General features: G+C 41.2%; 3 protein-coding genes, 5 long non-coding RNA genes and 1 pseudogene across 14 annotated transcripts; 3 read left to right on the top strand and 6 right to left on the bottom strand.

The window, feature by feature from the left end:
* Positions 1 to 7354: 7354 nt before the first annotated feature.
* Positions 7355 to 8441, bottom strand: LOC134219728 (uncharacterized). The gene is made up of 2 exons (XR_009981645.1): positions 7905 to 8441; positions 7355 to 7828 (listed from the first exon to the last, which is right to left on the bottom strand). It is a non-coding gene; the product is annotated as an uncharacterized LOC134219728 (long non-coding RNA).
* An 8236-nt stretch (positions 8442 to 16677) lies between these two features.
* Positions 16678 to 18027, bottom strand: LOC134223199 (uncharacterized). Its single transcript, XR_009982478.1, has 4 exons — positions 17927 to 18027; positions 17584 to 17854; positions 17458 to 17528; positions 16678 to 17385 (listed from the first exon to the last, which is right to left on the bottom strand). It is a non-coding gene; the product is annotated as an uncharacterized LOC134223199 (long non-coding RNA).
* A 1372-nt stretch (positions 18028 to 19399) lies between these two features.
* Positions 19400 to 45716, top strand: LOC134226275 (structural maintenance of chromosomes protein 6). Of its 2 annotated transcripts, XM_062706937.1 has the most exons (10): positions 19400 to 19517; positions 19626 to 19784; positions 19851 to 20124; positions 20262 to 21120; positions 21182 to 21378; positions 21442 to 22064; positions 44086 to 44735; positions 44791 to 44992; positions 45166 to 45527; positions 45589 to 45716. In XM_062706937.1, the coding sequence occupies exons 2-10, from the start codon at positions 19653 to 19655 to the stop codon at positions 45611 to 45613; spliced, it is 3324 nt and encodes a 1107-aa protein (XP_062562921.1). In that variant the 5' UTR covers positions 19400 to 19517; positions 19626 to 19652; the 3' UTR covers positions 45614 to 45716. The 2 variants fall into 2 exon arrangements, with proteins under 2 accessions (XP_062562921.1, XP_062562920.1); XM_062706936.1 differs by lacking the exon at positions 19400 to 19517 and having other exon boundaries at positions 19524 to 19784.
* Positions 45717 to 49931: 4215 nt separating this feature from the next.
* Positions 49932 to 51459, top strand: LOC134221943 (uncharacterized). The gene is made up of 5 exons (XM_062701109.1): positions 49932 to 50408; positions 50472 to 50652; positions 50711 to 50870; positions 50936 to 51201; positions 51313 to 51459. Exons 1-5 carry the CDS (start codon positions 50404 to 50406, stop codon positions 51457 to 51459), a joined length of 759 nt encoding a protein of 252 aa, XP_062557093.1. The 5' UTR covers positions 49932 to 50403.
* A 1454-nt stretch (positions 51460 to 52913) lies between these two features.
* LOC134221942 (putative nuclease HARBI1) lies at positions 52914 to 54288 on the bottom strand (annotated as a pseudogene).
* A 16372-nt stretch (positions 54289 to 70660) lies between these two features.
* LOC134220173 (uncharacterized) lies at positions 70661 to 74806 on the bottom strand. Its single transcript, XR_009981792.1, has 2 exons — positions 71284 to 74806; positions 70661 to 71110 (listed from the first exon to the last, which is right to left on the bottom strand). It is a non-coding gene; the product is annotated as an uncharacterized LOC134220173 (long non-coding RNA).
* A 3048-nt stretch (positions 74807 to 77854) lies between these two features.
* Positions 77855 to 84425, bottom strand: LOC134220172 (uncharacterized). Its single transcript, XR_009981791.1, has 3 exons — positions 84199 to 84425; positions 83849 to 84139; positions 77855 to 78005 (listed from the first exon to the last, which is right to left on the bottom strand). It is a non-coding gene; the product is annotated as an uncharacterized LOC134220172 (long non-coding RNA).
* An 828-nt stretch (positions 84426 to 85253) lies between these two features.
* LOC134220104 (uncharacterized) lies at positions 85254 to 86449 on the top strand. The gene is made up of 2 exons (XR_009981764.1): positions 85254 to 85826; positions 86000 to 86449. It is a non-coding gene; the product is annotated as an uncharacterized LOC134220104 (long non-coding RNA).
* A 1670-nt stretch (positions 86450 to 88119) lies between these two features.
* LOC134223251 (serine/threonine-protein kinase Pak) lies at positions 88120 to 268410 on the bottom strand. Of its 6 annotated transcripts, none has more exons than XM_062702393.1 (9): positions 267356 to 268410; positions 252691 to 253387; positions 246343 to 246497; positions 132562 to 132733; positions 109526 to 109803; positions 101284 to 101512; positions 100364 to 101088; positions 90471 to 90689; positions 88120 to 90408 (listed from the first exon to the last, which is right to left on the bottom strand). In XM_062702393.1, exons 2-9 carry the CDS (start codon positions 252803 to 252805, stop codon positions 90325 to 90327), a joined length of 1977 nt encoding a protein of 658 aa, XP_062558377.1. In that variant the 5' UTR covers positions 252806 to 253387; positions 267356 to 268410; the 3' UTR covers positions 88120 to 90324. The 6 variants fall into 6 exon arrangements, with proteins under 6 accessions (XP_062558377.1, XP_062558381.1, XP_062558378.1 ...); XM_062702397.1 differs by having other exon boundaries at positions 109526 to 109791; XM_062702394.1 differs by having other exon boundaries at positions 252691 to 253206; positions 267766 to 268410.
* Between the last annotated feature and the right edge of the window lie 9943 nt (positions 268411 to 278353).

The raw sequence follows: 278353 nt of genomic DNA, 5'->3' as shown, positions 1-278353 counted from the left end.
TCTCATTCATGCATAATCTTGCAAGCTTGAGATACATCTTTACCTTTCCTCGCCATGTTGTATCCGTCCGTTGTCCTAGTAGCCAATCCTCCAAAAGGTTCAGAGCATCCTTCACTGGAACGCTTGGGAACAATGCCGCTACGTCGAATGATACCATGGTGTCCTCTTCTCCGATGTTTCCTGATTCCAATATCCTCTTGGTGAACTCCTGGGTGTTTACAACTGATCTGCTGGGGAACGGCTTCGGCATACTCTGGAACTCCTTGACTAACCACTTGGCTAAGTTTTGTGTAGGGGATCCCACTGATGAAACTATTTCTCGCATCTCTGTACCTGGCTTATGTATCTTTGGTAGTCCTTTGATCCTTGGTAGCACAGGGTTCGTCATTTTAACGCGGGCTTCTCCGATGATCGTCTTGCATTCCTTTATCGTTTTATCCGTAAGTCGGATTAGTCCGGGTAGTGGGTCCACTCTCAAATGCCTGTATGGTCCTCCGTTGATTTTTGTCGTCATCTGTTCATCGTAGTCCTCTTTGTCCATTATCACCACTGCGTTTCCTTTGTCCGCCTTCATGTAGTAAACTGGTTTCTCCTTTAACTCCTTCAAAATCCTCCTCTCGTCTTTGTTCGATGTCCCATGATGTCCTGCTTTGATGGCGTCTGCTACGATGTTTCTCACACTATTCTGGTCCCGTTGATCAACATTTCGTGAAATCGCTGTCTCAGTATCCACGATTATCTGCTCTAGATCCGCTTTCTGGGTTGTCGCATACCCTAACCCCTTGTTGAGGTGTGCTAATTGTTCCTCCGTAAACTGCTGTGTCGAACGGTTAACAACGAATCCCTCGATCATTTGTACTGTGGGGTTAGTCGTTCTACCTTCCGTCGCTGATTTCCCTCGTAGAATGGTCAATTTCTTCTTGTGCAGTCTCCTCTTCCTGTCCGCTTCACACTCTTCGGCCCGCTGTACCTTCTTTAGGAATATGTCGAAAGAATCTTGGTTCTCCTTTGCCAGCTTGAGGTGCAGGTTGTAGCACTCCAAGTTCAACCTCTCTAGCTTGGCATAGTGTCCCTTGATTGACAACTTCAACAAATCCGATTCCGCCCTCTTACTGATAGATTTTGGGATGTGAGCTTCTTAAGGAAGGCCACGTCCTTAAGAATACCTGCGATCCTCCTCTTCAAATCTATAAAAGTACTACGCTCGTTCCGCTTGGATGCCATTTTGATAAGAAAATTATTTTGCGCTTTTTAGTGGAATGTTTTCACCTGTCATAAGACGAGTTTAAACAATCCCATTGAATTCCACCACTTAATTGTATCCTGACAGATACGTATTTCAACCTCAACAGTAAGGCCGTCTTCAGTGTCTTGTACTTGACTCGACTTGAAGAAAATGATCGCAGCTTACACTATTTATACTATGCGTAGGTATAATAATTTATCTAGGTACTTATCTTACTACGGTGCTTATTTCTACTCGCTTGATGCGCTTAATGCTTAGGTATAAACTTGAAGAGCCAGGAGCTACCATTTCCTTGATCTTTATTCAACAACCGCGTTTGTACCTGTCGGTAGATTTCCAAGCTCTCAGCAACATCAAGTTTCCACGGAGAAGAGACATTTCTTAAAATTTTAATGTTTGATGTCGTAATTGAATGATTTTCCTGATATACATGTTCAGCTACCTTAGACCTAAACTCATAATTTAATCCCTTATCAGTTTCCCTCTTAGCCTTACTTACTTCTGCAATATGTTCTTTGAACCTTACATCTAACGATCTTTTTGTTTGACCTACATATAATTTATCACACTGTGAACAATTAATTTGATAAACCCCGGCCTTATTTAACATTTCTACTCTATCCTTTGTGGAGCCCAACAGTGTCTTCAGTTGATTGCTTCTGCTGGAGAATACTAAATCGATGCCGAATTTCCTCAGTCGATGGCGTAGCTGGTGGGTGATGTGTCGATCATAGGGGACCGATACCCTCTTCAGCGGTTCATCGATCGGTGTTAGTGTTGTCAGTTCGTTTTCCGTAGGTTCCTCTGCTTCTTGTTGATGATTGCTTGTATTGTTCTTTCCTTGTATCCATTGATCCTCGCTGTTTCCAAGATGTGTTGTAGCTCCTTCGTTTTCCTTCTTCGCTCAGGGAATCGTCTGCATCCTGTGGATCATGTGATGAAAAGCTGCCATTTTGTGCTGATACGAATGATTTGATGTGTATGGGATGACTCTCATGGTGTTGGTGGGCTTCCTGTAGATTTCGAAGTCTAATGTTGCATTTGTTCCCTTGATAACCAGTAGATCCAAGAAAGGTAATTTACCTTCCTTTTCCTCCTCGTGGGTGAATTTGATGTCTTTATGCACGTTGTTTATCGCTTCCAAAATCCTGGGTAGATCTTTCCGGTTGATGATGCTGAAAATGTCGTCCACGTATCTCCACCACTTCTCTGGTAGTACTCCTTGTTCCTCTAGGTTGTCCTCCAAATTCGCCATGAATAATTCGCACAAAAACGGTGATAGCGGATTTCCCATAGGTGCACCCTTCGTTTGTTTGTAGAAGCTTCCACGGAATGTACAGTAGTTCTCATTCATGCATAATCTTGCAAGCTTGAGATACATCTTTACCTTTCCTCGCCATGTTGTATCCGTCCGTTGTCCTAGTAGCCAATCTTCCAAAAGGTTCAGAGCATCCTTCACTGGAACGCTTGGGAACAATGCCGCTACGTCGAATGATACCATGGTGCCCTCTTCACCGATGTTTCCTGATTCCAATATCCTCTTGGTGAACTCCTGGGTGTTTACAACTGATCTGCTGGGGAACGGCTTCGGCATACTCTGGAACTCCTTGACTAACCACTTGGTAAAGTTTTGTCTAGGGGATCCCACTGATGAAACTATTTCTCGCATCTCTTTACCTGGCTTATGTATCTTTGGTAGTCCTTTGACCCTTGGTAGCACAGGGTTCGTCATTTTAACGCGGGCTTCTCCGATGATCGTCTTGCATTCCTTTATCGTTTTATCCGTAAGTCTGATTAGTCCGGGTAGTTGGTCCACTCTCAAATGCCTATATGGTCTTCCGTTGATTTTTGTCGTCATCTGTTCATCGTAGTCCTCTTTGTCCATTATCACCACTGCGTTTCCTTTGTCCGCCTTCATGTAGTAAACTGGTTTCTCCTTTAACTCCTTCAAAATCCTCCTCTCGTCTTTGTTCGATGTCCCATGATGTCCTGCTTTGATGGCGTCTGCTACGATGTTTCTCACACTATTAAAACTAAGCGATAAACAACGTGCATAAAGACATCAAATTCACCCACGAGGAGGAAAAGGAAGGTAAATTACCTTTCTTGGATCTACTGGTTATCAAGGGAACAAATGCAACATTAGACTTCGAAATCTACAGGAAGCCCACCAACACCATGAGAGTCATCCCATACACATCAAATCATTCGTATCAGCACAAAATGGCAGCTTTTCATCACATGATCCACAGGATGCAGACGATTCCCCTGAGCGAAGAAGGAAAAACGAAGGAGCTACAACACATCTTGGAAACAGCGAGGATCAATGGATACAAGGAAAGAACAATACAAGCAATCATCAACAAGAAGCAGAGGAACCTACGGAAAAACGAACTGACAACACTAACACCGATCGATGAACCGCTGAAGAGGGTATCGGTCCCCTATGATCGACACATCACCCACCAGCTACGCCATCGACTGAGGAAATTCGGCATCGATTTAGTATTCTCCAGCAGAAGCAATCAACTGAAGACACTGTTGGGCTCCACAAAGGATAGAGTAGAAATGTTAAATAAGGCCGGGGTTTATCAAATTAATTGTTCACAGTGTGATAAATTATAAGTAGGTCAAACAAAAGATCGTTAGATGTAAGATTCAAAGAACAAATTGCAGAAGTAAGTAAGGCTAAGAGGGAAACTGATAAGGGATTAAATTATGAGTTTGGGTCTAAGGTAGCTGAACATGTATATCAGGAAAATCATTCAATTACGACATCAAACATTAAAATTTTAAGAAATGTCTCTTCTCCGTGGAAACTTGATGTTGCTGAGAGCTTGGAAATCTACCGACAGGTACAAACGCGGTTGTTGAATAAAGATCAAGGAAATGGTAGCTCCTGGCTCTTCAAGTTTATACCTAAGCATTAAGCGCATCAAGCGAGTAGAAATAAGCACCGTAGTAAGATAAGTACCTAGATAAATTATTATACCTACGCATAGTATAAATAGTGTAAGCTGCGATCATTTTCTTCAAGTCGAGTCAAGTACAAGACACTGAAGACGGCCTTACTGTTGAGGTTGAAATACGTATCTGTCAGGATACAATTAAGTGGTGGAATTCAATGGGATTGTTTAAACTCGTCTTATGACAGGTGAAAACATTCCACTAAAAAGCTCAAAATAATTTTCTTATCAAAATGGCATCCAAGCGGAACGAGCGTAGTACTTTTATAGATTTGAAGAGGAGGATCGCAGGTATTCTTAAGGACGTGGCCTTCCTTAAGAAGTGCTAAAAGGAGAGGCTGACTCCTGTCAGCCATAGGATTAAGATGGGAGCTCACATCCCAAAATCTATCAGTAAGAGGGCGGAATCGGATTTGTTGAAGTTGTCAATCAAGGGACACTATGCCAAGCTAGAGAGGTTGAACTTGGAGTGCTACAACCTGCACCTCAAGCTGGCAAAGGAGAACCAAGATTCTTTCGACATATTCCTAAAGAAGGTACAGCGGGCCGAAGAGTGTGAAGCGGACAGGAAGAGGAGACTGCACAAGAAGAAATTGACCATTCTACGAGGGAAATCAGCGACGGAAGGTAGAACGACTAACCCCACAGTACAAATGATCGAGGGATTCGTTGTTAACCGTTCGACACAGCAGTTTACGGAGGAACAATTAGCACACCTCAACAAGGGGTTAGGGTATGCGACAACCCAGAAAGCGGATCTAGAGCAGATAATCGTGGATACTGAGACAGCGATTTCACGAAATGTTGATCAACGGGACCAGAATAGTGTGAGAAACATCGTAGCAGACGCCATCAAAGCAGGACATCATGGGACATCGAACAAAGACGAGAGGAGGATTTTGAAGGAGTTAAAGGAGAAACCAGTTTACTACATGAAGGCGGACAAAGGAAACGCAGTGGTGATAATGGACAAAGAGGACTACGATGAACAGATGACGACAAAAATCAACGGAGGACCATACAGGCATTTGAGAGTGGACCCACTACCCGGACTAATCCGACTTACGGATAAAACGATAAAGGAATGCAAGACGATCATCGGAGAAGCCCGCGTTAAAATGACGAACCCTGTGCTACCAAGGATCAAAGGACTACCAAAGATACATAAGCCAGGTACAGAGATGCGAGAAATAGTTTCATCAGTGGGATCCCCTACACAAAACCTAGCCAAGTGGTTAGTCAAGGAGTTCCAGAGTATGCCGAAGCCGTTCCCCAGCAGATCAGTTGTAAACACCCAGGAGTTCACCAAGAGGATATTGGAATCAGGAAACATCGGAGAAGAGGACACCATGGTATCATTCGACGTAGCGGCATTGTTCCCAAGCGTTCCAGTGAAGGATGCTCTGAACCTTTTGGAGGATTGGCTACTAGGACAACGGACGGATACAACATGGCGAGGAAAGGTAAAGATGTATCTCAAGCTTGCAAGATTATGCATGAATGAGAACTACTTTACATTCCGTGGAAGCTTCTACAAACAAACGAAGGGTGCACCTATGGGAAATCCGCTATCACCGTTTTTGTGCGAATTATTCATGGCGAATTTGGAGGACAACCTAGAGGAACAAGGAGTACTACCTGAGAAGTGGTGGAGATACGTGGACGACATTTTCAGCATCATCAACCGGAAAGATCTACCCAGGATTTTGGAAGCGATAAACAACGTGCATAAAGACATCAAATTCACCCACGAGGAGGAAAAGGAAGGTAAATTACCTTTCTTGGATCTACTGGTTATCAAGGGAACAAATGCAACATTAGACTTCGAAATCTACAGGAAGCCCACCAACACCATGAGAGTCATCCCATACACATCAAATCATTCGTATCAGCACAAAATGGCAGCTTTTCATCACATGATCCACAGGATGCAGACGATTCCCCTGAGCGAAGAAGGAAAAACGAAGGAGCTACAACACATCTTGGAAACAGCGAGGATCAATGGATACAAGGAAAGAACAATACAAGCAATCATCAACAAGAAGCAGAGGAACCTACGGAAAACGAACTGACAACACTAACACCGATCGATGAACCGCTGAAGAGGGTATCGGTCCCCTATGATCGACACATCACCCACCAGCTACGCCATCGACTGAGGAAATTCGGCATCGATTTAGTATTCTCCAGCAGAAGCAATCAACTGAAGACACTGTTGGGCTCCACAAAGGATAGAGTAGAAATGTTAAATAAGGCCGGGGTTTATCAAATTAATTGTTCACAGTGTGATAAATTATATGTAGGTCAAACAAAAGATCGTTAGATGTAAGGTTCAAAGAACATATTGCAGAAGTAAGTAAGGCTAAGAGGGAAACTGATAAGGGATTAAATTATGAGTTTAGGTCTAAGGTAGCTGAACATGTATATCAGGAAAATCATTCAATTACGACATCAAACATTAAAATTTTAAGAAATGTCTCTTCTCCGTGGAAACTTGATGTTGCTGAGAGCTTGGAAATCTACCGACAGGTACAAACGCGGTTGTTGAATAAAGATCAAGGAAATGGTAGCTCCTGGCTCTTCAAGTTTATACCTAAGCATTAAGCGCATCAAGCGAGTAGAAATAAGCACCGTAGTAAGATAAGTACCTAGATAAATTATTATACCTACGCATAGTATAAATAGTGTAAGCTGCGATCATTTTCTTCAAGTCGAGTCAAGTACAAGACACTGAAGACGGCCTTACTGTTGAGGTCGAAATACGTATCTGTCAGGATACAATTAAGTGGTGGAATTCAATGGGATTGTTTAAACTCGTCTTATGACAGGTGAAAACATTCCACTAAAAAGCTCAAAATAATTTTCTAATCAATCTTAATCAATCAATAAATCAATTTCAATTAATCAGTTGATCAATCAATCTCAATCATTCATTTTTAATCAATCTCAATCCATCAATTAATCTTAACACAACTCAGGACAAACTGCAAGGTCACTACTGGAAAGGCCTACTGCGATAGATAATAATCCACGACTGGTTTTAATTTGACTTTTTGACCGGATCTTTCATTTCATCGATGTGATGAGCCTGCTTCATGGCTGCTGCGGATGTTCCATCCTCACAAATTATGTACACAATTACGTCGTTTCGTATTAAATTCATTGTTTTATTCATCCATATTGCAAGAGTCATAGGTAGCTGATAGTCATTAAGCGGTCTTGTTATTTGCTTTACTTCCAGAAGAGAAACTGCTGTAGTGGGGTCATGAGATGGGGTCATCTATCCGCTCATCAATCGGCTTGTTTGACAGGATTTCATTCAATGTTACGGTTCCAGTAATTACCGTCAGCCTCGACCAACTCCTCCGAATGACATCAAAACTTTTCAACTCCTGGTTGCATTCGATTTTTTCCCCAATCTTGGCTATCGAAACGGTCGCGTACTTTTTTTCTTCAACAGCAGTTCGTACTTGTACAATACGTCGATGTCCAGCTTCACCCATTAGTTTGTTTCAATGACGATCTGCTTGATGCTAACACCGATCTTGAACACCTCGTCATAATCGATGCTGTTGGTGTTGATCATGATACTGTGTGTCGTGTCGTCATAAATAACCTGTTGGGCAAGAAAGGAAAAGAAATTTGATTACAAGTGTTGTTGATGCTTTTGGTATTCATAAGAATTTCTCGACCTTTTAGTGTGATCAGAGCGGCCATGTACTGAGCACATCCGTACAGGGATGAGCGCTTCAGTGCCCTCTGGCGAATATTGTACTGCATTCTATGTTCCTGAGACAGACCGGGTGATTTTCTGCTCTCGACGAGTTTGTGAATTTAGTGGGGCAATATTCCCATTTCACTTGTTTGAAGGATCTGAGCGGCTATGTTCTCATCTACTGCATCGGTCGTCGGCGCTGGTAGCAACTTAGCGAAACAAATGTTGTACTCTTGGTCTTGGATGATGCTGCGGGGTAAAGGGAGTTGAAATCCATCAGCAGGATGAATTTGTCGTAGAATCCCTTGATCGGTTCCAACACAAGGCAACACAAAGCTGGATCAATATTTCCATACACCAAAAGGAACCAATTTAACACGGTTCATTCGTTTTTACACAAACATTTTGAACGCGATTGAAAAATTCGAAAACAAAAACAAACATCGGAGGTAAGCAAATCTCGGGTACTTTTTCATAACGGCGTATATCGCAAATTGTAAACAAACCCGTTTTCAACAGCATATGGCATCAAATTCATCTAAAAATGTGTATATCTTCAAAGCTACACTCAGCCAAGAAAACTAGTGATAATCATACAAATGTCTTATGTTTTTTTGCTATAAGAATTACGTATAAAATTTGTACGATTTTCTTATGAACTGTGTGTTATTTGACCAAGAATGATCTTTATAAGTTTGTCTTATGAAAATATAAAGATTTGTCGATGATGGAATTCATAAGAGAATCTTATAAACATCAATCATTCTTGCATATGAGGGTCATAATGTTATCTACACGGTTTTTGTATATGCTGTGCATTCTTATAAAGCATTAGAGTAGACAAATGCAAAAAATCCACAACTCATTGTACAACATGATATTTTATTTTTCTCTAAATAATAATCACATTCTACCGTCTAAGACGAATTAAGTAACTCCATTTAATTCCACCAATTATTTCGATATCTTTACGCAAAGATATCGAAATAATTGGTGGAATTAAATGGAGTTACTTAATTCGTCTTAGACGGTTGAATACATTCCACTAAAAAGAGCTTAAAATATTTTTTCTGAATCACATTCTCTTAATTCATTCGATTTATGTTTCGTCGAGATGCATCGCACCAAGTAGGAGACTCGAGAATAGTCTCATTGTCGGTATTCCTCTCATTCGCTTCTTGCGTCAACAAAGTTCTGAAAAATATGAAATATTATTTTAAAAGTGAATATAAACGCCTAACATTTACTTACATTTCTGATCCAAACAACCAACTGCTATCGAAAGCGATATTAAAAAAAATCCCAGTTGATGAACGATAAAACGCAGTTTACAAGCGCGAATGTCGATAAATATGTCGAGAATAAATCTGCGATGAGAATTAGTTCGTCCACAACATACTCTGCCATGTTAACTTCTCATTTCATAAGATTTGTCTTATGAGTTTTTCACATCAGAAGTAGTGATGAAAATCATAAGACAACTCTTATGTTTTATTTTATCTATATATCACTCCCATGAACTTTATAAGATACAAGAATGAGTTTCATGAAGAATAAGTCATTATCATAAGAAGCTCTATGAAAATGAAATTCGCTCATTTTTCCACGCTTCATAAGATTAGGCTTATGATGTTTAAGAGATAGTTTAGTTGAGTGTACATGAAAATTAAAAATGTAAATCTTTTTTTTTTTCAAAACGATGTAACATCATTGTTGAAAATATTGCACATACATCGCTTAGCAGAAAATGTGCTTTAAAATTTTTTTTCGAACAACTAAATAGTTTAAAACGTGCGTCTGCTTGTACTTTTGCATCCCTGGTTTCAAAATTAAGCTTGTTACTTGATTTTTTTGATTTCCCTTAAGAAAAATATTTTACGTTGTTTTTTTTGCAGTAAATGTTGTTACATCGTGTTGTAAGTGTTGCAATTTTTTTGTCGCATGCGTGTGTAACGTTTCAACTTGACGCAACATTTCGACGTATCAACAATACAGCGTATACAGAGCAGCGTAACATTTCGACGAAAGTAGCATGACCTCGGTCATGCTGACATATCAAAACGACATATGTGATTTATCTGTTGCAGAACGTTGTAACATATATTTTTATCAAAATAACTGAAATGTTCACACGTAGTGTATATTTCAAAGTCAGTGACGATGAACATTTTCATAATGTATTGTGTCGCCAGCACTAAATTGTATTCCGACTTCCGACGTTTTACTTCCGAACTTACTTCCGACATCATGAACGTCAGAACAAAATTTGAATTTGCTATCAAAACATTGTCGGAAGAGCTTTCGGAAGTGTGGAAATCGACTTCCGAACCTCAATTTGGTGCCAGCGACGTTGTCAGCGACAAAACAAGCTCGATTTTGTGACAGATGACACCGTGCAGTGGTGCATATTTATTTTATTTTTCCGTGAGAATCTCGTCCGAAGTGGGCCTTGCTGCCAGTTCATCAGCGTCATATAAACAGTTTTGGTCTAAATGCACAATATCGTTGAGGTGAATTCATTTGCTATAAAAATGTTTAGTTTCTAAATAGGAATAAAAATAAAATCTGAAAACTTCCAAGCCCATTTTCTCAGCTTGATCAAAATGTTACATACGCCGATTTGAAAAAGTACCCGAGAAATAAACAAATAAGCTTACAACTGACAACTGTTGTCAAACTGACGTGATTAGAATTGAGGGGCTTCTCAATGGTCGAGTGATTATAATAATTGTAATCCGTCACTCCCCAGGGGTATATAGTGGTGCCCGAAAAAATGGCCACCCCTCCGTCTATGTATTCGTCAATGGTGTAAGTAAAATTGACATCCGTATCAATACTGTTCTGATTCTGACTTGGATTGCAGCAAGCCGATAACAACAAAAATAGTAACGTGGCTTAGAAACCTCGGAATTAATAACTGTGGAAGTGCTTGATGAACACTAAGCGGCGAGGCGGCTCTGTCCCAGTGTGGAAATGTAATGCCAATAAGAAGAAGAAAAACTGATCTACCAAAAAGATATTTGTATCAACACCCTCTGTTCCATGATGGAAAAAGCATCATTCAAACGAAAAGATTTCTGTTATTGACTGCAACACAAACCGGTAAGTTTTTCCAAGCATAGTTAAAAAAAATGTTACAACATGTTTATTTACAGTCGAGGACCCATGACACACTGGTCGTGTTCAACATGTGCGCACACATCAACGCAAAGTAGCAACTGGAGCGTGTGGCGAATATCACTCGTTTTCCATGTGTAAAGACGGTATCGCCCAAGCAACCAGAAGTTCGGATAAGAAGGGCTATTTTGGCTTAATCAGCTCTCATTTTAAGTAATTTTTTGTATGTAACGGAACTTTAAGTGAACTTTAAAGTTTCGTTAAGGATGCTTGGAACTTGATGTGAACCATAGTGAACCAATTAGTTCGGTTAAGAGTAAATTTAAGTAAAATCTGAACTTCTGGTTGCTTGGGCGATCACCACAATTCCTGCCAGTATGTGACATTATATTCTAAACGAACAGTTTCATTACTATAAATCTTTGGAACTTTTTTAGGATTCCCTATTCCGGACTCATCAAGCTTCAAACCGTGATCAAACTATTATAAAACATGGAAAAGCTAGAAAAATATTCATCCGGTCACTCAGTAAACGTATTCTAACGGTGTCCCAAACTTAGTCGTTTCTCTTAAACGGTTCTGGTAACGCAAACACCTATGGAACCACAGACATAAGAATCATCTATCGTTACAAGCTTTAACCAAGGAAACGAATAGAGTTATGGCAAAGCAACTTCGAAAACTCCGTCGATTCCGAGAATTGCTTGCGGACAACTGAGAGATAATTTAATTTTATTTGCTTTCATTTTCTTAATAAATGTATTGATGTTCGTATTCCTTATTTTAGTTTTAAATTCATTGAGAATTAATGACGAAGTAGTAGTAACTGGAGCAACATAACAATGCACAAATCTTAACAATGTTCAAATCTCTGCTCGTGTACAATTTGTATACTCAATCAATTTGATAGCTAGAATGAGGGACTATCGATGATCGATTTTTCTAAATCCGTATGTTAAACCCAGTTAAACCTAACCTAGCGCACCACGAGTAAAATTAGCTTTAATGTACGGATTGCGAAGATAAATTCAGCACCGCTAGCTCTCCTTTTCGGCTACATATCTACTTGATTGAGTATAAAAACAACCCAAAAATAGTATATCCAAGGGTAGACTCAAAAAGAATATAATATATTTCGAATTATGTAATAATATTTAAACATTATAAATATAATGTTTTTTGTTTATTCATGTTCATTATCCTTTTGTTTATATCCCAAAATTGTTTGAAGTAGTCACACTTGCAATAAATATCATTTCAACACGCAGTGATCATCGTCACCGTTTTCTTAGCATGGCTCAAGCTCATAAATGGTGCAGGTCGTTTTGCCGATCTGCAGATCATCCTACATCGGCTGCAAATTACTATTGTCGGCGTAGCACCAACTTAGAATTCGGAAGTCCGGACTTCCGAACCGAACTTTCTTCCGAAGTTTTATCTGTCAAACTAATGGATGCGTTGTTTAGCGCATCTTCAGGTAGAGACCTGAATAAGAGAAACGCGGATAGCCATGTGCCGCCAATCGAACCGTCAGAAAATAGCAGCCAATCGAGCAGGAGACCTGTCAAGCAGCCAAAATGTTGGCTCAAATACTGAAAATGGCCAAATTCGATTTTATGCCATTTATCAACAAACAAAATTGAATGTATTTTATATTAGTTTGCAATAATATATGCAAGTCATTAATAGATTATGAAATGAAATTCCATTGTTTATTGGATTCAATTGTTATGTAATGTGGACACGTAAAATAGCGGATTGTGAGATTTTATCTACATAAACCATTTCTTCCTTTTCATGTGGTGTTCTTTGATGAAGAAGATTGAATGCAGTGTTGGCAGAGCCATATTTTCTATCCGCGTTTCTCTTATTCAGGCCTCTACTTCAGGGCAATCCAGCGCACTACTTCCGAAGTTGGGAAAGTTGCCAGTATCTGGAGAAAAATCCAACTTCGGTATAAAAAGCGGTATAAATTTATTCCGGATACACAATACATCTCAGGATTACTTTTCACCAGCAGCTGGGGGCTGTCAAAATGCACTTAGTAGGGGCCGTCCACAAAGTACGTCACGCCTATAGGGGGGAGGGGGGTTCTGAGCAGCGTGACGATCCATACAAAAATTTTAGAGGTTTGTTACAAAAAGCGTGACGAAGGGGGGAGGGGGGTTTGAAAATCGCCATTTTTTGCGTGACGTACTTTATGGATCTTTCCGTACTACGAATACCCGAAGGAATAAAATAGACACCATTTCGCTACCCTCCTTAGCCTCTTACCCAGCAACTCCTATCCTTACCTCCCCGTGAAACCTACCGTTGTACGAGCAACCTAAAAAAAATCGGGTTACCCGATTCGGGTAACTAACCTCGCTGGGAACTATATGGTCGTATGCAGACGGAAGGAAGGAGGGTTGAACCTTATCGGAGATGCAACTCTGATCAAGCGTCTGTTCTCCATGTTAGGAGCGACTCAAAACAGCATCTGCTGGCCATGTAAGGGTCGCTTGATCATCGTCTGTGTACTATCGAGGGACCATAAGCGAAATTGTGTGCACTATGCATCGTGTGGACATCGAGTCAGCCCCTTCAGCGCGATGTAAATCAATCAATCAATCAATCAAACACATATGAGATGAACCGGCCAACAGCCGAATATCTCGTTAATAAAGATTATAATAAATAATAATAATCAATCAACCAATAAACCGCCAATACGCATTCAAACAATAAAGCACCAATCAATCAATCAACCATTAAACCAACAATCAACCAATAAACCTCCAATCAATCACTAAATAAACAACAAGCAACCAATTGTCAACCGATTGCTCTCACAATCTCTAAGTATTCCTTTCGGAATCCCAAAAGTATTTCTTTTCAAATTTCAAAAGAATTCCTTTCGGAATTCCAAAAGTCAAATAAGTACTCTCCATTTAATTCCACCAATTATTTTCGATATCTTTGCAGATACGTATTTCGACCACAACTGTGTGGTCGTCTTCTGTGTCTCGTACTTGACTCGACTATATCAAGTCGAGTCAAGTACGAGACACTGAAGACGACCACACAGTTGTGGTCGAAATACGTATCTGCAAGTATAGAAAATTATTGGTGGAATTAAATGGAGAATACTTAATAAATCTTAGACGGTTGAATACATTCCACTAAAAAGCTTAATATATTTTTCGAATCCCAAAGTATTTTTCTCGGAATCCCAAAAGCTCACCCGAAAGTATTTCTTCTTGAATCCCGAAAAGATTCCCTCTGGAATCGGAAAAGCATTTCCTTCTGAAATCCAAAAGGATTTTCTTCATTATCTTTCTTTAGAATTGAAAAAGATTTCTTTCGGAATTTGTATTCACTCGTAGAAATCCTCGAGTTGATCGCGATACAAGAAAATATTTAAACAAAATTTGCGTTGTCTATTGAACCTGCTTTATTGCCTCATTCTTGATTTAATTCGCTGCGTGGCGTGTTCTTCTTACTAAACTAACTTTATTTCCGCTCGGATTGAGACCATACAAGCTTCTTGCAAAAACATTCCAATTACACCCTGAGATGCTGTTCTCCTATGGAGACAAAGTGTATGTAATTCCTCAGCCAGTTCCTGCCACGAGCAACGTATTTGCCCACCATTCAACTTTGATGCAATTCGTATGCACAAATTTCGGGCATGCTTCAAAAAATTACCACCTGCCAGCTGAATTAGATGAAGGCCCGATTTTCGACCAGTGTCTCCAACTTCCTACCCGCACCGGCACCATCCTTGCGAACTTGTCGCGTTATTCTCCGGGACTGGCATGCTTTCAACTTCTGGAAAATGTAGTTCAGTTGGAGGCATAAATAAACAGCAATTAATACCAAAGATTATTATTTACTACCTGACTTTCCTAGTTGCAAGATAGGTGCATGCACGGGGTTGCAATCGGGATGGATTTTCATTGAAAATCAAGGACGGTCTACACGCTATCTGTCGTTTCTTCCTTTGGATAATCTTCTGTTCAATCTTGCCTGAATAACTGGTTTGCTTCGATGTCTCATTGCTTCACTTTCTCTATAGAGTATATATACCGGACTACTGTAGTACTTGTGGCTTCAACATCGTTCACAACTCGCACAAACCGATTTAAATTTCCACGAACACGAACTAAACTTAAGAGCAATAACTATTTATGATGCTCAAAGCATTAAGCGCAAAATTGATTATTAATTTATAATTTTGACTCCCAACGAAACTGATTCAACTCTTCAACTGAGCTGAGTCAAAAATCAGAAGCACCAGAAGTAAACAAAAATGAGTAACTGACAACTGTTGTCAAACTGACGCGATTCGAGCTGAGGGGCTTCTCAACGGTCGAGTGGTTGTAATCATTGTAATATTTCACTCCCCAGGGGTACAAAGTGGTGCCCGGAAAACTGACCACCATTCCGTCTATGTATTGGTCGATGGTGGTGCGCTGTTTTCATTTGGTGATGTGCTATACAGCGCACTACTTCCGAAATTAGGTTTAACGTATGGATTGTAAGAAAAATCCAATTTCAATAGCGGCTATAATTCGATTTTCTACTGAATTTATAATACAGACTTGACGTTTCACTCCACCCGCCCACTGTATGGGTGGCGATGTTTACATTAATTTTAATAAACAGACATAAAGGACTTTATGGCCCACACCTTTGCGTGCGGTCGTATAAGACTACACTGAAAATAATTCCGTGGTAAAAACTACTATTTTGTAGACTACGCTCTGTTTTTAAAACAATCATGAAATTTCAGTAAATTTTACCATGGTTTCAGAGAAATTCACCACTGTTTCCAGGCTACTGTCATGCTATTGTTTATCTCATCGCCAAATCGTAGCCAGGATGTCCCGGGCACAATTTTTTTTTCATACTACTTTTCAATGATGACAGCGGTCTATGTCTATTGATGATGATGACACCGCGCTTGTCACAGGGTCGACTGTTTCAGTTCATGTGACAACATTTCGCATGGACCACAGTTGATTTTTACTGCGCGCATAGTAAAATCAAACGGGTTTGTTATCTGTTGAAAATCGTCGGTGCGTATTCTTAAAATAACCCTCGGAATGGTATTGCCGATTTCACCAATTTGAAGAGTTATGTGTAGATTGTGATTTCCCGAATAAAAATATCATAAAAATATCATTAATTCTATTGTTACAACACCATTGATTACATAAGAGCGACCATTAAATATAATGTAATTTTGACAATAAAATCACATTCGAAGCTATGGTTTTGCACCATTTAATGTATGGTAAATGAGACTTTTACAATTGAAAATAGGGGTTGTTATGTATCTTTACAATAAAAATTTCGAAAAATTTTCATACAAAATTTAGAGCAAAACAATAGACTTTAATGTTCTTCTATGGGATGATTTTTACGACCGTAACAATAAAACATATTGTTTTTCTAATGTTTTTCGTTTTGTTTCTTTATTGTGTTACAATAAAATCCGATTGCATATATTTTTACATTTCATAAGACTAGTTAATACTATATATACTGCCGCTAACCGCAAGTCAAACTAATCTGGATATGCCGTCCATATACAGATAAGTCTGACTTGCAGTTAACAACAATATATATACCATTTAATTTCACTACTTTATTCCTTTGCAGATATGTATTCCAGCATTAGCATAAGGGTCGAAATAAGTATCTGCAGAGTAACAAAGTTGTGGCATTGAATGGAATCGTACTAACTCATCCTAATCCAAGTGAACATATTTCACTTATTAAGCCCAATTGAGCCCAAGCAATCATTTTCTATTTTAAATTAATTATTAAATTTCAATACCTACAACAAATTAAATTTTGTACAAACTTATGTTGAAAATAGAGAAACCTTATAAGGTTTTCAATAATGAGACCTAACCTTTTTTCATGTACAATGATGATTTCTAGTATTAAGATACTTCATTTCAGTGTATTTTTAAAGATTTTATTTTGTTATATGTAATATGAATTAAAATAAAATAAAATAAATTTGAAAATTAAAAAAAAACGTATTAATATCTACCTAATTGGAATTTAATTGAAAATTAATTAAAATAATGCATAAAAACGTCAAGTCAAGCCTTACAGCTGAGTATCGTATAAATATTACAAAGTGGTGGACTTAAATCGAACTGTACGAACTGTGTAGTGAAAACATTCCACTATTGAATTTTAAACGATTTTCTGTACAAAAAAGGGTCGTTTGAAAGTCTGTGCACTAATTTGTAGATTGGATTCCATTCACGCATACAGGTATGCTTCCATTCCTTGAATCATCTTTGTTGAAAACGAGGACGAACATTCAACATCGTCAGTTGCTGTTTGGGAGTAGAAATGTAGTAGAAATGAAATTACTATTTTTCACTTTCAAACGTGACAAAGCAACTTACTTCATTGTCAGCTTCTCACTGGATACTCTGGAAGAACTTGGCAAATACCGATTATTCGGGACAAGAGGGTCCTGCAATATGAGTGTGTGATAAACAATATAATTGAAGTCCAAAATCTTATCTTACCGTAGCAAATATAGTCCGTTCGAATGGGCGGATGTTCCTTGGGGTCTTCAGTTGAATATAGGTACATGATGGAACAGGCCAACGACAGTCCATTGCATAGCGCAACAGCAGAAGTCTAGTTGGCGATTTCGATTCTGTCGCCGTTGGTATTGAAGCGGGGTTTCTAAAAACAAACGTATTGCGGCGCGGCTCCCGTGTTCCGATGGCCCGGCGTGATTTCTGTGGTCCATTCCTGGTGCAAAATTCCCAGAAGGAACGATACTGTTTTTGCCTGAAAATGTAATGCATCAAAATCTTTACGAGTGTTATTGGACAAAAATAAAAACACCATAAATCCACTCACCATCATGAAAATAGTTTCATATGACCGCTGCTCCACTGCTTGGCCACAACCAAGTTCTCCCAAAACACTTCCCGCTTCCAAAACTTGCTTGTGTGATTCATAAACAAAGTGAACTGTCAGCGCCAGCGCACACTCTCAATAGAAACAACACAAAATTCAAATAAAAAAAATACAAAATTGTTTAGTCAATTATTAAATAATTTCAATTAAATATAAAATTTGTAATGAACATATTGATGTTCCATGAATATTTAAAATAAAGGAAAAAATGAACAATAAGATCAATTGAAAGTCTATTGTTTTCATTAGTTGTTTTATCATACAAAATATTCTAAAAAAAGTATTATTTTTGTTATTAAACATTATTTTATCAATAATAAAAGAGAAAAATATTAAACAGTGATAAATAACCAGAGAAAAATGCTGCACAGTACAGAACAATATAAACATAATAGATTGTACTAGAAACATTGAAATTTATTGTTATTAAAATGTATGTACAATAAAAGAATTTTCCTTTCGTCAAAATATTCCAATAAATGTACAATAGATAGTATTGTTTACCATATAATTCATAATATTTCAATGGGAAATACAAAACAAGTTACTGTAAATTTTTATCCGGGTTGCCCGCTTCTTTTTCTCACACCCGCTCTCATTTCGGGTTGATCGATTTTTGTTACTGAAATTTACCCAATTATAACCCATTACATGTTAGTCACAAGCGTGTACACTAAATCGATTCCCGCTATGATTTGACGTCTATTTGTTTTCAGATTGGGCACTCTCAAATATTATACACGGAAAATCAAACTTTTTTGAGTGTATTGAGTGTGAGAAAAAAAATCTCGCAGAACTCTTATAAAGTGCAAAAAGCGCAATATTGCGAGAAGATTGAAAAATTCGAACCGGGGTCCGACGGTCGACTGTCGGAAAGCTGTTCCGCAAACGTCAAATCACTTGTTGCACGGTAAAAATGTTTGGTTTATTTTTTCGGTGTGAATGTTGATTTATTAAAATCAATGAGAATATGCAACTTTAAACGAGTGTTACATACCGCTATATTTTTTAAACAAGTTTGATGGTACTTTAGGGTTCATTCACAAATTACATAACGCAAAATTTGGCCATTTTCAACCCCCACCCACCCCCTCGTAACGTTTTTTGTATGAAAGGGTTTTGAAAATTGTATGGGCCGTAACGCTCTGGCAGGTACCCTCCCACCCCCTAAAGCGTTATGTAATTTGTGAACGGGCCCTTAAAGGTATTTTGTCATATATTTATGTGATTTTGAAACATTTTAGATTTCTCGAATCTTCTTGACATCAAGAAATATCAACACTTTTCGTACAGTGCATGCTATTTTGAAGTTTCCGACACTCAGTCTGCTTCTTCTTCTTTGCTCCGCAAAATTAGAATTTTTCTCTTTTCTCGCAATAGTTTCGACTGCAATATTTTTTTGCGTGTATCACAGTAGATATGTATTATTTATTAGTAGACGCCCAATGCTATTTCGCGCCATCAGGAAAACAAACAGCAAAAAAACAGAACATGTTTAAACCTGAGTTTTGATGGTTCAACTTTTGTTGGCGTACGTTATTTCTTTTTGCGAAGTTACTTCGTTACTTTACTTATAGTTACTGTTTATTATGGTGTTATAAGTTTAATCATAATTCTAAATTTCGTTTGTGCGATTTAGATTTGGTATATACTGATCGTGAACAAAATGAGCTCCAAAAAGCGTGCAGGATCTCCGGATGCCTCGACCGCATCTCGCAAACGTAGCCGTATTCGGAAACTCAGTTCTAGCAGCGATCATACGAGCACTGCTGTTCAAAGTGGCGGGGAAAGCGATGAGGTATGCGCTTATCAGAATATTAAATTTTCTCCTTATGTTGCCTCATTTATGCAACTATCTCTATAGGAATCTTGTAAAGGGGCGCCCAGTACAATATCAGAGCCAAATACCGTTGAGCGGGGCATAATAAATGATATCCAAAAGTTTACCCGCAGCGGAAAAATTTTGAAGATGCAGCTGAAAAATTTCATGTGCCATCGGAATTTGGTGGTCATGTTCAACAAGCGAGCTAACTTGTTGGTAGGAAATAACGGCAGCGGGAAAAGTGCTGTTTTGGCTGCTCTTGCGATTGGACTTGGTTGCAGCGCAAATTCCACTAACCGGAGCAGTAGCGTGAAACGTAAGTACCCATTTCAGTACCTTCCTGTCTATATGGGACCAGATTTTTGGTCTGGTCTGGTTATAACGTATTATTGGCTGCTGAACGCCAAGACCAAGAGGTTTGAAAATGTTTTAATATTTCTTGGGATTTTGCAGAACTGATTAAGCATGGAGAGACGCAAGCTTCCATTGAGATCCACCTCAGCAATGACAGCTTCGACTCTTTTGAGCGGGAATTATATGGGGACAAAATTATTATTATGCGCACAATCAGCGCAACTGGCGCCACAAGTTACAAGTTGAAGAGCGCGACTGGTAGTGTGGTATCGCAGAGCCGCAGTGATCTGCTGAAGATGATTATGTTCCTTAATATTCAGGTCGATAATCCCGTTTGTGTATTGAATCAAGATCTGGCGCGATCGTTCCTGAAAGACTCGGATGAGAAGAAGCAGTACAATCTCTTCCTTAAAGCTACGCAGATAGACTCCATAACGTCCAAGTTGAACGGATGCACTCCACAACTGGACAGTGCCAAGCACAACTTAGAATGTAGTGAAAAGAGTTTGCAGTTCATAGGACGTGAGATCGAGAATTTGCAGCAAAAGTATAGCAATTTGCAATCAGTAGAAAAGATGAAGGATGCAGTAAAGGAAGCTCGTCTGAAGATGGGTTGGAGGATTGTGATGGACAGAAGCGCTGAATGTTCTCGCGTAGATACCGAGCTGCTAGCTAAGATGAACACGATGAAGGAGCATATGAATGCTATTCAGAATAGGGATTTGCTAGAGGGAGAAATCGATCGAACGGTACAGCGCTATAAGAACGACATTGACGCCAAAAGAACAGGGTTTGCAGAGGTTAAGGAAAAGTATATGGGGGCCCGTAAGGTGGGTCAGCAGTTGCAGGAAATGCTCTCAGATAAGAGCCGAAACATGAAGAAAGTAAAGGATCGAATGATTCGTCAAGCAGAAGATATAAAGAGCCTCGAAGCAGAACTGAAGCAAAGAAGTGAATCGTGAGTTGGTCGTTGTTCTGTAAATGATTTATAGACTCTCAAAGGCATTTTTTTTTCTCAGAGGATTTAATCGTGTTGCCGAGGAAAAACGACGCAACGATGTTATGCTGGCGGAGTTGAATGGGAAGAAGCATGATTTGCAGGCCATGGTGGAGAACGCTAAAAGGGATGTGAACATTTTGCACAACACGCTGGGACAAATCCGAGAAAGAAAGGATGAGATCAATAGCAAACGGGTAGATAAGCAACATGAGCGATGTTAGTTTCATCTTAATCATTCTTAATCAGACTAGAATAATTTATATTTTTTTGTTATTTTAGCACGTACTGAACTTCAGCTTCAACAGTTTGATAACTCATCGCGGGACAACCTTTCAGTATTTGGTCAAAATATGCCCGCCTTCGTAGCCAAAATCAAGCAGTTGCACCAACAAAAACGCTTTTCGGATCTTCCCCGTGGCCCTTTGGGGCAGTACATCAAAGTGAAGGACAAAAAGTGGACTGCCATGGTCGAAACCGTTATTTCCCAGGGAACGCTCATGGCGTTCTATGTGAATAGTGATGCCGATCGAAACACACTGAATCAGCTGATTCAGCGAGAATTCCCAGAGATGCGATCTTGCTCGATCATCACCAGCCGCTTTCACAATCAAGTTTACGACGTCCGTAGCGGACGTGTTGAAAACGTGCAAAATGCAAACCTGTTGATGAACTTGATAAACGTTAGCGATCCGGTGGTGATGAACTGCCTGATCGATCAGATCAAAATCGAAACTATTCTCGCCGTCGAAGATCAGGACACGGCAATCGAACTTACTAGCCAGGCGGAAAATGTGCCGAGAAACTTGCAGAAAGTGGTCGTCATGGAGCCTTTTTCCGAGTTTTATCCGATGCCAAACTACAGAAGCTATGGGTTGCAACGAAGACCGGCTCGTTACTTGCAAGTAAGTACAGGCATACCTCGATAGTACGTACCCTCGATTCTACGTACATTTTACCTTAATAGTAAATCTTTTTTCGTTCAATTTTCTTTACGATTTTAGTTAAAATTTGAATATGTTTTGATCATGGCACATGCGTGAGTTTCTTTATATGCTACGTATTGTGACAATGAATTTAGTAGAAATACTTTAAAAAAGCAGAGTGTCATAAATGTTTGACAGGCTTTCGTAACACAAATTATACTATTATTTTGAACAATTCAAGCAACATCTGAAACAGCTGATAACGTATTCAGTTTTTACCGTTTTTACAGTAACTTTAGTTCCAATCTATGCAGTTGTCGCTCACTTTTTTGACGTAGGACTTACGTCTCTCTTTACTATACCGAGTGTCATTTCAAAATATTCAAATCGACCGCGTTACGCTGAGTTGAAAGATTTTAAACGTTAATAGTGCTCGTCTCAGTGGACGAATTTCTGCCGTAAGCCCCTCAATCGACAGATTTCAAGTATGCCTTTCATGTCCATGCTTGATAAGACCCGAAACTTGTTTCAATAGGCATGAAACTGTTTTCAATGAAAAACATTGAGATCAAGGAACCTATAAATATGGGTACCGCATAATTCTTGCATCATTCCATTACCACGTTCTGATTGGTGCAGACACCAGCGAATGAGCAGCAGCTGGGTCTGCCGAGAAGCCATAAAAAAGCGCAACGCGATTTTTTCCTTTCATTCTGACCGGAACAAGCGAAGCAACCGCATCATCGCATCATCACACCTTTTAGCAGGGAATGAAGTCTGCACCGACCGCTTTTTCGGCTCGACACCATCGAAGCCACCATCATCAGCCGGAACCTAGCCAGTACAGCAGCAGTCCACCCTACAGACCCGACAAAGCAGCAATGCTGAGCAAATACCGGCAGCAGCAGCAGAGTCGAGCCGAGACCGGCCGGCATCGATGATGAGCCGAGACAGGCTGAAAAAAGCCACATGATGCAGCATGTATGTCCAAAAAACAATCGGTTCTTCAGAGAGCCAATAATAGAGATCAATATCAAAGCTTTCAATACCATTCGGGATAGAAATTGTACTTGGGTGCCAAATCCAATATTCTAGTGATACAATTTTATGCGTGATTTTCATAAATAGCGTCAAAACTAACAGTGGATAATTTTTCTGATTTAACCGCGAAGTGGACGAAGGACTTCGCTTGACCATGCCTAAAAAAAAACATAAGATGTCCAAATCTCTCACATAATATTTGGATATTTGAGTTTAAAAAACACCGATAACAGCTCAAACATTAAAATAAACTATCAATCGATTTTTCATCAAATGTTGGTTTTTTTGGCATTGATCAACATTGTTTGATACTGACCGCACACAAAGCGAACGTGACTGAATGATCGTTCTATGTTACCAATTCTAAATCTTATCACCCGAAATCCCATGTCCGGGTGTTTCCTTCCATCTACTACTAACAATGTTGTCTCAGAAAAGAACACGTACTTCTCACCTGAACTGCAATTCTAAGCTCGCTTGCCCGGCTTATTAGCCTGTATCAAGCGAAAAGTCCCGTTAGGAAATAGACGCCAGCAGCGAGCAACAAGCGTAAAAAAGAAGAAGCCCTTCTTGAACGCGTTGATGATGATGACGCTTTGGCTGACAAAGAAGCGGGATACAAGACACTGGCTGATTGGCCCACCAATTGGGAAGCAGAGAAGATTCAAAATAAGGTATAAAAGAAAAGTGCATTCGCTCGCAGAGCATTCAGTCTTTTTTATACCACCACTAGAAATTCGCGGTTATTTGAAAAGATCGTTTTCTTACTTTTTGGACGAAGCAAACAGCCTTTTTCAAGGCTCTAAGAGTTAAAAATAATGTTCTCCTTCAGTCGCTATCGCACGGATTAGGAGGCCCTACATCCCCTGCTGGGCCAACTTGTGGCTTATTTCAGGCAGTCCTTCAGTGGGAAGGTTGCCATTGTCGAGGCTAATATTCCGTGACCGGACAGATACTTCCTGAATTGTTTTTGATGATTCTTGTTCGAGGTAGATTTGACTTCTGTGTCGGTTTGATGAGAAGATTTTGCCAAGAAATGGTATGCAACGCCGATTATTTATCCAAAATAGTTGATGTGAGAAATTTGGACATATTATGTATCTTAAGGGCATGGTTAAGTCAAGTCCTACGTCCACTTAGCGGTTATGTCACAGACATTACCTACTGTTCGTTTTTTTATTGAGAGAAAAATTAGCAGCGTTACTAAAATAAGAATAATTTTATTTGCTTGAAAAGTTATTTTTATTTTATGTTTTTTTTTCGGTTACTTATTTGTTTGATATAATAGTTATCGTCCCAGGAGTTTATTCAAAAATTCATCTCTGGATTCCACTAGAGATTCAACCAGGAGTTCCTTCTAAGATTCCTCTAAGACGTCTTACTGGACGTCATCCTGGAAAGCAGCTTCTCCCAAGGACTCTCCCTACCTTAGAAGTTTGTTTTTAAGCTTTATTAATGCTAAGAAGTTTGTTCAAAAATTCCATACAGGATTTCAATTGATATTCAATCTAGACTTGTGCGCCGATTTAAATTTTATCGGCGGGAGCTGATGATTGGTGACACTTACTTACTTACTTATGGATCCTGTACACCTCCGGTGGTGCAAAGGGCCGACTTGAAAGATCTCCTTTCTGAGCGTTGTCCGGCTATCGCTTTAACCTAGCCAGGTTAGATTTCGGTCGACTTCTTTTATTTCTTTATTGAGGCTTCGACGCCATGAGCCTCTGGGTCTGCCTCTGCTGCGATGTTCCGCTGGGTTCCAGTCTAATGCTTGTTTACAGATTTTGTTTCCGCCGTAAAGTGTGGCCGACCCAGCTCCACTGCCGATCCCGAATTTCTGTAGCTATCGGCCTCTGGTGACAACGACGATGGAGCTCGTTGTTTGAGATTGTTTGACGATTGGTGACAGCGTGAATAAATTTCTTGCATTAGAAATTTTCCGGAATTTATCCAGGAATTTCTTCGCAAGTTCCTCTAGGAATTCCTCTGCAGGTTCCTCGGAGTTCTTCAAGGAATTCCTCCGGAAGTTCCTTCAGGATTTTTTCAGAAAGCTTCTCCAGAAGTTTCTCCGGAAGTTCATCTAGAAATTCTTTCAAAAATTCCTCCAGGAATTGCGTCTCCAGAAATTCTTTCGGAAGTTCCTACAGGAATTCCTGAAGGAACTGAATTTCTCCGGAAGTTCCTCCAAAAGTTTTACTAGGACTCAGGAGTGCGCTCGTCAAATTTCTCCAGAATTTTTTTTCGTGGATTTTTTGAAAAATTCCTCCGAATAATAAGCCCTATTTACAGCTGCAATACGCCTTTTCGCGGGTGACATCATTATTGCACGTCACTAATGTTCTAAGATACACAAATTCTTCTACCACTTCAAATTTTTCACCTTCCAGCACCATTTCGCTACCACCACCACTAATGAATCCGACCATGTACTACGTTTTGCTAGTAATCGTGAGTCCAATCTCCGCTGTCTCCCTTTTAAAAGGCACAAAAGCCTCTTCCACGGCACGGCGATCAATCCCGATAATATCGATATCGTCCGCAAATCCCAGGAGCATATGCAATCTTGTGATAATGGTACCGCTTCTTTACACACCAGCACTCCTAATCGCTCCCTCGAGCGCCATATTGAACAGTAGATTCGAGAGTGCATCACCCTGCTTTAATCCATCTAAGACAGCGGTTATCAACCTGGGGTACATGTACCCCTGGGGGTACCTTTGCTGGCCTTAGGGGGTACCTCGGACAACAATGCATAATGGCGGATGTATTACAATTTCAATCGGAGCTTATTGATAAAGTTTTGATAATTGTGTTTTTTTATTTCAAGACTTTGTCTTGTACATAATATGCATGGCGATCAGTAGATCAAAGCCAACAGCGTATGAAGGGCTGCGGAACAAAAGATTAAACGGACAAAACATCGAATGATCAAATTTAAAAGATCTTCAATGCAATCTACCTGATCTATACAAAATGTTGAATAATATGTTAGAAACATGCTAAAATCTGGAATCTAAAGGTTAGGAAGCCTCCGTTTCAGAGGCATGATGGTTTTTTTTCAGAAAAGCTCGGTTGCTTCGTTGCAAGAGGATTAGAAACATCCTTCTACACTTCTCGGCAAGGATGTTAACGATCATTCAGTAATTTGCGTTCGATCATTTAGTAGTTTGTCAATAACACATTCAAGAAGCTGAATTTAAAAATATGTTGTATGGTGGACTTCTAGTGCGAAGGTTTTTCTACAACTTTGCCTAATGGTTCGTTATTAGAATTCAACTAATAAAGGAGTTAGAGCACTAGTTACAGTAACTTAAACTAAATGATTGGAATGTTGTTATCATTTAGTCTAAGTTACTGAAACTATAGCTATAACTCCTTTACTAATGGAATTCAAACAACGAACCATAAGACAGAGTTGTAGAAAAACCTTCGCACTAGAAGTCCACCATACAACATAATTTGAAGTTCAGCTTCTGGAATGTGTTATTGACAAACTACTAATTGATCGAACGCAAATTACTGAATGATCGTTAACATCCTTGCTTCGGAAGCCTTCTTCAGAGTAGCTCGAATGCCTCCTTTCAAAATGTTCAGAAGCCTTCTTGCAAAACTCGAGCAGCACATGTCAGGAAAAAATGGTTGCAGCAACTTTGTAGTGACTAAATCTGGCCACATATGAGTTGTCGTAATCCATGTGAAACACCCGTGGTGCTAGGGAAGGTTCGGAAGCCTCCTTTCACGAGGCCTATGTCTCCATCCAAGAGGCCCAGAAGCCTCATTTTAAGAGAGTCAGAAGCCTTTTTTCAAAAAGCTCGGATCGATCCTTTCAAGAGGCTCGGAAGCCTCCTTTCAAGAGGCTCGGAAGCCTCCTTTCAAGAGGCTCGGAAGCCTCCTTTCAAAAGCCTCCTTTCAAGAGGCTCGGAAGCCTCCTTTCAAAAGCCTCCTTTCAAGAGGCTCGGAAGCCTCCTTTCAAGAGGCTCGGAAGCCTCCTTTCAAGAGGCTCGGAAGCCTCCTTTCAAGAGGCTCGGATGCCTTCTTTCAAGAGGCTATGAAGCTCTATTTAAGAGGCTCGGAAGTTTTCTTTCAGATGCTCGAAAGCTTATTTTCAAGAAGCTTGGAAGCATATTTTCAACAGGCTCAGAAGCGTCCTTTCAAGATGCAAAGGAAGCCTTCTTCTAAGTGGCTCGAAAGCCTCCTTTCAAGAGGGTCTAAAGCCGCCATTCTAGAAGCTCGAAAGCCTCTACAAAAGGCTCAGAAGCCTCTTATCAAGAGCTGCGGAGGCCTACTTTCAAGAGATTCAGAAGCTCCTTTCAAGAGGGTCGGAAGCCTCCCTTTATAGGGCTCGGAACTATTCATTCAAGAGGCTTGGAAGCTTAATATCATGAAGGGGTACCTCAATCAATGCAAAAGTTTGAAGGGGTACCTCTCAAAAAAAAAAGGTTGAGAACCGCTGATCTAAGATAACAAATGACGTCGATATTTCATCCGCAACCCTTACACTTGATTTCGATCCGTCCAACGTTATACGAATCAGCCGTATCAATTTCGCCGGAAAACCATGTTCAAGCATAATTTGCCATAATTGGTATTCGCCGACGAAGGACTCTTCAAGCGGTCTCAATCTGTTGAACAGAATACGGTACGGGACATAATTTTGTATGCCAAATTAAGGAGGGCTATTCCTCGATAATTGGCGCAGTCCAGTCTGTGCCCTTTCTTAAAGAGAGGACCTTCTTAAATGAGGCCGCCCAACCAGCTAGCAGTCTTCCCATATTTTCGTCATAATATGGTGCAGAACTTCATAAAGCTGCTCACTGCAATGTTTAGGAAGTTCAGCCGGGAGCTGGTCCTTCCCCGCAGCCTTATTGTTTTTCAGCTCTTTAACAGCTTTTTTAACCTCATCCAGTGTAGGCGACTCCACAGCTTGTCCATCGTCGCTAATATTTATTCTGCTCACCGATGCACCATCACTTCCACTACCGTGACCTGCCCTAATTCCGCGCATCGCCTAATACCGTGGTTTTCCTCAAAAATTAGAACCTGGCTATCATGGACATCGTATTATTTGATGAAATGTTCAAACATATTACCTTCAAACATTTCACCAAATAATGTGATGTCCATGATAGCCAGGATCTGATTTTTTTATGAAAACCACGGTATTAGGCGATGCGCGGAATTAGGGCAGGTCACGGTATTCAACAAAGTCTCGAAGTGTTGCTTCCACCTGGCAGCCACTTCGGTTTTATCTGTCAGCAAATTCCCTTGATGGTCGTTGCACATGACGGGAGATGGCGCTGTCTTTCTCCACATGCCATTGACAGACTCATAGAACCTCCACATATCGTTCTGCTCCATTTTTTCCTGCGTCTCGCTAATCACTTGTTCTTCATTCATATTCTTTCTTCTTCCTGCGGTGGGTTCGTTTTTCGGCTGCTCTTGCTTCCTTGTACCGATCTCTATTCGATTGGGTACCCGACACCAACATCCGGCTTCTGGCAACGTTCTTCTCGTCTGTCACTCTCTGACACTTCACATCGAACCAACCCGTCATGGGTCGCCTCTGTGCAGTGCCTACCACTTCTCGTGCTGTTGTGCTCATCGCTCCATGGATCGACTCCCATAGATCGTTGATGTTGTCGCTAACGTTGATTGTACTTATCCGTTCGTCGAGCTTCTGGCGGTACTCAGCCGATACTTCTTCCGCCGACAATCGCTGGATATTGTAACGCACCGTTCGTTGTGATCTTTCGTTCGATACAGTTGACAACCGTGATCGAATTTTACTGACAACGAGGTAATTTTCACGTCATGCTTTGGGCACTCTCCATAGGCTTTATCAAGACATTCATAAAACGTGTCCTTCACGTCATCGGATTTATCGTTTGTCGGAGCGTAAACGTTTATTAGGCTGTAATTGAAGTATTTGCCCCGTATCCTCAACACACAGATTCGTTCGCTAATGGGTTTCCACCGCATCACTCGCTTCATCTTCTTGCCCATCACAACGAAACCAACTCCATGTTCTGCTTTTCCGCCGCCGCTGTGATAGATGTTGATGTTATATTTGAACGCCGTGGGGTCCACGGCTCGGAATTCACGTTCTCCAGATCTAGGCCATCGGACTTCTTGAATAGCGGCCACGTTCGCTCCAACCTTCTGCACTTCACGAGCCAGAAGGTTCACTCGTCCAGGTTCATTCAGGTTCCAAATACCGAGTCCTTATTTTGTTGCCGGGTCGGTTGCCAAAAACAAGCTTCTCTTTTTCTTATATCTCCATTTTTCGTGGTATGTATTTGAGAGGCTTCAGTAAGCTACCTTACCGGGGTCGCGTTACCTACATCGCGCTGGTGGGGCTGCCACCCTAGATATAGCTGACGCGATACAGCATTTCGTTAATCGGCCGCTGGGTACCAGGCAGACGCTGTTTGAGCCGCACCTCCTGGTGAACAGACGCTCGAGGCGTACCTTCTCACTCTAGCTGATGTCAGAAGGACAACAGTGCCCAGGCTGCACTACCAGCTAAGTAAACAACCCTTATCTGGCGGTCTTTTGTGATCGGACGACCTGTGGAAGCGTGAGATAGGAACTTGTGGGGACTAGACCTCTGTTGGGCGCTCCTTTGATGTCAATCCACCATTTTGCAGCCTTGGGGAAGGCCCATGTAACTAGTTCTGGAAGTTGTCAGAGTGCCGAGTGTGAAGTTCATTTGTTTTTCTGACAACAAATTGTACAAGAAATTATTCAAAATAACGGGTAATCCACTACTGTGCAGATTGCCTGACAGTACTTCTATGGACTGAATCAAAAGCGCCCTTAATGTCCAAGAATACTGAAGCCAATTGCTCCTTGTGCGCAAAGGCCAGTTGTATATCTGAAGAAAGCAACGCTAGACAATCGTTTGTTCCTTTCCCTTTTCTAAATCCAAACTGAGTATTTGAAAGCAATGCATTTTCTTCGACCCAATGGTCGACTCTTGAAAGGATCATTTTCTCCAATAATTTTCTCATGCATGATAGCATGGCAATCGGTCGGTATGAATTGTGATTAGACGCTGGTTTCCCAGGCTTTTGAATAGCTATTACTTTGACCTGTCGCCATTCAGGTGGCACAATGTTGTACTCCATGAAACAGTTGTACAGGTCAAGTAATCGTCTTTTTGCGATATCTGGGAGGTTTTTTAGAAGATTGAATTTGATGTTATCGCATCCCGGAGCAGAGTTATTCGATGAAAGAAGAGACATAGAAAGTTCCAGCATTGAGAATGGGCCATCCAAAGAACCGGGATCAGTGACTGATTCTCGAAATAGCGGTTCTGCTGGTACGGAATCTGGGCAGACCTTTTTTGCGAAGTTGAATATCCATCGATTGGAGTATTCTTCACTCTCATTAGTGGAAATGCGGTTCCGCATGTTGCGAGCCGTTTTCCAAAGTGTTGTCATTGAGGTTTCTCGTGATAGTCCCTCGACAAAACGTCGCCAGTAGCTACGTTTTTTTGCCTTGAGAAGATTTTTAAGTTTTCTTTCGAGCCTCAAATACTCTTCAAAAAGCTCTGACCATCCGTGTTTACGGAAGGCCTTGAAGGCATCAGATTTCTCAGAATACAACTTGGTACATTCATCATCTCATCCAGGAGTAGCTGGTCTTCTGATGACAGATGTACTTGGAACGCGTCGTTTCTGAGCTTCTAGTGCGCTTTTTTTAATCAACTCAGTAAGGAATCGATATTCATCCAAAGGTGGAAGAGTATCAGTTGAGTCAATACCAATTTTTACCACCGATGCAACATTTTACCCGTCAATGTTCTTCGTGAGATCGAAAGGAACATTAACTGGCTCAGATTGTTGATAGCCACTCTTAATTGTGGTGACTATCGGCATATGGTCACTACCATGGGGATCTTGAATTACCTTCCACGTGCAATCTAATGATAGTGAATTTGAACATAAAGACAGATCAATACGGCTTTGTTGACCATTTGGTCCTATTCGAGTTACTTCACCAGTGTTCAAAATATTCAAATTGAAATCGTCACACAAATCATAGAAAATAGGCGCTCTATAATCGTCATACGTTCCGCCCCATCCAATACCATGTGCGTTCATATCACCCAATATCAATACTGGAGATGATAGGAGGGAGACTGCGCTCCAAAAATGTCGACGATTAATAGAGGCATTTGGAGGAATGTATACTGAAGCTATGCAAAGATCTTTATTCTTTACATTTATTTGGCAAGCGACGATCTCTAGGCCATTAACAGTCGGAATGGGAATTCTGTAGAAGGAGTAGCACTTTTTGATCCCCAAAAGAACGCCACCATAATGATCATCCCGATCTTGGCGAATAATATTAAAATCGTGGAAGTTGATTTCATCTTCAGAAGAAAGCCATGTTTCACAGAGTGCAAATATATCGCAATCGGAATTGCGAATCAAAAACTTGAACACGTCTAATTTATTTTTAAGACTATGACAGTTCCACTGCAGCACAGTGATTGTATCATGTATGGCCGTATTATCCATCGAAAGATACAATTTCTGCAAGAAGGGGCCATGAAACAGTCAATTGCTTCAGATAACTTTCTACTGTTGGTATAAAGAGGTCAATGATTGGCCTCAATGAATTCAGAATATTGAACAAATTCAAAAACGGTCCACGAGGTCCTTAAAGGAGATCAATCCTCGCTTGGACGGAATATTTTTCTGGAAGTGCGAATTGCATTTTTTCTTTCATTGAATCTCCTAACCGGATGTTTCTTGGAAACATCGGTTTTAAACAATGGCGGGAATGTCTTGCTGCAACTAGGATCCAAAGGAGCAGTGAAGACAGATTGCTTCGGGATTTTAAATAATCCCCATTACCTTCAGATTTCGGCAAGCTTTTATGGATGACTTTTGTTCTCTTACGGCGCGATCCAGGGAAGACGGTTGCTTCCTTTTTCGGGCACGTGTACCTCCGAAGAATCATCCATATCAGCTACGTCAGAGTCCAATTCATCAGTGGCAATGGAATCGTAGTAATCACTTACTCGAACGGCAGCTGAAATAGCAGCCGTGGCGGTGGTTGTGGCGGATGTGTGCGCTTCACTTTTTGGGTGCGCTTTTTGTACACCGGGCATTCTTGCAAACCATGGGGAGGATCCATGCCATAATAAGCGCACTTTGTAGCTTGTTGTTGACAGGACTCCTCCCTATGCTTTTCAAAACATTTGCCACAACGGGGCTTGTTGTCGCAAAACTCGGTAGTTTGCCCCAACTGTTTGCAGTTGGTACAATTGAACACCCTCGGCACAAAAAGACGCACCGGAAATAACATATTTTCAATATCTACATATTTTGGGAGAATCGAACCGGCGAACGTCACCCGAAGCGAACCTGACTTAGAATACACTCTTTTACCTAGGGATCCTACATTCAGAGATATGCGAAAGCGGCCATCTTGAGCCAATCGTGCATTGAGAACTGTCAAAATATGAGCCAAATGAACATCGTTATTGTTGCAGATCGAAAGGTATTGCGATTTTGGTGAAATAGATTTTATGAAAAGTTTTATCGAATAAACAATTTGTTTTGCTTTCGTAAGTAAAAGTAGTCTAGTTGATGCCTTATATCGTCTTCATTCGTATTGCTCTTTAATTTTAGCGAAAATGCACTGCTAGAGGATAGACAAAATAATCAAAAAGTGTCGTCGAATGTAAAGTCATGTGCAAGCCTAAACATTTTTCACTACGGCAAGTGCTGGCAGTGTTTGTTTACGAAAGTAACAGCGTTGCTAAATCGTCTGGAAAAGTATTCGCACATCTCTTAATATAGGATCCCTACTTTTACCATCTATCATGGCAGCTGAATGCAACTCCTTGCAATCCAGAATATCCACAGTAGACTCCATTGCATTCTTTAAGCGGCCTTTTCCCGCAAGTACATCCTTGCAAGTCAGGCTCGCTGCGTTGATCACACCTTCGATTTCGACCTCCCGCGAGGGGACATAAACCAAATATTCAACATTGTAGGCCTTGTCTTTAGCGATTTCGTTTGCATCCTTGTATGTAGGTGCGGTTATGCGTAATTTGTTCCGATTTACCTGATGGAAATCAGTTTTCGGAAAACGACGCGTCAAATCTCGCTTAATGCCGAGAAAATCTAGGCTTTTCACTTTCTGCCGAAAGTAAACAACCCAAGGCCCAGGAGAAGATGCATGGTAGAATCGTGTGCGACCACCATCTTTGGGAGGCCCACTGCCCTCTGCAGTCTCCGCCTCCATTATCACCTCGCAAGGTGTTGGAAGTATAGTTATTACAAGCTAAGAACTAATAACTATTAACTAATTAGAAAAAAACTAATTCAAACTATTCTAATCAGACCCACTCTGTGGGAGAACAATACAACAATCTTTGCCACTTATCTGCGGCTGCTGCTGTAGGTAGCAGCAGTAACAATAGCCTGCTTCACTGGCGTCGCCAGAAGCAGCTACTTCCCTCGCCGACAGTGATCGCCTTGGATCCGTAGGTAGGATACGCACCACACAATAGCACTCGCACTACCGAACACAATCCGCGATGAGACACAGCACACACGTCTGGCTCGTTCGAACTATCGGCACGGAATGGAATGACATATTTTACCATCAAGCCTAAAATGACCTCAATATTAAATTTTTCATTTATTTAGCTTTATAGGATACTAGGTTCCTTTTTGGAATTCACACCACAAATAAGACACACTGACAGTTGACTCTAGTTTTCACGATGGTTGTCGATCATCTCTATTTTATTAATTTCCTTTGCTTACAGCTAACCTATCGGCTTAATCTAGTACTGTTTATTGTTGCTACAGACTAATTTGTCCCAATGATGGTACGTTGCTGCACTAGAAGATAGGAAGAACCTATTTTCCTATTTGTCCAATCAGAAGAATACTAACCAATACTAATAAGCATGCATTGCTAGTTCAATCTATGCGCTGTTGGGCAAGGGCGTAGCCAAGGGGGGGCAGGGGGGGGCCGTCGCCCCCCCCTAAATTGTGGAAAGATTGAACGGGTACTTAATGCATTCCCTCAAACATGTGCACTTTACGATCCAATCATTTACAGAAATAGGTGGTTGAAATTCAAAAGATTCCCAAAACTTATTAGGGCATCCAGGATCCATAATATATGAAAGTTCAAAACAACTCGAAACATTTCGGGCTCAAAAATTCTCCTTGAAATCCTTCTAGAAGCTCCTCTGGGAACTTCAGAATTCCTCCGGAAAGTTATCTACAAATTCCTCTGAAAATCGTTCGAAAATCCTTCTCATGTAATTGTAATTCTTCCTTATCTAGAAACCACCCACAAATTTTTTTTAGGAAATTCACGAGGAAATTCCTTGAAGATTTCTTTTCTTCTCTTCAAGATTTACTTCTAGATATTTCTTCGGCTAGATTCTTTCTTCAGCAAAAGAATCCGGCATTTCCAGGCATACATTCGAGAGTTTCGATACATTCGAGAGTTCCGTCAAGAATACATACGGAATTTCTTTCCAAAATTCTACCCGAAGTTTCTTCAAAATTTATGACGGAAATCCGATTTAGCTCCATAATTTCACTTGTAAATCTATAAGAAATTCCTTCGGAAATTCTTCTAGGAACTTCTCCGGGCATTCCTCTCGGAACTCTTCCTTTAATTCCTCCGGGATTACTTCCAGGAAATTTTCCTCCAAACATTTAATAGCGAAATCATCTAGCATTCCAATCTGGAATTCTTTTCGCAATTACTTCAGAATATCCTTCAAGAAATCCTCTAGAAATATCTTCATGAATTTCTCCTGGAATTCGTCCAAGTATTTCCCCAGAAATTCTTACAGGTATTTTTTCAGGAGTTTCTTCAGGTACTTCTCCAGGAATTCCTTCAGGAATTTCTCCGGGAGATTTTCGCGGAAGTGTACTAGAATTCCTTCCGGACTTCACTCGGAATTTACTCGGATATCTGCCAAGAGTTCTTCTAGAAATTTCTTCGGATTTTCTTCAGCAATTCATCTGGGAATACTTTCAGGATTTCATCTGGGAATTTCTGCATTAATTTCTACTGGTATTTTTCTGGGAATTCCTTCAGATATTTTTTTCGGAAATTCCTTTAGGAACTTCTCCAAGAATTATCTCAGGACTTCCATGTGGGAATTCCTCCGGAAGTGTTTGTGGGAGTTCTTCCAGGAGTTTTTCCAAGAAATTCTCCGGTAATACCTCCAGGAACTTTACAGGGAATTCCTGGACGATATTCGACAGGAATTTCACGGGAAATGGGATTTCGGAAGTTCCTTCAGAAATATTTTTTCTCTTCCTCTAGGGTATTCCACCGGATGTTCCTCTGAAGTTCCACCAGTAGTTCCTTCGGGAATTCAATCAGGATTTCTTCCAGGAATTCATTTAGCATTTCTTTAGCCATTTATCTACAAATTACTCCAGAAGTTCCTCGGAGAATTTCTCTGGGAGTTCTTACGGGAATTCCTCCGGGAGGTTCTGTGAGGAATTCTTCCAGGAGTTCCTCATGAAATTCTTACGGAAGTTCCTTTGGGAGTTCATCCTAGAATTCTTACGAGAGTTCCTCCAGGATTTCCTCCGGCAATTCTTCCTGTAGTTCTTCAATAAATTCCTCCAGAAGTTCCACCGGCAGTTCCTCCGAAAATTCCTCTGATAATTTCTCCAGAAATTCCTATAGAAAATCCCCCGGGAGTTCCTCCGGAAATTACTCTGGGAGTTCCTCCGGGAGTTCCTTTTCAGAGAAACACCCGGAGAAACTGCCGGTGAAACTCCCGGAGGGATTCTCGTAGAAACTGCTGGTGGATCTCCCGGAGGAATTCCCGAAGGAACTGCCGGAGGAGCTCCCGTAAGATCTCCCGTAAGAACTCCCGGAGGTATCTAAGGAGGGACTCCTAGTAGAATTCCTAGAGGACCTCCCGGATGAGCTCCCAGAGAAACTATCGGAAGAACTTCGGGAGGAATTTCCAGCTTAATTTCTGAAGAAAGCCTAAATGATTTCCTAAAAAAAGCCTGAATAATTTCCTGGAATAGCTTCTGGTGGAACTCCCGGAGGAATTTCCGGAGAAACTTCTGGATGAATTGCTGGTGGAATTCCCGGAGGAACTCTCGAAGGAATTTTCTGGAAAAATTTCTGAAGAAACTCCCGTGAGAATTTCCAAAGGAACCCCGGGGAAACTACCAGCAGCATTCTCGGAAACAAGAGAATTCATCTTATAGACAAATCTCGTCTAGCTGAAACCTTTGTTGGTGTTTGTAGCTGGACCATCATCATCATCAGAGGACCTCCCGGAGAATTCCCTGAGGAGCTCGCAGAGAAATTCTCGGAGGATAAATTCTCGGATAAATTCCTGAAGAAGCCTAAATAAATTTTCAGAGGAACTGCCGATAGAACTACCGGAATTATTCTCGAAGGAAATCCTAGAGAAATTCTTGGTCGAAATGCCGGTGGAGCTCCTGGAAGAATTCCAGGAGGAATTTTCGGATCAATTCCCGGCAAAATTTATGGTGGAATTCCTGAAGACACTGCCGAAGAAGTGGCTGGAGGCATTCCTTAAGAATCCCTGATAGAATTTCGGATAGAATGCCAGAAGCAATTGTCGAAGGAATTCCTAGAGAAAGCTTGCATATTGATTTTTCTGCCTATTTTATAATAAATATTATTTCAGAGAGGATTTGTTTTGAAATTCAGATGTATGGTTCTAGTTTTCTTAAACTTATGGAAGAATGCAGGATTTTTATAATAATTGTTATAGCCGATTTTATATTCTTTCTGAATACTAAGTTCGTTAATATTTTTCTCACTTTATTTAAAAATATCTGATGAGCAATAAATCACGCATTTTTAAATCCATTATTGTTTCGATTTGGTTTCATGTGTTAATATTTATGTGTTTTTATAAAACTATTACCAAAAAAGTTGGCCCCCCCCCTACTCGAAATCCTGGCTACGCCCATGCCCGCATGAAATGACCATGACCAAAAAAGTTGGCCCCCCCCTTCTCGAAATCCTGGCTACGCCCATGCTGTTGGGTTAGGTCAGCGAAGAACGGAGAAAAGGAATGTTCTTGCGCTTTGCATTCTTCGCCGCCACTCAATGTCTTCTTGCACACCGCCAAAGATGGTCCTAAGCACCCGTCTCTCGAATACTCCGAGTGCTTGCAAGTCCTCCTCGAGCATTATCCATATTTCATGTACGTAGAGGGGGCAGCAGGGACAGCAGGGACAGCATGGACCATGTCCAAGGGCTTGACGACCCCTCCCCAGCTGTTTGCGAGTCAGGGAGAACTGCCTAGGGCGTGGTGGGATTTAGCAGTGGGCTCTGCTAAAATCCCTCCCAAAAAACCACAAGTGCCCGTAAGCAGACTCTATCAAAGCGACTGTGTGCTTCAAAAGCACAAGCCCAGGGAGTGTCATTGGCACATCAGGATTGATTCCAGTAAGATCCTGATTATGGTATACTGGTTGCATGTTATTGGTCTTGTTTTGGATATTGAGATATTGTGAACGCGAGGGCTGGTAGTCTGGTTATTCTATTCTCTTAGTAAGGCCGGGTGACACCGACCTGAAACGGCGAATGGGCTAATGGCCAGGCTGTCTTCCGTCCCCTAAAACCGTGGCTGGCCTTGCAGCACGCGGTACAATTCTGTCGCTCAGCTGGCAGCTGAGTGGGAGTAGGCTCAGATGCTTTTCCCTGACTAGCGCTGATCTGGCTCTGAACACGAAAGTGTCAACCCTCGCATGGCCTCCTGCATGCCGCAAGGTATGTATAGATAACCATGGGACCGTGAAGGCGACTACACCAGCAGGATTCGACAGCAGCCGCAAGGAGGACCCAATAGACATGAGTAATGCCATCAAAATAAAATCAACGAAGGAAGGAGGTGAGGCGAATGGTGGTAAGGAGAACCCTTTCACCAGACGTAGCGGCCTGGAAAGGTCTCCCCAAATATCGCCGGGAAGGCGATGGTGAAGCCCGTGGAGGGTCTGAGGAGGTGCCGGTTGAAGTAAAGATGGACGGCCCTACCCTGACCCGCGTCATCAAATCTGTGATGGCGAACCACGAAGAACGCGGTGGTCACACGATGGAAGTAGTCACGGAGGTATCCGACGTGATTATGTCCTTCCTAGACAACCGGGTTAACTACAGCAAGGACTTGAAACTTGCTGTACAGGCACTCTGTGCCCTAGTAGTTGAGGCCAAAACGGAGTGGAGGTCCCTACTAGAGGCCAGTAAGAGTGTGGAGAAAGAGCTCCGCAAACTCGTCAAGGAGCGGAAGCAGGCGGATAAGGATAAAGAGGAGGCGGAATTGAAAATTCGTCTCTTGTCCGAGGGTAAACGACTGGCGGAGAGCCAGGTCGAGGAACTCCGCAAAAGGATGGCTGTAACGGAGCGACCCCGAAGCTGAGTAAGGTTACGCAGGAGGCGAACCTGAAAGCAGCTGTCGAGAATTCCTGCAGCCCCGAAGTCAGCGAAAAGGAAGAAGGTCGAGCAGAAGGATGGCCATCCCAAGCCGTTGAACCCAGTGCCTCCACCAGTGAGGACCGCTGAAGCTAGCCGGGAGGAAGACCTACCCTGGAGGGAAGTCGTGAACCCCAAGAAGGCGAGACGACAACGACAGCAGACCGCAGAGAAAGCGGCAGGCGGAGCGATACGCGCCACTGTTAAGAAGGGTAGAGCCCAGAAGACGACGGGTGAGCCTTCCAATGTCAGTGGTAAGCGTAAAGATAGAGGTGAGGCGATTATCGTCAGTACTGACGACAAGAGCTACGCCGAAGTCTTGAAGGCCATAAGAGTTAATGACAAACTCGCTGGCCTAGGAGAGGATGTCAACTGCATCCGAAGGACGCGGAGAGGCGAGATGATTCTCGTCTTGAAGCGGGATGCTGCTCAGAAGAGTTCTGAGTACAAAAAGTTGACAGAGGAGGTTCTGGGAGAGGGGGTTCAAATGAGAGCCCAATGTCCAGTTTCGATCATCCAGTGCAAGGGCCTGGATGAAGTAACCGAGGCTAGAGACCTGGTCGACGCACTGAGAGATCAGTGCAATGTCGAGATCCAGGAATCTACGGTTCGGTTACGCAAAGCTTCATGAAGATGCAGGTTGCCTCATTCCAAGTACCTCAGGCTGAGGCCAAAAGGTAATGGATAAGGCTAAACTGAAAGTGGGTTGGTCGGTATGTCCGCTAAGTATAAGCCAACCACTTCAGACCTGTTTCAGGTGTCTTGGCAACGGTCATAAGTCTTATGACTGTAAAGGACCTGATCGCAGTAAGCTATGCCGTAGGTGTGGAGCTGAAGGCCACCAAGCTCGCACCTGTCAGGCTGCACCAAGGTGTCTGATCTGTCCCCCGGGTACAGACAACAGACACCTCACCGGTGTCCAGGCTTGTCCCGCCTCTAGAAGGACCCAGACACGCAGGTAACACAGCTTAACCTGAACCACTGCGAGGCGGTTCAATTGCTGCTACAACAGTCGGTTACTGAGTGTAAAGCTGATGTAGCCTTGCTGTCCGATCCTTACCGCATCCCTGCCGGTAACGGTAGTTGGATTGCGGATAAGTCCCAGATGGTGGCCATCTGGACTTGCGGGCGATATCCCATCCAGGAGATAATATCATCACCTGACGATGAGGGTTTCGTTATAGCAAAGGTAAACGGTGTTTACTTTTGTAGCTGCTACTGTCCTCCCAGGTGGAGTATAGTGCAGTTTACTAGGGTAGTAGATATTCTTGCAGCAAGACTAACTGGCTTAAAACCGTTAGTTGTAGCAGGCGACTTCAATGCGTGGGCAGTGGACTGGGGATCCCGGTCCACAAACGCCAGAGGTCATATCCTGCTAGAGTCGCTAGCGGTACTAAACGTAGTCCTGCTGAATGAAGGCCAAGTGCCAACGTTCAGGGGACCGAGCGGTGATTCATGCATCGATGTGACCTTCTGCAGCGCGGGATGGACGGTGGAGCCAGAATGGGAGGTTCATGAGGGGCATACCTCCAGCGATCATCAGGAAATTCGTTTTATGATCCGGTATACCGCCGTAACAACCACAAGGCGGATCGGCAAAGCCGATCAAGGATGGCGCACCTCGCAGTTCAACCCAGAACTCATGGAGGAATCACTACGATGGGAGACGCGAACAACGGGATTAAGTGGCGACGAGTTAATCGATGTACTAACCCGTGCATGCGATGTGACGATGCCTAGGAGGACCAAACCCCCCGGAAATCGGCAACCTGCGTACTGGTGGACTGACACAATTGCAGACCTTCGTAGAACCTGTCTTCGAGCAAAGAGAAGGCTGCGACGTGCCAGAACAGATGCTGATAAGGTCGAGAGACGCAGGGTGTTCCAGACAGCGAGCAGAGCTCTGAACTACGAGATCAAATGTAGTAAGAGAGCCTGCTTCGAGCGGCTGTGCAGGATGGCAAACGACAATCCATGGGGAGATGCATACAGGATGGTGATGGCTAAAACAAATACCACGCCACCTGAGAAATCTCCGGGGATGTTGGCCAAAATAGTCGACAGGTTGTTTCCGAGGCATGAATCCTCGAACTGGTCCGCTACACCGTACGAGTCGGTGGACGGGGTACCGCTAGCCACTAACGAGGAGCTCATCGTAGCCGCAAGAAAACTTAAGCTCAATAAGGCGCCAGGCGGATGGTATTCCAAACCTGGCCCTTAAACACGCCATTCTTGCCAATCCAGATATGTTCAGGAGCTGCCTCCAGAGATGCATGGACGAAGGAAACTTCCCAGATCGATGGAAACGGCAGAAATTGGTGCTATTACCGCAGCCTGGCAAACAGCCGGGGGATCCTTCGGCATACAGACCAATTTGCCTACTCGACACAGCTGGAAAGCTGCTAGAGAGGGTCATTCTGAATAGATTGTCGGCCTATACAGAGTGTGCTGGTGGCTTATCTAGCAACCAGTATGGCTTCCGTAAGGGCCGTTCTACCATCGAAGCAAATCGAGCGGTAACGGATACGGCCAAGATAGCGAGAGGTTTAAACAGAAGAGGTATTAGGTACTGCGCGTTGATTACACTTGATGTAAAAAACGCGTTTAACAATGCTAGCTGGGCAGCAATTGCTGACTCCCTGCACCGATTGAGAGTTCCGGATTACCTGTGCAGGATACTGAAAGGCTATTTTCAGAATAGGGTGTTGTTATACGACACTGATGCTGGTCAAAAAGTCGATCGTAGTGTCCGCGGGTGTTCCACAGGGATCGATCCTCGGACCGGTTCTGTGGAATATTATGTACGACGGAGTATTGCGCTTAAGTCTCCCGGCCGGAGTAAAGATAGAAGGCTTCGCGGTTGACGTAATGCTAGAAGTAGCAGGTGACATTCTCGACGAAGTCGAACTGAAACTTCATACGCGATTGGCAGAGGGGAGGAATGGCTCAACTCCAGGCGGTTGTCCCTTGCACATCACAAGACAGAAGTCGTGGTAGTGCATAACCGCCATGGGGTGCAGCAAGCGAGGATAAGAGTAGGGACCTGCACAGTTAACTCCGTGAGGTCTCTCAAGAATTTGGGCGTGATGATCGACGATAAGCTCAATTTTACGAGCCACGTCGATTATGCATGTCAGCGGGCTTCATTGGCGATAAAATCTTTATCACGGATGATGCCCAACAGATCGGCAGTGCATAGTCAAGTGCGTAGGCTGATAGCTGGCGTAGCATTGTCTGTCATCCGTTATGGCGTGCCGGCATGGGCCGTAGCACTAAAGGCCGAGTACAATGTAAAGAAATTAATCAGAGTACACCGACTGATGTGCCTACGTGTCGCGAGCGCACCATATCATATGATGCGGTGTGCGATATAGCTGGGATGATGCCGATTGACATACTCCTAGAGGAGGATGTGGAGTGCTACAACGAAAGGGACTCGGTGCAAGTGCGACGTGTCAAGAGAGCAGCTTCTCTGCTCAAATGACAAAGAGCATGGGACACCGCAGTCAAAGGTCGTTGGACCCACAGACTGATTCAGATGTGTCCAACTGGGTTGATAGGAAGCATGGTCAAGTCAACTTCCACCTAACACAGGTGTTGTCTGAACATGGCTGCTTTAAGAAATTCCTACACAGGTTTGGCTTCGCAGATTCTGCGGAGTGCCCTGAATGTGTAGGTGAGGTAGAATCGGCAGAGCATGTGATGTTCGCATGCCCGCGATTCGAGGTAGAACGCAATACCATGCTGCTTATTAGTGGTATGGATACAACCCCGGACAACCTCGTCGAGAGGATGTGCCGGGAAGAAGCTATATGGAATGCGGTGAACACAGCATCTCTACAGATTATGTCGAAACTGCAGCGGTGGTGGCGTCTTGAACAAAACCAACGAGTGCAGTAAGGGCACCTGTGATGCAGTGAACACTTTGCTCACCCCGACAACCAACATGTCGCGGGTGGGCTGCGGGACCTCAGTATGTAGATATAGAGGTCATTGCGGTTCGCGCGCGCGTGGTGGTTGTTGTCGGGTGCTCGTCTCCAACGTGAGATTATGATACGGACCGTTAGGTTACTATCATAGCTTACGATCGACGGGTGGTGAGGTAGCCACCCTTGGAGTCGATGTTGTGTGTATTGACGTCAAGTGCGTTAGCATAGGCGTGAGCGTTCTCAATAGTCCCCCCCTGATGTATTGCTTAATTGCGGGCCGGGGTACGGACTGGCGAAAGGGTTTTGGTTTTAGTGGGTCGGGTAAGAGTTACATGACATACCCATCTCCACACTACCTGAGTTACCTCCTCAAGTGTCTGTTTGCAGATTTCCGATTACCCTTGCTCAAGAAAAAAAAATGTCCGTAGAAGACTACCGGTCTTATCAGCGTCTTGTATATAACACATTTGGTGCGGTGACGAATCTTTTTAGGCCGCACCTTCTTCTGGAGCCCGTAGTAGGCCCGACTTCCACAGATGATGCGCCTCGTATTTCACGACTAACATTGTTATCAGCCGTTAGCAAGGATCCGAGGTAGACGAATTCCTCGACCACCTCGAACGCATCCCCGTCTATCGTAACACTGCTTCCCAGGCGGGCTTTGTCTTCGATGCATTCACCACCAGACCAACTTTTGTTGCTCCACGTTTCAGGCGGGTGTAGAGTTCTGCCCAGGGGTCTGATGTTTTGGTTGTGTTTTCGTAGTGTAGATGCAGTCTCGTTTCTTCTGCTTGTCGTTTATAGAACTGTCAGTGTGGAACGCACCTATCTCTTTCTTTCCCATGATTCTTCTTATGGCTGTCAGTGCGGAATTTTCTATGTTGGCTACGAAATGAACTGTGGTGGAGGTATACAAGTGTCAGTCCCGTGGTTCTGCCACCTTTGCAAATGTTTGGCCGACAATGTCCATGTCATCCGCGAAACAAATAAATTGACTGGATCTGTTGAAAATCGTACCTCGGCTGTTACACCTGGCTCTCCGCATGACACCTTCTAGCGCAATGTTGAACAACAGGCACGAAAGTCCTTAGTGGCTTAGTTCCCGGCGCGATTCTAACGAACTGGAGTGTTCGCCCGAAATCTTCACACAGTTTTGCACACCTTCCACCGTTGCTTCGATCAGTCTGGTAAGCTCCCCAGGGAAGCTGTTCTCGTTTTTCTCAATTTTTAATTATATGATTGTTATTTTTAAGCATGTTTACCGAAAAGGCATGTTTTAGTTGAAAATAAAGCCATTACTTTTATATGGGGTTCCATACAAGTGGTGGAGTGGGATTATAATTACTTCTAAATAAAACGTGACTTAATAGTAAACATCATCAACTATCATTAATTAAAAATCAAGGTTTTTTTTATGCTGGGAGGCAAACTATGTCCTTAATCGAATCGCTATTAATCGAGATAGTGGCCCACAAACATAGTCATTTTGTATGAAAACCAGCAATTGCGTTATATTTATTTTCGGGGGTGTAAGCTAAGTTTTGTTTTATTTCTAGGTCAACATGACAGAGTTGAAAAAGCAAACCGAACGACGGATGCAACAGTTGGACCAGGAGCTGCATGACATCAAGCAGCAGATTGAGGAAGAGACACGTAAGTTAGGCGAGAAAGAACGAGCCTTACAGGACAAACAAAGGCAAATGGCCAAGCAGCAACAAGAGTTGAATTCTCTAGAGCTGAAAATCAATGAACTCAAATCGATTGAATACCCGGCCGAATCGGAAGATATGACGCTCCAAAGCGAGCTGGACGAGCTGAAAGCTTCCCAGCTGGAGTTGAACGAACAGTTAAAAGTCGAAATGTCCAAATTGGAGACATCCAACAACGAAATAGCCGCACAAGAACGCAACATCCAGGAGAAAAAGGATCACATGTCAAAAATTGAAAGTGAAATACAGGAAATCCAGGACAAAATTGATGCGGAAATGCAAAAACGGCACGACATGCAGGCGAATGCCAAAACTAAGCAACAACAACTGGAACGATTGCGCGACGAAGTGAACACTCTGACGGCTGAACGCAACGAGCGGAAGAAGGGTCTGGAGGAGGCGACAGAAGCTGCACAGATTCTTGGGAATCGAATTGAGGTGGCCGAAACTCAGGAACAGCTGAAGAAATACATCATCACTAAAGAAACACGCATCAAGTACTATTGCCCTTTGATTAATTGCTGTGGTTTGTAAACATTTCTTGTTTTTCAGGACCATCAATTCTGCAAATGATGATATTGGTGACATAAAAGCAATTCTTGAGAATGAGTGTCTGAAACGGGATACCTCGTTGCGGTATACGGATTCGTTAAAGAAAATGGTTAAATCCCTTACGAACGCACGCTCAACGCGCTATGCTTACCTGCACAAGCTCAAATCGCACATGTCCCTGAGGGTGAAACACAAATTTAACGTGAGTATTTATCCTTTCACATAATACAGTCATCTAACTATGCTGGTGATAACTCATTGATGGTTAAAACTCTAAACTGATAACTTATCGTCTATAAACTATAACTTATTTCCCGTTGTTTTTTTTTTCAATTTCAATCACCACAGTTCTGATCCCAAACATATTGCTTACAGATGGTGATGCAGTTGCGAGGTTTTGTTGGGGAAATTACAATGGACACTAGAAACGGCATCCTTTCGCTCTCGGTTGTTCCGCGGGATAAGAACATCACCAATGCGGTGTCCAACACCAAATCGCTCTCGGGTGGCGAACGGTCCTATTCGACGGTGGCATTCCTGATTGCCCTGTGGTCGTGCGTTGATACACCGTTTTACTTCCTGGACGAGTACGATGTGTTCACCGATCAGGTCAACCGGCACATGATGACAATGCTGCTGCTGAACGAAACCAAGAAGCGAGCCGACCGGCAGTTCTGTTTTCTGACACCTCAGGACATGAGCAACATTCAAGCGAGTGACGAGCTAACGATTCATCGGTAGGGTGGTGGACATTTATTGCGTCATAGAATATATTTCTAAGTTGTTTTTTTTTTCTAGAATGGCTGATCCGGAGAGGTGCTGAGAGCTGATTTACTTTAAGAAACTTTGAATTATCGTTTGCTATTTTTAACCTTTGTTGCACTGTACTATTGAATTCGTTATTAAAATGAAAACCTGAATTTAAACTTAAACGTGGATTAATGTAAAAACCAGTCGATGACCAAAAACACCTTAATAAAGAAATAAAAACAAAATAAGTCGATGACCAAGGAAAAGAGTGACCATTATATCAATCAAATTATGTTCTACTATAGACGAAAAGCACATAAGGCGGAATGACATAAAATGCAAAAACACGAACACCAGAATCACAAAATGGCATGAGCACAAAGCATGAGGCTATTTCAACTTAAGGTGAAACGGTCCAGAATCCAGATAAATTATTTCCTCGCGTTTTCAGAGGCACTATAGATAGTGGAATATATAGATGAGCGAAGATAAATCCTCTGTCTCCAAACGAGCATGACGTCACGATTTCAATGTAAATGTTAAGAGCTGTGACGTCATTTGCGCGTGTGCACGGTAAAAAAAATCGACTCAGCCGTGCTTTCGCTCATCTATAGATTCTACTATCTATAAGAGGCACCAATCTCGTCCAGGGTTTCCAGAAATCGCTCTCAATATATAACGAACAACGATAAAAGAGAGGCAAAAATCTCTTCGAATCATAACAAGCCATAAAACAAAACTATCGCACTTGCATACATATTGAAAAAAAAACTGATTCGGATAGGCGGCCCCACAGAGGGGGCTTGATAAATCGCTTTGTTCTCGCTCATTTATGTTGGGGACCATATTTTTCACGCAGCTGTGTAAAACAAGTTGCAATGCATCATCAGACAGAACCGGTGCCCCCGCAATTGGGGCTTATAGTATGAAATTTGTCATGGGTTGTAGCCCCCCGAATCAGTTCATTATCGTAACAGCTATTGAAAAACGTCTCTCACGGTATGCTACCTATCGAGAGTGTATACAGACATGATAAGTGAGAGATTTTTTCATTCTTCTTTGGATTCAAACCCTGATCTCGTCTCTTTTAATTTTGGCTGTCATCTTTTTTTTGGCTTTGCTGCGTCGCAGCAAGCGTAGAATAAAAAGATGACAACTACTCGTTGCCTCAGTATTGATAGTGGTGCCGTGGTGCCCTCGAAAACGCGAGGTTGAACAAAATTGGATTCCGAAAAGTTCGCCCTTAAGCGGACAATTTGAACCCCATGTCAAACGGCCGGATGTTTGTTCTGCTGGTTGGTCTAAGACTAAGTTGACTTATGCTTTCTGAACTTTTTATACGCGTAGACTTTGTATCAAACTGGTCACAAAAACCTACATTGCATACTTCAAGACAAAATTTTCAAAATGACTTATCTGCTTTTGTAAACAGAGATTCAAACGTCGATTGCACGAATCTCATAGCACTTCGACACAAACCAACGCCATTATCAGGTAGCCGAGACCTTCACCTGCCTATTGGTACCGTGACATGCCCTATTACCGTGGGGTTAAGGACGTGTCCACAATAAATTCGCTTTATAAAAATCAATTTGTAACAATCATCCTTGAATACTATGTCGCTTTAATCAATATTAAATACATTTGAAGGGAAAAATATGTTTTGTACTTAAACTCATAAACAAATGAAGAAAATAGTATTCGACATTTGACTTATGAATATGCCTAATACCGCGTACATTCCGAAGAAGATTCCAAATACCGCGCAGAAAATTGCCTAATACCGTGCCCTATCAAACAAGCTCAAATGATGAGCTTAAGAGCACATTTACAATAAAGTATGTAAATAATTGAATCATATACAAATTTCAATTAAATTATTAGGTCATACATACTAAAAAACGTCATAAAAATTTACTATTTTACACAGATACCTACTGGGAAAAGAATCTTTTCCTTGAGAAGTTAGCAATTTCTCAATATTGACGGTTTAAAAGCGTTTATTAATTTTTCAAATGATTTACTTCACATTTATTTAGGTTTTAGATAGATGATATCCAATCGAGTGTCTACATAGATTTGAAGACAATGGGAGGATTTGTATTCAGATGAAAAATACTCTACCTTCATTTCTAAAGGAATTTACGTCTATAGTCTGTGGTAAATATCGCATAAATGATATTGTATTCGTATGTGCTGAACGACACAATAAAGATGATTTGTATGTTCATTAGATGTATACCATCTTCAAGTCTTCCAACAGAAGTTTCTCTTTGGGGAAGTATTGGAATAATACATATTGCAATATGTAATTCATCTGAATGATGCTTCTCTTGTAAACCTACACATAAAATGTCGTAGATATTTAATATGAATATTTCAATACCTATACGATATTGTCTAGTGGTATATGTATTCAATGAGATGATTTAGTTTTAATTTTCTAAGTATCAACTTCACGGTATAGCCTAGTCACGGTATTAGGCACTACTGGCTAAGAAGATGGCCTAATACCGCGACAATTGTTTTGATCAATAAAAATGCAAAAACGAGAAATTTAAATACCATTTCAGTACCCAGCTCATTTTTTATAGCTGTAAAACTGGGCTTAATGAGATGTTGGAAGTAAATATCATTGAAAATCAAGTTACAAGACTTGGAAATATAACCATAACTTTAAGCGTTTTGCTAAGCGGATACAAATTTTGGCTGTTCGAGCCATACATTATCGCGTTTATTTTTTAGCGCCTAATTTACGTCACAAATATCCACAATAATAATTCGCTAACATTTTCTGATATATATTTGTGTATTTCACCAAATAATGTGATGTGTATGACAGACAGTACCTCTATATTCATCAATTTGGATAAAATCCACGGTATTAGGCAATGCGCGGAATTAGGGCAGGTCACGGTAGTGTTTGTTTGCGTGGGAGTGTTATCAGATTCGTCGAATCGACGTTCGAATCTTTGTTTACAAAAGCAGATAAGTCGTTTTGAAAATTTTGTCTTGACTTATAGTTTTTTTTAAACTGATCTGGACTATCTTTTGAAAATGGTCAAACTTTTTTTACCGGTTTAAAAAAAATAGATGTTAAGTACTGAAAAATGACAAGTCCTTCATCAGTCAAAATTTCGATGAAAAATATTAGAAAAATTCCAAATTGAGTCGTGCACTGAAAAAATCGGTTTTAGAAATAAAAAGTCGATTAGCGAAAAAAAACTATTTTTGATTTGGACGAAGTTTTATCTCGAGATAGGTAATTATGTTCGCTACCAACAGCAGTTGTACTGATCAAGTGAGATTATGTGTGCTATTTGCCAGTCGGTCGTCAAGCTCAGACCCGACCGCATTGCGTAGACAAGAGCACGCAACTCAGGATCAGTCCAATCATAGTTAATTGCCTCTGCTCCGGGTATTGAACCACCTGCCAACACTGCCGAACTGCGAGGACCAATCGAACCAATAAAACTGAGTGTGATTTCAAAATTATTGATTTTATAGGGCCTTGGAGCTAATGGGAGTTATTCGGAATCATTTCATAAAGTAAAAATAACGACAAGAAGGAAGATGGGTTTTACCCTCTGACAACCATAGGTTGTCTGGTAGTGCTGACAGAAACATTGATTTCTTGCATAAGGTTTGAACAATCAATTTTCCAAGCGTAATAACATTTTTGAAGACCTTCCAGCTACGTACCTTCTTTGACAAAGTTTTTCGGCATCTTTCAGGCTGCTAACGTACTGAGTCACGTGATTGACGATAAATTGAAGCCGCTAAGAGCAAAATTGTAAGAAAGTACGTTTTCCATATAAATTTAAAACGCGATGCGGAAAGCGAGGACGCAACCAATCGAGCCCACACTCACAAAAAACTCCACATTATATTCATGAGTTTACACATGGATTTTTGCAATGGGGGTAGCGAAATGGATTCCATATTTTCGACACATATATTTCATGCGCCCACATGCATTCTATGGGTGTTCACACATACTATCCATGTGGGTCATAGTATCCATGTGTGAATTTGTATGCAAATAAGTATGTGCCGACGCATGTTATGCATATTTCAAAATACATGGATTTTTGCCATAAAGTATGTGTCGATTTTCCTGAGTGCATATTTTGCACAGTTGATTGAAGTCCCAAAATGATTAAAAAAAAACTTGATCTCACTTGATTGGATTACGTTTGCATTTTTACATACAACTGCGCCCCACTCTAATATGTATTGTGATGACAGTTTGTGCTTTAAAATTTAGTTTATTTAGTCAATTCATGTTAAAGTTCACAGAGTTGTTGTATAGTTGAAAAATCTATGAAACTCTAACTAAAGCGTTAACATCAATTATATCATTATTATTATTAACGAAGCAGATGTTGATCTCTGTATGCCTGGCAAAGCGGGGTTCGCGAGGTCTTCCAACGAAAGTCGTCTTCATCCATCCATTACATCCGCCAGCTTCTGCTGCAGGACCGCCCATGCCGGGCCGACACGAGCACAAGAAGAGAATTTATGTTGAAGTGTTTCTGGAGTTTGATTGCCACTCTGTTGGCAATTCTCATCAGCTGATAAATACATCACATGCAGCTGTTTGCGGTGCTCGGTTTTCCCGTTGACAAAGAGATAGGCCCTTATTACGAACGTCACTTCACGGTGAAAACGAAGTGGAATGAGCACACCCCTACTACGGGAATCACCCAAGTGATGAAAAACAAAAAAGTTCATCCAAAGTGACAACTGGATGAACTCGGGATTATTATGGTTGCCACGTCACCCGCATTTTAACGAAAAAAATGACATGTACCGTGAAAAGTTGTCACCTTCGTTTTCAAACGTGAAAAGCAGTCGCATATAATGGAGTAAGTTGAAAAATGATTGTTTAGCAATTATATTTAGATTATTAATTATTTAAATTATTACAGGAAGAAAAAGACAAACAAACGCCAGTTTTCCCGGCTTGTGTCCTTCATGGAGGAAAATCCCGAGCTGGCTAGAGGAAGCAAATTCATAGCGCGGGATTCGGTTACTTCCCTATGGTGGAAGATAACGGATTCCTTGAACAGTTTGGGCCCTCCAAATCGTTCCGTTGCAGCCTGGCAAAAGGTATTTGCTTATATTTTGCTGAAATTTTGGACCGGCAATTTTGTTTATCTTATAATAGGTTTGGACTGACAAAAAATTGCAACTGAGACGAAAGTTGCAGCACAACAAGACCGAGCTGACGGCCACTGGAGGTGGGCCAAATAGCCTGCATTCTTTCAACGATCTGGAAGAAACCATAATTCGCCTCCTTTCGCTGGAGAGAGCAGTTAATCATAATGGTAATATAATAGAATATTTCATAATTTATTAACATATCTAATAATCTCTTTTCTAATAAATTTAGGGTCTGTTTTCGGTACGCAGTTGGCATCCGGTCAAGCACCCGGTTCATCTGGAATGGATGAAAACCAAAACCTAGCTGAAGTATCTGCTGGCGAGCCGCAGGCTATAGAAGACGAGGAGCCTACACGGGACAATGCAGCTCGGGAAGATGAGGCAAGAGGTCAGTCGAATGGACGAGGACGTGGACGTGGACGAACAACCAAACGTAATTTCCGAAAAGCTCTTCTCGAAAAGCAGACTGACGATCTCTACAAGATAAAACGCCATGTATCAGATTGTGCGCGTTATGCGCGTAAATCAAACGACTTGCACTAGAAGAGATTTACACTTGAAACAAACCGTTTTGGGCTGGAAGAGGAAAAATTTCGATTCAAACAGCAAATGATTCTGGATAAGGAGAAGAATAGAAATCAGCAGCTAGATTACCAGTTGCAGATGCTGCAATACAAAAAGCAGAAGCTCGACTTTGAGATGAGACGAAAGTCTGAGATACCTGAAGTTAGAGACGAAAGTGACGATGAGTAGATTACTTCTTGCTTTGTTATTGTTCTCCTTTTTCTGTAATAATTTAATTTAAGCAATTAGTATTTTAACGTCATTGTTTTGAAGACATAAAAATAAAAATGAGAACGCTGAAAACTTTTTCATACTCACTGTAATATTTAGTACTATTCCTTACTATATTTATTCAGTTATGAACTCTCTAAAATACTAAAAAACATTTTAATAAAGAATTTAAAAAATATACTATTTTTATTATTTAGTATTTTCTCCGATATTTTATACTGCTCTGAACGGCGTATTCCTATCTCGTTTCCTATCCACGTTTCCGGGCCAAGAACATTATTTACACGCTTAAAATAAATCACAGATTTCTATGACGTTGATGCAAAAACGAATTGAATTCTGATCTTTGTATCACTGGGAGTATGTATCATATCATAAATGCTGACGTGTTTTTATTTATACGTGTAGATCCAAAACCACTCCAGTTATATCTAGAATGATCATGAAAATAAACTTGATAAAACTCAATTATCCGAAGGAAAAAACGCCAGCAGGAATAATGCACGAAGATTCTATGAGAAGTTAAACCATTCACGTAAGGACTCCACAAAACGCTCCAATCGAAGAATAATCGCCGCCGTATCAAACTGACTATCTACAAAACGCTCATTAGACAGGTAGTCCTCTGCAAACACACCTGGACAATGCTCGTGGAGAACCAAGGCGCACTTGAAGTCTTCGAATGGAAAGTTTTGCGAGCTATCTATGACAGGATGCAGAAGGGACGATACGCTTCATGGAGGAGGCGAATGAACCTCGAGATGCATCAGCTGTTGGGAGAACCTTGGTACTAACCGCAAATATCGGAAGACTACGACGGGCCAGGCAAGTAGTCAGAATGTCGGATAATAATCCGGTGAAAATGGTTTCCGACAACGATCCCGCACAAGAAAGCGAATAGCGCAACCAGCAAGGTGGATCGGTCAGATGAAGGACGATTTACGGACCCTCCGTAGACTGCGTGTTTGGCGACTTACAGCCATGGACCGTGCTGAATGTAGACGACTGTTATCCACTGCAGAGGCCACTCGGGCCTTAGACTGAAAAAATATAAATATTACGCCGAACAAGAAACCAACGATCGGAAGAAGCGATGCTATTCTAAAAGTAGGGGCGCTATTATAGGGATAGCGATGAAAACTCCCATGGATGTACAATAAATAGTTTACATCTGGCATGATATGTAAAAAGGGACTTACTTATTTTTGTGAACAAAATTGTGTATATCAATGGGAGAGCTTATTTCAATCCACCAGTACAAACTAACAGATCAGAGTTTTCTTATCCTGCAGGAAGTGTTGGTTTGGATTGGTGAGTGTATTGAAATTTTGTTTACAAAATATAGATAGACCCTTTTAACATGTTACGCCAGACATCTCCCTCAGAATATAATGATTGGACTCAGAAATATGTATGGTTGAATAATTAGTTTTAATTTTATCCTTTTTTGTTTGTATTCAAGAAGCAGCAACAACAAGGCAGTTCACAAAATGTTATTCAAAATTTGTTCTCTGATTCTTACTCCCTCATTTTGATTTCCGTTAACATCACGCAAATCTAAATCTTCTCCTTCATCTGCTAATTCCGGTTCGTCGTAATCCATTTTATGTTGAATGCGGAGATTATGTAGGGCAACACAAACGTTGATAATCTGTGTGGCTTTTTCAGGTGTATAATGAAGTTGTCTTGCTCCTAATAAACACCGGAACGTATTCTTGGCCACTCCAATGGACCGTTCCACGGTGATTCGGGTTTTAGAATGTATGTCATTGAACCTAGTGTGTCGTTCGGTGGTATTGGCACCTGTACGAAAAGGTGTTATGAGACTGGTTTCAAAGGGTAACCAGCATCACCTGTAATTATTAAATTATAGATTTAATTTCACAAACATTACATTATTTACGTTGTGCGTTACGATTAGATAGTTTTGTATCCATTTCAATATATTCAATAACTAATTTATTACCGAGTAACCAGGAGCTCCTCTCCCCGTTGTTGTACCTTTGTAATAACAGCTGATTTAATGAACTGCCGTTCCATACAAAAGAATCGTGGGAGGATCCTGGATGATTAGCATCGAGATAGCGGATCATTAAGTTATTATCACAAACCTGTAAAATTTGCAAATATTAGCATGAGAGAATGAGGTCTAAAGCATTGATTCAACTTACCAACAAAACATTCAGACTGTGAAATCCTTTCCGATTATAATACAGATGTTTATCGCGAGCCGGTGGGATGATGCTTATGTGGGTTCCATCTATGCATCCAATTACTCCTGGAAATCCAGTTTTCTGGTAGAACGCCAGTTTAATGGCATTTGTTTCTCGATCTTCGGACGGAAACTGGATAACAGTAGGACACACTTCATTTTCAATGATGTCCAATACAATTTGCAGCACTTTTGACATTGTTGGTTGTGCCAAGCCAATATATCGGTCGTTTCACACCTTTCTGGTAATTACCTTCTGCAAAAAATCTCAACGATGCCGCTAACATGACCGTTGGAGAAACAGACGTGGACAATTGAACTGGGTTGATTTTTGCAGTAATGATTTCCAGAAGGTATACAAAAATATCCTTTGAAACTCTGAACAGCCGGATGAATCTGGGGGTGAGTTTCAATGTACACTTCCGATTAAGCTAACAAAGTATTTTCAAAACTTACGATTTTTCTGTTTGATCAAGCGGATTCGAGTTATCCCTGATCCGCCTACGTTCTGCTGCCAGGTTAGCATAATCCTCCTCGTCCTCACTGTCGGTTATGAACCACAATTCTACACTCATTATTGAAAAATAATTTCCACAAAGTTGAACTTTTAATCAATATTCAAATCAAAACATCAGCTAAAGAAATGACAGCTCATGTAGCCGATGTCGAATGTCACTGCTTCAGGGCAGAATAGCAATCACATCACTGTCGCTGTCACTTCACGGAGTTCATTTTGATCACTTCACTGTACGTGACAACGATAATAGGTCTAACAAGGTGAAGTGATGTGTGTATGGAGTGCAAGTGAACGTGAAAGTGACAACGATAATAAGTACCATAGAGTTGAGATCGTTGCGCTGACGAGAGCTCTTTAATACGGATGATACGCCACGCGCGTGGCCAGTCAACTGCCGGATGTTTTGTTCCACCTTTAGTAGCTCAGTTTGCAGTACGAAGTGTTGATGGATTTGATCGGCGGAGGAATTTTGTTGGATTTGGCGAGGAATGTGGGATACATTTGAAAGGATTAGTTTTAGGTCAAGATTATCCATTGTAGTTGCAGGACGCGGATTTGCGTGGAAAATTAAGGATTTGTAGTGAGGAATGGAATCGATCTCGGTTAAATGCCGATTAATTGCTAAACTTTTAGCTTTGAGCGCCGGGACTTGCAAGCCTAAGCCACCGTGCTCCTTGTTTCGAGCCAGTTGCATTAACACAACGCGGGCGACTATTCCTCTCCATAGGAAGGTTCCCATCGACGACGTGATTTTGGCCGTATGTACGCCGAAAGGAGGCAGCATCGAAGAAAGGTACCACAATTTTGACGTGCCGAACGTGTTCAGCGTGATCACCTTCTGATGCAGTATGAGCTTACGTAAAGATTGCAGCAACATTTGCCGTGCAAACATTCCCACCATTAGGGATCCTATATTAAGAGATATGCGAATACTTTTCCAGACGATTTAGCAACGCTGTTACTTTTGTAAACAAACGCTGCCGGCACTTGCCGCATTGAAAAATGTTTAGGCTTGCACATGACTTTAAATTCGAAGACAATTTTTGATTATTTTGTCTATCCTCTAGCAGTGCATTTTCGCTAAAATTAAAGAGCAATACGAATGAACACGATATAAGGCATCAACTAGATTATTTTACTTACGAAAGCAAAACAAATGGTTTATTCGATAAAACTTTTCATAAAATCTATTTCACCAAAATCGCAATACCTTTCGATCTGCAACAATAACGATGTTCATTTAGCTCAGATTTTGACAGTTCTCAATGCTCGATTGGCTCAAGATGGCCGCTTTCGCATATCTCTGAATGTAGGATCCCTACCCACCATCGCATTCCAGTTCAGCGTTGTCATTAGCCGTATAGAGTTTGCGAAGGCAATACCCAGAATTTTGACTACATGGGTAGGCCTGTCACACATATTCCCTTCGCAAAACCCCACATTCACCGAGACAGTTTTGCGCAAATTTAATTGCGCGCCGGTGGCAAGACCAAAACGACGAAAGACTTCTCTTATCGCCTCGATCTGCCACAGTGACGTTACGATCATGCTGATGTCGGCGTAGGCAACAAGCACACTTGCTTGAGCTGGCACACCAGAGGATGAAGGTGTTGAGGAACGCTAGCAATTGTCGCTTCTTAACAACATCGCCATCGAAGTTACAGTGAGTGTTTTTAAGTGCTCTTTTATTTCTTTCCGTGCACTCGCAATGCTACCAACATAAATGTCAAGATCTTCATCCGCTATATTTTCATTCTTCAAGTACCTTTGTATTACTGAACACGTTTAAATAAATCTTTACTTGTAACGCGAGTGAACGAGTTGTTCTTTATTGTTCCGAATCCGGTGTTATACGTTTTTCCACTCGTGCGGTGTCTTCCGAAAGCCTACAGGTTATGAGACCCAGTGAAATTCCGGGTTTGATGGAAAATTTTTGTTTGTTTTCGCGTTGAAAGTGGTGTTTAGTTTGTTTGGCCATCGTGTGTAAAAATGGCGGACGCGAGTAAATTCTCCTTTGCGAAACTGTCCAATCATAATTGGCAGATCTGGAAGTTTCGCATGGAGATGCTATTGACACGAGAAGATCTATGGTACGTCGTGTGTGACCCAAAAAGTGATGATGACGAAGATGAAGACTGGATCAAAGATGATCGAAAAGCTCGCGCTACGATCGGACTTTGCATTGAGGACAATCAATTAGCGATCGTGAAAGACGCGGCTAGTGCAAAAGACTTTTGGGAGTGTTTGCGTAATTATCACGAAAAAACCACGATGACGTCGCGCGTGTCATTGTTAAAGCGGTTGTGCAGCTTGAACCTTGAAGAGAATGGAAATTTGGAAAGCCATTTGATGTGCTTGGACGATCTTTTTGAAAGACTGACCGCGGCTGGCCAAAATTTGGAAGATTCCTTGCGAATCGCAATGATACTGCGGAGCCTACCCGACTCGTATGCAGGGCTGGTGACGGCCTTGGAGAGCCGTCCTGATGCTGACTTAACGATGCAGTTAGTTAAAACGAAGTTGCTCGATGAATACGAGCGGAAGAGAGAGCGATCGGGTGATTCTAGAAGTGCAATGAAAGCAGTTCAAAGTGGTGTGAAAAACCGTGCACCAGGGGCGTCTGCAGAAAGGGTGTGCTTTTATTGCAAAAAGCCGGGACATTTGCGAAGAAACTGTCACTTGTGGCAGAAAAAGAAGTACAGTTTTGACAGTGAGAGAGGGGATAAGAAGAAGTCCGAAGAAAAATCCAACGCGAAGCAGGCTACAGAAGAGCGTTGTGGAAGTGTGTGTTTCATGATGGGCAGTGATGAGAAAAGCTCGTGGATTGTTGACAGCGGTGCAAGTTGCCATATGGCAAACGATGAGCGGTACTTTATTAACTTAACGAAGAAATCGGGACACAATGTGATTATGGCAGACGGTAAATTAGCCGAAACGAAAGGCTATGGTGATGTCGTGATTCGAGGTCAAGATAGTGATGGAAAATTGATGGAGGTGAAGTTGGAAGGTGTGTTGTTCGTGCCGTCCCTCACGAGTGGCCTAGTGTCTGTTGACCGGCTGGCCGCTAAGGGATTCACTGCGGTGTTCAATGCAACTGGCTGTAAAATCATCGATTCATCCGGAAGAGCCGTCGTCGTTGGAGAACGATCAGGATGTCTTTATAAGCTGAAGCTTGCTGAGGTAACCAACAAAATCCAAGGTAAGACACACTTGCTTAATTGTATTCATCAATGGCATAGACGTCTTGGGCATCGGGATCCCACTGTGATACAGCGCATTACTAAGGAGAAGCTGGGTGTCGGAATGAATATTAAAAATTGTGGCATTAAGGAGACATGTGAGCCGTGTCTCGAGGGAAAACTGGCTAGGACCCCAATCCCAAAGGCGGCCGAGAGGAAATCTACCCGTGTATTAGATTTGGTTCATACTGATCTGTGTGGTCCAATGAGTACAACGACACCTGGTGGCAAAAGATTTTTGATGACAATGATAGACGACTTTAGTCGCTACACTGTTGTATATCTCCTTGAGCGAAAATCAGATGCAGCTGACAAGATTATTGAGTATGTGCGCTACTCTGAAAATTTATTCGGTCGAAAGCCAAGAATTGTACGCTCCGACGGAGGTGGCGAATATGCCAACAAAAGGTTACAAAAGTTCTTTGCTGAGGAGGGAATAAGGGCGCAATTTACTACCGCTTATACTCCTCAGCAAAATGGCGTCGCTGAAAGAAAAAATAGGTCCCTTCAGGAGATGGCGACGACTATGTTACTTGACGCTAGATTGCCAAAGCGATACTGGGGCGAAGCAGTTGTTTCAGCTGCATATCTCCAAAACAGACTGCCATCTCGCTCAGTTGATACCACTCCTTATGAGAAATGGTTTGGGAGAAAACCAGAATTGGGACATTTTAAAGTGTATGGGTGTCCTGCGTACGTGCACGTCCCGGATGTTAAAAGGGGCAAGTTTGAAAGCAAGTCAGTGAAGCTAAGGTTTATAGGATATTCAGATAAGCATAAAGCGTATCGTTTTGTAGATACATCTACGGATATAGTGACGATAAGCCGCGATGCTAGATTTCTGGAGCTTAACGACGGGTCTAGCCAGGAGGAGACACCAACCACAGATGGAAACGAGGTGGAATGGTCTTCAGAGCAGGAGGAGAAACCAGCTACCGAGAAAGTTAATGGTCCCGATGCCCACAATGATGAAAGCAGTGTGGCCAGTGAAGCAGAGGAATATTTTGATTTGGACGTTTCTGACACAGGTGACCCACTGCACTTGAAACAAGAAGGAGGTGAATGTACGGCCAGTAGTGAACGTGTCAGGCGATCTAACCGGCGAACACAAGGAGTTTTGCCAGATCGTTTGTCCGACTTCGTAGTTGGTAAAGTTATGCTTAACACTGCTGAACCTACCGATTACAACGATGCAGTGACGTCTGCAGAAAGTGGTTTCTGGAAGGAGGCCATGGACAACGAGATGCAGTCGCATTACGTGAATGGGACGTGGAAGTTGGTACCCTTGCCTACCGGAAAGCGTGTTGTTGGGAGTCGCTGGGTATATAAGGTAAAACGTAACGAGTCTGGAGAAATAGCAAGGTTTAAAGCTCGCGTAGTTGCACAAGGCTTCACTCAGTGTTTTGGTGTCGACTACGATGAGGTCTTTGCACCCGTGACGAAACACGCCACTCTGAGAACTCTTTTGGCTCTAGCTGGAAGGAAGAAACTGGTGCTAAAACACTTGGACATTCGAACTGCGTACCTGTACGGTGAGATCGACGAAGAAATTTATATGCGGCAGCCTCAAGGTTACGAAGAGCATGACAAGGAGGAGATGGTTTGTCGGCTTCAGCGGAGCATTTACGGGTTAAAGCAAAGTGCAAGATGCTGGAATCTAAAGCTTAACAGTGCGCTTGCGGGTATGGGTTTCGAAGCTAGTGCGGCGGACCCTTGTTTGTTTGTTGCAACGAGAAATGGGACTACTGTGTACATAATTGTTTACGTGGATGATTTTTTGGTGGGCTGTGTATACGAGGAGGAGATCAGCCTATTGTATACCGAATTACGACAACATTTCGAAATTTCATGTCTTGGAAATGTGAAGTTCTTTCTGGGTCTGGAAATACACAAGGACAGTGACGTCTACAGTCTCAGTCTTGCGCAGAACATCGAGAACTTGATCTCACGTCTCGGTTTAACTGAGGCAAAAACAGCGAGAACGCCAATGGACGTGGGATACATTAAGGATGAATCAGAAAGCAGACCACTGAGAGACAGCACCAAGTTCAGGAGTGCTGTTGGCGGCCTTTTGTACATAGCTGTGTGCGCCCGCCCAGACATTGCGGCCAGTACAGCTATACTAGGGAGGCGATTCAGCTCTCCCACGGAAGCTGATTGGACAGCCGTCCGCTATCTCGAGGCTACGAAGAATTGGCGACTGAGACTCGGAAATAAGAATCAAGATGGTTTGCTTGCGTTTTCGGATTCCGATTTGCTTCTATTGCTTGTGGCTCATTTGCAATCTCGTTCTCAGCCGTTTGCAGCTGCGTGATGGTTGTTTTTTTCCTTCGTCTTTCCCCAACTGGAAAATTGGCATGGGCTCTCCGGCCAGGTGCGTTTCATTTATGCGCATGAATGCGTGGAAAAAGTTCCGTTGTAGCGCCAGCATTTCACCTTTTAAGCGGTTTATGGTGGTCAACATTTCGGGGTGTTGGTAATATCCGTCGTACGCCAGCCGTAGTTGCGCATAGAGACGCTCGCTGGTGCGCATCGTGGAATTCCTCGAAAGCGGCACGAGATTTCCACTTGAAAAACGATTTGATTTTGAGCTTAGCGTATGACAGCCACTATTTCATCCACGACCCGTTGTTCCTGCGCTGCCGAGTCCAATATAGCCACTTATAATGGAACTCGGCTACGTTTTCTTCGGTTAGATGATGATGATGATGATGATGATGGTCCCGCCACATACCCCTACAAAGGTTTGAGCTGGACGAGTTATCTTTAAGATAATTAAATAAGATCAATGTAATCGGTTTTGCAAACAAACGATCCGATTGTATATACAGATATAAAATCCAAAATAAAATTCCATACTGTACAGCAAAAATAAATTGGTAAAATGAACTAAAGAACTACACCTAGAATTTTGTAATCAACAGTAGTGATACATGGAGCTCATCAAAAGCTAAACTTGTGAAACCTCTCGCACAGATTTCAAAAGCTCCGCCAAACATCGCGTTCTTTTCACAAACCAATATCGCAATCTACAACTCACATGTATCTGAACATGGATCATTAGGTTCGACAACCAAACATCAAAACTTGTGTAACCGCTCCGTCGATAACAAAAGTTTCGGGTTGTTCCGAGTACAAAATAATCTACCAGAAGGCTTACTACTAATTCAAGAGCATGATTCAACAGTTCGAAATATGCAAGTTTTTAAATAAATTCAAAATCATTCATATCTGTAATCCGCGCGCGATGCTCAAACTTTTGTAGACTACACAAAGAAAGGTTAAAAATAAACTACGTCAATAAATTAAAATCCATCATCATCATCGAGGCGAACGTTATAGCTTATTAATGCCTCAATAAATAATAAAAATAAAAAATGTCCATGAAATCATCCGTTGTTAAAAACTTCGTCAAGATACATGTGTTAACGGGTAAAAAATTGCCGGGTAGCTGTTCAAAAGGCAGCTTTGACGTGTGAAATACATTGTCTCTTAAACTGTGTTAGCGTGCACGTTTGATGTGTGAAGGCATCGAATTGAAAACATTTATACCTTTAAAAAACAAAGAGTTTTGTGAAGCGCCATACAGAAAATAGGGTGTTCTCACATTATCCGCGTGTCTAGTATTATAACTATGAATATCACTTCCTCTTTCAATTCGATCACACAAATATCGAGGCAGTAAACCGTTTATTACTTTAAAAATGAACACCATAGTCAAGTACACTATTCTTTGCTTCACTGACAGCCATTGTAAGGCGTCCAACAGGAAAGTTGAGGAAGTGAATCTATCACATTTTAAAATCAAACGCATTATTTTATTTTGTAAGCGCTGCAATCTCGATATTTGTGTTTCGTTAGCCAAGAAAAGGATGGAAGGGCAAAAATCCAGATGAGGAGAGATGATTGATTTATACAAGAGTATTTTGCTACCAATAGTCAAATCGTGTTTTAATCGACAGAGCATTCCATACTTCTTGGCTATTTTCTTGATAACATTGTCAATATGTATGTCAAATTTTAGCTTGTCATCAATAATCACGCCAAGATATTTAATATCGCGGACGCGATCAATTGTCTCATCATCAATTTTAACAGAGACATCCTCATTTACTCGGGTTCGCGAAATTACCATGTATTTTGTTTTATTAATCGGTCGAAGAGCCCAGAAGCCGCGCCCGGCCTCTGTCCCAGTGGGGGGAGACAGAGTCGTACTGTCAGCGCTTTGTGGTCTGTAAAACAACAAACGTGCGTATAGGCGGACTGCAGCATGTTTCGTAAGCCGGCGCTCACGTACATACGGTCAAGTCGAGATTGCGCGTTCCGATTGACGTACGTGAACCCAGGGTCAAGCGGGCACAGCTTTTCCCACGCGTCATGCAGCTGAGCTGCTGTAGGAGGTGAATGTACGGCCAGTAGTGAACGTGTCAGGCGATCTAACCGGCGAACACAAGGAGTTTTGCCAGATCGTTTGTCCGACTTCGTAGTTGGTAAAGTTATGCTTAACACTGCTGAACCTACCGATTACAACGATGCAGTGACGTCTGCAGAAAGTGGTTTCTGGAAGGAGGCCATGGACAACGAGATGCAGTCGCATTACGTGAATGGGACGTGGAAGTTGGTACCCTTGCCTACCGGAAAGCGTGTTGTTGGGAGTCGCTGGGTATATAAGGTAAAACGTAACGAGTCTGGAGAAATAGCAAGGTTTAAAGCTCGCGTAGTTGCACAAGGCTTCACTCAGTGTTTTGGTGTCGACTACGATGAGGTCTTTGCACCCGTGACGAAACACGCCACTCTGAGAACTCTTTTGGCTCTAGCTGGAAGGAAGAAACTGGTGCTTAAACACTTGGACATTCGAACTGCGTACCTGTACGGTGAGATCGACGAAGAAATTTATATGCGGCAGCCTCAAGGTTACGAAGAGCATGGCAAGGAGGAGATGGTTTGTCGGCTTCAGCGGAGCATTTACGGGTTAAAGCAAAGTGCAAGATGCTGGAATCTAAAGCTTAACAGTGTGCTTGCGGGTATGGGTTTCGAAGCTAGTGCGGCGGACCCTTGTTTGTTTGTTGCGACGAGAAATGGGACTACTGTGTACATAATTGTTTACGTGGATGATTTTTTGGTGGGCTGTGTATACGAGGAGGAGATCAGCCTATTGTATACCGAATTACGACAACATTTCGAAATTTCATGTCTTGGAAATGTGAAGTTCTTTCTGGGTCTGGAAATACACAAGGACAGTGACGTCTACAGTCTCAGTCTTGCGCAGAACATTGAGAACTTGATCTCACGTCTCGGTTTAACTGAGGCAAAAACAGCGAGAACGCCAATGGACGTGGGATACATTAAGGATAAATCAGAAAGCAGACCACTGGGAGACAGCACCAAGTTCAGGAGTGCTGTTGGCGGCCTTTTGTACATAGCTGTGTGCGCCCGCCCAGACATTGCGGCCAGTACAGCTATACTAGGGAGGCGATTCAGCTCTCCCACGGAAGCTGATTGGACAGCCGTCCGCTATCTCGAGGCTACGAAGAATTGGCGACTGAGACTCGGAAATAAGAATCAAGATGGTTTGCTTGCGTTTTCGGATTCCGATTGGGCCGGAGACAAGTCGACTAGAAAATCAACAACGGGCTATGTCATCTACCTGAATGGTGCTACTGTGTCTTGGGCTAGTCGTCGTCAAGACTGTGTCACACTTTCAACAACGGAAGCTGAGTATGTGGCGTTAACGGAGACATGCCAGGAAATAGTTTGGCTCCGGCGGCTGCTTGAAGATCTTGGAGAAACGCCCACACAACCAACGTTAGTCATGGAAGACAATCAAGGTTGCATAAGTTTCGCAACCTCAGAGAGATGCAGCAAAAGATCCAAGCACATAGAAACTAAACGTCATTTTGTAAAAGACCTTTGTGCTAACGGTGTGGTGAGGCTTAACTACTGTCCAACCGAGAACATGGATGCCGACGTTCTAACGAAACCAGTCGGACCAGTCAAGCATCAATATTTCGCACGGCGTTTGGGGCTATGTTGCAGTGAAGCTGAAATTGAGGAGGAGTGTTGAGGAACGCTAGCAATTGTCGCTTCTTAACAACATCGCCATCGAAGTTACAGTGAGTGTTTTTAAGTGCTCTTTTATTTCTTTCCGTGCACTCGCAATGCTACCAACATAAATGTCAAGATCTTCATCCGCTATATTTTCATTCTTCAAGTACCTTTGTATTACTGAACACGTTTAAATAAATCTTTACTTGTAACGCGAGTGAACGAGTTGTTCTTTATTGTTCCGAATCCGGTGTTATACGTTTTTCCACTCGTGCGGTGTCTTCCGAAAGCCTACAGAAGGTAGATGACGAAAAGGTGCATGGACAACGGGTCCCATTGCCTCACAGAGCGAGCAATCTCGAACGAACGAGAGAGGCGCCCATTGATGAGTATCCGGGATGACCTACTGGCAATGCGCGCGACCTACTACTGAAGCTGATGAGCTTACCGGCGCGACGGTGATGACGGAGATTGGTGATCCGATCTTTCAGAGCGAGAGTGGCTTGGCTTGGAAGATGTTGCGCTCTGAGTTCGAACATTTCTGTCCGTCGCTCAAAACACGGTGGGCTTGCATTACGCACTTTAGTCGGATTTTTAATATGCGAGAGAGAAGTTTATAATCGCTGTTGAGCAGCGAAATGGGCAGGTACGCTCGGGCAGCGTTATCTCCACCTTTCTTTTTCACCAGTACGATGATGCCTTCCACGAAAGCATGGGGAAGATTGCCGGCGAGTGCTTCATTGAGAAGCAAGTTCAACTCACGGTGGATGACGTTGAACATGCGGAGGTAAAACTCTAGTGGGATCCCGTCGGCTCCTGATGATTGTTTTGCTGCGCTTGTTTTGATAGCAGATAATATTTCTGCCGTCGTGATCTCTTCTGTGCATTTCCCGTTCAGTGGTGGCGTTCGCAAACAAACCCGTTCGCTGCTTCCGAGTAGAGGACGAAAAAAAGCAAACAGATTTGCTTCTATTGCTTGTGGCTCATTTGCAATCTCGTTCTCAGCCGTTTGCAGCTGCGTGATGGTTGTTTTTTTCCTTCGTCTTTCCCCAACTGGAAAATTGGCATGGGCTCTCCGGCCAGGTGCGTTTCATTTATGCGCATGAATGCGTGGAAAAAGTTCCGTTGTAGCGCCAGCATTTCACCTTTTAAGCGGTTTATGGTGGTCAACATTTCGGGGTGTTGGTAATATCCGTCGTACGCCAGCCGTAGTTGCGCATAGAGACGCTCGCTGGTGCGCATCGTGGAATTCCTCGAAAGCGGCACGAGATTTCCACTTGAAAAACGATTTGATTTTGAGCTTAGCGTATGACAGCCACTATTTCATCCACGACCCGTTGTTCCTGCGCTGCCGAGTCCAATATAGCCACTTATAATGGAACTCGGCTACGTTTTCTTCGGTTAGATGATGATGATGATGATGATGATGGTCCCGCCACATACCCCTACAAAGGTTTGAGCTGGACGAGTTATCTTTAAGATAATTAAATAAGATCAATGTAATCGGTTTTGCAAACAAACGATCCGATTGTATATACAGATATAAAATCCAAAATAAAATTCCATACTGTACAGCAAAAATAAATTGGTAAAATGAACTAAAGAACTACACCTAGAATTTTTGTAATCAACAGTAGTGATACATGGAGCTCATCAAAAGCTAAACTTGTGAAACCTCTCGCACAGATTTCAAAAGCTCCGCCAAACATCGCGTTCTTTTCACAAACCAATATCGCAATCTAAAACTCACATGTATCTGAACATGGATCATTAGGTTCGACAACCAAACATCAAAACTTGTGTAACCGCTCCGTCGATAACAAAAGTTTCGGAACAACCGCGAGTACAAAATAATCTACCAGAAGGCTTACTACTAATTCAAGAGCATGATTCAACAGTTCGAAATATGCAAGTTTTAAATAAATTCAAAATCATTCATATCTGTAATCCGCGCGCGATGCTCAAACTTTTGTAGACTACACAAAGAAAGGTTAAAATAAACTACGTCAATAAATTAAAATCCATCATCATCATCGAGGCGAACGTTATAGCTTATTAATGCCTCAATAAATAATAAAAATAAAAATGGTCCATAAAATCATCCGTTGTTAAAAACTTCGTCAAGATACATGTGTTAACGGGTAAAAAATTGCCGGGTAGCTGTTCAAAAGGCAGCTTTGACGTGTGAAATACATTGTCTCTTAAACTGCGTTAGCGTGACTGCACGTTTGATGTGTGAAGGCATCGAATTGAAAACATTTCTAGGAACTTTTTTCAAATAGGCGTAACTGTATTTGACCTTGAAATTTAAAACGACTAATACTCTCTCTATGTAACATATTTCGTTCCACTGACGTTACTACCAGATAGATCGCAATCTATTCTTTCTGTTGAGTGCATTAGTTGACCAAAATAGTTTGAATTAAGAGCACAATCGCCATTCCAAAAATAAAGGTCAGAAACAATTAGGCCCATTTGAAAAAAGTTCCTAGATTTATACCTTTAAAAAACAAAGAGTTTTGTGAAGCGCCATACAGAAAATAGGGTGTTCTCACATTATCCGCGTGTCTAGTATTATAACTATGAATATCACTTCCTCTTTCAATTCGATCACACAAATATCGAGGCAGTAAACCGTTTATTACTTTAAAAATGAACACCATAGTCAAGTACACTATTCTTTGCTTCACTGACAGCCATTGTAAGGCGTCCAACAGGAAAGTTGAGGAAGTGAATCTATCACATTTTAAAATCAAACGCATTATTTTATTTTGTAAGCGCTGCAATCTCGATATTTGTGTTTCGTTAGCCAAGAAAAGGATGGAAGGGCAAAAATCCAGATGAGGAGAGATGATTGATTTATACAAGAGTAAGTATTTTGCTACCAATAGTCAAATCGTGTTTTAATCGACAGAGCATTCCATACTTCTTGGCTATTTTCTTGATAACATTGTCAATATGTATGTCAAATTTTAGCTTGTCATCAATAATCACGCCAAGATATTTAATATCGCGGACGCGATCAATTGTCTCATCATCAATTTTAACAGAGACATCCTCATTTACTCGGATTCGCGAAATTACCATGCATTTTGTTTTATTAATCGGTCGAAGAGCCCAGAAGCCGCGCCCGGCCTCTGTCCCAGTGGGGGGAGACAGAGTCGTACTGTCAGCGCTTTGTGGTCTGTAAAACAACAAACGTGCGTATAGGCGGACTGCAGCATGTTTCGTAAGCCGGCGCTCACGTACATACGGTCAAGTCGAGATTGCGCGTTCCGATTGACGTACGTGAACCCAGGGTCAAGCGGGCACAGCTTTTCCCACGCGTCATGCAGCTGAGCTGCTGTACGGCTGTTTTGAGAGACGGGCTTGTATTCGGGCTGGACGAGTCGCAAGCTCGCAGCACACAGTTGAAATCACCAGCGAGGATGATGTTCTCAGTGGGGTGGCGAAGGGTGCCATTGAAGAATTCTTCTCTAGCAGCGTGCTGTGCAGTGCCAGAGGGAGCGTAAATGTTGCAAATTGTCGTGTCGTGCACTCTCAACGCGATCAGCCGGCTGTCGAGGCTTGACCTGGATGTGCTCCTTTAGTGCAACAGCGGTCCCTTTTCTCGTGTGATCTACAAAAACGACAAAGCCAGGCAAGGAAAGCTGTTCGTTCTCGACTTCTTGCAGACACACGATATCGAGGCTTTGGCTACTGATGAAGGTTCGGAGCGCGTGGAGTTTCGTGGGGTTCGTGATAGTTCCGATGTTGATGGATCCGAGGTTGTACGACGTGAGTGCCATTTAGGGAAGAGAATCTACGCCCTGGTCGTCGTCACCTTCGTCGCATCGTTGCTTTTTGCCGGGTGGACGTCCTCGGCTTCGTCCGCTTCTTGTGGATGTTGACGAGTCATCCGTTTCATTGCCGGTGGTTCGGCTCTGCGATCGAGTCACAGGCTCGATCGGCCAAGACTGCTTCGGCGCTGTAGTTTTGTGTGCGCAGTGACGACGACGATGAATTGCACGCGCTTTGCATGTTCAACAACGGGCTTGGGGACGTCGTTCTAACGATGCTCGGTGGCTGGCTGGCTGATACAATTAATGAGCCAGGCGGTTCGGTCTGACTCGCTGGCTTCGGCAGCTCGGGAAAGGCCTCCAGCGATGCTGGTGGTGGAGCGACAGTACGCTCTCCGACCGGTTTGACGATCGAAGGTTTCGTGCCGCTTGTCTTCTTCGGTTGTGATCGTGGTACAGCTTGTTTCGTCACGTTGGGGAAGATCCATAAAGTACGTCACGCAAAAATCGGCGATTTTCGACCCCCCTCCCCCCTTCGTCACACTTTTTGTAATAAACCTCTAAAACTTTTGTATGGATCGTCACGCTGCTCTGAAGCCCCCCTCCCCCCTAGAGGCGTGACGTACTTTGTGGACGGCCCCTTGGCGTAGCTCTTCTGGACCAGCAGTTTCTTGTTCTGCACACAAGATATATCAGTGTGGGCTTGTTCTTTGCAGTGTTTGCATGATGAAATCTGCCCCTTGTAGACGATGTACGCCTGCTGACCATCGATCGTGACCCACGAATCAATGTCTCGCTGAATCAGCATACGGACCGACCATATGCCGAGCGGAATCCCACCAAACTCAAAACCACCACCCCACGTCAGCTCGCGTAGCGAGATCACTTCGCCGAACGCACTGAGGAAACCGACGATCTTCTCTTCGGGAACGTTTTCCGGCAAGTCGTGTACCTTCACTTCCACACTTCCATCTTCCATGGTTATACGGAGCTTTTGCTTCTTCCCCGCAATATCCACTTCATGCTTTTCTTCGTGTTCGTCCACGATTTTTTGCGCGACGCGGCACGGACGGATGAAAAATAAACCACCGGATTGAATCGCTTGACTTTCGGAGAGCACAATCAAAAATACGTCTGCTCGTCTCAGAAGCTGAGCGGTAACTCATCTTATCATTTCATTAGCATATAAGTGTTATCATTTAGTATATTAAATGATACTAGCGTTTCACGCTGCAAATATTTAACATAGAGCAATGTACCCTTAGACAAAGTTGTAGAGGAAAAATAGCGCTAGATGTCCGTCTTACAACGTTTTTCGGAATTCTGCCTCTGGAATGAGTTATTGCCTGAATACTAAATGATAATGAAATGATAAGTTCAATCCCTGCGCATGACCGGTACTCGATAAATCCGTTGAATTGGTTCAAATATGGCCCTAGAAGTACACAACTACCATAAAATGCCATAACTTTTAAAAGTATGAAGTTTAATGTGCCGCATGATGGGTTTTTCTTATTTCCAAAGACCGACCTTTGATTTTTTTTAATGTCTTTATTAGCGTAGGCAGTATGGTTTGCGGAATTTTGAAGAAATTCGGAAAATGAATCCACATTTTTATTCGCCTTACTAATTACGTAATTAAAATGTTAATGGAAGTTCAGTTTTGAGTCGAGCATAATGCTGAGGTCTTTTACGACGTTCGTCCTCTCCAGTAGTTCGCTCCCAATGTGGTAGTCTCAGTGAATTGGTGACCTTTTTCTAGAGAACGAGATGAGTGCATTTCTTCACGCTGAATGTCAGACTGTTGCGATTACACCAGCTTACGAAACGGTCGATGCAGGTTTGTAGTAAACGACAGTCATCGTGTGTCTTGATGACTGTATATTTTAAAGTCATCGGCATACACTATTCTGCAGCCTTCTGGTACAACGAAGCAGACGTCATTGAAGAACAAGAAGAACAATAGTGAGCCTAAATTACTGCCTTGTGGCACTCCAGGGTTGTTTAAAAAAAATGAACAAAAAATGTTGCAAAATGAATCAGATTCAGAAGTGCCTATCTTGACGATAAGTTGACGATCAGTTAGGTAGGACTCCAGCCATTTGACGACGTCCGTTGTTACCCCTAAACAATCCAGTTTGGCCAGCAGGATACGACGATAGACTCTATCGAAAGCTGATTTTAGGTCGGTGTACACAGAATCCACTTGAACACCCTTCTCAATAAATTTCAAGCATATCGAGGTGAACTGAACGAGACTTGTTGACGTTGATCTGCCCGGGTAAAACCCGTGTTGGTCGGGTGAGATGTACATTTTTGCAGCCCGAAACAGTTCATTGCACATAAGGATTTCAAATACTTTAGATCCTGCACTGAGTGAGGTCACACCACGGTAGTTCGAAACATCCCGTTTGTCCCCCTTCTTGAAAGCGGGGAACATGATGGATTTCTTCCAGCACTCGGGAAAAACACCTTGCGAAAGTGAATTGTTGATGATCGATCTTAGCGGTCCGCAGATAGCCGAGGAGCATTTAACAAGAACGTTTGGAGGAATTCCATCTGGTCCTGGGGCGCCCGAGTGTTTCAACTTATTAATAGCGTTTACAACGTCCTGTTCATCAAATTCGCGTGTTGCATCACAAGGAATATCATCAGGATTGATAATTGCGCTGGAGTATGCACTGGCAAATTGTTTTGGCAAATAGGTTACAAATTCTTTTATTTGTGTCGTCACCTCCTTTTCCAAACACATGCTTGATGGTAAGCCGGACTATTTCCGCTTTTCGTTGACGAATGACCAAAAACTTTTGGGATTGTTTCTCAGGGACTTCTGCTTCCGTACACACTCAGTTCCGCTCGGTATTTTTTGATTCTTCATACGTAATCATACGTCCATTCAACTGATATTTCAGCAAAAATATTTTGACCGTATAGTATGCGATTATAATTTTTGGAGTTCGGTATTGCTGCCTATTGTTGGCATATTTCTTCGAAGCAGTGGCTCGTTTTCGTTTCAGAAATCGTAGACTGTTGTTGGACCACGGTGGTTTCTGACGTGGGCGAGGCGCAGGCAGGGACTAATACCGGGATCTGGCACTCGCAATTTTCTCGTGTTGCACTTAATTCTCAATCGGTGTGTAGGAGTCCTAGGTATACAACTGAAAAGACACTAAATACGCTGTCAGTTATCACGCATGTTTCTCTCACCGTGCATTACTGACAGCATCGATATTTTTGTTATTTTGTCAAACCTGTGTCAAGCGTCTTGTTTATTTTCTCGCTTTTATTTTCGTAAGTAGGTATTTTTGCAATTTTCCAAATTTCCAATAGAAATGAAATAACTTTTGTTTAATTTCCGTTTTATAAGGACGACAGCTGCTCCTTCAAGCCCGAGCCGAATCGCATGCTCGTCTGGTTGCCCCAGGAGAAGATGTCTGGCACAGTACTCTAACCAGGAACTAATAACTAATTGCCCCACTCGCCAAGTCGTTTTGCACCTGGTCTGCCCACCTCGCTCGCTGCGCTCCACGCCGTATTGTACCTGCCGGATCGGAAGCGAACACCATATTTGCAGGGTGGCTGTCCGGCATTCTTGCAAAATGCCCTGCCCATCGTACCCTTCCGGCTTTAGCTACCTTCTGGATACTGGGTTCGCCGTAGAGCTGGGCGAGCTCGTGGTTCATTCTTCACCGCCAAAGATGGTCCTAAGCACTCGTCTCTCGAATACTCCAAGTGCCGTTTGGTGCGGTGGCGAATCTTTTTTGACCGCAGCTTCTTCTGGAGCCCGTAGTAGGCCCGACTTCCACAGATGATGCGCCTTCGTATTTCACGACTAACATTGTTATCAGCCGTTAGCAAGGATCCGAGGTAGAAGAATTCCTCGACCACCTCGAAGGTATCCTTGTCTATCGTAACACTGCTTCCCAGGTGGGCCCTGTCGCGCTCGGTTCCGCTCACAAGCATGCACTTTGTCTTTGACGCATTCACCACCACACCAGTCCAACTTTTATTGCTTCACGTTGCAGGCGGCCACCTTTGCAAATGTTCGGCCGACAATGTCCATGTTATCTGCGAACTGGATCTGTTGAAAATCGTACCCCGGCTGTTACACCCGGCTCTCCGCATGACAGTCCATCACCTTGTCTTAGTATCCGGCGCGATTCGAAAGAACTGGAGTGTTCGCCCGAAATCTTCACACAGTTTTGCACACCATCCACTGTTGCTTTGATCAGTCTGGTAAGCTTCCCAGGGAAGCTGTTCTCGTCTATAATTTTCCATAGCTCTAAGCGGTCTATACTGTAGTATGCCGCCTTGAAATTAATGAACCTGATTGGGACCTGGTTTTCACGGCATTTTTGAAGGATTTGCCGTACAGTACAGATCTGGTCCGTTGTCGAGCGGTCGTCTACGAAACCGGCTTGATAACTTCCCACGAACTCATTCACTAATGGTGGGATGAGATGATCTGGGATACCACTTTGTAGGCGGCATTAAGAATAGTGATCGCATGAAAGTTCTCAAACTGCAGCTTGTCGCCTTTCTTAAGGATGAGGTATATAACCTCTTCCTTCCACTCCTCCGGCAGTTTGAGCAGTCAAGTGGCTAGCTTTTCCGGGCCCATCTTGATGAGCTCAGCTCCGATACCATACCACAGCGGTTCTCAACCTTTTTCTTGAGAGGTACCCCTTCGAACTTTTGCATTAATTGAGGTACCCCCAATTTGTTTAGCTATAAATGAAAAAGGCGTAGATAAGATATATGAAAAACGAACCTGAAAACTAAATGGATATATGACTCTCCATGAAATTGACTGAAACAAATTCAAGGTAAATGTATACATCAAGATTCCTGCAAAGCTTTTTTGACTATTGGAAACTTCCGAGCATCTTGAAGGGAGGCTTTCAAGCCTATTATAAGAAGGCTTCTGAGCCTCTTGAAAGGTGGTTTTCGAGCCACTTAAAATGAGGTTTCTGAGCTTTTTGAAAGGATGCTTCCAAGCTTTTTTTTAAAGAATAATTCCGAACCTCTCCAACGGAAACTTCCCAGCCTCTTGAAAAGAGGCTTCCGAGCATCTTGAAAGGAGGCTTTCGAACCTCTCGAAGGGAGGCTTCCAAGCCTGTTGAAGGGAGGCTTCCGGGTCTCTTGAAAGACGGCTCTCGAGCTCTTTAAAAGGGACTTCAAAAGGCTCTTCATAGGAGGCTTCCGATCCTCTTGAAGAGAGACTGCAGTGCCTCTTGAAAGCAGCTTTCGAGCCACTTACAAGCAGGATTATGAGCCCCTTAAAAGTACGCTTCCAAGGCTCTTGAAAGAAGATTTTCGTGTCTCATGAAGGAAAGCTTACGAGCCGCTTGAAAGGAAGCTTTCGTGCCTCTTGAAAGGCACCTTTCGAGCCTTTTGAGGGTGGCTTCCAAGCATATAAAAGTACGCTTCCAAGTCTTTTGGAAGAAAAATTTCGTGCTTCTTGAAGTGAAGCTTTCGAGCCTCTTGAAAAAAGGCTACCAATCCTCTTGAAATGAGGATTCTGAGCATCTTAAAACGATGCTTCTGAGCCTCTTGAAAGTCGTCGTAGGGAAGTTTTCAAGCCTCTTGAAAGGAGACTCAAAAGCCTCTTGGAATGAAGCTTACGAGCCTTTGGAAAGGACCCTTCCGTGCCTCTTGAAAGTAGGCATCGCTTGTTTTGAGAGTAAGCTTCTAAGTATCTTGAATGAATGCTCCCGAGCATCTTGAGCCTTCAGAGCCTTTTTAAAAGCAGCTTTTGAGCCACTTGAAAGGAGGCTCCTGAGCATTTTGAAAGTACGCTTCCAAGCCCCTTGGGGAGCATCCACAAATTACGTCACGCCTAGAGATGATTCAGATGATTCAGATGATTCATACAAAAAGTGTGACATAGGGGGGAGGGGGGGTTGAAAATGTTCAATTTTCGCGTTACGTAATTAATGGATCTTCCCTTGAAAGAAGAATTCCGAGCTTCTTAAAAGGAAGCTTCCAAGCCTCTTGAAAGCAGCCTCTCGACTCGCTTGACAGCAGCCTCCCAAGCCTCCTGAAATGAGCCTATCGAGCCACTTGAAAGGAGGCTTCCGAGCCTCTTGAAGGGAGGCTTCCGAGCATTTTGAAGGGAAACTTCCGAACCTCTTGAAAGGCGACTTTCTAGCCACTTGAAAAGAGGCTTCCGAACATCTTGAATAGATATGTTGCATAGAAATTCATTGTTTTACTAATCGTCATGCATATTATGTACAAAACATAGTTTTGAAATAAAAAAAATATACAATTATCAAAACTTCATCAATAAGATTTGATTGGAATTGTAATACAGCCGCCATTACGCATTCTTGTCCGAGGTACCCCCTGGGGCCAACGAAGGTACCCCCAGGGGTACATGTACCCCAGGTTGAGAACCGCTGCCATACCAATACCTGTGGGCATCGTTGGTAGATTCCTCGCGGATTCCTGTGGGCATCACAGGCGGATTTTCGTGGGCATCGCTGGCGGACTCCTGTTTGCATTGCTGGTGGATTCTTATTCACAGCGTTGGCGAATTCATGTAGGCATCGTTGGTGAATATCTATCAGCATCCTGCGGGCATCGCTGGCAGATTCTTGTAGGCATTGATGGCGGACACATGTTCACAGCGCTAATGGATTCTTGTGGGCATCGCGGGCGAATTTCTGAGGGCATCGTTAGTCGTTAGTGAATTCCTGTTAGCATCCTGCGGGCATCGCTGGCAGATCCTTGTGAGCATCGTGGGCGGAATCCTGTGGGCATCGCTGGCGGACTGCTGTGGACTTCATTGGTGTATTTCTATGGGCATCGTGCGCGCAATGCTGGCAGATTCTTGAGGGCATCGCTGGTGAATTCCTGTCAGCATCGCTAAACACTCCCGTATGCATCCCTCGAGGATTCCTATCAAGCAATCAATCAAGCTACCCAATCAACCTTCCAAGCAACGAACAACAAAACCAATCAACCAATAAAGTAACTAATCAATCTTTTAACCTACCAATCAAGCAACCAACCTTTCAAGCTAGCTACCAATCAACCAAGCAATCAATAAATCAACCAACTAATTAACCAATCAAGCAACCAATGAATTCAGCATTCACAATTCACCAATCAATAAAACTACTATGCCAAGTAACACCAAGCATTACAATATTGCACATATATAAATCACAAGTCAGCACGCTAAATGCTAATTGCATTTGATCAGTTTTAACGATGTGAAGTTGCATTTATTTATCAACTGTCGGACAACGATACTCTAAATCAGCGTTACGAATGCAGCGATGCATTACTGATGCTTTATTTCAACATGTCAAAGTAATGAACCATTATTTCGGTCTTATTGCCTTTTTCCACTTAAAGTCAACTTTTAGGGCTGTGTTTTTTACAAGCATATATAGCTTCATGGTTACTTGGGATAATCAACTAACCAAGCAACCAAATTAGCTAACCAATCGAGCAACCAACCATTCAAGCCCACTTCTAATCACTCAAGCAACCAATTAACCAATCAAGCAACTAATCATTCAACCAGCCCACCAATTAAGCAACAAACCGATCATCCAACCAATCAAACATTTAACCAAGATACCATTCGAGTAAGCTACCAATCATCCAACTAATCAATCAAGGATGCTGGGTCATTAGGCCGAATGGTCATTAGGCCGAACGGTCATTAGGCCGAATGGCCATTAGGCCGAATGAGAATTTGGGAGTGGTAAGTGAGTAGTGCGCAATGAGGGAGAAATAAAAAGAAAGAAAGAGGAAGAAGTGAGAAGGAAGAAGGAAAAAGGAAGAAAGAAGAAGGAAGACGGAAGAAGGAAGAAGCAATAAGCAAGAAGGAAGAAAGAAGAAGCAAGAAGGAAGAAAGAAGAAGCAAGAAGGAAGAAGAAAGAAGGAAGAAAAAAGAAGGAAGAAGGAAGCAGGAAGAAGGAAGAAAGAAGAAGAAAGAAGTAAGAAGGAAGAAGAAGAAGGAAGAAGGAAGAAAGAAAAAGGAAAAAGGAAGAAGGAAGAAGAAAGAAGGAAGAAAGAAGAAGGAAGTAGGAATAAGGAAGAAAGAAGGAGAAAGAAAAAAGAAGGAAACAGAAGAAGGAAGACGGAAGAAGGAAGAGGGAAGCAGGAAGGAAGAAGAAAGAAGAAGTAAAAGGGAAGATAGAAGAAAGATGAGGGAAGGAAGAAGAAAGAATGCAGAAGGAAGAAGGAAGAAAACCACTAAATGTCAGATGAATCTATACAATAAACATAAAACATAAAACGGAAGAAAAAAGAAAGAATAAAGCAGGAAGAAGAAAGAAGGTAGAAGGAAGTGGAAAGAAGGAAGGAAGAAAAAAGAAGAAGGAAGAAGGAAAAAGGTAGTAGGAAGAGGGAATAATGAAGGAGGAAGAAAGAATAAGGAATAAGGAAGAAGGAATGAGGAAGAAGGAAGAAAGAAGAAGGAAGAAAGAAGAAGGAAGAAAGAAGAAGGAAGAAAGAAGGAAGACATAAAATGGGAGAAGGAAGAAAGGGTAAGGTGAAGAAAGCACTTCTCATTTTTCACTTCTTGTTTCTTTTTGCTAATTCGGCCTAAAGGCCATTCGGTCTAATGACCGTTCGGCCTAATGACCATTCGGCCTAATGACCTTCGGCCGTCAATCAAGATACCAATTATCCAATCAAGCAACTAATCAACCAGCCATCAACCAAACAACAAACGAATCAAGTAACTAACTAAACAATCTTTCTAACCCACTTCCAATCAATCAAGCAACCAATAACCAATTTTCCAATCAAGCAACTAACCAATCAGCCAACCAACCATTCGAGTAAGCTACCAATCAACTAACCAACCAATCAATCAATCAACCAACCAACTAATCGACCAATCAATCAACCATTCAAGCAACCGAAAAAACAACTAATCAACTAACCAGCCGACCAACCAATCAAACAACCAATAAAGCAATCAATCAACCATTTAGGCAAACTATCAATCAACTAACCAACCAATAAACCAATTTGGCATTCAAGCGAGCTACCAATCCACCATTCATTATATTTTTATATTATATTTATTCAGACTATGGCCGAACAAATCATATTCTTCCTATACGCGCTTGAAAGAGAAAGATGATTAGACGTCAGCAATCTTTATTTTTGAAGTTTGTTTTCAATGCTGGAAGGTTGGAAATAAAAACATCATTTTATTTAAAATCAAAATTATTAAAAAGCTGTATAGCCATTAGAGTGGGGCGTCATGGTCATTTTTTCAAATCAATAGTTTTTCGAAGCCATTCTGGGTCCTGAACAACTGTGCAGAATTTGGGACCGATTAGTTGTTTCCTCGCTTTCCGCATCGCGTTTGAAGTTTGTATGGAAATTAGTATGGGAGAACGTATATTTTTGGATTCCTACTACTAGAGGTTTCAGTTCATCGTAAACCATGTGGCACATTGCGTTAAAGTATAAGCCAAAGGATGCCGAAAAACTTTGCTGAAGAAGGCACGTTGCTGGAACGTCCACGAAAAAAGTTATAACGCTTGGAACATTAAGTGTTCAAACCATATGCAAAAAATCGTTTATTTTGCCAGCACTGCCGTACTACGTAGACCAACAATTTAACTGAGTGTTATTTCAAAATGATTGATCGTATAGGGCTTTGGAGCTAATGGGAACTATCCGGAATCATTTCACAAAGAAAAAAATCCGACAGGAAGGAAGATGGGTTTTGCCCTTCGACAACCACAAGGTTGTCCGGTAGTGCTGGCAGAAACATTGATTTCTTGCATATGGTTTGAACAATCAATTTTCGAAACGTAATAACATTTTTTGTAGACCTTCCAGCTATGTACCTTCTTCGGCAAATTCTTTCGGCATCTTCCAGACTATATGTTAACGTATCGAGTCACGTAATTGATGATAAATTGAAGCCACTAAGAGCAAAAATGTAAAAAAGTACGTTTTCCCATACTAATCTCCATGTAAATTTAAAACGCGATGCGGCATGCGAGGTTGCAACCAATCGAGCCCATATTTTGCACAGTTGATTGGGGTCCCAAAACGATTAAGAAAAACCTTGATCTCACTTGATCGGACGAAGTTTGCGTTCTTCCATACAATTGCGCCCCACTCTAATAGCCATGCTTTTAAATCACTCGGGCTCTGCGACACCGGTGGATTCCTGGATCAGCTTCATGGTCGGGCGAAGATGGGAAGTAACTGCAGTTCTGGTTCCGAAGTATCCTGTGTAGAATCCTGCCCGCTGGGAAGATGTTAATTTGCAGCTATCCGGCAAACGCTGCTACGAGATTCGTAACATTATTGCCACCCGAGATTGTACCACCAGATACTGATAAAACAGCCTTGTGGGTCAGGGAAGAGAGTTGATGTTTTGGACGTATTGCCTGAAACTCGCTCCAGCAGGTCCGTTTTGCCCAAGGGTGGATCTCGCATTAAACCGGAAAGAAAAAAAAATGTGAAGAATAAGTAACGTAGGCTGCAGAATCCTTTACAGTTTTTATCTACCAGCAACTATAAATTTTCCGTTGTTTCCGGCAATCCGTACGGACATCTAGAACAGCAGCACCACCTGTGACGGACCCCATACAGGTTTCCCATGCTCGGTATCCGATTGTTGGCTAATCCGAGTTGCGCCTACTAAATCAATTCCATGAGATAGTGTGCACAGCAAGCGACCTTTATTAGCTTTTGTATTCCAGTTCCGATTCCGCTTTCTAGAAACATGAAAATTTAAATAGGCGTCAGAATATTTTCCAAGAATTTAAGACTGGCATAGAAATCAGGAAATTTCAATGAGATTTTCTATTTTTTGATTACTTTTGGTTTAACTCGTGAATCTTCGAGAATTTCTCAAAATATTTTAATGCAGATCAATTTATTCGTAAATTCCACCGGAATTGGAAGTTTCTTCGTTTACTTCTATGGAATTATCTTTGACAGTTTCCTTATGAATTCCCTCTGGAGAATTTGTATCCGATTTTTACATTCCATTCCTGGAGAAACTTCCGAAAAATTTTCCGAAGGAATTTCTGATTAATTCTTGGATAAATCTAGAGTGCTTTGAAAATAGGTCGTATGTGCAAAAGAGAGTCTCTCTTTGGATCTATTCTCTTTCGATTATTACGAAACTATACAAAAGTTTACTTCGAATTTCTTGTTAGATATCCAAAGACAATAGCTTTGTTTATCATGCTGAAGTGGAAATGTAGCAAAACATGCAAAACTAGCCGATATATTAGCGAAAGAGAGCGTGACCAAAGAGAATCTCTCGTTTGCACATACGACCTATTCTCAAAGCAATCTAGAAATACTCAAAGGAATTCCAGGAGGAATTCCACGAAGGAGCTCTCAGAGGGTTACCCTAATGTACTTCCGGAGAAATTTCCGGAAGAATACACACACCCGTAGGAATTCTCGGAGAAATAATAACAGCAGCAATTTTTGAAGGACTTCATTCCTTTAGGAGCTCCTCTGGGAATAAATTCTCGTATTCCTTTGGGAATTGTTTCTGGAATTCTTTATAAAATTCCTTCGAGAAATATATGTTTCGGATATTCTTTAGAAAATTCCGGGGATTTCCTCAGAAATTTCTTCGAGAATTCTTTAGCAAATTTCTCCGGGAATTCTTAAGGAAACTTCTTCTATTCCTTCGGGTATTGTTTCAGGAATTTCTTCTGGATTTCCTCTGGGCGTAGACATTCTTCTGAATATTTTTTTTTGGGAATTCCTCAGGAGATTTCTTCGAAAATTCATTCAAGTTATCCTTCGAGGTTTCCCCCGGCAATTCCTTTGGGAATTCAAACGGGAATGTTTTCAAGAGTTTCTCCGGGAATTCCTTTTGTTGTTCTTCGGGAATTCCTCCGGAGATTTCTTCATGAATTCTTTAGGAGCTTTATTCACGATGTTTTTCCCGGAATTGCTTCAAAATATACTTTAAAATTCCTCAGGGGATGCCCTTGGGAGTTCGTCCAGGAATTCCCTCGAGAGTTCCTCCGGGAATACCTTCCAGAGTACTTCCGTGAGTTCCTCCGGGAATTCCTTCGAGAGTTCTTCCGGGAATTTCTTCGAGAGTTCTTCCGAGAATTCCTTCGGGAGTTCCTTTGGTAATTCCCTCGGGAATTCCTCCGAAAAATCCTTCAAAATTCCTTTGGAAATTCATACGGGAATGTTTTCAAGAGTTTCTCCGGGAATTCCTTTTGGAGTTCTTCGGGAGGTCCTCCGGAGATTTCTTCATGAATTCTTCAGGAGCTTTATTCACGATGTTTTTCCCGGAATTCCTTCAAAATATACTTTAAAAAATCCTCATGGGATGCCCTTGGGAGTTCGTCCAGGAATTTCCTCGAGACTTCCTCCGGGAATACCTTCTAGAGTACTTCCGTGAGTTCCTCCGGGAATTCCTTCGAGAGTTCTTCCGAGAATTCCTTCGGGAGTTCCTTTTGGTAATTCCTTCGGGAATTCTTCCGAGAATTTTTCCGGGAGCTCTTCCGGGAATTCCTTCGAGCATTCCTCCGGTAATTACCTTCGGTAGCTGCTCTGGGGATTCTTTCGTAAATTTCTTTGGATTTTTCGTTAGGAATTCCTTAGGAAATTATATCGGAGGTTCCTTCGGGAATTCATCCGAAGATTTCTTTGGGAATTCTTCCGAAGATTTCTTCAAGAATTCCTCCGGAGGTTTCTACAGGAATTCCTATCGATATTTCTTCAAGAAATCCTTCGAGAATTCTCCGGGAATTCCATCGGGAATTACTTCTGGAGTTCATCCGGATATTCCTTCGCGATTTTTTTCTGGAGTTCCTTCTAAAGTTCCTTTGAGATTTCTTCGGGAATTCTTCCGGAGTTTCCCTCGAAAGATCCTCGGGGGATTTATTTGGGAATTCATTCGGGGTTTACTTCGTAAATTTCTTCGGATATTTCGTCATGAAATCTATATATAGAAACTCCATATACTATAAACTATAGGAAACTCCATCGGAGGTTCCGTCGGGAATTCCTCTGGAGATTCCTTTAGCAAATTGATCCGGTGATTCCTTCGGGAATTCCTCCTGAGATTTCTTCGGGAATTTTTCCCGGAATTCCTTCGAGATATGCTTCGAGAATTCCCTTGGAAGTTCTTCCGGGAATGCCTTCGGGAGTTTCTCCGGGAATTCCTTCGGAAGTTCCTGCGTGAGTTCTTTCGGGAATATCAGGAATTCCTATGGAAATTTCCTACAAGATATATTTCGAGAATTGCTCCGGGAATTCCCTTGGGAGTTCATCCAGGAATTCTTTCGGGAGTTCTTCCGGGAGTTCATTCGAGAAATCCTTTGGGAATTCATTCAGTAAATTCTTTGAGAGCTCCACCGGGAATTTCTTCGGGAGTTTTTCAGCGAATTCCTTCGGGAATTTCCCAGGGAACTTCTTTGAAAATTTATTCGGGAATTCCTCCAGAAATTCCCGAAGGATTTCCATAAGGAATTCTCGAAGCAATACCATAAGGAATTCCCGAGAGAACCCCATAAGAAAATCCCGAAGGGATCGCATAAGGAATTCCTGGAGGAATTCCCGAATAAATTGTCGAAGGAATTTCCGGAGGAATTCCCGAAGAATTCCCATAAGGAATGCCTGAAGGAATTGCTATAGGAATTCTCGTAGGAATTCCCGAAAAAAATCCCGAAGGAGTTCCCAGGGGAATTCCCGAAGGAATTCGCGGAGGAACTCCCAAAGGATTTACCGAATGAATTTCCAAAGGATTTCTCGCATGAACTCCCGGAAGAACTCCCGAAAGAATTCCTGGATGAACTCCCGAGGGAATTCCCGGAGCAATTCTCGAAATATATCTTGTAGGATCTCTGGGAAAAATTCGCGAAGCAAACTCCAGAGGAACTCCCGAAGGAATCTCAGGAGGAATTCCCGACGGAACCTCCGATGGAGTTTCCTAAGAAAATCCCGACGAAATATCCGAACGAATTTACGACGTGAATCACGGAGGCATTCCCAAAGGAATCACCGGAGGAACTATCAAAGCAGAAGGAAACCTTGAACGAATGCACGAATGAATTTACGTCGGAATTCTTGAAGAAATTTCGATAGGAATTCCTCATGATATTCTCCAGAGGAATTCCCAAAGGAATTCCCAGAGGAATTCCCAGAAGAATTCCCAGAAGAATTCCCAAAGGAATTCCCAGAGGAATTCCCAAAGGAATTCCCAAATGAATTCCCAGAGGAATTCCCAAAGGAATTCCCAAAAGAGTTCCCAGAGGAATTCCCAGAGAAATTCCCAAAGGAATTCCCAAAGGAATTCCCGGACGAATTCCCAGAGAAATTCTCAAAAGAATTCCCAGAGGATTTCCCAAAGGAATTCTCGAAAGATACCTCTGGAAGAATTTCCGAAGGAATCTCAGGAGGAATTCCCGACGGAACCTCCGATGGAGTTTCCTAAGGAAATCCAGACGAAATATCCGAAGGAATTTACGACGGAAATCACGGAAGAATTCTCAAAAAAACACTCCCAGGGAAATTCCGAAGGAATTCCCAACAGAACTCCTGAAGAAATTTCCAAAGGAATTCGGAGGAACTCCCGAAGGAATATCCGGATGAACTCCAGAAGGAACTCCCGGAAGAACTCCCAATATAATTCTCGGAGGAATTCCGGGAAAAATTCCCGAAGAAATCTCCAGAAGAATTCCCGACGGAAGCTCTGATGGGGTTTCCTAAGGAATTCATGAAGAAATATCCGAAAGAATTTACGAAGGAAACCCCGAATGAATTCTCAAATGAATCTCCGGAGGATTTCCCGAAAGAAACTCCGCAGGAATTCCCGAAGTAATTTCCAGAGGAATTGTCGGATAAATCTTAAAGGAACTTTCGAAAGAATTCCCGAAGGAATAAACGGATGATCTCCAGAAGGAATATCCGGAATTCCCGGAGAATTCTCGAAGGATATCTTGAAGGAATATTGGTAGGAATTCCCGAAGAAATCTCCGGAGGAATTCCCGAAGAAATTTCTAGTGGAATTCACGGAGGAATCGCTGGTGGAGTTTACGGAGGAATTCATTGTGAAACTCACAGTATAAATCCTGGAGGAACATTCTCATAACATTTACTAATGGTATCCTCGGATGAATCCACGGTGAAACTCCCAGTTGAATTCTTGGTGGATTTCCTAGTTAAATTTTTGAGAAATCCCTGGTCGAATTCCTGGAAAAAATAGCTGGTTGAATTTTCAATGGAATTGTTGGTCTAATTCCTTGTGAATTCCAGGAAGAATTCCCAAAGGAATTCCTGTTAAAATTCTCTGATGACTTTCTGATGTAATTATTGGTGGAATTTTTGGTGAAATTACTGGAAGAGTTGCTAGTGCCATTCACGGAAAAATTATTGGTTTGATTTTTCTGGAGAAATTACTGATGAAATTTTTAGTGAAATCGTGGAGAAATGTCTAGTGGAATTTCTGAAGTAATTCTTGGTGGAGTTCACTGAAAAGTCGCTGTAGAATTCTTGCTGTATTACTTGTTGGAAATTCTGAAAGAATTATTACCGATTCTTAAATTAATCCCCAAAAGGATCCTCCTATTTCAGAATTCCAGATTCGCAAAGAAATCCCTAGAATCCACATAGATGATTATAAATAATCCTCCAAAGCAATCCACAGATTCCTGGATAAATTTCTATAGAGAAGGCTCCCAATGAATTCAGAGAGGAATTTGTGGAGAAATTACCGACTAAGAGGAAAGTTTTTGAAAAGACTTCTAAATAGATTTTTGGAGCAAACGTCAGGGGATCCCGGACGAATTCATAAAGTAATTGAAAATGGAATATCTAATGCACTTTTCGAAGGGATTTTCAAAGCATTTCCCGTTTGAATTGCAAAAAAAAAAGAATTATTATTGATATTTGTTAAACAATTCAAAACGGATTTGACGAAGGAGTTCTCAAAGGAATACCGAAAAAGTTATTGAATGAAATCTCGGATAAACTTACGAAGTAGTGATAAGAAAATTATTTTGAGATTTTAGTGGAATGTCTTTACTTGTCATAAGACGAGTTCGTACAATTCCATTCAATTCCAAATTGAGTCCTGTTGAGGTCGAAATACGTATCTGTAAAAAGCAAGTGGTGGAATTAAGTCACGAAGGAGATCATAAAAGAAAAATAGATGGTTTTTCAATTCGTGGAGTCAATTAAGAAATTTGGATTAAATTAATTCGGACTCTTGAATCAATCTGATTTTCCAAAAGTTAAATTAATAGAATTAAAAATTAAAAACTGATCCAAAAATTATTAAGTTTTTTAGTGGAATTTTTTCACATGTCATAAGACGAGTTTAGTACTATTCCGTTTATTGCCACCACGTTGTAATCATTACATATACGCATTTCGATCTAAAATGTAAGGCCGCTTTCAATGTCACGTAATTGACTCGATAGTCGGTTCAAGTATAAGACACTGAAGACGCACTAACAGTTGAGATCAAAAAACGTATCTGTAAAGATTACAACGTCGTGGAATTAAATGGAATAGTACCAAATTCGTTACAGGGGAAAACTGATAATTTAATACGAAATTGTTAGAAATTTACTTGCCCTACTGGTTGTTTGCAGGATTGCCTCCGAGTATTGTTTCCAGGATGCATCCACACCAAATATTCCTCCGCATACTCAATTTCGTCTGCCAGTAAGCGCAGCGCATTAAGGTATTTGGCGATGGTGGCGACGAGGACAATGTCGATGTAGTCGCTCTCCAGAAGGCGCTGGAAAATATCTCTTGGGGTTCAGAATGATTCCGATGTTACGTGTAAAATCCGATGAACAGGTCGAACTTGCGGCTGGACGGCATTGACCGTCACTGAGAGGCAGATGGTTTTTGGGTGCTGTTGGAGCAGATATTATTCATTACTCATGGATTATCTGTATTTAATCCAACACTTACCCTTTGATGAGATTTTTTTAATTTCACTATAAACTATAGATAGGTATTTGGATATAAATTATTAAATTAGGCAAAACATTATTGGAAATTGGAAACGTGACTAAATAAAAGCAAACTTTACAAGTTCAGAAAATTTTGCGAATATCAAACGTCGAATGTAAATAATGTGTCAGAGAAATTTCAAAACACTGTTGCTTTGTTTTGCTCGCGAGGGCGACGCTGAGAGGGTAGGAATCTGTCAAAACTCACAGCAAACACTTTCAAATAAATTTACCACAATATGAGTAAAATACACTAGCGCCTCTGGCGGTGCTGGTCTCGTCAGCTCATATGGGTTGCATGAATTTTAAATCGGTTCTTCGGGACTCCGATGTCCCGGTTATTAGTTCCTGCTGCAGTCTCTCTTCAAGAGGATCAGAAGCCTCCTATGAAGAGCCTTTTGAAGTCCCTTTTAAAGAGCTCGAGAGCCGTCTTTCAAGAGACCCGGAAGCCTCCCTTCAACAGGCTTGGAAGCCTCCCTTCGAGAGGTTCGAAAGCCTCCTTTCAAGATGCTCGGAAGCCTCTTTTCAAGAGACTGGGAAGTTTCCGTTGGAGAGGTTCGGAATTATTCTTTAAAAAAGCTTGGAAGCATCCTTTCAAAAAGCTCAGAAACCTCATTTTAAGTGGCTCGAAAACCACCTTTCAAGAGGCTCAGAAGCATTCTTATAATAGGCTTGAAAGCCTCCCTTCAAGATGCTCGGAAGTTTCCAATAGTAAAAAAAGTTTTGCAGGAATCTTGATGTACACATTTACCTTGAATTTGTTTCAGTCAACTTCATGGAGAGTCATATATCCATTTAGTTTTCAGGTCCTTTTTTCATATATCTTATCTACGCCTTTTTCATTTATAGCAAAACAAATTGGGGGTACCTCAATTAATGAAAAAGTTCGAAGGGGTACCTCTCAAGAAAAAGGTTGAGAACCGCTGTGGTATGGTATCGGAGCTGAGCTCATCAAGATGGTCCCGGAAAAGCTAGTCACTTGACTGCTCAAACTGCCGGAGGAGTGGAAGGAAGAGGTTATATACCTCATCCTTAAGAAAGGCGACAAGCTGCAGTTTGAGAACTTTCATGCGATCACTATTCTTAATGCCGCCTACAAAGTGGTATCCCAGATCATCTCATCCCACCATTAGTGAATGAGTTCGTGGGAAGTTATCAAGCCGGTTTCGTAGACGACCGCTCGACAACGGACCAGATCTGTACTGTACGGCAAATCCTTCAAAAATGCCGTGAAAACCAGGTCCCAATCAGGTTCATTAATTTCAAGGCGGCATACTACAGTATAGACCGCTTAGAGCTATGGAAAATTATAGACGAGAACAGCTTCCCTGGGAAGCTTACCAGACTGATCAAAGCAACAGTGGATGGTGTGCAAAACTGTGTGAAGATTTCGGGCGAACACTCCAGTTCTTTCGAATCGCGCCGGATACTAAGACAAGGTGATGGACTGTCATGCGGAGAGCCGGGTGTAACAGCCGGGGTACGATTTTCAACAGATCCAGTTCGCAGATAACATGGACATTGTCGGCCGAACATTTGCAAAGGTGGCCGCCTGCAACGTGAAGCAATAAAAGTTGGACTGGTGTGGTGGTGAATGCGTCAAAGACAAAGTGCATGCTTGTGAGCGGAACCGAGCGCGACAGGGCCCACCTGGGAAGCAGTGTTACGATAGACAAGGATACCTTCGAGGTGGTCGAGGAATTCTTCTACCTCGGATCCTTGCTAACGGCTGATAACAATGTTAGTCGTGAAATACGAAGGCGCATCATCTGTGGAAGTCGGGCCTACTACGGGCTCCAGAAGAAGCTGCGGTCAAAAAAGATTCGCCACCGCACCAAACGGCACTTGGAGTATTCGAGAGACGAGTGCTTAGGACCATCTTTGGCGGTGAAGAATGAACCACGAGCTCGCCCAGCTCTACGGCGAACCCAGTATCCAGAAGGTAGCTAAAGCCGGAAGGGTACGATGGGCAGGGCATTTTGCAAGAATGCCGGACAGCCACCCTGCAAATATGGTGTTCGCTTCCGATCCGGCAGGTACAATACGGCGTGGAGCGCAGCGAGCGAGGTGGGCAGACCAGGTGCAAAACGACTTGGCGAGTGGGGCAATTAGTTATTAGTTCCTGGTTAGAGTACTGTGCCAGACATCTTCTCCTGGGGCAACCAGACGAGCATGCGATTCGGCTCGGGCTTGAAGGAGCAGCTGTCGTCCTTATAAAACGGAAATTAAACAAAAGTTATTTCATTTCTATTGGAAATTTGGAAAATTGCAAAAAAATACCTACTTACGAAAATAAAAGCGAGAAAATAAACAAGACGCTTGACACAGGTTTGACAAAAATAACAAAAATATCGATGCTGTCAGTAATGCACGGTGAGAGAAACATGCGTGATAACTGACAGCGTATTTAGTGTCTTTTCAGTTGTATACCTAGGACTCCTACACACCGATTGAGAATTAAGTGCAACACGAGAAAATTGCGAGTGCCAGATCCCGGTATTAGTCCCTGACTGAGAGGCAGATGGTTTTTGGGTGCTGTTGGAGCAGATATTATTCATTACTCATGGATTATCTGTATTTAATCCAACACTTACCCTTCGATGAGATTTTTTTAATTTCACTATAAACTATAGATAGGTATTTGGATATAAATTATTAAATTAGGCAAAACATTATTGGAAATTGGAAACGTGACTAAATAAAAGCAAACTTTACAAGTTCAGAAAATTTTGCGAATATCAAACGTCGAATGTAAATAATGTGTCAGAGAAATTTCAAAACACTGTTGCTTTGTTTTGCTCGCGAGGGCGACGCTGAGAGGGTAGGAATCTGTCAAAACTCACAGCAAACACTTTCAAATAAATTTACCACAATATGAGTAAAATACACTAGCGCCTCTGGCGGTGCTGGTCTCGTCAGCTCATATGGGTTGCATGAATTTTAAATCGGTTCTTCGGGACTCCGATGTCCCGGTTATTAGTTCCTGGCGCAGGTACATAATTTGGAAAAAGTTCCGTAATTGTAGAAGTGAATAACCAGGTTGCTTCATTGACGTCTCGTGTGCTATACAACGGTGACCAGTCGATGGATTGAAGAGCGGCATTCAGGTGTTCGTTCGATTGGTATCAGGGCATCATGTGGTTCAACAAGCGTACATATCGGCAAGGAGTCTTCATCTACAAAGAGTAGATCAAGCGTACGATTCAGGCAGTTTATAGCTACATTCAACTGCTTTAAGTTCAGCGTATTCATATCGTCAATAAACGCAATGGTAGCAGATGTCAGAGTCAGATGGTTCGGAGTAGTAACCGCGCTAGGAAAGATCGGGAAAGTTGGAATCACCAAACAGGAGATGTGTAGTGCAAATATCGGACGCTAGACGCAATTATGCTTATTTTGCGTCGAGAATAGTCGAGTTCGACACGTCTCTCACGTGAGACGACCGTGTAATTTAAATGTGAAGTATCGACAATTGTCACTTCATTCGAAACGCCTCACCTCATACGAGACGCAGAATAAGTACAAATTACTTCTTCTGACTCTCATGTAAAATAAAGTTTGTTGCAGTAAAGTGTTTCTATGTATGAAAAAAATGGACCTAGTTTTGACGGCACATAATACTAATGACACACTGGTGGTATTCGTACCATGGTACAAGTTGTACCACTAGTGTGTCACCTTGTACCATGCTGGTACAACGTGGAAAACCATGGTACAATATGTACTAGGGTATATAACCGTGGTACTTGTACCACCAGTGTGTCTTTAGTATAAAACGCCTTTATTTTGGTTCAAACCATGAGTAAACACCCTACGAGAAAGGCAAAAACATTTTAGAACGAACAGGGCTGTGAATATAAGAAATTAAAACAACGATAAGTTAGGATAATAAATGCGTAATTTATTCTTGAATAGAAAACAGTTTAATGACAGAGTAGTTGGTATTCTGTTTGTCGTCCTAACATTTGTCACACGCACACACGCACACGCGTACAGTACACACGGCTTTCTTCTAAATACATCGAAGTTGCGACCGGTGCACAACAACTATCGAAGTCTATCTACAGCTAACATATCCAGCAGTTTTGCTTCTCGAATGAATGTTAATTAGGATTTTAAACAAGTGATAGATTATTACGTTTGGGATTACACGAGGGATATAGAGTGGGGTAAGGTTGAGGAACAATATATTTTATTTACATAAAAAAGGAACATCCAACGAGCCATTTGCGTTGTCGTCAAACAATATAATGCAAGGGGAAATGTGGCATATTTTGGTCGCCCAACGTTGGGCAAAATCGAACCGAATCGACATTTTAAGGGTCGCCTATTTAAGACCATAAAACTCATGAATATCAGAATCTCCAAGATTTGTAGGTAACTTATTTTTGTTCAAACATATAAACATTGCTAGTATCTGTATTAGTACCTAGACCTACCGTGAAAGTAATAAAGTTGAGGCCAAAAATAGAAATTCTGCAGGAATATTTTTTCAAATTTATACCCATAAGCTTGCAGTTGTTAAAATATGTCATCGGACAAAAAACTGCACCAATTTGATTCCTTTTAGTTTTCAATCCAGAATAATTGCAATTATTAAAAAAAAAATAGCGTCGATGAAAAATAATCGATTGGTTCTGCCCACCGTGGACAGTTTTAGCCTCGAGGAAGATCTTTTTTTTTTCATTTCATATGAATAGTTCATACATAAGGAGGCAAATTAGCGTTAATAGAATAGGAAATGATTTCTTACTATCAGTTAAATACTTGTTTTTCTTTCCTTTAGCACATATTACTACACAGTTCTCGTTTCTCTGAACTTCATTTTCCTAAGCAGTCGAATGTATGGTTAGTACGTAGCGATTGTAAGCGATCGTTGAGTAAAACAAAACGGTAGCCAAAAACGATGGTTAATACTTGCAGCTCGATCTTAACTGGTATATACGATCGCATTCTTTGTCCTTTATCTTCCGAAAATAAAAACGAAAAGCGTACACATAAACTGTTGTAGTTAAATGATTTGAATCTCGTTTTGTTAGCTCTTGCAGTATGTTTGCTTGTGTTATCTAATATCTCGCGGACACATACACTTGGTGTAGGCACTTTTCACGTGTGTTTATCTGATTTTGTTATTGATTACTTTCATAGATATTTTTTGTGTTGTGTCTCCTGTTTTCTGGTTTTGTTTTCTATTATTCGGAAGTTGCTGTTTATAGTTTAATATATATTTTACGGTATTGTATGTTTGAGCGAACTTGAACTCCTTTTCCTGATTTGCTGTACATCACGCGGACACGCTATCTGGCTCCTACTAAACACGAATCAGTCTCTCAACCATCTTCGTTGAGAAAACACCCTGCACCGATGGTTGAAAATATGTGTAAGATAGACTCTAGACTCCTTGACTAAGAGTGTGCCTTGATGTTCATCGCATTCATATTTTCCTCTTCTTTGTACTCTATATTTACACATAAAACCACGCTTTTCTATTCACAATTGGTTTAGACCTTGGCGAAACACGTAACAAAACCATAATCTCGTTCGCTCATCTTACGATGTTACATGATTTGCTCTAGTTATTAAATACTTTCACATTTCCCTAATTTCTCTGACGTTATTGTTCCGGCAGGGAAGAGCACGCTCCCATTCTAACGATTTATCTTAGACTTTCCGGCTTATAGATATAACATGTTTTAAATATAATGTTTGCATTTTCTTCATATTATGCTTTCTTACGTGTCTAGTATTGGTTGACTCTTTTTCTTGTATCAATATAGCTTATTGTTAATAGTAGCTCTCACATGATCATCTTCCTGTTCGTAGTCGTCAGTCAACACGTGCGCAACGTGCGAAGCTTCCTTATTATCAATCACAACACACCGTACTCATACTCAACAAACAACGCCTTAGAACCTACAGCACACTAACCAATAGGCTCATTATTATTAGACTCACGTGCGTGCGTAGGACCAGCCCATCACTGGTTACTCGAAAGAACCGACGTCGTCGCCGCCGCATTCGCCGCCGGCTCGGTCGACACTGCTCCGGTGTCGCCGTCGCCTGTTCGGTTTGCATTCGCCTCGTCTCAGTGTCCCTTGGTAGCCTCCTTGGCGGCCATGATGAGCGGTGTCAGACTTGCCAGCGGTCGCGCCAACTTCAGGAACGGATGCTGTGAACGCAAGGCAGAATGGAAGTTAGTAGCAGATCTCAATGTGAATTCGCGAAACTTACCCTGAGGAGTTCAAAGGCGGTGGCACGCTGGTCGACGTCCACCTCCAAACACTGATCGAGGAAGTCCTGGAATACGGGGCTGAGCTTTTCCTTCTCTTTGATCTCCGGTTTGCCGTGTGTAGCGATCAGGTAGAGCGCTCGTAGAGGGTTTTCATTCAAGTATGGCGGCTCGCCTTCGATCATCTCGATGGCCATGATCCCCAGTGACCACAGATCGACCTGTAGAGAAATAAATTACAATAAATAAATACATGTATAATATGAGGGGTTGATAAACCCTACGTAGAGTGCTGAAAACAGTAATCGGATATGTTAATGCGGTGAGAACATTTTTCCCTTTCGTTGGTACACAAAGACTTCATTCTAATACAATGGTTTGCGACTTGTGATTTTTGTTACTGCTAGAAGGATGGCAATACGGACATTTTGAACCACCATAGCCGGAAGTTAAAACAGTTCAATGCAATTCTGCCTTTCGTGATTCTCCTTTCTCTATAATACGATATTCTGTGGTCTTTGATCGGCCAGATGCATACTTTCTTGTTGCTAAGTGGGACCTTCCACAGCTCTGCGATAAGGCATATGGCTTAGCACGAAGCATACCATTCTGAAGGTGACTGATACCGAATCTCTATACGGTCGAAGAAGTTTTTGGGTGGGAAATTTTCTCGCCTTTCTGAATCATAGAAATCGTACACTTAACCCTTATGCGGCCAACAAAAAAAACACACGTGGATGGCCGACAGGGTACCCGTGTTCCCATAAATTGATATTCTCATAATTTCAACAATTTTCAACCGATTTGGATAATTTTGATAGTTTTGGAAACAGAAACTCATATACTTTTTGCCCATTGTCAAGGTTTACAGCTTATGCCCATGGTTATACAAGAAATCTTTGAAGTAAGACTTAAGAGTCTACACGCGAAACCAAAGGCCATTCAACCAGTTTCAAATATGCTACAAGCTCTTTGCGCTTTTTAGAATTGAAGGTGTTCACAGTATATGCTTCGGGTAATGCAAAAATCCTTGAAATGAGGTCTTAGTCATCCGAGAAATCTCTGGAGTAAAGCCTAAAGATCTACTCGCGTAACCAAAGGCCTATTATGCAAATTCAAATACGGTACATGCTCTTTGTGATACTTAGCATAGAATGCGTTCACAGTATATGTTCCGAGTCATCCAAGAAATCTCTGGAGTAAGGCCTTAAGATCTACACTCGTAACCATGGGTCTATGGACTTGTCTCAAAAGTGGTACATGCTCTTTGCGCATCTTGAAATCAAATGTGATCACTACGTATGTTCTGCGCTATCGAAGAAATCTCTCGGATAAGTCCTCTGGCGCCTTCATTGCATTTGTTCATGGTCATCCAAGAAAATCCTGGAAAAGGCCTTCCGGTCTACACGCGTAACCAGAGATCTTTCAGATTTTTTCAAAAGTGTTACATGCCCTTTGTGATACATAGAATAGATTGCGTCCATTGCATAGGTTCATGGTCATCTAAGAAAACCTTGGAATAGGCCTTTAAATCTGGATGGGTACCCAGAGATCTTTTAGCTTGTTTCAAAAGTGGTACATGCCCTTTGTGGTACATAGAATAGAATACGTCCATCGCATATGTTTATGGTCTTCCAAGAAAATGCTAGAATAGGCGTCAGGATCTTCACACGTAACCAGATACCTTTCGGATTGTTTCAAAAGTGGCATATGCCCTTTGTGGTACATAGAATATACCGCAATCATTGTATCTTGGGTATCCAAGAGAACATTTGAAAATCCTCAGGAACTTCACGCGTAACCAGAGTTCTTTCGGTCTATTTGAATAGTTATACATGCCTTTTATGATACGTAGAATAGAATGCACGCATTTCAAATGTTCATGGTCATCCAAGAAAACCCTGAAGTAAGATATTAGGATCTACACCAAATCTACAAATTTGGTACATGCCTTTGGGGTCCATGAATAAAATGCGTTGATGGCATATGCTAATGGTCATCCTAGAAATTTATGGAGTAAGACTTCTAAGCTTACACGAATATTTAGAGGGTCTTCAAGGTCACTCAAGGTTTCAAAGTGCTCGCGTTTTCGGGGGCACACTACTCGATACGGAAGCAACGCACAACTGTCATTTTTATTATTTCACGCATGCTGCAACGTAGCAAAGCTAAATCAACAAAAATTACAGTTGTGCGCCGCCTCCGTATCGATTGATGTGCCCCCGAAAACGCGAGCACTTTGAAACTTGGATTCCGTGAGGAGTGTCCTTAATCTAATTTCAATATGGGACATGATCTTTGCGATATTAGCCCTTTTTTCACGTTCTCGGCGTGAAGTTGTATCGTTCCAATTTATTTACATTTTGCATTTCCAAAGAATAGACAACTTCATATTAGTAATATGAATGAAGTTTGTATACTACCTGGAACCAACACCAACAAGACAACAATAACTACTTCGAATGCTAATATATCAAGATGAGGTTTCACATCTTGTTTATTCTTCAATAACTGCCCAGAGCTAATTACAACATCTTGAACTACTTGAAATGCAAACATATACCAATAACTTTCCGTTCGTGGGTTGATCTGCAGATCATTCCTATATGGAGTTCATAGACTACCTAGTACCATGGCAAAAACGAAAACTACAGCAGACGTTCGATAACTGCAAGTCATTTAACTGCAATGCTTTTTAACTGCAATTCGATAGTTGCAACAGTTTTACAGTTATCGGACGGCTAAGCTTCAAACCGATGTCAGACTCAATGACAGCTGCATTGCGCTGCACATTTAGATGCACTTTTATTGCATCTGGCGTCGATTGGCAACCGTTTGACGTCTAGAGTGCGTTGCAGTTATCGAACGGCATTCGATAACTGAAAAGTAAACATTTTGCAGTTATCGAACGGCTACTGTACTAGGAATGCGTACATTCACTCAGATGAGGTTGACCCGATTTTGTCACTCCCAGATTTTGTCTACCCCTGATTTTGCCTAACCCGATTTTATCACGTTTTCGACCCAATTTGCCGCAAACAATAAAGATTTTCATGAAATAACTTTCACTGCCTGTAGCTTATTATGAATCATTTATGAGTACCTGTTAATAAGTTTGTAAGTGTTTTCGACAAAAAAAATACGGATTCCATTCACGTATTTTGCCTTGCCTTCATTACGGAGCCTACGACAATGAAAATAATTACTTAAAATACAAACATATACCAAGAAGGGATCTCACAACTTGTTTATTTTCAAATAACTTCCTCCATTAAGGAGGTTGATCCATCCACCTTGACTCTATTTCATAGACTACGTGGAGCTCAAGACAACAACAAGAACTACTTGGAATACAAACATATACCAAGATGGGGTCACAAAACTTGTTTATTTTTCGATAACTGCCTCTATTACGGAGATTGATCTATAGAACTTCGGTGGGGTTTGATCCCACGAAACCAGTACGCTAGACAGGTGTTTTCCCTACTAAGCTACGAAGGACCTCCGTCGTCCTCCGCAGCTTAGCGGGTATGAAACCAAATTCACAGCACCGGACATGTAGCCGAACTCTCGCAATACATTCTCAGAACTAACTCTCTCATATATGTTTTTGTACAATGACAACCAAGTAGGATGAGTATTTAGTATTATCTGGCTCCTACACACTTTCTTCATTACCAACGGTGATCGATGAAGTAGGGTTGTGTGAGATTGTTCAAGTTGGTCGTCAGATCCCAACCCGACCACATAAGCGAAGAGAGATTGCCTTTCGAGTTCAGTACATTCAAAGTTAATTGCCCATGTTCCGGGTATTGAGCCACCCGGAGTGGAAATTAATTGTTATGTCTGAAACTCGATTATGCATATGCACAACATGTGATAGATTAAGTTCGGAACAGATATTGGAGGAAAACCGCTACCTTCCGTCCCTCCCAAATGTTCTTTAATAACTGCATCCGTTACGGAGGTTGATCCACTGACCTTGACTCTATGGAGTTCGTAGACTACCTGGAGCCCATGACAACAACAAGAACTACTTGGAATACAAACATATACTAAGAAAGGGTCACGCTACTTGTTTATTCTTCGATAACTGCCTCCATTACGGAGATTGATCCGAAGATCTTGACTGTATGGAGTTCGTAGACTACCTGGAACTCACGACATCAACGAGAACTACATGGAATACAAGCATATACCAAGAAGGGGTCACACAACTTGTTTATTATTCAATAACTGCCTCCATTACGGAGGTGGATCCACAGACCTTGAATCTATGGAGTTCGTAGACTATCTGGAGCCCACGACAACAAGAACTACTAGGAATCCAAACATATACCAAGAAGGTGTCACAAAACTTGTTTATTCTTCAATATTTGCCTCCATTACGAAGATTGATCCACAGACCTTGTTTCGATGGAGTTCGTAGACGACATGGAACCAATGACAACAAAAACTACTTAGAATACAAACAAATACCATGAAGGCGTCACACAACTTGTTTATTCTTCAATAACTGCCTCCGTTACCAAGGTCGAACCCCATACCTTGACTCTATGGAGCTCGTAGACTACCTGGAGTCCTCGACAACAACAAAAACTACTTGGAATACACACATATACCAAGAAGGGGTCACGCAACTTGTTTATTCTTCAATAACTGCCTCCATTACGGAGGTTGATCCACCGACCTTTAATCTATGGAGTTCGTAGACTTCCTGGAGCAAACGACAACAACAAGAACTACTTGGGATACAAACATATATCACGAAGGGGTCACAAACCTTTTTTATTCTTCAAACGCTGCATCCGTTACCGAGGTCGATCCCCAGACCTTGACTCTATGGAGTTCGTAGACTACCTGGAGTCCTCGACAACAACAAGAACTACTTGGAATACACACATATACCACGAAGTGGTCACGTAACTTGTTTATTCTTCGATAACTGCCTCCATTACGGAGATTGATCCAAAGATCTTGACTGTATGGCGTTTGTAGACTACCTGGAACTCACGACAACAACAAGAACTACATGAAATAAAAACATATTCCAAGAAGGGGTCACGCAACTTGTTTATTCTTCGATAAACGCCTCCATTACGGAGATTGCTCCGAAGACCTTGACTGTATGGAGTTCGTAGACTACCTGGAACTCACGACAACAACAAGAACTACATGAAAAACAAACATATGCCAAGAAGGGGTCACAAAACATGTTTATTCTTCAATAACTGCCTCCATTACGGAGGTTGATCCACTGACCATGAACCTATGAAGTTCGTAGACTACCTAGAGCCCACGACAACAACCAGAACTACTTGGAATACAAACATATGCCAAGAAGGGGTCACACAACTTGTTTATTCTTAGATAACTGCCTCCATTACGGAGATTGATTCAAAAACCTTGACTGTGTGGAGTTGGTAGACTACCTGGGACTCACGACAACAACAGGAACTACTTGGAATACAAACATATACCAAGAAGGGGTCACACAACTTGTTTATTCTCCGATAACTGCCTCCATCACGGAGATTGATCCAAAGACCTTGACTGTATGGAGTTCGTAGACTACCTGGAACTCACGACAACAGCAAGAACTACATGAAAAACAGATATATATCAATAAGGGGTCACACAACTTGTTTATTCTTCATTAACTGCCTCTATTACGGAGGTTGATCCACAGACCTTGAATTTATGGAGTTTGTAGACTACCTGGAACCAATGACAACAACAAGAATTACTTGGAATACAAACAAATGCCAAGAAGGGGTCACACAACTTGTTTATTCTTCAATAACTGCCTCCGTTACTGAGGTTGATCCACAGATCTTGACTCTATGGAGTTCGTAGACTACCTGGAGCCCACGACAACAACAAGAACTACTTAGAATACAAACATATACCAAGAAGGGGTTACGCAACTTGTTTATTCTTCGTTAACTGCCTCCATTACAGAGATTGATCCGAAGGACTGTACTGTACTTGACTGTATGGAGTTCGTAGACTACCTGAAATCAATGACAGCAACAAGAACTACTTGGAATGCAAACATGTTTTAACCCTTAAAGGCGCAAGGTGATTTTTTTAGAAATCGTCGAAATTATTTTTAACGTAAACAACCATTAAAATCATTAACATTAAACGTATTTTCGGTTTGTTGTTTTAAAACAACATTGCGCATTTAAGGGTTAAGAAAAGGTCATTGATGACCCGGAACATATACTGTGAAAGCATTATATGCTAAGCAGCATAAAGAGCATGTACCGTTTTTGAATTTACACGATAGACCTTTGGTTACGTTAGCAGACCATAAGATCTGATTTTAGGGATTTTTTGGATGACTTAGGCCTTACTCCAGGGGTTTTTGGAGACCCAGAATATATACTGTGAACACCGACTATTCTAAGAAGCGCAATGAGCATGTAATATATTTGAAACTGGTTGATAGTCCTTCGGTTACGAGTGTAGACTCTTAAGCCTTACTTCAAAGATTTCTTGTATAACCATGGACAAAAGCTGTAAACCTTGACAATGGGCAAAAAGTATATGAGTTTCTGTTTCCAAAACTGTCAAAATTATCTAAATCGGTTGAAAATTGTTAAAGTTATGAAAATATCAATTTATGGGAACACGGGTACCCTGTCGGCCATCCACGTGGTAAAAAAAATCAGATGCCCCTCCCCACGTCCCTCCTCACTGTATCAACGTGATTTTCTCACAGATGCTACATTTTATGGAGTTCTTAGATGTCACCGAGTGCCAGCTTTCAGCTATAAAAATCCATTGAAATATCACCACTTGAATTTGAAAAAGGAACACGGGTACCCCGTCGGCCGCATAAGGGTTAAAAGTGGCAGACCTTCTCAAATACCTGTTAGCCCAAATCTTCTAAGTAATTGGTTTCGTTGACGCTATTACCATAAACATACGAGGAAAATGACATTAGTGCTGTCCAATATGAGAGCTTGAAGTAGCCCAAAGTTTCTCCCTGTCCTGCTCATGCCCATTTGTTGACAAAAAAGAACGAGCAGGACGGGAACAACTTCGAGCTACTTCGAGCTGCTCATTGGACAGCATACTATTATCTTTCTTCTATATAATAAAAATGAGTTGAGATTTCCTTCCTGACGATTTAACTCGCAAACGGGTTGACCGATTTGCAAGATTTTTTCCCTGGTCGATTCGTTTTGGGATCCGCAATGTTTGTATATACAAAAATCTGGTGAATTTAACGGGGAAATGTAAAAAAATCAATACAATACAATTTTGGGTCAGCTGTTGAGGAAAACAAAACAAACGCATGGAAATTGATCTAGAGTGCGGTGCTGAAAATAGTTCATTATGACATTTGCAACACCCGGGCAAAGCTGGGTTTCTTTCGCTAGTTGTCAATATAATGCAGACTGCTTCAAATTATATCTCCACGTGGTGCCATTTACGCATAGGAGGTAATTTTTGCTGAATAACATGATACATATTGAAAAACTTTTCAATCTTTCAAATACCTTAGCGTAGTTCCTGATGGATAACTTAATTGGAACAAGCATTTAGAACAATTAATTGGAACTAGCATTTAGAACACATTTAGAACATATGAAAGGCAATGGTGGGCGCCGAAAATGTTTCATTGGATATATTCAACGATAGTGAAATCATGGTTCGTTGGTGGTCACAGTTACAGGTGCTGTGAGCAGTACTCAATCGAAACCACTGAATGCTTTACTGTACATGCTTGCACTACACCAAATTGTACTTGAAGAAGCTGAAACAGAGTGCTTTGAGGATCAGAAGATCTAAAACCTCTTTGAATGTTACCCTCAGCGTCATCTTGTCATTCTAAAAACCTTTTTTGTTTGGGAATGCATTCAGTCACTCAAAAAAAGCCAATTTAGAAAGGCAATCAAAACATTTTATCAATTCAAATGTTTCCATAACTCGCAAAATGGTACAACTATCCAAAAGAGTACTAAACACTATTAAAGAACATCATGACAGGGCATTGCCCGAGTCGATATCATAGCTCATGCCTAGGAAAAATTAAAAATTATATATGGAAAGAATGGCATAGAAAAAGGATGCCAAGCAAAACGAAAGTTCTTCAGCAAGGGGCTTTCAAAATCTCGCAAATCGCAAAGCTTAAAAACATAGGAATAGGGTGGGTGTACCAATTGACGCCATACATAAGAACAACTATTTTTTTTTAAATAAGTAGAGGGCATGTGGGTGGACTTTATTTATCAAACGAAAGGTTTTACTTCCTGCTCTTTAGAATAGCTGTGAAAACCACAATAAAATTTGCTATAATCATCAAAATTGATTAATCCATAATAGGAACGCATGCACCAGTTGTGGCACTATTCTTAATTTTGGTTCCTTATTTGGCAAATCCCATTGTTTTCTTATGGGATTGGCCAAATAGGGACCACTAATGCGACAACTGGTGCAAAGGACGTCAAAAATTAAGCAAAATCAATTTTTACAATTATGCTTTGCTTTTTTTGGAGGAGATCAAAGGTTTTATCGTATCATAAGAATATGCTTTATCGATATGAACTTGGTTTGTGGTGATTTGATTGGCCATTTGGCATATAAAGCACTAGTGCGACAACTGGTGCTATAGCCACAACTGGTACATCTAGTCTATATGGTAATTGTTTCTATGTTCATTCATCTCGTCGCGAAAGAAAAAAATACCGCACCAATCTCGACACTTCTTTTTGCTAACATGCGCACGTCTGGAAAAATCCCAAAAATAAGAAACAAATCATTTCTCATTTATTTCTCTCTTTTAGATGAGATGAACATAAAAGTCATGAGATGAAGTCCAGGAGCAGTAACTCTATAGACGAATCCAAGTAAAAATAAGAAGAAGACACTCAACGGTGTTAACTTTGACATATCCTAAGGCTTAGCATAGGGAGATCATTTTAAAATACTTGTAATAAATATTAGACAAAATGTAAATAAAATCTAATTGATGTATGATATGAAAAAGGTCCGAACTGTATGATAGATACATTTTTGGAAAATATTCAAAAAATTGAGATAAGCTTCCAAATATGTAATTCAGAACTTTTTCCATATCGTAGGTACATCAATCAGATTTTAATTACAATTTATCTAGAATTTATTATAAGCATTTTAAAATTATCTTCCATTGCTGTACTGTAGGATCTGTCAAAGTTAACTCCGACGTGTGTCTTCTTCTTATTCTTACTTGGATTCGTCTATTAATGCAATAAATCAAAGAATGATCGCATAAATATATCCGACAAGACGAAAAGACGCGACTTTTCATGGCTAGGCTAGATGTACCAGTTGTGGCTATAGCACCAGTTGTCGCACTAATGCTTTATATGCCAAATGGCCAATCAAATCACCGCAAACCAAGTTCATATCGATAAAGCATATTCATATGATACGATAAAACCTTTGATCTCCTCCAAAACAGACAAAGCATAATTGTAAAAATTGATTTTGCCTAATTTTTGACGTCCTTTGCACCAGTTGTCGCACTAGTGGTCCCTATTTGGCCAGTCCCGTAAGAAAACAATGGGATTTGCCAAATAAGGAACCAAAATTAAGAATAGTGCCACAACTGGTGCATGCGTCCCTATTATGGATAAATCAATTTTGATGATTATAACAAATTTTATTGTGGTTTTCACAGCTGTTCTAAGGAGCAGGAAGTAAAACCTTTCGCTTGATATATAAAGTCCACCCACATGCCTTTTACTTCTGTTTAAATGAAAAAATGCTCTTATGTATGGCGACAATTGGTACACTCACCCTATGTAGAGAATGTCACTATTCCATACTACCAAATCGTGAGCCTTGAACGCACATGACATGAACATGAGAGAGCCATGGAATCAAACAGCCAACTTACCTTAGGTCCGTATTGCTTTCTCGTGACCACTTCCGGTGCCATCCAGTACGGTGTTCCCACCATGGTAGTCCGCTTCGACTGCTCCGGCGAGATTTGCGCACAAAATCCGAAATCCGTCAGCTTCACGCTGCCGTCCAGTCCCAGCAGAATGTTATCGCTCTTGATGTCTCGATGGATGACCTGATTGCTGTGAAGGAACTCCAACGCTTGTAACACCTCGCGGCAGACGGCTGCAATTTGACCCTCATCCATGCACGTCTCGGTGACGACGTCCGTTAGCGACCCTCCCGGAAGGTATTCCATGACCACCCAAAGCTCCTCCGATACCAGATAGCTGTCCAAATAGTTGACCACGTTTGGATGTTTGTTCTCTCGCATCACCAGGATTTCGTTGATTATCAGTTCCTTCTTGGGCTGTTGGCTGAGGTTCATCTGTTTGATGGCTACCTCCATGCCAGTGGAACTCTCGATAGCCGTATACACCGTTCCGGAGGCACCTTGCCCGATTTTCTCCATTTTGTTGTATTTCCGCTTAGGATCGCCCACGCTGACGATTGTTCGAAGCTTCTCAAGGATCTCTTCGTCGGACATTTTCTTCTTCTTGGTATTGGTGCGCTGCTGGCTGGGAGCTTCATTGTTGGCCGTCGTGGTCGTGGTGGAGCCCACGGGGGGCACTACGGTGGTGGCGGTTGTCGTCGTCGTCGTCGTTGTGCCTGTTTGGGCCGCTGTTGGTGAGGATGGACATGTTGTAGATGAGGTGGATGTTGGAGATGTTGTAGTCGTACTAGTAGCAGTAAACGTTGTAGTCGGAGTGATCGTCGTCGGAGAGACGGGTACCGTCGCTGCCGTTTCCGTTATTAGTGAGTCGGTTCGATTGCTAGTTGGTGTTAGTGGAGTTAGTATTGTATTATCTTCGTTACCTTGCAGCTGCTGGTTGTTGGCGTTGTTCAGATTGCACGCGGCGACGGTTGGCGTTTGGGGCACGGCCGCAGCGCTCGTCGAGTTGGTGTTTACCGTCGATGTGAGGATCGTCGTCGAGTTCTTGTTCTTGTCGAACGTGGGACTGCGCACGCCTGTCGTTCCACTGTTGCTGAGATGGGGAGGTACTGGTGGTGATATCGGCGTTGGCTCATCGATAGGCCTCGTGTACTGTGAAACAATAGAAGATTAGTTAATAATGTGATTTAGAATAGATAAAAGTTATATAGGTAAAAGATATTCGAACTGTTTTTATTAAAGCAATAGCTGAGATCAGAGACCCTTATGAATACGAAAAGCAATATAAAATAATGATTTTTTCGTGAATAAACTTCGTAAATAGAAGTTTTTTATGTAAAAAAAACTTCCAGATTGTTTTATTTTAAACTTTTCTGAATAAGGTAGCATTACCCATTTTAATATTTTATATTTTAATCTCTTTAATACCTTTAAGATAAGAAATCATTATAGACAACATTAATAAGATCTTGTTTTCAAACAATTGTTTTCTTTAATAACTGTTTCCCATGGAAAAATACTAAATACATCTTTAAATTAAAATATGAACAATTCTAATTAATTTTGAATTTTAAGTTGAATAATATGTTTTTACAACTTCTTACAAGTTTCAATCGTTTTCATCAAATACGGCTTTCCTGACAAATTAACATGATTAGTCATGCGACGATGGATCAGTTGATGTTCATAATTCAAAAGTCACGGCTACTAGGAAATTATTTGTCGCTCATGCAAACATTAGCAGAATAACACAATAAGTTCGTAAAAATTGGGCACCATAGCTCAGTAGTTTTTAAAACTGATCAGTCAAAAACTCATGTTTTTTCAACACACATTTTGAATATTTTTTTAGACCTACCGAAGACCTCAGCGATATCCTATCGATTAGACAACTGAGCTTACTATGAAGCACTTGGGTTACCGCAAACAGTTCCTGGAACATTTTTCGTTAAAGGATTGGTCACTGTTGTGAAAAAAAATCTTAACACTCTACACAACCATCACGTTCTGATGCACTTTGGTTACTGTCGAGCAGATTAGGACCCCTTCTTGAGAAAGGCCCAAAAGTTTGTAAGAAAGTACTGCAACAGCCAACATAAGCTGATTACGAAAGACACCCCAAAAAGCAGGGATTGCATGGAATGGAAGAAATATGCAAACTATGCAGGAAATTTTGGGACAACACGTTTATGTTGACTAGTGACGGCAGGTAATCGAGCAGGTAAGATTCGGTTCAATGGCTTTGCAAAATAAATGTGGGTGCGGCGAAATTCTTACAAGAAACGGAAGTGCACGCACAGCATGCGGATTTTGCGTTTGGTTATGGGAAAGAAGTTTTTTCTGTCTTGTTTTAGGGACATTAGAGGCTCGTCTGTCGATTTTTTGTTTGTCGTAATTTTCCATGGATAGGTATTTTGTTCGTAAGTAGCACATAAAGATTATTTGTTTATGATGCTCCTTAATTTTAAAAGCTTTGAATCAACTACTATAATCGAATCAGGAAAAAAAATGGTTGTGTGGTTGTGTTTTATGTTTTCTATTAGGCACTTTAATGTTTTCATTTTTGGAGTTATATCCTATCAGCTTGCCTTTAGATCAAAACAGTAGGGGAGGTGGTTCGGTTGTGGGCACCCCCACGTATCTTTTGACAGAAAGCAGATACTGCATTCTGACATCTGTCATTACTTTGCTATCGAAACACGATGTTTCGTGCAGAATTCCGAATTGAAAAAGTGAGTTCTAATGCGTACTCATACGGTAATTTTAGTCTATTTTATGGTTCATCAACATTTGAGCTCGAATTTTTTTTTTCATCATTCAACTGAAGCGCTGGTTAATTCGGTTGTGAGCACCCTCTTTTTATTGACAAATCGTTCAATATCACTGAGTTTATCAACAAACATATTAACAAACTTATTTTTATGCATTTTCTTCAAATTATTCAGTAATAGGGTAAAAGTTCCGATAGTCGTGGTTGCTCCTATAGTTGCGGTAGTGTAGTTTTTAGAGAAACTACAGATTTAACGTAGCAACCCACATTGTTGATCAATTACGTGTACTGTCATTAAACGAAACAAGCACAAACAGCCTAGGAATATCTTCAAAAACGGTAAATAATACTCAAATAATTATTTTTTTTCTGGACTTTGCACCAATAGTTGCGGATACAAAAACAGTGAGATTCGCAACTATAGGAACACAAATTAATAAATACCGCAACTATTGGAACATTGTACCAATACTTGGAGGAATGATTTTAGGTCACAATCAAGGATTTTCTTGCGATCGGAACATAATTCTCCTAAAATAGTGTTACTGGGCTTTCGAATACATCCTCGAGGTAAGTGAGGTACTTTATCTATTAGGTGTAAGCGAGAAATTAGTGATGGCGCGTGCTTATTACCTCCACTATTGGGTCTTTGACCCTAATTTATTGTAATAATAAGTTTTATTATTTATTTGTTTTTTTAGGCGCAATTGGTTTCGTAGTGCTCGGTAAGCAGCAGCGTTGAATCAACAGATGGTGGTCGGTAAGTGATTGTGTATTTGCGTGTGGAGAATTATGGGGCAGTTCTTCAACTAAAGCTTGATCGATGCATACGCACCAACCAACGACACATCCGATGATGTGAAGGACGAGTTTTATGAGCGTCTAGACAAGACTTATCTCAAAATACGAAGTGAAACTCATCAGTGACACAAATGCACAAGTCGAAAGGGAAGTATTACTCCGGCCAGTCATTGGAGCCTTCACCTCTCCTTTCTCCTTTTTTGTCATGTTACCTCTTATTCATTGCTGAGAAATTTGAAACAAAAAAGTTAGAGCAAAAAAACTGATTTTTTAAGAGTCATCCTAAGCAAACTTGGGAAAATTGCTCTAAATCAGTCAATTTAAGAGTTAGAGAAATAATTTTATGACCAAAATTCTTGTAAACTAGCTGAATCACTTTGCGGAACATTATATACCCGTATCTCTGCAAATAAAAAGTTTTGTTTTTCATTTTTTTTCATTGTGGCCCACCCTAATTTTTATGGAACCCCCAATAATCTCCTTACCGTTAGGAACAACTTTGTAGAAAAAATATTATTTTGCATCTCTGCTATTTTAGGCTTGAAAAACTTATTACGGCATTGCCTGCCACATAGACCACTGTGCCTTGGACGCCCGAGAGAGGAAATACTAGCTCGGTTTACCAAATGTCGATCTAGCTCCTACTAGGAGAGAAAGTGAAAGAGTGGCCCACTGTTAATTGCATTTAAAACTTGCATCTTCGTCACACGGACGCCACACGACGATCTGCTCGGACTAGTTCCTGGCGGTGGATCTATACAACTCCGATAATTGATTTCCAGTGTTCTTGATCCACTCCGCTCTCAGCTTAGTTCAGCTCTCGGCTCGATCACGATCTTTGACTTTGACTTTGATAGTTCCCGATGGTAGATCTGCATGAGGTCCGAGGAATTAACGGCCTTCTGGACGAATATCGACTAGCTGTTCTGGATCAGAACTACGACGTCATAGTGTTTACTGAAACCTGGCTTGATTCTCGAACTATTTCGAGCTACGTTTTTGGAGCCGGCTACGAAGTTTTTCGCTGTGATCGCAACACGGAGAATAGCAGGAAAACTACCGGAGGTGGCGTACTTGTTGCAGTTAACTCCAGCTTGAAAGCAAAAATTGTCGAGGACGATTCTTGGAACACCGTTGAGCAAGTATGGGTTGTTATTCAGCTTGGTGACAGGCAACTATTCCTCTGTGCTGTGTACATCCCTCCGGATCGAACTCGCGACTTGGATCTCATTGACACACACTGCCGATCTGTATCTTGTGCTTCAGATAAGGCCGCGCCTTGTGATGAGGTTGTGATTTTGGGCGACTTCAACCTTACGAGCATTACATGGACTCCCATTCACAGCGGCTTCTTCCGTCCGGATCTTGAAAGCTCCACGTTCCACGCAGGTGCCGTTAAACTTCTGGATAACTACAGTATCGCAACACTATCTCAAATAAATGGCGAGGTTAACGAGAATAATCCCTCTCTGGACCTCTGCTTCGTGAGTGGTCGTACCACGGCACCTTCCATCTGTTTGGCTCCTGCACCCTTAGTTAAGGATGTTGCTCATCACCGCCCTCTAGTGATTGCCGTCGAAGATAATGTTATGCGTGATTTCTTCAACCCCCCAGCCGTAGTGTCGTACGATTTCCATAAGGCGGACCATCGCAGTATTACTGAAGTGTTATCAAATATGGATTTGGAACACATTCTCGATCCAGTGGACATTAATTCTGCTGCAGACACTTTTTCTCACATCATGGTGTACATCATCGACAGGCATGTCCCAAAAAAGTCCGTTCGATCAGACTCTCGGATCCCGTGGATGACGAATGCTCTCCGGTCGCTGAAAAGGTGCAAGAAAGCTGCACTCAGAAGTTACACGGAACACCGTACGTTGCCACTCAAATTCCATTATGTCAGACTCAACAACGATTATAAGCGGATCAGTCGTTATCATTTCCTACGCTACCAAAGAGGGATACAGCGACGACTAAGATCTCACCCAAAGTCCTTTTGGAGCTTCGTAAATGAACAGCGCAAAGAGACTGGGTTTCCATCGTCCATGGTATTCAATAGTGAATCTGCAAGCACCCAACAAGGTATATGCAACCTGTTCTCAGCTAAATTCGCCAGTGTGTTTGAAGACGAACAACTACCTGTTGATGTCGTGACCACCGCTGCCAGCAACGTCCCATTAGCGAATCAATCGCTCGGTGATATCGAGGTGAATGTCGAAGCCATTTCAAGAGCGATGTCTAAGCTTAAGACATTATCTAAGCCTGGTCCTGACGGTGTTCAATCGATGATTCTCAAAAAGAATTTTACCTGTCTGCTTGAACCCCTTCTCCTGTTATTCCAACTCTCTCTATCCAGCGGCACATTTCCATCTTGCTGGAAGACTGCAGATATGTTTCCGCTATACAAAAAAGGGGAGCAAGCGTGATGTGAACAATTATCGGGGTATCACATCGCTTAGTGCAATAGCGAAGCTTTTTGAACTGGTTGTCATTGACCCACTGAATGCCCACTGCAAACAATATCTTTGCGCTGATTAACATGGTTTGACAGCTGGCCGTTCAACAACTACTAACTTGTTGTGCCTAACGTCGTACGTCACGGATAGCATGATTGCACGCACTCAAACGGACGTGATTCACACGGATCTTTCTGCAGCATTCGATAAGCTGAACCATAAAATTGCAATCGCCAAGCTTGACAGACTTGGAGTCGGTGGAAATCTTCTCGATTGGTTTCGATCATATCTGACCGGACGCCAGCTTGTTGAGAGGAAAAGCTACAGTGAACCCTGCATAAGTCGATGTTCTATGATACGAAATAAGGAAAACTCGATTGAACTTTTCACGAAAAACTATTTGGTACCAGTTATGTAGGAAGATGTCTGCTATTACCAGGGTTTGCAGAGATCGCTATCAATAGAAATCGAACAACGATAAAGGAGAGGCAAAAACTGTACCGAATCATAACAAGCCATGATTACAAGTTTATCAAACTTGTATACAAGTGTGAAAAAACAGAATCAGATAGGCAGCCCCCACAGTAAAATGGTGATTCTCGCTTTGTTTTCGCTCCTTTCGTGTTGGTTACTGCACAGCTCTGTAGAACAAGTTGAAATGCATCATCAGAGCCAGTGCTCCTCGCATTTGGAGCTTTCTGAAAGAAATTTATCATGGGGTATAGCATCCCGAATCAATTCTCTATCATGACAGCTTGCGAAAAAAGTCTCTCGCGGTATGCTACATATCGTATATGTATACAAAGATGATGAGTGAGAGACTTGTTCTTTCTCTTTAGGGTTCAATCCCTGGCTACTAGGGTAAAGGATGTATTTTGGACCACCCTTACGAAGGCTTTTATTTTGGACCACCAGGAGCAATTTGCACTCAGTGGTCCAAAATATGAGCCGTCGAACTGGTGGTCCAAAATACCTCCCTTACCCTACGCCTACCAAATATATTTTCGATTAAGGTGATTATTTTCGAGATTTTAAACTTTAGCTGCCTTTCGCCATACTGATTTCCGAAACTTAACTCCTAGTGTGCCACTCAAAGTAGGCGTTTCGGCTACGTTTCGGAAAAGCATGCTTTGTTCATACCTCGGTTGATGCTTTGATTTCATTTCAAAACATTCCATAGCATTTTTTTTGCCGAAACCCTCGGTTGTGCAAATATTATCAGTTGTATGCCAAAATTCGACCGTCAAACTTAAGTGGACTAAAATAAAAACTCCTGCTAAAAAAATAGAAATTTTCCATAAAAAAAGAAATCAAGATATAAGCAATAAAAAAAATATAATGCAAAACTTCTATAAACAGTTAAGATTTTTCCACAATTATAAAAGGATAATTTTCCATGAAGAAATCCAAATGTTCCATAGAAAAAATACAAATTTTCCGTAAATAAATAGTAAATATTAGTAATAAACAATTACAAAATTTTCCACAAAATTAATTTTTTTTTGAAAAAAAAAATAAAAACTTTCCCAAAAAATATGAAAATTTCCATTAAGAACAATAAAAAAGCAATAAAACTAAGCATTGTTTCCATAGATGATCCCTTCTTTATACGCGTTTATTGTTCATGGAAAATTTAATCAATTTGTTTGTTTTTTTTTTAATATTTTTTCATGGAAATTTTATTATTTTTTATTGCTTTTTATTAATTATTTTGTGGAATTTTTCATGGAAAAAATTTTTTTTTTGAAAATTTTGTGATTGTTTATTGCTAATATGCAATTTTTTATTTTAAAAGTTATTGTTGTTTTGTGAAAAAATCTTAATTGTTTATGGAAATTTAGCATTATTTGTGGAAACTATATTTATTTGTTGCTTATACCCTGATTTCTTTATTGGAAATTCCTTTTTTTATGGAAAATTTCTAAATCTTTATGGAAATTTTATTTTGCTGCCACATAAGTGTGTAGGAAAGGTCTCTCTTTGTCACATTGTTCCAGCGCCATTAGCATTATCGTAAAATTTATTGTGAAATGAAAATGTCAATGATTGCAGAATAGTATCCCGACTTCAAAGTGGTCTTTGAATAATACAGCACGGTAAAGATATTTATGGTAGGAAACGAAAAGGTAGCATTGTTATGCATTTGCCTTCTGCATACCTGCATACCAGGGTTGCAACCATTCATTTATGTTCTCTTTTCTCTTTTCACTAGCATCGTATTCCACAAACGGGATATTGACGCCAACGTAGTTTGGCACTTCCACAGTTATACGTTCTTAAGCTGTACTGGAATTCGTAGCACGAGTGGCAGAAATTAAGTATTTTCGATTGTAGGTAGTTATTGGCTCTTCTAACCTTTGTGGCGCATATACGAGAATAGAGAAACACAAAACATGTCCACACGAATAGCAGCAACCCTGACTGTAGTAAATTTAGTAATGACTACACCTTTTACATGTTCAATAAATGGTGCACTATGGATAAACACACCTTAGGGGCCTTTATTGTTTTATGGCGTGGCGAGTATGGTAATAAAATTAAGATGTACTTGAAAATATCATCCTTCTAATTGGTACCACCTCTATTCTATTTGTTTATTTTCATTCCAAGAGAGCGGAAACGTCTGTCAAATCTAATTTTTTCTCGGACTTTCATTAGGTTCAAAGGTAGCACTACTGAAGGTTTGCAATTACCCTGAGCCGATGGACACGCCACTTTTGATTCGGCTTCCCTCTTCAATTTATGACTGATATTGACAAATAAAACAAAGTAAGACTCCATAACAGGTACCCGCCAGTTGACCCTAAATTATATTGGTCGAGCTTGTAAGATTTCACTAAAAACAAAACCCCCTACATACATTACACGATCCATCGTCACCACTGACCATGACTAATCCTGTCAGATTGTACGGAAATCTGCATTAGTACATTTATCGATTGTATCATATGCGACAATGAAGTAAATGTTAACATAAAATGTGATAACAGCGCATGGCAAACACCATGTCTATAACACTCAATTACTCAGTTATTTAATCAAAATTAGTTATCATGAATTCTACCGTTGTCCTTATTTAGGGAAGGAATTGAATAAATAATATATAGGTATGAGAGCCAAACAAATGATACTCACGATGGACTTGGTCCGCTCCGGTCGGCTCGCAATCGGCGGCGGTATGCCATTGCCGCTGATGCTGCCTCCGCTGCTGAGTCCGCCGAGTTCGTCGCTGTCGTGCTCGCCGCTCGCCGAGTTGTGATGGGACGAGAGCGGCCCTAAGCTGTACGCCTGCGAGTGCGAGCTGGAGAGGTGCACCTGGCCGACCCCGCCCGGGCCGTGCGATTCCGAATCCGTCGGGGTACTGCTCGGACTGCTGCTGCTGACTCGGCTCAGCGAGGAACCTATGGACGAAGCTGGAGTTGAGCATTTAATATTGTATTTGCATGAACTAAATGGCGGTGCTGTGGCATTTACGGAAAGAAGAGTTGGGACTTGGGCTAGGACAAAGGTAAAAGGTTTGTCACGAAAATATAGATTTTCTCGAATATTATAAAAATTGGTGGAAAATCCGTTTTTATGTAAATAAATTTTAGGAAAAATATTCGATTTGATGGGTCACGTTCCCCAGCATGCCAAGCAAAACTTTCCGCAACTCGCTTTAACTTTCATAGCACGAGAACTCGCATGCTAAAATGATATCAACGTGATTTTTTCGGAAAAATTAAAAAGGGGATAGATACTCTCAGTAAGGACATTCTTTACCTCCATTGAATCTTATACTGATCCTGGAAGATCCGGATTCAAATGAACACCGTAAATTTTAGTAAATTTTCTAAGTTTTCTCTGTCCCATCGAAGGGAAAGTGGTTACCTCCAATACATTTTTCAAATCATAAACTTCCACATAATCATAATCCACATAATCTTCCATTCACATCTGAGTTTTCAGAACATTGTAAATTAATTCCAAGTCGGGTGCAATTTTAAATTCACGACATGTTTTTCCACTCCCATCTTCAATAGATAAAATACGACATAATACTTTTCATACAGTGCTCAAACTAAAGTCGATTGTACAGCATAAGTAAGCAAATGATTCTACGATTGTATCACCACTATCCGTGTTATGGTTCTATAGCCCCTTTAGCTATTTTCTCTATTTTGAACTTCTTTTCAAAAATTCTCGAACATTGTACCACGCTATTAAGCTATCTTAGTGGTAATGTGATAAATACGGTCCAACCACCTAAGGAAATTGCGGATAAATCACACTCATCCATATATTCTCTTTTCTCAAGCACGTGCTTTCGGTTGTATCCCACAGCACAGTATAGAAGTGTGTTTATTTACCATCCGATAATTGCTACAACGACTCAAATTGATAGTGTATGGCTATTGCTTACGACGGGAATCCTCCAAGGATTTTGATGAGAATTCTTTAGTGATTCCAAAGGGAATGTTCCAGGGATTTCGACTGGAATCCTCCAAGCATACCGAAGGGAACCTCCAGGAATCCACAGGGATTTCGGCAGGAATGTTCCAGGGAGCCCGAAGGAAATGTCCAGGAATTCCAAATCCTCCAGGGATGTCGACAGGAATCCTCCAGGGATTCCAACGGAAATCCTCCAGGGATTCCGACCGGGATGTTTCAGGAATTCCATCGTCAATGTTCAGGGATTTCGTAGGGAATGTTCCAGGGATGTAGAAGCAAATCGTCGAAAGATTCCGGAGCAACCTGTCGAGGGATCCCGAAGCAAATCGTCGAGGGACTTCGAATTAATCCTCCAGGATTCCGAAGCCAATCTTCGAGGGATTCCGAAGCAAATCATCAAAGGATTTCGAAGCAACACGTCAAATGATTCCGAAGTAAATCGTCGAGAGAGTTCGAACTAAATCTTCGAGGAATTCCGCAAAGCAAACGATTTTTTCCTCTCCGGGGGTGCAAATTTTACTGAGCGTCTGTTCTCCATGTTAGGGGCGGCTGATCATAGTCCGAGTGCATACCATGTTGCATCATGTCAGCACCGAGAAGGCAGCCCCTTCAACGCGATGTAGGTAGCGCAACCCTGGTAAGGTAGTCTACCGAAGATTCTACGGTTACCAAGAAAGGCAAAAGTAAAGCAAACGGATTCATTTAACGGCAACAGACCCGGCAACGAATAAAGGACAACGATTGGAAAGTCGTATCTTGGAACGTGAGAACTTTGAATGAACCCGCACGTGTTGGGCTCCTGGCTCGTGAGATGCAGAAGGTCGGCGTGAGTGTTGCAGCCAGGCTTGTAAATATTCGGCAGCACTGGATGAAGGTGATGTTTTTTAATTTCATTTTTTTATTTTCCCCCTTCCTTGAAGACTCACTCACATCAGCCAGTGCGCCACGAATATGAAATTCACTACAGTACAATGTACACATTCACGCAGCAAATGACAAAAATTCACCACGCATTTTAATGGGCCACTCACATTCATGCGGTAACGCACAAACTGAGCAGCCTGTCAGAGCGACTTGTGTTCAGAGGTGTGCGCCGCCGCGCCACGCCGCCGACAGTTTTTGGCACGCCGCCGCCGCCGACATTTTTGCATCGGCGCGCCGCCGTTTCAAATTTGTCACGCCGCTGATCTATAATTTTCTACGCCGATTCAAATTTTCAGTGGAAACTCCAAAGATTCAGTGCAATTTCCGTATAATTTCCTGATAGATCTCTACAACATCATGTTGAAACTCCAGAGAATTTTTCGTGAAGATACCAATTATTTCCATGAAAATTAAATACAATATCTTGTTGAAATTTTGAAAAGCTCTCCGTAAAACCTAAGCGTGAAAATTGCGAAGGAGTTCTGGTTGAAATTCAAAAAAATCTAATTGAAATTGAATTTTTGAACAGAAAAGAGTCGTTCGGCAGAAATTCACAAGGCTGAAAGTTGTTAGGCCGAATATGTCGTTTAACCGAAGCGTTCCCGAGCAAATCGATAACTTTTTTCAATGTTGTGAAATCATCTTTTTGGTCGTTTTAACGGTTGAAATAACAAAACGTAATAGCAGAAATATCTTACTGTGACATTCAATCATAAACTATTCCTGCTGTCGATGAGAACAAATCGAAAACTAATTTTGATATTGGTTTCCGATAACAAAATAAGTACACAGTTTGATGTCATATCATTCAATTTAGTAATCTACTGCAAAATGAGATCAAAATATGCAATCAATCATAATAATTTATACATAATAGAAAACGAATTATAACTCAATTTGGCGTTAAAATCAAAATATGTTTTCTATATGATCTCATTGTGTTTTCAGACTTCGCTAGGATATCTAGAATTGGCCGAGAATGTCATTTGGTCGAACAGTTCCTTTGGCTAAAAAAATCGTGTATATGTCATGATAGTCGAATAGTCCGAAATAGTCGTTTGGTCGAAAGTATCGTTCGGTTGAATTGGTCATTTTGGATATTTTCAAGACATTAACGGGAGAATCTTTTAAATTTCGCCTAAAATTTTTAATGAACGATTTCTAGTTTTTCCAGAATATTTATTTGGAAATTATTTTCAGATTTTCCACGGGAACTACTTTCAAGTATCGAGAACTCTTTGGAATTATCAAGAGGAGCTCTTTGGATTTACCAAGGAAAGTTGTTTGGGATTTACATGAGAATCTCTTCAGAGTTTTCACGAGAAATTGTTCCAAATTTCGTTTCTATAGGAAAGTATTCGGAATATCCACGGAATGTTCCTTTTGATTGTTCTGTTGAGTATTCTTTGAAATTCAAACAGAAAATTGTGACTGGTAAAAGAGATGCTTTAGGTTGACTTCCCCAATCTAGATTATATAAGACGGTTAGTTTTTTATCCTTTATTAGAGTGATTTTTTCGCAGGGAGAAGTTCATCACTAAACGGCTAGTTTGGCATAGCCAACTTTAACACATCGAAAAAAATGCTCGAAAATTTTGAGGATTTCTTCAGAAAATTCTTTCTATTTTCGATTAGAAATTCTTGGTAAGTTCCATGGACCGAAAGCGACAGACGGCCGAGCTGGCAATTTGGCGGAAAAAGGTTGTCCGGCCGCAACAATCGTTGGCGAAAAATGCCGTTTTACAGAAATAGTTTTTTGACAGAATGGGCCATTTGGCCGAAAAAGTCATTTGGTCCAACGGGTAATACGGCCAAATTTCAATGACTGAACCTCGTACTGAACGGGTAATATGGTCAGAAATGGCCATTTGTTTGGCGAAATGGTCTTTTTGTCTATGGACCATTGAACAAAATTCCGTGGCCTCTCTATTTTTAAGTTGATACTGGTCTTTAGGCCAAAAGACATCCAAGAAACGTTTCACGGAAACTGTTATTGGGTCAAAACTGGTTTGACCGAAAATGTAGTTTGGCCGAAAGCAATGGCAAAAGGAAAATTTTGGCAGACTTGTAAAAAGTTGTTTACCCTAACTATTTGGCTGAATATGCACCCAACCGGCGGTTGTTAGATTTTCTAACAATTCTGTATGAGAATCTACCAAAACCTGTATAAGAACTGGGCATATGCGAAATTGTTAGATTTTTATACAAAAAATGTAAGAAAAGCTTACAAAATTGTTAGATTTTTATACAATATTTGTATAAGAATCTAGCAATTACGCATGTGCCCAGTTCTTATACAGGTTTTGGTAGATTATTATATAGAATTGTTAGAAAATCTAACAACCGCCGGTTGGGTGTGCCGTTTGGATGAAAAAGTCGTTTGACCGAATATTGATTTGACCAAAAATGCCGTTTGTAAAAAATGTCATTCTGTAGAAAGAGCCATTTGGCCCAAAAATGTACTTTCTGCAACCTTCTTTGAAAAGTGTTGTTCGGCTGAATTGATCATTTTTCCAAAAAGACTTTTATCCGAATGATCATTTGACAGAAAATGCCGTTCGGCTAGAAGGGTTGTTTTGCAGAAAGGACATTTTCGGGCCAAATTACCATTCCTACCAAATGGCATTTTCGATCAAATTATCTATTCGGTTAAACTATTTTTTCGGCCAAATTACCAGTTCGGCTGAAGGTCCATTTCGGCTGTATGTCGTTTTCGGTCAAACTACAGTACATTTATGGTCAAACCATTTTTGACCTGATAACAGTTTCGGATAAATGTTCAATTCGCCTTAATGGGATTTCGTTAGATGGCTTCTGGCTTAAAGGCCAGTGTCAATTTAAAAAGTAGAGAGGTTACAAAATTTCGTTCAAGGGCCGTTTGACAATAAGCCTTTTCAACGGAAATGTCATTAGGCAAAATGGATGGATATTTTGGATTAAATTACCCGTTCAGTTATTGACATTTGGCCGTATAACCTGTTGGCCTAAACTATATTTTCGGACAAATATTCCATTCTGCCAAACAACCATTTCGGCCAAACAGCATTTATGGGCTGATGACCTATTCGGCCAAACGACCTGTTAGGGCAAACGACTATTTGGGCCAAATTACCAGTTCGGCCGTCTGTCGCTTGCGGCCAATGGGATTTTCCAACAATTTCTTATGGACAGTATACTAGTCGTTCGATAACTGCAACTTGTTTTCGTATCAGTTAGCGAATGGCGTTCGATAACTGCGACGCGTTCAAGACGGCAAACAATTGTCAGACGATGTCAGAATAGAAGTGCACCGGATTGTTCAGCGCTATGCAGCTATCATCGACATTGACATCGTTTTGAAGCACAGCTATTCGATAACTAAAACTGATGTAACTATCGAAATGCTGTTAAAAGCATTGCAGTTATATTACTTTCAGTTATCAAACGTCGAATCATTTTTCGTGGAGACATTTTGAACAATCTTCCGCGGAAATTCTAAAGAAGTTTCCGTTAAACTTACGGACAATTTTTCGTGAACATTCCAGAGAATTTTTCTTGAAAACTCCTTAGAGTCTCCCGCGGAAATTCTTAAGAACTTACTGTTTTATTGTTGGCTATGCCAAGCTAGCCGTCTTTATTATTCTAGACAGAGAAAGCCAACGGTTAAACACCCATTGTACCAACCGAACTCTCCTACAATTATCAAGAATTTTCTGTGAAAATTTCGAAGAATACTCAACAGAAATTCAACAGGAACTTTTTGTAAATTTCTGAAGCTTTTCCTGTAGAAGTTGAGAACATTTTTTTGTGAAAATTCTGAAGTTTCTCATGCAAATTTTCTGCTGAAATTCTAAACAATTTTATTCCACCGCAGAAAAAAAGCCAACACGAAGAGAGTGTGATAGCTGAAGCGCAGAAGAACATGGATAGAAACGATATGCGGAGGTTTTTCGCAACTGTCAATGGCGCGCGGAATAAGACTGCGCCAGTGCCCGTCATGTGCAATGACCGAGAGGGGTATTTGCTGACAGACAAGACTATGGTGGCAGCCAGGTGGAAGGAGATTGAAGATTGAATTGAATTATCTTTATTTACGAGATTTTCGGCCCTAGGTCGGTTCATCTCGTTAAGCACTTCGAAGATTTGTTGAACGGTGAAAATGAAGTTGTATTAAGGAGCAGGATGGACATAGTCGGCGATGGTCAAGCTGTGAAACCACCAACTCTGGACGAGGTTATGAAGGCTCTAAACGAACTGAAAAACAATAAAGCTGCTGGAAAGGACGAGATCCCGGTCGAGCTTCTCAAACACGGGAGTGAGCAGCTGCATCAATCAATCCACTACATTATCCAGAAAATATGGGAGGATGAAGAACTGCCTGCCGGCTGGTTGGATGGCCTCATATGCCCAATCTATAAGAAAGGGCACAGACTAGAGTGTGCCAATTACAGAGGGATCACCTTTTTAAGCTCGGCGTACAAAATCCTGTCACGTATCCTGTTTAACAGACTGAGACCGCTTGAGGAGTCCTTCGTCGGCGAATACCAGGCAGGTTTTCGTGAGGGCCGATCAACGACGGATCAGATGTTTAGCCTGCGAATGATCCTTGATAAATTCCGGGAGTACAACTTGCAGACTCACCATCTGTTCATTGATTTCAAAGCAGCGTACGATTCAGTGAAGAGAAATGAGCTGTGGCAGATAATGTCCGAACATGGTTTTCCGGCGAAACTGATTAGACTGATACGTGCAACGCTGGATGGCTCGAAATCAAGTATTCGGATTGCAGACGAAGTGTCAACCTCGTTTGTGACATTAATTTACAATGTTGTGAAAACTCATATGTGAATATGTACATTATGTGAAAGATATTGATTTGGAAATACTCACGCTCCTCTAATGTGAAAGTGTACTATACACATGTGGAAGTGTTGGCTTGAGAAATGGATTGCGAGTGATTTGACTATTCGCCCAATTTGGGAATTTCGAGCACATTCAGTAGCCTCTAGGTTGCGAAGGTCGACGGAGGTCCTTCGTAGCTTAGTTGTTTAAAGCACCAGTCTAGCGTACTGTAGGGCCATGAGTTCGAGTCCCATCGAAGGGAAAGTGGTTACCTTTAATACATTTTCCAAATCAATATCTTTCACATAATGTACATATACATACATCTCTGAAGGGATGGCTATTAGTGTGTGATAACTAGTTGGTGATTCAAATGAGAAATTTGAACTGTTTCTTCCAAAATTTATTCCGTTATTGAAGTCTGTTGTTTTGCTGAAAGACATTTTGTATCTACGAAAGTGTTCGGTGCTGGTTTCATGCCATAAAAACGCTATTTTTCGTTTCAAAAGTATCTAGAAACGAACTCGTTTTGTCCATATTGAAACTCAAATTTCATACATGGAGAATCACTCGCACTACTACAACAGCACACGTTAAACAGGCACTCACTATTGTCTGGAAGAAAGTTGAATCCATGCAGTTAACCGAATTGTCACATAAACAACAACATCTCGTTAAAATGGATGCTGCCTTTCTGTCCCGGCTGTTCCAGGTTTTCCGTGAAGGGAATGAGCTTCTTCAAATGAAAATTGACCAATCATTAACCGAATTGAAAAGGAGTTTATCTACAACGGTTACTGAGGATACTATTACTACCTACGATCTCGAACTCGCTGATGATGAAGATGATAGTCAAACGATATCTACGTCCGATGATTGTTTGGTTGAGGATTTGAATCACGAGAAAACAAAACAACAGCATTGTTCCGAACAGCTATATCTCTCACCACTCAATGAACTTGTTCCCGGAATATCAGCGATGGATACCAGTTTGCCGATAAAGAAACTACATCTCAACCCATATAATGATTCAGTTCGCACTTTCGGAGACGTGTTATTCCTCCTGAGTAAGGCATTGTGGAGAAATCGTTGGAGGTCGAAGTTGAATCCTGTTTGGGACTGGACGGCGTTCATGATCACCTGATATGATCCCTCCTAAAAGTCATAACTGCTGAAAATCAACTCGTTGATGTGTGCTGCTGGAGTTGTTGTTGTTGCTGCTGTTTGCTGGAGTTGTATGGAGCTGTCTTCAATCGTTCTCATTTGAATTAGCTATAGTCCATTGTTTTTGATTATTATAATTATTTACTTTTCTTTTTCTTTTTCATAATGTTTTCATACTTTTGTTTGCTTTCTCCTAGATACGACAGTTGGGTACTTTGTTTTGATTAAGATAAGATGCATTCTTTCTGTGGCTCACTCCATCTACTTCTCTTTTATGCTGGGTAACGGAAACAGCAACAATCTGCGTATCAATGAAGTATTTTCACATATACCTCGGGCAGTCATGCATGCTGCTCTTCCTAATGAGACACTGAATATATGTCATGCAAATGTTCAGAGCCTTTGCGCGCGTCAACTCAACAAGTTTAATGAATTCCAAATGTGTTTCGAAAACAGTAAGATCGATATTATCTGTATCACAGAAACATGGTTGAATGACAACATTAGCAACGAAGTCGTTGCTGTTGAAGGTTACAAACTCTATAGACATGATAGATCGAATAATCGCGGTGGAGGTATATGTATTTACTGCAAAAACAATTTACACTGCAGGGTCATAGCGGTCAATGAAATGACAGAAGAGTTTAATGATAATCGTACTGAATTCTTATTCATAGAAATATCGTTGAATTATAGTAAATTTTTGTTTTTTTTTCCCTGTTGGGTATTTTAATCACTGCGACCATTTGTTAGATCTATTGTGATATATGCCCCATTTCATATAGCTTTGTCAAGTTGACGCATCATTGCTATGTAGAGCAATTGCATCACCTTGACTACCAGCGTCTTCCCAATACGGTATTATGGTTCTGATGAATCGCACTACCAAATTGGGACTTGTTCTCCAAACTTCAGAGGGTTCTATCAGCCCCCTGTTGAAGAACTGTAATCTTTTTCTAAAAATTGCCGGACAATGGCATAACAGATGTTCCGAGTCTTCCACATGTATACCGCAGAAGCGACATACATCATCTTGAAGTTTTCCTAGCAGCTTCAAGTGATAACGGTTCGGGCAATGGCCTGTTACAAGACCTGTATATGTGTTAAGATCTTTTTTGAAAGATCTAAGATTTTGCGAGTGATAAATACGTTTGGTGTGATGAAACGTTTAGACTGCCTCGCAATCAAGGTGTTCTTCCAAATGTCCTCTATTTTGAATGTTCCCAAGATTTCAGTTCCATTCTAAGAGAACACGCAGATACACCACAAAAAGGTTCTGGACCTATGAATTGTCGAGATGAACCAAGTCTTGCCAGCATATCAGCTTGTTCATTGCCTTCAATGCCACAATGACCAGGAACCCAATATAGGTTCACTTTGTTACGACTACCCAAGGTTTGGAGTGACTGAACACATTCCCAAACGAGTTTAGATGTGCATCTTGCTGATTTCAGAGCATTCAATGCTGCTTGACTATCAGACATTATGCAAATATTTGAATGCCTGTAATTTCGACGTATGCATAAATTAGAGCATTCAAGAATAGCCTGAACTTCAGCTTGGAAAACAGATGGCCACTTTCCCATGGGAATTTTTGTTAGGTGTTTTTTATAATCCTCCGAGGAACGATTGTTCTGAATTGCTAGAACAAAAAATGACTGAGCTCTGTCTTCGATATGAGAATGTAGTTTTAGTAGGAGATTTCAATACTGACATGAATGTGATGAATGCAAGAACTCGAAGATTCAAGAATGTGTTAGATGCTTTTGGTATGAATTGTATCAATCAAGAACCAACTCACTTTCACGCTGGTGGCTGTTCATTAATTGACTTACTACTCTCAAACAACACAGACTTTGTATGCAATATTAATCAAGTGTCTGCTCCAGGCCTATCAAAGCATGACATGATCTTTGCCTCTTTAAATATTTTACGGTCTACCAATACTCCCATTAAAACATTTAGAGATTATGCTCATACAAATCTGGTTGCACTCAACGAAGCTCTTGATTTAAATGATTGGAATGAATTATACTCAATAACAGATCCTGACATTGCTGTAGATATGTTCAATCTTTATTTAAAGGAACTTCATGATTGCTTTGTACCATTGAAAATATTCAAACCTAAAAGTCAGAACAATTGGTTCAATGATGATATTCGTTTTGCGATTCTAGAGCGAGACACCGCTTATCGGCTTTGGGTATCAACAAGGAATCAGGCCAATCATGATCAGTTCAAACGTTTACGTAATCGTGTTAATCATATTATTAGATTGGCTAAAGCTAACTATGTTTCACATACTGTTAGCAATTCAATTTCTAGTAAAGACCTTTGGCACAGGCTCAAACAACTTCATGTCGTATCAAAACCCCCACCTACAGCACCTACGAACACCTGTGATGAAATCAATTACTTTTTCGCAAGCCATTTTTCAGAACCCTCAAGTACCTACCCTTTTCCAGCGGCTAACCCTCATGGGCTTAAATTTGCTCCACTTTCCGAACATGAAATCATTATGGCTATTCATTCTATAAAATCTAATGCAGTTGGCTTTGACGATATTCCACTGAAGTTTATCAAATTAATATTACCACACATTACAACTCCATTAACTTATATATTCAATCTGATTATAAGTACGTCAAAATTTCCTAGAGCATGGAAATTAGCCAAAATAATTCCAATTCCTAAAAAAAGTAATGGAACTTTGTCCTCAGCAATCAGGTTTTCGAAGTCACCATAGCACTACTACTACTCTCTTAGCTGTTCATGATGATATACATCAAGCTGTGGACAAAAAAGGAGTTGCTTTTCTGTTGATGCTAGACTTTTCAAAAGCATTCGACAGAGTGTCACATTATAAACTGCTCCAAAAACTTTCAAGTCATTTCTTTTTTTCACGTGATGCAGTTATGCTGATCAAGTCATATCTTCAAGAGCGCAAACAGGCCGTTTTCATTGATGGTCAAACTTCTGAATTCATTGAAATTATATCAGGCGTACCACAGGGGTCTGTGTTAGGACCGGTTCTGTTTTCACTATTCATTAACGACCTTCCATGTGTTTTAAAATTTTGTAAAATACACCTTTTTGCAGACGACGTGCAGATTTATTTGTGTTCTAACAGTGTATCTATAACAGAACTGGCACGATTAATCAGAACGAAACCTCTTGCCTTAAAAACCAGTTAAATCACATGTCATGTTTTTCAACAGATCTCAAAATAACCCTGACTTGCTACCTCCGATAGTAATCGAAAACCAGCCTATCGGGTACGTTGACAAAATTTCAAATTTGGGCATAATTTTTCAGAATGATTTAAAATGGAATAGCTTAATCAATAGTATATGTAGTAAGATTTATATTGGACTTCGTCACCTTAAACTGTCAGCAAGTATGCTACCTAGCGCACTTAAAATTAGATTATTTAAAACTCTACTACTGCCCCATTTAACGTACGGATGTGAATTACTGTCAAATGCTCCAAACAGTATCCTTCGCAGATTACGAGTTGCTGTTAACTGTTGCGTTCGGTGGATATTCAATTTGTCATATTACTCTAGAGTTTCTCATCTTCAACCTCAACTGCTTGGCTGTTCATTTTCTAGTTTCTTTAAGTTCCGTTGCAATGTAGCCTTGTTTAGAATAATTAACACATCTAAGCCGAAATATTTGTATGACAAACTTCAAGCGTTCCGTGGTACTCGTGAAAGAAATTTTGTCTTATCACGTTTTAGAACGTCCTATTATGGAAATACTTTGTTTGTACGTGGCATTGTTTGCTGGAACCAGCTTCCAGCACATATTAAAGCTTCTCAAACAATGAATGAGTTTCGCAGGGGGTGCATCTCTTGGTTAAACACAGGTAACTAATGGTTTAAAAAGTATCTAGGTAGAATTAATTAATTAGTTTAAATGTATGTACTCATTATAATTATTTGAATTCGCAAACCAGCTCTCCGATTGTAGAATTAAAAAAGGTATAAACCTTACTCTACAAGAATTAGAAGAAATAAATAAATAAATAAATAAAAAATATTCACATATGAGTTTTCACAACATTGTAAATTAATGTCCAAGTCGGGTGGTTTAATCCCCGAAAATAGGCAATTAACTTTGATTGAACTGAACCTGAGTTGCGTGCTCTTGCCTACGCAATGCGGTCGGGTCTGAGCTTGACGACCGACTGCCAAATAGCTTACACAACCTCACTTGATCAGTACAGTTGCTGATGAAGAATGTGTATAGCCCCCAGACATTCTAAATACTGAAAGTGTACTATACACATGTGGAAGAGATAGGGGAAGACCTAGTGGTGTTGGTGCAGAGGTAGTGCTTGATGGGGATGTTTTTGAAGTTGTTGAAGAATTTGTTTACCTTGGAACGCTTGTGACATGTGACAATACCGTTTCCCGTGAAGTGAAAAGTCGTATTGCTGCTGCGAATAGGGCCTTTTACGGATTACGTAACCAGCTCAGGTCCCGCAACATGCAGAGGAAACGAAATTTACTCTTTACAAAACTCTGATTCTACCAGTGACCCTTTATAGACATGAAGCATGGCCATTAAAAGAAACGGGCCGGAGAGTTCTCGGGGTTTTCGAGTGAAAAGTGCTGCGTACAATACTCGGAGGAAAACTAGAAAATGGTGTGTGGCGCAGACGCATGAATCATGAGCTGTATCAAGTATACAAAGAAGAAAATATTGTGAATAAAATACGGCAGACTTCAGTGGGCTGGTCACTTAGTGCGAGTGTCGGAAGAAAGAATAGCGGAAACAATATTCAACAGAGAACCAGATAGGGGCCGGCGACTTCGTGGAAGGCCACGAACACGCTGGCTGGACGCGGTGGAATCGGACCTGGGGACCCTCAACGTTCGGGGAAACTGGAAGAACATTGCACAAGACCGCTGATTGGGGAGCTCTACAATACGCCAGGCATAGGTGTATCGACGCTGTAGCCAACCAGGTATCCAGGTAAGTACTGACTTTGACTATGATCACCTTCCTGTGACATTTGAAATCTTACAAGAAGCAAATAGGTTAAGTTTAGTTTAAGTTTAAAACGTTGTACTTCCTACATGATTCAATTCAACCAGAGGAAAAATCCTAACTGCCAGAGGCAATTGAAATGTATTAATAATAATTAGGAATGTTAAAAAACATGGAACACCTAGTCTAAGAGATGAATGCATGTATCAGATAATTAGCAAACAAATTAGTTTAAAAAAAGAAAGAACATGAATATATTGTAAAACTTAATAAAGGAAAAAAAAAATACATTTCCTCCTAAACCATTTTTAACGATCCGCCGCAGAGTGTAAACCAATAATAGTAATAATGTCGAAAGAAAATTATAAGATCAATCGCAGCACACCCGTTTGATCTGGAATGGCGTTGTTAGTCATTATGAAGATGATGATCGTGATGATGCATGCATGCTTCACAATGAACTGTGCAGCTTATCCCTTATAATTGGAAAACAGTTGTGCCGCTCCGCTAAGAGTGAAAGTTCAAACCGCCGTGATCCTCTTCAAGCCTAAACACATAGTAAAATTCAGTTCGTTTCCAGCCGTTATTGGGTTGGCACCCGCTCTTAGACGGCGTAATCCCTCTCTGGGTGCGCTAAGCTCATCATGATTAACGAGTGGGTAGGAGGCTATAATGAAAATTTAGTCTCATCCCATCATTGATCGAGCTGAGCTATGAAATTTCGTCGGCGAGGTGTTTCTCCATTCTACGCACACACACCTGAATGTTGGCTGAACGTGGGAAACGGAGTGAGAGTTCCTACAATGATGTGAAAAGGTGCTTTCCGTAACGCGTTCCATTCTAGTGCCACGGAGCCCTCCTTAGCCGCGCGGCTACAAAGCAAGACCAAGGTGACGGTGGTTGGGTTCGATTCTCGGTGCCGGTCTAGGCAATTTTCGGATTGGAAATTGTCTCGACTTCCCTGGGCATAAAAGTATCATCGTGTTAGCCTCATGATATACGAATGCAAAAATGGTAACTTGGCTTAGAAACCACGCAGTTAATAACTGTGGAAGTGCTTAATGAACACTAAGCTGCGAGGCGGCTCTGTCCCAGTGTGGGGATGTAATGCCAATAAGAAGAAGAAGGAGGGGCATGTTATAAACAGCTCCTGTGCCTCTTCTCGACAGTAGCTTAAATAACCTAGAAGTAATTGTCTATACTTATGGGTGAAATAAAACTGTTGAGACTTAACAGAATCGTAATGACATGCAGAATGAATGTTTTCTAAATTATTCCAACGATGTATGACAAATATTATCGATTTTCAGCCATCACATCGCTATAAATCTTGATCGACACGAAACAAAGTCTATGGCTCCCTAATGCAAGCATGCGTGTCTCGCATATGAGAATGAGATACACAGCTACAGGTTCATATACATCCATCAAGTATCCGCCGTTTGAACTTTGCTTACCTCGCCCTGGAGGTCGTGAAGCCGGCATGTAGCAGCACACATAAAGCAAACGAAAACAAAAATATTAGCATTACTTCACCTTCCCCATCTGAACATAGGAACAGACTGCGATCCAATCGATGGAAGCGATGCGATGGATGGCCCCGGCAAGATTAGCTAACCGAAGAGCTAATCTCTTCCGCGTGGGTTGGTTTTGCCCGTTCGGCGGCTCGATATTTGATGGCAGTTTTTGTTGTTTGGTTTGGCCTGAACGGTCGGAACGCAAATCTCGTGGGAACACCGATTTATCGCGGTCAAGAGGCACCACACCGATAGCTACGCTGCAGATGACAATGTCGTGCGGTCGCTGTTCTCGTCACACTGTGAGAAAGTATAACTAACTGAGCTTTTACGTTTTAGATGCAGACGTTTTCTATTGACAGTTTTCTGATAAATTTTATAATTTCTTTTGAAAACCTGAGTTGTCATTCACACATGCGTTGTATATTGATCCCAATCACTTTTAGTATAATATGCAATTGGTGCTATATCTACAAACTCTCAATTTAAAGTATTCTATCGAGAAATATGACTTTCAATATTGTAATTAGAAACAACGCATCAAGTAGCTGGGTAAAAAAGGTCAAATAACTTTCACCCATTACAACATATTTTGTAGCATCCAATCCAGAAATGAAACAAAACCGCGGTGCAATTTGTTGCCGTAATCAGGGCTTAATTAGTGATCTATAGTATGGATCTTCCAATCAGGATAAGCGAAATAAGTAAACATCTGTTTCAGACCGGCTGGGCATCGTTAAGTATTCCATGAACGGATGGACAGGAAACAATGGGTGATCTTCTCAACCGGGCGCGCTAATTGGCTGCAGCAGTTTCAAGTGTTGATTCAAATCATTTGACCTTTAGGTGCGGATCAACACATGTTACTTGGCGTGTAGGCAACGTTTTAGTATATCCCGGGAAACACTAAGAGCTCGTGTGGGTGTGTGGCACGGTGTCAGTGATCGTGTATATTGCCATTGATGAAGAAACTATTAGCTTTAGGAATCTTATGATATCCAAACTGACTTTATATCACTTAACTGGGACGTTGCCGCCTGTTGCTTAATATTATTCAAACACTTTCATACATCGTGAAGTTTCTAGGTCAAGTTGTCATTCATACATCCGTTGTATATTGATCCCAGCCACTTTTAGTACAATATGCAATTGGTGCTATATCTACAAACTGGTATTGATTTTGGAAGAAAATAAAAACTGCAAAAAGATGAAAAAATAACTTTTAGAAAAGGTTTTCTAGTATTTTTATGCGAAAAGTGTGATAATTTTTGTAAGAGCAAATATCCATTTCGTCTTTTTACTTTAGTGGCGAACTGCTGTTCAATATACCACATCAAAGCTGGAAAACAACAAAACAAACGCGTTGGTAATAAGTACAACTACGAAGTACAATTTATATCATGAAAAGAAATGAGCTGTGGCAGATAATGACTGAGCATGGTTTTTCGGCGAAACTGATTAGGCTGCAAACGAAGGGTCAACTTTGTTTGTGACCTTAAATGGATTGAAGCAGGGTGATGCACTATCGAATTTATTGTTCAACATTGCATTCGAGGGGCGATAGGGGATCTGGCGTGCAGAGGCTGCAAATGCATCCTGGGCGACGACATCGACCTCATTGGAATCGTTCGCATCGATCGTATCGATTTTGTCCCACAGCAGAGGGAAACGACGAGGGTAGGCTCAACTATTAACTCTACCAAGACAAAGTACATGGGTGCGGGTAGAGACAGAGGTAGACCTAGAGGTGTGACCATACTGAGGGTGACTGGGTTCGATTCCCGGTGCCGGTCTAGACAATTTTTGGATTGGAAATTGTCTCGACTTCCCTGGGCATAAAAGTATCATCGTGCTAGCCTCATGATATACGAATGCAAAAATGGTAACCTGGCTTGCAGTTAATAACTGTGGAAGTGATTAATGAACACTTAAATTAAATAATTTGGACCTTAATCTGTTTAATGTATCACAACTGCATAGCAACTGCTCTGATATTTAACTTTCTTTGTTACAGAACAACAAAAATTCCTCCAAGAATTCTTCCGAAAATTTCCGCTGAAATCCCTTCGGAAATTCCGGCAGGAATCTCTCCAGATATTTTCACCAGAATTGCTTCAGAAATGTTCCCAGGAATACCTCCAACAATTCTTCCAGGAATTCTTCCGGTAGTTCCCCAGGGATTTCTTCGAAAGCTCTCGAAGAATCCATTCGGAAGTTCCCCCAGTGATTTTTTTGGAAGCTTCCCCCAGGAATCCTTTTGTAAGTTACCCCAGGAATTCCTTCGGAAGCTCCGTCAGGAATCTTCAGAAGTTCCTTTGGAATTTCCTCCGGAAGTTCCTTCAGGAATTTCTCCGGAAGTCCCTTCAGGAATTCCTGTGGAAGTTCCTCCGGAAATTCCTTAGGAAGTACCTCCGTAAAATCTTTCGGAAGTTCCTCCGAAAATTCTTTGGAAATTCCTTCGGCAGTTCCTCCACAAAATCATCCGGAAGTTCCTCCAGGAATTTCTCCAGAAGCTCTTTCATAAATTTTTCCAGAAGCTCCTCCAGGAATGTCTCCGGAAGTTTCGCCAGAAATACCTCAGGATGTTCCTCCAAGAATTCCTTCAGAAGTTCCTTCAGGAATTCCTCTGGAGGTTCTTCGAAGAATTCATGCGAAATTTCCTCCAGAATTTTCTCTAGAAATTCCTCCAGGAGATCCTCCGGAAGTATCTCCAGGAATTCCCACGTAAGATCCTCCAAGGATTTTTTCGAAGGTTCATCCAGAAAATATTTCAGACGTCAACCCAGGAATTCCTCAGGAAATTCCACCGAGAAATCCTTCGGTTGTTCTCCCAGGAATTTCTTCGGTAGTTCCTCCAGGAATGCGAGGTACTGAAGTATCCCCAGAATTCCTTCGGAAGTTCCTCCAGGAATTCCTTCGGAAGTTCCTCCAGGAATTCCTTCGGGAGTTCCTCCAGGAATTCCTTCGGGAGTTCCTCCAGGAATTCCTTCGGGAGTTCCTCCAGGAATTCCTTCGGGAGTTCCTCCAGGAATTCCTTCGGGAGTTCCTCCAGGAATTCCTTCGGGAGTTCCTCCAGGAATTCCTTCGGGAGTTCCTCCAGGAATTCCTTCGGGAGTTCCTCCAGGAATTCCTTCGGAAGTTCCTCCAGGAATTCCTTCGGAAGTTCCTCCAGGAATTCCTTCGGAAGTTCCTCCAGGAATTCCTTCGGAAGTTCCTCCAGGAATTCCTTCGGAAGTTCCTCCAGGAATTCCTTCGGAAGTTCGTCCAGGAATTCCTTCGGAAGTTCCTCCAGGAATTCCTTCGGAAGTTCCTCCAGGAATTTCTTCGGAAGTTCCTCCAGGAATTCCCTAGGAAGTTCCTCCAGGAATTCCCTCGGAAGTTCCTCCAGGACCTCCTTCGGAAGTTCCTCCAGGGATTCCTCCGGAAGTTCCTTCAGGAATTCCTTCGGGAGTTCCTCCAGGAATTCCGTCTGGAGTTCCTCCAGGAATTCCTTCGGAAGTTCCTCCAGGAATTCTTCGGAAGTTCCTCCAGGAAATCCTTCGGATGTTCCCCCAGGAAATCCTTCGAATGTTCCCCCAGGAATTCCTTCGGATATTTCCTCAGGAATTCCTTAGGAAGTTCCCCCAGGAATTTCTTTCGGAAGTTCCCCCAGGAATTCCTTCGGAAGTTCCCCCAGGAATTCCTTGGGAAGTTCCCCCAGGAATTCCTTCGGAAGTTCCCCCATCTAACACCTTAATAAAGATTAAAAAAAAAGGAAGTTCCCCCAGGAATTCCTTCGGAAATTCCCAGGAATTCCTTCGAAGTTCCCCAGGAATTCCTTCGGAAGTTCCCCAGGAATTCCTTCGGAAGTTCCCAGGAATTCCTTCGAAGTTCCCCAGGAATTCCTTCGAAGTTCCTCCAGGAATTCTTTCGAAAGCTCCCCAGGAATTCCTTCGGAAGTTCCCCCAGGAATTCCTTAGGAAGTTTCCCCAGGAATTCCTTCGAAAGTTCCCCCAAGAGTTTTCCTGCGGAATTCCTGCGGAAGTTCCTCCAGGAATTCCTGCGGAAGATCCTCCATGAATTCCTGCGGAAGTTCCTCCATGAATTCCTTCGAAGTTCCTCCAGGAATTCCTGCGGAAGTTCCTCCAGGAATTCCTGCGGAAGTTCCTCCAGGAATTCCTGCGGAAGTTCCTCCAGGAATTCCTGCGGAAGTTCCTCCAGGAATTCCTGCGGAAGTTCCTCCAGGAATTCCTGCGGAAGTTCCTCCAGGAATTCCTGCGGAAGTTCCTCCAGGAATTCCTGCGGAAGTTCCTCCAGGAATTCCTGCGGAAGTTCCTCCAGGAATTCCTGCGGAAGTTCCTCCAGGAATTCCTGCGGAAGTTCCTCCAGGAATTCCTGCGGAAGTTCCTCCAGGAATTCCTGCGGAAGTTCCTCCAGGAATTCATGCGGAAGTTCCTCCAGGAATTCCTGCGGAAGTTCCTCCAGGAATTCCTGCGGAAGTTCCTCCAGGAATTCCTGCGGAAGTTCCTCCAGGAATTCCTGCGGAAGTTCCTCCAGGAATTCCTGCGGAAGTTCCTCCAGGAATTCCTGTGAAAGTTCCTCCAGGAATTCCTGCGGAAGTTCCTCCAGGAATTCCTGCGGAAGTTCCTCCAGGAATTCCTGCGGAAGTTCCTCCAGGAATTCCTGCGGAAGTTCCTCCAGGAATTCCTGCGGAAGTTCCTCCAGGAATTCCTGCGGAAGTTCCTCCAGGAATTCCTGCGGAAGTTCCTCCAGGAATTCCTGCGGAAGTTCCTCCAGGAATTCCTGCGGAAGTTCCTCCAGGAATTCCTGTGGAAGTTCCTCCAGGAATTCCTGCGGAAGTTCCTCCAGAAATTCCTGCGGAAGTTCCTCCAGAAATTCCTGCGGAAGTTCCTCCAGGAATTCCTGCGGAAGTTCCTCCAGGAATTCCTGCGGAAGTTCCTCCAGGAATTCCTGCGGAAGTTCCTCCAGGAATTCCTGCGGAAGTTCCTCCAGGAATTCCTGCGGAAGTTCCTCCAGGAATTCCTGCGGAAGTTCCTCCAGGAATTCCTGCGGAAGTTCCTCCAGGAATTCCTGCGGAAGTTCCTCCAGGAATTCCTGGAAGTTCCTCCAGGAATTCCTGCGGAAGTTCCTCCAGGAATTCCTGCGGAAGTTCCTCCAGGAATTCCTGCGGAAGTTCCTCCAGGAATTCCTGCGGAAGTTCCTCCAGGAATTCCTGCGGAAGTTCCTCCAGGAATTCCTGCGGAAGTTCCTCCAGGAATTCCTGCGGAAGTTCCTCCAGGAATTCCTGCGGAAGTTCCTCCAGGAATTCCTGCGGAAGTTCCTCCAGGAATTCCTGCGGAAGTTCCACCAGGAATTCCTGCGGAAGTTCCTTCAGGAATTCCTGCGGAAGTTCCTCCAGGAATTCCTGCGGAAGTTCCTGCAGGAATTCCTGCGGAAGTTCCTCCAGGAATTCCTGTGGAAGTTCCTTCAGGAATTCCTGTGGAAGTTCCTCCAAGAATTCCTTCGGAAGTTCCTCCAGGAATTCCTGCGGAAGTTCATCCAGGAATTCCTTCGGAAGTTCCTCCAGGAATTCCTTCGGAAGTTCCTCCAGGAATTCCTTCGGAAGTTCCTCCAGGAATTCCTTCGGAAGTTCCTCCAGGAATTCCTTCGGAAGTTCCTCCAGGAATTCCTTCGGAAGTTCCTCCAGGAATTCCTTCGGATGTTCCTCCAGGAGTTCCTGCGGAAGTTCCTTCAGTTATTCCTATGGAAGTTCCTCCAGGAATTCCTTCGGAATTTTCTCCAGGAATTCCTGCGGAAGTTCCTCCAGGAATTCCTGCGGAAAAGCCTCCAGGAATTCCTTCGGATTTTCTTCCAGTAATTCATTCGGAAGTTCGTCCAGGAATTCCTTCGGAAGTTCCTCCAGGAATTCCTTCTGAAGTTCCTCCAGGAATTCCTGCCGAAGTTCCTCCAGGAATTCCTGCGGAAGTTCCTCCAGGAATTCCTGCGGAAGTTCCTCCAGGAATTCCTGCGGAAGTTCCTCCAGGAATTCCTGCGGAAGTTCCTCCAGGAATTCCTGCGGAAGTTCCTCCAGGAATTCCACTGGCAGTTCCGTCAGGAATTCCTGCGGAAGTTCCTCCAGGAATTCCTGCGGAAGTTCCTCCAGGAATTCCTGCGGAAGTTCCTCCAGGAATTCCTGCGGAAGTTCCTCCAGGAATTCCTGCGGAAGTTCCTCCAGGAATTCCTGCGGAAGTTCCTCCAGGAATTCCTGCGGAAGTTCCTCCAGGAATTCCTGCGGAAGTTCCTCCAGGAATTCCTGCGGAAGTTCCTCCAGGAATTCCTGCGGAAGCGGAAGTTCCTCCAGGAACTCCTGCAGAAGTACCTCCAGGAATTCCTGCGGAAGTTCCTCCAGGAATTCTTGCGGAAGTTCCTCCAGGAATTCCTGCGGAAAATCCTCCAAGAACTCCTGCGGAAGTTCCTCCAAGAATTCCTGTGGAAGTTCCTCCAGGAATTCCTGCGGAAGTTCCTCTATGAATTCTTCCGGAAGTTACTCCAGGAATTCCTGCGGAAGTTCCTCCAGGAATTCCTCGGGAAGTTTCTCCAGGAATTCCTCCGGAAGTTCCTCAAGGAATTTCTCCGGAAGTTTCTCCAGGAATTCCTCCGGAAGTTCCTCCAGAAATTCCTCCGGAAGTTCCTCCAGGAATTCCTCCAGAAGATCCTCCAGGATTTTCTCCGGAAGTTCCTCTAGGCATTCCTCCGGAAGTTCCTCCAGGAATTCCTTCGGAAGTTCCTCCAGGAATTTCTTCGGAAGTTTCTTCAGGAATTCCTTCAGAAGTTCCTCCAGGAATTCCGCCGAAATTTCCTCCAGGAATTCCTTCGAAAGTTCCTCCTGAAATTCCTTCAGATGTACCTTCAAAAAATCATTCGGAAGTTCCTCCAGGAATTGCTTCGGAAGTTTCTCCAAAAATTCCTTTGGAAATCCCGCCAGGAAATGCTTCAAAAGTTTCTCTTGGAATTCCTTCGGTAGTTTTTTCAGGAATTCCTTCGGAAGTTCTTCCAAGAATTCTTCCGGCAGTTCTTTCAGGAATTCCTTTGGAAGTTCTCCCAGGAATTCCTTCGGAAGATCTTCCAGGAATTCCATCGGAAGTTCTTCCAGGAATTCCTCGGAAGTTCTTCCAGAAATTCCTTCGGAAATTCCCCCAGGAATTCCTGCGGGAGTTCCTCCGGAAGTTCTTCCAGTAATTCCTTCGGAATTCCTTCGGAAGTTCCACCAAAAATTCCTTTGGAAGTCCACAGGAATTCCTTCGGAAGTTGTTCCAGGTATTCCTCCAGGAATTGCTTTGGAAGTTCCTCCAGAAATTTCTTCGGAAGTTCCTCCAGAAATTTCTTCGAAAGTTTCTCCAGGAATTTTTCCGGAAGTTTTTTCAGGAATTCCTTCATAAGTTCCTGTGGAATCTCCTACGGAAGTTTATCTAGAAATTCTTTCCAGGAACTTCCTGCAGGAAGTTTCTCCCAGAAATTCATTCGAAAGTTTCTCCAGGGTTTCCTGCGTAAAATCATCCAAGGATTTCTCCAGGAATCCCAACGAAAGATTCTTAAGAATTTTCTTAGGAAGTTCCTGCAGGAATTCCTTCAGCAGTTCCCCTAAAAATTCCTTAGGAAGTTCCCCCACGAATTCTTTCAGAAATTCCCCCAGGAATAACTTCGGATATTTGTCCCGGAATTCTTGCGGAGGTTCCTTCAGAAATCGAAAATTCATCCTGGAATTTCTTTCGAAAATTCCATCACGAATTTCTCCGGAATTTTCCCCAGGAATTCCCCCGGAAAATACCCCCAGGAATTAATCTGGAATTCCTCCAGCAATTTTCCCCGGAACTCCGGGAATACTCCCAAGAATTCCTTCGTAATTTTCAAGAGGAGCTCCTTCCGAAGGTTCATCTTCTGAAATTCACTCATAAAGTCTTCGAAAATTACCTCAGAAAGTCTTCCAGAAATTCCGTCAGGGGCTACAATTTTATAACTTCATTACATTTAAAAGTTGTTTTTTTTCTACGACAACATTATCTAGATTGTGAAAGCAGCTCATCTTGTTGCGAACTGAATACCATTTGAAATTAGTTCAACAATTTCTTAGAATCCTTTTCTTAAAGTTTCTTCTATAGTAGGTATATTATAAATAATAATTCAGCTTTTAATTCAAATCAAAGATTCAATTTTAGCATAAAAGAATTTAAAATAATGTTCGTCAATCCGTAATGCAATCAGAGAAATAATTCGGGTAGGGATTTGGGAATTGCCACTAACAGTAAAAAGAAGTCAAAGCAATTTCATCTTGCAACTTACCAGAGTGCGTTGTGGTGTGCAAACCATGGGTCATATACTTGGAACTGGGTCGCTGTTTGCTGCTGTTGTCGAACCAATTGAGCACGTCCAGCACAGCCTGCGGGTTTTTCTTCTGTTCCTGTTTGCTAATGTTGGAATTCTTCAGCATGAGCGCCCATTGCTCTGGCATACCCTGGAAGACGAGAAAAAAACAGAAAGCAACGTTAGGAAAACCCAGTCGTCATTAGGGGGCGCGCTTTGTTCTAAGGTGAGAGTCCTTCGATATGTGCAGTGAGAGTATAGTCGTGGAATAACAATCAGGCATTATTATTGTGGCAGTCTCAAAGTTTCAAGAGTTCTTACTTGGAAGGAGTACGATTGCAGCTTAAGCACCTATAATTGTTGGTGTCGGCTAGTTGGTTCATTGGTGTAATAAGAAAAGGTCCGATAACAAGCTTACCAGCCAAAATACGATAACTGACCTGCAACATTGAGCTTTTATTGCACCAACAAGTCAAGCAACTGCGCTATAGTTTCGACAATTGCGGGGGCGAAAAGATTAATTCGAAACATTCGCAGGGAAAAGCAGGGAAGGACGGACGCGGTCAGAGAACCCCAGTATCGTGAGACGGAGATTTATTGCAGGGCCTTTACACCAGCGTTGCTCCAGGGCTGTTGTTGTCGTCGTCGTCGTCGTCGGTAGGATCGGGCCGCCGTTGCGCGGGAGCACCGAACGACTTAATTCCTTTCCGATTAAAATTCAAACAAAAACTAGTGAGTCTGTAATTTATTCGGTTGCACCGAGGTCTGGTTGGGTGAGCATCAGACCAGCAAGCGCGATGGTTATGGTGGGCTAAAGTGCGGACGGGGCAGAATGCCTGTTGGCTGGAGGTAAAACCCTATACACCTCCGGTATTCATAGCCCAGCAGTCAAGCATGGCGAGCGACGGAGTTCATTTTAAAGTTCGAAGCTCAGCAGATTTTTTTTTCTTTCCGATGCCTAAGTACGCTAAAGTCGGTTTGCCATTTTTGATGGATTTTTGTTGTGGCTGTTTTTTTTTGTTACTGTTTAAATTGCTGGAAGAAGAGATTTAAAATTGAACCAAAACCAAATTTATAAGTAAATTAGAAACAGATCTACGTGCCAACAGATTCGATTCCAGATCCAAGTCTAGATTGAAATCAAATTTAAAATTCAGACCAGAATTCAGATATCAATTCCGACGGAAATCTACAATTTCTGATTCGATTTCCAGGTCTAAATCTGGTCATTTAAAGTTCAGATACAAATTCAAATCCGATCGTAGTTGAATTGCTCCACCGGGTGCAAAACCAATGTATCGGATAGTGCTGCGCAGCGGAACGAGTGCGGAATCGGTAATAAGAGATATGATTCCACACCGCGCGCACACCGGTGCAGTGTCTCACGTCATACCGTCCCGCCTGTCGTCGCGGCATCATCGGAATGGATTGGAAGGGTCGGGAGTTCGATTCGTTTGCTCCTCACCGGTGGTGTGTGCGGTGCTCGCCGATTCGAGCGCAATGAATGTGGTAATAGACCTCTATAGGGTAATGCATTATGGGATTATTTGTTGTTGTTGTTCTGCGGGTAAGTTCATTTATTTATGAATGAACCTGAGCAAAAACATTTTAATTTTTATCGAACTCGGTGGAAATAGATGCCATTACCCTAATGCAGTGCTTCGGTCGATTGAATTGGCTGAGCGGATGAAAATCTGCATCCGTGAGGCAGTTATGTATGTTTTTGTGGTCCCTGGCAAATGGTGTGAATTTCGCGTTTTCGCGGGTTTAATTTAGTGGCATATTGTGCTTTTGGCTAGAGATGACTTTATTGGATGAATCAACTTTATTGGAATGTTGCCAACTTTTAATTTTCCACTAGTTTTCTTATTCACATGCTATTCTTCGATACTGTTTATTGAAGGATAGCACTTTTTTTCAAGGTTGCAATAAGATAGCTGCCCAGCACTCTTGAAGCATCATAAGAATCAAAGGTTTGTTGGATGCCGTTCAGCCACTGACTATTTTAAAGCTTCTAGTAATGATGTTGTATTTTCATATTTTTGGCCGTATAGAAGATAGTAGGGTGGTTCAAAAAATCGATTTTGCTCCACAGTGCTCATCTGATTCTTTACCATATTCTGAGTGTCCTCTGAAAATTTGAGCTCATTTGGATTAAAACTGATTTAGCACAAGCCATTTCAAGTTTGCATGCAAATCAGTATGGGGAAATTTATTTTTTCATTATACTGTTAATGACGCTTCCCCATCAAGCGCATGCTAAAAGAAAACCTACATAGCTAAAAGGAATACTCAACAGCTTTCACTCAGTGAAAACCGCATCTAAATTAATCGTTCCAATAATTAGTAATCGAATTTAATCTATATCGTGGATTTCTGGAGCTAATTGCATAACTCATCAACAGGCAACATTGCTGCTCGTGTCGCGAAAGATAGCATACACAAATTCAGGCTACTATGTTGCACTGCACATTTCAGTGATGCCCTCAAAGAAGTTTAACGATCATGACTTAAGATTCGCAACCTGTCTTAAAATCGATTACTAATTATTGGGACGATTAATCAACATGCGGTTTTCGTTGGGTGAAAGCTGTTGAGTATCCCTTTTAGCTATGTAGGTTTTCTTTTAACCTGCGCTTAATGGGGAAACGTCATTAACAGTATAATGAAAAAATAAAATTCCCCATACTAATTTGCATGCAAACTTGAAACGGCTTGTGCTAAATAAGTTTTGATCCAAATGAGCTCAAATTTTCAGAGGACACTCAGAACATGGTAAAGAATCAGATGAGCACTGTGGAGCAAAATCGATTTTTTTAACCACCCTAAGAAGATAGCATCTACCATTTTGTTTTTCTTTTTGAGGTCTTTTTTTTTCGGCATTAGCACTAAGTATCTAGCCCACTGCAGTCTTCTGTTGTCTTCCCACTTACAATAGAAGAAATCGACACTGTTGTTCATAAGGGAGAATGTGGCATACGCAAACAATGTCTTCTCCTGCAAATTCCTCAACAACTAGGACCACTCGCAGCTAACCACTTGGAACTGGTGGAGATCCGCGCTTTCTACCGAACGGAAGTGGAAAATACCGCCAGAATTCTCTAATCTTCCTGAAATCAGCAAAATAAGTCAATGTTTACGTTTGCGACTTTCGCCCTCATGAAACAACAATGTCGAAATGGGATATAACCCTTCACTTTCATTCATAAATTAAAATAAACAGCTTCGATCTGAGTTATTTGAAATGCAACAGAGAACACTGTAAACATCGATTCGCTTTTCACATGTGATTACAAATCGCCTCTGTTCTCCATCGTATGATATGCCATTTATCCCAGGAATGCAAAAAGCACCTACAACTAAATGGGTGGAAAGCGGCATTTTTTTTATTGTCCTCCTGATTTGTACTAATTTAAATTGCAAAATTCATTACGCTCTCTTCCCGTTCGGGCAACCATTACAGGCTACGTACCCACGCACGGGTAGGTGCGCATTTCACAAACGTCATCCGAGAGTCATGCGAATTGTAACGTAATTACGAGGGGATCGGTTTACTGCTGGCACGGTCGGCCATTCACCAATCTCTGCTGTAAACGTCCGGGGTGAGAAACCCGAAGGGGATCCAGGCTCAACCATGACTGCAGTGTCATGTGTGTGTTCCCCATAGTTGTTCCATAGCGTAGCGCACATTTATCTGGTTGTTACTTTTCTTTTTGTTGCCGTTGTTGTTGGCGGAAAACAAATCAAGTGTGGAGGAATAAATAAACATTACAGCATCACTGTCACCGTTGCCGCCGGGGGTATCCACGACTGAGTGGTATGTGATACCTCGAAGGTGGAGTGGGTGGACGAAGGAGCTCAGGTTACTTCGCGTCACACACAATATGCGAACCCCTGCCGCGAAGGGGTGGTGGTGGGGTTACGCCGTAATTTTATGACCAGCTGAGATACAGTTCGATAATAACTTCAATGCCAGTGTAATATTTTTTTTCAGAAATGGAACAACTTTATAAAGATATAATGTATAATGTATAATGTTCTGAAACTCAGATGTGAATATGTAAATAATGTGGAAGGTATGATTTGTAAAATGTATTGGAGGTAACCACTTTCCTTCGATGGGACTCGAACCCACGACCATCAGTACGCTAGACTGGTGTCCTTAACCAACTAAGCTACGAAGGACCTTTTTGATAACTTTGATTGAACAAAACTTAGTGTGTAGCCTTAAAGGTTACCTTCTTCTTCTTATTGGCATTACGTCCCCACACTGGGACAGAGCCGCCTCGCAGCTTAGTGTTCATTAAGCACTTCCACAGTTATTAACTGCGAGGTTTCTAAGCCAGGTTACCATTTTTGCATTCGTATATCATGAGGCTAACACGATGATACTTTTATGCCCAGGGAAGTCGAGCCAATTTCCAATCCGAAAATTGCCTAGACCGGCACCGGGAATCGAACCCAGCCACCCTCAGCATGGTCTTGCTTTGTAGCCGCGCGTCTTACCACACGGCTAAGGAGGGCCCCGAAGGTTACCGAAGAGAGATTAAGAACGCGGGGAGTCGTGAACAGATCTGCAAATTTCATTGAAAATTTATATCAAAGAATACTCAAATGACTACAATGTTTATTTTTCGCAATCTTCTATTGCAACGATTAGCTCCTTGTACCCTGAGTATAAATCTGTAAAAATTAGGTTAGGTTTAGTTTAAGTTTAAAAACATTGTAATTCCTACATAGTTCAATTCAACCAGAGGAAAAATCCTAATAACTAATAATAACTAAAAAGTAATATAGCAAATAAGGATGATAGTGTTAAGAAAACACGGAACACCTAGTCTAAGAGATGAATGCATGTATTCGACAATTAGCAAATGAAATTAGAAAAAAAACTTAACTGATCTATGACAGTCCTTTAATTATTGTTGTTATTGATATACAATCGATTTTTGAGTGCTGACAAAATCGACTTTTAAAGTATTCGGGGGAAATTGATCCCTCTCCAAGAACTTGCTTTAATAAAATTAGAAAGGTGCCCTCAGATTTTTTAAATATTTTTGCTTCAAAATACGCGGAATTTTCGAATTGCTGTGCGCTGTTATTGAATTCGACAGCACATGCAATTTTAAAATCAATTTTTCCAGCCAACCCTTCAACAAATTTGTCAAATCTACAAAAAATGAGAAGCCTGAGAACAGATTTGTATTTATTTGAATTTTTTCGCCAAATTTTTGTATGGGGTACTGATGGGGGAACAAGTGTCCCCATATTGAGGCAATAACTTAAAATCCAAATATCCTAAAACTTTGATGGAATGTTGAAATTTTCATCAGTACAGATCAGTAAGTATATTTATGGCTTTGTGCTATAAAAAAATGAAAGCATTTGGTTATGAATTGTTATGAAAAGTTGTTCAAATTTGGCGTGGCAAATAAAAATATCTTTAAGAAGGTCAAAACATACAAACCGCCCTGCAGAATGTATAAGGTTGTCAATCCAAAAATAACTCTCCACATAAAGGTCATTTGTCTAGAGCAGTGGTTCTCAACCTTATACTTGTGAGGTACCCCTTCGAACTTTTACATTAATTGAGGTACCCCATATTTTTTTTTTCTGTAAATGAAAAAAGTGTAAATCATAACATATATGAAAAATGGACCTGAAACCTAACGGGATTTATGGCTCTCCAAAAAGTTGGATGAACCTTTATAGATTAAAATTTCTACAGGACTTTCATGACTATTGGAGCCTTCCGAGCCTCTTGAATGGAGGCTTCCGAGCCTATTGTAAGAAGTCTTCCGATCCTCTTAAATGGCGGCTTTCGAGCCACTTAAAAGGAGGCCTCTGAGCCACTGGCGGAGACAGAGGTGGGGCACCACACGATGCAATCACACCATTGCACAATAGGACAGCCCCGTATAAAGGTATGGCCAAAACTACCAAAAGGCCAATTTTCGATTTGGGCGAGTAAAATGTGATGAATACACAGCTTATAACCTATATTTCTATATTCAGGACGGTTTTTATTTTTTAGATTTTTTTAGGGAGGGGTGGAGGGCGTTCAAAATAGTCCCTCCTAGAAATGATATTTTTACGTTTTTTGGGAAAACGGACAGCTTTGCCATGTTTTTGCTTCAAATGTAACATATTTATATATTGTTACAAAGCTCTTAAACAGATCTATGCAATAGACTTGATAATGTAATAACAGCTCCGTCCAGTATTTAGTTTTTAGTAGTTTCGTAAATATTTTACGCAATATTTAACGAACAAAACAGTTTGGTACCCCGCAAGACCCCGAAGTAAAACATCATGCACTACACTATTGAACTCATAAGCTTTGAGGACCATGAATAAAATTCTGCCCAAATTCACCATTTTGTAAGATACATGAATTTTAAAAATTGCCCATTTTTGCCACATTATACGTAGAAGCTATATGATCGCTCTAAAAGCATTTAAAAAAGCCCAAACACTCATAGTGTTGTACACCGATCGACTCAGTTCGAAGAATTGAAGTGATGTCCGTGTGTACGTGTGTGTGAATGTCTGTATGTGTGTGAGCAAAAATGGCCTTAACTCTTTTTTAAGCACTTACTCTAAACCGATTTACTCGCAACAAGTTTCATTCATCAGAGAACGTTGGTCCATTGTTCCTTATTTAAAATAGGCTGGATCGGACTATGGCCTCAAAAGTTATGGCCAAAATACATCTTCTTATAATGTACGAGAAAGACAATATTATCGCTAGGGGGATTAATCAGGTGTTTGGTAAACTTCTTATTTTTCAATTTTAATCTAGGTTACTCGATAATGCCACTTTGATTGAATTTGGTGACGAACACAATTTACATAACATTTTAAGGGTGAGGGTTATGCCTGAACGTTGCGCATAATTCATGAAAAAAATCATCTATCATATAAAAAGCGTTACGCAGTGAGAAGGGAAGTTGTTCAAAATTTATAATTTTGACATTACTACATTATAGGAGCGAATTATAGATTTAAGCATAACGTGTTATAACGTGTTGGATGAGTAGTGTGTTGAATAACTCCTTGCCACATTACCTTTTTATAATTATGAAAGAAATTTAATGAAATATTAAACAAATGAAATTCCATTTCGTTGATGTCACAATATGATGCTAATTGAATCTGTTCTACCCTCCTTTGTTGCTTCAAAAAATTCTACTCAGTGAATTTTCAACACCAGAAGCTGACAGTGCTTTTTTGATCATTTGAGGAAATATGTGTTGCGTCCATTTGTCTGTGACACGAATATACAGTTTATATGACCATTAGTATTTTATCCAGCATCAAACAGGCTTATTGCTAGCCAAAAAGTGACCAAATTCCGTTGTTTTTGTAGAATATGACAAAAATCGATACTATGCCGAAAATTGGCCCCATACCCCATTGAAGGCTCAGAAAAAATATTTTTCTTTTCTGTCTATGTTTTTATGATGAATACCACTGTTTATCGCAGGATTCATAATTTTGGCCAAAAATACCTCCTTTTTTCCTATTGTGCATTGTTCTCATAGGCTATTGTTCTTGCTCCAAGTGGTGCCCCACCGAATAACAATAGCTGGCAACGCCAGTGCTCTGAGCATCTTGATAGATCGCTTCATAGCCTCTTGTAAGATGAATTCCAAGCCATTTGAAGGGAGGCTTCGAAACCTCTTGAAAGAAGTCTTTCGAGTCTCTTGAAAGGGGACTTTCGAATGACTTGAGCCGCATGAAATGAGGATTCCGAGCCTCTTGAAAAAAGCTTTTCGAGCATCTTGAAAGGAGCCATCCAAGCCTTTTGAAAGAAGGCTTCCGAGCCTCTTAAAAGCATGTTTCCGTGCCTCTTAAAAGGAGGCTTTGGAGAGGAGGCCTCCGGGCGTTTTGAAAGGAAGCTTCCGGGCCTTTTGAAATGAGGCTTCCGGGCCTCTCGAAAGGAAGCTTCCGGGCCTCTTGAAAGGAGGCTTCCGGCCCTCCTAAAAGAAGGCTTCCGGGCCTCTTGAAAGGAGGCTTCCGGGCCTCTTGAAAGGATGCTTCCGGGCCTATTGAAAGGAGGCTTCCGGGCCTCTTGAAAGGAGTATTCCGGACCTCTTGAAAGGAGGCTGCCGGGTCTCTTGAAAGGAGGCTGCCGGGCCTTTTGAAAGGAAGCTGCCGGGCTTCTTGAAAGGAGGCTTGCGGGCCTCTCGAAAAGAGGCTTCCAAGCCCCCTTGAAGAAGGCTTCTGAGTCTCTTGAAAGAAAAATTTCGAGTCTCTTGAAAGGAGGTTTCTAAAACTCTATAAAGTAGGCTTTCGAATCTTTTAAAAGGTGTCCTCCGAGCCTCTTGAAAGAAGCTTCCGAGCTTCTTGAAAGCAGGCTTCTGAACTGCTAGGAAAGAGGTCTCGAAAAGCGTAGAAAGATGTTTTCAATCCTCTTCCAAAGAAGCAACTGAGCTTTTAAAAAAAACCTCATGCCTCCTAAATTGTGGCTTCCGGACCTTTAGATTCGAGATTTTTGTTTGGAAGCATATTTTTAACATATTATCCAACATTTTGTAGAAGTGAGGCAGTAGGGCTAAAAACCTTTCAAATAAAGACAAAAAATCATTTTGTTTTAATCAGGTAGATCGCATTGAAATTTTCAACATTTGTTCATTCGACGATTTGTGCTTTGGATCTGTTGTCCACAGTCCTTCATACACTGATCGAGTTGTAGAGGGCAGGATTCAATAGGCTTCCCAAGTAACATTGTCCACGCTTCTTGGATTTATTTAATTCTTATTGAGGATTTATGACAGCAATCATCATAGCTAGTTGCTCAGTCTTATTAGCGCTCTTATTGCTATCAATAAACCTCTCATAAATATGCTGAAAAGCTTCAAACGTCAAATGCCTATTCAATTCATAAGCAGATACATGGTTGTGCTGAGGAGCGTAATAAATCCAATTTTCAACGCTCGAATAAAGCCACAATTTTTGGTCATAATGTGGTCAAATGAATTACCCCAATAAGTATATTTGCATTGCAAAGATATTATAATTGTGTTCAATAAGAGCAACATTTTTCTCATCGAAATTGATGATAGCCATATTGGAAACGGAGAAGAGTTTCCAAATCAGTGAAATTTATCACTGAAGTTCCTTTTTGGAATATATTTTCGACGTTTACCACACTTTTTCGGATACCATTAACAAATTATAAATAGTATGGGCTAAGTTCCAATCGATTTAGTGGACATTTACGATACTGTGGCAATAACTATTTACAATGTGTTTCCCAGAACTACATTGTTTTGCCGGCGCATGATTTTAATCTTAGTTTTTTACAGTCTTCACGAAAACATGAACCGCGTTTAAACAAGTGCAGTTTTCCCGTGTGCAAGTTCGCACTCAAACATGCATACTAGATCCAAACCGAGTTCATCATAAACCGAACCAAAATCGCACCCGGTTTGAACACGAGTGTGCGCCCAAGTTCAAACACACGGGTTTGAACATGGAAGTTTAAACATCAGTTTACACACAGCATGCCTTTCATCTGTTCATATTGGTCAAGTGGTATCTCTACTTGAGTAGCGGTGATAGCCTAATGGTAACTCGTTTGGCGTTCACTCAGGGCACTAGTGTTTGAATCCTTGTCTTTGGATTTTTTTAGGAATGGCACATGAATAGTGTCATAGTGCCACTGGTGGTGGTGGTGGTATCAGGTGGTTTGCACTTAGTCCGATATCTCAATATCACAACAATTTGTTTACTCAACATTTTGCATACAGTCTTCAGATTCTTAATGTTCATAACAACTGAATATTATGTGCATTTTCCCGATAAGACAACCGGCAGCCTCCTATGTTATGATTAATTAAAGTGTCCTTGCGTTTATGTTCTAAACGAGGTAAAATACATAAGTCTCTGTTCGTCTGTCTAAAATGTAGCCCCTAATTATTTTATATCCGTTACATATGCAAGCATGAATTTTGTTTTATTAGATACGATGGGATTTGCATATCGTGAATAAAATAGAGATGTTGATTCCAAAAATTTCTAAGACACACTTTTAGTGGGGGAGGGAGGTTGTTAACCAAAAACAATGGAGATGGTCAGAAATGAGCCCACAAATCCTTAAACATAAAAGTCTTATAAACTACATGGCTCTCATAAAAGATAAAATCTCCAATTATGACAATCTAAAAAAATACGAAACTGGAATTAAAGCCCCGTTGATCATAAGGTTCTTCAAAAAGGTCGAAAACCCTCTCCTTGGAATAAAGAAATCTCTATGCAACCCAGAACTTCGCTTCAAATTCTCGGTATATTTATCAAGTACTATCGCAAAGTAAGCAGAATTAATTATCCCCATATAAACGTGTCAGAAAAATCTTATCCCAAAATTTTAGAAATATGCACTAATCAGTTTTTTGGTGGTTGCAGAATCCTGAAATACTAAGAAAAATTGCTTTCAAAACCTCGAAATAGAACAAAAAGCTTCGCTCAGAACAGATTCGAACCTAAAACGTCATGAATGAAAGGCCTGAATCAAGACCTTACCTCTATAAACGCTTCGTTATGCAAGTGCGAAAAATGTGCACAACATGTTTCAATTTTTCAATCATACCTTCATTGAAGTTTGGTTAAATTCTCTTATTCGAGATATGAATAACAAGGCTGGGAAACGTGAAGAATCAACAATAGTTTCCCTAGCAACCCGTTCATTTACCCAAGCGCAGCATTCTCGTATGCAAGCGCACATGTTTGAACCCAAGTTTAAACTCGATGTTTGAACATTGTACATTGCGCCTAGATGTATCGGAGTTCAGGCTCGTGTTCAGATTGCTATGTGCAAGTTCGAACATAGTAAGCAATGTTTGATTGGGTGCACAAACTTAGGTGAACATCTCACACATGTTGCACCTTGAAGACTGGTTTTTTACTAACTTTCACCACAAAATCCAACGCGCACCTCATTTCGATGGCAGTACATCGAAAAAAACACCTGAAAAAATATAATATTTTCATGTCATCCTCATCGTAATTCTAATGAACAATCCATTTTGTTATTATTTGCTTGCAAATTTTTTTTTCTCTTTTTCTTCAAAGCAGCAACTGTCAATGCCGCAGCCAAATTCCCTTTTTTGCGGGTACCTTAAAAAGGTTTTCTAAATACTCTTATTATAGCTGTATAGAAGTTTTCGAGAATGGGCCACTTGGTCAAATTTTACTCTTATAGCAGTCATCAAAAGGCTGTCATGTAATAGTGGGTTTTATTGATTATTCTTATAATTTGATCTTGAAAACCAAATCTAGAGTGGTATAAAACTTGAAATGTTACTTGGTTTGATTTACTGATCGTTATGCATATTATGTACAAAACAATATTTTGAAATTAAAAGCATTACACTTTATCAATAAATTTTGATTGGAATTGTATTACATCCGCCATTACGCATTTTTGTCCGAGGTACCCCCTCGGGCCAGCGAAGGTACCCCCAGGGGTACATGTACCCCAGGTTGAGAACCGCTGCACTACAGCATATTTGATATATTTTTTTATAGAGAGTGAAATTAGTCTGTGCCATAAAAGAAATTCTGTTTGAAATATTGATCGCAAATTTTAGCAGTGCTTACATGTCCGAACTTCTAGTCAAAACGGTAAATCATATTCGTCCATTGAACGATTTCGTTTTTGCTTGCATTTACTTTTACTTTAGTTTGCATAAATGCTTCAGGTTAAACGTAAGGAAGAAACGAAGTGTGATAATGGCTATGGATCCGCGGTTCGAAAGGAAAACAGGCTATTGAGTCAGCAAGAAAAAAGCGTGGGACGCTTGTTCCGGAAGCGTTAAGTTTGATTCCGAAGTATCGGGTATCATAGGCACACATTGCACAACAATTTAAGAATAGATCCAATTTCAGTTAGTGTTTTGCCTTTATGATGATTTTCAGGACAACCCAACAGTGATATAATTATGAACTGGGCGGATCTATTAATTGAACCCGTAGAACCCGTAGAACCCTCCATTATTTTTAATCGCAACAAAAAACATACATCCAGGAAAAAAGCTACTTTGATATTTTTGAAAATTCGACCCCCACATGTGCCCACATGCTTTGATAGCACATGCCATTTGTACTGCGCATACATTTTTCATATCCTTAAGAGCCTTGGAAAATGATTACAAAAGTTATCATTTTGTTGCAAGGCACAGTGGCGTAGCCAGAAAATTGGTATGGGGTGGGTTTTCTGAATAATTTTTTTCGAAAAAAAAAATTGTTCTCAAAATGTTGTCTCTAAGGGGGGTTTTATGTCCAAAACAACCCCCGTGGCTACGCCACTGGCAAGGTACAATACCATTAATGAATCCACCATATTTCATCACGCCTATTATTTAAGGACAAGGCTCCCGGAATCCAAAACTAAATGCACTCGCGTTTTCAAGAGCACCCCATTCAAAACGGGAGCTAAGGGATTCCAGCTTTGCTGCGTCGCAGCATGCGTGGCTTGTCCTTAAACATTGGCTATTTCTATATGATTTGTCACGCTCCCAAAGTTGATAACTTCATATAAAAGTGAAGGAACCATGTCATCATTCTCTCCAGCGTTATATATTGATACAATACATGTATCACAGACAAACAGACGTAACACTGATGAAATTACCATCGCCCATGCTTTGAACGGCCGTTTTAAACTAAACTGATTACTCGTTTCACACCTAGAGGCGTGCGCATCGTTTACCTTTGGATTTGACATCTCACACCAGCGCCTTCTGTTGACATTGTCGTACTAAATAACATTTCGTGCAACATGCACGCGAGATGGTGATAAAGTAACTGCGCGATGAATTTCTCAGGAAATTGTTCTAACTGTTACGTCTGTTTGTCTGTGCATGTATTATTGTAAAACTAAAACTATCATATTTAATCGAGGGAGACAAGAAGCCAAAAAGCCATTTTCGGTAGAATGAATTTATCAACAGAAGATGAAAAATGTGATCAACCACCCGTTAGCAATATTCATTCACTTTGTCCCCGTTTCATCAGAAACTTCCTGATTCGCAGAAATCTCAACCTGGTCCACCTCCAGTTACAGTGGTCGGTCTCATAAAATATTTATAGATTCAAAGCAATGATCTAAAAGCGTTTGCATAGTCCAGAGGGAAAAAAAGTGCCTTACCGGTTCGCAGGAACACCCGCCGGTTGCGAAGGTGCGATAGTTACGCGATAGGTGCTAAAATATGGCACCGCGGCAAATAATAGATCGCTCAACATCGCCGGTAGGGAGAAGGTGTGCATAAAGTAGTGAATCGGCCTAAACCTAACTCAGCGAGGCGAAATCAATCGGATTCTCGAGATGCATATGACCCCGTTTAGTCGCCCGGCTTGAATTCGAACGTGACAACTCTCACAGTCAGACACCTCCTCCGGGGGCTTTCCAGCGCACCACATGTACCATCTGTCGTTGCCCGTGTGCCGGGTGATAGGCAGTTATAGCTTGGCATTACGCGCCGCCACATTGGAGCCCTCTACATCTAGCTGTGCGGCACATGGCGGAGCCTCCACAATATTACGTGACGATTTTTTCGTTGTTGTTGTCAACCTTCTTTTGCGAACGCACTGCTATGGAGCAGAATGTGCGATACAGATTCAACACGGGACGGCCGTGGCCCGAGAGCTCCCGCAGGGTAAAAGGCCCACACTGCAACTTGTCGACGAATGAGGAAATATCACGCATCATAAAGGCGCTGTAAATTGGCGGACAGATTCGTGGTGGACCGCGCGTTGTTGGATCCGTTCCAGTTTGGCGCAAAATGGCTCCTAAATGAAGAAGGTGATTCATACTGATGTAATTATTGACATGGAAAGTGATCGTAAAACTTGTAAAGGCTTAGTTGATGTTGGTCTCGTATTATTTGCTGTTCCGGTTATTCATCTCATTACTTCCATATTCATCATATTAATTAGTGATCTGCAGAGTTTTCGGCTTTTTTCATTGAATTGCATCACACTTATAAACACACGCAAATTTCTTACAAGTTAGTACTTGGATGTAAATTTAGAACAATATCTATCTGCTAAGGGTATTTAAACTCCTATTAATCTTAAAATCACTTAATATGACACAGACCGCATCGTGCTTTCGTGCTGTGCGGTTCTTTCTCTCTGCGGAAGGAAGTTTTTAATACTACCCGAAGCTATTTTAATTTCAACGGTGCTTCTTAGCGCTATTTGTACCCACTGATCCCGTTACGATCTTTGCAAGGACCCGTGCCTTCGTTTTACGTTGGACCCGTTTGCGGAAGTAAAATTCCGACAAGCGGTGGTAATCCTGCAGGGACACCGTTCTGGGAAAAAACCTCTTAGAAGGTCACGTCTCCACGCTCAGCAATGAGTATTAACAAAAACAAGAGGAAGGGGAGTCTCTGAATTCTCCACTTCCTTCAAAGAAACAAGGTTTCAAGACCGTCCTGCCCAAGCGCGGAAAAATAGAAGGAAGCTGGAGAATTCAGATATTCCTTCTAACTCTAATATCGGAAATAATTTTTCTCCAATCGAACTGAGCAATCAGTTCGATTTGATTAATGATAAATTGAGCAAATCGAATCTACCTCTAGCCCAGGTGATTCGATTCATGCGAAAAAGCAAAGGATTCCGCCAATTGTGGTATCTGTTGCCGAGTTTTCTGGCTTCCGGAATAAGATTTTGAGTAACCTTCAGGGGATCAAGGTTTCATTTCAGATTGCTAGGAAGGGTGACTGCCGCGTTTTGCCGGGATCCTTTGACGATCGCAAACGTCTTCTTCACTATTTAACTGAGAGGCGCCATAAATTCTTCACATACGACGACAAACCTGAGCGATTGTTCAAAGTCGTCTTGAAAGGTCTCCCCAGTGATGACAAATCACTGGATGAGATTAAAATTGAAATTTCTCAATTACTTGGATTTTCACCAGTCCAAGTAATTAAGATGAAAAAGAAATCCCATTCTGGTACTTCCCAGAGGGCATTTCTCAAGAATTTTATTTAGTTCATTTTAACAAAAGTGAACTAAATAATATGAAAAGTTTTGAAAAGGCCTGTATTATGTCTCATGTTCGTGTTACATGAGAACATTTCCGCAGGCCTGGGGAAATTTCCAAAACCCTACCCAGTGCCGTAAGTGCCAAAAGTGGGGTCATGGAACCAAACATTGTCACATGGATGCTAAATGCATGATTTGTGGTGGAACCTCTCACGCCAAGGACGCATGTCCTGTGAGAGAAGATTCCAATAAATTTAAGTGCGCAAACTGTGGGGCAATCATAAATCCAATTTCTGGGAATGCCCTTCACGCAAAAAAGTTTTGAATTCCCGTGCAAAATTGATGACGGGAAATTCCAATCGGATCCCAGATTCGACGAGTAGAAATTTTTCAAACGCTCAAAATTCGAAACCATTCGAGTAATTCATACCCACCACAATTCACAAACAAATTTTGCCGCTCGTCAACGGGTCAGCAAGCACTTCAGTAAATTCCAATTTTTCCAATGTACCTACGTATGCAACATCGTTGCTGGTAGACAAAATTTCTCAAAATGAGGTTTATACCCATGTCCCAACGGAAAATAACGGTCATGTTGCCGATTCAGGTAGCATGACTGCTTCCGATTTTGATTTTTTAACTGAACAATTGCATCACATGATTGATGCAATGTTCAAAGCAAATACCACTCCTGAAGCTGTTCAGGTTGGTATAAAGTACACACAAAAATTGTTATCGGACTCCGTTTCAATGGATCTAAATAATTGTGTGAAAGTTCTAAATTGGAATGCCCGCTCTCTAAAGGGTAAGGAAGATGAATTATTCAACTTCCTTTCAGTTCATAATGCATATTGCCATTATAACTGAAACGTATTTAAAACCAGGACTCTCCATTAAAAGAGATCCAAACTATTTTATCTACAGAAATGATCGTCTTGACAGCGCCTGTGGTGGGTCGCCATTGTCATTAATAGACGTATCAAACATAAATTATTTTCTTCGTTTGAAACCAAAGTTTTTGAAACCTTGGGAGTTTCTGTTGAAACAAATTTTGGACAATTTTCCTTCATTGCAGCCTACTTGCCTTTTCAATGCAATGGGCAGCAAAAGAATTTGTTGAAAGCTGATCTTCAAATTCTGACTCGCAACAAATCAAAATTCTTCGTAATTGGTGACTTCAATGCCAAACACCGTTCATGGAATAATGCTCAAAGCAATTCCAATGGTAAAATTTTATTTGAAGATTGTTCTGCGGGATATTATACTATTCAATATCCCAATGGCCCAACTTGTTTTTCTTCCAGTCGAAATCCTTCTACAATTGATTTAGTTTTAACGGATTCAAGTCAGCTGTGTGGCCAATTGGTAACTCATGCTGACTTTGACTCTGATCACCTTCCTGTGACATTTGAAATCTCACAAGAATATTTATAATCCAATCAGCTCTACTTTTAATTATCATAGAGCTGATTGGGATTTATATAAAACGTATATCGATAGGAATTTTGATGTTGATATTCCTCTCGATACCAAAAGTGATATTGATAATGCTCTCGTATCTTTGACAAATTTAATTGTCGAAGCCAGAGGCATTGCAATTCCGAAATGTGAAGTTAAATTCAACTCCATTATTATTGACGACGATCTTCAGCTACTGATCCGTCTTAAAAATGTGAGAAGAAGGCAATACCAAAGAACTCGCGATCCCGCGTTGAAAGTTATTTGGCGAGATTTGCGAGATTTCGCTATTCTGAGAAATACCAACTTTGAGAATAATGTCTCGAAGTTGGATCCCAGTTCGAAACCCTTTTGGAAATTAACAAAAATTCTTAAAAAACCTCAAAAGCCAATTCCAGCGCTTAAAGAGGGAAATAAAATTTTATTAACAAATGGCAAAAAGGCTCAAAAGACTTGCTCAGCAGTTTAAGAGTGCCCATAACTTTAGTCTAGGTCTCACTAGACACAATTGAGAATCAGATTACACGGAGCTTCGAAGACATTCTCAATTAAGAGAATGTTTTTGACCCTTCGTTGGAAACTAATTTGGATGAAGTGAGATCTATTACTAGAAAATTTAAAAATATGAAAGCCCCGGGTGATAATGGTATTTTCTACATACTTATTAAAAACTTCCTGAGAGCTCTTTATCCGTTTTGGTTAATTTATTTAACAAATGTTTTCAATTGGCATACTTTCCAGATAAATGGAAAAACGCTAAAGTTGTTCCAATTTTTAAGCCGGACTAAAATCCAGCTGAGGCTTCTAGTTATCGCCCAATCAGTTTGCTTTCTTCAATAAGCAAACTGTTTTTTAAAAGATTATTTTAAATAGAATGATGGTTCATATTAATGACAATTCTATGTTTGCTGATGAGCAATTTGGTTTTCGCCATGGGCATTCAACCACTCATCAGTTATTAAGAGTTACGAACTTAATTCGGCTCAACAAATCTGAAGGATATCGGACTGGAGTTGCTCTTCTTGATATAGAGAAAGCATTTGACAGTGTTTGGCATGAAGGTTTGATTGTAAAATTGATGAATTTTAATTTTCCTCTGTACATCATTAAACTGATCCAAAATTATTTATCAGATCGCTCACTGCAGGTAAACTATCAGAATTCTAAATCTGATAGATTACCTGTAAGGGCTGGTGTCCCCAAGGCAGCATACTGGGGCCCATATTGTATAACATTTTTACTTCTGACTTACCTGATTTACCACCAGGGTGTCAAAAATCTTTGTTTGCAGATGACGCGGGCCTCTCAGCCAAAGGGCGAAGCCTTCGTGTCATTTGTAGTAGATTGCAAAAAAGTTTGGATATTTTCTCCACTTACATGCAAAATGGGAAATTTCCTGAATGCTTCCAAAACTCAGCTTATAATTTTCCCACATAAGCCGAGAGCTTCTTATTTGAAACCTTCTAGCAGACATATTGTCACTATGAATGGGGTTCCAATTAATTGGTCTAGCGAAGCCAAATATTTAGGACTTCTGCTAGATCAAAAATTAACTTTTAAAAATCACATTGAAGGCCTTCAAGCCAAATGTAACAAATATATTAAGTGCCTATATCCACTTATAAACAGAAAATCAAAACTTTGTCTTAAGAACAAACTTTTGATTTACAAACAAATTTTTAGACCTGCCATGTTGTATGCTGTGCCAATATGGGCTAGTTGCTGCAATACCAGAAAGAAGGCACTCCAGAGGATTCAAAATAAAATTTTGAAAATGATTCTGAAGTTGCCTCCGTGGTATAGTACCAACGAACTTCATAGAATTTCTAATATTGAGACATTGCAACAAATGTCCAACAAAATAATTTCCAATTTTAGATAAAATCGTTGCAATCTTCTATTGCAATGATTAACTCCTTGTACCCTTAGTATAAAATAGGTTAAGTTTAGTTTAAGTTGAAAACATTGTAATTCCTACATGGTTCAATTCAACCAGAGGAAATTCTAACTGCCAGAGGCAATTGAAATGTATTAATAATAACTAAAAGCGTAACATAGCAAATAAGGATGATAGTGTTAAGAAAACACGGAACACCTAGTCTAAGAGATGAATGCGTGTATTGGATAATTAGCAAATAAAACTAGTTAAAAAAAAAAAAAAAAAATAAAAAAATAAAAAAAAAAAAAAAACTTAATATGACACAAAATATAGATGAATACTTAACTTTAAGCGGTTATTTGTTGATCCCTACGAAACTGAGCTAGACATACCCTATTCCATTGTCCGCCACGATCTCCTCAATGAAAAGCCTTTTTATCAGCATAATTGACCCACTTTAGTACACTCATCATACGTAATAAAGCGATTATTTCAGCATAACTTGCTCCTAAGCGAATCCACCTTTACTCGCCCATCAGCCTGAAGTGCTTTTCATAAGTGCATGTAACAAACAGAAACTTTTCTCAATACCCATCAAATCTTCATTAATCGAGTTAGACAGCATGGCCCTAAGACCACCCTCCGAGCCATCACTCCATTGTTGGCGCCCAATCAAGACAAATTAAAAAAAATATTAAAAAGGTGATAAACGGCTCCCCCTCGTCTCGTTCCCATTTACCTACCCACGAATCGCGTTCCATCATCGATGGTAATCTTTACGTTTTTGTGTTTCAATTTTGACAAAATATGGCGTCACTTTTGCATCGAGCCTGAGATGCTGTCGTTAGGTAGGTAACCGTCATACCACACCCTTACTGCAACGGTAAATTGAAAAGGAAAATCAATCAACGGAACCTGAACTGAACTGAACCAGTCCCCAAAGGAGGCCCCCGCCGACGAGAGTCGAGTCGAGCGAGTGAAATTATGTCACATCAGTGCCGATGCGGTGTGTGGCGCGCGGCTCGGTGCGGCAGCGATCGCCAGTTATCAAAACATAATTTCGCACGGTGCTTCGACCGTTCGTTCGTTCGTTCGTCCAACAACGTCATGTTGGGCAGATTGGTGGGTCGATGGTGGTATTATCTCCAGTTGATTCACGCCTTGGTGACTTGGCCTAATGATGCAATCTGAGCATAATGGCATGTTGATGGGACTGCTTTGTCCTCTCGTACGTGGACGGTAATGTTCGATTGGATTCACATCTATGCGCGATAATTAGGCGATTATTTTTTGAATTTCGACTAATGGATTGAGTAATAGCTATTAAAAATATTAAAAATGTTACCAATTCATAATTTGTTTTTTATCACAACACGGAATAAATAGCTAGGTCAAGGGTCCGCAGACTTATAAGGGTTGGCTATCTAACGAGGATTCACTGGCGTACTGAACGAATCCAAGCTCCATGTAGTTTGGGCTTTCCCACGGCTTTCTAGATATCATCATTGAGAAGTTCCCACCACAAATATCGAGGAAAGGCGAATTTCTAATTTTAGTTAATTTTAAAATTTTCCGAAGAACCTCTGAAGAATTTTTCGATGCAATTGAAAAGACTTTCGCGAGAAAACCTATGCGAATCTGCCGTGGAAATTAAGGGGATAGTTCTTAATAGTTTTCTGGAAAATTGAAAAAAAAAGTTCCGAAGAAATCTAATTTAAAATTAATGAATCTTCTAAGGAAAGGAATTTAAGAAAGAAAGGAATTTATTCGAAGAAGTTCAAACGATTTTCCTAAGAAAATTCAGATGCCTTTCCCGAGGAAATTTAGACGATTTTCCAGAGGAAATGAAGACTTATTTTCCGAGGAAATGCAGATAAATTTCTCGAGAAAATTTGGACGATTTTTCATAAAATTTCGATAAAATTTGGTCGAAAATGCAAACGATTTAGCCATAAAAATGAAAACGAATTTCCTGAGTAAATGCAGACGAATTTTCCGAGGAAATTACGTATTGGGTAAAACACACTCAGAGTGTATTAATGACAGATATGGATCTTTCCCGGATCTTTGGCAGACTTTCATTAGGCCGTGGGTCAGCCCCCTTCTTCATCGATCAACGAACAAGGATGGGCGCACAGCACGCGAGCAACCAAGCCACCAGCTTGCTCGGCGAAAGCAGATGCAACATTTGGTGATCCTGCCAGGTTGTTCCTGGTTGGAAATAATCATTTTGCTATCCCATTAATATTTTTTTTGCTGTGCAGTGTAAGTAGCCAGGTTTGACACCCAAATGGTAAGTGAGGATTATTTGTACATTTTGTGCCTCGATTTCGACTCTATGCCGAGACACTCTGAAAGAGCATAGGTCGAAATTTTTTATCTTCGGTTTCGACATCCCTGGAAGAGCGTCGGATTGAATGCATTGTTTTTTTCGGTTTCGACTTTTGCTGTCGAAAACGCTCTGGAAGAACTTCAGATTGATAGCATCGTTTCCATCGGTTCGACATTTGATGTCGAAGACGATACTTAATAACCGATTTTTTCTCCCTTTTTAATGAGAGTTGAAGGGGGATGAGAGTGTAATACAGTAAAAGATATTTTAGTTACTAGATAACGATTGTCGCTGTCGTCGCTGTCCGGAACATCTTTTGCTGGCGAGGATAGGAGAGCTAAATGTCAAAGAAGGAAAATCCATACGATTTGACAGCTTGGTACCCAACATGTTCCGAACAGCAGAACAAAGAGAACCGAAGCGACAATCTTTATCTAGTAACTAAAATATCTTTTAATACAGTATACCCCCGCTGATCCGACAAATGTATGGCCGGACTACCGGGGTTTCTCTCGTTAATCCGACTGTCAAATCCATACAAATGAACCAAAACAAAATAACAGCACAAATTTGAAAACTGACAGCATAATGTGTTTAAATGGGTGTTGATACTTTTTAATCCGGAAAATTCCGAATTAGCGAGATCCGGACTAACGAGTCGTCGGACTAGCGAGGTCCGGATAAGCGGGGGGATACTGTATATTGCATATTGGGTAATACACACCCAGTGTATATCTGGGGCAGCAGGGATCATCGTCCCTAACCCCTAATCCCAAGGCGTCAAGCGACCCGTGCCGAGGGGATGCATGGCCAGGGGGTGAAATAATAAGCTAGGCCTTTAACGTTGCCTGTGGGGTACCTGGGAACCCTCCACAGTAATCGTCCCTTACCGCGTCATGCTGGGCTCTGTCGTGGTGGACCTCTTTTCCCGAGCAACTCGTGGGACCAAAATGGAAAACCAAGTCAATTCTTCAATTAGTGGTAGTAGTGTAGGCGACAACCCCTTCGCAAGAGGTGGGTTGTTCAGGTCTCCGCCTAGGGACCAGAGGCAATAGTCGGCAGCTCAGTGCGCAGCGCCAGCGTGGGTCACTCAACCTTCTTCTCGGCTAAAAACGCCGGTAGGGGTTATTGACGGCCCATGGCTTGTGGAGGCGATGAACCGCAAACGCGATGGGCTTTCGGCCTTCGAGGTGGCGACGGAACAGCTGGACGCCATCATCGACTTTGCGTCATCGAAGCATAATATCAGCAAGGACCTCAAGAGGAGCTTGCAGAAACTTCGAAAGTCGATGCTGGACGCCAAGCTGGAGAGGGCAGTCGGGACGGCCAAGTGTAAACCCGTGAAATCGGTGGAGTCGAGGTCTACCCAGACTGAGGCCCAAGGATTCGCGGACTCGGGCAAGGTCGAATCGACCGAAGGCGTGCCAGCGAAGACGGTGGTACCAAAGTCTACCCAGACTGAGGCTCAATTATTTGCGGGTACGTCGGGGGTGACTGCTCCAACGGAGCAGACACAAAAACGGGGGAGACAGTCTCCAGGGGATGAGCTCCCTGGGGGCCGCTCCAAAACGCGGAGGGTTACTACCTCGAAAAAGGGTAGTGGGGCTGGGAAGCTGAACCCCGGCCAGATACCTCCAAAACCGGGGGAGGAAGGACCTGGAAAGGTCCGTCCACTCAGGAAAGACGGTGGTAAGGGGTTACGGCAGGCTGAAAGTTTTCAGCCGCACCAGACCAGGGAAATAGAGGGGGATGACGCCTCCTGGACCCTGGTCAAGAACAAGAAGAAACCGAAGACGTCAAGGGCCGAAAAGAAGGCCCAAAACCGGGGGAGGAAGGAAATCTCAATTATTATATAAATATCAGTTGAAAATGTCGATTTATGAAATTTAGAAATACTTGTTTGGATACACGTGGAGACAGACATAATTATATGCATATGAAACTACAGACCAGATATTTTAAACCCTGTGGGGATTTCCTTGCCCCAATTTGCCCCTCTGTTGCATATGAAGTCTTCAAATATCACTATTTTCGACCCTAAATCGCCGATAACAAGCCATGTTTGCAAAAAACATCCCTGGTTTCTTCCAGAAAGTGGTCTATTTTGATTATATATACATTTTTGTAGAACATTGTATTGACCTGAAACTGTTAATTTCGAAAATATCTTTAAATACTGTTTTTTAGGGTCTGTCCATAAAAAACGCCCGTATTTCAAAAACGATGATAGATGGACACTCGGTGTCTTCAGCAATAAAATTCATAATAAATTACACTACAACTTTGCCAAAGACACCATATTTAAAAATCGTTTATTAAAGAAGTTACATTTTGCAGCGCCGCCTATGGCAAAAATTGGAACTACAACTTTTCGTCATTCGATGCGCAATATTTTTCTAAAATTTATTCCCAAAGACACCAATGTCGTAAAATAACACCCTCTGTTGAGCAGATTCTCCCTCCATCACTTGGGAAGAAGAAAAAAACACAAACAGACATCACCTCAATTCGTCGAGCTGAGTCGATTGGTATATAACACTATGGGTCTCCGAGCCTTCTATTAAAAGTTTGGTTTTGGAGTGATCATATAGCCTTTACGTATACTTAGTATACGAGAAAGGCAAAAAATGAAAAACGATCCGGAAATAACATCTGAATGTTCCATAAAACGCTACCATAAATCCATAAAATAGTTCGAGAGATTCCATAAAGAATAATTTTATGATCCATAAATATATTTTGATCCATAAAATTTTAAATTTGCGCAATTTTTATCTGATGTTGATCCATAATTTCAGTAAAATGATCCAAAATTTTGGTCATATGATACATAATTTTGTTTATATGATCGATAATTTTGATAATGTGATCCATAATGCTTTGGAAAGAAGGGCAATGAAACTATATTAATTGATCCAATTTTTTTTTTAAATCTGTGAATCATTTAGCAAAATTTATGTATCATATCACCAAAACTATGTATCATTTGAACAAAGTTATGGGTCAAATGTCCAGAATCATGTATCCTTTGACTAAAATGGATGGATTATATTACTGAAATTATGGATCATCAACACGATAAAAAATGCGCAAATTTGAAGTTTTATGGGTCAAAATATAGTTTTTTATGGATCATTTGTCATACGTTCATGGGAAAATAGCAAGAATTGTGTTATTTTTCTTGACCATTTCAATGGAATATATTTCCCTATTAATTGCTAAATTTTAGCTTAGTTATGGATCGCAAAATTATTTTTCTCTCTCCTGAACTATTTTATGGATTTATGGTGGCGTTTTATGGAACATTCAGATGTTAGTAATGGATCTTTTTTAATTTTTTTTATGGATCCGTCTTTATTGTTTCTATGCAAAATATGTTTTGCCTAATAGGTATGTGTCTCACACTTTTGAAATCCATCGGCAGCGTTTTCCAACATGATTAGATATCAGACCATGTGGAGTGGATGTAAATGTTTAAGCAAAGATTAGAATTGAATATATTGCGGACCATTATTTAAATTTTCCGTGCGGTATTTTCGAAACCCAATAAAACTGTCGTAGGTTAACTGCTTCTTACGACATTTGCACTCCAGAATGGATTATCTTCCGTCCCATTCAATGCCATAAACCTCTACACCAGCGAGGCATTCTCCACAAAAGGGTGAGAATAATAATTCCGTGAGCTGCTGGCTTTTTGATTGGGTTAACCTTAGTAAACCTTTTCACCACTTCCCTTCCTGCCCTCGTTCAAATGTGTAGTCAAGCGCAGCGAAAAGGTCACACGACTTCCTCAATGCTGTTCTCTGTTTTCAGCAGCGACAATAAAACGGTGCTGGGCAGACAACTTGACAAGTGACTCTTTCACCGGTTTCTTTTTTCGGCATGTGTTCTGTGTCCTTAGTGTTGTCGGTTCTTGTCCACTGATTTTTGGGGCCTACCTTGGTTCAGATTAAAAAGAATCTTTATTCCGGATAGCCCGCACTTCATTTCATTGCTACGACCGGAGAGGCAAAACACATAAACCGTGCGGTTCTATCTTCGGATGCGGTGAATAGACACTCGGCCTTCTGGTGAATGTCAGCTTAGTTGGTTCTTCTAGTTTGGCGCGTTCAAATATAAGTCGGCTTCACCGTGTAAAGGCAGTGGGTAAAGTGTTTCTTGTTGAAAAGTTTAATTTTATTTTATTCACAAGTTGGCAAGTATGACCATTCTTTATACTCGGCGCCGTTTCCACTTTGTTTGGGTGCTGGGACTCGCTTGAGGGCCCGGCATTCTAAAGAGCACCACGGATGGAGCCTTCTCGTCGATTCAAGTTTCAATTCAATTTTCGAGTGCGGGTTGTTTATCGTCGGGAGCTTGTTTGCAGAAGAAAATATTAGTTCCGAGACGCAAACGGTTGTGGGTGAATGTGGTGCGTGGACACGAAAAAGTTTACGAGTTTGACGTGGTTCTTAGCTGAGGGCACGCAGTTTCTCGAGGAATTTGTTCGTTGCTCTAATTGAATGGAATGTACTGGTTTTTGACACATAATTGGATGGCTAATATATAGATTATTCGTGCATTACTAGGGCTTTCATTGCAGGGAATATGGCAGTTATCGGATTCGTAATTTGTCAAATACATTTTAAGATTAGAAATCATACAAAAAATTCGAAAGTAATATCAATAGTAATCACAAGATGTTTTAACCTAATTAGAGTTTATAAGCCATTAGACCAAAACTTTGTTCTCACTCAAAATCACAATTTTGCTTTCAAAAATCGATCGAAACACGTTCTGGAGAACAAAAACTTTCGTTCGCGATTTTATCAATCATACATTTTGATTTTTTCATCTAGGTATTTAAATTATTTCGTGATTTTATAAATAATTTCTAATTTTTTATCAAATAAGGAAAAAATAATTGAAAATTCTCAAAGGATGTTTAAAAATTGTTTTTTTTTTAATATTGGACTCATTTTTTATTTTTCGTATAACAAGTTGGAGAAATTGTTTAATATTTAACACCAAAGGCTATAAATAACTATAACACACACTATGTATTAATTTTCAGTCTAATTTAGACACTATCGTGTGCAAATTCAGTAGCAAATGGGATATTGTCATAATTTAATATTTGCTTTCCGTCAAACAGTTTACTGACAAACTAATGAACGCTTGGTGGTTGCTATTTCTCAAGCTTTAACCAATTTCCAAACAATTCAACTTTAACCTATGCAAAAATATGAGGTGTGCACATATCTAAAGAGTTGCTGAAAGGGATGAATCTATGGCCTTCTCCTGTTTTTGAAAGTATTTTGCCGTACACTAACGTGCAATGCCAATCTTACCCTTTTTCCATTCGCATTTCTTGTGCACCTGTACTTTTGGAAACCTTCACAGACATTCACTGGGGTCTCCTTTCAAAAGTGGAACACCAGAAAAAAAGCCAGTGTTGATTATAAGTACAATTCGGCGCAAAGGAAAAAAAATCATCTGATTGACAGCCAAATGATCTATTAACCTGCATGTTGCTGGGCACATTCCGAAGTCGAAGAATTTATTTCAATCAAAAGAGCGCTAACCTCAAGAAGGCGTGAAACCCCAATCGAATAAATAGTAGCAACTGATTCCAATAATTGCACTCGATGAAGCGGATATGCCGAATCACCAACCATTCGATACTGTTGTCTATCTACCAACCGATTGATGGGTAGGATGGACGTGTGATTCCATGGACCTTCATCTGCACACCGACCAGCGCCACCAGACCGAAGCAGAAGGCCAATTGTAATTCATCGAGGGACTCCATTATTGACCCCCCGAACTCCGGTGAGGATTTGGCAACGGTAGCAATTCGTTGCTGGCAGCGCGCGCGGGCTTTTCTATACCTTTCCAAGATTGACAACCAACCAGCTGTTGCGGCCGCTGTCTGATCACCGACCATACCCGCATTGCCCAGGGGGGAGGGGGTCGATTGCAGCAACCTTGGCCCATATGCTATGCTCTGGTTGTGATTTGAACGGGCAAGCCATCCGCCGACCGATGGAGATATTGAATCAGCATTTTTCAAGCAGCTGCTGTTGGATATCGTGAGGGGCACACCCGTCGACGGCGGACGCTCTCAACGCGGAGGAGTTGTCGGCGAGTGCGAGAATTGCGGCAAACTAATAAATTTCTCGGTTCAATCCTTCTGATTTTGTTATGTTTAGTGCGACCGCCTCTTGCGTCTTGCGCCATTGATGGCGGTTTTATGGCCGAGGGTCCGGTGAGAGCGAGAATGGATCAGTGTTTACAACTTGGCCTTTTAACAGTATGATGAAATGTAAATAAATCGTTTGTTTCTTCTCGCCACTGAGTCATTGTTCTACTTATTTTTAATAAGACGAAATCAACTACCTTCTAATACATCTAGGATTGACCTTGAAGTAGAGAACATGAGAACTTTAATCGCACTCTAGGTCGATAAGTTTACTATGTGGAATTAATATTCTAAATATCTTGAACGGACAATAAAGTTGCGCGTGGAAGGGTGTGTGTTTTTCTCTGGAGATAGATTTTTTTTCTTGCTATGCGGTTTCCAAAAAAGGTGGTATTCGGCGGATTGCGGTATTTTTATCTGCGATGAAACAGTGTTAATTAGTGGTAAATTGATTTCGAAAAGCTCCTGCCATCATTATCACAACGCTATAGGAGTAAAAAGCGATTGTATAATATTTCGTCGAAAACGATTTCCCGGAATTCATTTTCGCGGTAGAACATTTCGCACAATAACATTTGGCGGTTTGTAACTTTTCGCTGTACGACATTTAACGGTTTGTTCCTTTTTCGATAAATATTGAAGTTGAACACAGCCTCCTTCAGCACAGTCTTGCTTGGCAGTTACGCATATTCCCGCACGGCTAAGGAAGGCCTCCCAGCATATGTAGAAGTAGTTTTCAAAATTGCAATTGCAAATCCTTTATTATATCTGGCAGACGGGCCAGATATAATTATGAGATTATCTCCTCTCTTTACTTTGTTACGGATAGACGTTATTATGAATAATCCTTTATTTCTCCTTTTCGTCTTATAGCGAGAAACCGTATTCATTTATATATGGCATTATATCCTCCCTCCGCAGACGCTACCATTTAAAGAAGACATAAACCCTTCCTTCACCTTATACCGGGCAGATGGATCTATTTAAAGATTTTTTTTTGTATCTTTATTAAGGAGGCTTTCAGCCCTTGGCTGGCTCACCTCCAGATTTAAAGAATGCTTTACCCATTGCTTCGCCTTATACCGGGCAGACGCGTTCTTTTAAAGAAGGAATTATCAGCTCCTTTCGCCTTATACCGAGCAGATGCATCCATTTAAAGTAGGCGTTACTCCTAGCTTCGCCTTATTCGCCTTATTATCAAATTCTTTCGCCTTATACCGGGCAGAGGCATCCATTTAAATAAGGGGTTGCCCTCCGTTTGTCTTCTACCACGCAGACGCGTTCTATTAAAGAAGGCATTATCAACTCCTTTCGCCTTATACCGGGCAGATGCATCCATTTAAAGTAGGCGTTACTCCTAGCTTCGCCTTATTCGCCTTATTATCAAATTCTTTCGCCTTATACCGGGCAGAGGCATCCATTTAAATAAGGGGTTGCCCTCCCTTTGTCTTCTACCACGCAGACGCGTTCTATTAAAGAAGGCATTATAAACTCCTTTCGCTTTATACCGGGCAGGTGCATCCATTTAAAGCAGCGGTTCTCAACCTGGGGTACATGTTCCCCTGGGGGTACCTTCGCTGGCCCCAGGGGGTACCTCGGAAAAAAAAATCCGTAATGGCGGATGTATTGCAATTTCAATCAAAACTAATTTTTGAAGTTTTGATACTTGTGTATTTTTTTTATTTCAAAACTTTGTCTAAAACTTCTAAATAATATGCAGGGAGATCAATAAATCAAAGTCAATTGAATTCTCTTCAACAATCAACACAGTGCAGTGTATGAAGGCCTGCGGAACAAAACGTCGAATTAATAAATTTGTAAAAAATCTTCAATGCAATCTACCTGATCGAAACAAAATGTTGAATAATATTTTAAGAATATGCTTCTGAGCTAAAATCTAGAGTCTAAACGTTTGGAAGCCTCTGTTTTTTTTCTGATAGCTCGGTTGTCACGTTGCAAGAGGATTGGAAGCATCCTTTCACGTTTCTCGGAAGCTTTCTTCCAAGTAGCTTGGAAGCATTCACAGCTAAAAATATGTAGTGGTTTTAAATGGAGCATGCAAATAGGCATAACAATCGATTGATCTTACTCTTCTTTTAAATCGAAATAAATTTAAACTGTTCCTGCTTGTAAATTCAGTCAAATTTGATGGAATATCGGATGTTATTTCATTTGTTGGGATTGGCTGCAATTTTACAGGTCGATGAATTTTCCAATCTATTTGCTGAGTTCTTCCAAGCAGCTCAGAAGCCTCCACAATAGGCTCGTAGGACTCCTTTCGAGAGGTTCGAAAGCCTTCTTTCAAGAGGTTCGGAAGCCTTTTTTTAGGAAAGCCTAAAAGGCCTGGAAGCCTCTTTTCAAGAGGTCTGGAGGCTTCCTTTCAAGAGGCCCGGAAGCCTTCTTACAAGAGGCCCGGAAGCCTCCTTTCAAGAGGCCCGGAAGCCTCCTTTCAAGAGGCCCGGAAGCCTCCTTTCAAGAGGCCCGGAAGCCTCCTTCAAAGGCATGGAAGCCTCCTTTCAAGAGGCTCTGGAAGCCTCCTTTCAAGAGGCCTGGAAGCCTCCTTTCAAGAGGCCTCAGAAGCCTCCTTTCAAGAGGCCTGAAGCCTCCTTTCAAGAGGCCTCGAAGCCTCCTTTCAAGAGGCTCGGAAGCCTCCTTTCAAGAGGCCCGGAAGCCTCCTTTTAAGAGGCCCGGAACCCTAATTTCAAAAGGCCCGGAAGCCTCCTTTCAAGAGGCCCGGATGCCTCCTTCAAGAGGCCCGGAAGCCTCCTTTCAAAAGACCCGGAAGCCTTCTTTTAGGAGGCCCGGAAGCCTCCTTTCAAGACGCCCGGAAACCTCCTTTCAAGAGGCCCGGAAGCCTCCTTTCAAGAGGCCTGGAAGCCTCCTTTCAAGAGGCCTGGAAGCCTCCTTTCAAGAGGCCTGGAAGCCTCCTTTCAAGAGGCCTGGAAGCCTCCTTTCAAGAGGCCTGGAAGCCTCCTTTCAAGAGGCCTGGAAGCCTCCTTTCAAGAGGCCTGGAAGCCTCCTTTCAAGAGGCCTGGAAGCCTCCTTTCAAGAAGCCTGGAAGCCTCCTTTCAAGAGGCCTGGAAGCCTCCTTCAAGAGGCCTGGAAGCCTCCTTTCAAGAGGCCTGGAAGCCTCCTTTCAAGAGGCCTGGAAGCCTCCTTTCAAGAGGCCTGGAAGCCTCCTTTCAAGAGGCCTGGAAGCCTCCTTTCAAGAGGCCTGGAAGCCTCCTTTCAAGAGGCCTGGAAGCCTCCTTTTAAGAGGCCTGGAAGCCTCCTTTCAAGAGGCCTGGAAGCCTCCTTTCAAGAGGCCTGGAAGCCTCCTTTCAAGAGGCCTGGAAGCCTCCTTTCAAGAGGCCTGGAAGCCTCCTTTCAAGAGGCCTGGAAGCCTCCTTTCAAGAGGCCTGGACTGCCCTTCTACGCATAGTTGTCCCATGTTAGTTTTTGTGGATTTTGACTTTTCACCATGGAGCAGTCTATTTTGATGTATACTTTTAGAGAACTTTAACAGATTTCGAACTTTGTTCGGAAAATCTTTGAAAACAACATCAAGTCTATTTGTCCCATTGCTTAATTTCTACGCATAATTGTCTCGCTGTGATTAAATTCATCATTATGGCGGATTCTGTTATTTTATGAGGCAACACACATTGAAAATTTCTATTTAATAGCATTTTCTGTTTAGATCATGCAATCTTAGCATGTTGCACTGGTTTAATGGGGGCAATTTGTGCAATACTCATTCTAAGCGACATAATCACTTCAACCACGTGGCAGGTTCACTTCCATAGATAAAGCATGAGGAGAAATATGTCAATCGCAGTAGTCATTCACGAAATCATGCATTGAACGGGGCTGATATGCGTAGAAACCATAAAACAAGTGCTCTATTTCTCGGCATAACTGTCCCGCCAAACTATTTTCATGATCGTTGTCGTAAATTCTATTGGTGAGTGAAAATAAGAATGATTTAAATGAAATTAAGTCTTTTGAATGGTTCTGTGATGTAATAATCTTATATTGCATTATGGTTATACGCCAGCAATGAAAATTAGTGTTCAATTTCAAATGCCATTTTCTCATTTGTCGTTTTTTGAATTTGGTACAAGCATGCGTAGAACGGCAGTGGAAGCCTCCTTTCAAGAGGCCTGGAAGCCTCCTTTCAAGAGGCCTGGAAGCCTCCTTTCAAGAGGCCTGGAAGCCTCCTTTCAAGAGGCCTGGAAGCCTCTTTTCAAGAGGCCTGGAAGCCTCCTTTCAAGAGGCCTGGAAGCCTCCTTTCAAGAGGCCTGGAAGCCTCCTTTCAAGAGGCCTGGAAGCCTCCTTTCAAGAGGCCTGGAAGCCTCCTTTCAAGAGGCCTGGAAGCCTCCTTTCAAGAGGCCTGGAAACCTCCTTCAAGAGGCCTGGAAGCCTCCTTTCAAGAGGCCTGGAAGCCTCCTTTCAAGATGCCTGGAAGCCTCCTTTCAAGAGGCCCTGGAAGTCAAGAGGCCTGGAAGCCTCCTTTCAAGAGGCCTGGAAGCCTCCTTTCAAGAGGCCTGGAAGCCTCCCTTTCAAGAGGCCTGGAAGCCTCCTTTCAAGAGGGCCTGGAAGCCTCCTTCAAGAGGCCCTGGAAGCCTCCTTTCAAGAGGCCTGGAAGCCTCCTTTCAAGAGGCCTGGAAGCCTCCTTTCAAGAGGCCTGGAAGCCTCCTTTCAAGAGGCCTGGAAGCCTCCTTTCAAGAGGCCTGGAAGCCTCCTTTCAAGAGGCCTGGAAGCCTCCTTTCAAGAGGCCTGGAAGCCTCCTTTCAAGAGGCCTGGAAGCCTCCTTTCAAGAGGCCTGGAAGCCTCCTTTCAAGAGGCCTGGAAGCCTCCTTTCAAGAGGCCTGGAAGCCTCCTTTCAAGAGGCCTGGAAGCCTCCTTTCAAGAGGCCTGGAAGCCTCCTTTCAAGAGGCCTGGAAGCCTCCTTTCAAGAGGCCTGGAAGCCTCCTTTCAAGAGGCCTGGAAGCCTCCTTTCAAGAGGCCTGGAAGCCTCCTTTCAAGAGGCCTGGAAGCCTCCTTTCAAGAGGCCTGGAAGCCTCCTTTCAAGAGGCCTGGAAGCCTCCTTCAAGAGGCCTGGAAGCCTCCTTTCAAGTTGCCTGGAAGCCTCCTTTCAAGAGGTCTGGACGCCTCCTTTCCAGAGGCCTGGAAGCCTCCTTTCAAGAGGCCTGGAAGCCTCCTTTCAAGAGGCCTGGAAGCCTCCTTTCAAGAGGCCTGGAAGCCTCCTTTCAAGAGGCCTGGAAGCCTCCTTTTAAGAGGCCTGGAAGCCTCCTTTCAAGAGGCCTGGAAGCCTCCTTCAAGAGGCCTGGAAGCCTCCTTTCAAGAGGCCTGGAAGCCTCCTTTCAAGAGGCCTGGAAGCCTCCTTTCAAGAGGCCTGGAAGCCTCCTTTCAAGAGGCCTGGAAGCCTCCTTTCAAGAGGCCTGGAAGCCTCCTTCCAAGAGGCCTGGAAGCCTCCTTCCAAGAGGCCTGGAAGCCTCCTTCCAAGAGGCCTGGAAGCCTCCTTCCAAGAGGCCTGGAAGCCTCCTTCCAAGAGGCCTGGAAGCCTCCTTCCAAGAGGCCCGGAAGCCTCCTTCCAAGAGGCCTGGAAGCCTCCTTCCAAGAGGCCCGGAAGCCTCCTTCCAAGAGGCCCGGAAGCCTCCTTCCAAGAGGCCCGGAAGCCTCCTTCCAAGAGGCCCGGAAGCCTCCTTCCAAGAGGCCCGGAAGCCTCCTTCCAAGAGGCCCGGAAGCCTCCTTCCAAGAGGCCCGGAAGCCTCCTGCCAAGAGGCCCGAAAGCCTCCTTTCAAGAGGCCCGAAATCATCCTTTCAAGTGGCCCGGAAGCCTGCTTTCAAGAGACCCGGAAGCCTCCTTTCAAGAGGCCCGGAAGCCTCCTTTCAAGAGGCCCGGAAGCCTCCTTCCAAGAGGCCCGGAAGCCTCCTTTCAAGAGGCTCGGATGCCTCATTTCAAGAGGCCTGGAAGCCTCCTTTCAAGAGGCCCGGAAGCCTCCTTTCAAGAGGCCCGGAAGCCTCCTTTCAAGAGGCCCGGAAGCCTCCTTTCAAGAGGCCCGGAAGCCTCCTTTCAAGAGGCCCGGAAGCCTCCTTTCAATAGGTCCGGAAGCAACTTTTAAGGGGCTCGAAAGCCTTCTTTCAAGAGGGTTGGAAGCCTTTTTTTTCAAAAGACCCGGAAGCCTCCTTTTAAAAGGCCCGGAAGCCTCCTTTAAAGACGCTCGGAAGACTCCTTTCACGGGCCTCCTTTTAAGAGGTTCGTAAGCCTTCTTTCAAGATGCTGGGAATCCTCCCTTCAAGAAGCTCGGAATTCTTATTTCAAGAGGCTTGGATGCGTACTTTCAAAAGGCTCAGAAGCGTCCTTTCAATATTCTAGGAAGCCGCCATTAAAGAGACTCGGAAGCCTCCCTTCAAGAGGCTCAAAGGCCACTTATCAAGAGGCGTGGAAGCCAACTTTTAAAAGATTCGGAAGCTCCTTTCAAGAGTCTCAGAAGCCTCATTTCAAGAGGCTCAGAAGCCTCCAATTGTAATAAAAGTTTCACGAAATAATGAAAAATTCAGCCTAATTTACGGAGAGCCATATATCCCGTTAGCTTTCATGTCCATTTTTTCATAGATCTTATGAATTACGCCTATTTTCATTTATAGAAAAAAAATAGGGGTACCTTAATTAATGGAAAAGCTCGAAGGGGTACCTCTCAAGAAAAAGGTTGAGAACCGCTGCCCTAGCCAGTCACCGGATGCGCAGCCTATGCTGTGGCGTATTGGGGTGCACGTCTCACCGTCACGGCTGCCTGATGACGACTGACAACTTGTTCTTCTCGGAAGCATTCCTCCAACGTCACCCGGATAAATGGCAACCGGACAATGCAACGATCATTGGATACACGACATGGACAAAACGAACACAATGGACTCACGACGAGATGGACCAGCAACGACAACAACAATGAATAATGAAAAAATCTAAAAATAGATTCTGTGTGGATTCTGGCTGCAGAATACCACAGTAGATCTCGGCACAGTAGCGGTTAAGTAACACAGAGTGCCTACCAAATAAAATAAAGGAATAAAAAAAATCAACACATAAGCGCAGAACTAAGGCTTTACTTCCTATCCGAGTGAAGCCACGACCAGACATTTTCGTTTAACAAAAAAAGCTACCAGCGCTGACTGGGAATGAGCCCAGGTTCGTTAGGGTGAGGTGATACGCTTACCACTCAACCACCAGAACCGATAACGTAAATTGGAATCCGGAAAGAAATCCTGCGAACTCAGAAGATTTTTCCATGAAGTTTTAAAACGATGTCAGTGGAAACTCAAAAGAATGTCCGTAGAATCTAAAAGAAGGTGATAGTACACCTTTTTTGCAATCAAAAAATGTATGGAAAGGTATGTCCAAAAATCACTTTTCACCAGGGATGCCAGATACCATTTTTAAAAATCTGTATCAATCTCAGATAACATGTCCGCATTTGTCTGTATAGGGCTTCCGAGGCACTGGAATAGATTTTTTTAAAATCAAACAGTTCTTACAGCATTGTAATCAACAACAATCGTGCTTTTAAGTTGCTCTGACTTGTTCCGTGCTCGAGTTTTTTTTGCATAGCATAGCATAGTTACGGTGTACTTCGTAGATTGGACACTAGTGATACTCATGTTTTTCTTTTGAAATCCTCATTCAGATTGCTATCAGAAATCAAGGTGGGAGTGGTCCTTGATTCCAATCTAGGATAAAAATCACAAAAGCATGAGGATTACTACTCCTGACCACGCCCATTTTCACCGTAACTTGGGAAGGGAAGGAAGTGTTGATGTAGTACTTACTTAACGAGAAGCCCCCGACTTAGCGACACCCTCATAAGTACCACGGAGTTGGATATTGGGGAACGTATTCGTTGGGTCAGGATTTGCCTGTAGCTGACAATGTGACCGTGGTAGATCTTACACACCACGCAAAGGTGTCTACCCAGCGTTACGGGGCTTTTCCGTGCTCGAGTTTTTTGCGATCAATTACTTCAACTTCAAATTCAGGTTTTGTGGATGCAAATGTTTTTAATTCTCCTCCCAAACTGACAACTTCTTTAACTTCCGACTCTAAGTGGGTTAAAATAATTAAATAGACGGCAGCAACTAACTCCAACGCGATTACAATCTACTCCGAGCTCTCATACGACCGGATTAATCTGGGAGACGAATCAATCGCTGATAGTTGGCGCGATCTGGATCCTTCTGCTTTATGCGGCAAAAAGTATAAATGCGCATTTTATCGTGTATCGCTCTGCTTTATACGGCCGAAAAATAGTTCGTTGAAATTATTGTGTACAAAAAACTGGCAAGGTCGCATCACTTTTCAGAGTGAATCCAGATCCAACGATGCCTACCAACTAACTAATAATCCATCCTGTGGTTTCTGTGAAGACGCAAAGGTAGACTTGTTCTTCAAATAGCTGAAAATAGCAACTAAAATTATTTCTTTGTTTACTGACCACAAGGGCGTGGTCGGTGCCGTTGTTGATCATTTGAACATTTGAGACACTGAAACATGCACACCGAGAATGTTTGAACAAACCCAGTGAATTATTTAGTTGGTTCCTTGTGATATATCACCGACTCTGGTCAATCAGTTAAAGTTTTTTTTTATATCTCTATTAAAGAGATTTTCAGCCCTAGGCTGGCTTACCTCTTAGTCAAAGTTAAGTTAAACTTGTGATTGGTGATGCGATTGCACTCCTCAACCAAATTTTGAAGCTTGAGATAAGCTCCATCGGCCAGTGACCCATGTTCTTCTGCTTCCAGTTTACCAATTAGCCAAACCCGGACATCTGAATTGCGCAGTGTCTGGAAACCGCATATAAACCTAAGCGTCTGAAATTAGTTACTGGAGAGCTTTTCAATCTAGAACGCTTCAAAGTGTCTAATTGACGGCTGCAGCGTACTATGAATTATTTATCAGAATGGTTCTTAGCGTATTGCTTTGGGAGTTTTGACATCCGAGCAACTATCACTGATGATTCTGTAGAGCACAGTTCACATAACGGTCGTGGATTTGTGTGCCGCTTTTCTTCTGACTCTTGATGCCGTCCAAAAGCTATCCGTTATCCTCGAACCGAGCGTATCATCACGTTTGGTGTTTTTTCTTCGACTTTTTGTTGAAAATGAGTTGTCGTTGGATTACAGAATCAAAAAAAAATCTGTAAACCCAAAACAATTCGTAAGAACACAAATCAACATTTTATATAGTTTCAAAATAACTGCCACTTTCGATAAAATTTCAAGGTCAAAAAGTGCAATTTGAGGGGTGAAATAGAATTTCATTCCAAAATATTCAACAAATCCGAAGAGTTTTTTTTATTCCTTTTAGCCCTAGAATACAGTTTTTATACGCCCTTGAGGAATTTTTATAGAACAGAAAATAGGAGTGCCGAAGGGGCTTTCATTTCAATCAACGTTCTTTTCAGGTATGTAGGAAGATAACCTTTGAAGTGTAGAGCTTTTGAAAAGAAATAGTCAAATAAAAAAAAAACACTTCAATAAAGAAGAAAAAATAGTCAAGAAATGACTCCTGTATTCTTTAGGTAATTTCATAATTCAACTAATTTTCATGACTTGAAACGAGTATGCGAAAGCTGCAACCATATTTTGCTGTTCAAATTCCTCTGCAAGCATGAGATCAGCTTTTTGGTTTATTCCCATATATTTAGACATTTAGCAGACTAACTCTTGTCTAGCAAAGTTGAGGTATTTTGCAGCCCAGTCTAACATGGCTTCATACCACTTTTTACCCATGTCCGTTACTGTGATCGCCAAGGCTCTCAATATTTGAACAACACATGTCCCTCACACATGCTGCCAACTCAAATATTTGAATCAACTTGCCGCCTCTTGCCCGTTTGGCTAAGTACCGAACCACCGAAGGAGATTCGAGATTCCATCGGCGGCTATTTTGCACTCCGCGGTCGGTCAACATGTGTACAAAGAACAAGCTGCTCCATCAGCGACCCGCACCTGATCGTGCTAATGTTGCGCGATCACTTTTGGCCGTTTTCCATAGTTTTTCAGCAGCGAATTGCCTCATTCATCCGCGCAATAATGATATTAAACGATCGGTGTGCGCGCCGCAGCGGGCGGGAAGTGCTACAGAAGAAATTGATGTTTGATCAATCTTGGGGTGCTGCTTTGGCAATTGGTGCGGCGGATTCCAGCTGGGTCTACCCAATACACCTATCGCCATCCATCGCCGTCCATCGCGCAATCAGTCTATCTGAAATGAAATTCAACCGGTGTCCGCGACGGGACGAGATAGAGGTTATCCCAGAGGCGTCGCGTGATCAATTCTTCAACCTGTGCACTATTTTAATATTTCGAGATAAACACATAAAAGGGACCTGAAATGATAAACAAATAATTTTCCAGCGCGTTTCTCAATATGTTTGCTTATTTTGTTGCATCTAACTGGTTCTTAGCTTCTTCTTATTTTCTGAATTAACTCAAACTTAACTAAGCTTCAAAGTGATTTAAGTAAAATTAAAAATTACTATCATCAGAATCGTTTCCAATGTGGCAAATAAGCAATACATCTATTCGGAAATTATCTATTTACAATTTATATATTTGATCAATATTCTGGATTGGAGAGATGTCGAGAAGTTTTCCGTACATCAGCATGGAAATTTGCTCATAAAAAATTTCAAAATTCGTGTGGACCATTGATATTTGACTTACTCCCTCCCTAACTAAATATATTGGATTTCTCGAAAAAAAAACCTTTAAAAATAAATTTCTTCAAAAATGTTGACCCGTTTCATATTTACTAATTCTGCGACAATATAGATTTTCATCAGAAAATGAAATGTCTGTTTACAATATGTTAATATTGTCGGATACTTCAATGTCTAATATAATAGGCGTATTTGTAAACAGGTTTTATTGCGCTTATTAGCAGATGAAAATTTCTGTTTAAATTGAGCTAATGTCGCTTTAGTATTATCGGACAGTACAATGTCGTCAGGATTAGTGGATGTGTAAACGGGCCATCCCATTTAATATAAAAAAAAATATCAAAGCGCTTTTGCTTCGCGTTGCTTATGCAAAGCGGAACTTTCGTCATGGAACGCTTTGAGGAAGCAGAAATGTTCGCGCTTTACTCTTCTCTTTCGATTTTGTTCGCCCGATCGCGCTCTCTTCACCGAATCGCGCATGCGCTGTTCTAAGCGGTTCTCGATAGGCACCATACCGTGCACTGCCTGCGAGGAACGCTTTGACTACCTATACATCGCCGATTGCGATTAGAGCAGATGATCCACACATACAAAATAATGCGTGTATGATGCATGACAAAACGTTCTCGGCTGAAAGTTCCGTGTTGATACAACATGTGGTGTCGGTGGGTCGGTTCGGTATTGTAGAGAAAAATATAACGCGTCCCCATCGCAGCATTTGGTTGCCTCACATAACATGCCGCCTATAAAAAAAAAGCATATTTTCCGTTTATGTATCTATTAGTCAAATTTGCATGAAACATCTTTCATATGCACACAATTCAAATACATGCTTGGATTAGAAAGACAAGAAATCTATCTAGAGTTTGAATGTTGGGGATAAAATTGCAACATGTGCAGTGCACAGGTTGCACATGCGGACGCGACGCCTCTGGGTTATCCGGAGGGAATTCTTGCCAATCTCCTTGGCGGTTGCGGGAACGGTGGCGCATTTATCTCGGTGAAAGACGGAAAACGATCTACTTTGGCGGGCGTTGCGAAATGCGAAATACACGCACATGTGCCTTTATAGCGCAGAACGATCAAGATTAGCACAGCTTGCGTGTAATTTCGTGGTTTTCAGCAATGCATGGTGATTTGAAAGATCAAAATGTGGAACTATTTCACCTAAAGTTACATATATAGTCAAAACGAATTTTCGACAGGGTTTGTTGCGATTAAATGTTATTTAAACAAAAAAAAATGGATTTCCAGTCATAATAAAGTAGAAATTTAATCTTGAAAGGACCCAAGACGATACTCACTCAAACTATTTTTTTTGGTGATACTTACTGTAAGACTTCAACGCGATGGTTTGAGTATAGGAATAGATCTTTTTGGGCATTTGAGATCAACGTGTTAGCAAGCCGGCTTATTTAATGGCAGCTCTTCCGAAAGGGTAGCGTGACCGCGTGGCGTGCGTACGTGCTTGCGCCTATTCGAACGCAGTTCATAAGATTGAGTGTTTAAGATCGTCTGCCATGGAACGCGGGCAGGGTGTGTGAGAAATTAATAGACTTTGGCTGCAATAATTGATGGTGTTGAAGATTTATGACTAGTGATAAATTTTGAAGATCATCAGATTGCCGAGATTGGTTAGATTGGTTAGCAGAAGGTCATAAATAATGTGCATATATAGATGAAAGTCACAAAACTGATCAAGTTGACAGCGAATATTTATTTGCGTTTATAAAGTTTACCATACGGCTTCTTTAAAATAGAATAATGCAAATGCAATATTATTTCGGAGGCAGCGATGATAGAATCTTTTCAAAGATATGTGGAACCACGAAAATTCAGATACGCTGATGGGGGAGCTCAGAAGGCCTGTACGATGATAGCAGGTCGCAATGATCGTTACGATCGACTGTTTGACCTGCCACCAGAAATATTCGGCAATGATCTTTTAGTGGTTTTCAAACAGTACGGAAAAGTTCATCTTACGACTCGCGAAAAGTTTCCTGGTAAATTGAGTTAAGATCATGACTACACCTGTCGGGGTTGTTCCTATGGATATAGAGGAGGAGATTCCTCTGCCGATTCAAGTAAATTGCCGAAAAGTGAAAGTTTTTCATGACGGATTGAAGAACAAGTACTGCTGATATCAAGGTATAGGGCACCATCAAAGTTCTTGCCCTTCAAGGCAGAGGCCGGAGATCGACGACGAACTTTTCGAAAATAGTCAATGACATCAAGGTGACAATGAAGGAAATGGCTTTTAAGTTACGAAGGAAAACTCTCGCAAAAACACAAGATACTTTTTTCATAAATTGTATAAATAATTATATTGTACTATTGTTGCCCGGGATCGACACTTTTTCTTTGAAAATGTCAAATATTGCAGCAACCCACCCTAGATAGATTTATGTACCTAAAATCATCTTGAATTTCTTCACAACTCAACAACTTTTCGCATTCTATTGATTTTTGAACTATCCCCATGAAGATTAATGTCTTTTTCTACATATAAACACAGCCCATTCTAGAACCAATAGAACCGTGCATAAATCATACTAATCGCTTCATTCATTCGTGAGTTATAATGTCTCAAAGAAATGTACACTTTTTTGTATATATAGAAGAAGAAAAGAAGATTACTTTGTTCATATTCGGCTCCTTGAAGTTTTGAGAAAAAAAAAACTAATTAGTAAATTAAGAAAAAAAACTTCAATAGAAAAAAACGGATGTCGAAAAAATAGGAAATAGCTGAATTTGACTGGTGTCTGGCACTAGTTGAACCGGTGCCAGCGAAAGTGGTACATGTTACATTGAGTAAATTTTACAGGAGACGCATTTTTCCAAAAACCTTAAAAATAAAATTCGAATTAGCTATTTTCTGCAATTTAACTGTACCAACGTGTTATGACTGGTGTGCCTAAAGGTAGTAATGAGAAATATGCGAAGTTTCTTGACAAATTTCAAGTTTATTTGAACAAAATGCACATGTACCACTATTAATGGGAACAAAATGCAACTTCTTCTCTTCGTTGGCATTACATCCCCCACTGGGACATTGCCGCCTCGCAGCTTAGTGTTCATTAAGCACTTCCACAGTTATTAACTGCGAGGTTTCTAAGCCAAGTTACCATTTCTGCATTCGTATATCATGAGGCTAACACGATGATACCTTTATGCCCAGGGAAGTCGAGACAATTTCCAATCCGAAAATTGCCTAGACCGGCACCGGGAATCGAACCCAGCCACCCTCAGCATGGTCTTGCTTTGTAGCCGCGCGTCTTACCGCACGGCTAAGGAGAGCCCAAAATGCAACAGAAACCGAAAATCTTTGCCAGTAAAAGTGGTACATGTTCATTTATAAAATTATTTTAAACGACAGTAAACCATTTTGAAATTTAAAATAGAGTTAAAATCTGTTGCGGGAACATCTTTGTTGTTAAATTTTCTTTTTAATAAGCTGATTTTAGTGGGTAGAACTGTACATGTACCACTTTTCCTGTCAACGAAATTGCCATTGTGATATATACCAGAAATTAAAAAGTGCATATCTCCAGATTTAGTTGTCAAAAATCACTTTGTCGTCATTCCCTCATTCCCAGATCTTTGTTAATAGAAGCCGTTGGTGTAAAAAACACAAAATCGACAAAAATGGAATTTAATTTGGCTACTTTGAAGTGAGTTGCATGTTTTTGTACATTAATATGTTAGTTTACGAATTTGTTAATTCGAATTAATCAGTTCTTCATATTTTTTTTTTTTTTTTTTTTTAAACTTTATTAATGTGTTTTTCTCTTCATATTTGTTATAGAGCTAATTTGTCAGATCGTAGATTCGTGAATTTGAATTTTTATTTATGCGTTAATTTGAACTAACGAAAAAATTGATCTTTCCCGTAAAAATCAGGTTTCCAAGGAACCTAATTTTTTCGAAACCCCCAAATATTTTGAACAGCAAAAAAAAAACCTATTTGAAAAAAAAAAATCAAAAACCCACAAATTTTTGGTATTTATAATACCAAAAATAGAAAAGAGATTTGTAAACAATTATACTGCAACTGCAAAATTCGGGAAAATTTTGAAATGGATTTTTTTTATGCCGAATGTCTTAGCATTAGCATTAGCATTAGCATTGTTACGGTGTAATTCGTAGATTGGACACTAGTGATACTCATGTTTTACTTTTGAGATCCTTATCTAGAATGCTATCAGAAATCAAGAAGGGAGTTGTCCTTGATTTCAGTCTTAAACAAAAATAACAAAAGCATGAGGATTACTACTCCTGGCCACGCCCATCTTCACCGTAACTAGTTGATGTAGTACTTACTTAACGAGAGGCCACCGACTTAGCGACACCCTCATAAGTACCACGGAGTTGGATAATGAGGAAGGTAATCGTTGGGTCAGGATTTGCTTGTAGCTGGCAATGTAACCGTGGTAGATCTTACCCCGTAACACACCACGCAAAGGTGTCTACCCAGCATTACGGGTTGATTTTTTTTATGCCGAATGTCTTAATGCTTGAAACTTCGAGATCTGATGGTTATCTCGAAACAATTTTTTTTGGAAAAAAAAAAATGACTTTTTGGGACTTTGAGACTTTGAGAAACGTCGAGATCTGGGGTTATCTCGGAATTTTTTTTTCAAAAAAAATTGACTTTTTGGAAATCAAATCTCAAAAAGTCATTTCTTTTGAAAAAAAAAATCCAGATACCACCAGATCTTTTGTATTTCAAAACAGTCAAACTTTGATCCGTTTGGTCATACACACACGGTGCCCCCAGACGCGAATATTATCGCACTTTCATGAACCTCAGTGGTTTTCTCACGAAAAGAAAGCTTAGAGCACCAGGAAAAGGATACGGGGTGTTAAAATCTTTCATCGGTGAAATTTTAAATTCGACTTATTTTAAAATTGTGTGGTTCCTGCCATATACATATATGTTAGCTGCAAAATATAAATATATATTGCTTACCTTTTCAATAGTAATCAAATCCAGTATTATTGAAATGCCATACGAAATCTTCCAAATAAATTAATGTTCTTTGACATTCGGGTAATGTGTCCAGCCCACGTGGGTCTGTCATACATTAAGATTGGTCGAACTATAAATCTGATGGAACAACAGTGCTGAACGCGTAAGTTTTTGCTCTTAATTGCACAGTTTACTCTCCAGATTAAACAATCCAATGTTTTCATGGTAATAAACTCATATGTCAAGACATATTGTGATATTCAGTAAGTGAAAAACGCCGCAACTTAGCTTGCGTTCTGGGTTTGGAAAGCAAATCCTAATAAAAGATGTGTGCAAATACCATTTCAGCATTGCATTATCACGATAAATTCAAAGAATTTTATTTGATGTTACGTATTGTGAGAAAAGTGTCACAGGTAAACATAATAAATTAAAACAAGCATAAAATATTCGCAATGCATTAGCAATTGTAAAATCCCGAGCACAGATATGTAAAATTATATGATTATAATAAAAACAAATCACTGGTTACAAAAATCTAGCAAAAGACTCAATACCTATGCAATCAGTACACGGTAAGCTTAGCAAGTTCTATTGTTTAACACTGAAAATATCGCATTTCAATCATTTAAGATTTGTCCAAAAGCGAACAATAGGGAAAAGACATCATCTTTATTCTTATTTTTAGCGTTTATTACTCAGCTGCATTCCATCCAAATCACTTGATTCTTGAAATATGGCCAATTGCAATGCACGGAGAAACTCGTTTAGTGAGTGAAGCTAGCCATGTTCTAAAAATCAAGTAATTTGGATGCAATAACTTGCTAAGCTTACCGTTTAAATACTGCATAGGTATTGAGAAAACCAAAGCTACCCGAAAGTGGGTTGTCTTCAGTCAAAACCGTACTTTGGGCCAATAACCCAATTTTGAATAAAATTACTTTTCTAGCACTAGGTAGTTTGCCTTTAATCACATGTAAACAAATAACCGAAATTTAAGCTTAATTTACCCAAAAAGAACTTTGATACACAAAAAATTGAGAAAATAAATAATACTCAAAATTTGGGTTGTTGGGCCGAACTACCCCGGTGAGGTGCTTGCATCTTACTCTCGTTTTATCAACAATCATGAGAAAGAAAGGGAAAACTACCCAAATTTCGATTAAATTTTGTTGCGATATTCTAATCAGTAAGTATTTTGAACTTAAGTTTTGGGTTGACTCATCTGTCAGTGTAGTCTTTTTGTAACCAGTGATTTGTTTTTATTATAATCATTCAATTTTACATCTCTGTGCTCAGACAATTACTAATGCATTGGGAAAGCGATTATTTCATGCTTGTTTTAATTTATTATGTTTACCTGTGACACTTTTCTTACAATACCCATTATCCAATGAAATTCTTTGAATTTATCGTGATAATGCAATGCTGAAATGGCATTTGCACACATCTTTTATTAGGATTTCCTTTCCAAACAGAGAACGCAAACTAAGTTGCGGCGTTTTTCGTGATCGATGTTCATGACTATTGGGAACATATCACTTACTAAATATTATAACATGTCTTGACGTATGGGTTTATTACCTTGAAAACATTGGATTGTCTAATCTGGAGAGTAAACTGTGCAATTAAGAGCAAAAACTTACGCGTTCAGCACTGTTGTTCCATCAGATTCATAGTTCGACCAATCTTAATGTATGACAGAGCTACGTGGGCTGGACACATTAACTGAATGTCGAAGAACATTCTTTTATTTGGAAGATTTCATATTGCTACTAGCATTTCAACAATACTTGGTTTAATTACTATTGAAAAGGTAAGCACTATATATTTATATTTTGCAGCTAACATGTATGTATATGAGAAAGAAACATACAATTTTAAAATAGGCCGAATTCAAAATTTCACCGATGAAAGATTTTAAAACACCCCGTATCCTTTTCCTGGTGCTTTAAGCTTTCTTTTCGTGAGAAAACCACGGAGGTTCATGAAAGTGCGATAATATTCGCGTCTGGGGGCACCGTGACATAACGAAGTCCGATTGAACTGACATTTTGCATAGGGACTTTTTTTAAGGAGATGCAAATTTTGAGCACAACCCGTTATTTGAAATTCGGTGGTCAAACTTATCCCATACATTACATTGGCACCCTAATGGACATTTTAACATTCCTATCTACCGCGCCCAAGTTCTTCGGTAAGGGGACATAAACATACCGTATTGTCCAAATCACTTGGTTTTCTACCATATATAACTAAAGACGAACTTTGTGCAGCTTAAAAATCACGGTAATAAAGATTAAAAAAATACCATAAATAAACATAAAATAGATTACTTAATAGTAGTTGAAACTTTGACTTCTATACAGATATTGAATACTTCCATGCCCTGTAACGGAATAAAAATTGTAGGGATTATTTGTAGCATATCTTTCATCCGTTTCGCGTTTCTATACAGATACAGAATATGATATGCAGATATGTAAGCATCGCATGACATCTTTCATTGAAATTTAGAAATTGCAGTACTGGTCATGACTAATGCAAAACTCAGTTCCCTCTTAATTATATACGACTGCGTTATTGAAAAAAAATCATCAAGTTTTGGACAGCAATCAAACATTGGCTTGCAGCGTGAGCGTCACTCACTTTCACCCAGGGATGCCAGGGGATATTTTCAAATGTCTTCACAGACGAGTAAAAATATCTTAAAATGTCTTCAATATCAAAATTATGATTATCAGTGAAAAAAATTTCAAAATCCAATAGGTTTATAATTTCAATCATCTCCTTGTTTTATGTATCGTTTATTTTTTAACACTCAAATTGTTAGAATTCAAAAGAATATTCTTTAATTTTTCATGAGTAAGGGCAATCACTTTTCCTTGGATTTTCTAATCAGTCTTTAAATATAATTCCAACGGATTTTTCTAACTGAATTTCTTTGTGGAACTCTTCTGAATTTATTTTCAAAGAGTTGCCTGTAAGGATTCGGAATACATATACCTGAAGAAACTTCCACAAGATTTTTTGAAGAATTTTCCGGAAGAATTTCTGGAGAAACTTCAGGATAAATTTCTTTCGGAGACTTCCTAATGGAACTCTTGAAGGAATTTCCGGAGGAATTGCTGTTGGAACATCCAAAAGATTTTCTGAAGGAACTTCCAGATAAATTTCTAGAGGAGCTTCCGGGTGAAATGCTAATGGAACTTTCGTAAGAATTACAGGAGGAATTCCTGAGGGATTTTCTGAAGGATTTTCAGGAAGAATTCCTGGAGGGTTTTCCTGAACAATTACTGAAAGAGTTTGCAGTGTAGTTCCTGAAGAAATTTATGAAGAAATTTCCGAAAGAACTTCTGGATAACTTTTTGGAGGAACTTCCTGACGAACTTATGGAGGAGTTCCTAGATGTACTTTCGAAAGAAATTCTGGAGAAATTTTCTTAAAAATATCTGAGGGAATTGCTGGACGAATTCCTGGAGGAACTTCAAGGGGAATTTCAAAAAGAATTCCAGAGATGGATTTACTAGAGAAATTCATAGAGGGATTTCCAGTTAAAATACTGGAAGAGTGCCCAAAGATATTTTTAGAAAAAAATACCAAAGGAATTCAAGGAAGAATTCAACAAGAAAGTGTAACGAGTTTCTTTAATAAAAACTCTGACGGATTTGTTAATGAAACTCCTCTAATTTCTTCCAAAAGATTTTCCTGCGCAAATTAAAAATAATTTACCGTGGCTATTCTGAGAAATATCCATTTAAAACCAGAACATTTTCAATTTCTTGTCGACATTCGTGAGAATTTTCTATGGAAACTAAAGAAAATTTTCTGAGAAAATTGAAAATAATTTCCTTTAGAAATTTAGAACTTTCCGTAAAATGTGGTACATGGAAAATCCGAGGAGACATCACAAAAATTTCAAATACAAATCCAGAGTACATCCCACGAAAATACAAGACAATTTTTTTTTGGAAATAAAAATGAATTCTTTGTGGGAGTTCAGATGATTTTCCCGCAAGAACTTAGAAGTTTGTTTGTGGAAATAAAGATGAATTTCCCGTTTCAATTTTGGGGGAATCCCTTATTTGGCCATACTGAAATTGTTATAAATTTCCAAGATAATTTAAGAAGAATTTTCAATTTCAATTCTCTTGAATTTCATGAAAAATTCCTCAAAATTTTCATGATTAATTCTCCCTATTAGCATTTTAGCATTTAGCATTGAGCATTTCGCACAAATTCGTAGGTGGTACAAGCCAAGACTATTGTACGAGAGTAGCATCACTTTCATCCGTTACCACAGATATTGACTTGGGACTAATCACTATCTCTTAGATGAGAGCAATGCACCCTCCAATAGTCGAGATCTGTCCTGGCCACGTCCTTGCGAATGCTGAGGAAAGGGAAGGATGGTTAGTTGGACACCTACTTAAGAAAGATGCAGAGAACTCTCATAGGTGCCAGGGGGGGTTTTGGGATTGTGTGGAAGGTTATAACAGTAGGAATCGTGAAACACAGAAAACTAAGATAGAAATACAAAGTAGGAAAGGGACGAGCCTGGAATTGAACCCACGACCTCCTGTTTACAAGGCAGAAGCGGTAGTTACTAGACCACCGGGCTCGCCTTCATGATTAATTCTCCCTATTTTACACAAATTAATTTTTTAAAACGAATTTTCACTGAAAATTATTTCTAAAATCCACGGAAAATTCATCGAGTTCTTCAAAATTAATTCTCATTCTCGACGGGTATTCTGGAAATACCGAAAAGATCAGATGAATTATAAAGAAATTTAAAAAAATTGGTTTGTCATAATAGAATTCTATTTTTTTTTGCCGTTTGAAATAAATTAGATCGGTCATTGCGTTCTGATCTTCTTCTGATTGGCATTATATACCCGCACTGTGACAGAGCCGCCTCGCAGCTTAGTGTTCATTGAGCACTTCCACAGTTATTAACTGCGAGGTTTCTAAGCCAGGTTACCATTTTTGCATTCGTATATCATGAGGCTAGCACGATGAACCCAGCCACCCTCAGCATGGTCTTGCTTTGTAGCCGCGCGTCTTACCGCACGGCTAAGGAGGGCCCCCCATTGCGTTCTGATACAATGATCGAAATACCTTTTAACCAGACACTTTGAAAACGCCATGCTACCAAGGAAAATTTAAACGAATGCTGCCGTCGGGATTTTTTTAACCAGCATATAACTAAAAAATGTCAACCGACTAATGTAAATGTGTTTTTACGTTTGAAATTTTAAGCCCGAAACATTATTCTATTATGTATAACTTTTGTAATATTTTTATTATCTGCATTTAGAAGTCGCAAAATTTATAAGTTAGTAATCAATTTATATTTTTTATTTGCTGGCTTATTGATTCTCTTCAAATATCTTTAAATAAGAAGGTAAGTCTTCAAATATTTTGAAAAGACTTCAAATTGTCTTCATGAAATAAATGTCTTCACAGAGATTCTTCAAATTGAAGACATGTCTTCAAATCTGGCATCCCTGCCTTCACCACCCCAACCATCTCCACTTCATGAAGGAAGAGAGAGCAAAGTAAAACTTATTCTTCATTCTATCGTGAATGCTCTGTTCACTGCATCGAGCCATCGTTTGCTTGAGTGTTGGGTGCTTTTGTTGGTATTTCGTTCGCTCAGCGCACCGCTTGCTGTGTTTTGCTTTTGAGGGATTCAAAATTAAGGCAACTGCGTATAAGAAGCACTGTTGGTGGAATAGGGTAAGGGAGGTATTTTGAACCACCAGTTCGACGGCTGATATTTTGGACCACTGAGTGCAAATTCCTCTTGGTGGTCCAAAATAAGAGCCCCGTAAGGGTGGTCCAAAATCTTTACCCTAATCTGTCGAAGATTCATAAGGCGCCAGTTATGAATTTCGATAGTCCAGTTCGCTGAGTGCGACTTTGTGTAAAAGAACAAGTGACGGACAGTGATTTTGATAAGATTGGGTATTTTACTGTAAATTGGCTATGAATAAAAACTAAAATTAATTCAATACTAATTAAATTCCAAAATGTCTGCACAACAAAATTGAACACGAGAGTTCCAACTTCGCTCTCAACCTTAGGAGCATAGAATTTTTGATCGCGTAAATGATTACCGAAAAATGGGTTTTCAACAATCTGTGGCAGAGTTTTGCGAAAACAATAATCCTTTTTTACCTAGGGATTGAAGAAAATCTTTATGTAGAGAAGGCACTGGTCGTGCATTTTGTAGATTTTTTTTTATTATGAACAATCCCTTCAAACTTTTTTTAGGAATTCTTTCGAGATTCCATACAAAATAATTGCTTGTTGGAAGAATTTTTCCGGAAATTTAATGTAGTGAAGAATGCAATAGTTACTGATCGAATTTCTGAAGAAATTTCCGAATGAGTACTTGAGGGACTTTTCGGAAAAATTTCTGAAGTAATTCCCGATGGAATTCCTGAGGGAATGTCCAAATGGACTCATGAAAGCATTTCCAACAAAATGTTTGAAGGAATTTTCGATGGAATTTCAAACGGAATAGTCAAATATTTTTTAAAAGTATTTCTGAATAAATTCCAAAAGAAATTTTCAAAAAAATCAGTTAAAGGACTATTGAAAGGATGTCTCGAAGGTATCTTTCAAGGGATTTCCAAATTATTCCCAAGGGATTTCCTAAAATAATTGAAAGAGTTCTTAAAGTTGCTAAAAAGAAGGAATATCCTACGTAGTTCCTTAATGAATTTCCTGAAGGAAGATTTTCTGGAAAATTATCGAAATAATTACTTAAGTAATTCCTTAGGGTATTGATAGGAGTTCCCGTAGGAATTTCCTGTGGAATTTCTAAAAAACTCCTAAATGAATTCCTAAAAAATCCTAAGAAATTCCTAAATCAATTTCAGAAAAAAACTTCTACGCGAATTTTCCAAGCCCAATGAAATTTCCGAACGAATTCCCAAAGAATTTTTTGATGTAATTTCCGAAGGAATTCTCAAAATGTTTTCCGTACGTATTTCTGAAGGAAATAAAAAAAAAGAATTCTTGTTTCTTTGAAAGCTCCTTTAGGAATTTGTCCTGAGACTCCTCAGGAATTTCCTAGAATTTTGTTCTAGAACTTAGAAAGGAATTCCTGGGGGAATTGCTGGGAGAAAGAAATTGTTGATGGAATTCTTGTAGGATTTTCCGGCGGTCCTAAGGTCTTCCTAAGTAGATCGTTGGGAAAGTTTTGAGTTGATTTCTGAGGGAGGCTCCGGAAGAGTGCCTGGAAGGGTTTCCGAAGGAATTACTGGATTCGTTTCATGAAGATGTTTTGAAGGAATCCCTCCAGGAGTTTCCGAAGGAATAGCTGGATTGTTCTCTAGGGGAATTTTCGGAGGAGTTTTAGACTGAATTACTGGCGAAATTAAAAACGGAATTCCAGGAACAATTCCAGAAGGAGATTTAAAAGGAGTTTCTGAGGCAGTTTCCGAATGAATTCCTAGAGAAATCTAGTATTTCTACAGAAATTATGTTTAGAGTTACTTCCTAAAATCCTTTAGAATTTTATTCAAAAATACGTTCAGGAGCTCCTTCGGAAATTTCTTTAGGAATTCCTTCTGAGATTCCTTTAAAAATTCCGTCGAAAATTCTTCGAGGAATTCCTCCGGAAATTCCACTAGGTTCTCCTTCGCAAATTACTTCATGAATTCAGTCGGAAATTTATTCAAGAATTGATTCGTTAATTCCTCCTAAACTTCATTGCTTGAGTTCGTCCCCAAAATCCTCAGTAAATTCTTTCGGAAAGTCCTCCAGAGGTTTCCTCTGGGATTAATTAAAAAAATGCACAAGCTTGGATCTACAATACCATCCAGTTTTCTGTGAGCGGTAATAGCCGCCAGCTTGCCTGCGGGTTAGTTTCTGATTTGACGTTTGTGGAGGTCAACTGTACCCAAACGTAAAAAAAATGTTATTTATTATTAAGATTTCTAATACTTTTTTTTCCGAAGCAGGCGCTTAATGATATGTATAAGTAAAAAACTCTTGTAGGATTTTCCGGCGGTCCTAAGGTCTTACCAAGGAAATCATTGGGAATGTTTAAGGCTGATTTCTGAGAGAGGCTCCGGGGGAGTGCTTGGAAGGGTATCCGAAGGAATTACTGGATTCGTTTCATGAAGATGTTTTGAAGGAATCCCTCCAGGAATTTCCGAAGGAATCTTCAGGATTGTTCTTCAGGGAAACTTTCGAAGGAGTTTTAGAATGAATTACTGGCGAAATTAAAGACGGAATTCCAGGAACAATTCTAGAAAGAGATTTCAAAGGGGTTCCTGAGGAAGTTTCCGAATGAATTCCTAGAGAAATCTAGTATTTCTACAGAAATTATGTTTGGAGTTACTTCCTAAAATCCTTTAGAATTTTATTCAAAAATACGTTCAGGAACTCCTTCGGAAATTTCTTTAGGAATTCCTTCTGAGATTCCTTTAAAAATTCCGTCGAAAATTCTTCGAGGAATTTCTTCGGAAATTCCACTAGGTTCTCCTTTGAAAATTATCATGAAGTAATCGGAAATTTATTCAAGAATTGATTCGTAAATTCCTCCTAAACTTCATTGCTTGAGTTCGTCCCCAAAATCCTCAGTAAATTCTTTCGCATGCATTAACTCAATATTTTTCAATTTCTCGTGAGAATTCTGAGGATTGTGTGACTTGAAGAAAAGAGTAACAATAATTTTTCTAGGTGATTAAATTAGATTCCATAAGATTATGTGATCCCTACATGAATGCTCATGATCATTAACTAGTTTTTTTTCGAATAACTAGCAAAATAAATTACCGAAAATTACCTGTACCTGGATAGGTTGATTGCATAGATCGAATGTTCTAAGCTCCAAAATGTTTTTCAGAGCCGAAAAAGTTTGTAGTACACACTAACTTTTTCTATTTCGAGCTCGGCAAAATTGGACACCGCTGTAGCTCAGTAAATTTCAAAACTGAACTTCGGCAGAAAATTTCGTTCATTAATGACTCTCAGCAAAATATTTGCTGTATCTCAGCAACCGAAATGTCACTTTTACTGAGATCTCGGCAAAAATCATGTTTGCTGAAACTCGGCGGTGCCCACCTCGGGAAAATAAACAAAAAATGCTGAGATCTCGGCGAAAAAAATTAAGTGTGTATATCACTGAGAGTAACCAAAACAATATTTTCAGTATGACAGTATTTCAAGAGTAGCAGGGTTTGCAGGAATCTCGCTCATTTTGTGCTGGGGATTGCACAATGCACTGCTGTGTAGAACAAGTTGAACTGCAGTATCAGAACCAGTGCTCAACGCGTTTGGGGCCATCCGCAAAGTACGTCAAACCTTTAGGAGGGAGTGGGGGAGGGGGGTTTGAGCGGCGTGACGATTCATACTAAAATTTTAGGGGTTTGTTACAAACAACGTGACGAAAGGGGGGAGGGGGGTTGAAAATTGCCAATTTTTGCGGGACGTACTTTATGGATCTTCCCTTTGGAGCTTTTTAAAAAAAACTTTATCATGAGGTATAGCCTCACGAATCAGTTCATCTTGAATCAGTTCTTCATCATAAAAGCTTGCGAAAAAAGTCTCTCGCGGTGTGCTACATATAGTATATGTATACAGAGAAAATAAGTGAGAGAAGAGTTCAATCTCTGATGAGTAGAAATCGAGTCATAGAACATCGCCTCATGGAGGAATCACTGTACTGTCATTATACGCATAACTGGCAGTGTAGCTTGTAAAAGTAATGAATGAACCTGCTGAGATATTAAACGATGAACAGAAACATTATTCAGGGCTTGGTTGATCCGGAGATCGCTCCAGGACGTTTTGAATAGTCAAAAAATCCATGGTAGCTTGAAAAGCAATAAATGCAATCATATTAGCACAATGGCGGAATGTTATTCTGATCAACTTGGTTGATCAGGTAGATTCCACGTTCTGATTTCCAGGATGTTTTAGAGAATCAAAAAAAAAAAAAAAAAAATCTGTGGAAACTTGTAAAAGTAATGAATGAAACCATATCAGCTCAATGGACCTGCTGGGAGGGAGGTTCAACGATGCACGGATACATCATTCAGGACTTGGTTGATCGGGTAGGCCAAAACCTACTTATTAAACTAAAAAACTTCAGGACGTTTTGGAAAACCAAAAAGTCTGTAATAACTTTTAAAAGTCATGAGAGTATTCATATCAACTCAATTGATCACCAAAAATGTTGGACTTGGTTGATCGGTTAGATCGAATGTTCTGAAATCCAGGACGTTATAGAGGACTCATATATTTGAGTACATTCAAAAGTTAATAATGTTATGTCTTATGACACATACACACTAAACCAGTTCTCCAGTGTTCGGTTAATTGTGGACTACCGAACTATTCGGTAAAATTTACTATGACTTCAAGTTATTTCCGAAATGCCGCACCGTTTTTGTCTACTAAATTGATTTTTCACTTGTCAAAGTAAATTGAATTCTTCATCGAGAGATCCATTAATTATGTAAAGCAAAAATTGTAAATTTCAAACTCCCTACACCCTATGTCACACATTTGTATGACGCATAACAATTGGTACGAATGGTCACACTTCAGCCACCCTCTCCAAGTATAACGTAATTTATCAATGTTCCCTAAGGAAATTTTGTTTCTAAACATATTTGCTGATACATTCAAAGATATGTATTCCAGAATAGTTTGGACGGCCTTTAATATCTGAATCTAATATCCACGCCGAATTTATTATTTCTACATAGGGGAACAGACGGCTTTGGCAGGTTTTGTTCTATTATTGGCAGGGGGGTTTTTGTCAACCGAATTTTATGAAATTTGGCCACAATATTCTTTGATATGCAAAGAATGTTTGGGCAAAATTTGAGCATAATCAGTCACAAAAAAACCCCATGACAATAATAGAACAAAACCTGCCAAAGCCGTCATTACCCCTATATATACTAGTCCAGTGAATCCGTTGAAAAATACAAATTTGTTCTTTAAATCTATGCACAAAATAGTCGTCCTGAAAGGGTTAATGACTTCCCCTAAAAGCATCAGATCATCAGACGTATTTTCGCAAAAGTTACTATTTTCACAAACTTCAAATCGGGGGTCCACAGTCAATCTACTACCAAATGAGCTAAACATTTAGGAAAATATTAAAAATGAAATGTTAGGTTGAGCGAAAAAGTCGAAATTAGGATCACTCTGTTATACATCATTTAGATCAAAGCCAGATCAACATAAACATTTCGAACAGTAACCCACATAAAGTTAAAGTAATGGATTGTTACCTGATGCAATCAGAAAAGAACACAGCATCACCTATTCCTCGCACTATGATCACTGTCACAACAAAACCGGTCTTAATCGATCCCTCTTGGGGTGCTGAGAGCACTGAGTTAAACGCACTCATTCGAAGTGGAAATTCACGTTGCACCGGTGCCCTTTCTTACACCTAAATAATCACCACTTGTTAGATTCACGATAAATCATCGTTAGCATTGGGCCCCTTTTGGATTCACTGCGGGCAATCGCTGAATAACCTTCTTGGTATTTCAAGCAATCATCTTCAACATCGTTTGGCGGCTTCACTGAAAGATCGAAGCACTTGTATGTCTGCTGGATTACTTCTTGACTTCGCGTTAAGGGAACCGACACCGGCCTTCATCAGCTACGTATCTTACTATATGCGGCGGCAGCAGCGACAATAATTTTATCTCATCCCCCATTGCAAACCGTTTTTAATTTACAACAATTGACATTCGCGGTTCTTTCCCCATTTCACAAGAGACGATACGCGATCATCAATGGTCCACGACACACTGACCTGTCATACGAATCTTTGCATGATACGCAGACAGTTTCGAACAACTTGGACATAAACAACAAAATTCTGAACGACCGGACGATCATCGCAGAGCTGGATCCGCGCGATCACCTCGAATGTTGGTAAACAAAAAACGTGATTCTTTTTTCTCTCCTTGCGCACCACACCATCTGAGAATATCATCTGGACACCATCACCACCGATCCGAAACGCACCGTAACCGAAACTGACGACCGCTCGGCGAGAAGTGTTTTTGTTTAGCCCTGGTGTGGCGTAGTTGGGCTCGATCCTCGGTCCACGAGGCGCGAGTATGGCATTCGTACGACGACGACTCCCCCAGAACTATAGAGCGCCAGCAACGAACAGCCTACCACAACGCGCTACTCGCTGCCGCTCACCACCATCATTATTGCTGCTCAGACAGATTGGGTGGCTGTGCTCGACCACCGGATCGGTTTATTCATTCAATACTCCAGCGGCGCCGCTGGGTCAAAATGTAGTCAACGACGATGATGATGGGGATGGAGAGACTGTTCGAAAAAACGGCTGGTGAGCGATGATGCCGCAAAAAAAACGAAAAGAGTCGAGCTACTATTCGGATGCCTATCGTAAAAAAATCCATGTTCATTTGAACTGCTACTTCCAAAATCATTCTTTATTAATTCCACAATAAGAAATTTAGTTTAACTTTTTAGCAAACTTGTTAATCTACCGTGAGAGTTTTGCGTAGAACAGTATTTTGGCCATTATTTTTGATTGATGAAGAAAAGGCTACTGTGCGGCATATTTTGGAGTAAAAACAAAATGACCCCTCCTACGGGTTCCCCGGAGGCACCTTACAGATTCCATGAGTGGCCAATTTGATCGATGTTCGATTTCAAGTGCATAACCAATAACCATCCATTTGATGGAAAATCACGAAGAAAGAGCCGTCGTATGGCATATTTTTGTGTCAAAACAGAAATGTCCCCTTCTACGGGTTCAACGGAGGCACCTTGCAGGTGCAGGGTATGGCTATTTTAATGGGAAACTATCTCATTAATCATACATCTTCGTTTTATGAGATCCTATGAATAATTAGCCATCGAAAGACATATATGGAGCGATTTTTATGATCTCCTTATATGACCGACAAGTTCCCATGGAAGTCGTTTTCTTAGCCACAAAATTGATGAGTCAATATGACCCCAACATCTCATTCGTAACTTTTTTTTGTGGGTCGTTCCTGTTGCATCTTAGAATTTATTTTTTATGTCAGATGCTTTATTTCCATAAAATATTGTAAATAAAGAAATTTCAGAACGATCGGCACATCAGTTAAACAATTATTCTACTTTGAAGTTCCGTTTTGGGTCATATTGAACCCAACATCTTACTAAGGTTAGTTTGTTGTGATCAAGCGGTCTCGGAAAGTGGCAGTTTTAAAAATCTTGAATCTTGACAGATTGTGTTATATTTCTAACTTCATGAGAAACAACGATACTACGATGAAATGGTTCTCAGATCACAAGTGATCAACCTGGTCACATCCGGCCGAAATTCGTTTCCAAAATTGATTTTGAACCGATCGCGATTAAATGTGATAAATAATAATGCTTATTCACAATCTTCCGCCAAACTTTCAAAATTTGCATTTGAATCATTTAAGGGTTTATTGTGAGATTTTCCCATCCCCCCCCCCCCCCAGAATCCCATCTATTTTTTTCGATCTTTTGAAATCCTTTTCAGTTTTTTTCTTGTATTTTTAGTAAAACGTTTTTTTGGAAACACTATTTGAGAACGCTTCCGACCTTTTTCGACAACACGCGTTCCGGCCAGGATACGGGACTTTTTCCTCTGGTCTATGGGGATGTGCTCCAGGTAGGGTTCACGATGACAGCTAGCAAATACGACGGCGGTCACGTTTGTGGGGCAGGCATCAGCTGTTAGGGTCAACACACAAACGAAAAATTGTATCGCATATAGGTATTGCTGTTTTCTTTCACACCCGTATATAGCTACTTATAAAGATTGCCAAAATATGATCACTGTTGTTTCGTTTATAATACCTGCTCAAGGAATATTTACGACTATTCCCGAAAAAGTCATAAATCAATATAAACAAATTAAGAGTAATCGGACTAAATCGCAAATATGGATTATGTAGACACTTATTGTTATGCAAATCGCATATTGACAAGCATTCCGTTCTTAAATCCCGAGCAAAGTTGAATGAGTTTTTGATAAATGAACTTGTTATCATTTTGGTTAAATTAACAGCAAGCAACCAAAATGTTACCAGAATTTCCTGAAATAATAAAATAAAAAAAAAAAGTTATCACTGATATCAAAAACAGACCTCGATTGTTTAAAATGAATCCCAGAGGAAACCTCCCGAAAGAATTTACGGAAGATGTTGTGGACGAATTCCTGCAGGAATCTCTAAATTAAATTAATTCCTGAATGAATTTCCGACTGAATTCATGAAGGAATTTTCAAAGAAGAACCTGAAGGAATTTCCGAAGGTATTCCTAAAAAAATCTCCAATTGAGTTTGTAAAAGAATTTCAGAAGGAATTCTTTAAAAAATTCCAGAGAAGCTCTTGAACGCATTATGAAAGAAATTCTAAAGGATTTTAGGAAGTAATTCCAAATAAAATTTCCGTAGAAATACTTATTGGAGTATCTTACAAAATTCCTAGATTTGTCCACGAATTTCTCCGGAAACTCCCTCAGGAAATCCTTCTAATTCTCCTTCTGGAGCTGTTCCGGGAATTCCGTCTGGTAATTCATTCTAAACATCCTTCAAAAATTCACCTGAAAGGATTGAAAGAATTCCTTCAAAACATCTGCATGAAACGAAACGAAAGCAGTAATTCCTTTGGAAAACCTTTCAGGCACACCCTGGAAGTTCGTGCGGAAATTTCTTTAGGAACGCTAAGAGCGTAGGAATTTCTAACGATATTGATTTAGAAATTTCTTAGGTCTTTTATTAAGGAGTTTGTTTAGGGGTTTCTAAGAAAATTCCACAGGAAATTCCTATGGGAACTCCCTCAGAAACACCCTAAGGAATTTCATAAGACATTATTTGAGGAATTTCTGAAAAATTCCTCTAAGGATTCTTTTATAATATTTTCTAGAACATCTTCATTCTGGAAATCCATTCAGGAATTACTTAGGATATTCCTCCTTTTTTCAACAACCTTTCCAAAAAAATCTCTGGTAATTACTAAAGAAATTTATTCAAGAATTCCTCCGGAAATTTCAATACGATTTCAATAGAAAATTCCTCTAGAAACTCAAAAATTTCATAGGAAATCTCTCTAGGTTTTTCTCGGAAGTACCATGGGACCCTCCTTAGCCGTGCGGTAAGACGCGCAGCTACAAAGCAAGACCATGCTGATGGTGGCTGGGTTCGATTCCCAGTGCCGGTCTAGGCAATTTTCGGATTGGAAATTGTCTCGACTTCCCTGGGCATAAAAGTATCATCGTGCTAGCCTCATGATATACGAATGCAAAAATGGTAACCTGGCTTAGAAACCTCGCAGTTAATAGCTGTGGAAGTGCTTAATGAACACTAAGCTGCGTGGCGGCTCTGTCCCAGTGTGGGGATGTAATGCCAATAAGAAGAAGAAGAAGATAGGGAATTCCTTCAAGAATTCTTTCGATTTTTTTTAAAGAAATTCCCTTGGGAATTTGGAATTTCTTTACAGGTTCCTTGAAAAAAAACCTTCAATTGATTTTTTGAAAATTCCTGTTAGAATTTCTTCAGAAAACCCTTTAAGAATTCTTTGACTATTCCATTTAAAATTCCATTGAAAATTCCTGCAAGTATTTTGTTGGAAATGCATTCATGGGTCCTTTCCGATATTCCCTCAGAAATTCTCTCGGGAATTACTTCAGAAATTCCTTTGAATAGTCACTCAAGCACTCTTCAGTACAGTAAATTTCCTTCTTCCGAGCCTCTTGGAAGGAGGCTTCCGAGCCTCCCCAAGCAGCACACTTGTCATAAATGAGTTGCTGTTACTTGAGTACAACCGAATCCAGTTATATATGAGTTTTTGCAACCAAATCGGTGTACATTGTGCTACTCGTATCTTGAAAGGAAGCTTCCGAGCCACTTGAAAGGAGGCTTCCGAGCCTCTTGAAAGAAGGCTTCCGAGCATCTTGAAATGAGGCTTCCGAGCCTCTTGAAAGGAGATTTTCGAGGCTTTAAAAGGAGGCTTCTGAGCCACTTAAAAGTAGCCTTTCGAGGCCAAACAGGGTGATAAGCTGGATTGTAGCAACTACTGCGCAATCACATTGCTGAACGCCGCCTACAAGGTACTCTCTCAAATTTTATGCCGCCGACTAACACCAATTGCAAGAGAGTTCGTGGGGCAGTACCAGGCGGGATCTGTGGGTGAACGCTCTACCACAGACCAGGTGTTCGCCGTACGTCAGGTATTGCAGAAATGCCGCGAATACAACGTGCCCCCACATCATATATTTATCGACTTCAAAGCCGCATATGATAAAATCGATCAAGACCAGCCATGGAAGCTAATACACGAACACGGATTTCCGGATAAACTGATACGGTTGATCAAGGCGGCGATGGATCGGGTGGTGTGCGTAGTTCGAGTTTCAGGGGCATTCTCGAGTCCCTTCGAAACGGGCCGAGGGTTACGGCAAGGTGATGGTCTTTCGTGTCTGCTATTCAACATCGCTTTTGAGGGAGTAATACGAAGGGCAGGGATTGACACGAATGGTACGATTTTCACGAAGTCCGTCCAGTTATTTGGTTTCGCCGACGACATTGATATCATGGTATGTAACTTTGAGAGAATGGAGGAAGCCTTCATCAGACTGAAAAGCGAAGCTAAACGGATTGGACTAGTCATCAACACGTCGAAGACGAAGTACATGATAGGAAGAGGCTCAGGAAAGGTCAATGTAAGCCACCCACCACGAGTTTCTATCGGAGGTGACGAAATCAAGGTAGTTGAAGAATCCGTGTACAGACTTGGGCTCACTGATGATCGCCGATAACGATACCAGCAGAGAAATTCGGAGACGCATAGTGGCTGGAAATCGTACGTACTTTGGACTCCGCAAGACGCTTCGATCGAATAGAATTCACCGCCGTACCAAACTGACAATCTACAAAACGTTCATTAGACCGGTAATTCTCTACGGACACGAGACCTGGAAGATGCTCGTGGAGGACCAACGCGCACTGGGAGTTTTCGGAAGGATGCATTAGCTGTTTGGATAACCATCCATCGTTCACACCGCGAAAATCGGACGACTGCGGTGGGCCGGGCACGTAGCCAGAATGTCGGACAGTAATCCGGTGAAAATGGTTCTCGACAACGATCCCACGGAACAAGAAGGCGAGGTGCACAGCGTGCAAGGTGGATCGATCATGTCTGCGGACCCTCCGCAGACTGCGTGGTTGGCGAAGTGCGGCCATGGACCGAGCTGAATGGAGAAGTCTTTTGTGTATTGTACAGGTCATTCCAGCCTTAGTCTGGTAATAATAATAATTCGAGGCTCTTCAAAGGAGCCTTCAGCGCCTCTTAAAATGAGGTTTCCGAGCTTTTTGAAAGAAGTCTCCCGTGGCTCTTGAAAGGAGGCTTCCAAGTCTCATGAAAGGAGGACTCCGAGCCTCTTGAAAGGAGGCTTTCGAGGCTCTTGAAAAGAGGCTTCCGAGCCTCACGAAAGGAGGCTTCCAAGGCTCTTCAAAAAAGGCTTTCGAAGCTCTTGAAAGGAGGCTTCCGAGCGTCTTGAAAGGCTGTTTCCGAGCCTCTGGAAATTATGTTCCCGAAGCTCTGTAAAGGCTATTGAAAGGAGGCTTTCGAGCCTCTGTAAAGGCAGCTTCCGAGCCTCTGGAAAGAAGGTTTTCGAGCCTCTGGAATAGATGCTTCCGAAGCTCTGGAAAGGATGCTTCAGAGCATTTTGAAAGGAGGCTTCCGAGCCTCTGGAAAGGGGGATTCCGAGCATCTGGAAAGGAGGCTTCCCAGTCTCTTGAAAGTAGGCTTCCGTGCCTTTTGAAAGAAGGCTTCCGAACCTCTGGAAAAGATGCATCCGAGCCTCTTGAAAGGAGGTTTCTGAGCCTCTTGAAAGAAGGCTTCCGAGTTTCTTGAAATGTGGCTTCTGTGGGGTTTGAGTATATTACCATCAGCGTGTGATTATACATTAACACCTCAGCGTGTCGATCAGTGCGCAGCAAGCCATGACTCGTCCTCTTCTGGTCAGACCTCCGTGGCACCCGCACACGCACCCTCGGAGAGCTGCTGTCATAACAATTCGCTCCGGCCATTTGGGGCCATACATTTTGGCGATCCTGCCAGGTTATTTGTTGGATCCTGACGCTGATTTCAAAAGGTGAGTTGAATTCAATTGGTAATGTGCTAATGTGTTAAAATATCTGATGATTAAAAAAAACACAAGGCAATGGGTTTGTATTGCTACAAAGCGTGTCTGGAAGAACGCTGCGAAATGGATTGTGGTTTGTAAAATCACAAAGCGCGTCTGGAAGACCGCTGGAAAATGGATTGTGGTTTGGAAAATCACAAAGCGTGTCTGGAAGACCGCTGGAAAATGGATTGTGGTTTGGAAAAACACAAAGCGCGTCTGGAAGACCGCTGGAAAATGGATTGTGGTTTGGAAAATCACAAAGCGCGTCGGGAAGACCGCTGGAAAATGGATTGTGGTTTGGAAAAACACAAAGCGCGTCTGGAAGACCGCTGGAAAATGGATTGTGGTTTGAAAAATCGCAAAGCGCGTCTGGATGACCGCTGAAAAAATGGTTTGGAAGTGGTTTGGAAAATCACAAAGCGCGCCTAGAAGACAGCTGGAAAATGGATTGTGGTTTGCAATACCATAGGGCGTGTCTGGGAGACTGCCGAGAAAAAAAATTGACAATCTAGAAAATCCCAAGGTGGGTCATGGAAGCATTTATTTTGGTTAAAATAAATTTAGTTTGAAATGTATAACTTAGCAACTTTAGTGTACATGAGACTACCAGTTTAGCTAGTTCTATCGAAATCTGAGAGATATGGAGATCTATCGTATGCTACAAAGTTTTTTGGAAGGCTTAATATATTATCTTGAAGTTTATTTTGGAATTTACTGACTTAGTAATCGTAGCGGAATTACCCGTTGGATGAGATATCCAACATTTACGAAGCTCAAAAAACGATGCCAGCATTCACAAAGTCATAAGTTTGGAGTTATTGGCTAATAGTACTGGTTAACATAAGTCTAAAATTTAGGTATAATGCCATCCCTTTTAAGTATATCTCTGCAAAATTTTTGATAAATATCATATCCTAGGCCAGATGTACCCAAACTACTTGCATATGCGACCTGCCTAGCAGAATCGCATATTGCTTGCGACCCTCCCACATTGGCTTTTGGAATTTGGATAAAAATAAGTTCGCGTTAGATTGAACAAACCATTATGAATTGCTCCATATCCCTTCATTATATTACTTTGATTGGATTGGAAATGATTTGGAATTCGAACGGATTTGGATTAGATTTTGGTTCGAGTTGATTGGAATGGATTTGAATTGGATATGTATTGGATTTGGATTAGATTTTGGTTAGATTTGGATTGGATTTGATTTAGATTTGGATTGGAATTGCATTTGATTGGATTTGGATTTGGATCGGATTTGGATTAGATTTTGGTTGGATTTGGATTTGATTGGAATGAATTTGAATTGGATATGGATCGGATTTGGACTGGATTTAGATTGGATTTGATTTAGATTTGGTTTAGAATTGCATTTGATTGGATTTGGATTAGGAACGGATTTAGATTGTATTAGGATTGGATGCTGATTGGAATCGGATTGAATGTGGCTTGGATTTTTATTGGAATTGGATAGAATTTGGATTGGATTTGAATTATTTGGATTTCATTGTATTTGACAAAATCTCAAAATTTATTGTTCTCCATTCACTACATAGATCCAAATCTAATGAATCAAGATTCGTTTTTCGCAACCCATCATTGATCAGCCCACGACTTCCCTGGGAGTCGCGGCCCACAGTTTTTGAACCCATGTTCTAAGCGGTTTTTAGCAAGTTCAACATCGATAAGTTGAAGGACAGCTTGCTGGTATTACTATATATGAAGCTGATAGTTGGATTTAATGGACGGTATAAGATATTTAGATTATTGCTACAATATAAAATGTTTTTGTGAGATCAATTACCAATTTAGTTTAACATTTTAATGCTACAACCTATTGACTTGCATTTCGTTGTTCAGCGATTGAAAACCACGATGATCATACAAGCTTATTTTGGAGTTCAGTTTTCAAAGGAAATCATCGGTTTCTCAAAAGCAATATGTTCATCTTCGTCTCGCGCAAATAACTTTAAAAAAATCAATGCGTTCTATGCTAGAGATTTTTTTTGCCTTTTTTTAATGAGAGAGGAAGGGAAATGTGGGGTTTGAGTATATTACCATCAGCGTGTGATTATACATTAACACCTCAGCGTGTCGATCAGTGCGCAGCAAGCCATGACTCGTCCTCTTCTGGTCAGACCTCCGTGGCACCCGCACACGCACCCTCGGAGAGCTGCTGTCATAACAATTCGCTCCGGCCATTTGGGGCCATACAGCTTCCGAGCCTCTTGAAAAGAGGCTTCCAAGCTTCTTGAAAGAAGGCTTCGAGTCTCTTGAAAGGAGGCTTCTGAGCTTCTTGAAAGGACGCTTCTGAGTCTCTTGAAGATAGGCTTCTGAGTATCTTGAAAATAGGCTTCTGAGCTTCTTGAAAGGAGGCTACTGAGCTTCTTGAAAGGAGGCTCTCGTACCTCATGAAAGGAGGATTTCTTGTCTCGTGAATGGAGGCCTTCGAATCTCATGAAAGTAGGCTTCCGAGCCTCTTGAAAGGAGGCTTCTCAGCGTCTTGAAAGAAGGCCTCGAGCCTCTTGAGGCATTCAAGCCTCTTAAAAGAAGGCTTTCGAGGCTCTTGAAAGAAGGCTTCCGTGCCTATTGAAAGGAGGCTTTCGATGCTATTTAAAGGAGGGTTTCGAGCCTCTGGAAAGGAGGCTTCCGAGCCCCTTGAAAGGAGGCTTCCGAGCCCCTTGAAAGGAGGCCTTCGAGCCCCTGGAAAGGAGGCTTCCGAGCCTCATGAAAGGAGGCTTCCGTGCCTTTTGAAAGAAGGCTTCTGAACCTCTTGAAAGAAGGCTTCCAAGCCTCTTGAAAGAAGGCTTCCGAGCCTCTTGAAATGTGGCTTCCGAGCCTCTTGAAAAGAGGCTTCCAAGCTTCTTGAAAGAAGGCTTCGAGTCTCTTGAAAGGATGCTTCTGAGCCTCTTGAAAGGACGCTTCTGAGTCTCTTGAAAATAGGCTTCTGAGCCTCTTGAAAGGAGGCTACTGAGCTTCTTGAAAGGAGGCTTCTGAGCCTCTTTAAAGGAGGCTCTTGTGCCTCATGAAAGGAGGATCTTTTGTCTCATGAAAGGAGGCTTCCGAATCTCATGAAAGGAGGCTTCCGAGCCTCTTGAGGCATATAAGCCTCTTAAAAGGAAGCTTTCGAGGCTCTTGAAAGAAGTCTTCCGTGCCTATTGAAAGGAGGCTTTCGACGCTATTTAAAGGAGGTTTTCGAGCCTCTGGAAAGGAGGCTTCCGAGCCTCATGAAAGGAGGCTTCTGAGCCTCTGGAAAGGAGGCTTCCGAGCCTCTGGAAAGGAGGCTTCTGAACCTCTTGAAAGGAAGCTTCCGAGCCTCTTGAAAGGAGGCTTCCGAGGTTCTTGAAAGAAGGCTTCCGAGCCCTTCGTGCTTTCAAATGAAGGCTTTCGATGCCTTAGTTCCTAGTGTTTAGTTCGCATACTCTCTACATCTTCTTCTTTGTTTGCATTACATCCCCCTACTGGGACATTGCCATTGTTCTTTAAGCACTTCAACAGTTATTAACCGCGAAGTTTCTAAGCCAATTATCATTTTTGCATTTGTATATAATGATGCTAACACGATGATATTTTATGCACAGAGAAATCGAGACAATTTCCAAACCGAAAATTGCCTACACTAGTACCAAGAATCGAACCCAGCCATTATCAGCATGGTTTTGCTTTGTAGCCGCGCGTCTTACCACTAGGCTAAGAAAGGCCTCCTATTCCTAACATTTTATTCAAAACTATGGGGTCCTCTTTGTCTTGCCTAGCGGTATTAAATTTGATATCTAAATATGATGCCTAAGTCAGTGTCCTATTAGCATTTCTATAATTAATTTGCTGGCATTATTTTCTTCTAGTTCTTATTGGTATTACATCCCCGACTTGAAAGTCGAGAAAATTGCTAACCAGAAAATTTTCTAACTTGGACCAAACATAAAAGCCAGCCACCTTCAGCATGGCCTTGCTTTGTAGTCGCGCATCCTATCGCACGGCTGAGGAAGGCCCCATGTTGCCAATGAAAGTCCTTTAAGGCAAATACAGATGGAATTGCATCAGGAGCACTAAGTAGAGAATCTGCAATAACCACATACTGAGGCAAATGCTAGTGAATGCCTAAAAGAAAAAAAACATCACTAATCGATGCTTGGCCTAATGCTTAACGACAGTTTGAAGGTTTGCAAAGATCGCGAACCCTCTTTACGATTTAGCTCTCACCATTCGTCACATATTCTCAAATGGTCAGCACAGTTGCGGCCCGACATGAGGGGAACCATAAATCATGGGATTCGAACCCACGATTTTTTCGTACCCAGCTCAGCATAAGGCGCGCGGCTTCAAGAAAAAAAAAAGAAAGAGAAATTATGTATGGGCTGCACCTTCTCCGCTGCGCGCCTGCACTGTCTTCTGCGAGGGCCTGTGTAGGTTAATCGTTACCGCACTGTGCCTTGTTGTGGCTTGCCATCATATGCCCCAGTGATAGGCGATCTGGAGTCTGCAGCCTGTGACCACGACGCAGAGGAGTACGACGACGACGACGACGGACGACAGAAAAAGTGCCAAAGTGACTGGGGTAGCGTGCCAGCCGCAGATAATGTGATTTACCCCTGCGATGTGTGGTCTCCGGAGATTTCGCCCTCCCTTCTGACCTTCCCAAGTTCGGGACCCTCGCGCGGGCACATTTGGATGGAACGTGATGCGGAATATATTTTATAATATCTCGATGTTTGTATAGAGGTTTTTAGTCCTAAGTGCGCAGTGCCACATACCCGCTGCTGCTGGCCGTATCATTATGGTGGCATGCACTTCAGCACGGGATAGCGGATTAAATGCACTTGAAAGAGTAATTGAGTTGTAATCGAGCAGTGCTCGAATAAATTCTGGGATAAGTTGTACGGCTCAACAGGGGATTATGCAATGCAGATTGTGATACAATGTTAAGGTGAAAGTTTTGATTTTATTTACGGTTACAGCGCAGAGCTTCATCTCCGTCCAGGACGTATGTGCAATGTATGAATGAGTTTCATTGGCTAATAAAATTTATTTGTTTACTAACATGGCTTAAGTAATCGGAGACATTGCGATACCGTTTCAATAATATCAGCATTATGAAAGCAAAATAAAACAATCTCGGATAGGCGGGAAATCAATAAATACCTTTCCATCCATCGTTAATTAAATTTACATTGAGGAGGCTCCCATTGCAAGCCGTGCTACATTTTCGGCCATCAGCACTCTCTATATGCGTTGAGAGTTTTTAATTAATTGTTTACCAACTCACACCCAATGAGGAAGATTACTGTTTATAAGACTGCCACTTAAAAAAATAAATTTCTTTACGTTGTACTCCATTTGGGCAAATAGAGGTATTGAAATAAGTAACTCTTCTAAGACATGAACGTTTTGTTTTAAAGCCTCATAAAATTTAATAACATCAGAGACACAAACTGATCGTTTATAGAATGGGAAAACAATGTATAACTGTGCCGGAAAGAGTACGCATCGATTCCCTATTTCGTACACAATTAGTCACTCTACAGTGAGATATCTTTCGAAACACCTCCAAGACTAATTCTTACACACTTGCGCTTGAGCTACTTAGTCACTATGGAATGAACGTGCTTTGGCTTTAGACGAGCAGGGTTCAGCGCACACTCGACTCGTCCGTGTCGTTTCGGCCCAAAGCGACGATAATCCGAGCCGAATCAATTTGTTTATTTTTCCGAGACTGCCACTTTGTTTATGCTGTTCTTCGAGTCGAAGACAAATGAAAGGTTTTTATGATGTTCTCCCATGTGAATGTTTTGTCGTTCCTCTTGAAATTAGGCGCTCTGAGTCAAGTGTGAAAAACCTGTTGATTGATTTTTGTTTTGATACCACACACTTGTAGTTGTATCTTTTTTGATGAGTGTGTAACTCTGAGAACAGAAATAGAATTCAATTTTACTTAGAATAAAAAATGTGATTGAGAAATATCCTAATCCTACTTGTCATAAGACGAGTTTGTACCATCCCATTTAATTCCACCACTTGATTGTAGCTCGACAGATACGTATTTCGACCTCAACAGTAAGGTCGTCTTTAGTGTCTCGTACTTGACTCGACTTGTTAATCCTAATCCTAATTATATTGTACGAAACTCAATTCCATCTAGACTTAATCTCGATTAAAACAGTCGAATCTCGAAAGGGGTTTAGTCAGTTTCCGGATGATACGACGGGATTTTGATGATTTTCACGAACCTCATACGGGATTCAGACGAACCACAGACAAATTTCCAAGTTACCCCATACGGGATTCAGACGAACCTCAGAACTACAGACAAGTTTCAAAGGTACCCCAGACCAGACGGAATTCAGACGAAACCCAGGAAAGATTCAGGCCATATCCATACAGGATTCAGACGATTCCAGGACGGAATTCAGATGTGATTCAAACAAACCCTAGACTCAGATAGATCCCAGACAGTATTCAGATGGGATTCAGACGAACCCAAAACGGGATTCAAACGAACCTCAGAAAGGATTCAAACATACCCCAGACGGGATTCAGACGAGTCCCAGACGAGATTCAGACAAATCAAAGACGGGAAACGTCTGAATCCCTTCTAGGATTCTTCTGAATCCCGTCTGGGATTCGTCTGACCCCGTTCAGGATTCGTCTGAATCTCGTTTGAGATTCGTCTGAATTCCATCTGGAATTCGTCTGAATCCATCTAAAATTCGTCTGAATCCTTCTGAGATTCGTCTGAATCCCGGCGAATCAAAGACAAGATTTGGACGAATCACAGACGGGATTCAGACGAATCAAAGACGAGGTTCAGACGAATCAAAGATGGGATTTAGACGAATCACAGACGGGATTAAGATGGAGCCCAGACGGGATTCAGACGCATTCCAGGCGAGATTCAGACAAATCACAGACGAGATTCAGACGAATCCCAGACGGGATTCAGACAAATCCCACACGGAATTCAAACGAATACCAGACGAGATTTAAACGAATCCCAGTCGAAATTCAGACGAATCCCAGACGAGATTCAGACGAAATTCAGTCGAATCCCAGAGGGGATTCAGACGAATCCCAGAAGGGATTCAGACGAATCCCAGAAGGGATTCAGACGAATCCCAGAAGGGATTCAGACGAATCCCAGAAGGGATTCAGACGAATCCCAGAAGGGATTCAGACGAATCCCAGAAGGGATTCAGACGAATCCCAGACGGGATTCAGACGAATCCCAGACGGGATTCAGACGAATCCCGGACGGGATTCAAACGAATCTCAGACGGGATTCAGACGAATCCCAGACGGGATTCAGATGAATCCCAGACGGGATTCAGACGAATCCCAGACGGGATTCAGACGAATCCCAGACGGGATTCAGATGAATCCCAGACGGGATTCAGATGAATCCCAGACGGGATTCAGACGAATCCCAGACGGGATTCAGACGAATCCCAGACGGGATTCAGACGAATCCCAGAAGGGATTCAGACGAATCCCAGAAGGGATTTCCAGGCGGGATTCAGACGAATCCCAGATGGGATTAAGACGAATCCCAGATGGGATTAAGACGAATCCCAGACGGGATTCAAACGAATCCCAGACGGGATTCAGACGAATCCCAGACGGGATTCAGATGAATCCCAGACGGGATTCAGACGAATCCCAGACGGGATTCAGACATTCCCAGAAGGGATTCAGACGAATCCCAGACGGGATTCAGACGAATCCCAGACGGGATTCAGATGAATCCCAGACGGGATTCAGACGAATCCCAGACGGGATTCAGACGAATCCCAGACGGGATTCAGACGAATCCCAGACGGGTTCAGACGAATCCCAGACGGGATTCAGACGAATCCCAGACGGGATTCAGACGAAATTCAGTCGAATCCCAGAGGGGATTCAGACGAATCCCAGAGGGGATTCAGACGAATCCCAGAGGGGATTCAGACGAATCCCAGAGGGGATTCAGACGAATCCCAGAGGGGATTCAGACGAATCCCAGAGGGGATTCAGACGAATCCCAGAGGGGATTCAGACGAATCCCAGAGGGGATTCAGACGAATCCCAGAGGGGATTCAGACGAATCCCAGAGGGGATGCAGACGAATCCCAGAGGGGATGCAGACGAATCCCAGAGGGGATTCAGACGAATCCCAGAGGGGATTCAGACGAATCCCAGACGGGATTCAGACGAATCCCAGACGGGATTCAGACGAATCCCAGACGGGATTCAGACGAATCCCAGACGGGATTCAGACGAATCCCAGACGGGATTCAGACGAATCCCAGACGGGATTCAGACGAATCCCAGACAGGATTCAGACGAATCCCAGACGGGATTCAGACGAATCCCAGACGGGATTCAGACGAATCCCAGACAGGATTCAGACGAATCCCAGACGGGATTCAGACGAATCCCAGACGGGATTCAGACGAATCCCAGACGGGATTCAGACGAATCCCAGACGGATTCAGACGAATCCCAGACGGGATTCAGACGAATCCCAGACGGGATTCAGATGAGTCCCAGACGGGATTCAGACGAATCGCAGACGGGATTCAGACGAATCCCAGACGGGATTCAGACGAATCCCAGACGGGATTCAGACGAATCCCAGACGGGATTCAGACGAATCCCAGACGGGATTCAGACGAATCCCAGACGGGATTCAGACGAATCCCAGACGGGATTCAGACGAATCCCAGACGGGATTCAGACGAAATTCAGTCGAATCCCAGAGGGGATTCAGACGAATCCCAGAGGGGATTCAGACGAATCCCAGAGGGGATTCAGACGAATCCCAGAGGGGATTCAGACGAATCCCAGAAGGGATTCAGACGAATCCCAGAAGGGATTCAGACGAATCCCAGAAGGGATTCAGACGAATCCCAGAAGGGATTCAGACGAATCCCAGAAGGGATTCAGACGAATCCCAGAAGGGATTCAGACGAATCCCAGAGGGGATTCAGACGAATCCCAGAGGGGATTCAGACGAATCCCAGAGGGGATTCAGACGAATCCCAGACGGGATTCAGACGAATCCCATACGGGATTCAGACGAATCCCATACGGGATTCAGACGAATCCCAGACGGGATTCAGACGAATCCCAGACGGGATTCAGACGAATCCCAGACGGGATTCAGACGAATCCCAGATGGGATTCAAACGAATCCCAGACGGAATTCAGACGAATCCCAGACGGGATTCTGACGATTACCAGACGTGATTCAGACGAATCATAGACGAGAGTCAGATGAAATCCAAACGGAATTCAGGGAATCCCAGACGTGATTCAGACGAATCACATACGGGATTTAGACGAATCACAGACGGGATTCAGACGAATTCTAGGCGGGATTCAGACGAATCCCAGGCGGGATTCAGACGAATCGAAGTTATTTCAAGAATTCCTCCGAGAGTTCTTCCGAGAATTCCACAGCCAATTTATCTGGTTGTTTATCCGGGAATTCCTCCGGGAGTTCCACCAGTAGCTCTGCCAGGAAATCATGCAGGCTTTTTTCAGGAAATCATTTAGGCCTTCTTCAGAAATTTAGCTGGAAATTCCACCCAAAGTTCTTCCAATAGTTTCTCTGGGAGTTCCTCTAGGAATTCTTCTAGGAGTTCCTCCTGAAATTCCTCCGGGAGTTCTTACGGGAGCTCCTCCGGCAGTTCTTGCGGGAATTCCTCCGGGAGATCCACCGGCAGTTTCTATGAGCATTCCTCCGGAAGTTTCTACGGCAGTTCCTCCGAGTGTTCCTCTAAGAAGGAACTCCTGGAGTAATTTCCGGAGGAATTTCTGGAGGAATTTCCGGAGAAATTATCAGAGGAATTTTTGGAGGAACTTCCGGTGGAACTTCTGGAGGAATTTCTCAAAGAACTACAGGAAGAATTTCTAGAGTAACTCTCGTAAGAACTCCTGGATGAAATTCCAAATGAACTTCCGTAAGAATTAAAGTAGGAACTCCTGAAAGAATTCTCAAAGGATCTCCCGGAGGAACTCCCAGAGAAATTCTCCGAGGAACTTCTGGAGGATTTTGTAGATAAATTTCCAAAAAAAATGAATGAATTCCCTGAGGAGCTACTGCTGGAACTCCCGGAGAAATTTTCAGAGGAACAGCCGTTGCAATCCGGAGTTAAATTTCTAGAGGAACTTCCGAAAAAAAGAAAAAAAATCCCGTGAAATTCCTGCCATATATCCTCCAGGAATTCCCTGTGAAGTTCTTGGAGGGATTCCCGGAGGAACTCTTGGGAAAACTCCTGGAGGAGCTCCCGGAAGAACGCCCACAAGCACTTCCGGAAGAATTCTCACAAGGAAGTCCTGAACTAATTCTTGGAGAAGTTCATGAAGGAATTTCTGGATAAATATCTGAAGGAATTCCCGGAAAGAATTCCAGAATGAAATCCTAGAGGATTTCGCGTTTAAATTTATGGAGGTATTCCCGGAAAAATTCCTGAAAGTTATCCTGTAGGAATTAAAGGAAGAGTTCCTGGAGGAATGCCCGGAGAAGTTCCTAGAAGAATTTCCGAAGGAATTTCTTATAGATTCACAAGTGAAATCATGGAGCGAAATCGGAGGATTTCCGTCATAAATTTCTGAAGAAACTTCTAGCGGAATTTTGGGAGGAAATTCCGTTTGTATTCTTGAAGGAACTTTCGAATGTATTCCTGAAGTAAATGCCGGAGATTTTTCTGGATAGCCAAAGAAATGTCTAGAAGGAAAAATTGGAGAAGAAAAGAAATCTTCAAGGAATTTCCTCATGAATTTCCTATAAAACAAATTTAGTGAGGGGTTACTAGATAAGGAGACATACAATTACATGAGAAAGATTTTCGAACGATTTTCAGAGGAATTTGTGGATAACTTCCTTCCACTTCCTAGAAGGATTTCAAGGAGAATTCTTGAGCCCGAAATTTTTCGAATTGTTTTGCCCCAACCTGCCCCCTCTGGCTACGCCCTTGTATCATTCCCATCATTGCTTTGTAAAATAATGAAGTTTGAGGTGTCGCACGACCTATTTTGAATCAATTTAGAAAATGGCCATTCCGTAGGTCCCCGGATTGTGACCGATGTGACCGAATTGAATCCGAGTGGGCCAGGAACCCTAAAAATATCATTCCCATCATTGCTTTGTAAAATCATGAAGTTTGAGGTGTCACACGACCTATTTTGAATCAATTTAGAAAATGGCCATTCCGTTGGTTCCCGGATTGTGACCGATGTGGCCGAATTGAATCCGAGTGGGCCAAGAACCCTAAAAATATCATTTCCATCATTGCTTTGTAAATTCATGAAGTTTGAGGTGTCGCAAGACCTATTTTGAATCAATTTAGAAAATGGCCATTCCGTAGGTCCCCGGATTCTGACCGATGTGGCCGGATTGAATCCGAGTGACACAGGAACCCCAAAAATATCATTCTCATCATTGCTTTGTAAAATCATGAAGTTTGAGGTGTCGCACGACCTGTTTTGATTTAAAATTGTAAATGGCCACTTATTCTGGAGACAACTGACCCCAACGGAATCTGGAATAATTCTGGAACCGTACTGTGGATAGCCTCGAAACTAGTACAAATCGAAAATTGGGATCCATCCGGATGGAATGCAACTTGTTGCGAAAGAATCGGTCAAGAAATGCGATTTTTACAGCAGTTCAGATTTTTGAAAGCCCTTAAAAACAGACGTTGGGGACGGAAAGGTTAACCCAGACGGGATTCAGTCGAAGTCTAGTCGGGATTGAGACGAATTCTTGACGGAATTTAGTTGATTTACTCAAATTCCAGAAAGAAATCAGTTGAATATTTGACTGAATTCTTTCGAATCCCAGATGGGATTCAGTCAAATTCTAGACCGGATTCATCCTGATCCCAGACGAAGTTCTCCCACCATTCTCCCAGTTTTTAATTCTCATAAGAAAGATTCTCGAACTGTTTTGATTATTCTTGACGGGACTTTGTCAAATCTCTGTATAGAGTTCTACCAAACTATGAATGGGCTTCAGTCGAATCTCGGATAGGTCAATATTGAATTCAGTTTAATGAAGCTCTTGACTGCATACGGTATGTCATCGGCATCTACACGAATCACACATGCTCAGCCGAGTATTAGATGGTTTGGTTTCATCCCTGATAGGAATCAGTTAAATCACTGGCAGAATTTATTCGAACCTCTCATGGTGTTGAGCCGAATGCTAGATTTGTTGAATCAAATTGCACGCGGGATCTAGTTCAGTCACGGACAGTATGACATCGAATGCCAGATGGGATGCAGACAAATCTCGCTTAACTTTTCAAACGGACCTAAGTAACATTTTTTTCATGAATTAATTTGAATACAGCAATCAATAACTTTCATGTTGTTCTGTTGATTGCGCTATTCAAATTAATTCATGAAAAAAATTTAGGTACTTAGGTCTTATGTTACTTAGGTTACTTATGTTACTTAGGTTAAGCGAGAAATCGTTGCAAGTCATAGATCCCATACGGATCCCAAATTTCCGAGCAGGAGGAAATAACTTAATAATACTTTTTTTCTGTTATTGATTCCTTATACTGATATGAACTCGGCTTGCATAAGAGATAAAATACCAAAAAGTAATACGAAAATCAATATGCATAATACATCAGGCATTTCATACTCTCTTACAACAATAGCAAACGTGTAACAAATTATTATTCGTAATAAAATAATAAGTAATGAAATACCTGAGTATGTTATGCCTGAAGTATTTTGCATATTGATTTTTTGTATTATTTTTTGATATTTCATACCGCTTATGTAAGCCAAGTTCATACCAACCTCCGTTATCAAGCTCGTCGCATCTGCTTGGGATATTTTGTTCAGATTAATCTTAGTTGAAATGCAATAAAATTTTCAATCATTCAACTATCATATATGACTTGTTCAAACCTAGAAAAAAAATTGACGAATACTTGAAGCATGTTATTTGACATTTTTACACTTTCACACATCTTGTTTGTACAGTTTTTTTGTAGGACGTATTCTGATTTCAGTTGTCATTAGCTTCATTCAATTCTACTCAGAATCACGGGTCGGAAACTCGCTGGAAACATAGTTGTTAAACAATGGATCACCTTCATTGAGCATGTTCACAGAAGTGACATATTTCAGTACTTAAAATTTTAAACCAGTATGCTGAGCCGGAAATAAATAAATTTTAAATGTAGGTTTAATGTCATTTTTTTAAAATTAGAAACGTAATTGCTGGTCGTTTTGGTATATCGAAAATCAGCCTTCGTTGTTAAATTCATAGCCATATTTGAATAACACACGCTAATTGCTTTTTCTACATTCAATTAATTCTAGATGTATCTTAGTTTTAAACAGCCAATCGATATTTGTGCATGTATGGTAAATGATAATGATAGCTCAAAAGAAGATCAATGCTACACAGTTTAAATTCGATGCATTACAAAAATCAACAACAGTACAACATTGAAGCAGTAGAAAGCAATAAAGAAATATCGAAGACCTAACTTTTCTTCGAAAGATTATAACATCAGGGAAAGAAACGACTCGCTATAAAGAAGCCAACAGAATTTATGCGTTCGGGACTACTAAACCAAAAAAGCATGTCATCATGAATGAAACATACTGCAGATATGGGGGTGTGTGCTGTGCTTGTGGGTGTTTGTGCTATGTAACAACAACAGTGAAAACCGAAACAAAGCGCCAAATATACTTACTTTCAAAGGCAGCTTGTAAATAAAAATAGAAAGAAAAAAAACTTAAGATAGAATTTTGTCGGTTTGCTGTAATTTTGCTATCTAATCCGGTGGCAGTATAACAAAGTATGATCCCCTTCTGTAGTACGTACGAACATACGAAGGACGTTGTAGGCTATCATTCATCTATCTAAAAGACTATGACGACGATGACGACGACGACGGCGATCACGCATTCAAAGCTACTATATTGCAACATAACTAAAGGAGCGAGATGGTGCGGTCCCACGGAATGGTACGTTGTTCAGGAAGGAGGGTGTTTGTTATCATTGCAAGCGAAGCTTCTAGCAAGCAGACAGGCAACAACAGTGCAGAAGTGGAGTCCCTCGTGAATTCACTGTCGCGATGATGCTTATGAGTTACCGTGCTGCGACACATTTCGGCTGGTTGGGATGGATGACCGTCATTGATGGTTTCTTCATAGAGAATTTGACTTTCAAGACTCAATGTACTTTTAAAGAAATCCGCAGAAACACTACGTAAATATGTAGAAAACGTATTGATTTTTAAATGTTTCAGGTGCGTTATTTTAAAATAATTTTACTTAATCCAGAATTAGGAAATGTCTACTTAGGTAAAAACGTCGTACTTAGGAATCATATTACGATCTCATATTAGAATCACGAAGAAAGTTCCTTGAGTAGCTTGATACAACGTTTGGAAAATGGACGAAAAGTGATCGAAGTCTGGTGCTGAACAGTAATTGAATGGGAAAGGATTTTTTTTGCTTGACGAGTTATCTTTCAGACACTAAATTGTAGACGTGGGCAACGGAAAGTTGATTATTTCTAGTTTAGTTTTGCTAAAAGCACCGGCTAAAAGCCTTCTCAATTGAAAACGGAAAACGGCATGGTTGCAAACCTGGCAATATTTTTCGAAGTAGGGATGTTCCCCAAATTTGTATTATTGCTTAACACATGATTGAGTAATAATTTGTAATCCCAATAAGAATTATTTGATTTTTATTGTAACTAGTATTATTATTTATCTCGATTTGATTGAACTTCTGTGTTTTGTGACTGCAGGATCAAAACTAGGACTTGTGCTGCAGCCTTGCCAAACACTACAAGCTTATCATCATCGTGACAATTCACAGAAATGTCCTACTTTTCGCATTCTATTTCCCACCATCGTTGCCATGAAAAACACTGACAAGTTAGTGGAAGAGTCTGTTTGTGCTCCACTGACTAGGCTATGGTGCTTTTATGCAAAGGCAATTGAAACTTTGGTAATGCATTCAGAAAACCGTGACGATGTTGCAAAAGGCTTTTATTAGCATGCTGGATGCTTCAAAATTGATTTTATTCTTTGAAGCAAAGCTATTGTGTTTTTTTAGTAGTTCGCGTTTATGCTTTGAAACAACAACTACAATATGATTTATTTATTGTCTTTCGAATTCGGTAAGATGTGTTGATGAATAATAATATTGGAGAAGTATTTCAAGGATCATTCAATAAGTTAGTTTTTACAACAATTTTCACTTCATGGTGCCGTTCCTGCCAATTGTCCCAGTGTGACAATAGAATGTTTCCTATTAAACTAAACCGCATTCTGTTGCGAACAAATCGGATGATCGTAAAGTGTGTCTTACATTTTTATACACAATTCACATTCAATCCAAATCTATTCCAAATCAAGTTCATTTTCATTTTCATCCAGTGATTTTTGCAAACCACAAACCATTTCCCGACGGTCTTTGAGAAGCGCCTTGTGATTTTGCAAACCACAAACTATTTTGCGACGGTCTTCAAGCCGCGTCTTGTGATTTTGCAAACCACAAACCATTTGTCGACCGTCTTGTGATTTTGCAAACCACAACCCATTTTCCGACGGTCTTCGAGACGCGTCTTGTGATTTTGCAAACCACAAACCATTTTCCGACGGTCTTCGAGACGCGTCTTGTGATTTTCAAACTAAAATATATCATTCTTCACAATTTAACCACATGAATTCAACTCACCTCATGAAATAGACTGGTGGGATCGCCAAAATGTGTGACCCTAAATGGCCGGTACAAAATCCTGTGAACGCGACTTTCCGTTGATGCGTGCGCACGCCTCGGAGATCTGACTACTGACTAGAAGGGGCAGAGTCGTGGCTTGCTGCTCGCCGATTGACACGCTGAAGGCATTTTACTCAAACCACATAGAAGATATTTCCGTGCAACTTCGATAACGTTTTCCGTGGTAATTGGGGAGAACCGTTAAAATTCGGAGGAATTTTCCGTGGAAACGCGCAATAATTTCTTGAGAAAATACAGAAGAATTTCGTATTTTTCGTTGAAATTTGGAATAACTTGGAGTTTTTAAGGAAAATTGAAAGAATTGTCCAAGAAAGCGCAGTAGATTCGGAAGATTTTTCAGTACAAATTTGGAAAAAAAAAATCGTGGAAATGAGGAATAATTTCTAGAGAAAGTGCGGAACAATTTCTCGTGAAAATTCGTACGAATTTTTAGTAAGAATTCTGAGGAATTTTCCGTGGATTCCAGAAGAACAATTTGTCATGGGAATTTAGAAGATTTTCCCGTGAAAACTCAAAAAAACTTCCAGTGGAAATGCGGGGAAAATTCTTCTGGAAGTGCGGAAACATTTCCCGTGGAAATCCGAACGAATTTTTATTGGGAATTCGGAAGAATTTTTCATTCATTCGAAAGAATTTATCTTGGAAATTTGACAGATATTTCCGCGGAAATTGAGAAGATTTTCCCGAGGAAATTCGAAAGACTTTTTTGTGGAAATTTGAAGGAAATTTTTCTTGAAAATCGAAAGATTTTTTCGTGAAAATTTGAAAAAATCCATCGAAATTAAACTAAAAACTTCGAAATAATTTTCCATCGAAATGCAGAAAAACATTGCGGAAAAAATTCCCGTGGAAATTTAGTTACATTTCCCGTGGAAAATTGAAGGATATTTTAATGGAAATCCTGGAGAATTTCCTGAGGAAATTCATGAGAATTTTTCGTGGGAATTCGTAAGAATTTCTCGTGGACATTTGAGCTAATTTTTAGTTGACAATCGGGGGAATTCACCGTGGAAACTAAGAAGATTTTTCTTCCCGAATTTGGAAGAATGTCTCTTGGAAATTGTGAAACTCGGAAGTGTTTTCCGTGAACATATGAAAAAATTTCCCATGGAAATGTGGACAAATTTCCCGGGCTAATTCGGAAAAAAAAATCCGTGAAAATTCGAACTCATGAGAATTTTTCGAGGACATTACTTCATTTTCCTTAAATATGCGGAAGAATTGTCCGTGGGAATGCAAAAGAATTTTTGGGGGAAATTCGATAGAAGCTCTCGAAGAAATTTAGTAGAAATGCGGAATTTTTTTTTCGTGAAAATGCAAAAGAATTTTGCGTGGAAATTCGAACGAGTTTTTAGTCAGAAAAAGATAGAATTTTAAAAGAATACTCGAAAGAACTTTCCTCTCGAACACGGAAGAATTTCATATGAAAATTTGGGAGCATATTCTGTGAAAACTGGGAAGACCTTTCATTGGAAATGCGAATTTTGTGTGGAAATGTGGAAGAGTTTCCGGCGGAATCTCGGATATATTTCCGGGTGGAAATTCGAACGAATTCCAATGAATACCCAGTGAAAGCTCGTAAGGAATGATTAAGTATTTTCCATGGAAACCCGGAAGAATTTTACTACGAGATTTTGAAAAATTTCTCGAGAAACATCAAAATAATTTCCCGTAATTAGTACCTAGTGATTGGAAAGGTTTTCCCATGGAAATTTGATAATTTGATAATAAGAATTTCCCGTTAAAATTCGAACGAATTCAAATTAATTTCCAGTGATATCTTGTAAAAACTTTCCGTGGAAATTTTGAAGAATTTTCCATAGAAATGCGGAAGAATCTCTCGGTAGAATTTTCTTCCAGAAAATTAAGGAAAAAACCTAGGGAAAATTTGAAAGATATTTCCGTTGAATTTGGGGGAAGGGAGGAAATTCAGAAGATGTGTAGTAAAAATTCGGAATATTGCGTGGAATTTCGAAAGTTTTTTTTTAATTCCGAAGATTTTTTTATGAAAATTTGAAAGAATTTTCCGTGAAAATGCGAAAAAAAATTCGATGAACATTTGGAATAATTTTCCGTGTAAAATCCAAAGAATTTTCCATGGAACTTCGAAAAAAATAACCCATTGAAACACGAAGAAATTTCCCGAGGAAATTTTAAAGAATATTCCACGGAAATCCGGAAGAATTTACGTGAAAATTTGGAAAAAAAATCGAGGAAATTTGGAGGATTTTTTAGTGGAAGTTCAGATTTTTTTTTGTGGGGAAGTAAAAGAAGGCCTTGACGGGATAAGAACGTGTTTTTTCTCGGCTGTCATTTTTTCAATAATTTCAGGATCATATGCTGCTGGAATATTGGAATGACTTAAGTTTGTCTGATTTTGGGAAATTCAAATCAATATTGCTTTGACCCTGCTATATGGTTGGTTGATTTTATTTAAGTTTGGTAAATGTCATAACTTGTTTGTTATTTCGAGCTTCAAGCCAATTTACGTAACTAAATAATCGATCAGAAAACAATATATGGTTAAACTTTCCTCAAGGGCTATTCAATAAATATATATTTATGTACTCCCGTGGAATGTTAGTCCGAAGCACCTTCTTTCCCCGCAGAAATATCCACAAGGCCACATGGAGATCACCTAATAAAGAAACGGAAAACCAAATCGACCACGTTCTAATCGACGGTAAATTCTTCTCCGACATCACGAACGTACTCACTTTCCGCAGTGCGAATAATGAATCCGACCACTACCTCGTTGCAGTATGCCTGCGCTCAAAACTCTCGAAGGTGTACAACACGCGTCGAAGTCGGACGCCGCTGCTTAACATTGGGCGGCTACAAGACGGTAGACTAGCCCAAGATTTCGCGCAGCAGCTGGAAGTGGCACTCCCAACGGAAGAGCAGCTAGGCGCAGCGTCTCTTGAAGATGACTGGAGAGATATTCGATCCGCCATTGGTAGCACCGCAACCGTTTCACTTGGCACGGTGCCCCAAGATCAGAGAGACGACTGGTATGACGGCGAATGTGAGCAGTTAGTGGAAGAGAAGAATGCAGCATAGGCGAGATTGTTGCAACACCGCACGAGGCACGATATAAACGGGCGCGGAACAGACAAAACTCGATTTTCCGGAGGAAAAAGCGCCAGCAGGAAGATCGAGACCGTGAAGAGACGGAGAAACTGTACCACCATAATAACACACGAAAGTTCTATGAGAAGTTAAACCGTTCACGTAAGGGACACGTGCCACAGCCTGATATGTGTACGGACATAAACAGGAACCTTCTTACGAATGAGCGTGAGGTGATCCAAAGGTGGCGGCAGCACTACGAAAAAGACCTGAATGGCGATGTTCTAGACGAAGATGGTGGTATGGTGATGGACCTAGGAGAACGCGCGCAGGACGTTATTATACCGGCTCCGGATCTCCAGGAAATCCAGGAGGAGATTGGCCGACTGAAAACAACAAAGCCCCTGGGGTTGATCAACTACCAGGAGAGCTATTTAAACACGGTGGTTAGGGACTGGCTAGAACGCTGCACTGAGTCATTACCAAGATTTGGGAGGAGGAAGTTTTGCCGCAGGAGTGGATGGAAGGTGTCGTGTGTCCCATCTACAAAAGAGCGATAAGCTGGATTGTAGCAACTACCGCGCAATCACATTGCCGAACGCCGCCTACAAGGTACTCTCCCAAATTTTATACCGTAGACTAACACCAATTGCAAGGGAGTTCATGGGGCAGTGCCAAACGGGTTTTATGGGCGAACGCTCCACCACGGACCAGGTGTTCGCCATTCGCCAAGTACTGCAGAAATGCCGCGAATACAACGTGCCCACCCATCATCTATTCATCGACTTCAAAGCCGCATATGATACAATCGATCGGGACCAGCTATGGCAGCTAATGCACGAACACGGATTTCCGGATAAACTGACACGGTTGATCAAAGCGACGATGGATCGGGTGATGTGCGTAGTTCGAGTTTCAGGGGCATTCTCGAGTCCCTTCGAAACCCGCAGAGGGTTACGGCAAGGTGATGGTCTTTCGTGTCTGCTATTCAACATCGCTTTGGAAGGGGTAATACGAAGAGCAGGGATTAACACGAATGATACAATTTTTGAAAAGTCCGTCCAGCTATTTGGCTTCGCCGACGACATAGGTACTATGGCACGTAACTTTGAGAAGATGAAGGAAGCTTACATCAGACTGAAGAGGGAAGCCAAGTGGATCGGACTAGTCATTAACACGTCGAAGACAAAGTACATGATAGAAAGAGGTTAAAGAGAAGACAATGTGAACCACCCATCGCGAATTTGCATCGGTGGTGACGAAATCGAGTTGGTTGAAGAATTTGTGTACTTGGGCTCACTGGTGATTGCCGATCATTTTCAGAGCAGGGAAATTCGGAGACGTATAGTGGCTGGAAATCGTACGTACTTTGGACTCCGCCAGACGCTCCGATCGAATAGAGTTCGCCGCCGTACCAAGCTGACATTCTACAAAACACTCATTAGACCGGTAGCCCTCTACGGACAGGAGACCTGGACGATGCTCGTGGAGGACCAACGTGCACTTGGAGTTTTCGAGAGGAAAGTGCTGCGTACCATCTATGGTGGGGTGCAGATGGCGGACGGTACGTGGAGGAGGCGAATGAACCACGAGTTGCATTAGCTGTTGGGAGAACCATCCATCGTTCACACCGCGAAAATCGGACGACTGCGGTGGGCCGGGCACGTAGCCAGAATGTCGGACAATAACCCGGTGAAAATGGTTCTCGACAACGATCCGACGGGCACAAGAAGGCGAGGTACGCAGCGGGCAAGGTGGATCGATCAGGTGGAAGATGACTTCCGAACCCTCCGTAGACTGCCTGGTTGGCGACGTGTAGCCATGGACCGAACCAAGCTGAATGGAGAAGACTCTTATATACCGCACAGGCCACTTCGGCCTTAGTCTGAATAAATTATAATAATAACGTCTGTTGCTGAAAATGCAACATATTAGAACGTATGAAACATCAGTTTAAAATGTCAGGCCTATATATCAACTGTCAAAGGTTGAGTCAAGTGCCCTGCGGTGTTTTGCTAGTGCGTTTGAATCATATTATTCCATACGTCAAACAAGACCGAAAATGTCGAGGAAGCATTTTCCATCTATTTTTAAATTTCAAATTAAACAATGTTCCTTTCGACTTTTGCGTCGAAAGAAAAATTTACTCGTCAGGATGATTAACTTCACCTTTCCCTGAAAAAAATTGAATATCGATTGTTCATTTTAGGACCCAATTACAGCATTTCTTTCGCAATAATACCGCTTTTAACCTCCTTAAGTAGCTTAAAAAAATCAAAGCCATCTCACGCAGCACGCACACAGGTCTACGACGTTAAGTTTTGCCTAATTAGACATTTTATGCACGTTTTATCTATCTGAATTTTGCGAATACTTTTATCCATCAGTGTATAAGCCAGGGCACTAGACTAAAAACTGGGTCCCATCCCATCCCAATCCCAACATTAATCTTCTTAGCAAAGTCACTCCCACCGATTCGTCAATCATCTTTCCCCCTGAATGTGAAACGGTTGGTACGGCTGTCCCCGTTTCTTCCTTTCGTAAATTCAAAACTCTTCGTTGATCATGTTATTTATTACTAAATAATCTGATTGCCGGGGAGTTATGGATTGTCTCCCAAATTCAAGCCTGCACGGTGGGCCTGGCCATTTGAATACTTGTGTCATATTTATGATATGCTGCAAATATTAATACAGACAAGAAAATGCTCGGAAATACAACCGACATTTCCAGGATGCTTTTCAATACTGGCTGTGCATGTGCTAAGACAAGACAAGACAAGACAAGACAAGACATTGTATGCACATTTTTTTCTTGACATGTACGAACACATAAAATAATCCAAAAGGTTCATATCTGGTGAAAGCCATTCAGCAGTTTTAAACTAAACTTTGTGTATGAGAACTCGTTTCTGTCTTATGAAACGCGAAATCGTCCTTTCCATCCATTTTCTCTTAGCTTGGCCTGGCGACTTTCTGTAACACTACCTTTTTCATAATAGTAAGATTTATTTTTAACGCCATTCTCGATCAAAACAAACGGTAGCTTGCTGCGCTCGCAAATAACTTCACCACTACGACGAGATGAAAAACTGTATGAGACACGGTGTAAACATCTTAAAGTAATGATAATACGGTAATACTTCAACGATGTTTTGTTCTACCTTGGGCAGTCGAAAAGAAAATTAAATAGTGCGCGATTGAACGTATTTGGAGGCGTGGAACGATATCAAAATTCGCATTATTTTATTCTGGCTTGTGTTGTCGAGAAGACCATAATTAGTGCACAATCAGACGCGTTTGGAAGCACAGATTGATCTCGAGGTCGACGTAGGGTTTTTAGTACCGACCCTTTTTGGCGAGTCCCGGTACTACGGTACTGAACCCCTCAGTACCGGGAGTACCGGGAAAATACCGGTACTGGAAGATTTTTTTTTCGAAAATCATTAAAATCAATAAAAATACAGGATTCAATGGTAACGATTCAAACTTTATTCATTGCTTTGTATGTATTCAACACTTGTCTTGGAGCTTGTCCTTATCCTTGAAATATGCTTTCAAAACGCACAGCATATTCAATGTTTCGTCAGACATACGGGATCGTATTTTAGTAGCGAAGCTTCCAGAAACAGAGAAAGCTCTTTCTGAGTCTACAGAAGTAGGGCGAACTGTTGCTAGTGAATCATGAAGCATTAACAAGTATTTTCCTTTCAGCTTTTTCTGAGTCGTTGTAAGTTAACTCTTGTCTTACAATCTTTACGAATCCTGGTGCAGTAATCGAACTTACAGGAATATTCTTGCCTCAAGCGGGGACGATTTGGAAAAATACTGATGAAGTGTAACGATTTTTTTTTTATATGACAATGTCGTTGCGGTTTGATTGTCTTGAGGTACGTCATCGGACGCCTGACGTTTGTCCTAACTGATTGTCGCTGTCGTCACTGGCGAAACATCTTTTGCTGGCAAGGATAGGGCACTAAATGTCAACGAAGGAATAAGGAGTACGTTTTGACAGATAGGTAGCCAACATGTTTTGGGACGATAACAAAAGGAACCGCAGCGACAATCGTCCTCTGTAGTTTATTACCTCTATTGTCAGGTGTTTGAAATTTTGAAAAAAAATATCTTTCTTACTAGCTGCTGTATTCAAAGAATGTGGTTTTAACCATCGGAAGTTTTAACCAAAACTTTTTCCTTAGTACCGAAAATACCGGTACTTTCATTAAGCCAGTACCGGTATTTCAGTACCTAAAATTGGTCGGTATTCCCGGGAATTCCGGTACCGGTACTCCCGGTACTAAAACCCTAGGTCGACGTGATTATGTTCTGCCCTGGGTGGTCGAAGGGAAGGAAGCGCAGAACGAACTCGAGATTTGCGTTATTTTGTTCTGCCTTGGGCGATCTAAAAGAAACTTATTAGTGCGCGATCGAACGTGTTTGGAATCGCATATCCGCGTTATTTTATTCTGCCCTGTGCGGTTGAAAAGAAAATTAAATATTGCGCGATCAAATGTGTTTGGAAGCGTAGAACGATTTCGAGATCCGCGTTATTTTGTTCTGCCTTGTGCAGCCGAGAAGAAAATGAATTAGTGCGCGATCGAACGCGTTTGGAAGTAAAGAACGATCTCGAGATTCGCGTTATTTTGCATTGCTTTGAGCGTTCAAACTACCTACACGCGACACGACATTTCGTTTATCAAAACGAACCTAGCTACACTCCCTACCCCATGTATCCAATATCCCAGTGAATTTTCGTGGAAGTCCTGATGACTTGTCGGCTTCCATCAAAGCGATTATCACGTCAACATTTTCCTACCTATTCCTCAATTGACCTGCGTTCGGACACGACCGTGAAGATTTTTCATGGAGATTCGGAAAACCTTCTCGCGGGAATTCGGAAGAATTTTATATAGTAAATCAAAGGATTTTCTTGTTAAAAAATTGAAAGAGTTTTCCTTGAAAACTCAGAAGAGCTTGCCGTGAAAATTCATTAGTATTTCCAGATGAAATCAGGAAAAATTGGCTGTGGAAATTCGAAAGATTTTTTCATGGAAATTCGGAAGCTTCCTTGGATGAATTTTCCTTGACAATGTGGAAGAATTTCTTTTGAAAATTCGGAAGATTTTCTCGTGAAAATTTAAACGAGTTTTTAGTTGGAATTCGAAATACTTTTTCGTGGGCATTTGGAAGAATAACTGTATTTCGGGAAGACATCTACTTCTAGTAGGTAGAATGCACTTTATAAGTACGGTGTAAATGAATAGAACAAGGAATGGCAAGGAATGATTCCGCCACTGAAATCCGTTGAATAGTTCAAAGCTGTCAAGTTAAGCCTGTTTGTAACGCTTTCAACTTGCTATGTAAACTAAATGAAGCTGTCACTTTTCCTTGAGGAAAAATCCTTCCATTAAGCCTAGTACGCTGCTCATAAGAAAGGTGGTCAAGGGCAATTTTATCAGAATAACCTAAATAAATTCGAGTATTAAAGAAATGTCACTTCTCCTAGCGGAATAATGGGAAGAATAATTTTCCGCAAGGAAAAGTGACAGCTCTACACAGCAGGCATTATTTGAGTTACAAAATTTTCTCTAATTGCCAGCTCTGTAGTGCTCAAGAAATTCAATATCAAGATTTCAGTACCTACCTAGTGGAATCATTCCTTGACTATTTTACCAACATTAACAACGAAGGATATTGCAATAGGTACCCGCAGTAACATTTGGTTTTAAAGCACTCTTGTAGAGTAAAAAATGGTCTTTAAGAGCATTATAAAAAAAGAAAGGAACACCGTCTTCGGCCAGAGGTCGTATAGACTGAACGCTTAACACCTAGGGACACGGCAGGTATTTTCGTCTGTTCGTCATAGTCTCGAAAACCAATAAAAGAGACGCTTTTGTGTAAAACTCATACGTACCAAATCGTAGGCTCCGGAGAAACGTTCTGCTATAGTGGGGTTCTAGCAAATGTACGTTGCTTCCGTTGGTTTTGGCCCCAATGACGATGGACGGAAATACCTACCGTGTCCCTATATGAGACAACGGACAGGAAGGACACATAACACCCAGTGGACCAGTGGAGAATTTTTCGATCACGAAAAGTTGTCTCCTTACTGGGGCGGGAATCGAACCCACACTCTACAGCACATGCGTTTAGACGATTACGTCGCTAATCGTACGGCCACTAAGCCCACAAAAATGTTACTTATGTAGCATCAGACTACTGTAAGGGTCAAGGCTATCTTTGCCTGTCTTGCTACAGTGATCACCACGTCACTATTGGGGTTCGGAGAATTATCGTTCAATAATCTTATCATATTTGTTGCAGGTACATAAAATTGGACCAAACATTGGCTTCATCATCTGCAGATTGGGACAAAGACATTATAGTTACAGTATTCCCCCGCTTATCCGGACCTCACTAATCCGACGACTCGTTAGTCCGGATCTCGCTGATTTGGAATTTTCCGGAGTAAAAAGTATCAACACCCATTTAACCTTCCTAATGCATTAGAAAAAAGTGACACATTGTGCATTGGGGTCCATTTGGACCCAAGATTTCATCTCGATCGCAAAAACTCAAATTTCAACCGATTTTCGATCTTTAGGCACCAACCGAAAGCTGTAGGTTCCAATAACAATCCCACGGGGTGATTCATCCAAATTGACCACTCTAGTCCCCGGGGAACCTGTGCTAAAGAGGTACTGTTTGAGCTTCTCAATTTGGCACCAAATTATCGAGTTTCGTGTTATGAAGCATAAAATCGCTTGCAAATATGTGCTCTAATGATCCCAACTGTATTTGCTATATTGTATATGCCATTTCTGGGCAAATTTATCCCTCGAGCGGTCATCGGAAAGCCCTCTGGAAGGTCCGGAACTTCCGTAAAATTGGCCAATTCTAAAAGTTCATCCCAGAGCTTTGCGATTTTTGGTAACCATTCATTCTGGCAAATTGTGGGGCTATCAATAGTTAAAGCCTTCTGTGACCTACAAATGTCCCAGAAACGGTCCTCCGGAAGATCCGGAACATCCGTAAAACGGCCAATTCCAAAAGTTTATCCTAGAGCTCCGCGATTTTTTCGTAATGTTTCATTCTGGCGAATTGTGGGTGCAATCAATAGTTAAAGCCCTCTGTGACCCACAAATGTCCCAGAAACGGTCCTCCGGAAGATCCGGAACATCCGTAAAACGGCCAATTCCAAAAAATTATCCTAGAGCTCCGCGATTTTTTCGTAATGATTCATTCTGGCAAATTGTGGGTGCAATCAATAGGTAAAGTATTTTGTGACCTCCAAATGTCCCAGAAACGGTCCTCCGGAAGATCCGGGACATCCGTAAAAGTGGTCAATTCTAAAAATTCATCCCAGAGCTTCGCAGTTTTTTGATAACCTTTCATTCTTGAAACTTGTGGGGGCAATCAATAGTTAAAGCCCTCTGTGACCTACAAATGTCCCAGAAACGGTCCTCCGGAAGATCCGGAACATTCGTAAAAGTGGTCAATTCTAAAAGTTAATCCCAGAGCTCCACGATTTTTTCGTAGCCATTCATTCTGGCAAATTGTGGGCGCAATCAATAGTGGATGTCTTCTGTGACATCCAAATGCCCCAGAAATGGTTCTCCGGAAGATCCGGGACATCCGTAAAATGGCCAATTCCAAAAGTTCATCCCAGAGCTTCGCGATTTTTTGACAACCGTTCATTCTGGCAAATTGTTGGTGCAACCAACAGTTAAAGTCTTCTGTGACCCCAAAATGTCCCAGAAACGGTCCTTCGAACGATCAATTTGGCACCAAATTATCGAGTTTCGTGTTATGCAGCATAAAATCGCTTGCAAATATGTGCTCTAATGATCCCAACTGTATTTGCTGTATTGTATATGCCATTTCTGGGCAAATTTATCCCTCGAGCGGTCATCGGAAAGCCCTCTGGAAGATCCGGAACTTCCGTAAAATTGGCCAATTCTAAAAGTTCATCCCAGAGCTTTGCGATTTTTTGATAACCATTCATTCTGGCAAATTGTGGGGGCTATCAATAGTTAAAGCCTTCTGTGACCTACAAATGTCCCAGAAACGGTCCTCCGGAAGATCCGGAACATCCGTAAAACGGCCAATTCCAAAAGTTTATCCTAGAGCTCCGCGATTTTTTCGTAATGTTTCATTCTGGCGAATTGTGGGTGCAATCAATAGTTAAAGCCCTCTGTGACCTACAAATGTCCCAGAAACGGTCCTCCGGAAGATCCGGAACATCCGTAAAACGGCCAATTCCAAAAATTATCCTAGAGCTCCGCGATTTTTTCGTAATGATTCATTCTGGCAAATTGTGGGTGCAATCAATAGGTAAAGTATTTTGTGACCTCCAAATGTCCCAGAAACGGTCCTCCGGAAGATCCGGGACATCCGTAAAAGTGGCCAATTCTAAAATTTCATCCCAGAGCTTCGCGATTTTTGATAACCATTCATTCTTGAAACTTGTGGGGCAATCAATAGTTAAAGCCCTCTGTGACCTACAAATGTCCCAGAAACGGTCCTCCGGAAGATCCGGAACATTCGTAAAAGTGGTCAATTCTAAAAGTTAATCCCAGAGCTCCACGATTTTTTCGTAGCCATTCATTCTGGCAAATTGTGGGCGCAATCAATAGTGGATGTCTTCTGTGACATCCAAATGCCCCAGAAATGGTTCTCCGGAAGATCCGGAACATCCGTAAAATGGCCAATTCCAAAAGTTCATCCCAGAGCTTCGCGATTTTTTGACAACCGTTCATTCTGGCAAATTGTTGGTGCAACCAACAGTTAAAGTCTTCTGTGACCCCAAAATGTCCCAGAAACGGTCCTTCGGACGATCCGGAACATCCGTAAAATGGCCAATTCTAAAAGATAATCCTAGAACTTTGTGATTTTTTTGGAACATCCGTGAAAATGGTCAATTCCAAAAGGTAATCCCAGAGATTTGCATTATTTCGTAATCATCCATTCTGACGAATAATGGATGCAATCAGTAGTGAAAGTTTTCAGTAATCTCAAAAACTCCCGAAACGGTCATCCGAAAGATCCGGACCATACGTAAAGTGGCCAATTTCAAAAATACATCTCAGAGCTTCGTAATTCATTCATAACCGAATCGCCTGTGCAATCAATTGTGCAAGTCTTCTGCGACCCGGAAATGCTTTTATTCGTAACCATCCATACGGGCAAATTGTGTACGCAATAAATTGTTTAAGTCTTCTGAGATGACCACAAACGGCCCTCCGGGAAATCCGAAACATTCGTAAAAGTGGCCAATTTCAAAAGTTCATCTCAAGGCAAATTCTCGAAACTGTTTATATCATCGAATGGATTATGCAATCAATAGTAAAAGTCTATTGTGGCCCGAAATGACCACAATACGGTCCTCAAGAAGCCTGAAACATCCGTAAAATAGGTTAATCCTAAAATTTGATCCCAGACTTGAGCACTTTTGTTAGCATTCACGAAGTAATGGTGAATTCTATTTGAAGTAAATAGTGAAAGTCCTCTGTTACCTACCAAAAGCTAATCACACTCGATTTTGGAGACATTAACATTCCCATTGTTAAAGTTAAAAGTTAAAAGTTATCCGCTAAAAGTTATGAATTCTAGAAGTTTCTCCCAGAGCTCTACATTTTATTTCGAAAACATCCATAGCGGAGAAGTGATTGTGCAATCAATAGGGGAAGGTGGAGAGACTTGATCCCCGGGGAGACTTGATCACCCCCTGTTTAATTGAGAACTAAAGTAGTTTTGTTCTAGCGTATGTTTAAGTATAGATCTTCTATACAAATAACCTTTATGTGGTGAGTTGTTTTCTGGATTGACAAACCTTATTCATTCTGCAGGCCGGTTTGTGTGTTTTGACTTTCCCAAAGATTTGTTTATTAAAATTAGAACAACTTTTCATAACAATGACGAAATGCTTTCGTTTTTTCACAGCACAAAGCCATAAATACGCTTAATGATCTGTACTGATGACAATGTCAACATTCCATTAAAGTTTTAGAATATTTGGATTTGAAGTTATTGCCTCAATATGAGGACACTTGATCCCCATTAGTTTATTTATTTTATTTCGTCAACCAATGTAAACTAGCACATATACATATACATGTTTGTTTTTGTAATGCTATAGTATGATTAAATAATAGTTTTTTTAGTAAAGTGATGTATAATTTTGATTTTGAATTTATATTGCTGAATTTGTAATGTTTGTTCTTTGAGAATATTGTCTGTTGTTATGCCGAGACATTGTTAAGTCAATAGTTTCGCAGTGTTGATTGTAAACAGCCATCATTCGGTTGAGAGGCCCAAATTCGGCAGTGGTTGGTTAAAAATAATGTTTTATGTCGAAGTAGCCGAGAAGGTATGTAAAAATTAAAATTCGATAATTCTCGCTTAACTTTTCAAAAGGACCTAAGTAACATTTTTTTCATGAATTAATTTGAGTACTGCAATCAAAAGCTTTCATGTTTTTCTGTTGATTGCGCTATTCAAATTAATTCATGAAAAAAATTGTTACTTAGGTCCTTTTGAAAAGTTAAGCGAGAATTCTTAGAGAGTCTGTGTGGAAATCGCGTATGTTTTTTTATTCTTGGTTGTGATACATCGGAAATCAGAGAATGGGATCAAGTCAACCCAGTCTCCCCTAGTTGGAATTTTCTAGGACGTCTGAATGTGCACAAAACCGTCCTCCGGGAGATCAGGAATATCAGTGAAAATGGTCAATTCCAAAAGTTCATCCCACAGCTTTGCTAATTTTCGCTTTCATTCATATGGGTGAATTATGTACGCAATCAATAGCGAAAATCCTCTGTGATATGCAATGACAATAATAAAAGTCGAGTTAAGTACGAGATACTGAAGACGGCCTTACTGTTAAGGTCGAAATACGTATCTGCAAAACACATAGTGGAATCAAATCAATTGGTGGAATCAGATGGAATTGTACAAACTCGTCTGATGACAAGTAATGACATTCCACCGATAGCTCAAAATAATTTTCTTATCAATAATAAAAATTCCTTCATAAAATCCGGAACATCCGTAAAAGACGCCAAATCCAACAGTTAGCGTAACAGATCATCATTAGCCAGCGACGACGGCATGGTGGCGTTCCTCGTTGAATTCCTCCGAAGCTTCTCCAGAAGCTCCTCTGGAAGTTATTCAAGAACTTCCTCCGGAAGTTTGTCTAGAAGTTCCTCCAGTAATCCCTTCGGAAGCTCATCAAGTAATCCCTCGGAAAGTTCCTAAAGGCATTCCTCTAGAAGTTCTTCTGAGAGCTCTGAGAGTTCTTCCGCAAATCTCTCCAGAGGTTCATCAAGTAATTCCTCGGGGAGCTGCTCCGGGAGCTCCACCGAACTTCTTCCGGAAGTTCCTTCAGAAATTCTCAACGAAGTGTTCGGAAGTTCCTCCGTGAATTCTTTTTCGAATTGGCCACATTCAAGGATGTTCCGGATCTTCCGGAGTACCATTACCGTACAGTACCGAAAACTTTTATTATTGATTGCAAACACAATTCGCCAGGATAGGTGGTTACGAAAAAATTGCGATGCTCTGAGATATTATTTTGGAATTGAGCACTTTTACGAATGAACTGAATCTTCCGGTGGACCGTTTCTTAAGAACTTGGAGGTCACAGAAGACTTTCCCTATTAATTTGCCAGAATGGAAGGTTACGAAAAAAAAATCACTGTGCTGAAGTTTTGGAATTGTCCACTTTTACGGATGTTTCAGATCTTCCGAAGGATTGTTTCTACGACATTTGTAGACCACAGAAGACTTTCACTATTGATTGCACCCACAATTCACCAGATGGATGGTTACGAAAAACTTGCTATGTTCTGGGTTGAACTTTTGGAATGGGCACTTTCACGGATGTTCCGGATCTTCTGGAGGACCGTTTTTGTGGCATTTTGGAGGTCACAGAAGATTTTCATTATCCATAATTCACCAGAATATATTATTATAAAAAAATAAGCTCTGGGACGAACTTTTGGAATTGGCCATTTTTACGGATGTTCCAGATCTACCGAAGGACCATTTAGGGGTCACTGAAGACTTTCACTATTTATTGCACGTACAATTTGTCGGAATGGATGCTTACGAAAAAATCACGAATCTCTGGGATGAACTTTTGGAATTGGCCATTTTACGGATGTTCCAGATCTTCCGAAGAACCATTTCTGGGGCATTTGGAGGCCACAGAAGACATTTACTATTGATTGCACCCACAATTTGCCAGAATGAATGGTTTTAAAAAAATCCCGAAACTCTAGGGTGAACTTATGGAATTGGCCATTTTACGGATGTTCCGGATCTTCCGGAGGACCGTTTCTGGGACATTTTGGAGTCACAGAAGACATTAACTGTTTATTGCACCCACAATTTGCCAGAATGAATGGTTATCAAAAAAATCGCGAAGCTTATCCAAGTTTATCAAAGTTTATCCAAGTTTTGGAATTGGCCGTTTTACGGATGTTCCGGATCTTCCGGAGGACCGTATCTGGGACATTTGTAGGTCACAGAGGGCTTTAACTATTGATAGCCCCCACAATTTGCCAGAATGAATCATTACGAAAAAATCGCGGAGCTCTAGGATAATTTTTTGGAATTGGCCGTTTTACGGATGTTCCGGATTTTCCGGAGGACCGTTTCTGGGACATTTGTAGGCCACAGAAGGCTTTAACTATTGATAGCCCCCACAATTTGCCAGAATGAAACATTACGAAAAAATCGCGGAGCTCTAGGATAAACTTTTGGAATTGGCCGTTTTACGGATGTTCCGGATCTTCCGGAGGACCGTTTCTGGGACATTTGTGGGTCACAGAGGGCTTTAACTATTGATTGCACCCACAATTCGCCAGAATGAAACATTACGAAAAAATCGCGGAGCTCTAGGATAAACTTTTGGAATTGGCCGTTTTACGGATGTTCCGGATCTTCCGGAGGACCGTTTCTGGGACATTTGTAGGTCACAGAAGGCTTTAACTATTGATAGCCCCCACAATTTGCCAGAATGAATGGTTATCAAAAAATCGCGAAGCTCTGGGATGATATTTTAGAATTGGCCAATTTTACGGAAGTTCCGGATCTTCCAGAGGGCTTTCCGATGACCGCTCGAGGGATAAATTTGCCCGAAAATGGCATATACAATATAGCAAATACAGTTGGGATCATTAGAGCACATATTTGCAAGCGATTTTATGCTTCATAACACGAAACTCGATAATTTGGTGCCAAATTGAGAAGCTCAAACAGTACCTCTTTAGCACAGGTTCCCCGGGGACTAGAGTGGTCAATTTGGATGACCCCGTGGGCTTGTTATTGGAACCTACAGCTTCCGTTTGGTGCCTAAAGATCGAAAATCGGTTGAAATTTGAGTTTTTGCGATCGAGATGAAATCTTGGGTCCAAATGGACCCCAATGCACAATGTGTCACTTTTTTTGTGGCGCCTCTCCTAGATGTCGCTGGAAGCTGATTTTCTCAGGGAATCCTTATTTCCGAAAGTTAGGAAAAGTCAGAATTTTTCAGATTTTTATCTCGTTGCGTTACAAAGTTACAGCGGTGTTTTGGGTGTGCTTGGGTCGAAATGGACCCCAATGCACTAGGAAGGTTAAACACATTATGCTGTCAGTTTTCAAATTTGTGCTGTGATTTTGTGTTGGTTCATTTGTATGGATTTGACAGTTGGATTCACGAGAGAAACCTCGATAGTCCGGCCATACATTTGTCGGATCAGCGGGGGTATACTGTAGCTTTAATGTTGCGAAATATCTCCGGAGAAAACGGTGCTGATTGTGTTTCCTAGGAAGCCAGCCCAACTAAATTGCTTGTGGCATTTCTCAAAAATATTCAGGGATTTGGTTCGATTCAAATCACAAAGAAATTTCATTCGGATATTTAAATGAATTTTCCATATACAGTGTTGACCCGATTTTGTTACTCCCCGATTTTGTCTACCTCCGATTTTGTCTACCCCCGATTTTGTCTACCCCCGATTTTATCACGTTTTCGACCCGATTTTGTCACCCCAAAAAATTTTGTCATTCTTTTTATTTTCGTAAATAATACCACAAACAACATTGATTTTCATGAAATAACTTTCACTGCCTGTAGTTTAGCACGAACGACTTTTGAGTATCTGGGAAATATTCTGTAAGCAATTTCGACAAGAAATAACGAGTACCGTTCACGCAATTGGCCTTTCCAAGGCATAAAATGATTCATATTTGTGGAATGAATTAAAAAATTAGAAATATTTTTTTTTTCAATTTTGTCACATACCCTGTTTTATCACCCCAAAATTTACCAGGGGGTGATAAAATCGGGATATTACTGTATTGGATGAATATTCATTGAATTTTCAGAAATGTTTATCGTCGATACTCGATATTTATTTGAAGTATTCCAATTATATCAATTCATATTAAAATCCGCTGCAAGAGTTAACTCATAACAATTTAATGTTTCACCATCACCGCTAAGGTGCACCATTCCACTGGCATAACGAGAAGATGCATCATTTGCATCTACATTCTAATTTGCTTTGTTGAGTGGCTGCTGCTGCGACAGCAAACGAATGGCCATACGTACCTACTACGAAGGTTCGTTCCTACATTTCAATCCGCTGACATCGACATGTTCCAACAACATACAGCACACTGCATGCAGCTCGTTACCACACCGGCATCATCTTTTCCCCGTGAGCAAACAAACATAAATACATAGTGTTCTCAAAGTGTTATTCTACTCGTTGGGTTTTCTTTGAAAACTCAGCTCATTCACCCCGAACAACCTTAGATCCCTTGCTGCTCCCCCGGTTTCCCCAGTCATTCGGTCTATAATGATTAGGATTAATCCACTCAAATAGATGTGGAAAGTGATTTCCGATTCAAATTATCCAGTGATTTAAATACATTTCGACGAGATCTTTATAATAGTGACTGAAATCAATGGCAAAATCAGAAATTCATTGAAATATATCATTTTTGAAAAAAAATTGATTAGATTTTAACATGTATTTTTGTTCAAGGATACTCAAATTAGAAGCAATTAATCTTACTCAACTCGGAGAATGACCCTAACGATGTTGTTACAGCTCCAATCTTCCACGCAATCTTTCTTCGTTGGAAGAACGATAAAAGCGTCTCAAAACGATGCGTAAAAGTGCCGTCCCTTTTCACAGTCAGCCTCATTTCAACGTCTGCCGACGGGAAAATTGCTGCTGCACGGTGCACCTTTCCAAATAAGCGCGACAGCTATGCAGACGACGACGCCATCTTCATCATTAGGCACGCCGCCGTCCAATACGCGGAGAACAATAAAAACAGAATTCTTGCGTCAAGTGTAGAATTTCCTCAAAGTCCAAGTTTACGGTTTTATTTGTTCCCATATATTTTCACCGGGAATGGGCGGAATGCTATACGGACGGCCAACATGCTGAAGACGGCCGACGACGACGTCTTTGTTGCATTATACCGTCTTTTATGGCGGTGTGAATGTAGACACTTTTCGCGTGAAGTGTAGTCGAAACTGTCGGGTGGAAGCTTTCTCAGATCTTTGTTTCACGAATCGACGGAAGAAAGGTTCGCCTCAATTAGTTCTGAGCGGGATACCTTAACGATGGAAATTGGTTTATCGAATTTTGTTTAATTATGTATCCACACGCATCTTCCCACAACAACTATAATAAAGGTAGAATTAATTAAAGTTGGATTATAAATCAAAAGAAATAATGAAAGCTTATATAGTGTCTCGTCAGATGCTGTTGAAGAGGGATATACCTAATTCAATTAAAGCTATCTCAAACTGCGCAAATAGTCCATTTGCAATTGTTGTTTTGTGACTGAATTGTGCATATCAAACAAATTTGAGGAGTGAGGGCGTTAGATTAAAAAGGTAAAAACTTAAAAAAAGGTAAATTGAGAACGTTGATAACACGAATGTTCGAAAGTCATTACTCCAAATGCCATTACTCTGGACGTCACTTCCCCGAATAATACTTCTATAGATTAACAGTCATAACACAAAAAGTCACAAGAGTTCAATTTATGGAGCGGGAAAATGATGAAAAATTGTATAGCATTTCGCGGTATGTATATCACTTCGTTATCATTGCCAGTCTAGGATGCTAGCTTTCAAAGAAGGAGCAATATTGTTCTATTCCAGGAAAATGCGTACTTCAAAAGAAGCAATCATTAACTGTTTGCCTCATTCCGGAAAACTGTTTATTCCGGAGGATCATATTGTGCTGGAGGCGAAAACATCATTACGTTGCTCTTCCAAATTTTCAAATTAGAAAAAGTGCTATGATGAAGCATAGAAATTTGTTTTTTTTTGTCAAGTGTGAGTGTTTGAAGATATTATTGTGTCGATGCGCGGAAGGAGTTACATACTTGGAGAATTGGAAAACAAACATGTCTGGCAGTCGTTCGATTTTTTTGGTATATTTGGCGGTGGTGCTCGATTTCCAGCATTACAAAGAGGATATTGGTTTGAAGATTCTAAGTATTATTATTGAAGCATATTTATTATTTCCCCTTTTTATATTTAACAAAGCAACGCCGAATCTTATATTACACATTTATTTCTCATGACCTATCCTCCTTTTTATTCAATCGTTTATTTTCTTTGTCTACTTAAGCTTCCCTGCTATACTTTTCAATAACTCCTCAACAACTTTCAGCACCGTATTGAACACCAACTTCCATGTCACATTCTCTGTATGCCATCTTTCGTCGATCCACATCATTAATCTGCTGGTATTCCCTCGATAAGTTTTCAATGCTAGCAGCTCATGAACCAACAACTTTCGTGTATTCACCATGAACCGATGAGCAAAGTCTATCGTAAACTCTAGGTGGGTACGAGTTTCCGAATTTCTCACACGCGACTCTAACGGAAAGGAGTTACTTGATCTCCTTTGCAAAGTTATATTAGGCCGTGACTTTTGCATACTAGTTGAAATAATTTTAATAAAATAAAGTCATTTATTTATTTTTTGCTTTGATGCACTGAATTTTTTGCAATACATTGTAGAATTTTGGATTGAATGTATTTTTGATTTTATGTAATTTAAATTGTTTTCCTTATAGAAAAAAAATCCACCAAAAAGACAAATAGAACCAAACCGTTTCGTTGAGAAACAGCATATGCAAGGATGTTATCGATCATTTAGTAATTTGCGTTCGATCATTTAGTAGTTTATCAATAACTCATTCCAGAAGCTGAATTTCAAAATATGTTGTATGGTGGACTTCTAGCGCGAAGGTTTTTCTGCAACTCTGCCTTATGGTTTGTTGTTTGAATTCCACTAGTAACGGAGTTATAGCTATAGTTTCAGTAACTTAGACTAAATGATAACAAAATTCCAATCATTTAGTTTGAGTTACTCCAACTAGCGCTCTAACTCCGTTATTAGTTGAATTCTAATAACGAACCATCAGGCAAAGTTGTAGGAAAACCTTCGCACTAGAAGTCCACCATACAACATATTTAAAAAATCAGCTTCTGGAATGTGTTATTGACAAACTACTAAATGATCGAACGCAAATTACTGAATGATCGTTAACATCCTTGAGCATATGTAAAATTTTTGGCCAAAATGAGATTTTTATATATTCTGAATCCTCGTCCAAAAATACGAATAAAAAAAAATCAGGAATGTATGATTTTTTTCGTATGTTTGAGAAACTAGATATCTGCACGCACTTTGAAGAACAATTATGGGGTACTGCTTGCAGTAGTGCCCCAGGTTGTTGAGTTTTGCCAAATACTATTGATCTGTATCGAAGAAGTCGAAAGATTCAGTGCCAATTTGTTCAAAAACAGCTTTTTGTTTTTTTTCTCGAAATTATCTAAATTCGACAAGAAGCAAAGCCTAGTTGGTCACTATTGAATTTGATAATGATCGACCATATGTGTCATGCGGTCAAAAATGCCATTAAGCTGAGAATATCATTTGCAGAACGGCCAAATGACCCGTTCTGCCAAGATACCATTTCGACGAAATGACCTACAGCATTTTCTGTCGTTTGTCCATTTTGGTCAAATGAAATTTCCAATCAGATGGCCCTTTGTGCCAAACGGCATTTTCAGCCAAACGATTTTTTTACCAAATGCGAAGTTTTCACTTTCGACCAAATGACATTTTCAGACAGATGGATTTCGGCCAAATAGCTTCTATTTTGGCTAAACTGCCCTCCTCGTCGATTAGCCAAAAGTCATTCGGCATAAACCATTTGTTTGAAAGCTAATCAACCAATGAGTTGAAAAACATCTAGCCAAATTCCATTTGGTCAAAGCTTATTTCCTCGAACATGATATTTGGCTGAAAGCGTCATATTTACCCTAGAAGATCATTTGGCCGAAAATAGTGTTTGGTTTTTTCCTGTCATTTCACATTCTCCAGAATTTCCACGAAAAATTCATACAAACTTTCACGGAAATTTATTCAGAATTTCAACGAAAGTATTTTCGGAATTTCCAATAGAAGCTTTTTTTTTGTCCTCATTAGCGTCTCGCCCTGGGCAAACATTAGAAGTTCGTTTTAGCTTTTACGAACAGCATTTTGAAGCTTCAACCGGAAATTGTTTGGAATTTCCAAAAAAATCAACGAGATGTATTGGAAATATCAACCGCGAAATTGTATGGCAATTCCACTGGTTCTTCCCAGTTTCCACGGAAATTTTTGCGGGCTTCTACAAGTTTGAATCGACGTGAAAAAGTATAGATTAGCGGAGTGATAGATTTAAAACGGTGGCGGGCGGATGCAAAACTGTCGGCAGCAGCCGAAATCCTCGTAAAAAAACGCTTCGATTCCAAAATTCGCATGAAAAGCGACCAGCGTTAGAAGCGGCCCTTTTTATTCAAATCAAACAAGCCGAAAAAAATGGGAAAACAAATTTCGTTTTGTTCGGGATTTTAGACGTATTGCTCAAAAATTTGTTTTCAAGTACCGTCAAATGGGGTAACTTGCAACACTAAGACTTGATCCCATTCAGAAACATTTTTTAGGGCCGTCTGTAATTTTAATAATCTAAACTAGCAAGTTATGACGATCAGAAAAGTACATCATTCCGTATCGTTTTGAAGCTTTTTAGTTAATTTCTGCATAAAAATTAAGACTGAAAATTGGGTCTGGCCCTATATAGACAAGAAGTACTCAAACCTCGAAGCTTTCACATTTCGAAAGTATTAAACTGCGTATTAAAAATTCTATGAATTGAAAAACAAAACCTCAAAAATGTAATAAACTCTCTCGGCTACCCGTATGGGGTAACTTGCAACAGTGAAAATGCTTACTTCTACATAGGCAATTGCCTACTTTCTGGCGATTGTACAAGCGGAATATTAAATAATTGCAATGTTTGAAAATTCTTTTTAAACATATTTTTGCTTTTTTGTTAAATATCTTGGCTGTGCATATGCACAGCACACGTTTCGAAATGGACAAATTGATATGAAATTTACGAAAAAGAATCCACGTGTCTTGGAGGGACTCGAACCCTCAACCTCCTATTCTCTAGATAGACGTGATAATCCCTACACAACAAGACCACTTAAAGGTCACGTTTGCGGAAAAGCCATCAGAATCTGAGTATCAACCTCCACCGGGGTTAGCTCTTTTTTGCAAATTGAATATCTTTCGGATGCTTGATTTGTCCAATTTCCACATGTGCTTTACTGTTGTATATCCACAGTCAGGCGAGTGCACATTGTTTATTAAACGAGAGGATCGCACTCCATGCCCCAAACAATGGGCTGGGCGGATTTGTATAGAGTGCGAATCAATGCTGTGCCAAAGGCTTGCTTGCTTACGATAACCCTGTTTACCAACTGGTTTTAGCGAAATCAAATTGGCTATTCCAACAGCTGCGAAATCAAACTGGCAATCCCGGACAAGGCCGGGTAAATGCAGCTAGTGTTAAATAAGTGTCTGCTTCGAAATAGAGTTTCCATCCCGGGACATCCCGGGACAAAAAATCCCGGGATTTAGGAAAATTCGGGATTTCCCGATTCCCGGGATATTATTTTTGAAATCCCGAAAATCCCGGGATACCCGGGACAAAAATACTGATTCATTTCCGGTTGGCAAACAGTGTAATTTTTCTTTTTACAAAAGCTATTTGTTTTGAACGCGAATCCCAACTTAGGTGATAAACTCATATCATATTTTTATACCTCCCATCAGACATGAATTTTTCCAAGTTCGCTTATTTGGTAGGCTCAGACATGAATACGGAGCCAAGGTTCTTTGTGATGCACAATCGATATCATCTTATTATTAATTTGTAAGAGAGGAACAGACATGAACATATCGGAGATAGTTAATAGAACACTTTCACTCCGTTAATAGAACACAAATATTAGATTCCCCTATACTGCCGCTAATCCCAAGTCGAGCACATCTGTATATGGACGCCATATACAGATGTGCTCGACTTGCGGTTAGCGGCAGTATATGTACCACTCAATAAAGGGCTACTGACTGATACTTTTTCCATCAGCTATAGCTCTCTATTGCTAATCTCCTCGCGCCGCCCAACATTGAGACAGTCTTCATGAGCTTCTTGCCACCAAAACAATTCTTGATCCAATTCATGTCCTTCCAATCGACGTTAGTATAACAAACTTTCCATCACATGCGCAAGTACAAGTGGCCTGACCCCGATGCTCTGCCTAATTTTTTTGGTGTATCGCTTCGATCAAAATCAACTCTTCTCAACAGGCTGCAATCAATTTGTCCAAATCTCGGCTCATGTCAAAATTGTATACCAATCTTAATCTAATAATATATTAACAACATTTTCGATAAATTATCGAGTTAACTTACGTTAAATTATCGAGCTCCGATAATAATTGAGTTGATTCATCTTTATTGCAGCAAGCGATTACGTTGAACACAATTAACTTTATCGGCGATAACGATAAATTAACGATTAACATCAAGATTTGGAAGCGATCTGTTCAAGATTAGGAAGAGCTGCAGCTCTTGGCAAAAGTATCAATAAGTAGCCTGCCATGGGTTGGAGGATACTCTAGTATTGTGTTTTCTTTGTGAGGGGGTTCCCATAGCTCCAATAGGTTATGGGCCCAGTGCGATTCTACTGCGCATCTTTCGTCACTAGGATATTGAATGCAATCCCAGTAACTGTCTAAACTCAATGCATATTCAAAACAATGCAAACAGTCAAGCCGACTTCAACTGCCAACGAACCTTTCTTCTCGGATTTGGCGATCATTTATTTCAAAAGGGTACTCTACCTTCCGAGAAAAACGTAAATATTATTTGCTTCTTGAAGTCGTTTTTTTTAAGGAATCGATTCAAATTTCGAATTGAATTGAGTTTCAATTTGAAATCTGTATTTTCTGGCCTTTCTAAAATATGAACTTTACCCCTAAACATTGAATAAAATCGTTTTCAATCCCGGGATCCCGGGATACACGAACAAGTTCATCCCGAATCCCGGGACAACGAAAATGGCCGGGAAATGGAAATTCTACTTCGAAACTACAAATATAACACCTGTATCCGTGCCTATGAAAATGTCTTTACGGAGAGAACTCAAATAGCAATATTGTAACGATTTCAAGAGAGAGTGGTTTTGAAACATTACCCTATTCGTATATTATTAGAAAAACCCAGAATAATCCACCTAGCGGTGATGGTGCTTTTCTCGTGCATTTAAAAATAGTTTTTTGGCCATAACTTTTGATTCCATAGTCCCATTTAGCAAATTTTCGATAGGAAAAAATGGTACAGGATTTTACGTCGAATGGAATTGAGCCAATCGGTTGAGGATAAATGCCCGAAAAATGAGTGACACTTTTTTACGCGATTTTTCCGTAAAAAAAGGATTTTGGCCATAACTGCCGATCCCATAGTCCGATCCAGCCAATTTTCAATAGAAAATAATGGGATAGAAGTCTGCGTCGAATGCAACTTGATTAAATCGGTTGAGTGGTGTGGTCTCTTATTTATTACACGATTTTGTCCTAAAACAATTGCTGGAAATATTCGAAGTTTTGACGTAGGACTTACGTCTCTCTTTACTATACCGGGTGTCATTCCAAAATATTCAAATCGACCGCGTTACGTTGTGTTGAAAGATTTTAAACGTTAATAGCGTTCGTCTCAATGGACGAATTTCTGCGGTAAGCCCCTCAATCGACAGATTTCAAGTATGCCTTTCATGTCCATGCTTGATAAGACTCGAAAAACTTGTTTCAATAGGCATGAAACTGTTTTCAATGAAAAACATTGAGATCAAGGGAACCTATAAATATGGGTACCGCATAATTCTTGCATCATTCCATTACCACGTTCTGATTGGTGCAGACACCAGCGAATGAGCAGCCGCTGGGTCTGCCGAGAATCCATAAAATAGCGCAACGCGATTTTTCCTTTCATTCTGACCGGGACAAGCGAAGCAACCGCATCATCGATTGAACAGCACTCACACCTTTTGGCAGGGAATGAAGTCTGCACCGACCGCTTTTTCGGCTCGACACCATCGAAGCGACCATCATCAGCCGAAACCTAGCCACAAAGCAGCAATGCTGAGCAGATACCGGCAGCAGCAGCAGAGTCGAGCCGAGACCGGCCGGCATCGGTGATGAGCCGAGACAGGCTGAAGAAAAGCCACATGATGCAGCATGTATGTCCAAAAACAAACGGTTCTTCAGAGAGCCAATAATAGAGATCAATATAAAAGCATTCAATACCCTTCGGGATAGAAATTGTACTTGGGTGACAAATCCAATATTCTAGTGATAAAATTTTATGCGTGATTTTCATAAATAGCGTCAAAACTAACAGTGGGTAATTTTTCTGATTTAACCGCGAAGTGGACGAAGGACTTCGCTTGACCATGCCTAAAAAACATAAGATGTCCAAATCTCTCACATAATATTTGGATATTTGGATTAAAAAAACACCGATAACAGCTCAAACATTAATAAACTATCAATCGATTTTTCATCAAATGTTGGATTTTTGGCATTGATCAAGAAATATCTAGATAAACATTGTTTGATACTGACCGCACACAAAGCGAACGTGACTGAATGATCGTCCCATGTTACCAATTCTAAATCTTATCACCCAAAATCCCATGTCCGGGTGTTTCCTTCCATCTACTACTAACAATGTTGTCTCAGAAAAGAACACGTACTTCTCACCTGAACTGCAATTCTAAGCTCGCTTGCCCGGCTTATTGGCCTGTATCAAACGAAAGTTCCCGTTAGGAAATAGACGCCAGCAGCGAGCAACAAGCGTAAAAAAAAAGCCCTTCTCGAACGCGTTGATGATGATGACGCTTTGGCTGACAAAGAAGCGGGATACAAGACACTGGCTGATTGGCCCACCAATTGGGAAGCAGTGAAGATTCAAAATAAGGTATAAAAGAAAAGTGCATTCGCTCGCAGAGCATTCAGTCTTTTTTATTGTAGATCCAGTTGAAAACCGAACTGAGCTCTCGCGACAATCGCATTTTCTCCCATTTCCGAATGTCGCGACTGCATCGCGAGTAGTGCGCATGATGGCGCACGGTTATGGCATAGATGCGCACTACTCGCGATGCAGTTGCGACATCCGGAAATGGGAGAAAATGCGATTGTCGCGAGAGCTCAGTTCGGTTTTCAACTGGATCTACAATATACCACCACTAGAAACTCGCGGTTATTTGAAAAGATCGTTTTCTTACTTTTTGGACTTAGCAGAAGCAAACAGCCTTTTTCAAGGCTCTAAGAGTTAAAAATAATGTTCTCCTTCAGTCGCTATCGCACGGATTAGGAGGCCCTACATCCCCTGCCGTGCCAACTTGTGGCTTATTTCAGGCAGTCCTTCAGTGGGAAGGTTGCCACTGTCGAGGCTAATATTCCGTAACCGGACAGATACTTCCTGAATTGTTTTTGATGATTCTTGTTCGAGGTAGATTTGATTTCTGTGTCGGTTTGATGAGAAGATTTTGCCAAGGAATGGTATACAACGCCGATTATTTATCCAAAATAGTTGATGTTAGAAATTTGGACATATTATGTATCTTAAAGGCATGGTCAAGTCAAGTCCTACGTCCACTTAACGGTTATGTCACAGACATTACCCACTGTTTGTTTTTTGGTTAAACTTGAACTCTAAGCGTGTGTTGCAAGCAGTGTTGTGCTAAATCATTACCAGACGATAATGGTTGCAATTTTCATGTGAAATATTTTCACGTGAAAGCAGTAGGCGAGTTGTCACCGGCGACAACTTCTCAAATTTTTTACTCAAACGATAGTAAACAAAGAATTTTCATTCAAACATTATTCTATTTGGCGTTATGGTTTCATGGTAGTAAGGAAATAGAGTTCAAAATGTAACGGTAAATGCTTCAAATCAAGATACAATTTTCAAACGATTCTCAATCACTGGCGAGTTTTATCACTTGATAATTTAAAAGTAAGATCGCAAGTGAGTTTTGATCACCCTCGATTTTTTAAAAATTTGATTTTTCCCATCCCTGGTGAAAAGTGTCGCAAGTAACCCAATTTAACGGTACATTGATAGATGAGCTCCAAGTAATTCCAGAATTAGGGATAGCGGTGAGACCTTGGGTGAGGCCAAACTCATCAGCTGTTATCACAAGACAGGTAGGGTTTCTTACCCCATTCCCGGCATAACATGTGTACAAATGCATTATCTTATTGATATTTTCGATACGAGACAATTTCTCCTGAGCTTTGTGTACCGTGTAATATTTAAATAGGGTTTACTTCTACTTAAAAATAGCTGTCCTTGTTAACCATCGTTTGAAAAAAGCTTTTTAATGATTTAAATCCCCTCGGCACTTATTTCATGCATAGCGATTGCTTTTCCGGCATATTTCGATTCAATTCCCGGCATAAGCAATTTCTCAATATCTTGATCTCTTTCTCTCTCGGAACGGTAGAAAATGCGACGTAAACAAAATCATAAATGTGCCACGACAACGTGATGCCAGACGGTATTATTAAAAATCATTTTTATTTGTTTGAGAATATACATTGACTCATTGAATATCCATTTAAATACTTCAAAAGAATATTAGTTAGTTTTTGTCGAGAGAATCATAAAAAAAAAAAACATTCTAGCGTCAACGTATTAGGGCTACGAAATGGTGAGGTGACATCTGGGAAGGAGCGTCAAACACAGGGATGCCAGATGATATTTTCAAATGTCTTCACAGTCGTTTAAAAATGTCTTCAAATGTCTTCAATATTAAAATTACGATCATCATCGAGAAATCCAATAGGTTTGTAAATTCAATCAAGTCCTTATTTTATTGATGTGGAATAATGTTTATTTTTTGTTAGAATTTTAGAGAATATTGCTTAAATATAATTTAAATATTTTTCAAATATTTATATTTAGTGTATATTTAGCTAGTTTCCCTGGATTTTTTATTGAGTCTGGTTAAAATTCCACCGGATTTTTTAACTGAATTTCCACGTGAAATTCTTCCAAACTTATTTTTAAAGAATACTTTGTAGGGATTCAAAATTTACCGTGAGATTTTTTGGAGGAGCTTCCGGGTAAATTTCTGGAGCAACTTCCGGATAAATCCTTGATGGAGCTTCTTATTACTTATACTAATTTCTTCTTATTACTTCTAAAACCTCCGACGAAATTTTCCGAAGAATTCCTGGAACATCCAAAGGATTTATTGAAGGAACTTCGGGTGGAATTGCTGCAGGATTTTCAAGATAAATTCCGAAGGGATTTTCTGGAGAAGTTCCTGAAGGATTCTCCTGATGAACTTCTGAAGGATATTCCTTAGGAATTACTAAAAGAATTTCTGGTGTTCAGGAATTCCACCGGAAACTCTTTCAGTAATTCCTAAGGAATATCCTTCAGAAATTCATCAAGAAAATCCTTCAGGAATTTCTCCAGGAAATCCCTCTGGAATTTATCCTGAAGTTCCTACAGGAATTTCTTCTTGTTTAGAAATTTCTGAACAAACTTCCGGGGGAATTCTTGGAAGTAGTTCTGGATGAGTTCTTGGAGGATCTTCTTGAGATATTGCTGCAGAAATTTCCGAAAGAAATCAGGAAATACCAGAGAAACTCCATAGTATACTTCTGGAAGCATTCTTGGAGAATCTTTCGGCAACATTCTTGGAGAATCTTCCAGAGGAATTCCTGGAGAAACTTCCAAAGGAATATTTACGAAAACTTCTGGAGGGAGCCCTGGAGGAGCTTCTGCGGGAATTCCTGGGCGAACTTTCGGAAGAATTTCTGGAAGAACTTCCGGAGGAATTCCTGAAAGAACTGCTGGAGGAATTCGTGAAGGAACTACCGGAGGAATTCTGGAGGATCTTCCGAAGAAATTCTTGGATATACTTTCGCTGGAATTCTTGGACGATCTTACGGAGTAGCTCTTAGAGGAAATTCCAAAGGAATTCCTGGAGGATTTTTTGGAGAAATCCCTGAAACTTCCGGACAAATTCGTGGAGGAAATTTAGGAGGAATTTCAGAAAGAATACCAGAACGATTTATTGGAAAAACTCGTAAAAGAATTCTCAGAGAAAATACTGGAAAAATGTCCAAAGATAATTCTAGAAAAATTACCAAAAGAATTCAAGGAAGAATTTAACGAAAGTGTGTAGCAAGTTTCCTCGGGATTTGTTTTAAGAACATTTTCCTGTAGTAATTTACCATGGAAGTTCTGAGGAATATCCATTTACCACCAAAACAATTTCAATTTCTTGTCGACATTCGTAAGATTTTTTTATGGAAATTAATTGAGACAATTTTTTTGTGGAAATAAAAAGGGATTTTTTGTGGGAGTTCTGTCGAACTTATAGAAATTAAGAAGAATTCCACGATAATTTTAACTGAATTTACAATTTTTATTCTCTAAAAAAAATTAGACAAGAAATTCCACATTCATCGGAAATTCTTCTTATTTTACACGAAAAAATCTATTAAATTTTCACTGAAAATTCTTTTAAAAATCCACGGGAAATTCAGAGTCTCCCGATGGATATTTAGGGGAATTTGAAATGATGGAATGGAAATGCCAAAAAAAATCAGATGAATTCAGAACGAATTTAGAAAAAAAAATCTGGTTCTAGCTCAACGGTTGAATATAGATTAAATCTAGTCATAGAAGAATTCTGTCTATGTTTGCCGCATATTAGATCGGTTATTGCGTTCCGATGTAATGATCGAAATACCTTTTCACAGACACGTCAAAAACGACGCCGCCGCCAAGGAAAATTCAAACGAATGCTGACATCGCATATTTTTTTAACCAGCGCACAGCTCAAAGCAAAGTGCGTATGAGGTCTAAAATGCGTTGCAATTATCAACCGGCTAGTGTGAATGTATTTTAATGTTTGAGATTCTAAGCCCGAGACAAAGACTATTATAACTTTTGTAATATTTATATAGTTTACATATAGAGGTTGCAGAATTTATATAAGTAAGCAATAAAATTGTATTTTCTATTTCTGGCTTATTGATTGTCTTCAAGTATCTTCAAATAAGTATAAAAGTCTTCAAATATTTTGAAAAGTCTTCAAAATGTCTTCACGAAATAAATGTCTTCACAGAGATTGAAATGTCTTCAAATTGAAGACATGTCTTCAAATCTGGCATCTCTGGTCAAACATATCTCTGGTCATAATTCACAAGCTCCAATACTCACGCTTCCACAGGTCTTTCGATGACAACTGACCGCCAGCAGAGGGTTGCGTACTTAGCTGGTAGTGCGGCCTGGGCACTGTTGTCCTTCTGACATCAACTAGAGTGAGAGGGTGTGACCTGGGGGCTTGCCTAGGATGTGGTGGGGTTTAACAGTAGGCTCTGTTGAACTTCTATAAAAAGCTGCATATACCCCCAAGCAGGCACTATCAAAACGACCGTGTGTCGCTCGAAGGTGGATAGGGACCTTAGGCCAACAACCTACTGCTCTCGAAACGTAACAAACCGTTCGAGAAACCTACGAATAAAGTTCGAGAACTGATATAACGGCGACAACTTTTGGCAAGAAACAAAGAACACGAATTGAAACATGGAATGTTTTAACGTTAGCTCAGCAGGATATGCTGGCACAACTCGCCAGCGAGGCATGGCGCATGAAGCTCGGAATCCCGGGACTGAGTGAAGTCCGTTGGTCAAACTTTGGAGAACACAAACTAGCATCGGGACAGGTACCAAGGAGTTGGTTTCCTGGTTAGCGACCATGCACAGGCGGCGCTCATCAAATGGTAACCAATTAAAAAGAGAATAATCATTGCCAGATTTAGAACACATTGCCAGATTTAGAACAGAACTACATGGGCGACTTCAATGCGAAGATCTACTCCGACAACACGGACTATGAGCGTGTCATGGGACGTCTTGGAGAAATGAGTGAAAATGGTGTGCTGCTTGCTGGCAGAATTCTGTGGCAATAACGAAATGATGATTGAAGGATCGCTCTTTGCCCATCGACCAGTGCACAAAGTCAGACATCTGTATCAGCCGAAAATGGAGACGGAGCCTTCTTGATGTCCGGAATAAACGCAGCGCTGACATCGTGTCTGACCATCACCTTCTAATTGTCGAGATCCAATTACGCATTGCTCGGATTCAGCGGTGGAAGAAGAGACTCGATTCAACACACGCTGACTAGAAGATCCAGCTGTAAAGAGATCGTTCATTAAAGAACTTGGAACTCGGGCAGCGGATGTTCCGGAAGATGACAGCGTAGAAGAGCAGTGGACGGTCATCAATAATGCCTTTATCGAAACAAGCGAGAACAACCTGGGTGAGCTGCGCACTTAGCGAACGTAGTGGATTACGGATGCAACCTGGCGGAAAATCGAGGAGCGTAGAGAAGCAAAGGCCGTGATAGAGCAGGCAAGAACCAGAGCAGCCAGGTACGAGTCCCGTCAACTGTATTCGACTCTAGAGAAGAAAGCTAAACGCTGCTGCAGACGGGACAAGCGATCGTGGGTGGACTCCCTGGCCGACGAAGGGGAGAAAGTTGCAACAACTGGCGATATTCGCCTCCTCTACGATATCTCAGCCTTAGTGGAGCAAGGATGAATCCGAGGATGCCGGTGAAAGACGCGACAGGTCAGTTACTTACCGACCCAACTGATCAGTTGGTTCGAGCACTACAAACAACTTCTTCAAGTTTCGACCCCCGACCAACTAACAACATCTCGGCATGAGCCGCCAAGGATGCGACGCATTACCCGCGTCAACTCCGAAGCTCCATCATTGCAAGAGATTGAAGCATCCATCCGAAGCATGAAATCCAACAAAGCTTCCGGGGTCGATTGCATTTCAGCAGAGATGGTCAAAGCTGACCCCGTGCTATCAGCGCAAATGTTGCATCAACTATTCTGCAATATCTGGGAAACCGCAATTTTTCCGGCTGACTGGATGCAGGGCATCTTAGTGAAGGTCCCAAAAAAGGGAGATCTGACTGTGTGCGACAATTGGCGAGGCATCATGTTACTGTGAATTGTTCTCAAAATTCTGTGCAAAGTTATCCAAAGTTATCCTAAGTATCCGATACAGCAGCAGTAAGGATTCCGCCCAGGAAGATCATGTGTGGACCATATTGTCACGCTCCGAATCATTCTGGAGCAAGTCAACGAATTCCAAGAGTTACTCTACCTGGTATTCATTGACTACGAAAAAGCATTCGATCGTCTGAGCCACGAAAATTTGTTTGGCGCCCTTAAGTAGACCCAATGGAGTTCTGGATAAAATCGTCGGCTTCGTCGAAGCGCAGTACTAAGCTTTTACGTGCAGAGTCCTGCATAACGGAGCTTTGTATGACCCAATCCGGGTAGTCGCTGGAATGAGGCAAGGATGCATATTCTATCTCCGCTACTGTTCCTCATCGTTATCGACGAGATCATAGTTCGATTGACCTGTACCAAACCGTGGGATGCTCTGACAACCTATTACTATGGAGCATCATTCGATTTGGCTGATTATATTGCTATACTAGCACAACGGCGCTCTGATATGCAGAGTCAGCTGAACAACATGGCCAAACGCTCCTGAACGGGCCTCACCATCAACGTCAACAAGACCAAATCGTTGGATGTAAACACAAACAACCCCTGCAACTTTTCGGTAGCAATGGAGAAGGTCGAAAACTTTCAATATCTTGGCAGCCAGTTAGCGTCGGACGGTGGAACCAAGATCAACATGGGAGCACGGATAAAGAAGACTAGGGCTGCTTTTGCGAGTTAACGAAATGTATGGAGATCTAATCAGATTAGTCAACGACCCAAATTTCGAATATTCAACTCAAACGTAATAACTGTGTTGTTATGCGCCAGTGAGACTTGGTATGTAACAGCAGAGATTACGCAGAAACTGCATGTATTTATCAACCGATGTCTACGTTTCATAACTCGGGCCTGGTGGCCTCACAATTGGATCTTGAATGCTGAGCTCCATCGACGATGCCATCAAAACCCGATATCGACAGAAATTCGAAAGCGTAAATTGAGGTGCGTCGGCCACACATTACGAAAGGACGGAAACTAAATCTGCAAACAAGCGCTGGACTGGAATCCAGCAGGTTATCGCAGCAAAGGCAGACCCAAGGGGCCCGTGGCGGCGTAGCCTCAACAAGGAAATAAAGGAAATCGACATGAATCTGACATGGGACCAGGTCAAGGCTAAAGCGAGCAGCCGCCCAGGATGGAGATCTTTTACGTTGGCTCTATGTACCCCTAGGGGTACTCAGGATACATGAGTGAGTCAACGTATTCAATAATTTTTCTATTAACGATGATCGATTATTTTCATATGAAAAAAGGTTTTAGGAATTTTGGCAGCACGGTGGTTAAAAGAACTGTGACGATTTCCAAAAAGGTGTTTATTTGATGATACAGATCGTAAAAGTAAAAAGATTGCTTTCGGCACAGTGCACTGTGGTGTTGCGACGAAGGCCGAAAATTTGAAAATTACATTTTTATTTTCTATAATCGGATCGATCGAAAGACGAATATATGGCAGAATAATATTGAGTGAGAGATAAATAAATAACAACGGCTCCCAAACATTCCAAGAAGTGATTTACATTACCCTACTTCTAATAGGAAATTCTGTTTTTTTTATCTCTGCTTACAACGTTTGCTAGTCGATGAATAAATCCAAAAACTAACACTGAATCAGCAAAATTATTTATGCACAACTGTTTCTTATTCATTCTCTTATTCATAATGTAATGATTAAAATTCACGAATCAAGTCATGGATGAATTCTTGACGTTTTTTAAGCAAGACATTTGGGAATGTATGATTTTCAAATCACTGATCCAAACTAATGATGATATAATTTTAATATCGTACCATCTAGCGAATGTAATCTCCATTACAAGTGAATGTAAATTTATTACGTCCACTTAATTTTATGACTTACAATAGTACAGGAATCACCCAGTTATATAAATCAAATTAAACCAAATGTTCACGTCAACCGCTGACAAATGTCGTTACATACATAGCACAGCAAAGCATCATCGCCACGTTCTGCCCACACTTATAACATAGTCAAACCAAACGAACTGAAACCCATAGTCTTGGCGAGCATAGTTTTTTTTGTGTGTGGACGACAGATCTCATACTCATTGGCGGCATGTGGGCGATAACATAATAATTAGCGATCGTAAACGGGAACCTCTGTCTTGCAACAAGCCCTTTATTAGGATAAACGGTGGTTTAACTGTAGTTGAGCTAGACGAAATGTCTTCTTAGTGTGATAAATGGTTTCACTACTGATCAAGCGATCGCCATCTGGTTTCATCAACTCGTCGCGGATTAACGTATGATGTATGAATTTGACATTATTTAAGGGATTTTTTTATATCATCAGTTATTTAACATTTTTACTAACCCTCAAAAGTCTGCTTATATTGGTTTGACCTCAGATGAACTGATTACGACTTGTCGAGTTACAATGTAGTAGCTGCGTTATTTTTTCAAATTCTGGTGCAGTATTCCCTATCTAAATCTTTTGTTACTTGTGTCGTGTCAGTCTCGACCGCGCGAGAGCATCGCTCCAATGATTTGCGTCACTGCATGATTGTCACTCCCGAATCGGCGCGAACATTCGCTAATAATCTCATTTCCAGTTATGGCCTGACTCGTGACTCGAGTCTTTCCAGATAATTATTTCCAAATCAGCACTTACAAGGTATCATGCAGGTCGACGCACCGATCTGAATCTTTCGATTCGGTACGCCCCAGCCAGTGCAGCGCATTAAATTCGTGAACTCCCATTATGTTTGTCACCAGCACCGCACACCGTGCCAGCAGCCCCTCAGGGGAGACTAATTATATCGAGAAGTTGACCTCCCTGTACCCGTTAACTGCACCGAATCGATGCGAAATGTGTTCAAGCCCATGGATACCCGCAGCTGTATTTCCTCCAACAGCCCATAAATATGCCAACCAGTCGCTGTTCAAGTAACACACTTATAAATACTCTTCTAATGGTAGACCGAGGAATTAGGCTGTATGGAAATTCGCACTAATGGCCAAACGAGAGCAAATTATAGTAACAGACTGACTGGTGAGATGGCCATTAGAGATAAATGCAATTTAAGGGGCTTGGAACTCCATTAAAAATGTGTAAAAAATGGGTTATCGCTTGCGTTTTGCCAAAAATCATTTATTGACGGATGTATTCCTAATCGTTGGTGTGAGTTTGCGAGATCGTATTAATTAAGTCACACCATGGCGGATCGTAGTCACGATCAAAAGAAATGTCGTAACACACTGCGTTTCACTTGAGGACTCTATACTCTCACAAGCACACACGGGACCGAACAGCTTGAAGTAATTAGTTCCGATTAGCACCCCGCTGTTGGCCCGTCGAGTTCATAAGCGAAGCCCACTTGTCTCAATTCGCAAGATTAATTTGAATTTCATTTGAGGTGTGTTTCGCTGGCGGCAGCTGAAATGCTCACCAGACTAATGATTTTTTTTTCAATGCAGACCTTGAGATTGGTCTGAAATAAATTGTCTTTGTTAAGAAGAGGTTTGCGATAATGGATTCCCAGTAAGGAGCACGTACGGTATAACCATTGAATTTCTCTCAAGTCAAAGTCAATGCACAGTGCAAAAAAAAACATTTATTTTAGGAATATATTTTGTTTACGGAAGTTTCAAGGTATTCAAATACACGTCTTTTGATAAAAACATGAAAATGGAATACGATTATGACACAAAATGTATTTTTCCACAAGTTTGATATAGAAACGTGGGTATCTTCAGCAAAGTTATAACAAATGCTAATTTAAAATAAAGATGACCGATTCCTAATGCTGGTAGAATTTATGTTATGTGTACACAAATCAACTTTGTAGAATTAAAACTCGTAATAGGTAAATCAATTAGGCATCCGCTTTTATTGCGAAAGAAAATTGCGCCTCAGTAAATTTTGCGTTAACCATAACATAAAAGGCAACTGTCGAGTGCCCCATTCAGTTCAATCGAAAGCAATTTTAATGCGATTTTGACTAGAGCAATAAAAAAAAGTTCAACTCAAAGGGAAGCGCAAGCCGAAAAGGGGAAACCGTTGCGTCATCAAATATTTAAAAGAAGGTATCCAAACTGGACTCTCGAAAAACGCATGGAACCAAAAGGTCACAAACAAAATATACTCGTGAAGAAGCAGAATGAAAGAAACAAAACAAGACTCATAAATAATTATCTCATCACACGACGCGACGTGGCTTGGTCGATGATGGTCTTTTGAAGAATAAGCCGCCCGTTGCGGATCAAGTGCGCAACCATCACATAACGAGTGAAAGGTTACTTTCCTCCGACTGACACCACCACCACCGGCCAATTGAGGATTGATGTTATCGCGAAGACATTAGTCACCCGCCGCATGTTCACGCAACAGTACGAGATTCTGAACTGGGGTAGAGACAGATGGTCTAGCAGCTATAGGGAAACAGATGTACTTTTCGCCGGATACATAGAATAATCGATTAGTTTTCTCGAGATTAAATTTCGTACAACGTTGTCAATTGAAGCCGCCCGTCGTAATGATTTTGGTGCAATCCTTCCATGTTATATCTGTTAGCCTGTGCAAGAGGGTTCGATTCTACTCAACTAACTCATCAACGGCGCAACGCAACGAAACTTCGCAACGGAACGAAACGCATGCTACACTATATGTGGAAGTGTGATTTGTTCTTCACAATAAATGGGAAAAGATGTACTTACCGTGAATTCTCCGGTGATGGCATCGAAGCCCACGTGGACCGTGTGCTCGAAGTTGGTCGGATAGGAGATGTTCGGCTTCGAATCGTTGTGGGACGCCTTGGAGACTTTGATTTTGTTTTTGAGCGTTTTCTTTTTGCGATCGGCATCGTCTGGTTCTGTGGAGGGAAAAGATTGGAGCAAATTTTAAACCTCCTATGGAATATAATACTTTAATTGCAAGAACCCCAGTTATAGTACCAATTTAATTTATTAATATTTTTTATAGGATTATTTAATCAGTTGATCAATTTATTTCACTCTAATTCATCCATTGAATGAAACATTAATTCACCACAGACAGGCAGGGGAAGCCTTCGACTACCTCGGCTTCACCGACCCGTAAGCTAGAGTTCTACCACCGGAGCGAGAGGTGGGGCACCAGTCCTCGCAAGCACGGTATAGTTCACAAAGACAATATGCTTGCACCAAGTAGCAGGTTTGAAATATGTCAAAGTCAATGTAGTGAAAACAATCAATCCCGTCGTGAGTGCGACTGTAGGGCAGCCAAATAATCATTCCAGCACCAATCATTCAATTTAGCTCAGTTCGAGCGTTACCGCATGAATGTGAATGTAAAACTGTATTCCAACGGATTTTTTTTTCAGAACTCTAAAGGAAATTCAACAGGAAACTTAAAAACTATTCGGAAGTTCCATTCCAATTATTCGAAAAATTCCAAGTGAAATTTAAAAAAAATGTGAAAGGCCGTTTAGCCGAATATCACGTTAAGCCGAAAGTCATCTAGCCGAATTGTATTTGGCCGAAATGAACGTTTGGTAATTAAGCCAAAAAAGCCGATGGCCCTAAAAGGCCGTTTGGTCGAAAAGGTTATCAGGCCGAAAATTCCGGTTTTGCCAAAATGGTCGCTTGACAGAAAGGTCCATTTGATCGAAAATTTCATTTGGCCCATACGACCAAATAGACTTTTTGGCCAAATAGCTTTTCTGGCGAATGACCATTTCATTCAAATGATCTATTTGGCCAAACGACTTTTTCGGTTAAATTATCAGCACAGAGAACAGACATGGATGCTCGAACAAAATTTCGTTAAAAACGTGTGTAAAGATTTAAATCGCACATCAGCGCCGCCAACGCAGGCTGCCCGACATAAAAACTCAATCTCACTAAGTGATGGCGTTGGCATACTCTACATAAACAATGTATAGCTGCCACCTAGGAGCGAGCCTAGGAGCAATTCGGAATGAACACTAGCGCTTAAAAGTAAAACACAGCAAATTTTAACCATATTTCTAGACTGCTTTGAGAATAGGTCGTATGTGCAAAAGAGAGATTCTCTTTGATCACGCTCTCTTTCGTTAACTTATCGACTAGTTTTGCATGTTTTGCTACATTTCCATTTCAGCGTGATAGACAAAGCTGTTGTCTTTGGATATCTGCCAAGAAATTCGAAGTAAACTTTTGTATAGTTTCGTAATAATCGAAAGAGAAGACTCTCTTTTGCACATACGACCTATTTTCAAAGCACTCTAGATTTATCAGCACACTAGCACCGCGCAACGGAGGCATAACGACATATTTCAAAATGACCAGTACAAACTTTTACACAAGCACGCGAATGAAGATGAACGTCTGTTCTCTGTGTTATCAGTTCGGCTAAACGTCATTTTTGGCCGTATGTTTATATCGACTAAATGACGATTACGGCCAGCTGGGTTTTGGCCTAATTGTTTGTTCGGCTAAATGACATATTCGGCCAAACTCCATATTTATCCTTTTCGTCGTTTGGCCGTAACCATCTACGAAAATCCATTTGTTTGCCGAAAGTCATCTAACCAAATTCCATTTGGCCAAAAGCGACATACAGCCGAAAGAGATATTTGGCCGAAAAAGTTGTTTGCCCTAATAGGTCATTGCTGTTTGGTCAAAGGGTCGTTTCGCCAAAATGTTTTACTTTCAAACGACAATTTCGGACAATTTCTTTATTTGGGAAATTTTCAACTAAATCAAATTTAATCCTCTGTCCACAAAATCTCGTAGCCAAATAATTTAATTTCTGGCCGTATGTTTATATCGACTAAATGACGATTACGGCCAGCTGGGTTTTGGCCTAATTGTTTGTTCGGCTAAATGACATATTCGGCCAAACTCCATATTTATCCTTTTCGTCGTTTGGCCGTAACCATCTACGAAAATCCATTTGTTTGCCGAAAGTCATCTAACCAAATTCCATTTGGCCAAAAGCGACATACAGCCGAAAGAGATATTTGGCCGAAAAAGTTGTTTGCCCTAAGAGGTCATTGCTGTTTGGTCAAAGGGGTCGTTTCGCCAAAAAATGTTTTACTTTCAAACGACAATTTCGGACAATTTCTTTATTTGGGAAATTTTCAACTAAATCAAATTTAATCCTCTGTCCACAAAATCTCGAAGCCAAATAATTTAATTTCTGGCCGTATGTTGACACTGCCAAAAATATCTATATAAGATATATGTGTCGCCGTTATAAATTTTTGCAATAGCTCCATCCTAATAGAATCGATATAGAACCACACATAAATTAAATAATTGCTAATACGATACCACACATAAAGTTTATTTGGATATATATTTTATTAGTAGTTCGCGTGGAGAATGGTTATGTGTGCGCTGATATACATCATAAGTAAAATCTATGGATTTTGCCAATAAATATGTGTGGATTTTTAATAGTGTATATCGACTAAATGACGATTACGGCCAGCTGGGTTTTGGCCTAATTGTTTGTTCGGCTAAATGACATATTCGGCCAAACTCCATATTTATCCTTTTCGTCGTTTGGCCGTAACCATCTACGAAAATCCATTTGTTTGCCGAAAGTCATCTAACCAAATTCCATTTGGCCAAAAGCGACATACAGCCGAAAGAGATATTTGGCCGAAAAAGTTGTTTGCCTTAAGAGGTCATTGCTGTTTGGCCAAGGGGTCGTTTCGCCAAAAAATGTTTTACTTTCAAACGACAATTTCGGACAATTTCTTTATTTGGGAAATTTTCAACTAAATCAAATTTAATCCTCTGTCCACAAAATCTCGTAGCCAAATAATTTAATTTCTGGCCGTATGTTTATATCGACTAAATGACGATTACGGCCAGCTGGGTTTTGGCCTAATTGTTTGTTCGGCTAAATGACATATTCGGCCAAACTTCATATTTATCCTTTTCGTCGTTTGGCCGTAACCATCTACGAAAATCCATTTGTTTGCCGAAAGTCATCTAACTAAATTCCATTTGGCCAAAAGCGACATACAGCCGAAAGAGATATTTGGCCGAAAAAGTTGTTTGCCCTAAGAGGTCATTGCTGTTTGGTCAAAGGGGTCGTTTCGCCAAAAATTTCGTTTGACCAAATTGAACATATGGTCGAAAATTCCGTTTGTTAGAAATGTTTGTTTGTCAGAAAGAGCCATTTGGCCCTAAAATATCCTTCTTGCAAAACAACAATTTTGGTCAAACGCCATTTTCTGCCAAATGACCTATTCGGATAAACGACATTTTTGGCAAAATGACCAATTCAGTCGAAAGACACTTTCGGCCGTATGTCCATTTCGGTCAAATATGTTTTACTTTCAAATGACAATTTGGGACAATTTTCTTTATTTGGGAGATTTTCAACTAAATCAAATTTAATCCTCTGTCCACAAAATCTCGTAGCCAAATAATTTAATTTCTGTTGGACACTTTTGCATCGGCGCGTAGAAAATCGAAGAATTTCAGAATTTCAAAAAATTTCTAGTTGAAATTCCAAGAATGTCAATAAGTTTTCAGTGGGAATTTCATAGAATTTCTCGATTGAGAACTTTTAAAATTTCCCTTTTATACTCCAAAGATAAACATCGCATATTGCCGCAAAGCACAAGGACCAAAAAGCCAAAATTTTTGGCTGTAGTCAACTCAATTTTAACCAAATTGTCACCTACACCCCTCAATTTTTCTTGCAAATTTTGAGCAATTTACTAAGGAAATTTATTTAAAAAACCCAGATTAATCCACCTACAGTGAGATTTTGACCCTTCCTTAGTTATAAGGAATTTTTTTCCAGACTCCAGTATTTAAAACGAGATAAAACTACTCAGCTTCCCACGGCGATTTACCGTGAAAGTAACAAAATAATTGCCTACCCAAAGGCGGATGTCATGGGTTCAGTGGCAACTCAACGAATGATAACGTACTGTACTTTATGTTGCTTATCTATTGTCGGCGTAGCACCAAGTTAGAATTCGGAAGTCGGGACTACCGAACCGAACTTTCTTCCGAAGTTTTATTTGTCAAACTACTTGATGCGTTGTTTAGCGCATCTTTAGGCGAATCCAGCGCACCGAAGTTGGGAAAGTTGCCTGTATCTGGAGAAAAATCCAACTTCGGTATAAAAAGCGGTATAAATTTATTCCGGATAGACAATATAAGGCGCTCGCCGGATTGAATAACTATTGTGACATGGTTAGTAACTATCGTAACGCTGGTTGCATATAATGTACTCGTAATTTCCAGAGACCTTGATATTAATTAAACCAGAACTAACTAAATCAGTCATTGATCTGAACAAAACTCAATAGCGTTCAATAATAACATATATTTCGCCTTATGAATGTCTAATTTGATAAAACTGAACTTGTTAAGTACCTTAAAAATGAGCTAGATTTTTATGGTAGTAAATTTCAAAATTTGCACACATACGCACACATACATGCATGCAAGTGATCTATTAGTGTCTCAAAACATGCTCACATTTGCTATCTAGCTTCCACTGAAAAAAATTTTGAAATCCCTTTCAATTTTTACGTTTTTGCTTTTCTGAGATTTATTTGTACATGCTTCTATATGTTCCTCAATTAAAATCATTTGTTTCTTTGAAACAAATCAGAAAAATAGGCATAATTCCATATCATATCATTTGTTATACTTATATTTTCAATGTCAAAGTGAATTTGTTTCAAACACCATACATTTTATTTAATAATTCACGAGATTTCTTGATAGATTAATACGTAACACACCTGCGTAACGCATACAAAGCGAAATTATAGACACTTCCGAAGGAAGGGTAAAAAACTGCTAAAAACCAAAAGATATTCTAGTAAAATCTGCAATAAAATCCAAGTGGAAATTTTGAACAATGTTTGAAAGTTTTCATTGAATACTTTCTTTCTTTTTCAACACAGAAGAATTTCCTAATGAAATCCATGATAGTTTTGAGCGGAAGTTGAGTGAAGTTCATTGGATTTTTCTGGAGAAATTCAAAAGATTATTTAGTTAAAGTCTTGCAAACAAAATCCGGAAAAATCCTGAAAAAACCAAACAAGTGAATCCGCTCTCCTTCTAACGTAGACATTTTAAAAACACCCCCCAAGAGTCTACGTGGTTTATGGACAGCGGATACGGATACGTGAATAATTCAGTGCTTCATCGAAACGCTCCAAAGCCATTACCATGGTATGGGTATTTTGTCATTGCGCAATTCCGGGCAATTAGAAAGCGAACTCCCTAACTAAGGTAGGCGTTATGGAAGGCGATATTTATACGTGACAAATCGCCTTTGATGATTTTTTTCCATTTTTTCCTAATAGCACGTCAGGAGACCTTGATTATTTGGCAGCGGAAATGGAAAAATGGAGATATGGGTAGATGGCAGCAGGTATCGTAAAGACTATGATGTCGACTAATGTCCAATCACTACTCGCTAAATGCACATACGTTTCGGATTGGGCTTCCGGAAAGCAATCTCTTCGTTTGCGGCGACTATCAGGATATCGAGCACGTCGTGTGGGGTGTGCGTCGAGTAACGTGGAACCAGATCTGAGTTGAAGGAAACGCTCCGCGTGGCTCCGAGAAAAGCAAATAAAACCCATTAGAAAAGTACCTTAATTATCGTAGATAGAAATATAATTTGAACTAAAGAACAACGGTATGTTCTTATATTGCTTCAATTCCGTACACATTACCCTTGAGAAGGTCAGGATTAAATAAATTAACTAAGAAAACAAGCTGCAAGATATTTTAAAACATAATTGAAGTATTATAATCATCATATTTTGCATAAAGCGTTTGAAATGCGATTTTCTCTTAGATGTTAAGTACCTTGCCATTAAAAAAACTTTTTCAACCAAGTTCCCAAGATGATTCCCTTTTGGAAGCATCTGCAAGCTCGTGAAATCGTTTGCACCTTCAACAATTTATAACATCTACCATCGCGTGAAATGTCGGCTGCAATCAAACAGTGAACACCTTCCATAATCGCGTAAGATATAGCCACTATAAGCAGATTCTGACCCAATCCGCACCATAATCCACAAACCCCCCGTACTAATCACAACAACTCACCTTTTGGCAGCGGTTTCATGTCGACCGGCGCGGCACTATCGATACGATCGCCGCCCCCACGATTGCTGGTAAGCCGTACCGGTGGTGCCGGTGGCTTGTCCTCTTCGCTGGACATTTTGCACTCCTACTTATTGCTCCGGTACTGCGCTATATGGAGCCCCCCTTCGAAACTAGGCGAACGAACCTAGACGGGAGGAAACACCGCCGTTTTCTTCACCGTTTGATTGGAACCCACTCTCACGGTGCCTTGTCACCAGGGCACCACACGACCACACCACACGAGTAAAAGCAGTTAGAGCTTTGCTTTCTTGCCGTTGTTATCGAATCGAACCTAGTCGCCAAAACCCCTAAACGAGATAATGGAACACTGGCGAAACGATACACACCCAAACGGAACTTCTTTTCTTATTTATTATCTTCTTCGCTACATGGATTTCTTAATACAGCTTTTATCGATAAACACACACCTTCACTTGGGCTCACTTGGCCAACGGGTATTGATTTTCAGCAGAAATACTGGCAACGGAAAAAAATAACACTGATTTACACTTAAAGAACGCGCCAGTGGTGTTGATTTACTTCCTCTGTACTTTTATATTTTCTTCCTTTTACTTTAGTTTTTCATTTTCGCGAATGCAATCCTGGACGAAACTTCGGTCGTGTTCATAGCAGAGCCATTCCAGTGTCGGTATCGCGTCTGAAAGAGATAAGCAGGGAAAAAAGATCCTATATGTTAGTCATTTTATGTAACGAAACAAGTATAGCATTTGGTGACTATGACAAGAGAAATTAAAAAACCCATCCACCTAGCAGTGGTCTTGACGGTAAAATTGTACTTTTACCGTTCATATGTTTTAGCTTTAATATGGTCTATCTAGCAATAATTGTTGTTCGGATTTTTATCATTGACAGGCTCAATTTAACAAAAACGAATCAAACATAAAATGCATCAATAAATCAGCATGTGCGTAAAATTACGAATTAGCGTCTGTACCGGAGCACCGTTTTAGGTATGCGATTTCAAATTAATATTACTTCCATTTTCCAAAAACTCAGTTTTACGACGAACAGCCCTTCTTTACTTCCTCCTCTTCGTCATCGATAACAGATTGCTTAACTTGATAACGGTTTAACGATTCATCAGTTGTTGATTATTCTGATTCATTTCTAGGAATACGACATAGGTAATAACTATTTTGATACGGTGTCAACTGATTCACTAATTCCTTCTAATCAAGTATATCGAATCGACGACGAAGTGATAGGCTATCAACCGACATTTTAACTCCATTATCAAATTCTGTGGAAAACTATTTTCGTTCGACTGAACTGCAAGTAGGGTCACAGCAGGTACTACCGTACTGCGGCTCAATTTCAAACCCACTCTGTCGCTGAAAGTCCAGTGCATTATGCCTACTGATATAACTTTTCGATGCTGTGAACCGCGGTGGAAGGATACTGCATCTATGAAAGCCTACAATGGGAATTGAATGTCAGACTGAAATGCCTTCTGTTACCCTACACTCCACATGTTCTTTGTAAATATTTAATGCATACTCATTTATCGTGAACCTGTGATTGACTTCGTGGTGATGGAAACGAACTGACATCGTCGCACCGGAAAAGGTTCATCTCGTTTGGCTAGCCCATGGTTTGAACTTTGCTTTCTGGTTTTATCAAAATCAGTGTGTCCCAAATATAGACACTATAGATTCCATAGACGAGCGGATGAAATAAATTCCAGCAAAATACCGTACTACCTCTATGGTCAGTTATTTATATTTAAAAGAGGCCATCATACGCCTTAGGTTACCGAAGAATTTCCAACCAATCCTGATTTTTTAATGGAATTTCTCAGCAAATGATAAATTCTTTGGGATTTGGAATTCATTCGGATGAATTTGTAAAACTCCACAGAATCCTTTTGTTTGCTAATTCCTATGGTGTTCTAAACGAATTAAGGTTTTTTGGGGTCATTCCTGAAGTAAGGTCACAAGATTTACATGCGTGACCAAAGATCAATCAGACTGCTTTAAATATGGTAAATGCCACAGACGCAACCAAAGACCAATCGGACTATTCTAAATATGATACAAGTCCTTTTTGATGTATAGAATAGAGTGTGTCAAAGGCATAGGTTCTCGGTCATCCAATAAATCACTGGATTAAGGCTTTAATATCCACACGAGTAACCGAAGATAAATCAGACGGTTTTAAATTTGTTGCATATCCTTTGTGATACATATACACTACAGTCGCCTCTCCACACCTCGAGTAAATTGGATAGTGAAACAATCCGTTCAGTACAGATTTTTACGTGTTTTGTATTGGACGTAGAACGATCGGAGATCGCGTCCAGAGGTGTTTTTTCAGTAAGCAGAATGTTCGGCCGGTCATCGAAATTTTGTTCTCCTTTGTGCGGGAAGCAGAACGATCGGCCGGTAACCGAAATTTTGTTCTGCTTCATGCGTGTGAGTAAGTTTCTAAGTAAAAGTATAAATCGCGTCCAGACATGTTTTCTTCAGTAAGCAGAACGATCGGCCGGTCATCAAAGTTTTGTTCTGCTTTGTGCGGAAAGCAGAACGATCAGCCGATCACCGAAATTTTGTTCTGCTTTGTGCGGCCTTAATAAAAAATATAAGTTTTGTTTTCATCGATCAAACTACACGCTATACACGGCATACCGTTTACCAAAACGAACCCTGCCACACTCCCTACCCCATATATCCAACATCCCAGTGATTTCTCGTGGAAGTGCAGATGACTTGTCCGGTTCTATCATTGCGAGTATCACGTCAACAATTTCCTACCTATTCCCTAATTGACCTGCATTCGGACACGGCCGGCGCTGGTATTGCTTATATTTGGGTCACCAGTTCTTACACATTGAAGATGATGTTAGTCCCAAACTTCATCTGTTGGTTCTCTGTGTAATTACAGCTGACCTGGCAATAACGGAGTAGCAACCGTGGGCGGTCAATCATGCTCATGCTCATGCTCAGTCGCCTCTCCACACCTCGATGTTGAAGGGACCATCGAGATAAGGAGAAATCGAGGAATTTAAAGAAAATTGATATGGGTACTAGATGGAAAAAAGCTAGTTGCTATGAGAAACGACAACAACACAAATGTCATTTGTTGTTTTGAATGTGTTTGTTATTGTCGCAAGGTGGTCTAGTAGTCTAGAGATTTCAATATACATATCGACATAGGGGGAGAAACAGAATAGGACCAGAACACATCGAGAGAGATATCGAGATAGGGAGGTTATCGAAATGTAGAAAACAAAAATGTACGTAAATTGAGAGATACCGTGGACCCCCGGTAATATGACCGCTTTTAATCTGAACACTTTTTAATTTGAACCCCGTTCGTTTGAACATCGTTCAAATTAAAAATTGTTCAAACGTCATCAATGTCTCAAAAGCATCAAGCATGTATTTTAAATCAGAACAAACCAGCAAAGTGAGCAGACAGAAACCAGTTTTCTGATGCAAATAGAGTAACCAGAAGTTCAAACTAAAAATGAACCCCGTTAATTTGAATGAGGTACAGTTCAAATTATCGGGGGTCCACGGTACATAAAATAGAACGAGTTCACAAAAATATTCCTAGTCATCAAAGAATCCGGAGGTTAAACAGCCACCAGAAATTCGAGACATTAAAGAAATGGAGCAAGTGTACTGTGCTAATAACACATATTATATCTTTGCGTAGTTAATTCGTTCATGTAAGGGCCACGTGCCTCAGCCTGACATGTGTAGGAACATAAAAGGGATCCTTTTTACTAACAAGCGTGGTGGTGGCAGCGCTACGAAGAACAGCTGGATGGCGATGTGGCAGACATCGATGGCAGTATGGTGACGCGTGCATTCAAAGGTTTCTCAGCTCCAAATCTCAAGGAAGTCCAGGTTAAGATTGGTCGGTTGAAAAGCTACTCAGCCTCTGGCGTTGGTTTCGATGGCCAAGAACCAATGTTGTGCAGTCCACACATTCTATTCTATGTAATACAAAGAGGACATCTTCTTCTTCTTCTTCTTCTTCTTCTTCAATGGCTCTACATTCCAACTGGAACTTGGCCTAGCTTTTCAACTTAGTATTCTATTAGCAATTCCTCAGTTGTTAATTGAAAGCTTTTTCTATGCCCGCCATTGCATGAGTATGTATCTTGTGTGGCAAGTACAATGGATACACTATGCTCAGGGTGTCGAGAATGTTTCCAACCCGAAAACATCCTAGACCGGACCGAGAATCGAACTCGCCATCTCCGGATTGGCAATCCTACGCCTTTGCTCGCAAGGCTACTGGAGACCAAAGAGGACATATACCATTTCATTTATTTAGTCTACATCTAAACAGATAACACTGAATCAACAATTTGACGCCACAATACACGGTTCGAGCTCGAGGCCGCATCTCTCCATCCTCGAATGCGCCCCACGCTCGCCAAGTCGTTTTGCACCTGGTCTGCCCACCTCGCTCTCAGTGCACCACGCCGTCTCGTACCTGCCGGATCGGAAAAACACCATCTTTGCAGGGTTGCTGTCTGGCATTTTTGAAACATGCCCTGCCCATCGTATCCTTCCGGCTTTGGATACTGGGTACGCCGTAGAGCTGGGCGAGCTCGTGGTACATTCTTCGCCGTCACACACCGTCTTCTTGCACACCGCCAAAGATAGTCCTAAGCAACCGTCTCTCGAATACTTCGAGTGCTTGCAAGTCCTCCTCGAGTATTGTACAAGCATGTATTTTGTCTTCGATGTATTCACCACCAGTTTTACTTTTGTTGCTTCATGTTTCAGGCGGGTGTACAATTTTGCCCCCTTTGCAAATGTTCGGCCGACAATGTCCGTGTCATCCGCGAAACAAATAAATTGACTGGATCTGTTGAAAATCGTACCCCGGCTGTTACACCCGGCTCTCCGCATGACACCTTCTAGCGCAATGTTGAACATCAGGCACGAAAGTCCATCACTTTTTCTTAGTCCCCGGCGCGATTCGAACGATCTGGAGTGCTCGCCCAAAATCTTCACACAGTTTTGCACACTATTCACCGTTGCTTTGATCATTCTGGTAAGCTTCCCAGGGAAGCTGTTCTCGTCCATAGTTCTCAATAGCTCTACGCAGTCTGCGGTGCGTTGGGACCTGGTATTCACGGCATTTTTTAAGAATGTGCCGTACAGTAAAGATCTAATCCGTTGTCAAGCGGCCGTCAACAAAACCGGCTTGATAACTTCCCACGAGCTCATTCACTAATAATGACAGACGACGGAAGGTGATCTGGGATATCACTTTGTAGGCGGCATTGAGGATGGTGATCGCTCGAAAGTTCTCACATTCCAGCTTGTTGCCTTTCTTGTAGATGGGGCATATGACCCCTTCCTTCCACTCCTCAGGTAGCAGTTTCTCAGATCCTGACTATCAGTTTGTTCAGGCAAGAAGCCAGCTTTTCCGGGCCCATCTTGATGAGCTCAGCTCTTACACCATTCTTACCAGCTACTTCATTGGTTTTAAGCTGTTGGATGGTATCCTTAACTTCCTTCAAGGTGAGGGCTGTGTTAAATGTTCCCCGTAGTGCTGCTTCCACCTTTCAATCACCACACGTTCGTCCGTCAAAATGCGCCCATCCTTATCCCTTCACATGTCGGCTCGCGGCACGAAGCCTTTGCGGGATGCATCAGTTTGCTCCAGTCGCTCTAGGTCGTACCGCGGCGGCCATCGGCACCGAACATTGTTGATGACGGATAATTTTGGGCGCAGTTTAACCATCACCAGATAGTGGTCAGAGTCGATGTTGGCGGAGAAGTACCGTCCATCAATCAGAACGTGGTCGATTTGTGATTCTGTCTGCCGTGGTGATCTCCAGGTGTACCGATACGGCTGTGTTGGAAGTAGGTGCTGCGAATGGCCATATTCTTGGAGACGGCAAAATCAATTAGTCGTAGACCGGTTTCGTTCGTCAGCCGGTGGGCGCTGAACTTTCCAATCGTCGGTCTAAACTCCTCCTCTTGGCCAACCAGAGCATTCAAATCTCCTATGATGATTTTGACGTCGTGGCTTGGGCAGCTGTTGTACTCACGTTCCATCTGAGCTTAGAATGCGTCCTCATCATCATCAGTGTTTCCGGAGTGTGGGCTATGGACGTTGATTATGCAGAAGTTGAAGAACCGACCTTTGATCCTCAACCTGCAAATTCTCTCATTGATCGGCCACCACCAGATCACACGCCTTTGCATATTGTCCATCACTATGAAAGCTGTTCTCAACCCGTGTGTGTTGTTGCAGCTCTGGTAGATGGTATTTTTTTTTAACGAAGGTAATGGAAATCTGCAACCAAACACCCGGGGAGGTGAACCCAGGTAATGTGTGGATGGGATCACCACTCCCGACCAGGCATTGGAAAAAATCAGATCATGAGTAAAAATCGGCTAAATTCAAGCCAACTTGATGCTCTACTGCGGCCTAATCGATGATGCTTTCTAGATCATTGAAATTTGGCGTTCGTTGATTCAATGTTTAAAGATCTTCATCGCTCATAATCGTTGTTTGGTATCCATCTGAGCAAGCCTGTTCGCTCACTGGCATAGGATGCAATGATTGAAGTCGATCAATGCTCGTCCGCTTCACTCACGTTTTCAATGCCTGCTCCCGACCCACTAAAACCAACTCCTTCCTCTCCACTCTCTTGACATTCAGTCTCTCACTCAGTGGTGGGGATTGTAATACCCCCATCTCCCATTTGTATCCACTCTGTGCACCTCCTGTGCATCGTTTGTGCGTGGAACACACGGCACGTCACGCGTGCCTAACTCTCACCTACCCGGGCTTGGTTACTGCCAACATGGTGTCGGACAGGTACTTTGCAGGCAGTACCCCCTATTGATATTTCGAAGCCCAGATAGTCCTCAATCAGTGTGATAGTCTCTCCATCCTGCAACGGAGTGGCATCACTTACCTTACATCTCTCCAATTTCTGAGGTGCCGCAGAAGCATCAACTCCCCGACACTCCTGCCAGGCATAGCGAGACTTTCGTGTCCCCTAATTCTGAGGTGCCGCAAAGGTATCTGCCCCCCGACACTCCTGCCAGGCCTCACCAGACTTCAGTCATTCTAACACTACCGAACATGCGTACCATGCGAGGCTTATTTGTGTGCTCACCCATACACTTGGTCCCTCACTTTGTGGGGGTATTACGAGTTATACCCCCAACTTCCATTCGCTTGCACCACATGTGCATCACTTGGAGGTGTGTGTGGGTACCATCCACTGCCACCCGCTTGCCGCCGAAGGAGCCCTCACTCTGTGAAACCTCCACAGGCTGCGGTAACGACCTAGCTAATTGTTTCACCCCCGAGGTCATTCATCATTAGGGGTTAGGGTCGCCATATTGTCAGCTTCAGTGTTGTACTGAGCCTGCCAATATGGCCGGGTTTACACCGTTGGTAGCGAGTGAACAGATTGTTTAAAAAAATCAAGTACATATTTTATATTTGGATATCGCGGAATATTCTTGGTGCAGATTTCTATTTTGCCTCTATTTGGGAAACGCTATAGTAAAAAAAAATATATTTACCGCATGTGGATATGAGGTTTTCATTGTTGTCAGTGAATATAAATAAACTTCTCGTTGAAAAGTTTTCATAATCCAACAAATTGTAAATTTAAAACTTTTGCATTGGGGGATAGTAATGTGGAACACAACATCAATATGAATTTTCCTGTATACAGGTGTGACCAATTCTTTCTCGTTAACTTGGGCCGCATTATGACCGTTATTACTGAGAGTTGCCAAACATCCAATTAGAAATGCCCGAAAAGGTGGAAAATGATTAGAAGACGAAGAAGATAATTCAAACTTGTGGTTTTATGCAATACGTGCTACTAGGTACAAAGTAGTGTGTTATAGTCCCATACCTTACACTACTAGTGACTGTAATTTGCCAATCTCCACTACCAGTAGAGCAATATGGTGGAATGGAGGAATTTCAAGGTCCCACACGTGAGGAATGGGAGTAGAAGCGACTTTATCAAATCGATAGCCTTCTCATGTAGGTATCGAGATAAGCGCTCTTCGCCAATAATATTCCGATGGGTAGGGGAAGTGATTCGGTTGTGGGCACCCCTACGTATCTTTGGACAGAAAGCAGATGCTGTCATTTTGACAACTGCTACAATAACACAATGTTTTGTGCTGTAACACAAAACTTGATGTACAGCTCTACTTTGTACTATAAACAATTTTTTACGTGGAAATAAAAATGGCAGTTTTCTATACCGTTCTCAAATTTTCATAAAGTGGAGTGATTTAATTGAAAAAGTTAGAAGCAATGCGTATGTATACAGTAAATTTAATCTATTTTGAACTTCAAATGCGATTGCCATCAAAATATTAGCACTAAAATTTTTGCATCACATTCCAAAAAGGTTGCGCAAAATTCGATTGTCGTCACTCTTTCTTTGTTGATAAATAGTTCAATATCGCTATGGATATTACCTAACTTATTTTAAGGTGACTCGGGGAAGAACTACACACCGTGTTGTTTTTCCTATCTTTTATCTCTTTCTAGCGTTATCACCTCGTAACTTTGGAGCGGCGTATTACGGTTTTTAGTTGTTTGATGTAACTGTAAATGTATCAGCATGTAGATGGCGAGTAAGCACGCGTCGCTGATGCTTTTTCAAAATCATATTTGTTGTAGAAATAAAATTAAGCATTCAATGATGAAAATGATGACGGTTTAATGATTGTTCGTGCTTCCCGTATCCCCTTAATGACGTTTTTTTTTGCAGTTTTTTGTATTTATTTTGATATAATTGATTGAAACAATTAAGTTTATTTTTTTGCTCGCAACAAGTTACATTCGACGTGGAATCGTGTCCTATTGTTTACCATTGAAATTTGGGTCAACCGGACAGTACCCTCTGAAGTTATTGAAAAATCATCGTTTTGTTTCGTTGAGTCCCTTTTCGAGAAAAAAAAAGTGAATTTTTTCTTTAATGCAGGGATTTAATATTCGGCCAACGCCTAACAATATAACCTTTGTCATCAGGATAGCTTCTTACTGACAAACGCACCTCGCAACAAGCCTTTGTCAAAACTTAAGCACAATATGACAAGAATCATTTGCCTTGCATGCTCTGATACTTCCGAGAATACGATACTATTTCTGTAATCAGGGTTAGACTCTCGGAACGACAAATACTGGGTAAAGCGTACCATTGGTACTTCGCATATCTGAAGGAATAAAATAGATCCCATCGCGCGGTCCTTAGCCTTTTACCCAGCAACTCTTATTCCTACCTCCTCGTGGCGCTGGCCGGGATACGACCAACCTTAGGGAAGATCGGGTAACCAACCCCGGTGGGAACTATGGTCATATGCTGACAGAGAAGGGAAAGGGTTTGCTCCTCTCCGGAGGTGCAAATCTTAATGAGCATCTGTTAGGGGCGGCTGATCATCGTCCGAATGCCAGCGAGAGACTCTGAGTGGAACTGTGCACCATGGTTCATCGTAAATAAAGTGGAATGGTCCTCCGGAAATTTAGGGGGTTTTGTGTCAGGCCCTGCAAGCCGGCCTTTGAAATAACTCACGCGACGAATAATCAACAAGAGAATACGTACCGGAACAATCGGCGACGACCACTGCGACGAAAAGGGACTAGCGATTAGAAACTCGGTTCGTGGAACTGTAAATCTCTCAACTTCATCGGAAGCACACGCATACTCGCCGATGTCCTCAAGGGCCGAGGATTCGGTACCGTAGCGCTACAGGAGGTTTGTTGGAAGGGATCAACGGCGAGAACATTTAGGGGTAATCATACCATCTACCAGAGCTGCGGCAACATACACGAGCTGGAAACAGATTTCATGGGCGATATGCAAAGGCGCGTGATCGGGTGGTGGCTGATCAATGAGAGAATGTGCAGGTTGAGGATCAAAGGCCGGTTCTTCAACTTCAGCATAATCAACGTCCATAGCCCACACTCCGGAAGCACTGATGATGATGAGGACTCATTATACGCTCAGCTGGAAGGTGAGCTACCCAAGCTACGACGTCAAAATCATCATAGGAGATTTGAATGCTCAGGTTGGCCAAGAGGAGGAGTTCAGACCGACGGTTAGAAAGTTCAACGTGACCCCTCCCCAGCTGTCTGCGAGTCAGGGAGAACTGCCTAGGGCGTGGTGGGATTTAGCAGTGGGCTCTGCTAAAATCCCTCCCAAAAAACCACAAGTGCCCGTAAGCAGACTCTATCAAAGCGACTGTGTGCCGCTTCAAAAGCACAAGCCCAGGGAGTGCCAATTGGCATGTGGAGTGTCCCTACTTCGGTAGGGTAGCGCGTGAGCTGCTTCGGCAGGGAGTGAGTGATCTGGTTGTGCTGAGGCAGGAGTGTCATAGCGTGTCGCCGCTATTGTCACCTCGAAGCGCAGCAGAAGTCTGAGTATGGACTGCATGCTGAGGTAGGAGTCGAGGTATCCCATCGACACCTCGAGGCATTGCAGTGGAGTGTTAGAGTGAGCACCCGAAAAGGGTCACATGGAGCGAATGGTCTTTGGAGAAGCTGCTTCGGCGGCAGGGTAGTAGTGGGTTGTACCCACACACCTACAGTTGTGCACATGTGGTGCATGGGGAGTGTCCCTGCTTCGGCAGGGTAGCGTGGTCTGCTTCGGCAGTGGTGTGATTGATCTGCTCGTGCTGAGGCAGGAGTGTCGTAGCGTAATATCTGTAGGCCCAGGCAGTTACCGCTATTGACACCTCGAGGCATGGCAGCGGAGCGTCCGGGAGAGCATCCAAGTAAGACTCAAATGGAGTGAATGGTGTGCGAGCACCCAAGTCAGTCTCGCGTGGGACGAGTGCCTGTGTGAGCGATAATGAGCGAGTACGCTTAGTACTGCCGTCCCCCCAGAAGTAGTACTGCGAGGTAGTTCCTGGGGGAAACGATGGTGGAGCCCAAGGGAGTTTAGTCGGTATTACCGGTATGGTCGAGTCCGACACTCCAGTACACTTCCGTGTGGTAGTTTGGCAACTACAATGCACGTGTACTGGGTTAGTGTGTAAATGCATTCTCCCTTGTAAAAAAAAAAAAAAAAAAGTTCAACGTAAACCGACTGACGAACGAAAACGGCTACGACTAATTGATTTCGCTGCCTCCAAGCATATGGCCATTCGCAGCACCTACTTCCAACACTGCCTTCCGTATTAGTAAGCCTTAAGATCACCACTGCAGACAGAATTACAAATCGACCACGTTCTGATTGACGGCACTTCTCCGACATTATTGACGTCAGGACATATCGTGGCACTAACATCGACTCTGACCACTATCTGGTGATGGTTAAACTGTGCCCAAAAATATCCGTCATCAACAATGTTCGGTACCGATGACCGCCGCGGTACGACCTAGAGCGATTGAAGCAACCTGATGTCACCACTGCATACGCGCAACATCTTGAGGCAGCGTTGTCGAAAGAGGGTGAGCTCGATGGGGTCCCTCTTGAGGACTGCTAGAATATAGTTAAAGCAGCCATTAACTACGCAGCGGAGAACAACGTCGGGTATGTAGGACGAAGTCGACGGAACGATTGGTTCGACGAAGAGTGCAGACAGATTCTGGAGGAGAAAAACGCAGCGCGGGCGGAAGCGGAGACAGCAGATAAGGATGGGAGCATCTTGACGGACGAACGTGTGGTGATCGAAAGGTGGAAGCAACCCTACGATGAACATTTAAATGGCGCTGAGAAGGTCAAGGCAGCGGACGATGGAAGCCAACCAGCTAAGAAAGTTAAGGATGCCATCCAGCACCTAAAGACCAATAAAGCAGCTGATAAGGATGGTATCGGAGCTGAGCTCATCAAGATGGGCCCGGAAAAGCTGACCACTTGCCTGCACAAACTGATAGTCAGAAGAGCGATCATCATCCTTAATGCCGCCTACAAAGTGATATCCCAGATCATCTTCCGTCGTCTGTCACTATTAGTGAATGAGTTCGTGGGAAGTTATCACCGGCTTCGTTGACGGCCGCTCGACAACGAGCCAGATCTTTACTGTACGGCAAATCCTTCAAAAATTCCGTGAATACCAGGTCCCAACGGTCATCTGTTCATTGATTTTAAGGCGGCATACGACAGTATAGACCGCGTAGAGCTATGGAAAATTATGGACGAGAACAGCTTCCCTGGGAAGCTTACCATACTGATCAAAGCAACGGTGGATGGTGTGCAAAACTTTCGGGCTGTTCGGGTTCGGGAGGTTTCGGGCGAACACTCCAGTTCATTCGAATCGCGCTGGTGACTAAGACAAGGTGATGGTCGTGCCTGTTGTTCAACATTACGCTAGAAGGTGTCATGCGGAGAAACAGCCGGGGTACGATTTTCAACAGATCCAGTCAATTTATTTGTTTCGCGGATGACATGGACATTGTCGGCCGAACATTTGCAAAGATGGCAGAACTGTACACCCGCCTGAAACGTGAAGCAATAAAATTTGGACTGGTGGTGAATGCGTCAAAGACAAAGTACATGCTTGTGGGCGGAATCGAACGCGACAAGGCCCGCCGGGGATGCAATGTTACGATAGACGGGGATACCTTCGAGGTGGTCGAGGAATTCGTTTACCTTGGATCCTTGCTAACGGCTGATAACAATGGTAGTCGTGAAATACGGAGGCGCATCATCTGTGGAAGTCGGGCTTACTACGGGTTCCAGAAGAAACTGCGGTCTAAAAAGATTCACCACCGCACCAAACATGTCATGTCATTCATTTCTTTAGTTTACATCTAAGCAAATAACACTGAATCAACTATTTGACGCCATAATACACGGTTCGAGCCCGCATCTCTCCATCCTCGAATACGCCTTACACTCGGCAAGTCGTTTTGCACCTGGTCTGCTCACCTCGCTCGCTGCGCTCCATGCCGTCTCGTACCTGCTGGATCGGAAGCGAACACCATCTTTGCAGGAATGCTGTCCGGTATTCTTGCAATATGCCCTGCCCATCGTACCCTTCCGGCTTTAGATACCTTTTTGATATTGGGTTCGCCGTAGAGCTAGGCGAGCTCGTGGTTCATTCTTCGTTCATTCCACAACGTCTTCTTGCATACCGCCATAAATGGTCCCAAGCACCCGTCTCTCGAGTACTCCGAGTGCTTGCAAGTCCTCCTCGATAATTGTCCATGCTTCATGTCCGTAGAGGACTACCGGTCTTATCAGTGTCTTGTAAATGTGTCATGTTATTTATTGATATTTTGTATTGATATTTCATTAATATGGTATTCACTAATATTATGCAAGGGTCTTATAGGGTAACGGGATGTAATGTTAGCGTAGGGTGTAACGTTGACTCATCACGCAAATTAATCAATTTATCGTATTAAATCATATTAATTTCAAATCATATTAAATTCACAATTTTCATGAGTTAGCAAAAAGAATAACCAAAACATTTTGGGACAATATTAGGAGTACTTGTTGCCATATTTCGACATACGATTTTCATTTGAAGCAGCTCATTATAATAAATTGTCTTTTTTATGGCTTTTACAAACGACTTATAGTGAATAATGTACCAGCATTTCATGGGCTGAAAAATCATCCACCACCAGAGCTAAGATTAGAAAAATTTGCTTGTTTTCGACTCCTTGGCGCAATAACCAAAAGTAAGCAAGCCGTTTGTTGGCATAGTTTAGGGTAGAGCTTCAATATATGAAGTAAAAATTTACAACCGTAAATGTGTTCAACCACAGCATAATAGGCTAAGGTTTGAGCCATATACCCTATAGCACTTAAATTAAATTTGGCATCCGCTGATTGCGAGAAGAACAATTTAAATGTTATTAACAAAACTGATTTAAAAATCAATTGATTTTTCAGTTGTAATAAAATGCATGATAAATAATTTCTCACTAACTTAACTTGAGCATGGAGCGTTTTGCCCTATCCCATCCCCACAGATTATGGGCAATCAAACTTTATGCGGTTTGCTCATGAGTGACTAATCTCGCTCGATTGCCAGTCTGTATGTAGCCAACCGGGCGATGGCCAGGGCAGCAGATTCCCCTGATGGATAATGTCTTGCAGTGATGCACATTATTACTTTGGAGGAAGATTCTTTACAATCCATAAGTCAGGGTTGGCTGGTGCTCCAGCTAGCGCGCTCGGACTGTCTTCCTCCAATCTACACGGTATGTGCTTAGGACGCCAAGGCAAGACGTCTATGATGCGTACGACGTCGACGTCGGCATCTAAGACGATGATGATGATGATGTTGAAGGCGGAACGCTGAACGGATCTCGCAGCGCAGCACTTAAGAGATTTATTTATATTTTTAACTTGGTTGTTTTCTTTATGCTTATTCCACACTCACCGCATACATGGCGCGTCTGACGGCTCGGTTTGACTGTGTCACCGCTCTTTGCTGTTATTTTCTTTTTTTAGAAGAAAATATAAAAGAGACTGTCCATAGTGTGAAAATGTGCCCCGAACATAATCGATTCCAGTAGGAAGTTATGAGCAATGTGCCTGTTGTCTTGTCATTTGGAATTCTGAAGAGAGAAGTCGTATATTTAATGTCGTATACGAGCTTCCGAGTCCTGTCCAGTGCGACTGCATTTGTTCACCTTTATGTCTTTGATTGTTTTGTGACCAAGAGATGATGACTCAGACACTTACCGATTGCGAATTCCTCCCAACCTTCGTTGCTTCGTTCGTCTAGTGCAGTTGGTTTTCTTCCTTTTTATCCGAGAATGGAGAACCGGAATGTGTGCACAAAAGTACGGAGTCAAGCAGCACAGGACGAAGAAGAAGCAGAGTCGCAGCAGCAAAAATCAATCAAATAGGAATCTCATAGACTTTTTTTTCTTGGTGTGCGTGCCTGTGTCGGGTAATGACAGTTCTCCAGCGATTAAACCACTATGGACATAATGTCCCAAATATTGATCAACTATTTACAGATCTTTGCACAATCAATGCAGATTTTTTTCACATGACACGATGACTGCATCCAAGTTATTATCCCACTCAACTTTGAGGATTATTAGGCTCATTTGCAACAAGCCATGTATGCAATTTTTTTTACTCACACTCACGCCATTCACTCTTCTGGTACAACTTTTCTTCTTCCCCTATTGCGGTGCATGCGTTTCACTCTTTTCACTAGCCTGCCTTATTCCCTTGGCCCATTCAAGTTGCCACCATTGATTGATTGGATTGGCCCCGTAACTCGAGTTTTCCGATTAACTCGCTATATATCACCCGGAGGATCGCCACCGACTCATGTATCCTTCAGGCGAGCGAAACCAAGCAGAAAAAACTTTGTCTCACATCGAAAAAAGCCATTCACGACACTCTACTACACAAAAAGGGAACCCAAAGTGGTGGAAAAACTTTACACTCCGAACAGACCCACTCCCTCACAATGTCAAGGAAACCTCCAGGAGCAGGGGGACTTCATCGATTACCGTTCAGGGTAGCCCTCATGGGGGTTCGCAAAGACTGCACTTCCGTAGGCGCTGGACACCGCCAAGTAGCGAAACCACTGACCGGAACTTCGCGACTTCCGCGGCAGGATTTTCTCGGATCGTCGCTTCACCACTATGGTTGGAGCACACAGAGATGGCTGCGATTCTCGCCTGTCTCGTCGATGGCTGTGTGTTCTGACTCTATCCGTGCGTCCGCAAAACCGTACACTGGGCGAGATGATTCTTATGGATTCTTTCTTTCTGGTTTCTGTACGCGTGAGTGTGCGAGACCATTCTGCTGTCAAAGCCGGTGGCGACCTCTTGACAGATGGGAACGGGTGACGGGCGAACTAGTGGATACAGTGGATGGTGAGCCGTACCATTTGCCAGCACGTGAGAGTGAGATGTAGCGAAACTGTTCGAATGGAATACAGCGAGGGGTGGGTCGTGAAATCATATAAAAATTTAAAACGATTGTTTGTTTCGGTGTAAATGTTGTTATAACGTGGAGTGTTTTGAATCATTTGTTATGCTCGACTGGATTAAGACTGAAGGTTTGGTAAACAAAAGCGTTATAGTTTGCGGTTGGCAGAGGTTATTTACACCTCTTTGCGCCAGTCCTTATGGGCTGGACAAGAATTACGCTCGAAAGAACGGAATAAATAGATGTAATAACTAAGATTGGTATGTAGGGGGCCCTCCTTAGCCGTGCGGTAAGACGCGCGGCTACAAAGCAAGACCATGCTGAGGGTGGCTGGGTTCGATTCCCGGTGCCGGTCTAGACAATTTTCGGAAATTGTCTCGACATAGAGGGGCATAAAAGTATCATCATGTTAGCCTCATGATATACGAATGCAGAAATGGTAACTTGGCTTAGAAACCTCGCAGTTAATAACTGTGGAAGTGCTTAATGAACACTAAGCTGCGAGGCGGTAATGTCCCAGTGGGGGATGTAATGCCAACGAAGAAGAAGATGTAGCTTGGACTGTAACAAAGAATCACCCAACACAGCTCTATGTCCTTGCACTTTGGAATCCTGTGGCTGTACTTTACATACACAGAGTGTGCAAGAGTTTTCCTATAGACTGATTCATACCACACATCTTCCCTCTACTTTTACACAAAAAAAGTCGTTGGTAAAATTAAGAGACGTTGGTAAAATGAAGAAAACCAGTTAGTGATTCAGAAGAAAGTATGAGATTGTTAAATCTATCATTGCAAAAATGTCACTTCAGTATTCATTGACAAGAGCCGACTTCCCGAGTAGCACAATTTAGAGCGATTTGGTTGCAACAACTCATATATGACTGGATTCGGTCGTGACAGCGCAGCTCTTTTATGACAAATGTACTGCTTGGATTCTCAAAATGACAACTTCCTCTCAAACTGATTGTGTGTTTTACTTGCCAAAATTACATTTTCCTCTCAAAACTAAGGGTCTGTCTCATTTGGAGAATTAAACTTAAAAGTGACAGTTCGAAAATTAAAAAATCACCCCGTTATAAGAATGGCTGGTGCTACCCAGCAATTCCAACAGGACATCGATGGAAAATGATTCGATATCTGTCAAAAGTAATCTTGCTCTGCGAGCAGGGTTATTTGATAATTATTGAAATGTCACTTTTAAGTTTAATTTCAGTTTAATTATCCAATTGAGACAGACCCTAAATGTGTATTTCAAATTTGAACCAACTGTGATGCTTTTGAAACAACAAGTGAGTGCTTCATATTTCAATGAAACGCCAAAATGAATTTTTACTTTTAGTTAAATGGAAGTGGGAGTAGGCTGGCCACACCTTACGAAGGGGTGGCAACAAAATCTGTAAACAAATATTATACTGGAGCCCGGCTGTACATCGTAGCAGAGGCAGCAATAACTATTTGAGACCTCTTATATCTACACACTCTGCATTACTCCAGCTCTAGTTAGCCCGTCTTGAGAGCGACCAGCAACTCCAACTACGAGGCTCTTCACGATCACATGACCATGGATCCATTTGAAAATTTCCAAAAAAAGTCAATCTGTACTAGTACTCTGTACTCCGGTTTACTGCAATGACACTATGACACAATTAAACATAAAATATCAACCTAAGTTCAAAGCAAACAATTTTTTGTGTTTAACGAGACTTTACCCAACAGGAGGTATTGATCTCTTAAGTGAATTTTATTACTACCATACTTTGATTATATAATTCCAATCCAACTAAATAATTCAATTTTCTTCAAAAATAAAATAAATTTAGCTTTTAAGTTTTCATCATTCTGAAGAATTTCATGTAGGTGATTGCTGATTCCCAGAGGCGCATCCACGTTCCGAGTCATGGGTAGGACAAACATGAAATGCCGATTTGGACAAGAGTTCTGGTATTAGCATTAGCATTAATTGATTCGCTTTGCATAGATTCGTAGATGTTACAGATCTAGACTACTGTATGTCAATAGCATCACTTCCATCCGTTATCACAGATATTGATTTTGAACTAATCTCTATCTCTTAGGCATTCTCCAACAGTCGAGATCTGCCCTGGCCACGCTCTTGTAAAAATTGGACACCAATGTTGCATATAAGAAGGTGCAGATTCAGTGAATTCAAGCCTTCTTATATACCGCATTGATCAAAATGCTCGAATGGTGGGTGCAGTTGACCTCCAGAAACGTCAAATCAGAGACTAACCCGCAGGCAAGCTGGCGGCCATTACCGCTCGCGGAAAACTGGATACTTAAGAAAGGAGCATAAAACTCCATGACTTCTCATAGTTACCACGAGAGGCATTGGAGCTAAAACAGTAGGAATCGTTTTGGTGGAACGTGAAACGCACTAAGAACTGGCATACAAAATAGGCAAGTGACGACCCTGCGATCGAAACCATGACCTCCTGCTTATAAGCAGAAACGATAGCCAATAGACCACCGAGCTTGTCTCCGATTTGGGCGTGTTGGTAAATCGCTGGAAGTATAACCACAGAGAAACAGACGTCTCACTTGGAACAAAATGCAATCAAAATCATTGTTGCGGAAACATTGCCGCCCAATGCTAAAATCACTGTGTGTGGCCAAGCGGCAACCAGATGGCGGTAGTGAGCAAACGTCAAACACAAGCGAAACCGATGGAAGCGCCATCGGTGGCCGATTGACCAGCTACAAAAATTCAAATAATTCGTTAAAAAGGTGAACTATGGAACATGTGTTGAGTGAGACGTCTGTTTGTCTGTGGTATAACTGTCCCATATTGATGTAAAATCCATTTCAGTATCGGAAAGTTCACTTGTCATAAGACGAGTTAATACAATCCCATTTAATTCCACCACTTGATGGTACCTTGACAGATACGTATTTCGACCTCAGTTGTAAAACCGTCTTCAGTGTATCGTACTTGACTCGAGTCGAGACAAGTACGGGACACTGAAGACGGCCTTCCTGATGAGGTTGAAATACGTATCTGTCAAGATACAATTAAGTGGTGGAATTCAATGGGATTGTATTAACTCGTCTTATGACAAGTGAAGACATTCTACTAAAAAGCTCAAAATAATTTTCTTATCAAAATCGGAAAGTTATCATTACAAGCAATCAATTCTGAAAATAATCAGCACTTGAATAGTGATTGTGGCCAGAATACTCACATAATATGAGAAAATTTCCTCGATTTTAAAGACAAATATTGCTTTTCCAAGAAGCATGCCATACATCTTGAAATTCTTACGATTATCGAATATCTCTACAAGCTTCCAGCAGTCACGGATCACAGAAATTTAAAAAAATATTGAATGGTTCAATTATTGCTTACTTCTAGGATTTCATTATAACATTAGCATTTGCAGATGTCAACAATTCTGAAAACCTTTATAGTTAGTGCTTTTGGGATTGCCTGAAGTCCTATTGAAAATCTTGTGTAAACTTTTGAATTGATATACATTGGCCCACTACTGACATCTACTCAACTGATTGCGGAAGTAGATACGGACGCAGCTGATTAACAACCGTCGAACGCAGCCAATGCATTTGACAGCCGCATTCAAGCTGCGTTTTCAATAACAATGATCCTTGCGCCATCTCCAATCGATTGCCAAACGCGGTCCCCATTAAAAATACATTTGAATTGACGGTTGCCGATGTTTACACACGTATCGGATGCTAGCCTCAATATCTGTTATCTGTGGTTGAACATGTTTTTCTTACAATATCTATTGTGGCTGCATACTGAAAAGGGAGAGATCCTGATTCTACGACTAGTGATATGGTAGGGGATGTTTTAAGGGCGCCTGGCTCTGATCTGATGACTTGATTGTATATTGAGGCTAGTTTTTCAACGTTTTCTTTCCTAAGCACTTCCAGTCGATAGAACAGTTTGGAAATTACCCGTCGGTGTACCGTTTAATTTTTCTAGGGCTTGAATAGAGAATTTTTTTTATCGATTGGTGATTCCTCGAAGATTCCAACTTGACTACTTGACTACGTTTCTTGTCCAAGAACTTGTCTGTGTATCCCGTATAAGACGATGAGGATGCAAAGTATTCTGCAAAACAATCAGTAATGTCAGCCGGTTTGTTGTGATGGAACCGTGAATGTTGATTCCGGGCCTTTTGCATCTTCGTTTTATAGAGAGCTTGTTAAAGTTTTGCCACAGCTGTGATGTACTGGAATTCGATGTAAATATTTTCATTGGTTCATTGTTAATTGGTTCATATTTCACCACATTGAATCGTTGTTTGGTCGCTTCTTTTTCCGGATGATTTCTTAATTTCCTTAAAGCTTTTCTGCGTTTCCTTACCACTTCACCAATTTCTTGACTGCGCCAGATTTGTCTTTTGGAGCCCGGCAGACCTTTAGTTCTAGGGATTGACTCCAGTGCTGCGTCAAAGATGAGTTGTGTGATTTCTTCAATACTCATTGCAGTGTATGCTGGCATTTTTGTAACTATTGCTTTTTCAAATTTATTCCAGTCGGCATCCTTGTAGATCCATCTTTTCTTTATAGTGATGGTTGGGAGCAGCCTATCAATTTCGATATGGATCGGAAAATGCTCACTGCCATGCAAATTGTCTTCACAGATCCTAGAGAATTTGGAAGCAAGACATACTGATGCGAAGGATACATCAATAGCGGTAAAAGATCCATACTAGGCTTGAAACTGCGTAGCAGAACCGTTGTTAAGGGCTATAAGATTGTTGTCGACCGCCCATTCCAAGAGGTGGCGACCGCGTATGTTAGACTTGGCACTGTCCCATTAGAGTGATTCAAATTTTGACTTTTTTGCCCCCCGATGCTTAAACGATTGCATTTGCCTTTTTATTAACCCACCTAAATTTTTAGCTAATTTGGATGTAAATTGAGTGAGCACGTGCGGTTTGAAGTTTGTATGAAAATTGCTATGAAAACAGTAACTTTCATGGAAAACCGTTCCCCAACGCTTCCCTTTAAGCTCTAACAACATATGAGTACATCGGCAACATAAGAAATTTTACAAGGAAACAGGTCGTCTTTGTTGCGAAACGATTTGATGCTCGCAAGAAAAGTTATTAAGGAAATACTGAATCGTGGGAAATTCAATTTAACACGTAAAAGAATAACATCAATATCAATAATGAGCATTTTTGTTTTCTTCATAACTTTGCTTCCAAACGAGAAATCGCTTCGCAACAACAACTGCCTTTCAGCTTGAGAAGTATTCTGTGTAGGCAATGTGTTGATTATATTTAAATAGTTCATGGGTCTCACAGAACGGTCCTCCATATAAGGGTCAGTTTTCACAGTATTTTCCATACAAACTTCAAATGACGTGTGCACAGTCAAATTACATCTAAATTTGCTAAAAATTTAGGAGGATTATTAAAATGGCAAATGCAATCGTTTAAGCATCGGGGAGCCAAAAAGTCAAAATTTGAATCACTCTACTGTCCCATACTTCATGGGAAGAATTGAAGTCACCACAGATGAGAAAAGGGGGTTCAAGGGTTTGTATCAAACTGGTTAACTTACTGGTGAGCTCTTCACCACCCATCGAGTGTGACATGTAGATTGACACTAGTGTAAGGTTCCAAGGGTTTCCTATTCTAGCAAAACATACATTCGGAGGAGACATTTACGATTTGATGTGGAATATCACGACGGATGCCTAATCCACTGATGCCATTACCCATACTCTCCGGTCTATCACGAATGCACCATTCGTAGTTATTGTTGAGAAGGTTATTTGAGCGGGTTGTCATCATTTCCTGAAGACATAATGCTATCGGGTTGTTGTCATCCACGATTTTCCGAAATTTTGTATATACGTCATACACTTCAGATGTTCCATTGCAGTACGATGGTCTGGATATTGCACTCAAGATGGGTTGTTGAATCTGGTTCCGATCCTGAACTTGTTAGCTTGTCCTAGTGATTAATGTCTACGTCGTTGGATTCATCGTGGAAGGTTCTGCGCCATGATTTAAGGTTGGAGATGAAAGTTGTTGATTATTTGCCTAAGATACAGACAAATTCCCGCCACAGGATTAATCCAGAAACTGGGAACATCTGAGGTCAGGGCAGGTGCTGGGGCTTGCCAGAGGTTTACGGACCCCACTCCGGAATGGTTTGTACTGGAATTTGTTGTTCTACTCGTATGAGTTCCACTGAACTTCGGACGATTTTTACTCATAGTATTTATATCAGGAGCTTCAAAGTGGTACACTTTCTGTCGGATGATTGCTGTGGAAGATTCGGCGGCATGGTATGTACTTCGTAGAATAATTGATTACTTGCCTGAGATTCAGACAAGTTCCCCACACCGGCTGCCGCCAAAGGCTTAGTCCAGAAACTGGGAACATCTAAGGTCAGGGCCGGTGCTGGGACTTGCCAGGGGTTCACGGGCCCCACTCTGGAATGGTTTGTACTGGAGTTTGTTGTCTCATCTATGGGTTGGGGAATGGGATCCCTTACATATTTCTGTTTCTTCTTATGTGCCTAATACATTCGCAGTTTAACCGGCCAAGCATTATGTTGTAGTGCATTATGCATAACGCAAATTCTCCATTTCTTCATCCCGTTCTGAGCAACGTTCTGTTTCGCTTAGGGTGATCTCCATGTATCCTGCATCTAAAGCGCACAGTACATGAGAGTCACTGTCGTCGTCAAAGGCCGCCGGTTCCTGCGACTCCTTTATCAATCTCGACAATGCGTCTGCCACGTTATCTTGAACACTTAAGAGCTGAGCAGAATGGATACGTTTGCGTGCGTTTCTATTCTGCTCCGCTCTTTACTCTCTCCATCGTAAAGTCGTACGATTGCAATCTTCATCTGTTGCAAACGCTCTTTTACCAATGCGATAGTTAGAATGGTATATGAATTCGTTTGCTGTAGCATCCGTGCCCACCACAAACGGGTTTCCGGTGAATCGCTCGATACCCCATACAATCGCTAACTGAGGATAGTTTTGCTCGGTAGCAGTGAGCGCCTTAGAAGTACATGCGATGATTCTTGGTGAGCCATTACTTCCATACTGTACTGATATAGCTCCTAATCCCACAGCGGATTCGTCAACAAAGAGTTCAGTTCGGGTTTGTCCGAACATATCCTAACGTCTTTATTGCGTCTATCGCTTCGGTCTGCAATGAAAAGAAGAGGGTAGCCGTGCGTAGCGAAACATTCTGAATTCAGTCATGAAGTTGGTGAGGTGCCTTGAATTCTCGTGTAGCGGAACATGAAAAAATGCACTCGATAAATCGATGGTCGAGAACCATCTTGCATCATCCAGTTTTGCAATAATTTTGTCAAGGTTGGGCATCGCATATGGGCAACGGAGAATGTAGCGATTTGGGCCTCTTAGATCCACTACTAAACGGAAATCGCTCAGTCCTTTCGGAACAACAAGCATCGAAGAACAAAATGTCGCGTCCATTCCTTCCGTGACACGTTTAATAATGCCTGTTGTGGTAAGTTCATCAAGACGTTTTGCGACTGCCGTCTTCATTGCAATTGGAACATTTATGTATATGTTGCGTCGGTGGCTTGGAAGAATTGTAGTTTATCTTGATTGGCGGTATAAATGGCGGTATAATTAATCTTCGGGAATGTTTCTCCATGACAAATGAACGCAATGTTTTGCCATTTGCTCCCAAGCGAATGAATAATGTTTAACTGGAACGTCTAATCCCAGTAGAAGAACACCATATCTGGTCGCTGTGGGCCTGCTCAACAAGGAACGCAATTCTTTAACGACATAGAATTTCTCAAGTAGAATTGGACGATCTTCGGCAACACGCAGAAAGGCTTCGAATGTACACAATACTTTAATACCGCCAGGCGTTACATATGCTTTCAAGGGGCGGTCTGTCTGAATCTTTTGTACTCTCTTACTGTACTCGTCATTTGCAATCAACTGTTCAAATAGAGCTTCTGTCACCGTGTGCCGGAATCTATGTGCGCCGGAATCTATCAGGAAGACACATGGCATTCCTGCAACTATAGCTCGTATCAGACTGTTATCCATCGACTACACTACTGCTGCGATTTTTGTTTCGACTTGTGAATTTGTTTCAGAAACCTTTTAAATTGTTATTGTAATTATTATTACAACAAATGTGGGACATTAAACAAGATGGGCTTTTTTTCGAAATTAGGTTTAATTGAAGATATCAACTTGAACTAAAAAATATGTATAATAATAATTAACAAAGAAACATTGTTTGTTTGGTGAATTCTTCCTGAAATAATTACATACTATACTTCTAGAATCCATACTTTTACCAAGGAATTGACAGACCATCATAGTAAACGAATTTTCACAATATCAATTTTCACTTACAGGATCCTGTGCTACTGCATTCTCAGAATCTGTCTCATCCTGCTTGGCTTCAACTGCTGACACTTCTAACGACGTTAGAAGAACTCACGTTGGTTATTTTACGGTTATCATTGTATTGCTTATTTCTGGGCGCCACCGGCTGATTGCAAGCTCGCAGAAGATGGCCCACGCCACCCGCAACATCTTTCTGACGAGTGGAAGATGCTGTTGCTACGATTACGCTACTACGCTACGCTACTTGCTACTACGTAGCGAGAAGGCCCAGTAGCAACATTCATTGCGTTCACTGAAGCTGTTGCAGTATCCACCGCCACGTGTACGTACGTGAGACGTACTCGTTTAAACGTATTGTTTCGATCTCTCGAACCTTATCGATTAGATCTGTGAGCGAAGCTTTACGGCTCATCATTTTGAGTTCTGCAATCCTTCCCTCCTTATACTTGGCTTGTTCGGCTACCGTACTCAGGATTTCTTCGATCTGTTTGTCATATGGATATTCGCATTGCCTAGCCGCTGATGCAACTCTTATAGAGAACACCAAGTCTGATTCGGTCGGATGCTGCGACAAGAGAGCAAGTTTTCTTCTTGGTACACTTCCAAGAGCTTGCAACCAGCCTTAACTTTAAAAACAGAAAATTGTAAAGCTTCATCCATGATACCAGCTAACGCCAACGAATTCATCATCAAGTCCTACCACGCATCGAAGTCGAGCTTTGAAATATCTTCGCCTTCAACGCTCAACTTGCACACAGAAATTTGATTCATCGATGTGACAAAACGCGACATCTCAATAGAAGCCTCTTGTGGTTGCTTGGTATGCCGTTCGGTACTGCTGGAGTGCTGGGTCCTAGCTCATTTTCGAATTCCACACTGTTGACATCCCCACCTTCGCTCCGGATGGATGGCAAACTTGTTTGCAGTGCCCGAATCGTTTCACGTACCTTGGCTAACTTTTCGGTGAGATTAGCGTTACTGGAATGTGCTTCCGTTAGCTGTTGCATTGCCGTGTTCAACTTAGACTTTTTCTTCTTCTGTGATGTGATGACCTGCACGGGTACCTTCTCAATACTGCTGACACCTTTTCTGTCCTGAGTTGCAGTCAACAATTTCGATTTTTTCTTTGGAGGAGCGATTGTTGGCACCGATAACCTTTTGGAGGATTTAATACTGTTTTTGTGGCAACGCTTCCGACTTCGACTTCCTTTTCCTTTTTGTTTTACTCAGTTAGAACCCACAATTTTTGTTATTTTTTGTTGTTGTTTCGTTTGGCTTATCTCATTTTTTGCCAAGCATCCAAATTGATTTTTCATTTTTTGATTCGTTTTATCTGTTTTTTACCGATGGACATTGCAGCGCAATCATTATTTCTATTTGACTTGAATAGTTTACTTCGAGGGAGCATCAACCACGCTATTGTGGTAC

This window comes from Armigeres subalbatus, chromosome 3 (genome assembly GCF_024139115.2).
Source record: "Armigeres subalbatus isolate Guangzhou_Male chromosome 3, GZ_Asu_2, whole genome shotgun sequence".
NCBI lineage: Eukaryota > Metazoa > Arthropoda > Insecta > Diptera > Culicidae > Armigeres > Armigeres subalbatus.
This window is presented reverse-complemented; position numbering and strand designations above follow the sequence as displayed.

Coding starts and splice junctions, on each gene's coding strand:
- LOC134226275 (XM_062706937.1), top strand. CDS start 19,653: ATGAGCTCCAAAAAGCGTGCAGGATCTCCGGATGCCTCGACCGCATCT. Junction 19,785..19,850: donor GTGGCGGGGAAAGCGATGAG/GTATGCGCTTAT, acceptor CTATCTCTATAG/GAATCTTGTAAAGGGGCGCC. Junction 21,121..21,181: donor CTGAAGCAAAGAAGTGAATC/GTGAGTTGGTCG, acceptor TTTTTTTCTCAG/AGGATTTAATCGTGTTGCCG.
- LOC134221943 (XM_062701109.1), top strand. Junction 50,653..50,710: donor CCGTTGCAGCCTGGCAAAAG/GTATTTGCTTAT, acceptor ATCTTATAATAG/GTTTGGACTGACAAAAAATT. Junction 51,202..51,312: donor TCTACAAGATAAAACGCCAT/GTATCAGATTGT, acceptor CGATTCAAACAG/CAAATGATTCTGGATAAGGA.
- LOC134223251 (XM_062702393.1), bottom strand. CDS start 252,805: ATGTCCAGCGAAGAGGACAAGCCACCGGCACCACCGGTACGGCTTACC. Junction 246,498..252,690: donor CATGAAACCGCTGCCAAAAG/GTGAGTTGTTGT, acceptor TTCCCTCCACAG/AACCAGACGATGCCGATCGC. Junction 132,734..246,342: donor CCATCACCGGAGAATTCACG/GTAAGTACATCT, acceptor CTCGTCTTCCAG/GGTATGCCAGAGCAATGGGC.